The sequence below is a fragment of the Maniola jurtina genome, chromosome 24 (genome assembly GCF_905333055.1).
Source record: "Maniola jurtina chromosome 24, ilManJurt1.1, whole genome shotgun sequence".
Lineage (NCBI taxonomy): Eukaryota > Metazoa > Arthropoda > Insecta > Lepidoptera > Nymphalidae > Maniola > Maniola jurtina.
Window position 1 is genome coordinate 2,313,794 of NC_060052.1, and position 288,358 is coordinate 2,602,151.

A 288,358-nucleotide genomic window follows, 5' to 3' on the forward strand; every position below is an offset into this window, starting at 1 on the left:
GACTATACTATAACATGAATATAATATTATGATACACTATTGTTACACAATAATGTTATGGATATTACTTTTTCTTCTCGCAGTTCCAAAAAACACGCGAAAGACACAGATCACAATGTGTAGAGGCTGTTCGAGAGTTATAATATAAAAAACCTAGCAGTTACCCCTATATTATTACATATATCGTGGACATAGAATCGCTCGTCTGTACCTGAAGAACATTTAGCTAGCGTATTATAGCTTACCACACCACACAACCAAAGCTTAAATGTAAATAAGCACATCGTTTCGCTGCTTAGCTTTAACCGTGGTGGAAAGGCAGCCTTATGGATGGTAGCGAGAAAACGTTTGCAAAAGAGCGCCCTACTTACGTATTCATGCTATGTTATTCAACTATGACTAAATAGGTAGGTACATCTAGGAAGATTGTGTTGTGAAAACTCAAGTTTTTAACCCCCGACCCAAAAAGAGGGGTGTTATAAGTTTGACGTGTGTATCTGTGTATCTGTGTGTCTGTGTATCTGTGTATCTGTGTATTTGTGTATCTGTCTGTGGCACCGTAGCGCCTAAACTAATGAACCGATTTCAATTTAGTTTTTTTTGTTTGAAAGGTGGCTTGATCGAGAGTGTTCTTAGCTATAATCCAAGAAAATCGGTTCAGCCGTTTGAAAGTTATCAGCTCTTTTCTAGTTACTGTAACCTTCACTTATTGTCGGGGGTGTTATAAATTTTTAATTTACACTTGTATTTATGAAAATATCGCAGAAAGGATGCACGAAACTGATTCATCATCGTCATGATCACAGCCGTGCCGGCTCACTACAGAGCACGGGTCTCTTCTCAGGATATGTCAAAGATAGTCGCTAGATATTGCAGAGAAATAGGTACAGGGTACAAGATAAAGTTGAAAACTAAAACCCGACTGCGATCGTCTTAATATATAAACGCTGAAATATTAGAGTAAAATTGTTTTTCTGTCGCTTGGTATATTTTAAAGTTATTGTACATTTGTATACATGAGCTCAGAATTTTCTCCTCTTTCATTTGACAACCCACTCGATACAATAGCAAAAAAAATTTCTCGTATAAAATATAGCCTATGTCACCCAGACCTTTACAACGAATCGATTGAAACCTCATTCATCAAAATCGGCCCAGTGGTTTAGGCACTACGGTAGAACACATAGAATCTGAACACAAACATACATACCTATGCATACATAGACTGCTAAAATCATAATCCTTTCTTTTGGCTTTGCCGCAGTCGGTTAAAAAAGCGTGATAGCTTAGTGATTAAGACGTTTTACCTCCTATTAGGGAGGTCGGGGGTTCATTCCGGGCATGCATCTTTAACTTTTAGGAGTTATGTGCGTTCTAAGCAATTAAGTACCACTTACTTTAACGATGAAGGAAAACATCGCGAGAACTTGCATCCTGAGAGTCTTCAATAATGTTCTCAAAAGTGCGTTAAGTCTACATATCCGCACTTGGCAAGTTGGTGGACTATGGTCTAAAACTTTCTCACTCTGAGAAGGAATAAGTGCTTAGGCGATGTCATGTGTAAAACAAGTATAAATTAAAAATTTATGACACCCTCGACAAGTGAAGGTTACAGTAACTAGAAAAGAGCTGATAACTTTCAAATGGCTGAACCGATTTGCTTGGATTAAGTATAGCTAAGAACACTCTCGATCAAGCCACTTTTCAAAGTAAATTAAAATCGGTTCATTAGTTTAGGAGCTACGATGCCACAGACAGATACACAGATACACACGTCAAACTTATAACACCCCTCTTTTTGGGTCGGGGGTTAATAATAACAAATTCCCCTTATCCAAATCGGTTTGTAAGTCATCAAAGTCAAACAAAACTAAAGCGAAACTTAAAATAGCCTACCCTTTTTGGTAGAAGTCGTTTTGAAATGAAAAACAGCCGAAACTGCAGGCCGTTTGCAGTAGGAAATGAAAACGTAACGTGACGTGATTGCACCCCGGGGGATGAGTGTTTGCGAACAGGAATTGCTTTCGCTACTGGTGACGAATTCCTTGCTAATGCGATAGGCTCTAGTGATATTGCGCAATATCACTAACCGAAATAGCAATACCCGACCTCGTTTAATTTAAAAGGACTCGGCTGGCGTCTCGTCCTTTCAAAATCACTTCAGAAGTCGTCGGCTTCGCCTCGACCTTCCAATATTATACTCGGCCAGTAATCGCTTTATTTCAGGCCTGGACTATAATGACTATTCCGTCCTTTTAATCACTAAAACACGACTACAATCGTCTTAATAAATGCTGAAATATTAAAGTAGAATTGTTTTTCTGTCGCTTGGTATAATATTTCAATGTTGTAGTTTCAATGTACATTTATATTCATGAAATTTGCTCCTCCTTCGTTTGACATGCCACTCGATACAATAGCAAAAAAATTTTTTTTGAGGACCCTCACTTTGTTTGATGTAAAATCCGTTGGGTCAATTTTTTCGTATAAAAATATAGTCTATGTCACCCGGACCTTTACCACGAATCAATTGACACCTCATTCATCAAAATCAGCCCAGTAGTTTTGGCACTACGGTGGAACACACAGAATCTAGATATAAACATACATACATACATGGACTACTAAAATCCTTCCTTTTGGCTTTGCTGTACTCGGATAAAAACATCAGAATCGACGTCAAACTACTGTTGGACTTCGTCTGTGTTGGTGTTAGCTGGCGGGCGTGCTCTGCCTTTTTGGAGTGTTTTTTTTTTGTTAAAACTGACTGGAACGCGCTCTAAGGGGGTGCCGTGCGTGTGTCGGCGAGCGCCAGCACAGACGGGGTCCATACTTGTATAGTTTCCCTAACTTGTTACAAATAACTACAAGCTTGACATTGGCTAATTTTTGTAAAGCCAGACGAGAGAGAAAAAAAAACTACTGTTAAACTAAGTACAAAGTAAAAGATTTTTATTTTGTTTTCGAAACCGCTTACTTAATTGTTTTTATCGAGAAAAGCAGAATTGAATATTCTGAAGCCCCACTTTGAGAAAGGTAGACAGATGAATCTGTCGCTAGACACCGCTTTGACGCGAGCTTTGTTGAAGCAAAATTGTTTTTGCATTTTAGGGTTCCGTAATCCGTACCTCAAAAGGTATTTAGTATGCGAAGGAGAGGGCTGGTTGTCCTTAACACAGATCGTTAAAACCTAGCAAGGACAATCACTTTTGATCTGTAATATTAATAAATGCCATTTTATAATTAAGAAAACAAGATAAACTTGAAAACTTAAACCCGACTACGATCGTCTTAATAAACGCTGAAATATTATTGTTAAATTGTTTCTATGTCACTTGGTGTATTTTAATGCTGTCGTACATTTACATTCATGAACTCAGATTTTTCCCCTCTTTCATTTGAAACGTTCAAACATACACACATACATAGACTGCTAAAATCACAACCCTTCCTTTTGGCTTAGCCGTAGTCGGGTAAAAAACCTTACAGAATCACTTCACATACACCTATAGGGTATTTCCCGTTGACCTAGAATCATGGACAGGTAAGAAAACCTAAATTAAAAGAAAAGAAGAAGGTGGAAAAATTAGAAAACCGTGAATTTGTAGTTACACCACAAAGAATATTTAAATGTGTTCCATGAACATAGTTTACTAAATCATATAAAGATGGCACTGTCCGCCATTATTAACTTATAAAATTGTACATAAAAGTGTTAAAATACCTTCTACGATGGTACGGAACCATTCATGTGTGAGTCCGACTCGCACTTGACGGGTTTTTTATCCTTTTATCGTTACTTTTCCAATGTTTGAATACCGACCGCGGTTGAATAGTTTCTATATTGGTTTAAGAGGAAAATTGTGCAAAATAATTGCAATCGAGTTGAATAAATTGGAATTTTTATAGTAATTTTCATTTTGTCCCGTCTTTCATCTCGTTGCATAACAATCGGGGAAAGACCGGCAACTCGCGCACCGAGGGTTCCGTAGTTTGGAAGGATAGGTAGGTAAGTGTAATTATTTTGTTACTTAAATTACAGACAAACAGACAGACAACGATGTGATCCTTTAAGGGTTACTTATAGGATCACACAACTCCAACACTCCATAGAACTCATTAATTTACGTATTAGGTACTACCGGTACACCGGCCTGTCCGCAATTTATTCGTGTTCCTGTGTGTGTGTGTGTGCGCGTGTGTGTGTGTGTGTGTGTGCGCGCGCGTGTGTGTGTGTGCATGTGTGTGTATGTAACGGAAGGAAATAGAATCCAGCTGACCTCTCGCTTATAAGACCACCTGCCAGATTCTCATAAGTCTTTCAAGGGGATGAAATAAATAAAACACCTATTATTATCTACAACAATGTAAACAACTCCACACATGTAAGTAAAGTAAGAGTAGGGTTGCCATCAGTCCGAATTTCCCCGGATTTGTCCTAGTTTGGAGGCCACCAGGGCGTAGTAATACTCTTAACTACTTTCAGAGTATATACTGTACAAGTTTATAGATTAAATTTAAGTAAATAAGTCCTCCATTTACGGGCTACGAAGCTGAAGTGGCAATGGGTGATAGATATAATAGTTCAAAGAACTGTTAGACGTTGGGGTCCCAAGGTACTGGAACAATGACTTTGCACCGAAAACCAAACATTGACAGACCCGTCATTAGGTGGGCAGACGATATCAAACGAGTCACAGGGAACCGCTGGATCAAGGCAGCGCAAGATCTCTGCGTGTGGAAATCCCTACAATAGATTCATGCCCACTGTCCAGCAGTGGACGTGTAACGGTTGATGACGTCGACGACCAAGTAAGCCACTCTGAAAACTATTGGAGATACTGACAAATATCAAATTTGAGCTTTTTATTTTTAAAATGATGAGAGACCTCTTTGTTTAATTTTTGATGATATTGTAACCAGGGTTGGAAAAAACTGTGAAAAATATACTAAAACATGTTTAAAACAATGCCCACTTTGATTGTAACTAATGTTTAAGGTATTTTGCTCTAAAAATAAATAAATAATAACCATATACACTTATTTAATTTTATTTTTGAGGTGATAAAGAATAGACAGTTGTATTTATTATGTCCGTGTTTTCCGTTTGAAAAACCGGAGATTTTGAGCTTGATGTCCTATATACTGATGGTCACCCTAAGTAAGAGTAGGGTAAGAATTTACGAGCATCGGATACGGGATTACGTTTTAGTTCCTATTTCTACGTACATTGTTGTAGGAAAATGTATTTGTATTACTTTGTAAAGGAATTGGTTTTGTATAGAAACTTTGAAGTTTCGTATTTTTGTGATAAAATATGAATTTCGTCGGCAACAACACGGCTCTCAGAAGTTGTACCCTAATATTACAATCTATATATATCACAGAATATTTTTATAGGTACAGATGGATCACTCCGCAAAGACTTTGAAATAAATATCGATTATCGACTGTATATTGTAACTAGCTGATCCCCGCGACTTCACCCGCGTGGATTTAGGCTTTTCGAAATCCCGTGGGAACTCTTTGATTTTCCGGGATATAAAGTAGCCTATGTGCTAATCCAGGACATCATCTATCTCCATTCCAAATTTCAGCCAAATCCGTCTAGTAGTTTTTGCGTGAAGGAGTAACAAACATACACACACACACACATACATACAAACTTTCGCCTTTATAATATTAGTGTGATAGTGTGAAGTGTGATAGTGTGATGACGCAATATCACTTAACATCAGGTGATTCGCTTGCTCGTTTGCTCGGTATTTTTATTTTAAAAAAGTGCAACTGTTAATGCGTTGCCGGCTTTTCAGGAATTTGTTGTACCGCCCATTGAATAACCCTATATTGAAATCCAGTGGGAACACCGCCAAAGGAAGATAGAAATAGTTACAAGTGTAAATTAAAAATTTTCAACACCCCCGACAAGTGAAGGTTACAGTAACTAGAAAAGAGCTGATAACTTTCAAACGGCGGAACCGATTTTTTTGTATTATAGCTAAGAACACTCTCGATCAAGCCACCTTTCAAACAAAGAAAACTAAATTAAAATCGGTCCATTTGTTTAGGAGCTACGATGCCACAGACAGATACACAGATACACACGTCAAACCACGTCAACACCTCTCTTTTTGGATCGGGGGTTAAAAACTAGGAGAGTGACATTTCTACTTACTTTTCATCCTGGAAAATGAAACAGTTCTGAGATTTTTAAAACCTAAACCACCACAAAATAGCGATCATTACGAGCTAGTAAATTATTTTGAAGATTCAAAAGCACTTGTAAAAGTTTACTTGACATACATACTATTCTATTCTATTCTAGTAATTTCTCTAGTGTATGGTGGGATGATTCTAAGATTAATTTCGAACAAATGTCTTCTAAATCAAAGTTCTCCACAAAATTGGTACATTTCACAGCCACACTTGAAACTTTTCAGTATTAAGTATTGTTTGTGAATTTATTGAGGCACAAGGGTTGAACTTAGATCATAGTCTGAATTAGTTTAATCAAAGTTGTAGGAGATATTAAATTTCATGATTGGAGGGTTAAGTTCGAGTAAATGTAACATCGGCGCTGAATTGCCGACGGTCTCATCGTCACTCGCATCTTACAAACGTAGTTTGGTTAGCTCATATGAATAGAAACCAATTACAAATCAAACTCAGTGGATTCCAACACGGACCCGATTTAGAAAGAAGGCCGAAGTTGTAACTACTCGTCTATCACCGCTAAATTGCTAATATTATGACGTACTTACTTAGACTTTTGCAAGTTCTTTTGAATCGTCAAAACCATCTGCCACTGGTTCGGAATGCCTTTCCTACCGAGAAGAACCAGCAAGAAACTCGGCGGTTGCTCTTTTCAAAGATTTGATATACGATATTATGCCATGTATAAAAGTAATTGAAGTCCCGCGCATTGCTGGAATGTGACGGAATGCGCTGAATTTTGGTGTACCTAATAACTTCATTTTGGCGTTCTAAATGTTGTCTCAAAAACACACAAAATTTCACTCATGCGTCGTAAGTTATTCAAGTTCACAAAAATGTTTTTTTTTTTTGCCTTTTCCAGCTAAACGGTAAGTTTTGTCATAAAATAGGTCAGACAAAAATTGTACCTTATAAAACGCATAAGCAAAATTTTATGTATCTAACTTTTGAGACAACTTTTAGAACGCCAAAATGAATACCAAAATTCAGCTTATTCCTTCTCATTCCGAGATATACCACTTTTTACCCGACTACGGCAAAGCCAAATGGAAGGGTTATGATTTTAGCAGTCTATGTATGTATGTAGGTTTGTATTTATGTGTGTTCCACCGTGCTATGGTACAATGGCCGCCATAAAAAAGTGTTATTTTCTTGCACAATGATTCGGGACTCTCCATGTGCAAATCCGATTCGCCGATTTTATTTTAAGTTTATAATAATTTAATAAAGTTGGAAACAAGATCTCTAAATTACATATTTTATCAAAGTCTGAAATTATGAATATATATTAAACACAAGCATTATTATAATAGGAACTTTGCTACGACAAACAACTTTCACAAGAAAGTTTCGGAGATAAGAGAAATTATAAGATGAAAGTCCCAAAAGGTATTTCGCGAAAGTACAAGCAAAGTTCAGGAAATTATTTCTATACTTGAATACCAAAGATTTCTATAGACTGGTAAAGGGCCGCCATTTTTGAACCCCATAGGTGTCAAAAAAGGTGCATAAACCTGTGACAATATTCTTAAATTCTAAGCTGCTACACGCACGCTTATCATACTCACAAGCATATGAATTCGTCTTATTTTTAGGGTTCGTAACTCCGTACCCAAGGGTAAAAATGGAACCCTATTAATGTCACTCTGTTGTCTGTCTGTCCATCTGTCTGTCTGTCCGTTTGTCTGACTGTCCGTCTCTCAGTCTGTCTGTCTGTCCATCTGTCTAGATAGACAGCGTATAACAGGTCTCTAGCTCGTGAACAAAATGAGTTACCAACCTGAATTTTGGTGATTGGTTTAAAACTTTGGCCCAAAATCAAATATGGAATTACAAATTCAATTAAATTATTTATTTTTCAGGAGGGCCCCTGAAAAATAGGGGTCCCTGAGGGTCCCATGCATGAAAATGGAGCTGGAAAAACTTTTTTCTTACCCTAGCATGTGGAGTATCATTGTATAGAGATCATTGAGTAGAGTACGAATATTTGTTTTCTTAGGGAATAGGGGGGAAACAAAGTTGTCAGTTTTAGACCATTTTGTAACGGGAGTTATCTCAAAAACCAAACTAGTTAGGAATGTACGATGAATTAATTAATATGTACCATATACTGCATTTAAACAACAACTACTGAAAATAACGATTTGTGAAATAGTTTGTAAGCTGGGACCAAAATAAACTAACATTTTTTGGGTTTTCGTTTTCTTTCACGGTTTCTTGCGATGTTCTAGCTCAGGAAAAAAATATATTTCATACATCCAAAATGTGATGCTCATAATTACGTACGGAACCGTAAAATAACGAAGCTCGACTCGCACTTGACCAGTTTTTATAATACTTATATAATGTAGGTATAAGCTTTGCTTGTAGGGAGTTTTATTAAATCTTTGTTAAATACTGGCAACGTAAACCCTTTGTCATGTCAATGGAATCCAAAAGATTCCTTAATCTAAACTTAACGTAAAGTTGATTGGGTAAAAGTTAATCCCAGCTTAAGTATTTAAAATCCTTAATGAGTTCATAAATAACTTTTCTTTCAGTATCATCATTTTACTTCAATTAAATTCAGCCCTTTTCCTCTTATTAATAAACGCTTGGATGGTAAACGTTTAAAGTAACTAGATATAAATATTAATGTATTGCCAAAACAAAATAAAATGGAGGTGTCCTTCGAGAGTTTAATAGAGGGGCTTCGGCAAAATTGTTACCTGGGCCGCCGTAGCTTAGTGATGTACCTAAAAATTCATACAACACAATATCATATCGATAAAATAAAGTAAAATTAAAACTGACTCCAAAATAGAGAAGTTAAAAAGGATTTAATTTATTACCGAGTATATTCTGTAAATAAGCGTTAATGTAAGTTCTATAATAATACTTTTTGGAGTCGGTGCCAATTATAAGCGTTTATTCTTCATATTGTTTTAAGCTTCCGCATTGGCACCTCATTTGCGGAGTAATGACGTAACAAACATACAAAATAAAAATATACGGTCGAATTAAGAACCTCCTCTTTACCAAACATAAACCGAATACGTGGCATTCCATATTATAGCAGTGCATATTCGATTATAATGAAGGAAGGAAATCGCATCGTACGAGTGCGTGTGATTTAGACTAAGTAGATTCGATATTAAAATACCAGAACAGGTTGAATAATTACTTAGTTCTCCAAATAAATCCTGTAAGTAAATAAAATAATAATTATTATCGATATCCGAAATGAGACCGAATCGCACAGGACCGAGATAAATGGACATCTTTGGAGGAGGCCTTTACCCAACCTGGGTTTCTTGAATAAATAATAATAACAATTACCTAACATCCTAACAATATTAACAACTAAATTATAAGTTTAACTAACCAAATTACAACAACATTAGTATAGATACATAAACTATTGTAAAATGCTAGAAATAAAAGGTTTTTTAAAATTTTATTTTATTTCATCGATATCGATAAGAGATTTCCCAGCCCGAAGAGGCTTATAACCCAGTTAAGGCAGGAGATGGTCCGATCGGTCGAATCTCTCTGTTTACATTTGCTCCGCCCGTGTAAATCCCTGCTCACTTCAGGCGTGATCCTACAATATTACAAGTTATAACATATCTCACCTGATAGTTATTTCTGGTATAACATATAAATAGAAGTTTATTCGTAGCGTACTCCAAACAAACGAACTTTGGTTCTCTTTAATCAATCAATTTCAATGAAATGTAGTATCTTGGCAACCCCCTGCCAGACATCATTAAACTTTAACAATTTATTAAACTTTAAGGGTGTCTGGCAATGCATGACGCAATTTCTAATACTATTCCGAAGTCTTGGATTATAGAACCGATTTTCTTGGAATATAGCTAAGAACACTATCGATTAAGCCACCTTTCAAACAAAAAGAACTAAATTAAAATCGGTTCATTAGTTTAGGAGCTACGATGCCATAGACAGATACACATGTCAAACTTATAACACCTTTCTTTTTGATAGCCGGCGAACATTGCAACCGTTCGTCAAAACACTTTAACGAAATTGGAGGGACAAAGAAAAATTGAGTTTTTATATTTTAAAGAGTTAAATAATATATCAGCGAGTAGATTAATACTGAGAGCCGGTAATACGTAGAAGATCGCTCGGCGTCTGGTTATTGGAAATGTGCGGCGCTGATATTGGCATCATATTAATTCCCATGCAGGATTACTGCGAGAGATTAGCTAGCGGGAATTTCCTTGTAGCGATTAATAATAATATGATAGTGACATATACTAAGCGCCACACAGCCTGTCCTCAGCCTTCCCTTTTCCAGCAGCTTCCCGCCACCCTCTTTATATCGTCAGTATGCATCTTGCCCGGATACTTGGTAATATGACAAACCAGCAAACCAATAAAATAACACCCCAATAAACCAACAAGCAAACACACTTTCGCAACATTATCCATACTCCATACTTAGTGTAATTGGACTTAAAAGGTCCGTTCTAATTAAATAAATAAATAGTCCATACTCCATACTAATATTATAGATGTGAAAGTGTGTCTGTCTGTCTGTCTATCTGTCTGTCTGTCCGTCTGTCTGTCTGTCTGCTACCTTTTCACGGCCCAACAGTGTAACAGATTCCGATGTTTGGCACAGGGTTAGCTCATATCCCGGGGACGGACATAGGCGACTTTTTATCCCGGAAAATCAAAGAGTTCCCACGGGATTCCTAAAGACTCATCCACTTAACCGATTTGTTTGAAAGGTACCGAAGTAGCTTGTGTCCCTGTAATCGAAATAGGCAACTTTTTATCCCGAAAAATCAAACAGTTCTCACGGGATCTATAAAAATCTAAATCCACGCGGACGAAGTCAGTTAGTCCATAATATAAATGCGAAAGTGTGTCGTCCGTCGCAACAGAGCAACGGATCGACGTGATTTTTGCATAGGTACCTTCCTGTAAAGACCTGGAGAGTGACATAGGCTACTTTTTATCTCGGAAAATCAAAGAATTCCCACGGGATTTTTAAATAAATCCACGCGGATGAAGTCGCGGGCATCAGCTAGTTTTTTACATTGTAATAATTATGGTGTTACAAGTGTAAATTAAAAATTTATAATACTCCCCGACAAGTGAAGTTACAGTAACTAGAAAAGAGCTAATAACTTTCAAACGGCTGAACCGATTTTCTTTGATTATAGCTAAGAACACTCTCGATCAAGCCACCTTTCAAACAAAAAAAAAAAACTAAATTAAAATTGGTTCATTAGTTTAGGAGCTACGATGCCACAGACATTCACAGATACACACGTCAAACTTAAAACACCCCTCTTTTGGGTCGGGGGTTTAAAATGTTATTTTGATTGATATTAGGTTTGCATTTCATTATTTGCCAACATTTTAGTTAGAAATGTTACAAGAACCCTCTAGTTTGGGCGAAGGGGTGAGAGAAAATATTCCAGTTTTGTTATTTCAGGCCTCTGCAAGGTAAAACAAATACTTTAGCTAAATGGATAATCCGGCTTATCATAATTCGACACGGCTTGGGGCAAAAATGATTTCTATTTCAGGGATGGAAAATTATAATACTCATTGTGAAATGTACCTATCCATCTAATTTAAATTTAATCCTGTTTGTGGAATCGGTATAACACCTATGCCATTGAGTGGCGAATGGCTTAACAGGGCTCTCTCCGTCACTTACTCCATACGATCGTAGTTCCAATTTCATTTGAATATTAAGCAACCAAAGTCCATGAAATTTTGCAGACATTTTTAGAAACTAATATCTATGCCTATGGTGTTTTAGATTTTTCTAAAAATATGTAGTTTTAGAATTATAGGGGCTCAAAGATTTGTATGTAAATTTTTAAGACCGCGTAACTTTGAAACCGAACATTTTATTTTAACAGAAATCTGGAAAACCACAAGCATAGATATCAGTTTCTAGAATATGTCTGCAAAATTTCATGTACTTTGGTTGCTTAATATTCAAATGAAATTGGAACTACATTTGTATAGAGCGAGTGACGGAGAGACCCCTCTTAACAGTGAAGGCAAACATCGTGAAGAAATCTGTATGCCTGAGAGTTATCCATAATGTTTTGAAAGATGTGTGAAGTCTGCCGATCTACAGTTGGCCAGCTTGGCCGCTATCACGATATTTATTTTTTATTTTTAGAGTTCTGTATCTTAAAAGGAAAAAGGAAAAACAGTCCGTCTGTCCGTCTGTCGTATCTGTCAAGAAAACCTGCAGGGTACTTCCCGTTGACCTAGAATCATGGAAATTTGGCAGGTAGGTAGGTCTTATAGCACAAGTAAAGGAAAAAAATCCGAAAATTGTGAATTTGTGGTTTTTTACATGACAAAAAAAAATGTGTTCATGAACAAATTTAGTATTTTCAATTTTCGAAATAAGATAACTATACCAAGTGGGGTAGGTCTCATATGAAAGGGATTTACCTGTACATTCTGAAATAGATTTTCATTTATTTTTATGCATAATAGTTTTCGATTCATCGTGCAAGATGTCGAAAAAATTACCCGAGTACGGAACCCTAGGTGCGCGAGTCTGACTCGCACTTGGACGGTTTTTTTATTTATTATAGAGGTAATATGTATGACTGACATAATATAGCCTGGTTTTCAGCTGCACTTTCAATTCAATCAGACAAATTGGAAATGGTTGAAAAATCAGTAACGAATTTCGACGCAGTGATAACGTACGAACGAGTGAAACTATTGAAAAAGCTTTTAATTTACAAAAGTAATAGAAAACATGTAATTCAAAAAGTTTTCGAAAACCCGACTGTGGTCTGCACTTTATCATGTCTGGTTTTTGAAATCGGGTATTTTTTTGTTAGAATAGTATCATCGTCATCTTTATCCCATTACCGGGTCACTACTGAGCATGGGTCTCAGAAAGAGTTTGACCACAGTCCACCACGCTGGACAAGTGTGGATTGTGTCCCCAACACATGGAGGAACGATCAGCGACTATGAAGTTGGGAGGCTTTGGGAGATAACAAGTAAAAAAACCGGCCAAATTCGAGTCAGACTCGCGCACTGAGGGTTCTGTACTCGGGTATTTTTTCCAACATTTTGCACGACAAATCAAAAACTATTATACATAAAAATAAATAAAAATCTGTTTTAGAATGTACAGGTAAAGCCCTTTCATATGATATCCCACTTGGTATGTATCTTACTTTGATAATAGAAAAACATTTTAATTTTTTTTTAATGATGTAACCACAAATTCGGGGTTTTCAGATTTATTACTGTATTTGTGCTATTAGACCTACCTTCCTGCCAAATTTCACGATTCTAGGTCAACTAGGACAGACAGACAGACAGACAGACAGCGAAGTGATCCTATAAGGGTTCCGTTTTTCCTTTTGAGGTACGGAACCCTAAAAATGTCGCCAATAGCAAGTCCAGCGTACCTACTTGTGTAAATAGAGGTCAGTTTTAATGCACTGAATAACCACAGACAATGAATATTTGCAATATAAAGTAAGATAGAATAGAAAAGTTTTTGTTCAAATAAACTTCTACAAAGTGCTCTTGAATCTTTATGTAAATCTACCTATCTACGCTCCTTCCTATCAATTGATTTTTATTTTTAGCTTTTAAGTAAAGAGAAGTTCAAAATTGATAATGGAATAAAATTATTACAGATAAGTACACTTATTCCCTCACACAAGTTTTAACCTTACTTTTTAAGATAATGTACATAGGTATAGGTACATATTTGAAATTGACTTTACGGGGTCTAACTCTAAGGGTCTAGAATCTAGAACCTCAGGATTGAGTCTAGAATTAGAGCCTTAGGATAGGATCTAGAACAGACCCCTAAGATTGGCCCACGTACAAACATACTCGTTCTGTTGCATTTAGACTGCAAGCCGACTGCAAAATAGCAGTTGGGATCCAGTTTTATTGCAGTTGACATAACTGCATCGCTATTGCCGAGTGACTGCGCAGTCCACGTGCAGTTCTAGTGTAGCTGCGAAGAAAGCAACACACTTTGCAGCTGTCACTTAGAGAACACAATTTGAATTCGGAACGATTCAAAATATCTTGCTGGCCTGGACGAACCCCGGGCGGCGCATTCAACCAATTCACTTCAGATCATCAAGACCACAACACCTCGGTCTAGCATCAAGCTCCGGCCCTCGTTTTATACCACAGTTTTGTTATAACTACAGCCATATTGTAAATAATTGTTCATAAAATACAACGTAATAATTGTAGCGGCATTTCATTTATCATACGCTGCATGGCTGCTACACTAGTACGGGAATCCGTGTCAACTGCACAGAAGCGGCGGCGCAGTCGATGACTATGGATACCCACATTCAGTAGTGAACCGTTGCAGGCGATGGGATGGGATGATGATGATGACAATTGAATTATAGTGCCTTTACAAGTAGGTCGATTCAGAGGTTTATACTGTAGACAGACCAGCAGAACAAACTTTAATTATTTTTTAGGTGCTACGACCGTAATGCCGGCTCGTCCGCAAACAAGAAGGGCGTCGCTTTAGAACTCTCTTTTAAAATTCTGGATTAAAGAAACCCCAGTATCACGTTTTTAATTTGAAAACTAAGGACCAACGCATAGCTCCAGAGCGGAGTGGAGCCGAGTTTTTATCCTAACAACTTACTTTCAAATATAGTTGAAATTGGTATAGTTAAAATTAAAAGAAATCAGCCAGTGCGAGTCGGATTCGCACACGTAAAGTTCCATACCATTGTATAAGAAGCAATACTTTTTTTTTAATTCTCATGGCATCTATTTTTGAATTTTTGATTACTTATCTGTTATTAAATCGGCAACAATAGGAATACACGTTCTGTGAAAACTTCAACTCTCTATTTATTATATAGCCCGCTTAAGACAGACGGACGGACGGACGGACAGCGGAGGCTTAGTAATAGGACCCCGTTGTTGGCAACCTTCAGGCGTGGAACCTTAAAAAGGCGCTGTGTCTTCCCTCCACTTTGCCGGTGGGTGTTGTGCTTTAAAAACAGACTTCTGGGAAAAGCGTTATAAGAAAAGGAGTATGAGATTAAGATTCTATTTGATAAAGTAATATTCCTCGACAGACAATCTAAAGAATTGGACGGATACACGTGCGAAATTGAAATGAAATTCAGCCAATTTGAAAATATAAGGTTCCAAATGCTCTTGAAATCAATTTTCAATTTAATTTCCTCGGAACGATGTTATATTTGCATACAAAAGATATTTAAATGTGCTTTAGGGGTAATTTAATTGATGAAATCAAAGCTTTTAGCAGTAAAACTTCAAGTATTATGGTTCAAAGGGATTTTTTTAATTTATAGATTCGCGCTTGCCGGCTGGCAAGTGGTGATTCAACCTAAGATGGAGCACGCTTGACTAGAAAATGCGTATTCATTCTTGACTTGAAGATACATAATATGTACATATGTACAAAGTGGAGAGAAAATTGATGCTGGAAGTGCGGTGGCATGTAGGCGTCCCTACACGAGACCTATTTTTTTTAAATCAGATACAAGTTAGCCCTTGACTGTAATTTCATCTGGTGGTAAGTGATGACGCAGTTTAAGAAGCGGGCTAACTTGGAAGGAATATGGCAGTTTTTATTAAACCCATACCCCTTTTGTTTCTCGTACCGGAACGCTTAATCGCTTGGCGGCACGGCTTTGTCGGCTAATCATTTAGGTAATCTTTAATTCTAAACGCACGACGTTCACGCACTTTACCATTCCTCGTACCGGTATGAACGGGAAATATGAAAATTGCTCAGAGATCGTGTTGCTACGGAAATTGATACGGAATCCAATTTGTCACTTGGATACATCTTCACTATATTGCTAAACCGTGGAGACTGAGACCTCATTCGCGCGAGAGCTTTTTTAACGTCCGTTAAAAAGTGTTCAAATAGAACAAATGCATTCCCAAGTATCTGTTCACACGTCAACGCTTTTTTAACGCGCAATTTGTATTATCAGCGCAACGCCGGGTTTTAACGCAACGCTTTTTTAACGCTCGTGCGAATTAGAACTGAAAGCGGGTTTTTATTTTAAACTAGTTTTGACCAACCATTTGGAGTTGAAAGTAGATTGACGGATGGGCGTTTTGACTGCAAAAAGTAGGTAAATATAGTACGCGACAGGTCGAGTTGGCAAACGGGGTATGAGGCGGGGGGACGCTCCGCACATCCGCACGTCACCCGCACCATCCCGCACCGGGTTAGCACGGGTGTGCGGGATGCTCCCACTCCGATTGTCATTCGACCTGTCGCGCACTATACATTTAATTCAATCATCGATTTTTTTTTTTGACGTGACAACGTCTTATAATTCGATAGGGCCGGCTGCACGCACGAAAAAACATGACTCATGCGGCGTTACCTCGCTCTGAGGCGTTCCATGTAAGGCTTGAAGTGCAAGCGAGAGAGCGGAACGAGCGACAAAGAAGCACAATCGGCCTTTGTTGTCACGTTCAACTATCGTCAGTAAACCGACTTTACAGACAACCAATTTTTTTTTAAAAGAATATTGGCCATGTTAAATGACTAATATTCCCCTTTCCTCTCCAACTAAGCGTCAGGCTTGTGCTAGGAGTAGGTACGACAATAGTGCAACGGGCGGGGTTTGAACCGTCGACCTTTCGGTTTTCAGTCCACTCCTTTACCGGTTGAGCTATTGGGGCTCTATAATGGTTCTAATATTCAATGGTCGTGTATTATTATAATCTAACAAACATATAATCAATCTGTTTGATCAAACATTGGTGCAATCTGTTCCCAGATGTCTTGAGTAGAATGCTTGGCATCGTCTTTGAAGCATTGTTGAATATTCGCGTTTGCTAACACAAAGGGATTCAATGGTACGGTCTAGCTACAAGTCTAGGTTAGCATAATGTAATTTTGTGTATCAACCTAGGTTCTTGATGCATTTAGGTTAATATTATGTTGGATTTGATTGAGGTTTTGTCTGAGAGTCTCATTTCGAAGAATTGATAGAGTTTGGGGTCCCAAAATGCTGGAAGGGTGACCTCGCATTGGATTGCGCAGCGTAGTCAAACGATATTATACGAGGTGTACCCTATCTACTATCTACTTAAAATTTCAAGTTCAGAAGTAGGTAATTTTCGAGAAATTAAATATTTTTAGGGTTCCGTACCTCAAAAGGAAAAACGGAACCCTTATAGGATCATTTTGTTGCCTATCTGTCTGTCTGTCCGTCCGTCCGTCCGTCTTAGGTTATTATTATACTACCTAAATACAATCCAATGCAAATATAGCTATTTGCCGTAACTTGTAGTTATAGTAACACCAAAAACATTTCATGTAAAATGTTGCCAAGACTCACAAGTTCATAATGCTTTCACTGTTAAAAAGTGATGAGATCTCTAGTAGAGCCAAGCCCCTAGCTGAGCTTAGAATTGCGCTGCCCATGGGACCTATCCCAAGTCCAAAGTATATAGCTCTTAAATGCTCTTGAGTATATCACATTTATAACAATAAAGAACAAATAACTCTACTTACAAGCTCTGATTTTACAAACCCTAAATCTTGGTTAAAAAAGGACGGCTTGGCCGTTTAATGTTCGTGGTACTTTTATCTGATATGACATTTAAGCCCGGAATAGCTTGTGCGACAATCATGAAGTATAATAAAAATTAGTAATTGTCGAACAAACTATTCCTTATGACCTTAATATAATATGTTATGCCATGTAATGCTTTCACGAACATTAAACGGCCAAGCCGTACTTTTTTAATCAAGATTTAGGGTTTGTAAAATCAGAGCTTGTAAGTAGAGTTATTTGTTCTTTATTGTTATAAATGTGATATACTCAAGAGCATTTAAGAGCTATATACTTTGGACTTGGGATAGGTCCCATGGGCAGCGCAATTCTAAGCTCAGCTAGGGGCTTGGCTCTACTAGAGATCTCATCACTTTTTAACAGTGAAAGCATTATGAACTTGTGAGTCTTGGCAACATTTTACATGAAATGTTTTTGGTGGGATTTCATTTCTTTTTGGCAGGTGCCCTAGATTTTTTTTTTGGATCTATTTTTTGTAGGTACCTACATCATTTTCATGGCCCGCTCTCTATCGTTACCTCTTTTTTTAAAAGCTTTTATTCTTGCAATGTATGTAACTATGTTTGTTTGGGTGGAATCTTGCAACTCAATTTTAAAGCAGATATATCAAATTTCAGTCTTTTAGGACTTCAGGAAACACATTTTTTAAATGTACAGACTGGGAAAAGTTTATTTTCCTGTTGTTTTAATGAAATCCCTAGCCTACATACCAAATTTCAGTCTTCTAGGACTTAGGGAAGTATTTTAGAACTTTTGACTAGAGGGGTTTTGAATGGCAATAAATCTGAAACCATAACAGGTAGACAATTGATACTTGGCACGTTTGATAAGTCTGTCAAGGACATATTATCCTGAAAATATCAGCATTCTAGCGATAGACTTTACAAATAATTTGCTTCCCCCATACGTGGGAGTGGAGGGGGAAATTTTTAAATTTCTTAATTTTCCTGTAGTTTGTATGCAATTTCTAGTGTACACACCAAATTTCAGTCTTCTAGGACTTCGGGAAGTACCCTAGAATTACAGACTAGAAGTTTTGACTGTCAATAAATCTGAAACTATAAAAGCTAGACAATTGATACTCAATGCGTTTAATAAATCTGCCCAGGACATCTTATCCTGAAAATATCAGCTTTCTAGCGACAGATTTTACAGATTTGCTTCACCCGTAAGAGGCGTAGAGGGGGGGCATTTCCAATTTCTTAATTTTCCTGTAGTTTGTAGTCAATTTCTAGTCTACATACCAAATTTCAGTCTTCTAGGACTTCGGGAAGTACCTTAGAGGTTTTGAGTAGAGGTTTTGATGATCATCAGTGAGGGACGAAATCGGCGTATTTTAGGTATCAATAAATCTGTAACCATAAAAGCTAGATATTTGATATTTAGTATATTTAGTAAATTTGCTGAGGACACCTTATACTGAAAATTTCAGCTTTCTAGCGTCATCCAGACCGAAGTTATGACGGGTCGAAAATACGGCGAAACACTTCGAGAAAAAGGTACGTAGCGCCCCGGCCGCCGTTTGGCTCGTCTTGGCGGGGGCACTGCCGTGCCCCCTGATTCATTGTTTTTTAAACCCGCAATGTATAACGTGCAAAACTTGGGTCAATGCCCCACCTACAACGCGAGAATGACTACGAGTGATCTATTTACGTAACGTTCGTTGACCTCTAGCGCCACTTACATGTTTTATTTGCAATATATTGTGAACTTTTAAAGAAAATTAGGGTTTTTTTTTAAAAAGATGCGGTTTTTTGGGGTACCTTATCAGTTATCAGAGTACTATGACCATCGTCAACCACGGGTGGGTCGGATACAATGGTTTAAAGTCAACATCGTTTAAGATATACACAAGGCTAAGATAAAAGCTGCGGTAGATCTCATAACAATTGAGTATTGTGAGGCTGTGGATAATAGCGTACCTATCTTTGTTCCTAACAAACGACTTCTGCACTGAGCATTTATATACTTCAAGTGGTTTATATTAAACCCAGTAGTATGGCAGATCCTTTCTTATCTTTTGGTTTTTGTGCCATTATTTTTTTCTCTTTTTTGCTTCCTTTTTACTCTCATTTATTTATTTTTGACATTTTACCCTATTTTTAAACAACAAACAATAAAATAACAAAAACAACAGAAAAAATAACAGAAACACAGAATGAACTAAAAAATAAAATAACAGCAGCAACAAAATCAATAAATAACAGAAACAAAAGAGAAATAAAATAACAGAAACAACAAAAAACTAAAGTAACGGAAAAAAAATGCTTCCTTATTTTTAGAGCACGAGATTTTGACACTTGTGATTAACGATTTTTATCACTCCAAGATATGGAAGAAACAAAAAGGCCATGTTCAGATGTCCATGTGGTAAATTATTTTGACGATTCAAAAGCCCTTGTAAAATTTCACTTGAATGAAAATATATTCTATTCTATTCCGCTCCGTTCCGTTCCGCTCCTGTCCGCTCCGTTCCGCTCCGCTCCGCCCTTTTCTGTTCTGTTCTATTCTTATTCTATTCAAAATAGTTACCGATCCTGTTTGCCCTCTTAGCACTTTACTATCGCAAAGGTCTGCACGTATAGTCGAAATTCTACGGAACCAAGCGATTCGTTTTCTAGTTTCTAATAGGCTCTGCTGGAATATGGAATGCCCCTGACTTCAATTTTTCCCATGGTAAGTGATGATGCAATCTAAGATGGAAGCGGGCTAACTTGGAAGGGGTATCGCAATTTCTTTAAATCCGTACCTCTGACCCCGTGAAAAAAAGTAGGTATATCAAGTGTATTGTTGTCAGTCTCCAGCGACCCAGTTGCTCGGTGGAGCGTCGCGAGCTATATTTGCACACGCGTCCCCTCAATGGGTTAATTTTAACATCAATGGCCTTTCTGTTTGTATGTGTTCGAACCGGAGTTATCTCAATGCGCACCGTAAGAACCTACCTACAATCTATAAGTTAACCGACTTAACAGGGCTCTCTCCGTCACTTACTCCATACAATCGTAACCCCAATCTCATTTGAATATTAAGCAACCAAAATCCATGAAATTTTGCAGACATATTCTTATGCCTGTAGGTGTTTTAGATTTTTCCAAAAATATGTAGTTTTAAAATTACAGGGGCTCAAAGATTTGTATCTGAATTTTTGAAACCGAATATTTTAACGGAAAACCACAGGCATAGATATTAATTAGTTCCCGGAACGTTTCTACAAAATTCCATTGAGTATGACAGGTTAGTATTCCAATGAGAGATGAACTACGTTTGTATGGAGCGAGTGACGGAGAGACCCCTCTTAAAAGATAGCGGAGCAAACTGCTTAGGTCATTGAGCATTGCATTAAATTCTTTCAGATGTAGCGGTTGCCACCTTCACAAGATGGCGCTTCTAAATTCAATCAATCAACAACGCTCGAAACACGAACCGCAGCCTGATAACTCACGATCCGCGGCCTAGATGGCAGCACGGGTAGCTTAGTTGGAAACTCAAGGAGAAACACGCAACTTTCAATCGCATTGACAGAGCGTTTACCAAATGTAGGTATCGTCTAGATGCAGTTTAGAGTGCTCTATGATAACTGGATAAGGCGGGACATGAGCATTAGACATGATTTTCGTCTTACTCATAAATGTGTTAAAATTGTTAGCGAAAATTGGATTTATAAAATTAGCCTACTGTTTTGTTCTCGAGATTAGTAAATTAATTAAGACGAAGGTCCTACGTAACTCCCAGTGTTGCGACGAAATGTAATTTTGTATTTAAATTGCGTCACAAAATACGACCTTTCATACACAAGAATGAGTTTGATTCGGCATTATCGTTAGCCAAATCACAAAATAACGGTCTATAAATATCTTATATACCTACAGTATAATAACTTAAAATTTAAAAACCCCCGACACTAAAGCCTCTATAAGAAAACTAGAAAAGAGCTGATAACTTTCAAACGGCTGAACTGATTTTCTTCGATTATGGCTAAGAACACTCTCGATCAGATCTCGATGTCACTTTCTAGGCAAAAAAATCGACAAACTTATTTTCTGTCTGTCTGTTGGTCTGTGCTTCAATTACGCCTCAATGGAGCAACCGATCGACGTGGTTTCTTGCATAGATAGACACAGATATTAACTTTCTAGAATATGTCTGCAAAATTTCATGCACTTTGGTTGCTTAATATTCAAATGAAATTGAAACTACGATTGTATGAAACGAGTGACGGAGAGAGCCCTGTTAAAAAGCCCTGGAGTGTGACATAGCCTATTTTTATCCCGGAAAAAGACATCCTTCGGGATTTTTAAACACCTAAACCCCCACGGACAGTTGCGGCCATCGCCTAGTTAAAAATAATAGCTTTAATTTCAAGCAATATTCCCATTTTCACCCAAAATTATAAATTATATCATGAATTTAATTTTCCAACAATTTGGAACACAAATAACTTTGATTAAGTCTAGACGAAATAATTTGTTGTTATGTACAAAATACGGATAATTATGTTCTTTAATTGCGTAATTAATTTCCAACTCAGCTTTATTAAATACTAGCTGATGCCCGCGACTTCGTTCGCGTGGATGTGGGTTTTTTAAAATTCCCGTGGGAACTCTTTGATTTTCCGGGATAAAAAGTAGCCTATGTGCTAATCCAGGGTATAATCTATCTCCATTCTAAATTTCAGCCCAATCCGTCCAGTAGTTTTTGCGTGAAGGAGTAACAAACACACACACACACACACACACACACATACAAACTTTCTCCTTTATAATTATTAGTGTGATGTACGTAAGTATATTTTTCTGCTCTAATAGAAAAATATACCATAGTCTGCCAATTCGCACCATAAAAGGCCCTTCTCATTATCAGAGGAAACCCGTGCTCTGTAGTGGCCCGGTTGATTGGGTTGATCATGATGATGTATAACACCTAAAATTCCTAAAAAGAAATTAGCTAGGTAAGTAGGTATACAAGCTGAAATTTTAATGATTGTCTTCCCGCGACAAAACGATTTGCCATAGAGTAGTACACAGAAATAAACTTAAAAAATTAGATTCGAAAACGTGAGAAACAATAGTAATTCACTAGATATAACGTCAATAGTAGGTAGGTACATCCACTCGAACCGCGTTGCCGATAAAGCGAAAATGTTTAGAGCAAAATAAGTTCTCGCGTGTCGGTATACGGCATAAGTTAGCCTGCACGCACACGGTATTACTATTGGTTCGAGATTTCTTTCGAGATTTTTTTTCGGTCGTAAGTTTGCCATTTTTGATTCTAATATTTTTTATATTTATAAATTGATTGTTATATCATGACTAAGTTATTTCGCTTCGGGAAAACGATCATTAAATTTCAGCTTGTATATCAATTGCCTACTAGTAATCTAACGTTTAAAGGGTTAGGGCTTTAGTCAGTATTAAAACCCTGAAAAATTAACCAAATCAAACTATAGTGGTATCGATTAACATTATTTTCGGTAGCCTATTCATTTTTGCTTTAAAATACTGACAAGTTACTCTACATTTATCTCTCCGCACCATTTAAATTTGAACCTTAACTTTTGACCATTAAAGTTGAATTTTGAATATTCTAAAAAAATATATGCCATGATTTTCGATACAATACACGTCGCTTTTATCAGGCAATAATAGACTTTAATTATCGGTGTAAAGGATTTATATTACAATGGCGGCAATTTACAAAATGGGTTAACGAATATTCTAGATTCAATTGTGGGTTCGCCGGGCCGCTCGGGTAAAGTGTTTCGGATTATATTGGCCGGATCGGATTTGGTTTTAAAAATGGAATCTCTTTTTAAGAGACGAGGATAGTTTGATAAAGGCACTTACGCACTACAACCGATCTACATTAGATATAAGTAGTAAAATACCTATTGTATTAGAGTGCCACTAACGTATAAGTAGTAAAATATTGTATTAGAGTGAACCTGAAACAGAAAAAAAAACAATTGTGTGCAAAGGTGGCCTTATTGCTTAGAGCAATCTCTATCAGACAACCGTTTCTGAAAGGAGAAGCTAGTGTTGGATAGTACTAAGTCACAAAGAATTATTCGAAATTATATATATTAAAATATTATATTGATAAACATAATAACTATTTAATCCATAATCTAATCATAATTTTATTAAATCTAGCCATAGTACTATTATTTGTATGAGAAATTATGCAAATTTTGTTTTACGGTTCCAGAAAATGTCACAATCGAAATAGACTTTTCTCAAATGTCTATTGGTTCAATTCAATTAAAACTTTAGTAAAGACTGAAGTCCTTAAAATTATAAAATCAAAAGTGACTCAGTCCTAAACAATTTACAGCAATCAGTCAGAAAAGAAAACTTGGTTGTACAGGCCAGTAAGGCCTAACGCAGACGGAGCGAGAAAGCGATTAACTGCAAAGCAAAAAAATAGTTCTTATATCGTCGCTAAAAACTTGGGATTTTTTCAAAAATTGATGTTTCTTATAAACACAGCTAAGTTTTTATTTACCCACCTGAGCTGATTGAATTTAGAGAAAAATCAACCGTATTACAAACTAGCTGATGCCCGCGACTTCGTTCGCGTGGATGTAGGTTTTTTAAAAATCTCGTGGGAACTCCTTGATTGTCCGGGATAAAATGCCTATGTGCTAATCCAGCGTATATTCTATCTCCATTCTAAATTTCAATCCGTCCAGTAGTTTTTAGGTGAAGGAGTAACAAACATATACACACACACATACACACAAACTTTCGCCTTAATAATATTAGTGTGATAGTGTGATCAATTACATATCCGCGCAATGAGCTAACGTAAAACATCAATAGTTAAGTTCTTAAAAATTACAACAAGTTAAATTCCGCTTAGTCGAATCTATTGGTCTGGTCACCCTACCCAATTAGACACGGTTATACGGAAACAGGTGATGTGGATTCGACTGTAACAATAGGAAGATTTTCTTCTGCACTATTGTAATGCCCGTAGACCCTACTGTAAAGAAAGCTGTATCTTGGAACATAATATAATAAGTGCTCCGTAGAGAAAACTTTGTTAGTGCGATTAAGGATTGTATGGCGAGAGATTGAAGACTGTGGTGACATCTAGGTTGTGCGATGTAAGTTACTTCGCGTAGCATGTGATTCGTATGAATTCGAGTTGCGTCATTATGTTATGTAATTGTGTTTATTATGTTATGTAAATGTTTGTATAATGTGCAAACTGAAAAGCATATTTTTTTGCTTGAGAAGTTCAATGACTGCGATCAGTGACGATGCACCGAGTTTTATCAGTAGTCTGCGATAGGCTCTAGTCTACCGAAGTTTGATGGAAAAGTTGTTCAGCTCCGTTCCCCTCGATAATAGCTTCTGGTTTTTACAATCAGTAAGTTAGTTAAAAAGTTACACTGACAGATTGATTTAAGCAAGTTTCATTACCTACCTGGAAAGATAGGTACATTCAATTCATCTGAGAGGAGATCTGTGCTCAGTACTAGGTAGGGTTTTTTTTTTTTTGAATATTAGCCATTTTAATCAACATTCCCTTAAATCATCTAACATTCCCCTTTCCCCTCCAACTAAGCGTAAAGCTTGTGCTAGGAGTGGGTACGACAATAGTGTAACGGCTGGGGTTTGAACCACCGACCTTTCGGAATTCAGTCCACTCCTATAACCGTTGAGCTATTGAGGCTTATTGGTTGATCGTGATGTTGATGGTATATTGTATACTTAGTAGTTATTTCAAACTCCCTGGCGCAGTGGTAAGCGCTGTGGTCTTATGAGTGGGAGGCCCCGGGTTCGATTCCCCGCAGGGGCTTAGGATTTTGTAATTTCTAAATTTTTGGTCTAGTCTGGTAAGAGGCTTCGGCCATGGCTAGTTACCACTCTACTGACAAAGACGTGCCGCCAAGCGATTTAGCGTTCTAGTACGATGCCGTATAGAAACAAAAGGGGTATGGGTCTAATAAAAATCGCGATATCCCTTCCAAGTTAGCCCGCTTCCATCTTAGACTGCATCATCACTTACCAATGAGATTGCTGTCAAGGGCTAAATAGTATCTGAATAAAAAATACATAGACTGCTAAATTCATAACCCTTTCTTTCGGCTTTGGCGTAGTCGGGTAAAAAACACTTTCCACTCTCTTCCACTCCACCGGTTTGCGTCGGCCCTTACCTAAATTTCTAGCCACCAAAAGCTATCTACGTCATCTTCGTTAAATATTCAGGAACTGCATTTTCTTGGTAGCATCAATAAAGTTAAAAGTCCCTGTCATTCCCAGGGCACGGGGACATGACATTAATGGGATTTGGCTAAACCGCTCGCACCAGCCGAGTTTGGGGCAAAACGTGTTAAAGGGTTGACCTATTTTCATAATCTTTGGAAGTTATGCAAGCTTCCTTCAAATTCAATATTTCCTCTCCAATATTTTCTTGCAGTAAAATTAAATTTACATGAAGGAGAGTTTAGAATGGAATCGAAGTAATAGGTGGAAATGAGTTAAATGTAAGAAAACTTTTTTTAAAGTTCTAGCTTTATAATGTGTTGATTCATTAAATCGAAATATATAATAGGAAAAAGTCACTAACTGAATGATTTATCAACGCACAAATTCAAATTCAAATTATTTTTATTCAATTAAACTTTTACAAGTGCTTTTGAATCGTCAAAATAATCTACCACTGGTTCGGAATGCCGTTCCTACCGAGAAGAACCAGCAAGAAACTCGGCGGTTGCTCTTTTCAAATGTACAATTTACAATAATATGCCATACTGTATACAAGCAATTGCAGCGCCGTGTATTGCTGGAGCGAGTCAAATCCAAGCTTTTTTGTCATTTACATAATCTTCGATTGTATAATAAGCTTTTTTCAGGAGCATACTTTTAATAGATTTTTTAAACTTGTGTAAAGGCAAGTCTAAAATTGATTGTGGAATTTTATTATAAAATATTACACTCATTCCCACAAACGACACAGCTCAAACTACTAGACGGATCGGGCTGAAAGGCATGCAGATAGGTATTATGACGTAGACATCTGCTAAAAAAGGATTTTTGAAAATTGAAACCCTAAGGGGGTTAAAATAGGGGTTTGAAATGACTGACTGACTGACTGATCTATTAACGCACAGCTCATACAAACGGACGAATCGGGCTAAAAAGCATGCAGATAGCTAGTATGACGTAGACATCCGCTAAGAAAGGTTTTTGAAAATTTAATCCGTAAGGGGGGAAAAAGGGGGTTGAAAGTAGAGTCCACTTGAACGAAGTCGGGGACACAAGCTAGTAAAACATATAAGTCCCAACTCGACTATCCTGACACTGAACGAATTTCTACAAAGTCTAGTTAAAACACTTAAAACTTTAAGGTTATGGTCGGTCAGGATTTTCTCTGTGTCGTATTTTTAGGGTTCCGTAGCCAAATGGTGAAAAACGAAACCCTTATGGATTCGTCATGTCTGTCTGTCTGTCTGTCCGTATGTCACAGCCACTTTTTTCCGAAACTATAAGAACTATACTGTTGTTTTTTTCATCAAACTCATATTATACGTGTGGGGGTATCTATGGATAGGTCTTCAAAAATTTTCAAAAGAAAAATAAATTTAGTGTTTGTCGTTTTTGAAGTCGGTTTTATTTTTCTTTTGAAATTTTTTTATTTATTTCACAATTTTTAGTGGCCCTACTGTACCCAGTAGTGTACCCAATATGCTGTGCCCAGTTAAAACCGTACTGTTTACTAAGTAAGCTATTACACTGATCGCGAGCAATTTGCTCCTATCCATTGAGGAGTTCTGTTCTCCATCTCCGAAGATATTCATCAGATCTTCACCAAATTTATATGGGACCACCTGCACAGTATACCCTTTCAAACAAAAAAAAATTTCCAAATCGGTCCAGGGGTCTTTGAGTAATCGGGGAACATACATAAAAAAAAAAAAAAAAGATCCCGACGAATTGAGAACCTCCTCCTTTTTTGGAAGTCGGTTAAAAATGATATTGAGGCTTCTAATATCATTTTTTTCTAAACTGTTTAGTTTGCACGAGGGACTTTATCTTTTAGAAGGGCTTTATCTGTACATACTAAAACAGATTTTTATTTATTTTTATGCATAATAGTTTTTGATTTATCGTGCAAAATGTCGAAAAAAATACCCGAGTACCTATGGAACCCTCGGTGCGCGAGTCCGACTCGCTCTTGGTTTTTTATTGCTAGTAGTAACCATTCCCATTTATTGACCACTGCCTCATTCCTCTAGAGTCTAGTTGCTATTTTATTTGGCTATGGATTATGAGATCCTACGTCCGTGATCTGTTTAACAAAATGCTGGTGATTTTTTTGCTACCATAAAAGTGAACGCACACTTGTCCGAGCCAAACGCGTCGAACGAGTCGAAGGAAACGAATTTTAGAATTCTGACTCCGTGATCTGTTTAATAACAAAATCCTGAGGTTTTTAACGAAGCGTTGTCGGTCCCTACTCCCTTGTGCTCCGTCATCAGCGGTGGTATGGAATTTCGTGAAGGTTTTAGTCGTTAGGAGTCCGACATAATCCCTGTTCTCCCCCGTGGCTATTGGTATATGAAATCTCATGAAACCTCGCACACTTCCCCGCGTCGAATCGTCCGAATCGAAAGTGTGCGAGGTTTCATGAGATTTCATAAACAGAATTCTAAAATTCGTTTCGTTCGACGCGTTCGGCGCGTTTGGCTCTGGTAAGTGTGCGTTCATCTTAATACGGTGGACTTCCACGACTATTCACAGACAACACACAACTCGTGAACAAGAGTACGTTTTCGACTTTTAGGTCTCAATATTTTTACTATAATATTATTACAGTGGTAATAAAATATGGGATCGATGATGACTAGCGGCGGCGGCTGACCACCGCGGCAGACCCACTGGGACCCTACGTGCCCCTAAACTAGTGTTAGGGTTCGCGAGGTGAGCAATTCCCCCTACACGCCTCTCTGAACCAACACAATCAATTGACAGACACTATGAGCATTGTATTTCACCCTTAGGTTTCACCAACCTCATTTATGGCAAGACTAGCTGATGCCCGCGACTTCGATCGCGTGGATAGAGGTTTTTTATAATTCCCGTAGGAACCCTTTAATTTTTCGGGATAAAACGTAGCCTATATGCTAATCCAGGGTATAATCTATTTCAATTCCATATTTCAGCCAAATCCGTCCAGCCCGGCTAGCATGGGCAGTAGATAAAAATTATATCCCCCGATTATATCCACTGATGTCATACAAATCAGTGGATATAATCGGGGATATAATTTTTATCTACTGCCCATGCTAGCCGGGCAGTAGTTTTTGCTTGAAGGAGTAACAAACATACACACACATACACACAAACTTTCGCCTTTATAATATTAGTGTGATTAGTGTGAAGTGTGATGACACTATAAGAAACTCTTTTATATCCAGTTGCGTCAAAGAAAAATCTTAGAACTAATCTCAGGACTGAAGTTGTAGTAAGCCACATAACTGCACCGTTTATGGAACTTTCATAATTCCTTATTAGAAGCTTACGGAGATTATAGGGGTTCTCATCCGCGGTCCGCAAACGGTTGTTCGGCTTATCTCGAGGGATAGCTAATGTAATCTTATAGACGTTTCAATTCTTATTGTAGGAGACTCTTTATAGATAGTTGTGTGGCCTAGTTTCCAGCGATTACTAAGTACTTATAAGTATAGAATGTGAAAGCTATACTCACGTAATTGTAATTGTTCCACTATTGAAATAGTTAACTCGCATAAATACTTAGGATTAATAATCACACTAGTCACACTAATATTATAAAGGCGGTGTGTGTGTGTGTGTGTCTGTGTGTGTTGTGTGTGTGTGTGTGTGTGTGTGTGTGTGTGTGTGCGCGCGCGTGTGTGTGTGTGTGTGTGTGTGTGTGTGTGTGTGTGTATCATTTCCACGTGTTTATATAAAAATCTTTACTTGATAGGGTCCAGTTTAAGAAATTAGCTCTAGTATCGACTAATTTGTGAGTTACAGTCGATACTAGAGCTAATTTCTAAAACTGGACCCTTTCAAGTAAAGATTTTTATATAGATAGGTGGGGATGATACTGTTATTGTCGCAAATAGAATACCATAAGCCTACTTTGTCGTATTAGTTTATAAGTTGCGAAAAACCAAATAAAATTTAAATTTCGCGGGCAGACCCGTAATATAATAGATACCTAAGTAGCTTTATTAACTTTCCCAGACAGCGAGAGATAATAAAGACAAGAAAGAAAACCTCATAAATGTAAAAAATGTCCCCTAACTTTTGGAGTGGAAGTAACTTTTCGAGTGGAATTAATGTAGATGATTGTCGATTTGAGTGTTCCAGCCCTTTGTGAAATTAGATCTCGAAATTGGGATGTTTTATTATTTTATTTCAATTCGGCTCTGAGGTTTTTGTTTCATTTTCCACTTATTTCTGGTGGTCTGTTTTCGTAGAAATGTGTAATTATCAATTATAATTCATCACTAATTCATAATATTCATTATTTACATTTTAATTAGCTTTTATTTCGTTTATAGTTTTTTTTTCTTAAATTTTTTCAGAAAAATTATCACGTTATCACTTTGTTTATTGGTTTATAGGTTTGTCCTCCAATCACGTTGTAACAAAACTACGGTTTCACATGTTTTTTTTTCCATGGGCAGGAGTGGATCTGAAGAGTGGCATACGCTACTATGTATTCCGGAAAATCGAAGAGTTCCCACGCGATTATTAAAAATGCAAACCCACGCGGATGAAGTCGCGGGCATCAGCTAGTCTAATAATAAACTGATTGGTTTATTGAACGCGTCTCCGCTCCACTCCGCTTCAGTGGAAACGCAGCCTTAAACCGCAATTGACAAATCGTTCCGGTACGTTGGCACCTAGAAGGCAATTAGCCTCACCTGGCCGCAACGTGCAGTCAATCAAGGCAGAGGCGGTCGGTGCATAATTGTTATTGAATAACCACGCGAGCAATGCATTAAGGAAATTAATAGTGATATACCACTATTAGGTACCTACTAGGTACCTAGTACCTATTTTATACCAAGGCTTTGTTGGCTCTTTGTTGGCTTTGTTTGTATTTGAAGGGAAAGCTATGGTTTATAGGGCTCCGGACCTCAAAAGGAAAAACGGAATCCGTATAGGATCACTTTTTTGTCTGTCGGTCTGTCTGTCTGTCCGTCTGTTGTGCCTGTCAAGAAAACCTATAGAGTACGTCCCGTTGATCTAAAAGCATGTTTGTCAGATAGGTAGGTCACAAGGAAAATATCCGAAAACCGTGAATTTGTGGATACATCACAAAAAAATTAAAATGTGTGCATGAACAAATAATTAGTTTTTTTAATTTTGAAAGTAAGATAACTATACCAAGTTGAATATTATATGAAAAGGCCTTACCTGTACATTCTAAAACAGCTTTTTATTTATTTTTATGCATAATAGTTTTTGATTTATTGTTACTGAATCCTCCTCCTTCCTTCCATCTCCTCGCTACGCTCCAGATTCTACTTTATAATCTCTCGCTGCGCTCGGGATTCTACTATAGCATCCTTCGCTTCGTGTCGAATTCAAAATAACACCTTCGAAGAACAAAATATCACTTTGGCCCCTTATAACACGATTCATGAATAACTATTATAATATTTATTAATTTCTTCTTCAGAATGGTGCCTATATAATTCTATAGTTAGGTTGATATTTAAGTCTAAGAAGTTAATCAATCAAAAATGGTTTAGTCTTTGCTTCATTCTGATTCAATTTAGAATCTCTGTTCTGCAATGGCTATTCATCTATTGTGCGCACACAGATGCCACTCACAGTTGAATTATGCCAATAAATTCTTCTAGTGACCAATAAATTGTCCAGAGTATAAAGAACTCTGACTTCGGATCTACACATTTATTTATCAGTAAGATATTCATCAAGATCAACCCATTGCTAGTCCACTACTAAGCATAGGTCTCCTCTCAGAATGAGAAGGGTTTAGGCCATAATCCGCCACGCTGGGCAAATGCGGATTGCTGGATTTCACACACCTTTGAAAACATTATGGAGAACTCTCTGGCATGCAGGTTTTCTTATGATGTTTTCCTTCACCGATAAACCAAGTAATTGCTTAAAACGCAGATCCCTCGGAAAAGTTAGAAGTCCATCCCCAGAATCGAAGCCCCGACCGCCCGTGTAGGAGGCGGAAGTTTTAACCACGAGGCCATCACCGCTGTTTCGCACTCTCATGCGTTGAGTACGAAGAAATAATGTGATTACTGATGATTGATGATCGCAGAGTATCAGGTTGTTCATCTCATGAGTCATGATTAACAAAATTGACTGATGCATGACTTACCTATCGTCTAATGGAATCGTTGTTATCATCATTATCAACCGATAAAAAGTGATTTTGAGATCCATGGTTATGACTGGCTTTTAATTTCTTATTTGGTTTTGACATTTTTTTTTGCATTGTACGTTTTAATTATTTTTTTTCATTTCAATGCCTGATTTGTTCTTTTTTTATATTCTAATTTAACGAACCGCATGTAAGTAGATATAACTAACACAATATTTGTACGCCACTACGGCTAATGTGTCGAACCTTGTAATCATATCATCATCTTTTATACACACATTATGCAAATAAATAAATTCTATTCTATTCTAACGCCCACACGTAGGTCTCTTGGTGGGATATACCTACGCCACGGTTGCAGTCTCGTGCCGCCTGAATCCAGCGTCTCCCTGCGATTCATTGGATGTGGTGCGTCCACCTATAGTGGAGGATCTTCCAACACTACACTTTGCGGTGCGAAGTCGCCATTCTCGCAACTTGGGACCCCAACGTCATCGTATTTTCAAAATGGATACACTTTTTAACCAGAACGCTAGTAAAAACGAAGACAGGTAATAGTACTGATGATTACTGATAAGACACCATAAACAACACTACAAAAAAATTAAAAAAATCCTGTATGTTTTAAAAGTTCACAATATATTGCAAATAAAACATCTGACTGACACTAGAGCTCAACTACCTCAACGAACGTTCCATAAATAGGTCACTCGAAGTCACCAAGTCGTAGGTGGGGCATTGACCCGAGTTTTGCACGCTATCCAATGCGGGTTTGAAAAATACTTAATTAAATTACAAGATAAGGCAAATGGTTATTGGCATTGGATTGTGTTAAGGCAGTATAATAACGCTTAGTTTTTGCTAGCGTTCTGGTTAAGTATGTGCCTTGCCCATTGCTACTTCAGCTTTGCAACCTTTTTAAGCAATGTCGGTTACTCTAGTTCTCTTAATGGATTCTTAACAGGGCTTTCTCCGTCACTCGTTTCATACAATCGTAGTTCCAATTTCATTTGAATATTAAGCAACCAAAGTCCATGAAATTTTGCAGACATATTCTAGAAACTAATATCTGTGTCTGTGGTGTTTTAGATTTTTCTAAAAATATGTAGTTTTAAAATTACAGGGGCTCAAAGAATTGTATGAAATTTTTTAAGACCGCGTAACTTTGAAACCGAAATCTGGAAAACCACAGACATAGATATTAGTTTTTAGAATATGTCTGCAAAATTTCATGGACTTTGGTTGCTTAATATTCAAATGAAATCGGAACTACGATTGTATGAAACGAGTGACGGAGAGAGCCCTCGTAATACACATACCCACTCGTAATATATCATGCTATATCAAGCACACGTCAATAATTCGTTATCCAAAGAATGTATTCATCCAGTTACCTCGCCAAATAACTCCGATCCCCTGAGGACGGACCGCAAATTCTTGCGTCTTCGATGGAATCCACATACTTCCAGATATTGTGGATGGAATTCTCCAAGTTACTTGAATGCGTAACTCCGATTAAATATTAACATAAAGCTATGCTCACATAGGAAAGTAAACCTTAAGGATGTTAAATTATGTCATCATGATCAACCCATTGCCGGCCCATTACTGAGCACGGGTTTCTTAGAGTGAGAAGGGTTTAGGTCATAGTCTGCCACGGTGGCCCAATGCGGATTGGCAGACTTCACACACCTTTGAGAACATGGAGAACTCTCAGGCATGCAGGTTTCCTCACGACGTTTTCCTTCACCGTTAGACCAAGTGATATTAAATTGCTTGAAACGCACATAACTGAAAAGTTAGAGGTACGTGTCCGGGATCGAACCCCCGACTTTCCGATTAGAAGCCGAACGTTCTAACCACTAGGCTATCACAGCTTTTGTGTACCGATTTCGAATAGCGAATTCAATTTCTAAACTTTTTGACCCTTTCCATTGACGTTTGGCTTTGAAACTAAAACCTTTTGATTTTATTTCACCGTTTTCCATCAACAAGTGTAAATTAAAAATTTATAACACCCCCGACGATCCAAAGTATTTGAGTTTTCCAAAACATCATTTTCAAATAAATAATTATGTATTTAGGCAACGTCCATCTTGACAGCTTGACATTTGTCTATTGACATAATATTAAGAACCTAACGGTTATCTAACCTTCTTTTCTACAAGAAAACTAGAAAAGAGCTAATAACTCTTAAACGGCTGAACCAATTTTTTTAGATTATAGCTAAGAACACTCTCGATCAAGCCACCTTTCAAACAAAAAAAAAAACGAAATTAAAATCGGTTCATTCGTTTAGGCGCTACGATGCCACAGACAGATACACAGATACACAGATACACAGATACACACGTCAAACTTATAACACCCCTCTTTTTGGGTCGGGGGTTAATAAAAATGAATACATCCATGGATTTTCTCTTTGTATTATTCAAACCATATTCGTACATTTAATTCCAAATGGGTAGAAAGGGAAACGCAATATAGGGTCCGAACTTTTACAGAATTGAATGAAAGCTTTTTCAAAATAGCTTAACATTAGTGTTCATTATACTAAAACCTTACTACATTTAAAAAAAAAGCTTTGATAGCCTAGTGGTTAGAACGTAAGCCTCCTAATCGGAGGTCGGGGGTTCGATCCCGGGCACGCATCACTAACTTTTCAGTTATGTGCGTTTTAAGCAATCAAATATCACTTGCTTTAACGGTGAAGGAAAACATCGTGAGGAAACCTGCATGCCTGAGAGTTCTCCATCTCCTCAAAGGTGTGTGAAGTCTGCCAATCCGCATTGAGCCAGCGTGGCAGACTATGGCTGAAACCCTTCTCACTCTGAGAAGAGACCGGTGCTCAGTAGTGGGCCGGCAATGGGGTGATCGTTATACTAAAACCCAGACGTGCGGGGGGCAGGGCGTGCCCCCCGCCTCATACCCCGATCGCCATCTCGAACTGTCGCAATCTATTCAGACTACATAGATTAATCTACCTTAATAGACCTTTTGTGGTCTTTGATTGATAATAGTGGTTGATTGGAGCCCGTTTATCTATTATTTACTAGATGATGGCTGCGACTTCGTCCACGTGGATTTAGGACCAACAACTAGTACGCGGTTTTTGGATTTTCCCTTTACTTGTGCTATAAGAACATTGATTTTGAAAGAACCACCTCTAAAGACAGTGCCTGCCAAACATGACTAGTCTAGATTCTAGATCAACGCGAAGTACCCTAAGTATAAGTAAGTAATACCCTAAGTATAAGAGTATAAGTTTCGACTCCCTCTACCGATCTTGACAGATACCACAGACAGACAGACAGACAACGAAATGATCCTGTAAAGGTTTCCTTTTTTCTCTGGAGATGTAACGGAACCTTAAAAATCGGTCAAGTGCGAGTCACAAGAGGATTCACACCCAAGGGGTTCCGTACCATCATACAAGAAATAACACTTTTTTTTCATTAAATTTTTATTATTTGTTATAGCGGCAACAGAAACAGATACCTATTCTGTGACAATTCTCTACCTATTACGGTTCACGAGATACAGCCCGCCTACAAACAGACGGACGGACGGACAGCGGAGGTTAGTAGTTGGGTCCGGTTGCATCATTCGGATACGGAATCGAGTATAAAAGAAAAGGAAGAAAGCAAACCATATAGCTTCGTATGCTCACAACGTTTATTTTCCGATTTAATCGAGCCGTAAAACACGTTCAGATGTTCTCGTTTTGCAACCTCAGTGCTTAGTAACGGATTTTAAGTCTCACACAACGTTGATGGAATTCGAGGTTGAAAACAATAACCTCAAATTAAAATGGACCTAAATTTGATTTACTTAAAGTCGAGAATTCACTGCCGTCAATTATAATCTCGCAACTTTTCCGCTTGCCTGTAGATGTATGGACGAATTTGAGCTTTAAATCAAGGTGATTAAGGTCCATTTTACTTTAACGCAAGAGTGTATCCATGCTCGAATACTATCCAACTTTGGTATGATATGAAATTTCATACTAAGCACACAGGATCGCAGTAAAGTGGAAATTTTAGAACTCGCAACCAGATATTCGCCTCCAAATACCTTTTGTGTGGTCTGAACATTTCAAACATTCATTTCGAGATAAAAGTTCTTTCATATTAATATGAAAAGACGAATACCTATCTCGAAATATTATATCACTGTTTACACTGTCTATGTACACCTGTAAGATAAAATGTGAATAGGTTTTATCTTTTTTAGGGTCCCGTACCTTAAAAGGAAAAACGGAACCCTTTTAGGATCACTTTGTTGTCTGTCTGTCTGTCCGTCCGTCGTGTCTGTCAAGAACACCTATACTACTTACCGTTGACCGTGAACCGTTTGGAACGACAACCGTGAACCGTTGGGAACTCTGATTTCCCACGATAAAAGTATTTAGGCTATACCTACCCGTTCGTGATACAAACTATCTCGGTGCTGAATTTCGTCGAATTCTTTTTAGTAGTTTAAGTATAAAACCTAACAAACAGACAGTTTCTTTCACGTATAGATAGTTATAATATTAGTATGAACACTTTACCTTACTTATAAAATGCATAATGTATAATGCATTATGTATAAATGTATAATAAACAGTAACTGCAAATAAGATAGAATTAAGGAAGGATAGGAAAGAAAAAAAAATTGTAAGACATTCTTTAATACATATTTTATTGTAAATAATTCACGACTTTAATGCATTTTATCATATTATTATTTTATTAACCCCTATCACTTAATTTATAACAGCAAATAGAATTTTACGAAATATAATAATTAATAATATTATAAAGTATTTACAATAATTAATAAGTTTTAAATCCTAAAATATGAATCAATTACTACAATTTTTACTTTCGTATCGCCCATAGACATAATTACACAGAATTTTTACAATAATGTTTCTACCAATAATAATGACATTGATTTTTACAATAATAATAATTAATTTTACTTCTATTAATAATGATCATTAGCGCTTTTCCCCATTATGTAATTATTAACAAATACTTTCTAAACACTGTTCTTTATAGGGAAGTAGGTCAAAGTTAGAGTCAAAGCACACACGATACTTTAGCATCGGCGGTCAGCGATTTTCGACTGTTTTGACGACTTCTGTTAAAATGAGGTATCAAAATGACAGATAATGACAGCTTTATAGCTGTGACAAGGCGTTTACATAAATGTCATAAGACGAAACTGATTTTTAACAAAAAGTGTGAGAAAGATAGATTTAATCACAGTAGTATATTGTAAAAGTAATAGCAATAAAGCAAGTTCGCTGCTTAAAATCAAAACATATCGTTTTGAAAATAAACTGAAATGAAATTTTAAAAGTAGTTATTTGATACAGTTTTCTTTTTTTTCTAATGAATTGTATTCAATCGTTTTTCTTTTTCATGATGGATTTAGTTGATAATAGATCCAAAAGTATACATTCATATATCAAAGTTATCGTATTTATCAAATAATGGGCTTTTAAAGTCGCAAAAATTTTAAAAGGAGCCTTTAATAAGCAGCCAGAGCATGGTTCAACTTGAATATTGACGTTAAAGTTAGAGCAAAGTTTAGGGTTTGTAGCTGTATCAAATCGCTAGTTGCCGATGCAGAAAGTATCGCGTGTGTGGTGACCCTTATGGAGAAATCTTGGCGTACCACTTAATCTAGGTAATTTGACTAGAACACATAACAATGCAGGGGTATAGGAATGTATGGTATACTACATTATGCCCGCGATTTCGGGCGCGTGGAATAACGTTTTCTGAATCCCATGGAAAATCTATGTCTCTACAGGGTGTTTGGTAATTATACTATATATAGCTCGATTACCACTGACTCACTGACTGACTCATTGACATAATTGTTCTCCTAGAAAGAGACGGAAAATGATATAATGATGTAGGGGAATTGTGTTCGGTTTCGGGAACCCTCTGGGGAAAAATTATGACATTTTGGAAAAACAAGATGGCGGCCGAGGTGATTTTCGCAGCTCCGTTGTATTCCAACCGATTTCGTTGAATTTTGCAATCTTTAAAGAAAGTAGTAAACGGTTAATAGAAAATGTAGAAAAAATTGGAAAAACAAGATGGCGGCCGAGCCGCAGCGTTTTGAAAATTTTGATTTTTCGACCCCGAACCGCGGCGCCACAGATCCGAGACGGGGTAATCGAGGATAATATTTTTTTTTGGTTTCGCCCACGATTATCCTCTATTTTGACAAAATGGGAGTGATTTTTAAAAATTCAAGATGGCGGCTGTCGTGGCGGCCATTATGTTAGAGGTACGAAAAAACGCAATTTTAAAAGTTAAATATCTCAAAGTTGGCAACATCGGACCGTTTTTGTTTTCATGAAGCGATTGTACGTATAGGCTTGAGGTATAGATTGGAGGAAAAAAATTACCCCATTTTTAGGGAAATTTCAAGATTTTCGGGAAATTGTAAAAAATCGAAATACGGACTTTTCGCAAAATCCGAGTATGAGCGATTACGTGTTTTGATTGTACAAATGACATTTGGGTATTTTTGTCGCCGGAGACTGGCAACACTGGAATTTATCAAAGAAAAAGTGATTTTCGACGTGGTCTTTTTCACGGTATCCCCTTTCGCGTGGGTGCGAGCGAGAGGAAAGATTGAAACGTCATCGGGACCGGTATATCCTGTAGTTAATAGGAAAATTATGAAACCGTGTAAAATCTTTCTGTGAAACGAGTTGGCGGCCATTTTGTAATTTTTTGAATTTTTCGAAATTTTGATCACGTTTTTGAGGCAGTTGGCAACATTTTGGAAAGTCAGTATGTATGAATCGATTGTGTATCTCGGCTGGCAGTATGAAGATATGCAACCGGTGTTGCCACTTTTGGGGAGATTTTCGAGATTTTCAACTAGAAAACTCCTGTAAAATTTTGTATGAAAAAATTTTTTTTCACTGATGGTGTCGTATAGAAAACAAAAACTTAGTAAGCCAAAATTATGGAGAGAGCTGATGATTGAGGGTTTCGGAGACGGGTGAAGGGCCCGCTTAAGGTATTGAAGATAGGTGGGGGGTGCTCGAGCAAATGTCATTCATGACGTCATCCAATTGCCAAAAAGCTGAAAAAAAATTCAAAATGGCGAAGAAAAGATGGCCGCCATACATATTTCGCCGGTGTCCAGCTCGGAGGGTATAAAAGATGGAAGTGAGGTTTCTTGGCAAGAGATGATTAGGATCCGAAGGTCTACTCGATGAATAGAAAAAAAATTCAAAATGGCGGAATTTATTTTTCCATACATTTTGTATGGCGATTATGAATGTCTCATTCTCCTAGAAAGAGACAGAAAACGATACATTGATGTATGGGAGATATGTTCGGATGCGCAATATGAGTAGGGAAAAATTATGACATTTCAGAAAAACAAGATGGCGGCCTATATGATTTTTGCAACTCTTTTGTTTTCCAACCGATTTCGTTGAAACTCGCAATCTTTGAAGAATGTATTAAATAATTAATAGAAAAAGTGGAAAATTTTGGAAAAACAAGATGGCCGCCGTACAAATTTCGTCGGTGTCTATCTCGGAGGCTATAAAAGATGGAAGAGTGGTTTCTTGGCAAAAGATGATCAGGGTCCGAAGGTCTACTCGGTGGAACAAACTCTGCATGCTCGCGGACCACTTTAGTGGTCCGCGCACCCACGCACCCTACTTTATTAACCTCAATATATAGGTGTCGTTTTATGGGGTTTTCGGGGTAATTTGTGTATCTTAATAAAAAAAATCGGTTTAACACAACTCATAAACCTAACCACGTCACGAGAGCTGCTTTAGCAGCTCGCGCACCGAGCAAAACACTAGTTATACTATATATAGCTCAATTACCACTCACTCACTCACTCACTCATTGACATAATTGTTCTCCTAGAATGAGACGGAAAATGATATAATGATGTAGGGGAGATGTGTTCGGTTTCGGGAACCCTCTGGGGAAAAATTATGACATTTCAGAAAAACAAGATGGCGGCCGAGGTGATTTTTGCAGCTCCGTTGTTTTCCAACCGATTTTGTTTAAACTCGCAACTATTTAGGAAAGTAAAAAACAGTTAATAGAAAAGGTAGAGAAAATTGGAAAAACAAAATGGCGGCCGAGCTGGAGAGTTTTCAAAATTTTCATTTTTCGATCCCTAACCGCGGCGCCACTGATCCAAGACGGAGAAGTCGAGGATAATTATTTTTTCGTGTTTCGCCCACAATTATCCTGTATTTTGACAAAACGGGAGTGATTTTTAAAAATTCAAGATGGCGGCTGTCGTGGCGGCCGTTTTGTTAGAGGTACGAAAAAACGCAATTTTAAAAGTTAAATATCTGAAAGTTGGCAACATCGGAGCGATTCAGCTTCTATGTAGCGATTGTACGTATAGGCTCGAGGTATAGATTGGAGGAAAAAAATTACCCCATTTTTCGGGAAATTTCAAGATTTTCGGGAAACTGTAAAAAATCGAAATACGGACTTTTCGCAAAATCCGAGTATGAGCGATTACGTGTTTTGCTCGTACAAATGACATTTGGGTATTTTTGTCACCGGAGACTGGCAACACTGGAATTTATCAAAGTAAAAGTGATTTTCGACACGGTCTTTTTCACGGTATCCCCTTTCGCGTGGGTGCGAGCGAGAGGAAAGATTGAAACGTCATCGGGAGCGGTATATCCTGAAGTTAATAGGAAAATTATGAAACGGTGTAAAATTTTTCTGTGAAAGGAGTTGGCGGCCATTTTGTATTTTTTTTTACTTTTCGAAATTTTGATCACGTTTTTGAGGCAGTTGGCAACATTTTGGAAAGTCAGAATGTATGAATCGATTGTGTATCTCGGCTTGCAGTATGGAGATATGCAACCGGTGTTGCCACTTTTGGGGAGATTTTCGAGATTTTCAACTAGAAAACTCCTGTAAAATTTTGTATGAAAAATTTTTTTTTCACTGATGGTGTCGTATAGAAAACAAAAAGTTAGTAAGCCAAAATTATGGAGAGAGCTGATGATTGAGGGTTTCGGAGACGGGTGGAGGGCCCGCTTAAGGTATTGAAGATAGGTGGGGGGTGCTCGAGCAAATGTCATTCATGACGTCATCCAATTGCCAAAAAGCTGAAAAAAAATTCAAAATGGCGAAAAAAAGATGGCCGCCATACAAATTTCGCCGGCGTCCAGCTCGGAGGGTATAAAAGATGGAGGTGCGGTTTCTTGGCAAAAGAGGATCAGGATCCAAAGGTTTACTCGATGAATAGAAAAGAAATTCAAAATGGCGGAATTTAATTTTCCATACATTTTGTATGGCGAATATTGAATGCCTCATTCTCCTAGAAAGAGACAAGAAACGATACATTGATGTATGGGAGATATGTTCGGATGCGCGATATGAGTACGGAAAAATTATGACATTTTAAAAAAACAAGATGGCGGCCTATATGATTTTTGTAACTCTTTTGTTTTCCAACCGATTTCGTTGAAACTCACAATCTTTGAAGAAAGTACCAAACGATTAATAGAAAAAGTGGAAAATTTTGGAAAAACAAGATGGCCGCCGTACAAATTTCGTCGGTGTCTATCTCGGAGGCTATAAAAGATGGAAGAGTGGTTTCTTGGCAAAAGATGATCAGGGTCTGAAGGTCTACTCGGTGGAACAAACTCTGCATGCTCGCGGACCACTTTAGTGGTCCGCGCACTCACGCACCCTACTTTATTAACCTCAACAACCCCGTTTTTACAAAAAATGATATGGATGTCGTTTTCAGAGGTTTCCAGAGCGCTAATTTTGATAACAACATTTATTTTGAAATCCAAGATGGCGGGCGTGCACTTTTTAAGAAAAAAATTGATATAGGTGTCGTTTTATGGGGTTTTCGGGGTAATTAGTGTATCTTAATAAAAAAAATCGGTTTAATACAACTCATAAACCTAACTACGTCACGAGAGCTGCTTTAGCAGCTCGCGCACCGAGCAAAACACTAGTTAGTATATAAAGACGACACGTACCCATGCTACTTTGATCTGATAAATACAATGCTGAAGTATAATGACAAAATAAAATTATAAAAATTTCCATACAAAATTTAAAAAAAAAATTATGTCATTTTATTTCGTCATTTTAATCAAACACCCTGTATATGCACGTCAACATAGTACAACTTGCATCCATCTCTGTACCGAATTTCGTCAAAATCGGTCAAGTGGATAAGTCGTGAAAAGATGACAGACAGACGGACACACTTTCGCATTTATATAATATTAGTATGGATTAGTATGCATTATACCGTATTAAAATATTTATCATGTTTTTTGTGATTTTTATGATTTATTAATAGTAATAGAAAATGGAATTATTGCTTGTTTACACAGTGAAAGGGTCCGCAGGTGATTATTTATTAATATTACTTATATCTTAATGACAAATATGAAAAAATAGCTAAGTGCTTCCACTGTTGCAAACTGTGGCTAAAAAAATAAGAAGTAAGAACATAAAGGAAGTAATTATGATTTTGAAATCACAACAAAACTAATAAATTCTGACATGAAATATTTACTTATGATATTATTTTACAAAAATTTTAACTTACACTCCTATAGTGCGTTTCATCGAATAGTACCTATGGCGTTATGTTGGCTCCCCTGTCAGTTGGATGGTCATTGGCACCATATTGGCATGAGAAGACGCAGATTTTGTTTATTTTCATTTGATTTTCATTTCACTCATTCAGGAAAATCAAATGAAAATAAACGAAATCTACGTCTTCTTATGCAAATATGGTGCCAATGACTTGGACAGACAGGGGAGCCAACATAACGCCATAAGTACTATTCGATGAAACGCACTATACTCGTTGGAATATTATGGAATAGGTATACTTATATTATTATTTTACTCGAATAAGTAAAAATCATGGACTTTTATGGTTTGTTTGCAAACCATGTAGTTTACAGTTACGATTCTTGATTATTTTTAATTTATTGACAAACACAGTTAAATTTTTTTATTTTATGTTTTGTTTTTACTTCATCCAATTAGTATTTAATTAATAATAAATATAATATCATGTACATCATTTTTTTTAAATTGAAAAGCTCTTTGTTCAATCAGTGACAAATTGGAATAATAGCTCGTTCACACAGGCTGCGTAAGCGTAGACGTAGCGCGTTTGCATTGTATGGAACTGTATGAAACATGGCACACCGCTTGCGTAAAGCGTGGACGTATGCGTAACCCGGTGTGTTAGAGGTTTACGCGCGTCACTACGCACGCGTCACGTGTACGTATTGGTGTGAATCGGCCTTTAATGATATACCTACATTAAATTGAAGGGTTCATTTTCTTAATCGCAACGAGAATATAAGCAGTATATTACAATCAATTATTATTATTTACTCGCTATATTTTCCTTAGGTATTATAATATAAATATATACATAATTTATTACTTATCGTCAATATAATTCTAAGCTATAACTTATTTACCTAAAAAAGTATCACAGGAATAATTTATAAGTACAAAATTCATAATAGTTTTAAAATTAAAGTAAGAGTAAGAAAATATAGATTTTGGTTTGAAATATGAGTTATAATATATTTTTCATCAAATAAAATAAATATGAGCATCAACAAGTAGATACAAATAGATATTTTTAAAGCATTGTCTTAATTAACGTCATTTTCATTTTTTTTCTAAAATTATCTAAATTCAATATTCCACAGGTTAATCTTTATCTTACATCAAAATATTTATTTACCTCATAATTACACTCCTTTAAGAGGGGTCTCTCCGTCACTCGCTCCATACAAACGTAGTTCCAATTTCATTTGAATATTAAGCAACCAAAGTCCATGAAATTTTGCAGACATATTCTAGAAATTAATATCTATGCCTGTGGTTTTCCAGATTTCTGTTAATATTTTCGGTTTCAAAGTTACGCGGTCTTAAAAATTCACATACAATTCTTTGAGCTCCTGTAATTTTGAAACTACATATTTTTAGAAAAATCTAAAACACCACAGGCACAGATATTAGTTTCTAGAATATGTCTGCAAAATGTCATGGACTTTGGTTGCTTAATATTCAAATGGAACTACGATTGTATGGAGTAAGTGACGGAGAGAGCGCTGTTAAATTCTTATCAAAGAATAAATTATCATGCTCACATTGAACTAATAAATAGACATTCTGTACATATTAATAAGCAAATAAATACATATTTTACTCACGATGTAATACTGATTTGATATTTCTAAACACTACCTGATATGTTTTAACTTGTGACTAGATATCTTACTTATACAAATGGGTCGAAACATACTTACTTCTGCACTCGATTTAATCACGCTGTGACATTTTTAACCACCGACCCAAAAGAGGGGTGTTATAAGTTTGACGTGTGTGTCTGTATATCTGTATCTGTCTGTGACATCGTAGCACCTAAACTAATGAACCGATGATCCGACAACATCCAACGACATTGGATTTTGTGTGTATGGTGTGTTAGAAAAAACTAGGATTTGATCGCATTGTGTCATACTTATAGTATACTATGATAATACACTTAGAAGACCAGGAGTAGGATCAAATATTCCAGACCGCCCTAAAATGAGCCACTTCTCCTAACAGCTGCAGCATTACAGAAACACTCAGTTGATACCATCACGTCCTAAAACACTCAACGGCACCCGACAACATCTGACAACACTTTAGACGACCCCTGATTTGTGTAAGGTTGTCGGGCGTTTATAAGGCGTCTTAGAAATACTAAGATTTCAAACGATGCTTTACGTGATGATGGATTGGACGTATTTTAAACTTAAGTTCACTATCATACTATTGATAATACACCTATGATAGTCCAAGCTACAATATAAAGTCTATTACATCACACTCATCAACATCGAGTAGTCCATTATTGCTATCCCCGTTTTCTTGTCAAATGTGGTGATCTGTCAAAGGTTTGACAGACTCACCAGACAACCCTAGTGATCCACTTCTTAAAACTAAGTTTTCGTCCTGGACATACAAGAAACACCCACCACTACACATCTCACTCGATAACACCGAACAACACCCGACAACACTCATCAACACCCGAAGACACCTGATGTTATGTGGTGTTGTCGGGTGTTTGTAGGGTGTCTAAGAAAAAATCTACAATTAGATACAATGCTTTGCATGGCATGAAGTTACATTACCATACTTACTTTATTAATATATGTTACACTTACGAGAGTCCAAACTCTAAAATAGAAAGTCTAGTACACTTAAACAACATCACTTTTATCGAGTAGACCATTATTGCTACCCCCGTCTTCTTGTCAAATGTGGTAATCCCTCAAAGGCTTCACAGACTCAGCAGACGACCTGGGAGTCGGATCAACACCCGACAACCCTAGCGATCCACTTCGTCTTACGACTAAAGTCTTGGTTCCGTAATCAGTGACGAAATTGTCGTTTCTAGTCGGTGTGTGTGCTCGAACAGTTTGGTAACCACAACAGGGCGGGTATCTGGACGTGAGGATTTTTTTAAACGCCTCGCGGAACTCCGTGTTGAATATAGAGTAAATGATTGGATTGAAGGCGGAATTCGAATAGCCGAGCCACGTCAGGATTTTGAACGCGAGATCTGAAATTAAATTGAATGTTAGATGGTTTGTCCAAACATTTCTATAGATAGACATATATTTATTGGATAGAATCAGGCGTTACTTTGCGGAAGTTCATGTTTAGCAAGAAACAGTTAAAAATTATTTTGCTATAATCCGCCAACAGAAAAAATCTGTATGGTCAAACATGCAGTTACAAGCTAAGCACCGCTTACCTCCCCAACCAAGCAATAAAGCCAAGTTCCCAAGCAAAATAGTTTTTAACTGTTTCTTGCTAGACATATATTTTACTAGCTGATGCCCGCGACTTCGTTCGCGTGGATGTAGGTTTTTTAAATATCCCGTGGGAACTCTTTGATTTTCTGGGATATAAAGTAGCCTATGTGCTAATCCAGGGTAAAATCTATCTCCATTCTAAACAGCCCAATCCGTCTAGTAGTTTTTGCGTAAAGGAGTAACAAACATACACACACATACACACAAACTTTCGCCTTTATAATATTAGTGTGAAGTGTTATTCAGGAACAAGTTAGCCCTTGACTGCAATCTCACATGGTGGTAAGTGATGATGCAGTCTAAGATGGTAGCGGGCTAACCTGGAAGGGCTATGACAGTTTTTATTAAACAAATATCCCTTTGGTTCCTAAACGGCATCGTATCGGAAGCTAAGTCGCTTGGCGGTGGTAGCTAGCCAGGACCAAAGCCATCAAACAAACAAGCTCCTTAAAAAAAAAAAAAAACACTAGTAACATCTTATTCTTTTAAAGTTATCAAAACAATATCTAGAAGTTTACATGAATAAATGTGGCCTGCAGTGGTACTATGTGGTGGTAATACTATGGCTTAAGCCTTTCAAAAAGGAGACTTGTGCTCAGTAGTGCACCGTTATGCTTCGGTCATGATGATGAAGCTGGGACTGTGCAACTATAGCCCGTATATTATGTTAAAGAAATGACAATGTAAATACGAGCAGATATGGGTTCAGAAATGGTTAACAGGGCTCTCTCCGTCTTTACTCCATACAATCGTAGTTCCAATTTCATTTGAATATTAAGCAACCAAAATCCATGAAATTTTCTAGAAACTAATATCTGTGCCAGTGGTGTTTTAGATTTTTCTAAAAATATGTAGTTTTAAAATTACAGGGGCTCAAAGATTTGTATGTGAATTTTTAAGACCGCGTAACTTTGAAACCGAATATTTTAACAGAAATCTGGAAAACCATAGGCATAGATATTAGTTTCTAAAATATGTCTGCAAAATTTCATGGACTTTGGTTGCTTAATATTCAAATGAAATTGGAACTACGTTTGTATGGAGCGAGAGATGGAGAGACCCCTCTTAAATGTAAATTTTACGAGCAGATAATGGGTTCTTGAAAAGCAACGCAAGTAAAACTGTTTCCGAAATACGATTTGGCAATAAAGACTAGTTATTAGAGTATCGAGGGAATTACCTTGAACGAAATTTTCCAACTACAAAAGAAAATTCAACATCAAACAGTACGCAAAACACGATTTTCAGATTTATTCCTTTACTTGCGCTATAAGACCTACCTACCTGCCAAATTTCATGATTCTAGGTCAACGGGAAGTAGGTACCCTATAGGTTTTCTTGACAGACAAGACGGACAGACAGACAGAAGACAGACAGACAACAAAGTGATCCTATAAGGGTTCCGTTTTTCCTTTTGAGGTACGGAACCCTAAAAAAATCTGTTTGTTTTCGTTTTTGGATTATTTCAAACAATATCATATTATAGATAGTATTTATCAATACATTAATCTTTTTAAACGGCTTATGTTAAATATATTCTATGCATATTTTTGCGGTACTTTTTCCATACAAAGTATGCACCACGAATAACAATATCTATTCATGTATTTTAAGCAAAATTGCTTGGTTGCTTATACACTGCACAATGCACATGATATTATGTAAATTTTTATTCGTTAGAGCGCCTTATTAGGATCCTTATAGCCTTATACTAGAAAAATGTGTATTATTAGTCCAAAATATTCATGTTGTCCTTTCGAATTATCTTTGTCGACCTTTTACCAAGCATTTGACCTAAATACCGACCCAATATTTATAATAGCATTTTGGCACAATTTATTATTAATTCCGTTGGTAATTTTCTCATCACGTACTACAGAATATTGATTGAGAGTAGCCATTTGTATTACTTCATATTTGGCTAACTTTTATCATTTGGCTAACTTTTATCTTTACTGTGGAAAAATAATAATTTGTTTAACCTTAGCACTTCCTAACATCATTTATAAAGTTTCTGATGAAACTAAGCACACAGTAAAGGTTACTTAGGCGCGTTTACTCGCGTATCAGGAACGACTTGATATATGAACCTGGCTCCAGGCCTCACAAAACCAGGGTCTTGCGATGTTCCACCAGCGGTGGCATATAGACCAGCGAGCCACTAAAACCGCAGTAAATCTTGCATCATCTCGACCTTAAATCAATGGTGATGATGGCAAGAAATCTGATGGATTGATGCTGACTCCTTGAGAGACGCAACAAAAATATCTGAAGCCGGTAAGTGCCAAAGTCTCATACCGAGAGTTACGTTTGTTCCATTTGCCATGAAGATTCTAGAGTTATGGAGTCTATATTCCTCTTTGATGGCTGCCTTCCATGTAAGGGGACGACGACGGAGATTAGTCAGGAGGATGGCAAGAGATTTGACGGATTGACACTGGTTCCCTGAGAACCGCAACAGAAGTGGCTGAAGCCGGTAAGTGGCAAAGTATGCCTATCACACTGAGAGTTACATATGTTCTATTTGCCATGAAGATCCTGGGATTATGGAGTGTAGTTTTAAAAAATCTCGCTGTTTAATTCCGTGTAGAAACCAAAAGGAATAGGTATGCGTTTAACTGAAACTGCCATACCCCTTCCAGGATAGCCCGCTTCCGTGTTAGTATATTATCACTTACCACCAGATGAGATTGCAGTTAAGGTCTTACTTGTATCTGAAAAAATAAATGAAAAAAAAAAAAGATTTTTAATGAAGATCTTACCCGGTATGCATGTTTTACAGAACGCAGCTACGATGTTGACGCAGAAGAAAGGCACCCAGCATAGCAGGAACACCCCCATGATAATCCCCACAGTGATAGCTGCCTTGTGGTCTGATACATGGTACGGGGACGAGTGGACGTGGGTATGAACTCTGGTACGGACGGACTTGGTCCGGTTGTCAGGGAGCTGTACCGTCCTGGTGACTGCTCGGATTGATTTGACGTGCTTTTGGGCGTAGCAGTATAGCCTGTTGGAAAAAAAAAATAACATTAGGTATTAAATCAGACTTGGGCGCGTTTGGAACCCTCGTAGCTTTAGTTTTAAGTTACGTAATTAATTATCACCACTATATCGTACAAAATTAACAATTTCGATCATCAAAAGGAGTACAATTGTAACTACTTTGAATAAATGATTTTGACTTTGACTTTGACTTTGAAATGGTAATCAGAGATACTCAGCAGACGATGGAGAGAGCTATGCTTGGAGTTTATCTGAGTGGTCAAATCAAAAATGAGAAGATCCGTAAGAGAATCAGATTAAGTGTGTTGCGTAGCTAAAGTGACAAAGGGCAGGGCACATATATAGTTCTGTGGCGACTGCAACAATTTCTGAACGCAGCCGTCACCCACAATAAGTGACGTTTCACACGTCTGACACACACTGTCACAGAGATACTTTTACCGCTCTTCGAACGTTGACTAATGCGAGATACCTACATTTTCGGTCTAACTTTAGTAATTAGTAAAGCTAAATAGAATTTATACTACATAAAACAGCAGTGTTATTATTGGACCTCGATGTGGGTCCACCGCCAAAGTTCAAAAAACACTGTAGATGTTGGGGTCTCAAGGTGCTAGAATGTTAACCCTGCATCGGAAAGTGCAGCATTGGCAGACCTCCTACTAGGTGTACAGAGTACAGACAACATCAAAAGAGTTGCGGGGAGGCGTCTGGAAGCCCCTGCAAGAGCTATCCCAGCAATGTTATTAGGTTTTCTGTTAAATAATTCTCAGTAGAGAAACAAAAGATACGATAGATTCAAACAGAAAGCCCCGCGCATTTTGTCATTAGCAAGTTTTTGTTAGGTTTGTCCCTAGCCTTATGTGGAGGATAATTTTCTTGACATTTTCTGTTTTTGACTTCCCCTAACGTCATTTGTTCATGCAACAAACAATCATGTTCTTATGTACAACTTCTCTACAAGAAATAAACCGACCGCGGTTTTTGCTTTGTTTTTTTGCAAGCTTTCTCAAGTGTGTTTCAGTATATTTCCCTTTTTGTACCCTTTGTCCTAAAAAACACTAAGCAAGATTTCTTTTCGTACGTGCGTTTAAAAGGGTTATGTTTACACAGAAACCAAGAGTGTTATTCTCTACAACGATGTTATCGTCGATGAATTCGCCGTTTATTTTTAAATGCATTGCTGTGAACTGCTGGTCATTTCTATGACAATGATAGGTGAAGCTTAAAATGAAAGTGTGCTAACTCGAAAGTGGCATATTAGTTACACTAATACTATAAATGTGCTGATGCCTGCGACTTTATCTGCGTGGATTTAGGTTTTTTTAAATACGTAAATCCGTTACGATGTGATTGAAGAACAAACCAATAAGTCAACAAACAAACACACTTTCGCATTTATAAAATGGATAGTGACGTAATAATGCGTGTCTGATTGTCTATTCTCTTTTCACGGCCCATCCATTTGACTAATTTTAACTAAAGATACAGTATTAGCTTACATTCCAGAGGTCCATACATATTGTGTTGCAAACTGCAATAAAATCCACCAAGAAGTTTAGAAGTTCCAAAAGTTCACAAAACGCTGGTTGCTACTTTGAAATACTTTTAAGAGATAATGCTAACACTACGTTTCATTGTTAAAAGCCAGGCTGTTCACTTAGAGAATAGTACAGCAAGTTTGCAAGTTCACTAGAAGCGAGACTATTCATTAATATTTATAAGAACAGATGGTTCCCGTTTCTAACATGGACGATTTATTTCGTCGGGTGAATTAGAAATGGGTGAATTGCTCAGTGAATAAGAGTTTATGTCCACTTTCTAGCGTTTATTTCGTTATTCGTCTATTTTGCTAGAAGTATAATACCCAAACGGATAAAAATGTACATTTTTCTACAAGTATTCTGGCTTTGTTACCCGCGGTCCCTTCCGTAGTTTTTAGGAAATTTCAAGGGGTTTCTTTACCCGTGGTCCCTTCGAGATATACAATGCTACCGAACAAGTGTAAATTAAAAATTTATAACACCCCCGACAAGTGAAGGTTACAGTAACTAGAAAAGAGCTGATAACTTTCAAACGGCTGAACTGATTTTTTTCGATAGTAGCTAAGAACACTCTCGGTTAAGCCACCTTTCAAACAAAAAAAACTAAATTAAAATCGGTTCATTAGTTTAGGAGCTACGGTGCCACAGACAGATACACAGATACACACGTCAAACTTAAATAACACCCTACTTTTTGGGTCGAGGGTTAAAAATGAAAATTCGGTTATAGTTGGTACTTGGTAGCGTTTGTGTAGTCGATGAAGGCCTTAAAATTATATATTCCAAATTAATTAGAATATTCACGCTGCTAAATGAGTTAGTTATCTCGGAAATTTATCTAATGCTCTCGCTATCTCTATTATTAGTTTACAAAGTGTTTGTATTTCAACTATTTGAATTTTCCATTAGCCCGAATTCAACTAATTCGCGTTAAATTTTCTTTGAGTGTTTAATTGAGTACTGTTAGATCACGTTTATTAGACTCGAATTTCAACAGAGATAATTTAGTAATTCCCAAATTGACCCTGGGTCCTCATATTCATAAGACTAAGGCACCAGGAAGGTTCTTAAAATAATGAGGCAAAAATTAAAAATCATATTGTTAATTTTTACCTCAATGACAAGAGCCGAATATTTATAAATATCTAGTTTTTTTCTGTTTTGTTCTATTTCTATAACTAAATAATCTATATAAATAATAACTTACGTAAGACTACCAAATTGGATATTTTATTTATGATCATTATTGTTAGGACAGGGTTTGTATGATCGAATTTTTTTTGGAAAAGTCACAGAAATAGACAGTTCCCGTGGGACGCGGATGAAGTCGCGGGCAACAGCTAGGATTACACTGATGCAGATAATGTACTGAGGAGCTAAAAAATAACAAGGTAAGTAACAGGCACCAGTCATCACACCACTCTTTTCATCAATCTAAAGCATGGGTCTCCAAACTACGGCCCGCGGGCCAAATCCAGCCCGCCAGCGCCATCAATCCGGCCCGCGGCAGCTTAAAAATAGTGTCGTCAATTTGGCCCGCGACAGCCAATTTCTTATTGTTGTTACTATTGCTGTGATAAGCTGACGAAGAAAACACATAATGATAATTACCTACTCGGTTTTAGTTACTTTCAAGGTAAAACTTAACCACAGAAATGATGACAGAAAACTTAACTGAAGTATCTCAGCTTAAGCGTATTAATGACTAATAAATAACGTTAAGAAATTGAAGTTATTGTAATGCAAAAAAGCGTATATTTGCTTAGGTCGCGCACTTTGCTAGTCTTTGTCTAGTCTAGCTAGAAATATAGTTAAGGGCAGAAAAAATACTGTTTTGGTCGGTGGAACATAATGACAAAATCATTATAGCCCTAAGGCTTCGAAGTTTGGAGACCCCTGATCTAACTAAAGTAAGTATTATCAGACTAAAATAAAATCGCACTAAAAATGATTTCTATGGATACAAGCTGTCTTTGTGCTAAATTTCCTCAAAATCGGTTCAGCTATTTGACCGTGATAACATATCAGACAGATACACTTTCGTATTTTATTGCAGAATTATTATTTAGGTTAGTATGGATAAGTGCTTGCCAGATATTATGTGGTAGTTTAGTGCTAAAGTTAATGTTCCCTATTTATGATGACCTATGACATAAAGCGCTTACGGGTCGTTTTATGACGACTAAACTTGCTTACTTTGTCGCCGTTCTGCCTATAAACCGACCCATAAATATAATCGTTAGTCGGCAGAAATATTTTTATAAATCTTATATTCGGCTTCTAGTATTTTATTTAATGACTAGCTGATGCCCGCAGCTTCGCCCGCGTGGAATGGTCAGATCCCCTGCAGCATCAGGATTGAGGAGGTGGAATCCAAATTTTTTATGAAACAATGTCGCAAAGTTCCTCTATCGATTAAAAAAGAAATGACGCAAATCGAACAAAACTTTTACAAAATTTTAAAAACGTGTGATTCAGTTATGTTATCGTTCAAATAACCATATGAGCTTAATATGAGGTAGTTATTTCGAAATTACAGACAGACACTCCAATTTCATTTATTAGTACGGATGATACTTTTTTAGTAAGTTATCCTTAGCGACAAAAATAGACCATATGGAATCATCTAGGTGTTGGTCCATTTAAGCTGTTATAATTAGGAACCATTAAAGTTGTAGATACAGCTAAAATTAAAGACAGTCAGAATAATTTGTTATAGCTACAATTGGCAAGAAACTGACCACTATAATGTTATCATATTAGAGCTTGCTTGAACACATTATGAAGGTTCTACGATCTACAGATATCACATGCTACGACGTAGCAACTTACTACGAAAAACTAGATAATTATTATTGTCGGCTGCACCACATACCAAGATGTTACAGCTGTTGCACCATGTGACGTAGTAACTCACAACGAAGAAACTAGATGTCACTACCCGATCCTCTGTCACGCTAACATTGTTACGGTTGAGTTTATATTGATGTTAGAGAGAACTCACCTGCAGTATATGCTGATCATAACAATGCAAGGCAGTATGAATGATATGCAGCTGGAAACGATGGCATAGGTCGGTGTGAGTACTAGAGCGCACGTCGGGTGCCGAGGAGGTCTCTGCGTGGCCATCTCTTCATCAGGAGGTCGGTGTAGACCCAGGGAGATTGGCAGGAAGCTGACCAGCACTGCTAGTAGCCATATTGCAGCGATAGTCACTATGGCTACGCGGCGGGTCACCCAGCGACCGTATCTGTAGATAACCATAATGATTTAGGAGCATGATCAATACAAAAGGTCAAAGCATATAACGGGACAGAGAAGTGTGATAAATGACTTATTTGATAATACCTATTAGAAGTCATACAAGTTACATAGAAAAAATAAAGAAAGGAGTCGTTTGATGTACAAAATTTAGCTTTAATGTATGTAAAAAAAAATAAGTATGGCAAATTGCTTTCATAGTCTTCCCACTCTAAGGACGGATGAGATGGGATTCTTGACAGACACGACGGACAGACAGACAACAAAGTGATCCTATAAGGGTACCGTTTTTCATCATTAAGTAATAAGTACCAGTAAGTAATAAGTTCTATCATTTACGTATTGTTATCTGTACCATAAATAAATATGAATCTGATTAATATGATATAATGGCCCATGAATAGTTTATGTTTGGTTTGGCCGTTACATTTGATGGCAGTTAGTTAGCTCACTATCGCAACTATCGGAGCGCGATACCGCGTGCAAGCCACCTAACCAATTAGGGAGATAGATTGCAACAGTAGTTGGTCTAAATTAACACATCCATACATATTCGTATAGAAACCAGCTTCGTAAGATTTCGTTGCAAAGTTTTTTGCTCCTTTTTTAAGTTTTTACGTGCAATCCATGCTAATATTATTGCGGTCTAATATACAACTATCCATACTAATATAATGCAAAAGTGTAGCCGTCTGTTTAAGAGGGGTCTCTCCGTCACCCGCTCCATACAAACGTAGTTCGCCTCTCATTGGAAAACCAACCATACTCAATGGAATTTTGTAGAAACGTTCCGGGAATTAATATGTGGTTTTTTGTGTGTGCCTTTGGTTTTCCAGATTCCCGTTAAAATATTTGGTTTCAAAGTTAAGCGGTCTTAAAAATTCACATACAAATCTTTGAGCCCCTGTAATTTTAAAACTACATATTTTTAGAAAATTCTAAGACACCACAGGCACAGGTATTAGTTTCTAGAATATGTCTGCAAAATTTCATGGACTTTGGTTGCTTAGTATTCAAATGAAATTGGGACTACGATTGTATGGAGTAAGTGACGGAGAGAGCCCTGTTAACAACCCATCTGTTTGACATAAAGATATGATACTTGCATCGTTGACACAAGATACTTTTCATAGTAGAAAATCAAAAACCTTCTTATGCTCGGAATGCCCAACAACGCCATAGTTATCGAGATAATAAACGCGTTTAACTGAGTGGCCACACTTGAACGGTTAACGTCTAATGCTTATCGAATTAGAATTAAAATTAAAAGGGAGAGACAACAAACTGATTGGTGGGTTCTGATTCAGTATTAAAAAAAAAAAGAATATTAGCCATGTGAATCATGACTAACATTCCCTTTTCCCCTCCAACACTAAGCTTGTGCTAGGAGTGGGTACGACAATAGTGCAACGGGTGGGGTTTGAACCGCCGACCTTTCGGATTTCAGTCCGCTCCTCAACCGTTGAGCTATTGAGGTTTCATTTTTATTTATTCTTTTGATTTGACTTACCTCAAAGGATCTTTGATGTGGATGTAACGGTCGAGGGAGATGGCGCACAGGTTCAGTATGGAGGCTGTGGAGCACATGACGTCACACGCCACCCACGTGTCGCAGAACTGCTCGCCGAACACCCAGTATCTGGACATGAAATAAGTACTAAGCGAAATTTTTTTAGAAAAAAACCGGCCAAGTGCGAGTCAGACTCGTGCACCGAGGGTTCCGTACTCGGGTATTTTTACGTTTACGTTACTGATTTTTCAGCTATTTCCAATTTGTCTGATTGAATTGAAAGTAAAGCCGAAAACCAGGCTATTAGGTCATTACATATTACGTCAGTCACAATAACCTCTATAATAAAAAAATCCGTCCAAGTGCGAGTCAGACTCGTGCACCAAGGATTCTGTATTCGGGTATTTTTTCCGACAATTTGCACGATAAATCAAAAACTACTATGCATAAAAATAAATTAAAATCTATTTTAGAACGTACAAGTAAAGCCCTTTCATATGATATCCCACTTGGAATAGTTATCTTACTTTGAAAATTGAAAATACTAATTATTATTTTGTTAATGAATACGTACTAATTATTTTTTGTGACGTAATTCACAATGTTCGGATTTTTCCCTTTACTTGTGCTATAAGACCTATCTATCTGCTAAATTTCATCATTCTAGGTAAACAGGTTTTCGTACAGACACGACAGACGGACAGACGATCAGATGGACAGACGGACCGACAGACAGACAACAAAGTGAACCTATAAGGGATCCATCTGTTTGTCAGCGGGCTGTAGCTCGTGAACCGTTATAGGTAAGAGAGTAGAAATGCTCTTGCCGCTTTTAAAACAACAAATAATAAAAATTTAAAAATGGCCGCTATGAATATTAACAAAAATTAAAAAGCGCATATTTTTGTACGACGATAAGGAACGCTTTGTGTGCGTGTCCAACTCGGTTTTTTTAACTTCAAAGTTTAAAAAATTACATAATATTAATTAATTACATATTATACGGTACTTACATGCTAAGCATATCAGATATAAACGACAATAATAGTAATAACAGTAAAAAGAAACTTGTACCCTTAACGTTAGTGGCTTGGGCAATTTAGTTTCATGTTCGTTTTATGCAAATGTACCTAGTGACTAGATTACTTACAAGTCTGTACATTTTATAATACTAATCTAGGCAACTCTTGCAAAATAAATATTATGTGAATAGATATGTACCTACCTAACTGAAGATAACTTAAAATTTAAAAAACCCCAGACAAAAACCTTTATAAGAAAACTAGAAAAGAGCTGATAACTTTCAAACGGCTGAACCGATTTTCTTCGATTATAGCTAAGAACACTCTCGATCAAGCCACCTTTCAAACAAGAAAAAACTAATTTAAAATCGGTTCATTAGTTTAGGAGCTACTATGCCACAGACAGATACACAGATACACACGTCAAACTTATAACACCTCTCTTTTTGAGTCGGCGGTCACTTTTTTTTAAAGGTATATTTCCCCCTCCATCCGGTCTATTCCCCATCTGGCGTAAGTAGTACTTAAGTAAAGTTTACTTAGTAAACCGTCGTGAGCAAATTGGGAGCCACTTAAGCGTTTTCCGATACTCGAAAACAACGTCATAATGTTTGGAGCATAAAATATAAGCATTGTGTTAAATATTTTAACACTCATAAGAGTATTAAGTACGAAAGCTTTCAGATTTTTCAATTAATTATCCGAAATTTTTGGATTGAGTTAGCCATTTTTAACCCCCGACCCAAAAAGAGGGGTGTTATAAGTTTGACGTGTGTATCTGTGTATCTGTGTGTCTGTGTATCTGTGTATCTGTGTATCTGTGTATCTGTGTATCTGTGTATCTGTCTGTGGCATCGTAGCGCCTAAACGAATGAACCGATTTTAATTTACTTTTTTTTGTTTGAAAGGTGGCTTGATCGAGAGTGTTCTTAGCTATAATCCAAAAAAATTGGTTCAGCCGTTTAAAAGTTATCAGCTCTTTTCAAGCTCTTTTCTAGTTTTCTTGTAGAAAAGAAGATTAGATAACCCTTAGGTTCATAATATTCAAGTGTCAATTGACAAATGTCAAGCAGTCAAGATGGACGTTGCCTAAATATACATAATTATTTATTTGAAAATGATGTTTTGGAAAACTCAGATACTTTGGATCGTAGGCGCGGAATAGTCCAAGAAAATCTATTCAGCCGTTTGAAAGTTATTAGCTCTTTTCTAGTTACTGTAACCTTCACTGGTCGGGGGTGTTGAAAATTTTTAATTTACACTTGTTATATATACGAGTACCTCCCTATACCACGCGAAAGAAGTTAGGGAAAAAGTTAGTTCTCGATAAAAGTATTGAGTAATATCGATTCACTACAACACTTTGATTTCTGAAAACGGACTCTTAACCTACATTTAAATTTTAAACCTTCGGAAACACTCGCTGAAAGCTATTCAAACAACAATGCGTATTTACCCTAACCGGAAACCGGATATGTGATGCTTGAAACTGTAGATTTCGGATACACGTTGCGTTGGAACATTTTATTGTATATTCGAAATTCAAATTTAAAATGGCGCTGTTCTATTTGACTTTTACACTCATGTAACGTTTAAAATATTGTTTTGTTGTAGTGAAATGATGGTACCAAAACCAGAGTAATCGACAAAGCTCAACATGTTGCAAAGCTGAAGTGGCAATTATAGGCGGGGCTCATAGTTCGGAGAACTTACTATACATAGAAGTATGAAGTCCCAAGGTATTGGAATAGTGATTTCGCACTAGGTGGATAGACGACATCAAACTAGTCGTAGAAAAAAGAAAAACCATTGGATTAGAGCGACGCGGGAGCAAGACCATAACCCATTATGGAAGTTAATAAATAGTTGACGTAAGCAAATGTCAATACATGGCTGCTGCAGGACTACTAGAAATACAACCATGCCAGATACAAGTTGCCGATTCATCCAATCCTCTGTCTGTGTAAATTGCTATAAATAATGAGTGCAGACTACTCATACTAAAGACTACCTAAGAGAAACTTATCTCAATATATCGTTAACGTCAGCAAACATCCTGATAGCTGCTGCAACAAGCATAGCAATTGCCAGTCATGCCAGAAACAAGTTACTATTCTGTTTCAACAGTCAGTATCTGTACATTGCTATGAAAAATAAAATGTAACACAAACATACCCGAATAAATCGTTGACGCCAGCAAATGTCATGACAGCTGCTGCAACAAGCATGTCATAAATTGCCAGAGATGCCGGAAACAGGTTACCAATCCGTCTCAACTCTCTGTCTGTGTATATTGCTATGCTAAATAAAATGTACCATAAACATACCCCAACAAATCGTTGACGCCAGCAAACGTCATGACAGCTGCTGCAACAAGCATGTCAGCAATTGCCAGCGATGCCAGAAACAGGTTGCCGATCCGTCTCAACTCTCTGGCTGTGTATATTGCCATGCAAACTTAGATATAATAAACTTACCCCAATAAATCGTTTACTCCAGCAAACGTCATGACAGCTGCTGCAACAAGCATGTCAGCAATTGCCAGCGATGCCAGAAACAGGTTGCCGATCCGTCTCAACTCTCTGGCTGTGTATATTGCCATGCAAACTTAGATATAATAAACTTACCCCAATAAATCGTTTACTCCAGCAAACGTCATGACAGCTGCTGCAACAAGCATGTCAGCAATTGCCAGCGATGCCAGAAACAGGTTGCCGATCCGTCTCAACTCTCTGGCTGTGTATATTGCCATGCAAACTTAGATATAATAAACTTACCCCAATAAATCGTTTACTCCAGCAAACGTCATGACAGCTGCTGCAACAAGCATGTCAGCAATTGCCAGCGATGCCAGAAACAGGTTGCCGATCCGTCTCAACCCTCTGTCTGTGTATATTGCTATACAGACCAGGATGTTGCCAGCTGTGCTCACGAATATCAGGAGGGAGAGAAATATACCTGTAACAAATGTGCAATTACGTTTAATTTCCACGATTGCGGGTCAAACAAAATCAAACACACTTTCTTCTCAAACTTGGGCGCGTTTGGAACCCTCGTAGCTTTAGTTTTAAGTTACTTATTAATTATCACCACTATATCGTACAAATTTAAAAATTTCGACCATCAAAAGGAGTACAATTGTACCTACTTTGAATGAATGATTTTGATTTTGACTTTGACTTTCGCGTTTATAATATTGAGGAGGGATGTTATTGTCTGTGAGGGAGCCTTTGGATACGAATGAGTTGATGTCTCGAAGGGTTTTGACCGGGTCTAGCAAGAAAGCCTTTTAAGCAAACTTCCAGCTTACGGAATATATAGCCTCTGCGACTGGATATCAGTTAGATAGATAGAAGTCTTTATTGCACACAAAAACATGTAAACGAACAACACAGAAGGAAGAAAACAGAAAAAAAAACAATTGTGTGCAAAGGCGGCCTTATTGCTTCCTGAGCGGACGATTATTTTGAGTAGTCTGGTGGAGTTTTTTATATGTCAACCTTTATGCGCGTCGTGCGCTTGATAATCATTTTTGTTTTGTTTCCACGGGCTAAAAAATGTTCACAGATCCCGTCGTCTGTGGAGGCCCTTATACATTGTGTGTCACATACAATATTATTGTACTGAAGACGAAGCAATATTTATTCTTGGCACACATAACCTCGTGTCTAGACGATCTAGCTAATAAGTTAGCAAATAGCTATTAGCTTTGGCTTTCTTATGTCAAGAGGAATGGGAATTTAGGTAAACGCGTCCCATCTTAGACCACATCATCACTTTCCATCAGGTGTGACTGTGGTCAAGCGCTTACCTATAGTGAATAAAAAAAAAAAAAGGTACCTAGACGTGGTTATCGCGTTAGCTTACTATTTGGTGCGGCTAACTTTTAGGAGTTACTAGCCGATGCCCGCGAATTCGCCCGCGTGGATTTAGGTTTTCCGAAATCCCGTGGGAACTCTTTGGTTTTCGGGGATAAAAAGTAGCCTTTGTGCTAATCCAGGATATTATCTATCTCCGTTTCAAACCTTTCAAATAAAAAATTTATAACACCCTCGACAAATGAAGGTTACAATAACTAGAAAAGAGCTGATTACCTTCAAACGGCTGAACCGATTTTCTTGGATTATAGCTAAGAACACTCTCGATCAAGCTAACTTTTAAACAAAATTTAAACTCGGTTCATTAGTTTAGGCGCTACGGTGCCACAGACAGATACACAGATACACACGTCAAACTTATAACACCCCTCTTTTTGGGTCGGGGGTTAAAAAAAACTAAATCGAAATCGGTTCATTAGTTTAGGAGTTACGATGCCACAGACAGATACACAGATACACACGTCAAACTTATAACACCCCTCTTTTAAGGTCGGAGGTTAAAAAGTGTAAGAAATCTGTCAATCACCATGCCTATGGCCTAAGCCTTTCTCATTCTGAGAGGAGACCCGTGTTCAGTAGTGGGCCGGCGATGGGTTGATGAAGATGATGATGATTATGAAGTTGTTACTTACCGACGAGCAAAATGGACAGAAGTGTGACTGCGTCAGGGTCTTCCGCCTCTTCATATTGTACTGTCGTTTCATTAAATTCTGGCGCCACCTGCGGGCAAGAATAAATAGATGAATGAAATACGAGTCAAATGCGAGTCGGACTCAAATACGAAGGGTTCTGTACCATCGTATAAAAAATAACGCTTTTTAATATTTTTTAATATTCATGGTGCCCATTTTTAGGGTCCCGTACCTCAAATGGAAAAACGGAACCCATAAAGGATCACTCTGTTGTCCGTCCGTCTGTCCGTCTGTCGTGTGTGTCAAGAAACCTATAGGGTACTTCCCGTTGTCCTAGAATTATGAAAGGCAGGTAGTTAGGTCTTAGCACAAGTACAGGAATAAATCCGAAAACCGTGAATTTGTGGTTACATCACAGAAAAAAAAACTAAAATGTGTTTAAATTTTCAAACTAAGATAACTATACCAAGTGGGGTATCATATTATGAAAGAACTTTATCTGTACATTCTAAAACAGTTTTTTATATATTTTTATGTATAATAGTTTTTGAGTTATCGTGCAAAATGTTGGAAAAAATAACTGAGTACGGGACCCTCAGCGCGCGAGTCTGACTCGCACTTGGCCAGTTTTTGTTGTTATAGCGTTCTGTGAAAATTTCAACACTCTACCTATTATGGTGCACGATATGTAGCCCGCTGATAAACGGACGGACACTTCCCGCTGGCATTTTTCGGGTACGGAACCCTAAGAACTGGAGTTGCAGTCAAGTACAAATTGGACTAGCGCACCTTAGCACTTTCGGCCGAAAAAAGATCTGAATGGGGATGATGCCATATGTCGAAAATAAATTATTTCTTAGGAATTATTAAAAAGAGGGACTTCCGTAATTCATGAAAGGCTTCGGGCGTGGCTAGTTACCACCCTACAAGCAAACCCGTGCTGCCAAGCGATTTAGCGTTTCGGTACGATGCCGTGTAGAAACAAAAGGGGTATGGTTTTAATAAACTACTAACCCTTGTAGGTTAGCCCTCTTCCATCTTAGACTGCATGATCACTTACCACCAGCTGAAATTGCAGTCAGGACTAAAAAATTCTATTAAAAGCTGAGAAGAAGCCACTTTGCGTGAACTAAGTTCTTCTTGAGTCAAGAGTGGGTTAGAAAAATAGCTCTTAGATTTTAATATTCCATACATTTCTAAGTTATTAATAAAATTATGAGTGTGTTATGTAACTTTTGTTGAAAAGAGAGTAAGTATTAAGTACTCGTAACTATTAAATAAATTAGTTTTTTTTTTAATTTAGAGCCTCAATAGCTCAATCGGTAAAGAAGTGGACTGAAAACCGAAAGGTCGACGGTTCAAACCCCGCCTGTTGCACTATTGTCGTACCTACTCCTAGCACAAGCCTGACGCTTAGTTGGAGAGGAAAGGGGAATATTAGTGATTTAACATGGCTAATATTCTTTTTACAAAAAAAAATTACTTAACAGTTTATTAGATTTATTTTAATATTTAATACGAAATTAGAAGTTCGATCGGGAGGACATAATATTACAGTAATATAATAAAGGCTAAAGTTTGTGTGTATGTGTGTATGTGTGTATGTTTGTTACTCTTTCACGCAAAAACTACTGGACGGATTTGACTGAAATTTTGAATGGAGATAGATAATATCCAGGATTAGCACATAGGTTACTTCTCAGCCTCTAGTAGTTCTAAATAAATAATGCTTTAATAGATCTTTGCCAGTCCGCGATTAGCCAACATTGTAATATGGAGACGGCAATCCCCTTTCAGTTTCCCACCTAGGTTTTATTATACGGAGTAAGTTCGTTCTACAAAATAACTGGGGCGATGTAATTGTGCAAAGCAACCGTGGTGTAAAACGTTTTACTTTTTCATGAAAGAGCAATGTTAAAAAAGGTATGTTTCGTTTTTTTAATTTTATTTTAGAGGGCTCTCTTTCTCCATGTGTTGCAACATGCAAGCAAATAGTGCCTAGAATTTTGCTCTACAATTCGCCAAAGGCATTTTGGGCAGGCTAACTTTTCGGAGTTATGTATATTATATATAGCTGATGCCCGCGATTTCGTTCCCGTGGTTATAGGTTTTTTATTATTTAATATTATATCTATCTATATTCCAAGTTTCAGCCAGATCCGTCCAGTAGTTTTCGCGTGAAAGAGTAACAAACATCCATACATACAAACTTTCGCGTTTATAATATTAATAGGATTTATTTTTAATAAAAAATAACGAGCAAACGAGCAGGCGGGTCACCTGATGTTAAGTGATTACCGCCGCCCATGAATATTTGCAGCACCAGAGGAACCGCCGTTGCCGGCCTTTCAGGAATTTGTTGGTCCGCCCCTTGAATGACCCCATGTCGTAATCTAGTGGGAACACCATCGATGGGACTTGATTACACATATTGTTTGCATGTGTGTGGAAAAAAGGATAAGCGACACCGTACTGGATCACTAAATCGTTTGCGGAAAGCCTTTGCCAGTAAGATGGTAACTAGCCACGACCGAAGCCCATCGTAAAGAGACGGCCGTGGCATATAAAGAAGTAACTTTTTTAGTAAAACTTACATAACTCACATTGGTGGGCGACAAATTGGAATCCATCTTAATCTTCTCCTACCAGCATGCTTCGCTCAAATCTTGGTGTCCATCTTCCATAGAAAGCTTTGCAACTGGTTGCGCAACCAAGCTATGCGTGGTTGCTCCATCTTGTACCATCACATCGCTGTAACCAAAAAAAAATCCATTGTAAAGGTACCATAAACCATACCATTTCATAGCACAAGTATTATAGGTTTGTTGATTTTGACCCATTTTACCTTAAGAGGGGTCTCTCCGTCATTCGCTCCATACAAACGTAGTTCCAATTTTATTTGAATATTAAGCATGAAATTTTGCAGATATATTCTAGAAACTAATATCTGTGCCTGTGGTTTCCCAGATTTCTGTTAAAATATTCGGTTTCAAAGTTACGCGGTCTTAAAAATTTACATACAAATCTTTGAGCCCCTATAATTTTAAAACTGCATATTTTTAGAAAAATGTAAAACACCGCAGGCACAGATATTAGTTTCTAGAATATGTCTGCATTTCATGAACTTTGGTTGCTTAATATTCAAATGAAATTGGAACTACGATTGTACGGAGTAAGTGACGGAGAGGGCCCTGTTAATCATAGGGGTGTCCTTTAATGGTTTATGGTTACCGTTAAACTTTGAGTTTAAACCACTTTAGTACCACTAGTAAATAGTAAAGTGGGTGCATTTTATGCCAATGTCGATAATCTCATGGTTAACGGTAACTAACTCAGACATTGTCTAGCAATCCATTTTGCTGTTATTGATGATCAAAGTTTAACGGTAACCATAATATAACTTTGCCTGTTATGCAACCGGTGCTTAGTCAGTTTATTAATGATCTGTGTATGTAAATGTGTACGTAAATGAAAAATATTTCCACACCATTAACTTGGCAGTCAAAGCGAGCAACAAGTTCACGCTTTCAACGCCAAGATAATTTGTCTTTGTTCCCGGGATGCTGAATAGGAGATATCCGAGTAGTTTATACGGTATGCAGACAAGATGTATGAGCCACAGAATAAATAGAAGTAATTTTCTTTTATACTAAAGTATACTAAAGTATGAAAGAAAATTAGGACTTCGTCTGTGTTGGTATTAGCTGGCGGGAGTGCTCTGCCTTTTTGGAGTGTTTTTTTTTGTTAAAACTGACTGGAAAGCGCTCTAAGGGGTTGCCGTGCGTGTGTCGGCGAGCACAGACGGGGTCCATACTTGTATAGTTTCCCTAACTTGTTACAAATAACTACAAACTTGACATTGGCTAATCTTTGTAAAGCCAGACGAGAGAGGAAAAAAAAATACTTGAAAATTCCTACGTTTTTTGGCGACAAAACGTCACATTAGTATGAGTGACAGAGACAACGTTCTATGAAGTCGAGATCCCTTTCTTGAGGTCGATGTACAATATTTCTTGCTAGCTACTGTACCATGCAGCCGACCTTTTCGTAAAAGGGACTAGCCCCAAAAATAATTTAAAAAAATGAATCGAGAAACTATTATTTGGAAAAATTCGCGAACCAAGAGTATTATCCCGCCGCGTTGCTTTCTCAGATCGGTATGGTTGTTATACGGCACTGGGCCACTACTAATGTTTCTCACAGATTCGAGTTTGTGTCAAAATATTTTTAACCCCCGACCCAAAAAGAGGGGTGTTATAAGTTTGACGTGTGTATCTGTGTTTCTGTGTATCTGTGTATCTGTCTGTGGCATCGTAGCTCCTAAACTAATGAACCGTTTTTAATTTAGTTTTTTTTTGTTTGAAAGGTGGCTTGATCGAGAGTGTTCTTAGCTATAATCCAAGAAAATCGGTTCAGCCGTTTGAGAGTTATCAGCTCTTTTCTAGTTACTGTAACCTTCACTTGTCGGGAGTGTTATAAATTTTTAATTTACACTTGTTTATTCCAAAAACAAAGTGCTTGGTTTTCCGAAACAAACAAGTGTAGTCGATAGTACTGCTTAAAGCGACTCTGTATTACCTTAAAAGCGTTCCGATATTTTTCTTGTGAGATAAAGAAGTAAAGAAACCCTACGAAAACTACCGTCGCTAACATAATTTGCAAACCGTTTTGCAGTGTTGTTACACAGCGTCAAACCCAATCGGATTTGCATAGGTTTTTACGCGGATATTGAAGTACGCAAGCAATTTGCTGCGAAAATACGGTGAATAAAGTTGGATTTTCAGTCACGCTATAGTATACAAATTGCAGTGTACCCAAAGTAATGTATAACTTTTTACTCTGTATTCAGTAATGTGCAGATCGATTCCCTAAAACCTGCATGCATTACAATCGCAACTGTTGTTATTGGCTAAATTTATGCTATTCTTGTTGCAACAATGCGTTGTAGCCAATAGTGAGCGAGCGTCAACCAATCAGATGTAATTGCAATCGTGACATTCTAGCTGTCATTTGCAATCAAGCTGCAGTATTACACTTTTTGCTGATGCCCGCGACTTCATCCGCGTGGATTTAGGCTTGCAAAAATGCCGTCCTAACTCTTTGATTTTACGGGATATTAAGCAGCCTATGTTACTCTCCAGATCTTTATACTATATATAGCTCGATTACCACTCACTCACTCACTCACTCATTGACATAATTGTTCTCCTAGAAAGAGAAGGAAAATGATATAGTGATGTAGGGGAGATGTGATCGGATTCGGGAACCCTCTGGGGAAAAATTATGACATTTTAGAAAAACAAGATGGCGGCCGATGTGATTTTTGCAGCTCCGTTGTTTTCCAATCGATTTTGTTGAATTTTGCAAACTTTGAAGAAAGTAGTAAATGATTAATATAAAAAGTAGAAAAAATTGAAAAAACAAGATGGCGGCCGAGCCGTAGCGTTTTCAAAATTTTGATTTTTCGACCCCGAACCGCGGCGCCACAGATCCGAAACGGGGTAATCGAGGATAATTATTTTTTCTGGTTTCGCCCACGATTATCCTGTATTTTGACAGAACGGGAGTGGTTTTTAAAAATTCAAGATGGCGGCTGTCGTGGCGGCCATTATGTTAGAGGTACGAAAAAACGCAATTTTAAAATTCAAATATCTCAAAGTTGGCAACATCAGAGCGATTCGGCTTCTATCAAGCGATTGTACTTACAGGCTCGAGGTATAGTTTGCAGGAAAAAAATTACCCAATTTTTAGGGAAATTTCAAGATTTTCGGGAAATTGAAAAAAATCGAAATACGGACTTTTCGCAAAATCCGAGTATGAGCGATTATGTGTTTTGATCGTACAAATGACATTTGGGTATTTTTGTCGCCGGAGACTAGCAACACTGGAATTTATCAAAGAAAAAGTGATTTTCGACACGGTCTTTTTCACGGTATCCCCTTTCGCGTGGGTGCGAGCGAGATGAGAGATTGAAACGTCATCGGGAGCGGTATATCCTGTAGTTAATAGGAAAATTATGAAACAGTGTAAAATCTTTCTGTGAAACGAGTTGGCGGCCATTTTGTATTTTTTTTAATTTTTCGAAATTTTGACCACGTTTTTGAAGCAGTTGGCAACATTTTGGAAAGTCGACATGTATCAATCGATTGTGTGACTCAACTAGCAGTATCGAAATATGTAAACGGTGTTGCCACTTTTGGGGAGGTTTTCGAGATTTTCAACTAAGAAACTCCTGTAAAATTTTGTATGAAAAATTTTTTTTTCACTGATGGTATCGTATAGAAAACAAAAACTTAGTAAGCCAAAATTATGGAGAGAGCTGATGATTGAGGATATCGGAAACGGGTGAAAGGCCCGCTTAAGGTATTGAAGATAGGTGGGGGGTGCTCGAGCAAATGTCATTCATGACGTCATCCAATTGCCAAAAAGCTGGAAAAAAATTCAAAATGGCGAAGAAAAGATGGCCGCCATACAAATTTCGCCGGTGTCCAGCTTGGAGGGTATAAAAGATGGAAGTGTGGTTTCTTGGCAAGAGATGATCAGGGTCCAAAGGTCTACTCGATGAATAGAAAAAAAATTCAAAATGGCGGATTTTTTTTCCCATAGAAAATGTATGGCGAATATTGAATGTCTCATTCTCCTAGAAAGAGTCAGAAGACAATACATTGATGTATGAGAGATATGTTCGGATGCGCGATATGAGTAGGGGAAAATTATGACATTTCAGAAAAACAAGATGGCGGCCTATATGATTTTTGCAACTCTTTTATTTTCCAACTGATTTCGTTGAAACTCGCAATCTTTGAAGAATGTAGTAAACGATTAATAGAAAAAGTGGAAAATTTTGGAAAAACAAGATGGCCGCCGTACAAATTTCGTCGGTGTTTATCGCGGAGGCTATAAAAGATGGAAGAGTGGTTTCGTGGCAAAAGATGATCAGGGTCCGAAGGTCTACTCGGTGGAACAAACTCTGCATGCTCGCGGACCACTTTAGTGGTCCGCGCACCCACGCACCCTACTAAATTATTATCCTAATCTACAAAAAATAATATGGATGTCGTTTTCAGGGTTTTCCAGGGTGCTGATTTTGATAATGACATTTATTTTCAAATCTAAGATGGCGGACTTACATTTTCTACAAAAATTAGAAATGCCTGTCATTTTATGGGTTTTTTCGGGGTGAATTAGGTATCTTAATAAATCAATTTGGTTTTATATAATAAAGTTAACCTTACCACGTCACGCGAGCTGCTTTAGCAGCTCGCGCACCGAGCAAAAGCTAGTACTATATATAGCTCAATTACCACTGACTGACTCACTGACTCATTGACATAATTGTTCTCCTAGAAGGAGACGGAAAATGATATAATGATTTGGGGGAGTTGTGTTCGGTTTCGGGAACCCTCTGGGGAAAAATTATGACATTTCGGAAAAACAAGATGGCGGCCGACGTGATTTTTGCAGCTCCGTTGTTTTTCAACCGATTTTGTTGAATTTTGCAAACTTTGAAGAAAGGAGTAAATAGTTAACAGAAAATGTGGAAAAAATTGGAAAAACAAAATGGCGGCCGAGCCGTAGCGTTTTAAAATTTTTGATTTTTCGACCCCGAACCGCGGCGCCACAGATCCGAGACGGGGTAATCGAGGATAATTATTTTTTTTGGTTTCGCCCACGATTATCCTGTATTTTGACAAAACGGGAGTGGTTTTTAAAAATTCAAGATGGCGGCTGTCATGGCGGCCGTTTTGTTCGAGGTACGAAAAAACGCAATTTTAAATGTTAAATATCTCAAAGTTGGCAACATCGGAGCGATTCGGTTTTTATGAAGCGATTGTACGTATGAACATGAGGTATAGATTGGTGGGGAAAAATTACCCCATTTTTCGGGAAATTTCAAGATTTTTGCGAAAATGTAAAAAATCGAAATACGGACTTTTCGCAAAATCCGAGTATGAGCGATTATGTGTTTTGCTCGTACAAATGACATTTGGGTATTTTTGTCGCCGGAGACTGGCAACACTGGAATTTATCAAAAAAAAAGTGATTTTCGACATTGTCTTTTTTCAGGGACGATCATTTCGCGTGGGTGCGAGCGAGAGGAGAGATTGAAACGTCATCGGGAGCGGTATATCCTGTAGTTAATAGGAAAGTTGTAAAATTATCTAATTTGCTTCTGCAAAAAGAGTTGGTGGCCATTTTGTATTTTCTTCAAATTTTCCGAAATTTTGATCACGTTTTTGAGGCAGTTGGCAACATTTTGGAAAGTCGACATGTATCAATCGATTGTGTGACTCAACCAGCAGTATCGAAATATGTAAACAGTGTTGCCACATTTGGGGAGATTTTCGAGATTTTCCCCAAAAACTCCTCCTGTAAAATTTTGTATGAAAATTTTTTTTTTCACTGATGGTTTCGTATAGAAAACAAAAAAAAAATCGAGGAAAAATTTGGAAAAAGCTGATGATCGAGGATGTCGGAGACGGGTGAAGGGTCCGCTCAAGGTATTGAAGATAGGTGGGGGGTGCTCGACCAAATGTCATTCATGACATCATCCAATTGCCAAAAAGCTGAAAAAAAATTCAAAATGGCGAAGAAAAGATGGCCGCCATACAAATTTCGCCGGCGTCCAGCTCGGAGGGTATAAAAGATGAAGGTGCGGTTTCTTGGCAAAAGAGGATCAGGATCCAAAGGTCTAATCGATGAATAGAAAAAAAATTCAAAATGGCGGAATTTATTTTCCCATACATTTTGTATGGCGAATATTGAATGTCTCATTCTCCTAGAAAGAGACGGAAAACGATACGATAATGTAGGAGAGATGTGTTCGGGTGGGGGAGGCGAGTAGGGAAAAATTATGACATTTCAGAAAAACAAGATGGCGACCGACGTGATTTTTGCAACTCTTTTGTTTTCCAACTGATTTCGTTGAAACTCGCAACCTTTGAAGAAAGTAGTAAACGATTAATAGAAAAAGTGGAAAATTTTCGAAAAACAAGATGGCCGCCGTAAAAATTTCGTCGGTGTCTATCTCGGAGGCTATAAAAGATGGAAGAGTGGTTTCTTAACAAAAGATGATCAGGGTCCGAAGGTCTACTCGGTGGAACAAACTCTGCATGCTCGCGGACCACTTTAGTGGTCCGCGCACCCACGCACCCTACTTTATTAACCTCAACTACCCCGTTTTTACAAAAAATGATATGGATGTCGTTTTCAGAGTTTTCCAGGGTGCTGATTTTGATAACGACATTTATTTTGAAATCCAAGATGGCGGACATGCACTTTTTGAGAAAAAAATCGATATGGGTGTCTTTTTATGGTGAATTTCGGGGTGAATTGTGTATTTTAATAACTTGATTCGGTTGAATACAATAAAGCTAAACATTACCACGTCACGCGAGCTGCTTTAGCAGCTCGCGCACCGAGCAAAATACTAGTTATTATACTATATATAGCTCGATTACCACTCACTCACTCACTCACTCATTGACATAATTGTTCTCCTAGAAAGAGACGGAAAATGATATAGTGATGTAGGGGAGATGTGGTCGGATTCGGGAGTCCTCTGGGGAAAAATTATGACATTTCGGAAAAACAAGATGGCGGCCGAGGTGATTTTTGCAGCTCCGTTGTTTTCCAACCGATTTCGTTGAGTTTTGCAATCTTTAAAGAAAGTAGTAAACGGTTAATAGAAAATGTAGAAAAAATTGGAAAAACAAGATGGCGGCCGAGCCGCAGCGTTTTGAAAATTTTGATTTTTCGACCCTTAACCGCGGCGCCACAGATCCCAAACGGGGTAGTCGAGGATAATTATTTTTCCGTGATTCACCCACGATTATCCTGAATTTTGACGGAATGGGAGTGGTTTTTAAAAATTCAAGATGGCGGCTGTCGTGGCGGCCATTATGTTAGAGGTACGAAAAAACGCAATTTTAAAAGTTAAATATCTCAAAGTTGGCAACATCGGAGCGATTCGGCTTCTATGAAGCGGTTGTACGTATAGACTCGAGATATAGATCGGTGGGAAAAAATTACCCCATTTTTAGGGAAATTTCAAGATTTTCGGGAAATTGTAAAAAATCGAAATACGCACTTTTAGCAAAATCCGAGTATGAGTGATTACGTGTTTTGCTCGTACAAATGACATTTGGGTATTTTTGTCACCGGAGACTGGCAACACTGGAATTTATCAAAGTAAAAGTGATTTTCGACACGGTCTTTTTCACGGTATCCCCTTTCGCGTGGGTGCGAGCGAGAGGAAAGATTGAAACGTCATCGGGCGCGGTATATCCTGTAGTTAATAGGAAAATTATGAAACCGTGTAAAATCTTTCTGTGAAACGAGTTGGCGGCCATTTTGTATTTTTTTTTATTTTTCGAAATTTTGACCACGTTTTTGAGGCAGTTGGCAACATTTTGGAAAGTCGATATGTACGAATCGATTGTGTATCTCGGCTGGCAGTATGGAGATATGTAACCGGTGTTGCCACTTTAGGGGAGATTTTCGAGATTTTCAACTAAAAAACTCCTGTAAAATTTTGTATGAAAATATTTTTTTTCACTGATGGTGTCAGATAGAAAACAAAAATTTAGTAAGCCAAAATTATGGAGAGAGCTGATGATCGAGGATATCGGAAACGCGTGAAGGGCCCGCTTAAGGTATTGAAGATAGGTGGGGGGTGCTCGAGCAAATGTCATTCATGACGTCATCCAATTGCCAAAAAGCTGAAAAAAAATTCAAAATGGCGAAAAAAAGATGGCCGCCATACTAATTTCGCCGGCGTCCAGCTCGGAGGGTATAAAAGATGGAGGTGCGGTTTCTTGGCAAAAGAGGATCAGGATCCAAAGGTTTACTCGATGAATAGAAAAAAAATTCAAAATGGCGGAATTTAATTTTCCATACATTTTGTATGGCGAATATTGAATGTCTCATTCTCCTAAAAAAAAGACGGAAAACGATACGATAATGTAGGGGAGATGTGTTCGGGTGGGGGAGGCGAGTAGGGAAAAATTATGACATTTCAGAAAAACAAGATGGCGGCCTAAGTGATTTTTGTAACTCTTTTGTTTTCCAACCGATTTCGTTGAAACTCACAATCTTTGAAGAAAGTAGTATACGATTAATGGAAATAGTGGAAAATTTGGAAAAACAAGATGGCCGCCACACAAACTTCGTCGGTGTCCATCTCGGAGGCTATAAAAGATGGAAGAGTGGTTTCTTCGCAAAAGATGATCAGGGTCCGGAGGTCTACTCAATGGAACAAACTCTGCATGCTCGCGGACCACTTTAGTGGTCCGCGCACCCACGCACCCTACTTTATTAACCTCAACTACCCCGTTTTTATAAAAAATGATATGGATGTCGTTTTCAGAGTTTCCCAGGGTGCTGATTTTGATAACGACATTTATTTTGAAATCCAAGATGGCGGACATGCATTTTTTAAGAAAAAAATCGATATGGGTGTCGTTTTATTGTGTTTCCGCGGTTAATTTTGTATCTCAATAAATACTATCGTTTTAATACTTGTCAACCCAACCACGTCACGCGAGCTGCTTTAGCAGCTCGCGCACCGAGCAAAACACTAGTTATTATACTATATATAGCTCAATTACCACTCACTGACTCACTCACTCATTGACATAATTGTTCTCCTAGAAGGAGACGGAAAATGATATAATGATGTGGGGGAGTTGTGATTGGATTCGGGAACCCTCTGGGGAAAAATTATGACATTTGAGAAAAACAAGATGGCGGCCGACGTGATTTTTGCAGCTCCGTTGTTTTACAACCGATTTCGTTGAATTTTGCAAACTTTAAAGAAATTGATTAAAAATTAATAAAAAAAGTAGAAAAAATTGGAAAAACAAGATGGCGGCCGAGCTGGAGAGTTTTCAAAATTTTCATTTTTCGATCCCTAACCGCGGCGCCACAGATCCGGAACGGGGTAATCGAGGATAATTATTTTTTCTGGTTTCGCCCACGATTATCCTGTATTTTGACTGAACGGGAGTGGTTTTTAAAAATTCAAGATGGCGGCTGTCATGGAGGCCGTTTTGTTCGAGGTACGAAAAAACGCAATTTTAAAAGTTAAATATCTCAAAGTTAGCAACATCGGTGCGATTCGGTTTCTATGAAGCCATCGTACGTATAGGCTCGAGGTATAGATTGGAGGAAAAAAAATACCCCATTTCTAGGGAAATTTCGAGATTTTCGGGAAATTGTAAAAAATCGAAATACGCACTTTTAGCAAAATCCGAGTATGAGCGATTACGTGTTTTGCTTGTGCAAATGACATTTAGGTATTTTTGTCACCAGGGACTGGCAACACTAGAATTTATCAAAGAAAAAGTGATTTTCGACACGGTCTTTTTCACGGTATCCCCTTTCGCGAGGGTGCGAGCGAGAGGAGAGATTGAAACGTCATCGGGAGCGGTATATCCTGTAGTTAATAGGAAAATTATGAAACCGTGTAAAATCTTTCTGTGAAACGAGTTGACGGCCATTTTGTATTTTTTTTAACTTTTCGAAATTTTGATCAAGTTTTTGAGGCAGTTGGCAACATTTTGGAAAGTCAATATGTATGAATCGATTGTGTGATTCAACCAGCAGTATCGAAATATGTAAACAGTGTTGCCACATTTGGGGAGATTTTCGAGATTTTCCCCAAAAACTCCTCCTGTAAAATTTTGTATGAAATTTTTTTTTTCACTGATGGTTTCGTATAGAAAACAAAAAAAAAATCGAGGAAAATTTTGGAAATAGCTGATGATCGAGGATGTCGGAAACGGGTAAAGGGTCCGCTCAAGGTATTGAAGATAGGTGGGGGGTGCTCGACCAAATGTCATTCATGACATCATCCAATTGCCAAAAAGCTGAAAAAAAATTCAAAATGGCGAAGAAAAGATGGCCGCCATACAAATTTCGCCGGCGTCCAGCTCGGAGGGTATAAAAGATGGAGGTGCGGTTTCTTGGCAAAAGAGGATCAGGATCCAAAGGTCTACTCGATGATTAGAAAAAAAATTCAAAATGGCGGAATTTATTTTTCCATACATTTTGTATGGCGATTATGAATGTCTCATTCTCCTAGAAAGAGACGGAAAACGATACATTGATGTATGGGAGATATGTTCGGATGCGCGATATGAGTAGGGGAAAATTATGACATTTCAGAAAAACAAGATGGCGACCGACGTGATTTTTGCAACTCTTTTGTTTTCCAACCGATTTCGTTGAAACTCGCAATCTTTGAAGAATGTACTAAACGATTAATAGAAAAAGTGGAAAATTTTGGAAAAACAAAATGGCCGCCGTACAAATTTCGTCGGTGTCTATCTCGGAGGCTATAAAAGATGGAAGAGTGGTTTCTTGGCAAAAGATGATCAGAGTCCGAAGGTCTACTCGGTGGAACAAACGCTGCATGCTCGCGGACCACTTTAGTGGTCCGCGCACCCACGCACCCTACTAACTTATTATCCTAATTTACAAAAAATAATATGGATATCGTTTTCAGGGTTTCCAGGGTGCTGATTTTGATAATGACATTTATTTTCAAATCCAAGATGGCGGACTTACATTTTCTACAAAAAATAGAAATGCCTGTCATTTTATGGGGTTTTTCGGGGTGAATTATCTTAATAAATCAATTTGGTTTTATATAATAAAAGTTAACCTTACCACGTCACGTGAGCTGCTTTAGCAGCTCGCGCACCGAGCAAAACACTAGTTTTGAATATATGCATACAAAAAGTCAGGTCAATTCGTTGCTCCGTTGCTTCGTGATCGAAGGTCAAACCAACAAATTAATAAACTAACAAACATACTTTATAAGGATAGTGTTTATGTTTTAGCTTTATTAGTAACACTAGCTTATGCCCACGACTTTGTCCGCGCGGACAACACAAATTTCAAACCCCTATTTTACTCCTATAAGGGGTTGTATTTCGAAAACTCCTTTCTTAGCGGGTGTCTACATCATAATATAGCCCAGCCCAGCTTGATACGTCCTGTAGTTTGAGCTGTGCATTGATTGATCAGTCAGTCAGTTAGTTAGCTTGTCCTTTTATATAGTCGTAGGTATGCAGATTTTCCACTTTTTGAGAAAATCGGATAAGAGTTCCAAGATTTATTTGCTGTCCAGTGTAGATTAGTTAAATTAATAAAATAGTTTTTTAAGTAAGTCTTGTTATAAAGCTATAGAGTATAATATAGCTATATTAATAACAACTAATAACTGCCATTTAGGTAGGTACGCTACGTATCACTTTGGCGGTGGACCCACATTGAGGTCCAATAATAACACTGCTGTTTTATGTAGTATAAATTATATTTAGCTTTACTAATTACTAAGTTAGACCGAAAATGTATCTCGCATTAGTCAACATTCGAAGAGCGGGAAAAAATCACACTTTGACGTGTGAAACGTCAGTTGTTGTGAGTGACGGCTGCGTTCAGAAATTGTTGCAGTCGCCACATTACCAAATATACGGTTAGTATTAAGTATTACTAGTTCACTCTAGTACCACTTCTGAAGTCTTTGATCCCTTTCTTAAAATAGGTAGTGTGAAGTTAGGAATATGTACACACGGTCATCCTACGACAATAGTTCAAAGGGTGCGGTTCAAACCTTTCAGATTTCAATCCGCCCTTTGAAGGATCACTAAAAAGCTTTCCAATAAACACGCCCAAGGCCCTTCGCTTTGTGAGTTATGAATTTGGAATCGGGGAAGGAAATCGCGTGCCAAACAAAAATAGTAATAACTTCCCTTTACAAGAGGATAATAAGCCGAATATTTTCAAGGTCTTTGATAAAAGCGTGGGTATTGGAGCCGTCACCAAACCCCGAAACACGATGAAAGTAAATAACATTACAAAATATAAGGTATATGCGACGGGTCTGCCCGCGAAATTCAAAATTAATTTGGTTTTTCGCAATTTATAAACTAATACGACAAAGTAGGCTTACGGTATTATTATTTCGACAATGGCAGTATCATCTTCACAGGATTACTAAAAATCTTTATATGGAGAATGGATTATTATTCATTCCATCCGTTTAACAGGGCTCTCTCCGTCACTCGCTTCATACAATCGTAGTTCCAATTTCATTTGAATATTAAGCAACCAAGGTCCATGAAATGCAGACATATTCTTGAAATTAATATCTGTGTCTGCGGTGTTTTAGATTTTTATAAAAATATGTAGTTTTAAAATTACAGGGGCTCAAAGATTTGTATGTAAATTAAGACCGCGTAACTTTGAAACCGAATATTTTAACAGAAATCTGGGAAACCACAGACATAAATATTAGTTTCTAGAATATGCCTGCAAAATTTCATGGACTTTGGTTGCTTAATATTCAAATGAAATTGGAACTACGTTTGTATGAAGCGAGTGACGGAGAGACCCCTCTTAAAGTTTAATTCTACAACTGTGCGGGACAGCCCGGAGCAATAACAGTGCATAATAAGGTGCCGGACAGTTCGAGAAAATTGGGGAATAGAACTGCGTAAACACCAATTTAAAAATAATAGATTATTGTCTTACCGAGAACGAAACAATAGGTCAAGGATCGAGAAAGCGTAAACACCTATTGTCTTCGACCCTTTTTTGTCTCCGACCCTTTTTTATGACGCTGCCACAAAGCGCGACTTTTCCAGAATGTACCAAAAAAGAGATGGGCGCATGGAAAAGTAAGGAACGGATATAGCCCAAAATAGTATATAAGCGGACGATTTCGACGCCGCGATAGTCTTGTCTTGTTTACAGTACAGTCTTGTCTTGTCTTGTTTTACAGTCTTAGTCTTGTCTTGTTTTACAGTCTTGTCTTGTCTTGTCTTGGTCAACAAATAGTCTCGATCAACAGTGAACAGTGAAACAGTGAACAGTGTAGTACAGTGAACAGTGTAGTACAGTGAACAGTGAACCTTACAGTGAACAGTGAACCTTACAGTGAACAGTGATCCTTACAGTGAACAGTGAACCTTACAGTGAACAGTGCACCTTGTAGTGTTATTAGTGAAGTACAGTTTCACAAGGTTTATTACTGTAAGTAAATAGCTTAGAATTAACACTGTAAATAAATTTAGTAACTGGCAGAAAATAGTTGAATTTCATTTCGCCTTCCAACCAATCCAGTGATAGCAAATGTACACAAGCGTACAACAACTGAATCAAACATTGATCACAAGATTCGAAACTTGTTGTTCATATTTCCTTCTTTCTTCTGCCATGCAACTGAATTGTCACTTCAACTATGTTCACGGTCGGCTCCCCATCTTTTATCGACTAAGATTCAGGTCAAGAACAAGTCGAGTCTTATTATGGAGGCAATCAAGACGCCTTATCTTTAGTCTCAGCTACTACCTATCTAAAGTGGTTCAAAGTTATGAATAAGAAACGGTTCGTTCAATTAAGGTGAAACCACGAACGGTCTCTCACAAAAGGTCAGAGTTTGTTATTGGACAATCACTCTTCGAAATTGATAATGGTTTTGAATTTTTAGCAACAAAGAGGTCACGTCTTGGAACACAAGATATTTTTATAACTGAAACTTCGTTTACATGAAGTTTTATATTTTAACCAGCCGATGCCCGCGACTTTGCCCGCGTGGGTTTAGGTTTTTGGAAATCCCGTGGGAACTCTTTGATTTTCCGGGATAAAAAGTAGCCTATGTGCTAATCCAGGATATTATCTATCTCCATTCCAAATTGCAGCCAAATCCGTTAAGTACTTTTTGCATGAAGGGGTAACAAACATACACACACACATACACACAAACTTTCGCCTTTATTCGCCTTTATATAATATTAGTGTGAAGTGTGATGTGACATGCAAAATACTTAAACTTTTTTTCATTACCTTATTCAAAGTAACAAAAAAATACATTATTATTAATGGTGGTAAAAACTGGAAAAAAAGACTCTAGACAGGAAGACCTGGAAAAATCTGGAGGAGGCCTTTACTCAATAAGAGGTCCTTAAAATTAAAATAAAAAAAAAAAAATTTTTTGTCAACCAATTCTTTGTTAAGGATAAATATAAGGCTTTTTTATTTATTTATTTATTATTGTTATTTTAATTAAGAGAAAAACATCAGAATCGGCACCAATGATTACCTTGTATTTGAAAACAGTGGTTGCCTGTGTAATTGGCCCAAAAATTGCGTTATCGGTTTAACATTTAATTAAGAATGGGAGCACGAGCAGGCCTGCCTAATTGAGAGCAAATTCCGTTCAATTTAACCTCAGCCCTTAAGGCTATTTTACGCCGAAGTAACAACATGCGGCATGCTTCAAGTACCTATTAGAGAAACATTAATTTTGTAAGAGATTGAAGGCTTCGACAAAATATCTTCATAGGTATAAACTGGTCAAGTCAAAACTTGAACTCGCATACGAAAGGTTCCGTATGCGATATTCTATGTACGTACTTATTTTTTTTTCTATTTGCTTCAAGCAATTTGCCGCCTTCATTTTTAACCCCCGACCCAAAAAGAGGGGTGTTATAAGTTTGAGATGTGTATCTGTGTATCTGTCTGTGGCATCGTAGCTTCTAAACTAATGAACCGATTTTAATTTAGATTTTTTGTTTGAAAGGTGGCTTGATCGAGCGTGTTCTTAGCTATAATCCAAGAAAATCGGTTCAGCCGTTTGAAAGTTATCAGCTCTTTTCTAGTTATTACTGTAACCTTCACTTGTCGGGGGTGTCATAAATTTTTAATTTACACTTGTTTATTGTTTGTTGTTATAGCGGCAATAGAAAGACACAATCTGTAAATTTCAACTCTCCACCTATTACGCTTCATGAGATATAGCCCGTTGACAGTCAAATGGACACACAGCGGAGGTTTAGCAATAGGGCCCGTAATTGCCACCCTTCGGATACGGAACCCTAATAAAAATAAAAGCCATTTAAATTTGACACAGATGCTTAAAAAGCGTCATTTTCTCGTTAAAAGTTAAACTAAAAGCCAATAAACGACACATTTTTATCAAACAATCCGTTTATACCACCATTAGGGGAAATTTTAATTGAACGGATTAATACTGAGCGATGTATTTATATGATTTTAAAGCATTTTCACTCTAATTTACAAGCAACATAAGAGTCATAATACTACATCTCGAAATTTCAATTATAAGCGGAAAACGGTATCTTTTTATTACTCTCATATAAATTTATCGATCGTAAAAATTAGAATAGAATATGATTGTTATACAAAATTGTATTGTGTGATAGATTTTTTTGAACTTGTAAGAACATTTGTATTTATAAGGTACTTAAGTATCGTGTATGAGGTACTTAGGTAGTAATTATGTCATTATTTTAGAAATTCATAAGAGGGGGCTTTCGATCTTATAAGCTCGCATTTCTAACTTTTCCGAGATATGTTAACAGGGCTCTCTCCGTCACTTACTCCATACAATCGTAGTTCTAATTTCATTTGAATATTAAGCAACCAAAATCCATGAAAATTTGCAGACATAATTTAGAAACTAATATCTATGTCTGTGGTTTTCCAAATTTCTGTTACAATATTCGGTTTTAAAGTTACGCGGTCTTAAAAATTCACATACAAATTAAAGGGGCTCAAAAGCCCCTGTAATTTTAAAACTACATATTTTTAGAAAAATCTAAAACACCACAGGCACAGATATTAGTTTCTAGAATATGTCTGCAAAATTTCATGGACTTTGGTTGCTTAATATTCAAATGAAATTGGGACAACGATTGTATGGAGTAAGTGACGGAGAGAACCCCGTTAAGGAGATTCTCAATGCGCCCCGTTTTTTTTCTGAAAACAAACGACGGAGACAAAAAACTCAGTCGGCGTAAACCATTTTGAGTTACCAACAACGAAAAATTTGTCTTTCGAGCTACACCGTAAGTTTTTGTGCAAGTCATTAATATCCGTGTTCAGGATAGGTGTCGAACAAGCTCGAATAACAACTAATGTTGTTTAAAGCATTTTATTGTAACTACTGTACAGAATTGAGAATAGGTAACATGGTGGACGCACAGGCCGCGCGTAGCTGTCTATCTGGCCGCATTTCGAATGTCGGGGTTCTCATTTAAGCACTGTATACACGTCACGTCACTCGACACATATATCTAGGTATACACACATCCTAGCGGCGCGAACATCCTCCCGGCCCTTGAAAGATCCTTTCAAGAGCAAGAAGTTGGCAACAGGCAGATCCGATTAAGGGCCCGTCGCACAATGCCCTGAGCGGTGGAGATGTCTGCAACGCGGGGCACGTCATCAGCGCCGGGATGCAGTTGTGTCACTCTGCTAAGGCGCCAGCAGAGCGGAGGCGCGCTTGGCTCCTTCAGCAAAACTAGGTCGTGTACCTTCAATGTTGTACACCTTGTGCGCCACTTCGTGCGCCTTTGTAGTTCGGCCACATAAACGTTAGCCCATCGTTTCCAAAAGTGCTGGTGCGCCTGCTTCAGCCGTTGAAATCGGTCGAGTCGGTTGGTGTTGATATCCAGTAGAGGTGGACTCGGCAAGGACATGAGTGGCCTGCCAATCAGAAAGTGCCCGGGTGTGAGACACTGGAGATCATTGGGGGAAGGACTGAGAGGACAGAGGGGCCGGCTGTTGAGGATTGACTCAACCTGTGCAAACAATGAAGATAATTCCTCGAAAGTTAAGTTGGATGTGCACATTACTCTTTTTGGATGAAATTTGGTTGCCTTTGTGCCGGCCTCCCACAAACCACTGAAGTTAAGAGCGTATACGAGGGAGAACTCAAACCCAATATTCTGTTTGGATACAAAGTTTTGTACAGAGTCTTGAAACTCCCCAGATTTTAGACGATCACGCTCGTTATGAAATAAAATCTTAGTTAGATGACTATCAGCACATAATAAAATTGGATATTTCTTGTCGTAATTAAAATCGGACATAGAAAGACGGCCACCTACGCGGAGTATACTCTTTGCATCAATAACGGTGTCCAATGAAGATAGAAGTGAACTTGCTTTAAACTGCTTATTGCTAGACAAAAGTGTCAATTCGTTTGCAAAAGACTGACCTTGTGAAATCTTCACTGGAGCACACATGGAATTATCAAGTTCGGAAGATTGCAATAGACCAGTCAACCTATTTTTGGACTTTCTTACGTTATTGATACATCGAAGCACCCAGGCATAAATGCGTTGTAAAATAGGAAATCTTGAAATTCTAGTTAAATCAAAGAAAGGTTCCTGGGACTCCACTGCGAGTGTTCTGATTCCAGGTAGGTTTTTAATGCCACGTTCTGGTTCTAAAAGGTAATTTGTTCCATGCCACCCTAACTCACATTGATTCACGCAAGAGGGCTGCACACCACGTGAAACTAAATAAGCTGGGTTCTGTGATGTAGGGGCATGGGAATTAAGTTCAGAAATTTCAGTTGTAGTCGATTTACTGGTTAGTCGTAGAAGAACTGGATGATGAGGCAGATAAAATGAAGATTCTGATAGGGGTTTGTCGTATACAGATAAATGCTTAAGGTCTGCATACTCCCTCATGAATTCTACATATGATTGCTTGAGTAAAGGCTGTTTATTGACGCGCCCTTCAAGGTTAAAAATACTTCTTCCTGCCAATGCATAAGAATTCCCTAAACAATCCTTGTCATAACGAAGCGGGATCTTTACGCAAAAATGGCCATCATCACAGCGGTAAGTATTTTGGAGAAAATGCTGTTCGCAAAGATGCTCCTCTTCTTTATAGATGGTCTTAGTAGGCACTTTTTCAAGTTCCCAAAATTTTGTAATTTCGTTAGATAAATCTGAGTCGCAACTAACTAAGTTGCAAGAAGTTTCTTGAGCAGCCTTAGATTTATGTGCCTTTATACTAGGGCCAATAGGACCAGCTATCAGCCATCCTAACTTAGAGCTACGCAAAATAGGGTAGGGCTCACCAAGAGAATGCTGTTCAGTGCCAATGATACACCAGAATAGCTCTGCGCCCAGAATAACATCAATGTCAGAGGGAATGTTAAATGTTGGATCCGCCAGCTGAAATTTTGAAATGTTCAATCTTGTAATATCAAAGGAAATCTTAGGCAGCTGACCGGTTAGCTTAGGCAAAACTAAACAAGATATAGTCGTATTGAAAGAGGAATGTTTTGATTTAATGTTGACTAAACATCGTTCTGATAAAACATTTAGTTTGGTGTCACCGATACCAATGATCTTGGTATCGATCTTTTGAGAAGGTAAGCCAAGACTTTGTTTGACAGCTGTGGTCAAGAATGAGGACTGGCTTCCGCTGTCAAGAAGAGCACGCACTGTGACCTTTTCATTAGTGGTCGGATTAAACAAATCAACTAGTGCGGTGCATAGTAGAACTTCAGTCACCGACGTGGATGACATGGTAACAGTCTCTAGTGCTGAGTTTTCTTCACTTTCGGAGACGTTGACGTGGATCAGTGAATTGTGCCGTTGGTTACAGGTCTTACAGCCACCACCAGGCAGGCGACACTGGTCCACGCTGTGGCCCTTGCGGAGACAATTCCGGCAAAGATTTAGAGAAGATACGAGTGCAGATCTATCTTCTGGAGATTTATTCTTGAAGGTCAAGCACTCGTAAATACGATGTTTACCTTTACAAACTGGACAGACAAAATTAACTTTAGATTTAGAAGGTGAATTGGTAGCTGAGAATGATTTAGTAAACTCCCTTTTACCCTTTGGTGAGGGTTCTATGGAACTGCGACGTTTACTTTTAATTGTTTCAAATACATCTGCCCTATTTTTTAGAAATTGGAAGAAATCATCTAGTGTAGGGATGTCCTTCAATGAGCTTCTGCTTTCTTCCCACTTCAAACTTGTGGTGGGGTCTAGCTTTTGTGAAATAAGAAAAATTATAAGCATGTCCCAACTTTCAGTAGGCAACCCTAATGTGTGAAGGGCACGCAAGTTTTTAGTGACATGGTCTATGATGAAACGAAAAGATTTCTCGGTTTCGCGAACCGTATCTACACTGAGCAAAGCCTTTAAGTGATTATTTATCAATTGGCGCTTGTTATCATAACGCTCGCAGAGAAGCTGCCATGCCTTACTATAATTTTTATCACTTACTTCCAAATTACTTATCACGCGGGCGGCCTCTCCTTCTAGGTATGAATTCAAATAATAAAACTTGTGTATATCTTTTATTCTAGTATTATCATGGATTAGAGACACAAAGGTGTCCTTAAATTCCAGCCATTTGTAATAAGAACCATCAAAGTTTGATATTTTAATAGTTGGTAACTTAAAACCCAACAACCCGTCGCATTCGTCGTGATCATGACAAGAATGCGATGAATTATTTTGTTTCTTTGGAGTAGAATTTGTATCAATTAATTGCTGGGCAGTCGCGATGCAATAGCAAAAGTCTTGCTCAATAGTTTCGCGAATATTTAATTCCGCGTCTAGGTTTTCTATATTAAGAACCTCTATTTGCGTTTGTAGCTCATCGAAATCCGTAAACAATGTTTCAAATCGACTTAATTTAATTGATAATTTGCTGACTTCGACTGGCGAAATCGACTTGCAACTAGACAAAACGTCTAAGTTATTTTTAAACTTAGTGAGTCGGCCTTTAAATGAGCTACGTTTCGCTGTTAATTCTCTTAGGTTAGTATCAAGACTCTGTTCGCTTAGCGACATTTTAATTAAGTAGTGTTACTGTGTTATTAATAAAATATAAAAATGGTACGATACGCTCCTATACTTCGATGTGTTGACTCGAGCCGGCCGGTGAGAGGCAGGCTCGCGGCTACGATCAAGGTCGCACGATGCAAATTCAGCCGCTGCAAGCGCGCTTGTAGATGCACCGTACGCGTAGACGTTGTTCGAAAGGAAGCGCTGAATCGCTGAAATTGATATTACGCAACACTGTAGTCGTAACTCGTAAACAATAAAAATAAGTAGGTAGATAGGATTGAGTTTTAGGATTAGGTTTTAATTTACTTATAATTGCATTAATATTTGCATGTAAATAGCAATTTAAATAAAGAATGAGTGAGATGGATCTAAGCCTTGCAAATGAGGCGTAAAACAAAATAAGTAAGTAGTTACTTAGGTATATTTTAAAAAGTTTGGCATTTAACTGTTGTTTTAAACCAAATAAAATTTAAAGATAGGTGCTTATTAGGTTCGTAAGCAAAGAAGACCATAAATAAATTATTATTTAGGTATGAAGGCGCTTACGAAAGGCACTAGGTAGGTAATTATAGATGTTCAGTGTTCACAGTTGGAACTTAATTGTTATTATTAGGAAAATAAGTTTCAAAGGCAGTGCTTATTAGCTTCGTAAGCAAAGAAGTCCTAAAATAAATGTTTATTTAGGTATAGGCACTCACGAAAAGCACTAGGTAGGTAATTAGGTACCTATAGATTATTTACATTAGGCAAATAAGTTTTAAAGGCAGTGCTTATTAGCTTCGTAAGCAAAGAAGTCCTAAAATAAATATTTATTTAGGTGTAGGCACTTACGAAAAGCACTAAGTAGGTAATTATAGATTACCTACAGTTTGGATTAACTTAATTGTTATTTTAAGGCAAATAAGTTTTAAAGACAGTGCTTATTAGCTTCGTAAGCAAAGAAGTCCTAAAATAAATACTTATTTAGGTAAAGGCACTTACGAAAAGCACTAAGTAGGTAATTAAATACCTATAGATTGTGCACAGCCATAAAATAGATGGGTAATCTTAATGATTTTCTATGCAATTAGACTAGATGTAGGCTTAATATTCACTATTACATTGATTTATGCACATAATAGAAAATATTTTATGCCTTTAGGGTCTAAATTCATTGCCTGCACAGACTGAAGGGGACAAATTAGGGACAAAGAAAAGGAACTGGCTCACTCGATTTAACAGGCCACGTCCATTGCTTGATGCTCCTTGCCGATTCTCGATCTTCCAAGCTGCTGTAGACCTCGTCGGCTGAATAGGTAGACACATCACAAGATCCAAGTCTTCGATCGAAGTCGGCTTGCGGATCGTAGTCCCGTTATGAAGCGTGGCGTGGCACTTTAGATGCGAGTGGATTTCTTCGCCAAAACTTCGTTGTCCGAAATTGCAGGTCCTGTCACGGTCGCCATTTCTTGTTCAGGATAGGTGTCGAACAAGCTCGAATAACAACTAATGTTGTTTAAAGCATTTTATTGTAACTACTGTACAGAATTGAGAATAGGTAACATGGTGGACGCACAGGCCGCGCGTAGCTGTCTATCTGGCCGCATTTCGAATGTCGGGGTTCTCATTTAAGCACTGTATACACGTCACGTCACTCGACACATATATCTAGGTATACACACATCCTAGCGGCGCGAACAATCCGTTATCGAATTTATATTGAGGCACTCGTTCCTAAGTTGAAGGTTCTTTACTGCATTGCAATTTATAATCATTATTTTTCGTTTAGTATTTTTACGGCAACTTTTATGTAAGTAGGTGCTTACTGAAGTCGACGACGACGCCTGAAAAAATACTTTTTCTCTCTCTATATATTTAGAAGCTAGTCACTTAAGAAAGAAAGAAAAATTTTAATTTGATCACCAATGATCCTTAATTACATTGATCTATCCTTATATAAAAATAAATAAAAATAAAAATCCTTTACTTCGACCATAAAATCACACTAATATTATAAAGGCGAAAGTTTGTATGTGTGTGTGTGTGTGTGTGTATGTTTGTTACTCCTTCACGCAAAAACTACTGGACGGATTTGGCTGAAATTTGGAATGGAGATAGATAATATCCTGGATTAGCACATAGGCTACTTTTTATCCCGGAAAATCAAAGAGTTCCCACGGGATTTCGAAAAACTTAAATCCACGCGGGCAAAGTCGCGGGCATCGGCTAGTTGACCATAATTGTTAGTAATAGCACACCTTAAAACTAATGTTAGTAATCCTATAACTATCTATTTACTTAATCCTAATACTATATCTAAGACAGGCTTGATTAGTCAGCACGTGCACCATATGACAATGGTTCATATATAAGAATATATTATGTATTATATTAAATATTGTGTAGTCCAAATGTAGATCTCCCACTCAGCGTCATGCTGCAGCAAGCTGCAGCGGTAGTAATTCTAACTTTGAAACATATTTAAACTACAAATCTTAGCTTGATCGCATGAAGCGAGAGAAAAATAATACAAACAAAAATATTTAAATTAAAACTAACTAGCCACGGCCGAAGCCTTCCTCCAGACGAAAAACTGTTGGCTTTCCTTAATAATAAAATCGTGAACAAAATCGAAAAAATCCCAAGGCTATTCCGGCCATAAACTACCATCGAATGAAAAATTCTACAAAACAAATTGGATATAATGAGAATGAATGCCTCTCGATTCGTTGCCCCAAGGGGGTGCTTCGTCTTGCAAACTGAATCGAAACTAGAACATACTCGCTTTTAACCTCTGAAATACTTTATCTTAACTTCTCACTATAAGTTTTTCTGATATGAAATAAAAAATATTTTATACATTTTCTCAATGTTTTAAGTACAATACAATTTTTAGTGGCCCCACTGTACTATAAATATGCTATGCCCAGTTAAAACCCTACTGTTTACTAAGCTGTTACACTGATCGCGAGCAATTTGCTCTTATCCATTGAGGAGTTCTCCATCTCCGAAGATATTCATCAGATCTTCACCAAATTTATATGGGACCACCTGCACAGTATACCCTTTCAAACAAAAAAAAATCCAAATCGGTCAATCGGTTTGAGTAATCGGGGAACATACATTAAAAAAAAAAAGATTCCGACGAATTGAGAACCTCCTCCTTTTTTGGAAGTCGGTTAAAAATGCCATGGTACCTATTCTATACAATACCAGACTCACAGAACACCAGACCATATAGATTAACGGTAACATAATAATATGTAACACACTCGTGCGAATTAGCTCTTAGTTTCATTGGGATGAATAGTCGTCAAACAAATTTACCACCCAAGGGAATGCTTTGTCTTGTAAACTTGAAACAACATACTCTCTTATGAACCTCTGCAAGGAGAGTAGTGATAGGTGATAGCCTAGTGGTTAGAACGTCGGCCTTCTTTTCGGAGTAGGTACCTATTTGATTTACAAAAAAATACGACTGTACGGAACCCTCGGTGTGCGAGACTGACTCGCACTTGAACGGTTTTGTGATAGATAACTGCGTCGTTTGATCTAGTGGTTACTATGGTTAGGCTGTTTTACCTTTATGTAACCTTGTTTTACCTTTTGTACGGGTTTTATCTTTAGAAATTTTCAGTACTGTTCAATCTTCATCGTTTATTAACCCCCGACCCAAAAAGAGGGGTGTTATAAGTTTGACGTGTGTATCTGTGTATCTGTCTGTGGCATCGTAGCGCCTAAACGAATGAACCGATTTTAATTAACTTTTTTTTGTTTGAAAGGTGGCTTGATCGAGAGTGTTCTTAGCTATAATCCAAAAAAAATGGTTCAGCCGTTTAAGAGTTATCAGCTCTTTTCTAGTTTTCTTGTAGAAAAGAAGGTTATATAACCGTTAGGTTCATAATATTATGTCAATAGACAAATGTCAAGCTGTCAAGATGGACGTTGCCTAGATACATAATTATTTATTTGAAAATGATGTTTTGGAAAACTCAGATACTTTGGATCGTAGGCACGGAAGTCCACTTGTCGGGGGTGTTATAAATTTTTAATTTACACTTGTTTCCTTATTTCATTTAGATAAGTATACTTTTAGCATTTAGATATATCCATTCAAAATTTAGCGGCGGATCAATAGCTGTAGTAGGGGAGGTAGGGGAGCATTGGGCACTTTTTTACATAAATGTTAATAAAACTGTTATTTTTTATCATAATAAAAATTGTATTCCAAATATATCAAGCACACATATTTGGCAGTAATTATTGCTAAGAAAAGTTTTGGTATTATAATTAGTTTCAAAGTTACAAAAGATCTTCGAACACATGTCCAAAGTGCCCAAACCTCCCGCTGGGAGGGAGGTTTGGGCACCCCTATAGGGAGGTTTGGGCACTGAATTTAATATGCACGATATTGCTTCACTATATTACTATGCTTAAGTATTATACGTAACATTGCTATAAAAATTGTAAGACAAACAGTTTTTCTTATCATAGACTTTAGAAAAATTAAACAATGTGACTTAGAATCAATAATGCACGATGTTGGACTTAATATATTTTAATAATTTATATTTTAAGGGGCATGAGACGGGCCTGCCCGCGAAATCAAAAATTTAGTTTTTCGCAATTTTTAAACTAATACGACAACGTAGGCTTATGGTATTTTAATTGCGAGAATGGCAGTATCATCATCACAGGTTTATATAAAAATCTTTACTTGAAAGGGTCCAGCTTAAGAAATTAATTCTAGTATCGACTATTCTCACAAATTTGTCGATACTCGAATTAATTTCTTAAACTGCACCGAAGCGATATCGTTCATATACAGTTTTAAGATTTTCAAAAAATCTCCGACATTTTTCTTATTGGAAATTGTGGCCCGTGCTTCCGGTGTCCTTATCGAAAGCTGAGGTTGTCTTTTAAAAAATCCCCTTATCCAATCTTTGGACGCAAGTTTCATCTTGGTCCAGTTATCTGGCATTTTTTTTTTCAATGGCAGTAGCGTATTCATAAACCAATTCACGTACCTTCATTTTTGACAGTCTATGGTTTAGTTTAAACGACATTACTAGATATTCTGAAAGTTTTTACTCTTTATCTTTCGTGAGTATTTGAGATGATATAAATTTAGAAAAAATATCTTTCACGACGCTACCCTGCTTTATGTATCTTTGAAGGTTAGACCTGGGTATATCATATTTCATCGCAGTAGTTTTAATTTTTCCTCCTTTAGAAACCTCTTCCAATGCGCGCAAAATAACAACTTTAGGGATTTCACGTCGCTTTAAAAAAAAAATGAAAACGGCATTGTCCTGAAAAGAAATGATTAACCATTCAATTCCAATAGGCATATCAAAAAAGCACAAAATTATGACATCAAAAAACACTTAAAAACAGAGGGAGCATTGGGCATGCCCAAACCTCCCTCCTACCTGCGTGCCCAATGCTCCCCATAACCTCACTTTTCAAATAGATTTGAATAAGTTTATTTTTATCAAATGTTGAATCCTAATTGACAGGTAAATATAATCTTCATTAAACACAATAGAAGAAGTTAACACAGATACTTACACTTTCTTGCAGATTTCTGTGTTATGTATATTCAAATCACAATCAAAATAGTTACTTCTGTACGCTACAAACCGTTAAGCGCATGTAATTTGACAACCAAGTAAAATGACAGCTGACACTTTTGATAAGTGGTGTTGCCAGTTATTAAATTATAGTGCTGTGGTAGAAAACAAAAAATATCTAGAATACATTTTGAGGAATGAGGGGGTGCCCAAACCTCCCGACTGCCCAATGCTCCCCTACCTCCCCTATACATCGATGGTAGACATTGTTAGAATTTATCGATTTCGGGCATGAAATATACAGTCCATCAGTTCCCTAGAAGAAGTCATTCGAACTCCCTACCCATACCAACTGGTTGGAGTAAACAAGTACTTAATTTGGTAATATTATCACCCCCGTGCCTTGGAGAGCATCTAAAGCCGTCGGGTGAGTGAATTAAAATTTGAAGTGACCTTTAAAGAGCGTTTATAAAAGCTAGATGTAAATACCTAATTCTGGTGATTTCTTACTTCAATTGAAAAAGTTGAAAAAGACTAAATTGTACCTAGATGAGATAAGTCTCTCTTAACTTTTATGTAGTTCACAATTCAAGTTTTTCCATTTTATCTGAAGTTCTACGGGCATTGTATTTAACAAAAGCGTTTAAGAAATAAGTACGAGTACCTTCTGACTTTTATTTCCCTCTCATTTTATCAATTCATCTTTGCCTTCAGGTTGCCTTTTGCTTTATATTCTAAATACTTACCATAGAATCCGGCCCCTATCTAATCCGGCACCCCCTGTAATCCGACATGTCTATTATTATTGAACTAGAAGAGGCCCGCGTGGATTTCGGTTTTTTAAAATCCCGTAGGAACTCTTTGATTTTCCGGGATAAAAAGTAGCCTATGTGCTAATCCAGGATATTATCTATCTCCATTCCAAATTTCAGCCAAATCCATTCAGTAGTTATTGCGTGAAAGAGTAACAAACATACACACACACACACATACAAACTTTCGACCTTATAATATTAGTGTGATTTACTAAATTTGACATACATACTGAAGTATGATTTGTACTTCAGAGTATGCATAACATATAGAATCTTATCATTGGATCTGTAATTTGTCCGATGACAAGATACAAGGTTTGTAAAAATTTCCGGACTATATGGGGTCTTAGGCAGTAGTCACACTAATATTATAAAGGAGAAAGTTTGTATGTGTGTGTGTGTGTGTGTGTGTGTATGTTTGTTACTCCTTCACGCAAAAACTACTGAACGGATTGGGCTGAAATTCAGAATGGAGATAGATTATACCCTGGATTAGCACATAGGCTATTTTTTATCTCGGAAAATCAAAGAGTTCCCACGGGAAATTTAAAAAACCTTCATCCACGCGAACGAAGTCGCGGGCATCAGCTAGTACTCTATAATCCGACAAATTCGACACTTCGACACTGCCATGCAAAACGTTTATAGTCCATAACAGATTTATCTGGTTTACCGGATTACAACCATGGTAACGAGTCACCATTTTTTTGAAGCATGCTCGTAGGTGTTTAGGCTGACAGACTGATGGACGGACGACGGACAGCTTAGTAATACGGTCCCATTAACAGGGCTCTCTCCGTCACTCGCCTCATACAATCGTAGTTCCAATTTCATTTGAATATTAAGCAACCAAAGTCCATGAAATTATGCAGACATATTTTAGAAACTAATATCGGTGTCTGTGGTGTTTTAGATTTTTCTAAAACTATGTAGTTTTAAAATTACAGGGGCTCAAAGATTTATATGTAAATTTTTAAGACCGCGTAACTTTGAAACCAAATATTGTAACAGAAATCTAGAAAACTACAGACACAGATATTAGTTTCTAGAATATGTCTGCAAAATTTCATGGACTTTGGTTGCTTAATATTCAAATGAAATTGGAACTACGTTTGTATGAAGCGAGTGACGGAGAGACCCCTCTTAACACGCTTTGGGTACGGAACCCTAAAAAGACCTCTGGGATTTGTTTTCATTCCGTAACTTACTAGCGAGAAACCCTAAGTAGATTAGACAACGATAATGGACGAATTTCGGACGACCCAAAAAGTTGTGCAACAGTTCGTCGGGCAAATACCGTCGCCGCAAGGGAGTGATTTGTCCTCCAGTTAAAATATTAGCGAATTAACTTAACGACCTTATATTTTTAACTTGGTCCGCTTGTGGCCATTAATTTTTCGCGAGAGAGACTTTTTATCTTTAGTATTAAAAACAATTAAATGTTTAAGAGGATAGACTACTTGTAAATTTTTTCAATTTTTTTTTCATAGTGCACTTGGCATTTGCCTACATTTTAATCTTAAAATACTGTTTCGGCTGACAAGTTTTTACCCCCCTAAACAAACTTAGACAATTTTGATCTAATTAGATTCAGTTCACCTTTTAATCTCCGTTTTATTTTTGTATTTTAGTATAGTGACATTAAAAAAAATAAACATAGTCAAGAAATATTTTAGGTCAAAAATTTGGATATTTAGACGCTAATAACTTTTTGAAGTTAGTTAATACTAGATGATGCCCGCGACTTAGTCCGTGTGGATTTAGGTTTTTCGAAATCCCGTGGGAACTCTTTGATTTCCCGGGATAAAAAGTAGCCTTTGTACTAATCGTGAATACTATCTATATCCACTCCAAAATTCAACCTAATCCGTCCAGTAGTTTTTGCGTGAAGGAGTAACAAACATAAACTTTCACCTTTATAATATTACTAGCCGATGCCCGCGACTTCGCCCGCGTGGATTTAGGTTTTTCGAAATCCCGTGGGAACTCTTTGATTTTCCGGGATAAAAAGTAGCCTATGTGCTAATCCAGGATATTATCTATCTTCATTCTAAATTTCAGCCAAATCTGTCCGGTAGTTTTTGCGTGAAGGAGTAACAAACATACACACACACACACACACACACACACACATACAAACTTTCACCTTTATAATATTAGTGTGACTAGTGTGATTATTAGTGTGATAAGTGTGATGTGATGGCTTTCCTACTTTAACGGTGAAGGAAACTATCATGAGGAAACCTGCATGCCTGAGAGTTCTCCATAGAATGTATGTGGATAGGTCTTCTTCGCCATAACACTCTTGGCAGAGCGGTCGTGGTCATCACGAATTGACGTTTTTGCGGGCAGATGTTATACGCCTCACGAGCATTCACTACTTCTCTTTGCTGGCTGTTGGTAGTTAGATAATGTGGATAGTAGCATGGATTTGTTATTGTTTGTGTCCGAGTGAAATTGAAATGTTGCACAAAAACGATTTGCATTTCCAACCTCAACCACGCTGTCGCGAAGTTACCCATTCGCGAAGTAATCAGAATAAAGGTAAATATTATGGCAACATTCGTCTATGGCAGAGAAGTTAATTTGTCTATGGTATACCGGAAGGATACAGTTGTAAAAGTACATTCATTTTCATCTAGTTACTCAAAATGGTTGCTGCGGCTCGAAATGGCGAGGCACCGAGCACGTGGATTAAACCCGTTCCAGTGTTCGTGTGGATGGTGAAGTCAAAGCTAAGTACCTAGGCTATTTCATATTTAGACCATTTTCTATGTGTTAGATATTCCCGGTTAACCTGTAGATATAAATGTCCCACGTGTAATGGTTGCGCACCCATTGTTAGTTTGTTAGTGGATATGTGTGTACCTCTCTTCACAGGCCATTGGGACTGAGCTAAAGTAAATTAGGTAAGAGGTCAAACCGTCGATCGGCAAAGACGACAGGCTAGGCGAGGTAGCGAGAGGGCAATCAGGCACTCCAGGCACCCAGGACCCGGAAGCCTAGAGTATCGGCAAAGACGACAGGCTAGGCGAGGTAGCGAGAGGGCAATCAGGCACTCCAGGCACCCAGGACCCGGAAGCCTAGAGTATCGGCAAAGACGACAGGCTAGGCGAGGTAGCGAGAGGACAATCAGGCACTCCATGCACCCAGGACCCGGAAGCCTAGAGTATACAGCACGCGCTATGAGAAGGAACCATGGCCAGCCGAAGTAACCTTTAAACCAGTGAATAGAATATATATTGGAGGGTCCCAATCGCTGGGTGGGAGAGAGATGCACACATTCCTAACCTATAGATACCAAGATAGAGAGTTGCCCCATGGTCTAGGTCTTAGAGATTTCACCTACGGTGAAATCATAGTTTGTGTAACCCCACAGGTCACTGAGAGACGAGCTGGAACAGTCTGAACGATGCAAGGAATAGAAAGGACGTACGGGGGTCGACAGTGAACGACCGACCTACAAAGAAACAGATAAAGGTGAGCGTGACTCCTATAATATGTACGAATTCGGTAACCCCTCTCACTTCTGACGAATAGTATGGTTCATATAAAGAGAAATAAAAGGCGAAGCAGATGAAGTGGAAGTTAGGGGGGTTCCCGACATGGTGGAGAAGTGCTGGGATCTGGCAGAGAAACCAGAGTTTTCAGTGTATGGAGTCACACTCAGCCTAAGCGATAGTAAAGTAGTTAATAGTATATCAAGTCCTTTCTACTCTTTCATTTAGTAAGTGAAATGAAAATTTAAGTGTGCAGTAATGTCGCTGTTGAGCGATGATTATGATTGTTTATTACAAGTACAATTCGGTATAAATATTATATTGGTGTTAAAATGTAAGAACTTGACCTTCCAACTAATAGGTGGCAGTATAGGTCATTCTGAGCGCCAACGAAAGTCGTGTGGGAGCAGAGCCAACTTAAAATTCAAAAAAGGAGAAAGAAATTAGTCCAGGTAAGTTGGCAACATTGGTTTCAGAGACGCGACGGGCACGCTGTTAGTTGAAAGTTTGAATTTCCCGCTTTAATTTGTTGTAGATAGACCATAGAACAAGCAAACAGGTGATACCAACATGACACAACACAGCACATAGTGACATAACAAATTATACAAAATGGCGTAAAAGAGAAGTGTCTTAGTGTCTTACCTCCGGTATACCTACTTCTTGAACAATAAAAATTTAAAGTACAATTTATGTGAAACGAATTATTGAATATATATATATCAGATTTATTCAATTAATGGATGGAAATAATAATTTTCAACAAAGTAAGTGCGTATTTACTAGATAAGTAACGGGGAAAGATGAGTAAAGTGTTAATGGCGTCTAGCTATGTATGTATAAGAAGTGTTTGAGAATAGATCGAAGTTTATCTAAATTACTTGATATTATAAAGTATTTAATTACTTTTCAGTTGGAAATCGAATTACCCAAAGTGATTAATTGCAAAAGAAGTTCAATCATTATCATTTAACTTTGATGACAGTAAGCAAATGCTAGTAAGTATTGTTATTTACCGAGAAAAGGTTAATTAGAGGGACAAATACTCTTTTTATCAAATTAATAAGTAGGTATGTACTACTTACTTAGCTAGTCGGATAGAATCTATCATTTTATAAAAGAGATTATTTAAGTTTGAAATACAATTTGATATTGTAGGTATGGGAGAGAAATGTGGTTTCTTATGGTTTGTGATAGGCTTATTGAACTAAAAAATTATTAGATTCTGCATATTTACCTTATTAAAAGGATCTTTAAATCACTGTAATGAGATTTAATATTTGAAAGGAATGAAACTTGACTTAACAAAAACTCACACCTAGGTTCTTGTTTAGCTTGAGTAAAGGAATCCTTGTATCATTCTAGTACATAGTTGAGTACCTAGATAATTAGTAAAGAGTGAGGTTAGATTCTTAAGGAGAAAATCCTTTTGAATTTATTTTAAACATTATAGAGGAAGTAATCTTACTTGATAGTTGAATGTGTATGAAACATGAACCTTTAAGTTTCATTTGACTGAAATAACTTGTAAATCATAATAGATTGAGTGCATTTATACAATTCCCTTTTTGAGAGAAAATGGATAAGTAATTATGCTTTATTAAGATGAGAGAATACACATAAAGTTTGACAAGTGAAGATTTTATTCCTTTGATATCTTGAGACAATATTAAGTTTCATTTGACTTGTAAAAGTCTAATTGAATAAAAATTATTTTGAATTTGAATTTGAACTTTAAGTTGATATGTGTATAAGGATTATGAAATTTGAAATGATTTTTTACACTTCAATTATTATCATAGCATATTACATATACTATTACAATAGGTTATGAAAGGATAGTTTAATCCTATTAAAACTCTTTAAAATAAGAATTGATCTTTGACATTGGTATTTATTCATTACTTTGACGTTGGTATTTATACTTAAGTATTATTTATCCATAACAAGGAATACCTTGATGTTTGGATTTGTATGTTAAGGGGGGTGTAACTCAGTGGAAGAGTATCTGCTAGGCGGGCATATAAGTAATGACATAGTAAAAGGTTAAAAGTGCTATAAGGATCTAGATATGAACGGATGATTAGACAAGCCAATCTTAATATCTGTTCCAGAATATTCATTATGGATGAACTATTATTAACAAGACTGAAACTTCTCGCCACTCAAATAGAAACTCTCTCGAATCAAGCTCTTAGTCTCGGCTCTCTGAACAATGACTTAATCTACAATGCAGAAGTAATCAAGACTAAATTGCAAAACCTATCGACGAGATTAAACGATGATTTAAATAATTACTTCAGGATGGTAAATGTTCCCGAAGTGGATGAAATTAGTGAAATTAGTGAAATTCAGCTCAAGGCGGAAGAAAGTTTAGCGGAACTAATTGTAAAATTAAAAATATTCCAGAATAAAACGGAGATTTCATCGACAAATAGGACAGCTGATACTATAACATCATGTCGTCTACCTAAACTGAATCTTCCAGAATTTGAAGGGGATATATTAAGCTGGCATCAATTTTGGGATCAGTTTCAGTCGAATATCGACAAGAGAAATATAACAGAAGTGGACAAATTATTATATCTTAAATCCTCGTTGAAAGGAGAAGCAAGAAAGGCTATCGAAGGTCTTGACACAACGAATAAGAACTACAGCATTGCGATTAAAACTCTTAAAGAAAGATATGGAAAGGATTCTCATCTAGTTGATGCTCATTACTCGGCACTTTCGAAGGTGGCTACAACCGATTCGACAATAACGTCATGTCGAGGAGCGCTCAACGATATAGAGAAACATTTGAGAGTTCTTGAGTCACTAGGAGAAAACGTAAACCACAACCATTTACGTCATCTCATATTCAGTAAATTTCCTGAAGATCTTATTTACGAGTTGAAATTGAAAACCAAAGATGATTCCATAAGCGAAATACGAAAGGAATTGGAAAAAATAATCACGGCTAGGGAAGATGCTAATAGAATTACTAATGGAAGCAACACTAAGGAAGTGGAAAATTATACAGTTGAAACTTTACATGTAACTCAGGAAAATCGAGGAAGAAGTCATTACAGAAAGGATAGGATACCACGTAGAAGAGAAATTAGAAAAAATAATTGGCTAACACCTGTAGAGAGAATGGAACCTCGAAGATTTCGTAAGAGACGGTTTTCACAATGGGAAGAACGTAAAGAACGGAGGGAAGATACAACATCAAAGGGAAGTAATACGACAGAGGGTGAAGTTGTCTCGAAGAGGATGAAAGTATCATGCGTGTTTTGCAAAGGCGATCACTACAGTGACCTTTGTGATAAATATAAAACAGCCAAGGAACGAAAGTCACGGTTAGGAGACAGATGTTACGGATGTCTCATGAGAAATCATCGTATTGCGCAGTGCTATAGCAGTAGGAAATCTTGCTATTACTGTAAAAAACGTGGTCTACATCACAGAGCATTGTGTCCTCAGAAATTTCCATCTAAAACCGAAACTACCACTCTAACAGAGGTTGACAGAAGATGACATACGGTTCTTCAAACAGCAGTAGTGATGGCACGAGGAGATAGGAACAAGGATAAACAGACACGATGTCGTATACTATTCGATTCAGGCTCTCAGAGATCTTACATTACCCAAAAAATTGCGAAAAAATTAAATTTATCAATAGAGAAGGATGAAAATTTGTCTGTCTATACTTTTGGTTCAAGAAGTCCTCGAGAATTTAATAGTCCAGTAGTTCAACTAGAGTTAGAGACTAGATCTAAAAAAGGAAAGATCATTTATGCAAACGTTGTGCCTATGATTTCTCAAAGCGTACCCTATGCTGAAGAACTTAACAATTGGAGATACAAGGTAAAACTTGCAGATGACGGATCGTTAACAGATCAAGTTGATATTCTTATTGGAAATGATTATTATTATTCGTTTCTTCATCCAGAGAAAATACGAATAAGTGAAGACTTATACCTAGTAGATTCTGAGTTCGGATGGATACTATCAGGTCAGGGTCCACGTAGAGATATGGAAGAACAACACATGTCAGTTATCACATATTTTCAAACAGAGATAGATTTTAAATTTAACAAACCTGACATGCCTTTAGATCAAGGAAGTATAACATTCTTGTGGGAACTCGAGTCAATTGGCATAACCGATTCACCTAAAATTACACGAGAGGAAGAGGCTATTCATAAATTCAACGAGACTACTAAATTAATTAACAATAGATATCATGTCAGTTGGCCGTGGAACGAATACCCACCGTCACTAACACCTAACTATGGATTAGCATATGGTCGTTTAGTAAATTTAGTCAAGCGGTTGGATAAGGAAACCCTAAAGTCCTATAATGATGCTATACAGGAACAAATATCGAAAGGAATAGTCGAAGAAGTATTAGACAAGACCCGTGTAGAACATCCAGTACACTATCTACCACATCATTGCGTTGCTCAGAAGAATAAACCTATTAGGATTGTCTATGATGCCTCATCGAAGATTAAAAGCAATAAAAGTTTGAACGAATGTCTGTATTGCGGTCCATTGATGTTAGAAGATTTAACATGTATACTTATTAGATTTCGAAGTCATAACATTGCTTTATCAGCAGATGTCGAGAAGGCTTTCCTTCAAATAGGATTACATGAAAAGGATCGCGACGTAACGAGATTTATTTGGTTGAAAGATGTCGAAAAACCACCACATGTAGATAACATTATCTGTCTAAGGTTTTGTAGAGTTCCTTTCGGAATTATATCTAGTCCGTTCTTATTAAATGCAACAATTAAACATCATCTTTCTAAAGGAAATGAACAGCTACAACTAATTGCTAAAGATATTTATGTTGATAATTTAGTAACTGGGGTTCAAACACTTGACGAGGCTATCCAAATATATCAAGACACAAAGGATACGTTTGGACAAATTTCAATGAACCTTAGAGATTGGAGTTCAAATTCGAAACAATTTATGAATAGAATACCCGATGGTGTTAAAGAAAAGGTTGTAAAAATTTTAGGCCTAGATTGGAATTTAAAACATGATACGTTACATGTAAAGTTCACGTTAACCACCGAAGCATATTCTAAACGGGAAGTATTGAAGGTAATCGCTTCGATATACGATCCTTGTGGATTCGGAGTACCACATGTTTTATCAGCTAAGCTATTTCTACAAGAACTTTGGAAGACTAAAGTTAAATGGGATACGAAGTTTTCAAAAGAAATGCAAGATAAATGGTCAGAAATCCGAAAAGAATTAGAGACTATTAGAGGAATATCGATACCTAGATGCTATATAAAAAATGTAAAAAGCGAAGAATATCATTTGCATTGTTTCACAGACGCTTCACTCAAAGCGTATGCTGCAGTAGTATACATAACACATAGTGCTAAGACAAGTTTTGTCATAGGAAAAACACGATTAGTCCCTATAAAGGATCAACAACATTTAAAAATTCCTCGGCTAGAATTGCTAGGAGCTTTAATTGGTTGCAGACTAATTAAGATGGTTTTAAAAGCATTTAACATGAAATTAGGATATCAAACATTATGGACTGATAGTCAAATTGTCATAGAATGGTGCCAATCGGATAAATTGCTTCCACCATTCGTATCTAGACGAGTTGAGGAAATAAGAAGTAATAAAGAGCTCATGATTAAGTATGTTCCTTCAGAGTTGAATCCGGCAGATATTGCAACCAGACCGATGAGTTCCAACGAAGACAAGGAAAGATGGCTTACAGGTCCACAGTTTTTATCAGAATCCGACAAACAGAAAACGCCTGTGAAATACATGTCACAGTCATTTTTTCTTTCGACGCGGGAGGGTCTGCCGAATACCTCTAAAGAAAAGGATAGTAATCTAGAGCTACAAAACAACTTCTCAGGAGAAAGTATTAGAGCCAAAGAAGATAGCAGAACTAGTTACAAAGAATCGCTTTGTATTACGGAAACAATAAAGAAGCTACAAGCAGAATACTTCACTCAGGAAGTTGCGGGGAAAGAAACTGATTTAAGTCGTAATCTCAAGTTATTTAAGGATGTTGATGGATTACTACGGTGTAAAGGACGTCTTCAGAATGCAGAACTATCGTTTGACAAACGGTACCCTATATTGATACCTAAGGAATGTGACTTTACGAATAACCTTATAAAGAAAGTTCACAATGATAATTATCATGTAGGAGCGAATCATACACTTAGTCTCATCAGACAGTCATATTGGATACCAAAGGGTAAATCTCAGATTCAGAGGATATTGAAGAAATGTCCAAGGTGTATTAAACATGGAGCGGGTCCATTTAAGTTACCACCTACTCCAGCGCTTCCTGTAGAAAGAGTAGGTTACAGCGAACCATTTACCTTTGTAGGGGTAGACTATATGGGTCCTGTTCTTGTCAAGAGTGGACAAAAGAGATGGATCTGTTTATTCACTTGTTTAGCGGTGAGAGCTATTCATTTAGAATTAGTGCAAGATCTTACAGCGGAGGAAGGTTTATTGGCGTTGAGAAGGACAATAGCAACCAGAAAGGTCCCTCAACTCATTACATCAGACAACGCGACACATTTCAAACTTATAGCAGAGATTCTCTCGAAACAATATTGTATTGACAACAAAATTCAATGGAAGTTCATACCTCAGTTGACGCCTTGGTTTGGTGGATTTTACGAAAGATTGATAGGGATAGTTAAGAATTGTATGAAGCGTACACTAGCAAAGCACATGCTTTCAGATAGTCAACTAACTACCGTAGTCAAGGAAATTGAAGCTGTAATAAATTCAAGACCGCTTACATGTGTAGATTCAGAGTTGGATATAATTCTAAAACCAGCTGATTTTCTTACACTAGGAAGTTGTATCACTATAGAAGGAACTGTCGAAGATTGTCTAGAGAAAGGTACTACGATTAAAGTCGATCTTATAAAAAGTTGGAAGAGGGGTCTCATCATCGTAAGAGAATTCAAAGATATGTTTGTTAACAGATATTTACTAAGTCTCCGAGAAAGGTATCAGCACTCACATAAAGAGCCACGTGTCACATCGAAACAGTCTCCGGCGATAGGACAGATAGTGCAAATAAAATGAGAAAATAAAAATAGAGAAACCTGGAGAGTAGGAAAAATTGTTTCACTGAAAGAAGGAAGTGATGGTTTATGTAGAGTAGCCATAGTAAAGGTTGGAGATAAGAATTTCACACGGTCAATAGCGCATCTGTACCCTCTAGAGGTTCAAGAGTCAGAGGAAGACATGGAAGAAAGATTTATAAGAGATGATACTTCGAGTGAGCTTGCTTCTGCCACGTTAGCCGAGCCTTTGGAAGAGAGTACCGACAGACAGATAACTATCTCAGAGGGGATAGCTCAAGAAGAGAACTCACCTATGATGCAAATAGACGAACCCATTCAGGAGACAATGGAGTGTGAAACCTTAGAGAGTGAAAGTAGAGAATCTATTGGGGATGTTATTTATTCGGAGGAAGTCGGGACACTAGCGAGAGACGAGGAGAAGGAAGAAGTTGGTAGAGTGGGTAGAGTGAGGAGAGTTGCGGCCACTAAAGCCCTACAGAGGATTAAAGAGTGGACGAACAACTTATTATGCCTATTTTGATCTATTTTCCGGCCGGGAGTGTCGCGAAGTTACCCATTCGCGAAGTAATCAGAATAAAGGTAAATATTATGGCAACATTCGTCTATGGCAGAGAAGTTAATTTGTCTATGGTATACCGGAAGGATACAGTTGTAAAAGTACATTCATTTTCATCTAGTTACTCAAAATGGTTGCTGCGGCTCGAAATGGCGAGGCACCGAGCACGTGGATTAAACCCGTTCCAGTGTTCGTGTGGATGGTGAAGTCAAAGCTAAGTACCTAGGCTATTTCATATTTAGACCATTTTCTATGTGTTAGATATTCCCGGTTAACCTGTAGATATAAATGTCCCACGTGTAATGGTTGCGCACCCATTGTTAGTTTGTTAGTGGATATGTGTGTACCTCTCTTCACAGGCCATTGGGACTGAGCTAAAGTAAATTAGGTAAGAGGTCAAACCGTCGATCGGCAAAGACGACAGGCTAGGCGAGGTAGCGAGAGGGCAATCAGGCACTCCAGGCACCCAGGACCCGGAAGCCTAGAGTATCGGCAAAGACGACAGGCTAGGCGAGGTAGCGAGAGGGCAATCAGGCACTCCAGGCACCCAGGACCCGGAAGCCTAGAGTATCGGCAAAGACGACAGGCTAGGCGAGGTAGCGAGAGGACAATCAGGCACTCCATGCACCCAGGACCCGGAAGCCTAGAGTATACAGCACGCGCTATGAGAAGGAACCATGGCCAGCCGAAGTAACCTTTAAACCAGTGAATAGAATATATATTGGAGGGTCCCAATCGCTGGGTGGGAGAGAGATGCACACATTCCTAACCTATAGATACCAAGATAGAGAGTTGCCCCATGGTCTAGGTCTTAGAGATTTCACCTACGGTGAAATCATAGTTTGTGTAACCCCACAGGTCACTGAGAGACGAGCTGGAACAGTCTGAACGATGCAAGGAATAGAAAGGACGTACGGGGGTCGACAGTGAACGACCGACCTACAAAGAAACAGATAAAGGTGAGCGTGACTCCTATAATATGTACGAATTCGGTAACCCCTCTCACTTCTGACGAATAGTATGGTTCATATAAAGAGAAATAAAAGGCGAAGCAGATGAAGTGGAAGTTAGGGGGGTTCCCGACACACGCATTAGCATTGTACATAGTGCTCGGTTTTAATTACGACCAAAATAGTTTTAGTTTAGTTTTAGTGCACTTCCGCACTCGTCCACGCCCGTATACACAATGTTGCTTTAATGAAACTCTAACACTAAACAGAGAAAGGTATGTCGTAAATATTGATACTGGAATTAATTTAGAATGTCATTTTATGTTGTAGTTATAGAATATGTCTGCAAAATTTCATGGACTTTGGTTGCTTAATATTCAAATGAAATGGGAACTACGTTTGTATGAAACGAGTGACGGAGAGAGCCCTCTTAAACTCATGTTCTCCTTTCACAAAATAATAGCGACATAAGTGACATAGCAATAGATTGGAGTTAGATCGACATTCCATCTTCACGCACGAAGCGTTGTGCGTCATCATTCCTCACGCACGGCTAATGTTTGGACTTTGGAACTCTTCCGCTGTGTTTCTTACCAATTACAATTCAGGTAACTTCAAAACAAAAGTGAATAGGTGTCTTCTAGGTAAAAGCGTTCCATAGCCACATCATCACTTTCCATTGATCTTAATCGGGCCTGTCTTAGGTATAGTTTGTAAGATTACTAACATTAGTTTTAAGCTGTATGTCGTTACTCATTACTAACAAAAATATGATCGTGATCTTGGTCGTTTTTTAGGGTTCCGTACCTCAAAAGGAGAAACGGAACCCTTATAGGATCACTTTATTGTCTGTCTGTCAAGAAACCTATAGGGTACTTCCCACAGACAAATATTTTAAATCTGTGGTACTTCCCGTTGACCTAGAATCATGAAATTTGGTAGATAGGTAGGTCTTATAGCACAAGTAAAGGAATAAATCTGAAAACCTTGAATTTGTGGTTACATCACAGAAAAAAAATATTAAAATGTGTTTTATTTCTCAAAGTAAGATAACTATACCAATATGAAAGGGCTTTAGATGTACATCCTAAAACTGGTTTATTTTTTATTTTTATGTATAATAGTTTTTGATTTATCGTGAAAAATGTTGGAAAAAATACCCGAGTACGGAACCCTCAGTGCGCGAGGCTGACTCGCACTTGACCGGTTTATATTTTTATATTATTTGATATGCGGTGGAAATTCGCAGCGTGTGAAAGCGCCTATACGAGACCTACTATATCCAGCAGTGGACGTCTCACCAGTTGATAATGATGATGATAATGATCTAAACTACACTCCACTGTGATACGCAATAGGCTTGATGGAAATTACGTGGTGTGTAATTTTATAATAACACGGCCGCTGAATGAGCCAGCCTAGTGGAAGGTTTCCAGCTCACTGCGCTTTCTCGCTCCGGCTTTGAGCTCATTTTCCGCTTTAGAGGTTTGTTTTCTTTCTCTTGTTAACCTTCGATTGAACGCGCTACATATAGGTATGTATGCATGTATTTACTTTATTGCAACACAAATGACAAGTTACAAAGCGAAAACTTAAAATGTTGGTACAAAAAGTATTATTAAAATTGGACTTACGTAGAGAAAAATGCTATTGTTTTTTGTATGAATATTTACATCTGGACAATCCTCTAAATACCTAAATGCCTGTCAATTAGTGTAACTTATCACGCATAATTTCTACTTCTCCCATTTTCAATCCAAAGGGTAATGGGCAATTTGAATTAATATTAAAAGACCGCAAACGTGGCCCTAATCAAAATGCAAAAGAGAAATTAATTTACATGTCCCATCGAATTAAATGATCCCGATCTAAAATGTTTTCAAGGGTCGGAACTTGGGCGTCCAGTATTCTGTAGAGTTATTCGGTTGGTTTCATTTTGTAACATTCGAAACGAGATAGGTATCACACTAATATTATAAAGGCGAAAGTTTGTATGTGTGTGTGTGTGTGTGTGTGTGTGTGTGTGTGTGTGTGTGTGTGTATGTTTGTTACTCCTTCACGCAAAAACTACTGGACGGATTTGGCTAAAATTTGGAATGGAGATAGATACTATCCTGGATTAGCACATAGGCTACTTTTTATCCCGGAAAATCAAAGAGTTCCCACGGGATTTTTAAAAACCTAATTTCACGCGGACGAAGTCGCGGGCATCGGCTAGTAGGTTATAATATGTGGTACTCGCATTCATCATCGCCTCAACTCCACGGATTACTGAGCACGGGTCATAGCCCACCACATTAGCTAAGTGCTGATTGGCAGACTTCACACACCTATGTGACTACCTACATAATATATACAATTTCGGAAAACCCGAAGGGATGGTGACCCTATTCAGAAATGATAATACTGCGCCATTACACGGAAGATTCCGTTCCACCGGCCATTTTCCGGATGGCGGCGCTCCAATTAAAAACTTAATAAGAAACTAATATCATTTATGTTAAGCGCCGACTCAGTAGTTATACTCTATCCGCGGAAATTAGTATGGCGCTCTCTCTTTTACGTAATTCCATACAAATGATAGAGACCAAAATCTCAGTGGACATTAACCATTTTGAGTCATTAACCAATCACAAACATGTTTTCAAGAAACATCCGAAATTTTTCTTTTTAGCCCCCGACCCAAAAAGAGGAGTGTTATAAGTTTGACGTGTGTATCTGTGTATCTGTCTGTGGCATCGTAGCTCCTAAACTAATGAACCGATTTTAATTTAGATTGTTTTTTGTTTGAAAGGTGGCTTGGTCGAGAGTGTTTTTAGCTATAATCCAAGAAAATCGGTTCAGCCGTTTGAAAGTTATCACCCCTTTTCTAGTTACTGTAACCTTCACTTGTCGGGGGTGTTATAAATTTTTAATTTCACTTGTTCTAACACAGGGCTACAAAAATGTCTGGCAAACGTCGTATACGATTATTGTAGATGGGGTTCTCACATTGAATTATTAATTTTATTTGGGAAAAAATAAAACATATTCAAATTCAAATTCAAAATATTTTTATTCAATTAGACTTTTACAAGTTCTTTTGAATCGTCAAAAGCATCTACCACTGGTTCGGAATGCCTTTCCTACCGAGAAGAACCAGCAAGAAACTCGGCGGTTGCTCTTTTCAAAGATTTGATAAACAATATTATGCCATGTATAAAAGCAATTGAAGTCCTGCGCATTGCTGGAGCGAATTGCAGGTCAAATCCACGCTTTTTTATCATTTACATAATCTTCGATAGTATAATATGCTTTTCTCAGGAGCATATTTTTAATAGATTTTTTGAACCTGTGTAAAGGGAGTCAAGAATAGTTTTATTAGTTGAATCACTACTTAGACATTAGCGTATAATATTATGTTGAACCTCTTGCATAAATGCCAGACCAGCCTCAAGTGCCAAAAGAAGTGACACAACAAAACCAGAGTTATAATGCAGGAATCTCTACCATCTGCATGCCCAGCCCACACAGATGTAAGTAGTGATAGCGTCCACACGTGGGCTATCTTTTTAGGCTTACAATTCCATCTATTTACGAAGCAGAGCCAAAAATTGTCTGGCATAAGTCATTTTTTCACGTTATTGAATATTATTTTAATTGATGATTTATTATGTACTAGCTGACGCCCGCGACTTCGTCCGCGTGGATTTAGGTTTTTCTAAATCCCGTGGGACCTCTTTGGTTTTCCGGGATAAAAAGTAGCCTATGTGCTAATCCAGGATATTATCTATCTCCATTCCGAATTTCAGCCAAATCCGTCCAGTAGTTTTTGCGTGAAGGAGTAACAAACATACACACACACACACACACACACATACAAACTTTCGCCTTTATAATATTAGTGTGATAACAGCAATAATAAAATAAAAGAGAAGGCATAGTTCATAGAATAATTTTTATTACTTTATTAACTTCTTCGGCACTTGAATAAAATAAAAGAGAAGGCATAGTTCATACAATATTTTTTATTTTTTGTTAACTTCTTAGGCTTGAATCCAGTTAGTGTAACCCTTGCATAATCGCCAGTCCAGCACGCTCCCCACACCTTGTGCCGAAAGAATTGACACCAACAGCTGTATTGCTGAGAAGCAGAGCTGTGCCAGAATCCCCGGTGTAGAAACTTCTGCCGTCCGTATGCCAGCCCGCACAGAGCATGTTAGCAGTGGTAGCGTTAGTTACACCGTAAGCTGTCTGGTAATTGTTTACAATTCGGTCTATTACGAAGCAGAGCCAAAAAGTGTCTGGCATAGGTCGTTTCTCCACGTAAACAATTTTTTTTAATGAATTTTTAGTTTATAACAACAAAAATAAAATAAAAGAGAAGGCATAGTTCATACAATATTTTTTATTTTTTGATTAACTTCTTAGGCATTAGCTTGAATCCAGCTAGTGTATCTGGAAACCCTTGCATAAACGCCAGGCCAGCGCGCTTCCCCACACCCAGTGCCAAAAGAAGTGACACCTACAGCTGTATTGCTGAGAAGCAGAGGTGTGCCAGAATCCGCGGTGCAGGAACCTCTGCCATCCGTATGCCAGCCCGCACACAGCATGTTATCATTGATCGTATTAGAAACGTAAGCTCTCTGGCAATCACTCTGGCTTACTGTTCTGAGTTGAACATGGCGTAGTTGTTCAGACAATTGTCCTCCCCACTGAAAATGCATTAAAAATATCAATAGACGTTTGTTGAGGAGCACAAATATGATTTTTGAGGCCCAAAATTGCTTGTTTTATCCTAGTCTGGTGCTTTTATATATAAGAAAGGTACCAATAAAAAAAGTAAAACCAATGATAGTAAGGGAGTAAAGACTGTTCACTCAGTGTCGTACCCACTCCTGGCACAGGCTTTACGCTTAATTGGAGGGGAAAGGAGAGTATCAGTCATGTCAGCATGGCTAATATTCTTTTAAAAAAAAAGAACGATGTACTCACACTCATAAGACCCCATCCAATTGACCAAACGTTGGCGCCATTCGGGACATTAAAATTCGATCCAGCAATCGCTCCAGCTCGGACATTGTTTCCGAATGAAATTGCAGTTGACAAGCGCACAATTCCAATATCGTTATTCATAAATGTACCAATATTGTAGTTGGGATGGGTGATATGTCTTGCTACGTAATGGAAAGCACCACCACTGTTTGCGTTGGTTGAACCGACTCGGACTGCAAACCGAGGATTCTTTCCCCTACAAAAAAATTAGAATAAATTACCACGGTACGGCGAGAAACCCCTTAGGCTGTGTTACACCTGTAAGTTTCACTCCCGTTTACGTAATTAATTGGCAACAGATTTAGTAAGCTAAATGACACTTAGAAAACAAGGCAATAGAATAGATTTTTATTCAAATAAACTTTTTACAAGTGCTTTTGAATCGTCAAAATAATCTACCACTGGAATGCCGTCCCTACCGAGAAGAACCAGCAAGAAATTCGAAAGTTGCTCTGTTCAAGTGTTCAATTTACAATTTACAATAATATGCCATAGACTGTATCTTTTTTTTTTTAAATTATATAGACTAGCGCTTGGCTGCAATCAGACCTGCTAGCAAGTGATGATGCAGCCTAAGATGGAGCGCGCTTGCCTAGAAGTTGCCTATTCACTCTTGACTTGAATATGGGTATATTATAAGTGGAAGGGAAAACTGACGCCGGAAGGGCGTTCCATATCCTAGCGGTTCGAATTAGGAAAGAGGAAGCAAATCGTTTCGTACGTGTTCGAGGAATTTCGACTACGTACGGATACTATATATCTACTATATATCTACTACTACATATACTACATCTACTATATACTACTATATCTACTATATCTACTATCTACTATATACAAGCAATTGCAGCCCCACGCATTGCTGGAGCGAGTCAAATCCATGCTTTTTTGTCATTTAGGTACAAAATCTTCGATTGTATAATATGCTTTTTACAGGAGCATACTTTTAATAGATTTTTTAAACTTGAGTAATGAAAAGTCTAAAATTGACTGTAGAGTTTTATTATAAACTAGCCGATGCCTGCGACTTCGCCCGCGTGGATTTAGGTTTTTCAAAATCCCGTGAGAACTCTTTGATTTTCCGGGATAAAAAGAGGCCTATGTGCTAATCCAGGATATTATCTATCTCCATTCCAAATTTCAGCCAAATCCGTCCAGTGGTTTTTGCGTGAAGGAGTATCACACACACACACACACACGCACACACACACACACACACACACACACACACACACACACACACACACACACACACACACACACACACACACACACACACACACACACACACACACACACACACACACACACACACACACACACAAACTTTCGCCTTTATAATATTAGTGTGATTACATTACACTCATTCCCACAAATGACTTTCCTACTTTCCTGAGGATACCAACTTACATTAGTAAAGTAAAATTTAAAGGTGTAATTGCGGCCTAATATGGTCGACATCCAATCTACTAGCCCGAAACGTTTTTGCTCAACGTTTCTGATTCAAACCTCTAGAGATGGAATGTCTTTCCACAGCGTCCGCATTTTCTGCTTTGAATTATAGGCAGCTTGTACGCAAGCGCGCTCCATTCTAGGCCTCATCATTGCTTTACTGTTGATGAATTTTTGAAAGACAAATTGCTTAGTAATTAATAATTTTTACATGATGACATAATAAGCTAAGAAGGTGAGATGACTGGGTTCAATAAATTTTGCAGGCCACGCTTTGCAGAATATGCTCCTCTTTCCAAATAAGCGTAAAGCTTGTGCCATGAGTGGGTACGACAATAGTGTAACGGGTGGGGTTTGAACCGCGCGCCGACTTTTCGGAATTCAGTCCGCTCCTCAACCGCTGAGTTATTGAGGCTTTTATCAGTGAATTTAAGAATGTACAACAGTGGACGTCCACAGGCTGATGATGATAATGGTTATAAAAAATTCTTACACCCAACAGTGGGCGGCGGACATGATGGATCTGTTGTTGATGATGAGTCCACCGCAGTCTTGTCGGAAGGCCGCATTGTTATACGACACTAAGAGGACGGCCGCGAAAGGGTACTGGCTTATGTTGACCACTGATCCGCCGACTATCCTCCCCTTTTGCGGGAGCGCTATAATATTAAAACGTGAGGTTACTTAGGTACCCATGTATAATACGCAACAGGTCGAGATGGCAATCGGGGTATGAGGCGGTGGGACGCCCCGTACACCCGTACGTTATCCACGCTAGCCGGGTTAGCGCAGGGGCTGTACGGGTCACTATACCCGTGCCGTAAACGAGAACCCAACTACACAATAGGCGGTGGTACCCCGTAGGGATACATTAATGTGGTTGGTATAGTTGAGACGGCACAGTTGTATGCAAACTGCGTTTCTGTGTCGTCTCTTCATGAGGCAAACGGCGCCGCTGGGTTTTAGTGGGTATTCTGACCTGCCAGTGAGTCATACATACCCTCCCGGAAGCAGCGTGGCACCTGCACTGCTTCCGGGTGGGAACAGAACTCCACTGTGAGCGGATTTTCGAAAACCCAACCTTAGGGGGGGAGTAAAATAGGGGTTTGAAATTGGTGCAGACCACGCGGACGAAGTCATGGCCATAAACTAGTCTATACTTATATTATAAAGAGGTAAAGTTTGTAAGTTTGTTTGTATGAAGTAATCTCTGGACATACTGAATCGATTTTGAAAATTCTTTCACCAGTAGAAAGCTACATTATTCCTGAGTGACAAAGGCTATATTTTATTTGCGAAAAAATCCCTACGAAAATTGTGATAAACTACCCGTGCGAAGCGAGGGCGGGTCGCTAGTAAAAAAAATGATTTCTTTACTTACCCTCAGCGGTCGCAAGGCAAATGGCTAATAAAACGTGAAGTTTCCACATTGTCAACTGGTGAAGCTATTGAAACTATAGGTATGATACTTGTTATATATAATCCCAAAATATCCTATAGGTAAGTATTATTTATTAGATACCAGATAACTACCTAAATCTCTTTAATCAGGTAATCTATTGTAACTAATCCAAATGTATTTGTGAGCCTCGGCTTAGTGCTAATGTGTTATCTATTGCATAGACAAAAGTGTTACGAGTATTAATTATTACACGATTGCCCAAAAAAAACCGGCTATGTGCGAATCACACTCGCGTGTCGAAGGTTCCGTGCTCGAGTATTTTTTCCGACATTTTGCATGATAAATCAGAAGCTATTATGCATAAAATAAATGAAAATTTGTTTTAGAAAGTACAGGTAAAGCCCTTTCATAATATTATGATAGTCAACTTGGTATACTTATCTTATTTTTAAAATTGAAAATACTAATTATGTATTTGTTCATGAACACATCTTAATTTTTTTTTGTGATGTAACCACAAATTCACGGTTTGTAGATTTTCTCCTTTACGTGTGCTATAAGACATACCTACCTGCCAAAATTTAGTATTTTCAACTTCCAAAGTAAGATTACTATACCCCTGTGGGGTATCATAATATAAAAGGGTTTTACATGTTCTATATGATTTTTAATTATTTTTATAGTAATAGTTTTTATATATCGTGCAATAAAATACGATTGTAGCACGGAATCATCGGTGCGCAATTCTGACTCGCACTTGACCGATTTTTTACATTGGATGTGACTGACGGATAAATGAGCTGTGAGGAAACTATAAGGATTCCTTGTTTTAGGTACTACAGAACCCTAAAAAACTAACGAGAACTAAGAACGAGAAAAATCGCGCGCATTTGTTAGTAGTATTTTTATGATGTACATATTTAGGTTTCCCCAATACATTATCTGAGAGTGATAATTATAATTAATAAATACCTATACTTATCTAATCAATAATGATAATTACTGATATACATATTTTTATATAAATAAAGAAACTGCTAATAATAATTAAATAGTGTCTTAATATTCAAACGTGGAACCATGAAGACAATCGTACTTTTATTGGCCATAGGCCTTACAACAGTTGCTTGTAAGTTATAAGGCTTAGATACACCTGTAAGTTTTACTCGCGTTAGCTTACATGATTAACTTACGATTTTATTCTTTATTCTTTATTTATTTGCATTCATGTCTTACATCATAAAAAAATTATAATATTACAACATGAAGCCCCGTCAGGGGCTATTTACTAATGCAGACACTCTTATAAGTAATGATTTTAAGCTTATTTCGTGGTTTAACGACATATTATTATATTGTAGACTAGCTGACGCCCGCGACTTCGTTCGCGTGGATTTAGAATTTTCGAAATCCCGTGGGAACTCTTTGGTTTTCCGGGATAAAAAGTAGCCTATGTGCTAATCTAGGATATTATCTATCTCCATTCCGAATTTCAGCCAAATCTGTCCAGTAATTTTTGCGTGAAGGAGTAACAAACATACACACACACACACACACACATACAAACTTTCGCCTTTATAATATTAGTGTGACTAGCTGACTAGCTGATGCCCGCGACTTCGTTCGCGTGGATGTAGTTTTTTAAAAATGCCGTGGGAACTCTTTGATTTTCCGGGATAAAAAGTAGCCTATGTGCTAATCCAGAGTATAATCTATCTCCATTCTAAATTTCAGCCCAATCCGTGCAGTAGTTTTAGCGTGAAGGAGTAACAAACATACACACACACACACACACACACACACACACACACACACACACACATACAAACTTTCGCCTTTATAATATTAAGTGTGATTAGTGTGAAGTGTGATAGTGTGATTAGTGTGATTAGTGTGATAACGGGTATATAGAATTCTGTAATAACAGCATTAGGTATGGATATAACTTTGACTGACTAATACAAGTGTAAATTAAAAATTTATAACACCCCCGACAAGTGAAGGTAACAGTAACTAGAAAAGAGCTGATAACTTTCAAACGGCTGAACCGATTTTCTTAGATTATATCTAAGAACACTCTCGACCAAGCCACCTTTCAAACAAAAAACAATCTAAATTAAAATCGGTTCATTAGTTTAGGAGCTACGATGCCACAGACAGATACACAGATACACACGTCAAACTTATAACACCCCTCTTTTTGGGTCGGGGGTTAAAAAGCGTACAATGATACTTTTAATAAATGAATTTGACCTTGAGGTATTCAGTTAAGTCAATATTGGCAGAACCACTGAAATGGAGGTGGACATAAACATAAGTACGCTGGAAAAGGTGTACCCTATAGGGTACACCCTATAGGGTACACCTTTTGCTATAGCAAATTTGCTTATGCTATAGCATACCAAATGGGGCTATTTATGTATTTATTGTGTCGATTCAAAACGCCCCACTGAGCGTACGGGGAATTAAAATGGAAACTTTGTGTCAAGTGTTGACAGTATGTTGACAGATGTCTCATCACTAAGTGTTTATTTACACGAGGACGTTTAACAAATCGTCATTTTTAACCCCCGACCCAAAAAGAGGGGTGTTATAAGTTTGACGTGTGTATCTGTGCATCTGTCTGTGGCATCGTAGCGCCTGAACGAATGAATCGATTTTAATTTAGTTTTTTTTGTTTGAAAGGTGGCTTGATTGAGAGTGTTCTTAGCTATAATCCAAAAAAATTGGTTCAGCCGTTTAAGAGTTATCAGCTCTTTTCTAGTTTTCTTGTAGAAAAGAAGGTTAGATAACCGTTAGGTTCATAATATTATGTCAATTGACAAATGTCAAGCTGTCAAGATGGACGTTGCCTAGATACATAATTATTTATTTGAAAATGATGTTTTGGAAAACTCAGATACTTTGGATCGTAGGCGCGGAATAGTCCAAGAAAATCGGTTCAGCCGTTTGAAAGTTATCAGGTCTTTTCGGTCTTTTCTAGTTAGAGACCTTTACTCGTCGGGGGTGTTATAAATTTTTAATTTACACTTGTTTACCAATCGTTTCTTTTTTGACGGCGGCAATGCTTTATAAATGGCCGTGTTCACACGCATCGGTAATCGTGAAAAATGACGGACACGTCTTAAATCACGTATAGTCTTTTTATTTTAAAATCACGTTCATCAACGAACGAACAAAACGAATGTGAACATCAATTCGGAAATTTTGACGAATCGTGAAAAAACACGATCCAGCGTACTTGTACTAGAAAAGGTCAGTGGGCAGAACTACTACAATAATATTTTGCGATCTAGTAGGAATATGTGTCTTGCGTTGTTACATTTTTAAATCAACACTTGTTTAAATACAGGATCAAATATTTTAAACTAAGTATGTATATATTGTATACCTAAATAAATACAATATATTATGCTAAGTAACAATATAGCGTTTAATTTAGTTTCACTTTCAAAAGTTACATACTGTACCTACTTATAAATAACTAACTTATGCCCGTGACTTCATCCGCGTGGGCTACACTAATTTCAAACGCCTATTTTTCCCCTTAGGGGTTGTATTTTCAAAAATCCTTTCTTAGCGGATGTCTATATCATAATAGCTAGGTATCTGCAAGTCTTTCAACCAGATCTGTCCAGTAGTTTGAGCTGTGCGTTGATAGATGTCAGTGCGTCGGCTTTTCCCTTTACTAACCCCCGACCCAAAAAGAGGGGTGTTATAAGTTTGACGTGCGTATCTGTATATCTGTTTGTGGCATCGTAGCTCCTAAACTAATGAACCGATTTTAATTTAGTTTTTTTGTTTGAAAGGTGGCTTGATCGAGAGTGTTCTTAGCTATATCTACTTAATCGAAGAAAATCGGTTCAGCCGTTTGAAAGTTGCACCTTTCCAGTTTTTTTCCAGTAAAAAGTCTTTCTCTTTTTGTTCCAGCGCTCCCACGGCAACATGAGAGGATCATTGGCGGATCAGTGACCAATATAAACACCTATCCGTTCGCCGGGTCTCTTCAAATAACCACCAACAACGTCCAGTTCCGACACAACTGTGGTTGTACCATCATAAACAACAGATCCCTGCTTTCGGCGGCTCATTGTTGGCCGTAAGTAAAAAAAAAATAGGTCAAGGGCTAATTTTATTTTAGGGACTCGCGCTCCGTACCCGCGTCGTACAAGAAATAAAACTCCTAATTTTTGACGTGACAACGTCTTATGATTCGATAGAGCCGGCTGCACGCACGAAAAATCATGACTCATGCGGCGTTACCTCGCTCTGAGGCGTTCCATGTAAGGCTTGAAGTGCAAGCGAGAGCGCGGAACGAGCGACAAAGAAGCACAATCGGCCTTTGTTGTCACTTCAACTATCGTCAGTAAACCGACTTTACAGACAACCAATTTTTTTATGGTGGCCATTTTGAAATTATTGCGGCAATAGTAATAATACACATTTTTTGAAAATTTCAACTCTCTCGCAATTACGGTTTACGAGATACAGCCCGCTGCTGGCAGACGGACGGACAGACAGCGGAGACTTTTTGTAGTATATTATTAAAATTCAAAAAATTCCAAATTCAAAATATTTTAGTCAATTACTTTTGAATCGTCAAGTGCATCTACCACTGTTTCGGAATGCCTTCCCTACCGAGAAGAACTAGGAAGAAACTCGGCGGTTGCTCTTTTCAAAGATTTGATATACAACATTAGGGTACGGCATCCTTAAGGTACGGAACCTTTACATACGCCTGTCTCCAAGTACGCATGTAGTGCCATTAACAGATGTTGCTGGAAGGAGATTGCAAGAGAAGCAGTCAAAGAAGTCAAGAGTGAATAGGCAACTTCTAGGCAAGCGCACTCCATCTTAGGCTGCATCATCACTTGCTAGCAGGTCTAATTGCAGGCAAGCGCCAGTCTGTATAATTTAAAAAAAAAAGATAACTCATGTCTACACTCTGCCATGAGTGCTCAAATGAGAAAAAGGTGCAAGGATTTTTTTGTTCACAGACGCAATGCCATCGCCAATAGATACCGCGTCCGGATTGGCTCAACCAACGTGAGCAGTGGTGGACGACAGCACAACGTGGCTCAACTCATCGGCCACCCGAACTACAACACACGGAACCATGACAACGACGTGGGTGTGATCAGGGTGTCCACTGCCATCCCCCTCGGCTCCGCCACCATCCGCGCGGGAAGCCTCGCTTCAGCCAACCTCAACATCCCTGACAACTCCAACGTTATAGCTATTGGATGGGGATTTACCACAGTACGTTTATTAAAATTATATATTTTTTGGTGACAAGACAAACGGAACGCCCTTTCGGCATCAGTTTTCCCTTCCACCTATGATATGGGTACCTTCAAGTCAAGAGTGAATAGGCAACTTCTAGGCAAGCGCGCTCCATCTTAGGTTGCATCATCACTTGCTAGCAGGTCTGATTGCAGCCAAGCGCTAGTCTATATAATTTAAAAAAAAGGAATATCTTGGTGGAAGTCTTAGGCATGCTCTACTACATTAAGAATCCAAGGAATAAAAACCCTAATTTGGTGAACAAGGCAAATCTTTATGGTACAACATGCAGCAAGCGACGTACTAAATACCACCCACCTCCCACTGCTAAGCATGCAGGAAAAGCTAGCCACCAAGCAAGCCCCAAGTACCACCACACAACACCACACAAATCCACCAGAACACACTCGATGCACGCTTCGCTCCGACAACGGAGCATCCTCAGGAAAGGTAGACCTCCTTACAATGCACATCGCTCCTTTCTCTAGCTCGAGCTCTTGCCCACTGAAACTTTTCCGTAGGCAAAGAGGTCATGAATCGTATACCCTTCAAACCTTCGTAAAAACCTTCAAATATTACGTTTTGATAATTTTGACCATCTCTAAGCATACTAACTAGCCTCCCGATTGTGTAAGAAAAACTTATTCATGGTTATCGTTATCGTCGAGAAATTCTGCCCTTTGATTGGCTGTAAACAGCGAATGAACCAATCAAAGGGCAGAATTTCTTGACGATAACGATAACCATAAATAATTTTTTCTTACACAATCGGGGGGCAGATTTCCGTTTATTAGACAATTCCTTTGCCAAACCATGACAAATATGAATAAATCACGACACCACGCTCATAAACTTTTGTAAATCTGGTTTCTAGGTTAATGGAAGCCCATCGGAGTCGCTCCGTCATGTTGGTCTCCAGACGGTCAACCAAGCCAGATGCCAAAGCATCTATGGCGGCGGCACCATCACCGCAAACATGTTGTGCGCAATTTGGCCAGCCGGCGGCCGTGGCTCATGCTTCGGGGACTCTGGCACCGCTCTTCTCCGCAGCAATGTGGTAGTGGGCGTCACCAGCTTTGGCGCTCAATGCGCTTCGGCTCACTGGCCTGGTGTTTACGCAAGAGTTTCCAGATACGTCACCTGGATTAGGAACAATTCTTAACCACTTAGAATTATATTTTGCTAACCATTTTTACCTTAGTATGCTATAAGTTTATAACAAATACAATGAAAGAACAAAGGCCGAAAGTTCTGTTTGATTCCAACATCCTCATCGTTCTATTACTTATTGGTGACTAGCCGATGCCCGCGATATCGCACGCGTGGATTTAGGTTTTTCAAAATTCCGTGGGAACTCTTTGATTTTCCGGAATAAAAAGTAGCTTATGTGCTAATCCAGGATATTATCTAACTCCATTCCAAATTTCAGCCAAATCCGTCCAGTAGTTTTTGCGTGAAGGAGTAACAAACATACACACACAAACACACATACACACACACACACACACACACACAAACTTTCGCCTTTATAATATTATAGTGTGATTGCTCAATTGATCAACATAATGATAAGAGTTTTAACGTTTAAAATATCGTAAGTGATTTCCATTATAAGTATAGATTGTTACGGCCATACTGACGTATTTAGTGGATGTAATCCTGATTAGTTTCGAACCGATTTTCGACCGAAGAGCGTAGATTTGACCTATAGCTCGCTCCAGAAATGCGCGGGACTTCAATTACTTTTATACGTGGCATAATATTGCATATTAAATCTTTGAAAAGAGCAATCGCCGAGTTTTTTTGCTGGTTCTTCTCGGTAGGAAAGGCATTCCGTACCAGTGGTACATGCTTTGACGATTCAAAAGTACTTGTAAAAGTTTAATTGAACAAAATTATTTTGAATTTTGAATTTTTGACGAGGGACGAGATACGTTGTCCTTATTTTCCGTAGCAACCGATCCCAGAATGTTAAAATAAAAAGTTCCTTTTCAGCAAAGCGAGTTTAGCTGTAGATTCGGTTTAGATAAATAGACATTCAAAACTTATAACAAAACGTTTTTGGTTATTGATATACAGGGTGCTACCAAAACGCAAGCAAAAATGAAGACAGTTGATAGCACTGATGATTACTGATAACATACCACAGAAAAAAAATGACAAAAATAAAAAAATCCTGCATCTTCTGAAAATTCACAATATATTGCAGATAAAACATTTGACTGACGCTAGAGGTCAACGAACGTTCTGTAAATAGGCGACTCAAAGTCAATGCCGCGTCGTAGGAGGGGCATTGACCTGAGGTTTGCACGCTATACAATGCGGGTTTGAAAAATACTAAACCACTAAAACTACAAGATGAGGCAAATGGTTATTGGCATTGGATTGTGTTAAGGTAGTATAATAGTAACTCTAAGTTTTTGCTTGCGTTCTGGTTACACAAGCCAGATGCTCTATGTGCTCAGCTGTGCAAATAGCCGTAGGCCTCAAATAGACGAGACGGTTTTCGGCTAAGTTGAAACCGCAGTGTGTCTTTATTCACATCCAAATTTGCAACGCGCACATATTTGCGGTGCGACACCGAGTACCGGTGCGGCTCCGGCTCCGTGCGGAATCACAGACAGACACTTCCATTTTATTTATATGTATATATTGAAAATGTATATAACTATTGCCAATGCTTTATAAACAATCTATAGGTCCCTGGTATCATCAACATGGTTGGCAAGTTGTTCGTTGTTTTCGTGGTCGCTTTTCTAGGGTCTGCTGTATCTGACACGATTGATGATGAGCAAACGACTTCTGGTAAGTGTTTGTTTTAAGAGTGCTCCCCATGATCGGCCTAAGGCAAGCGTCAGCGCTTGCTGTTTATATCAACTTTTATATGTTCTGCTGTATGTGTCACGCAGATTGATGATTAGCAAACCGGTTCTGGTAAATATTTGTTTTAAGAGTGCTCTCCATAGTCGCTCCATCAGCGCTCGCTTTTCATATCAACATTTACGTGCCATATCCAACCTGTGAGATGGGCAATGTTTTAACAAACGCAAATCAACGTTTGCTATTACTGTACGTGTTAATTTTGTAAACAAATTAATATTTATAAACAAACATAAAACTATAAATACACGAGATGATATCCGCGACTTCGTCTGCGGAGATTTAGATTTTTTTTTAAATCCCGTGGCAAATCTTTGCTTTTCCGGGATAAAAAGTTGCCTATGTCAATTTCCGGGTCGCAAACTACCTCTGTACCTCATATAAATCGGTCAAACTGATAGGCCGTGAAAAGCTAGCAAACAGACAGACAGACACACTTTCGCATTTATAATATTAGTATGGACTAGCTGACTACCTGTTGCCCGCGACTTCGTCAGCGTGGATTTTGAATTTCAATAATCCCGTGGGAACACTTTACATTTCCGGGATAAAAGTACCCTATGTTACCCTCCAGGTCTTCGACTACATCCATGTATAAAAACAGGTCGATACGTTGCTCCGTTGCGGCGTGATTGAAGGACAAACCAACCAACAAACACACTTTCGCATTTATAATAATATGCGTAATTGCGTAGCGATTAATAGGCCTTTAAGGTTCTAGCTTCGCATAATTAGGCCATTATCGGGCGGATCGAAGGTTGTGTTTTTGTTAGAATAAAGTGTCATAACTCGCGTTTTGTTTATTTAGAACGAATATAATGTGTTTTTTGTTTGTCATTAAATAAAGTCTACAATAAAACACTTTTATCAAGATGACACCATTTTTATAAGTATCACAGTCAATGCTGTAGCAAGGACAACAAAACAAGGCAGATAAATCAAGCGCATTTCATCCTATGATGTAGTGTTTACTTAACTATGATGTTTATTTACTTTTTGCCTCAAAATTGTTTATTTTCAAGTTACTATGTTCAACTGTCTGTTAATTTCAGTCTGGTGTCAATGTACTCAACTCAATCTATTTAGCATTAACATTAAAGTTGCCCGCGACTCGATCCGGGCAAAATAACAATTTTTCCGTAGGTACGACTGATAAAAAAACTGGCGAAGTGCGAGTCAGACTCGCGCGCTGAGGGTTCCGTGCTCGGGTATTTCTTCCAATATTTTGCACGATAAATCAAAAACCAATATGGTTCAAAATAAATGAAAATCTGTTTTAGAATGTACAGGTAAAGCCCTTTCATATGATACCCCACTTGGTATTAGTTATATTACTTTGAAAATTGAAACATATTTTAATATTTTTTTCTGTGATGTAACCACAAATTCGCGGTTTTCAGATTCATTCCTTTACTTGTGCTATAAGACCTACCTACCTGCCAAACATGATTCTAGATCAACGGGAAGTAACCTATAGATTTTTTGACAGACACGTTGGACGGACGGACGGACGGACGGACAGACAGACAGATAGACAACGCAACAAAGTGATCCTTAAGGGTTCCGTTTTTTCTTTTGAGTTACGAATCCATAAATAAGTATCGACAAGTCATCAGTTCAATAAATATCAAAATCATCAATTTAATCGTGGCATGTACCGGTCATCACAATTATATCTTACTAGAGGATGCCCGCAACTTCGTCCGCGTTCCGTGGGAACTATTTGATTTTCCGGGATAAAAGTTGCCTATGTCCGTCCCCGGGATATAAGCTAACCCTGTACCAAATTTCGTCAGAATCAGTAAAACTGTTAGGCCGTGAAAAGGTAGCAGACAGACAGACAGACACACTTTCGTATTTATAATATTAAGTATGGATAACGTCGTAAGAAAAAACAGTCATTTCGAAATCACAGACAAACACAACCGTTTTATTTATAATATTATGTATATAGATTGTTAAATATAGTAAAATTATTCCGGTTTAAAATGAGATAAAAGGCCAGTATATATAACAGTACTACATACTAATTCATAGATCAAACTATAGGACAGTAGACGTTCATCGTGTCAACATGGTTGCAAAGTTGTTTCTTGTTTTAGAATTCGTATTTTTAGCATCTGCTATAACGCAGATTGAAGAGCAAATACCTTCTGGTAAATATTTTTTAAATTTCTATAAAAAAAGAATACCCGGCTGAGTTTGTTGTGGGCTCTTCTCAGACTTGGGCGCGTTTGGAACCCTCGAAGCTTTAGTTTTAAGTTAACGTAATTAATTATTACCACTACATCATTGTTTGACAATCAGAAAGTGTACAATAGTACCCAATTTGAATAAATGACTTTGACTTTGACTTTTTTACTGCACATAAATATAATATTATTTCAGACAGAATGCATTGCAAGCGGTCTTATAGCTTACCTTCTGACACAATATTAAGCAACCAATGTCCATGAAATTTTGCAGAAATATATCTGTGTCTGTGGTGTTTTAAATTGTGTAATGGACCCTTAACTCTATCCCTCACTTACTCCATGCAATCGTAGTCCCAAATTCATTTGAATATAAAGCAACCAAAGTCCATGAAATTTTGCAGACATATTCTAGAAACTAATATCTGTGCCTGTGGTGTTTTAGATTTTTTTCAAAATATGTAGTTTTAAAATTACAGGGGCTCAAAGATTTGTACTTATGTGAATTTTTAAGACTGCGTAACTTTGAAACCGAATATTTTAACGGAAATATGGAAAACCACAGGCATAGATATTAGTTCCCGGAACGTTTCTACAAAATTCCATTGAGTATTTTATTTTATTTTTTTATTCATTTATTTGTAATCGACAGCGTTACACCTAATATAATTTTACATTTTAGACTACATATAAAAATAAGGCCAAATGGGATTACAATACAGGATTACATTTTACTTATAAAGTTATAAGTAGTAATTATAAATTATAACAGAAGCTTTTAGTAAAGTAGTAGCGGTAGGTATGATTGGTTAGTATTCCAATGAGAAACGAACTACGTTTGTATGGAGCGAGTGACGGAGAGACCCCTAGATAAATTGTGTAATGGACTCTTAACAGTACTTATATTGTTCGTTATTATCATTTCAGATTTCTCACAGCCAGAGACGAGGATTGTTGGTGGATCACCAACCACTATTCAATCCTACCCGTTTGCCGCACCTCTTCTGTTATCCGGACGTCTTGTTTGTGGTAGTTCCATCGTATCCAGAACTACTCTGGTCTCAGCAGCTTCGTGCTTACCGTAAGTCAGAAAACAACGTAGGCCTGAACTCTAACGCTGTTGTCGTCTGATGATAAACTTTAGATTTTGGCAAATACACCGTGTAGTTGCGTAAATAGGCCACTCGAAGTCAATGCCGCGTCGTAGGTGGGGCATTGACCCGAGTTTTGTACGCTATACGATGCGGGTTTGTAAAAATACTAAATCAGTAAAACTACAAGATAAGGCGAATGATGGCGTATGATAATAACGTTAAGTTTTTGTTGTTACACGCTGTATAGTTTTGATTTATTTCATTTTTTTCGCAAATATAATTTATCGTCGCTCAGAACAGTCGTTAAATTATAAGCAGTATGTTACGATTCACAATCTTTCGTCAGTTTACAGTCTCACGAGGAAGTTACGGTTAACAGCTAGTATATACAATAATTAATTAATTACATTAATTTATTTACATCTATTTACTCTCACATAGAGACATACTGTCTCGTTTTACCTCCGTCGAAAGCGAATGGACGCTTTACAGAGCGGTTACGAATCCGATCCGAGTTCGTGAAAATATGCTCTATATTCTTTACTAAATAATTATTATTAAATGGAAAGCGATGTACTCGATGGCAGTTCGAATGTGAGAGAGTGAAAAAAGATTGACTGACTGACTGAATGTCTCACGGTGTTGCCAATAGACTATGCCTAAGCTAAGACAGCCGAACTGTCGAACATCACACCATCTTCTTCTTCTCTCTGGCCTAGTTTCCGCACTTAAACGTTTCCGTCTGTTGTGCGTGCGTTGCCCCTCCCCGCCGAAGTCTTCACTCCAGCCATCCAAGCTCGCTCCAGAAGCCAAGTAAACCGCCCACGTTGCCGAGGGCTTCATGAAGTGAGGTTGGGGATCCCAAATGACGTTCTCGTTGTTCTGTCACGCCTGTGTACTCCAGGAGCACGTGCGTTGGTGTTTCATGGACCTCCATGCAGGCCCTTCACAGAGGATTGTCGGTAACACCTATAACGAAAAGGTGTTTGTTTAGTGGGTTATGCGCTGTTATGAGTCCCACCAGCTTCCTAAGTTTATCTTTGTCCAGGCGGAGTAGTTAGTTTGTTAGTTTGTCGTTGATCTATGTTAGGGAAAGCCTCTTTGGCTTGCCTGCAGTCATTTGCGTTTGCCCATAATTGGGACACACGCCTAAGTACCTCATACCTTTTTTTGTTCACAGAACCGATGGTGCCACGAATGGATACCAAGTCCGAGTCGGTTCAACCAGGTATAACAGCGGTGGAAGAGTAATCAATGTGATTAGATTCATCATCAATCCAGGCTACAATCCTGTCACCATTGATAACGATATCGGTCTGATCAAGGTGGCAGCTCCCATACGATTCAGCGCCACAGTTCAACCTGCAAACCTTGCTCCCGCCAACCTGGTTATTCCTGATGATTTGATAGTTATAACTATTGGATGGGGAGCCGTTACAGTAAGATTATAAACGTTTTGCTTTTTTGGCTTATTAATCCGAAGGGCGCCAATGGGACCCTATTATTAAGATTCCGCTGTCCGCCCGCCCGTCCGTCCGTCTGTCTGTCCGTCAGTGGGCTGTATCTCATGAACTGTAATAGGTGCGGCCGGGCACTTGGTTCTATTGTCAGATCAATTATCAGACGCTCAGTATTTTATTTATTTATTTAAATATTTTATTGTTTAAAACAATGACAAAAAATGAAATAGATTTACAAACAAAAAAACAATAAAACACACTATAGTGATCTCTTCCAGGCAACCCACACATCTTATGAACTCATATAACTGTAAGGGCCGGCGCACATATGGCGGAGCGCAGCGCAGAGCATTTTTCACAGTCAAAATATTATCGACATTGTCCTCATTGAAATAATATCTAAAATCAATTGTGCATCCGTGCGGATACTCGCGCATTCGCGCGCAGTCCCGCGCGTGCTCGCGCATTCTCTGGTAGAAATTCGCATAATGTGTCACGCGACTAGAAAACTTCGCGGGCGTGCTCTGCGCTGCGCTCCGCCATATGTGCGCCGGCCCTTAAACTGTATGCTATGATATCACTAGATTTGTTTATTGAAACAGTCTAATTAAGATGTCGTTTTAACATCCCCCGGGCGTTAGATATATCCCTAAGGGAGTTGGCTAACTCCCGGCTTATACCATTTCGCTTCGACATATACCTACACTCCATGTCTCAGGTTCCCCCGTGTTTCCCACAGGACGCATTATGTGTTCATTTGGTGTCAGTTATTGAGACAATAAGTTTGGCTAAAAAAATTTCAAAAGAAAAATAAAACGGACTTCAAAAACGACAAACACTAAAAAGTAAAAAATAACTTTTGTTTAGCTACACGTGTAATGCACCTAGGTATGAAGTCGAGCGAGCATATTAAAACAAAATTAGAAATCCAAGAGTGAAGCTCGCCCGACTTCATACCTAGGTGCATTACACGTGTAGCTAAACAAAAGTTATTTTTTACTTTTTAGTGTTTGTCGTTTTTGAAGTCGGTTTTATTTTTCTTTTGAAAATTTTTTATTTCACAATTTTTAGTGGCCCTACTGTACTATAATATGCTGTGCCCAGTTAAAACCCTACTGTTTACTAAGCTATTACACTGATTGCGAGCAATTTGCTCCTATCCATTGAGGAGTTCTGTTCTCCATCTCCGAAGATATTCATCAGATCTTCACCAAATTTATATGGGACCACCTGCACAGTATATCCTTTCAAACAAAAAAAAAATTTTCCAAATCGGTCCAGGGGTCTTTGAGTAATCGGGGAACATACATAAAAAAAAAAAAAAAAAAAAGATCCCGACGAATTGAGAACCTCCTCCTTTTTTGGAAGTCGGTTAATTAGTTGTACCCAAGTCATAAATTAGGCTGACATGCATAAATGTAAAAGCCTATAATAAAGGATTTTAAAAAAAAAGTCATTTTCTACTGATATTCTGTTTTTAACCCCCGACCCAAAAAGAGGGGTGTTATAAGTTTGACGTGTGTATCTGTGTATCTGTCTGTGGCATCGTAGCTCCTAAACTAATGAACCGATTTTAATTTAGTTTGTTTTTGTATGAAAGGTGGCTTGATCGAGAGTGTTCTTAGCTATAATCCAAGAAAATCGGTTCATCCGTTTGAAAGTTATCAGCTCTTTTCTAGTTACTGTAACCTGCACTTGTCGGGGGTGTTATAAATTTTTAATTTACACTTGTTGATATATAAACATCGATTCTAATATTCTACTCTCTTTTTAGCCGGTTTTGCTAGGCAACGCTCCTTCAGAAGAGCTCCAAAGTGTTGCACTCAGGACAACCAACATAGCTAGATGCCAATTAATAAACGCCATAGTTGACCCTACTACAAAAGTATGTGCAAGAGCGACTTCCACCAGGGCAGAAGGTCCATGCAACGGTGACGGTGGATCTGCTCTGCTCTTCAACAATGTGGTTGCAGGCCTCACCAGTTTTAGAAATGGAATAGCTACTTGTGGGACACTCGGCTTTCCAACCGTCTTCACAAGAATTTCTCCATATTTAGCGTTTATACGAGCCAACTCTTAAGAGTTATTTATGTACTACATAGGTATGCTTTAGTTTTCCTTAGCTTACTTAAAAGGTAAAAAAAAAGATTCCGTCGAATTGAGAACCTCCACCTTTTTTGAAGTCGGTTAAAAAGTAGTTTCTCGCTAAAATGCGCGCGCGCCGCACTGCCTATACGCGGTACATAACTACATACGACCTCGTTACGGCGAACTGATAATGAAATAATTCAAATACGAGTGAAACCTAACTTCCTAAAAAATTCCACGGTTTTTTTTTTCTTTATGTAAAGTTTTATGTAAAGTATACCTTACGCAGTGTTACAAGTTTATTGATTCACATAATATGATTACAATAAAATGAAGCTAAAAATATTTGCAGTTTTATTTTATCATCCCTATATCTCCTCTTTGCTCAGGTTCGTTCCGTCGCCAGTATTTGAGAAATGGTGGGACTTTTCTTGGGATGATTATGTACTGAATCTATACATATAATAAAATTGTAGAAAAGCGGTGTCTGTACAATGGAAATATATAAAAAAAAAGTAGCAGGGGTTGTTATTATATCGATGCCGAACCCGAAATTGTTATTAATTATTTTTTGTCTGTTTGTCTGTGTGTTTGTGCACGCTAATTTCAGAAACGGCTTATATTGTAGTATGTAGTAAGCTTCACTTAACATTTAGTGTTTACTAGCTGATGCCCGCAGCTTCGCCCGCGTGGATTTAGGGTCTGAAATCTCGTGGGAAAGTAGTCACAAAGTTCCTCTATCGATTAAAAAAAAATTACGCAAATCGGTTCAGAAATCTCGGAGATTTCGGTGTACATAGGAAGAAAAACACAACTCCCTTTTTGAAAGTCGGTTAAAAAAGTAGCCTATGTTACTCCCTGATCAATCCTCTACTTGTCTGTGAAAACCCCGTCAAAATCGGTCCAGCCATTCCGAAGATTAGCCTTTTCAAACAGACAGACAGACAGACAGACAGACAGACAGACAGACAGACAGACAGACAGACAAAAATTTTAAAAACGTGTGATTCAGTGTTGGTATCGTTCAAATAACCATATGAGCTTAATATGAGGTAGTTATTTCGAAATTACAGACAGACACTCCAATTTTATTTATTAGTATAGATTTCTTGTCAATCGGTTCATAAATAAAAAAGTTATGTCAATTTAAAGAATCACGGCGAACATTTTTAACGTACATGCTGCCCGATAAGTCACTATTCCACGCGAACGAAGTCGCGGGCACAGCTAGTCTTCAATAATATTCATCCATTATTTTATTTCGAAATTTCTGATGTTTTTAAAATCTGTAGTTTAGATGTTGGAGTTAACTTATCTCAGAAATTACTCATCTGATTACAAAAAAATTGTTTCACTGATAGATTTATAACATTGTGCTCGAGTGCTATATTATGCTCACTATACTATATTATATTGTATCATTGACAAAGTCTTGGACAAAAGCTAGTTAGCTCAATTATCCGTCTGTCTGTCTGTCTGCAACCTTTTCACGGCCCAACAATTTAACCGATTCTGACAAAAGGTACAGGGTTAGCTTATATCCCGGGGACGGATATAGGCTACTTTTTATCCCGGAAAATCAAAGAGTTCCCACGGGATTACTAAAAACCCATCCGCTTAACCGATTTGTATGTTTGGTACCGAAGTAGCTTGCGTCCCTGTAATTGATATAGGCATTTCATCCCGGAAAATCAAACAGTTCCCACGGGATCTTTAAAAACCTAAATCCACGCGGACGAAGTCGCGGGCATTCTCTAGTCTACAATAAAACACTATTATCCATCTTGATAATAGTGTTTTATTTTAGACGATTTTATAAGAAGTATATATGAAAACAAAATGATACAACTAACAAATCATTTAGATACATCAGATATTTTTTTTCTGCCTCAATATTGTTTATTTCTAACTTACTTTCTTAACTTCTGTTCGACTGTCTGTCCATTTCTGGTGTCAATGTACTTCATTCTCAATCTATTTAGCATAGACGTTTTTAAAACCCGACTTGACCTGCGCATAATAACTGTTGTTTCCGTACGACTGATTGATTGTTTAAAAGCTGATCAATCATTTGTAGAATCTCATTTGTGTAGAAGCAGGCTTTACTTTGCGGAAGTCATGACATACAAAGAATCATAAGCTTAATCCATACTAATATTATAAATGCGAAAGTGTGTCTGTCTGTCTGTCTGTCTGTCTGCTACGCTTTCACGGCTCAACCGCTGAACCGATTTTAATGAAATTTTGTACAGACTTAGGATACATTCCGGGGAAGGACATAGGCTACTTTTTATCCCGGAAAAACCAACAGTTCCTGCGGGACTCCTAAATACTCATCCACTTGATCGATTCGTATGTTTGGTACCGAGGTAGCTTGCGTCCCTGTAATTGACATAGGCAACTTTTTCATCCCGGAAAATCAAACAGTTTCCACGGCATCTTTACAAACCTAAATCCACGCGGACGAAGTCGCGGGCATCCTCTAGTTTGTTATAATTCACAAAAAAAACCGGTCAAATGCGAGTCAGACTCGCGCACTGAGGGTTCCGTACTCGGGTATTTTTTCCAACATTTTGCACGGTAAATCAAAAATTATTATACATAAAAATAAATATAAATCTGTTTTATGCACAGGTAAATCCCTTTCATATGATACCCCACTTGGTATAGTTATCTTATTTTGAAAATTGAAACACATATTAATTTTCTTTTTAAATGATGTAACCACAAATTCGCGGTTTTCACATTTATTCCTGTACTTGTGCTATAAGACGTACCTAACTACCAAATTTCATGATTCTAGGTCAACGGGAAGTACACTATAGGTTTCTTGACAGACAGACAGACAACAAAGTGATCCTATAAGGGTTCCGTTTTTCCTTTTGAGGTACGCAACCCTAAAAAGGCAAACTTGTATGGTACAACATGCATTATGCGACATACGCCACCCGCCTACATGCATAACAGTAGGTATGAGTTGATTATCGCGTGTAATGACATGTGACGTGAATTTTGACAATTGACAGTCAAAAAGTATACAATGGCACCAATGGCACAAGAATGGTACCCAATTTGAATAAACGCTTTAAGTTTGAGTTTACCTTTGTGAACGCATCTTTAGAAAACTCGTAACACTAAACGGTAATTGCTAACCAAAAGGCCAGCTAGTAAATATGTAGAAGTAGTAAAATTTATTGCGCGTAATTACTCCGGCTTTGTTTTATAACTATAATAAATTTCTATTCATAGGAGAAATTAGAAGGGGGGGTGAAATATGGCCCATGAAATGGCTATTAAATCTGGCACCAGAGAAATCGGAATAAGTAGATCAGCGATATAAATGATCCAATAGATGCGGCGTTGCATAGTAGGTAATAACACGTTCCAACGAACATAATATTCTATGTCAATCTTTCTCCTGTCAATCGTCTTCTTCTTGTTTTTAGGATTGCGTACCCTTATAGGATTACTTTCTTGTCTGTCTGTCTATCCGTCCGTCTGTCGTGTCTATCAAGAAAACCTATAGGGTACTTCCCGTTGACCTAGAATCATGAAATTTGGCAGGTAGTTAAGTCTTATAGCATACGCAAAGGTAAATCAGGAAACCATGAATTTGTGGTTACGTCACAAAAAAAAAATGTGTTTCAATTTTCAAAGTAAGATAACTACCTATACTAAGTGGGGTATCATATGAAAGGGCTTTACCTGTACATTCTAAATCAGATTTTAATTTATTTTTATGCATAATAGTTTTTGATTTATCGTGCAGAATATCAAAAAAATACCCGAGTACGGAAGCCTCGGTGCGCGAGTCCGACTCGCACTTGGCCGGTTTTTTTTATGGTATCTTATCAATAATCATCAGTAGTATCTATCACCTGTCTTCGTTCTGGCCTCTGGGTACATCCTGTATGTACTTATAACCTTTCAAGTAACGCTCTCGTAGTCAAGTAAAAAGTGGGTCAAACGTCGTTATATGCACGTGTGGCTGTAACGGTACGTATATTCCGTTATTTAGTATGTAGAACGGGAGGCTGAGCCGTTAATACGACGTGATTGATCGATCGGCGGTTTGGTGACCCGTTGTGGAGCGAATACAGCCCGAGCCCACTAGTCGACTGTCGGGCCCCGACATTTCTTGTAGGCGCCGACACAAAATCTGTTTCAGACAAGTGTAAATAGCTTCATCTATACATATAATAAAATTGTAGAAAAGTGGTGTCTGTACAATGGAAATATATAAAAAAATGTAGCAGGGGTTGCTATTATATCGATGCCGAACCCGAAATTGTAATTAATTTTTTTTTGTCTGTTTATCTGTTTGTCTGTGTGTTTGTGCACGCTAATATCAGAAACGGCTTATTCGATTTAGATACGGTTTTCACTAATATATTGTAGTAAGCTTCACTTAACATGTAGTGTTTATTTCATGTCAATCGGTTTATAAATAAAAAAGTTATGTCAATTTAAAGAATCACGGCGAACATTTTTAACGTACATGCTGCCCGAAAAGTCACTATTCCACGCGAACGAAGTCGCGGGCACAGCTAGTATAAAATGTATTCTGCCACTGGAACATCTGATTAAAATCCGGGCCCGACAGCCGACAAGTGGGAACCGGCTCTTGCACAAAGGACAACTGCCACTTTCTGTTTGGTGATATAGTTGGTACCAGAACTAAAGCTGTCCAGCAACGAAATTTAGCCTATTGGGACGCTCATTCTATTCTTAATCTTAAGGGTTCTGTACGAAGCGACCTCCAAACCTAAATTTGAAAATGAAAATACATTATTTTCGTTATCAGCATCTTAAAAAGTGTCATTGTACTCATAAACTATATTGTGGTTTCAAAAAAAATGTATGCCCACCATCTTGAATTTGGAAATGGACATAATTTTCTTATAAGTAAAGTGTCTGGAGTTAAACATAAATAAATTAAAACGGGTATGTAAAAGGATATAATGTTCGAATGTTCGTAATAAACTGCCTGAACATATGACTTCCTCGATTTGAAATCTGGTGGCTTTTTCGTTATGTCATAAAACCGGCAGTTATGTAAGAGTAAACTGGCGTTTGAAATTCCCCACTACGGCGATAAATCACGACAAAATCAAACCTCACTCCACCCTTTACTAAACCAACTTTTGAACCAATATTTGCTAACGCCACGTCCAACGTTGGTTTAACACTCTGCTTGGAGGTTGTTTTCCAACGGTTTCAGTGTTATTCCGTGATTAGGGTATGTTTATTCAGTAACGTGTGAAAGCTTGAAAGTTTCAACCCCTTTTCACACCTTTTCGGTACCCATCCGCGTATAAAATAATATGTTTATTATTAACCGATTTCAAAAAAAGTCAGCTAAGGGCCGGCGCACATATGGTGGAACGCAGTGTAGAACATGCTCGCGAAGTTTTCCAATCGCGTGACATATTACGCGAATTTCTACCAGAGAATGCGCGAGCACGCGCGGGACTGCACGCACGGATGCACAATTGATTTTAGATATTATTTCAATGAGGACAATGTCGATAATATTTTGACTGTGAAAAATGCTCTACGCTGCGCTCCGCCATATGTGCGCCGGCCCTCAGTGAGAGCAGCGCCCTCCATTTATATTTTCGTAAATAAATTTATTTCCTCCATATTTTTAAAACAGTTGAAATTAAAATATGCCCTAATTGTTCCAACTTACAATAGACAAGTTAGAGAGGGAGCCCACGCGTGCCAGACCTCCGTTATTTTATAAAAGCTGAAAGTTTCAACAACACAGGGAGGAACGGTCAGCGACTATGACGTTTCGATCATACTGGCTTTGCCCGCTGCCAGACGCTCTTACACTTTAATAAATTGTTAAACTTAGATGTCTGGCAGGGGGTTGCAACTTGCAACCATACTGTCTGGCAATGAATTGAAATCGCACGTGATCAAATGGCGATCAAATGGTACGTGATTTCTATTCCGAAGAAAACATTTAAAAAATAGACGTTATACTTTGACGTAAGATTTTTTACACCTTTATTATCTGTGGGAGATTCCCAAAGCCACCATAATCCAAATTTCATAGTCGCTGATCGTTCATCCCTGTGTTGGGGACAATACGCAGAAAAACTTTCAGCTTTTACAAAATAAAAGCTGACTAGACGTCAGACGTAGACTGAAATCTAAACAGCGCACTTTGACTTTGCTTAGACTTAAGTTTCGGTTAAAACGAGACAGATTTATGCCAGCGGTATAACGCTGTCTCGTTTTTACAAAGTCTTAAGTCAGAGCAAAGTCTAAGGGTCTGGTTTCTGGTTCTGGTTTAAGACTTTTATTAGTTCCATAAAGGAATTTCCACTTATATGAAACTTACAGGCTATGTTACAGAGTTCAAAATTACATTACATCTATAAAGCGCACTCAGACTTTGCTTAAACTGAAGACAAAGTTAAAACGAGACAGATGTATATCTCTGACATAAATCTGTCTCGTTTTAACTCAATCTTAAGTCCAAGCAAAGTCAAAGTGCGCTATAATCTCACCCTAAGTGCACTCTATAGATCTCAGCCTTAGTCCAAGTGGTAAAAAACTAGCAACTCGTAAAAGTGGCAAAATTAAACAACAGAATAACAAATGAAGCACGTCGCAAAGACGTATCACTTTGCGTGCAATGTAAATTCTTTATGCCCTCTTATCGTAGGTAGGTATACAAAGAAATGAATAGGGCGGCGATAACATTCGCGAAATTCTTGCTTCCGTTTCCGGGTTGCGGAAGTAAGGTCATAGCCCACTTACACAACACCGCTGCAACACAGCTCCTGCACAACACCACCTGTACAGCTAGCAAACAACTCGCTGATCCTACGCTCCGCCTCAGGAAAGTGGGAAAGTCATTTGTGGGAATGAGTGTAATATCCATACTAATATACTAATATTATACTAATATAATATTATAAATGCGAAAGTATGTCTGTTGGTCTGTATGTCTCTATGTCTGCTACCTTTTCACGGCCCAACGGTTTAACCGATTCTGACGAAATGTGGTACAGGGTTAGCTTGTATCCCCGGGAACGGACATAGGCTATTTTTTATCCCGGAAAATCAAAGAGTTCCCACGGAATTCCTAAAGGCCCATCCGCTTAACCAATTTGTATGAAATTTGGTACCGAGCGAGCTTGCGTCCCTGTAATAATTGACATGACATTTTATCCCGGAAAATCAAACAGTTGCCGAGGGATTTTAAAAACCTGAATTATGCGGACGAAGTCGCGGGTATCCTCTAGTTTTATAATAAAATTCCACAGTCAATTTAAGACTTGCCTTTACACAAGTTTAAAAAATCTATTAAAAGTATGCTCCTGAAAAAAGCATATCATCATGATCAACCCATTTCCGCCCCACTACTGAGTACGGGTCTCCTCTCAGAATGAGAAGGGTTTAGGCCATAGTCTGCCACGCTGGCCCAATGCGGATTGGCAGACTTCACACACCTTTGAGAACATGGAGAACTCTCAGGCATGCAGGTTTCCTCACGATGTTTTCCTTCACCGTTAAAGCAAGTGATATTTAATTGCTTAAAACGCACATAACTGAAAAGTTAGTGGTGCGCGCCCGGGATCGAACCCCCGACCTCCGATTAGTAGGCGGACGTTCTAACCACTAGGCTATCACAGCTTATCACAATCGAAGATTATGTAAATGACAAAAAAATCGATTTGACTCGCTCCAGCAATGCGCGGGGCTGCAATTGCTTGTATAGTAAGTACAGTATGGCACATTATTATGGTAAATTGAACACTTGAAAAGAGCAACTGCCGAGTTTCTTGCTGGTTCTTCTCGGTTCATCTAGTGCTCCAATATTTTCAGTAATAGTAATATCAGTCATAAAAACTTACTGTATATAAAATAACTTGAAAATTAGGAAGTCTATAATGAATAATAAACTCCTCAATTAGCAAGAAATAGATATAATTCATAGTTACGATGCCCAAGAGAAATCTATCGTTTAATATTAGTTATTAGAACTAATTGCTTTCTATCCGTTTTAATTGGGGACTACTAAACTTGGATACAGTTTATAATAATGTACAACGCACACTCGCAGAAAAGAGTGGAGCCGAGTTCTGGCATCTTTCTTGACAATAACTCAAACCTACTAATATTTAGATACTACTAAATAATGTCCGCGACGGTCCATGTGGATTTCCGTTTTTTTTTAAATCCCGTGAAAAATCTTTGAAAATCGATAAAATGGAGTGGTTTTTAAAAATGTTATGGAAACTCTTTGATTTTCCAGGACCAAAATTCAGCGATGTGTCGTCGTAAGATGTGAAAATGCAACGATAGAGGATGAACATCAGTTGGACCTTGGCAAAAAACTAGGTTTAAGTTAAGTTGAAATTAGATAAGAATATTATAAATTAGTGTTAAAGATGTTGTAATATAAATAGCAACAGGTAAAAATAAAATTAAAAAAATCCGCGATGAGCGATGGTGAGAAGCAAGTGGGACTAGTGGCCATAAGATATTATTATTATTAAAAAATTCGTCTCTTGTCCACTCCGTCCGTATGCGCTGGCCTTTAGAATCCGATAGTTCGAACTTGAAAATTACACCCGTATTAATTTTCGATCATAGCCTAGGTATCTCTATTGATTACAATTTGATAACCAATTTAGAGGTAAATGCAGGGGTTGGCTCACAGACGGGTCAAACTTTTCCTATATATTATCCACGAAGAGAAGATAGTATAGGGCTCTCTGTGTTATATAATCCCATACAAATGACAGAGACAAAAAAAACTCGGTGGACGTTTTGAGTCACCAACCAAACAAACGAATCTATGTTTTCGAAAACTGTATAAAAATCGCACTAGTGCGGTTGAATTATAGTGGTAAAATAAGGCTCATCATACATTATTTCAATATATTGTACCTACATTTATTAAATAAATTAATAATTCATTCAATTTAATTTCAATCCACGTTACCACGGTTGTAAGAGTAGTTTCAAGCAACATGGACTGGGAAAGTTCTTACGTATTTCTTTTCAAAGATTTTCAACATTTTCCTACTTGTGTAAAAGTTTTTTAAGGATCTTAAAGCCAGAACTGTACATAACTAATATATTTATACATTCACAATTTACAAATCTTGCTATTCAAGATCCTTTTCACGAAAATCATGGCTCAGTTTACGCTCGTGACCCTTTTTGTATTCAAAAAAAGATTTCCTTTCAAAATTATTTCCTTCAAGTCTAATTTAAGATTTGAAAAGAAACATAGATTGCAAAGATTTCAAAAGAAGACTGTGAGATATCCATAAATATTATAAATGCGAAGTGTGTCTGTCTGTCTCTGCTAGCTTTTCACGGCCCAACTACAGTTTTCACAGCATTCTTACAAACCTAGATCGATGTAGACGAAATCGCGGGCATCGACTAGTATAGTTTGTAACAGAGGCAGCTTGTATCCCAGAGAGGATACAGATATAGGCTACTTTGTATACCGGCGAATCAAAGAGTTTCCACGGGATTTTAGAAAGCCTAAATCCACGCGAGTAAGGAGTAACATAGGTTACTTTTTTAGTCGACTTTCAAAAATGGAGGAGTTGTGTTTTTCTACCTATGTACGAGTACACTGATATCTCCGAGATTTCTAAACTAATTTGCGTATTTTTTTTTAATCGATAGAGGAACCTTGCGACATTGTTGCATAAAAAAATTGGATTCCAACTCCTCAATCCTGATGCTTCAGGGGATCTGACTAATCTACGCGGGCGAAGCTGCGGGCATCATCTAGTTAAGCAATAAAGATGTTTAAATAAATATGTCAAATATATGTAGGTAGTTTCCATTGAATTGTTTTCAGTTTTCAGCATTATACTTGAACGGTAAGATTATGAGAGATCTCCTGATAACAGCTTTGTAACAATCAACGGAACATCTCGTTTGATGTAACTTGACAGTGATATATTAAACGCTTGATTGAAACTCATAAATTATTTTGAGAATATAATTATTTTACAAACAAAATAACGCCTTGAATCTAAAAGCCAAGGCTTAGTTTTAAGTTGGTACCTAGCTACCACAACGGAAAGACGGTTAGAGCATCTACGCACTGCATCCAATCCGAATCCGTGAAAATACGTTCCGAAGTAGTCATAGAATTATTTGTATGGTAGCTTACGCACTCGCTCCGACTTCCGTCATCCGAGTTCTGTCCGTCATCCGTGAGAATATCTCGGATTCAAATCGGACTATGACGTAGATATCTCAAAGATGACCATTAAATAGCTTAGGGCCGGCGCACATATGGCGGAGCGCAGCGCAGAGCATTTTTCACGGTCAAAATATTATCGACATTGTCCTTATTGGAATAATATCTACAATCAATTGTGCATCCGTGCGGATACTCGCGCGTCCACGCGCAGTCCCGCGCGTTCTCGCGCGTTCTCTGGTAGAAATTCGCGTAATGTGATACGCGATTAGAAAACTTCGCGGGCATGCTCTGCGCTGCGCTCCGCCATATGTGGGCCGGCCCTTAGATTTGGATCAGAGATCAGATTAGTGCGTAAGCAATATCCGAGTTCGGTCCGAGTTTTTTTATATCCGTATTTTCACGAACTCGGATCGGATGACTGCGTAACCGCTCTAAAGTTTTTAATGATTCATTATCATCACATCTCTTTCGATTCGCAATGTCCACTAGGCAACCTTTGGTGAAAATTCAAAATTCAAAATTCAAAATATTTTTATTCAATTAGACTTTTGCAAGTTCTTTTGAATCGTCAAAAGCATCTACCACTGGTTTGGAATGCCTTTCCTACCGAGAAGAACCAGCAAGAAACTCGGCGGTTGCTCTTTTCAAAGATTTGATAGACAACAAGGAGATAGTACTAATACGATAGGTGGACAGAGTTGCTGGGAGGCTTGTGAGAGACCCTAAAAAAGACATATCATGTCCAGCTGTGAACTTCTATCGGTTGATAATGATAATGATGATGAACGCTTCTTTAATTTTTTTAAATAAAAATAGCGAGCAAACGAGCAGGAGGATCACCAGACACGGGCGGTGGAAGTGTACCAAGCACCCAGGTGGTGAGCGTGAAATTGCTTGCGGTGGCGTGCGGTGCGGTTGTAGAAAAAGGAGGGTGGAATGAGGTCAAACCATTCTTCAGAGCACTACCCATTATAAAGGCGGTAGAACACGCAAAGAGAGCTTACGTCTCTGCGGTGCTCCAGGCTTTCCAAAGAGCCGGTTAGTTTGGGATGGTCCACAAGTCGAACAGCCCGCCTTAGGATTCGATCAAATGGAAGGAGTTAGTACTGGGGTGCTCCTGCCCTCAGGTCAGACTTGACAGTATCCACTCCATATACTCGTATGGGCGGACTTGCGATTTTGTACAGTAAGACCGTCGATTATGAAAAAAAGGTTCCGACGAATTGAGAACCTCCTCCTTTTTTGGAAGTCGGTTAAAAATAACGCTTGCAGCTAAACGATTTTGATCAAAAGTACTTTTCCGTCTTTATTTCGACCGCAACGTTCATGCAATTCAGTTATTGATTAAAAAACTTCGAACATAAAATGTAGCGCACATTTTCCAAAGTTAGTAGAAGTTGGTAGTATTAAAGTGTAAAATTGAAAAGTCCCTTGGTTAGTACTTGTTTCACGAGTAAAAGGGATTACGTAACTTGGCACTTTTATACTCGTTTTCACAACTTTCGAACTAAGAACTTTTCTAGAAGTTTTTATTTAATGTTAGTAGTATTCAGGATCCGGTTTTTCTATTTTAATTATTATCAACGCATTGCCAGCTCACTACTGAGCACGGGTCTCCTCTCAGAAAGAGAAAGGTTTGGCCATGGACTACCACGCTGGCCAAGTGCGCATCGACAGACTTACCCACCTTTAAACACACTATAGAGAACTCTCAGGCATGCAGGTTTCCTCACGATATTTTCCTTCACCGTCAAAGCAAATGATATTTAATTGCTTACAAGTGTAAATTAAAAATGTATAACACTCCCACAAGTGAAGGTTACAGTAACTAGAAAAGAGCTGATAACTTTCAAACAGCTGAACCGATTTTCTTGGATTATAGCTAAGAACACTCTCGAACAAGCCACCTTTCAAACAAAAAAAAACTAAATTAAAATCGGTTCATTAGTTTAGGAGCTACGATGCCAAAGACAGATACACAGATACACACGCCAAACTTATAACACCCGCGACATGCCGACATGACAATCAGGGTAGGGACGACCCGCACAGCCTCCGCGTTAACAGGGCTCTCTCCGTCACTCGTTTCATACAATCGTAGTTCCAATTTCATTTGAATATTAAGCAACCAAAGTCCATGAAATTTTGCAGACATATTCTAGAAACTAATATCTGTGTCTGTGGTGTTTTAGATTTTTCTAAAAATATGTAGTTTTAAAATTACAGGCGCTCAAAGATTTGTATGAAAATTTTTAAGACCACGTAACTTTGAAACCAAATATTTTAACAGAAATCTGGAAAACCACAGACATAGATATTAGTTTCTAGAATATGTCTGCAAAATTTCATGAACTTTGGTTGCTTAATATTCAAATGAAATTGGAACTACAATTGTATGAAACGAGTGACGGAGAGCGCCCTCTTAACCCGGTGAGGGATAGCCCAAGCGCTATGCCTGTGTGCGGGGCGTCCCCCCGCCTCACACCCCTATTGTCATGTCGACTTGTCGCGAACTATATGCGGCCGACATCTTTTCTATTTTACTTTCAGGTTATCCCAGTGGCTAGACTGTGCGTTGATAGATCAGTCAGCCAGACAGAGAGGACAAGTATTTTTATGTGACAGGACAGTTATTTATTTCACAAGAAAAAAACCAGCCAAGTGCGAGTCAGACTCGCGCACTGAGGGTTCCGTACTCGAGTATTTTTCCAACATTTTGCACGATATATCAAAAACTATCACACATAAAAATAAATAAAAACCTGTTTTAGAATGTACAAGTAAAGCCCTTTCATATGATACCCCACTTGGTATAGTTATCTTACTTTGAAAATTGAAACATATTTTAATAATGTAAACACAAATAAGCGGTTTTTACATTTATTCCCGTACTTGTGCTATAAGACCTACCTACCTGCCAAATTTCATGATTCTAGGTCAACAGGAAGTATCCTGTAGTTTTCTTGACAAACACGACGGACGGACGGACGGACAGACAGACGGACAACAAACTGATCCTATAAGGGTTCCGTTTTTCCTTTTGAGGTACGTAACCCTAAAAAAACAATTACTTATCTCGATTTTGAAACGGTGATAAATTATTTAGGTCCTTTTGAAATTAAACTCTGGCCTCATTTTGGTGGTTACCTCACGAACAATGTAAAGTTCTGTAATCAAATTAACTTGTACATATCATGTGAATTTGAAACTCTGGAAATTTCCTGGGAATAGGTATTACAACGTTTTAACTTTGTTATCAGAGGAATGTGTACGGTATTCCTAAGTTGGTTACTAATTTAAAATGTAAGTACCGGAAGTACCTATTTAGTTTTTAAGTCCCGACCCAAAAAGAGGGGTGTTATAAGTTTGTCGTGTGTATCTGTGTATCTGTGGCATTGTAGCTCCTAAACTAATGAACCGATTTACTATAGTTTTTTTGTTTGAAAGGTGGCTTGATTGCGAGTGTTCTTAGCTATAATCCAAGAAAATCGGTTCAACAGTTTGAAAGTTATGAGCTCTTTTCTAGTTACTGTAACCTTCACTTGTCGGGGGTGTTATAAATTTTTAATTTACACCTGTTTAGATCAATAATTCGTAGGTAAATAACAAGCAGCCTTATTCAATTACTAGACGATATCCGCAACTTTGTCCGCGTGGATATAGATTTTTAATCCCGCGGGAACTCTTTAGTTTTCCGGGATGAAAAGTAACTTGAGTGTTAAATCGGCGTATAAACTATCTTCATTCCATACAGCCAAATCCGTCCAGTAGTTTTGCGTGAAAGAGTCACAAACACACACACACACACGTACCTACACACGCACGCACGCACGCACACACACACACACACATACAAACTTTTGCCTTTATTATAGGTATTATTAATGTCATTAGTGTGATAGTAAAACGAGGTAATAATAATTAAAACTCCCGAAGTCAGATTAATGTATGAAAATCTCGAACTCAGCTTGAATTTTCAAACCTTTCAAATTAAAATTCGAGCGAATCCTACGAAGTTCACGAAGAGGAATAAATTTAACGAACCACGAAGAGCAAACATGTCTTATTGGTTTTTCATTTAGGAGTATGATAGGGAACGTAGAATTTGATTGAGGTTAATCCAAGATGTTCGAGAACTTTCGAATCTTGTGGTTAAAAACAAGATTCAGCATTTTAAATCTTGCAGGAATTTTATTTTTCTGTGGTAAAAATTATTCCTTGCCTTTTCCTTCACCTTTAAAACAAGTGATATTTAATTACTTTGAACCCGGGATCGAACTCCCAACCTTCCTATTAGGAGACTGAGGTTTCAACTTTAACTATAACCCCTCATACTCGTAATATTACCCCTCGATAGCTCAACGGTTGAGGAGCAGACGGAATTCCGAAACATCTGCGGTTCAAACCCACCGGTTGCACTATTGTCGTGCCCACTCCTGGCACAAGCTTTACGCTTAGTTGGAGGGGAAAGGGGAGTATTAGTCATGATTAGCATGGCTAATATTCCTTTTTAAAAAAATTAAAAAAAAAATATTTCAGTTAAGAAATTTTTCATACTTTCCATAAACCACGTAGCCAAGATTATGAAGCTGTCAGGAAAATGAAAAATTGCAACACCCTTTACATAGTCCACCCGACTTTTGAGTCGTAAATTTTCAACTTTGCCATCTTAGATAAAGTATGCCACAAGTCTGCCATGTAGGTATAAAATGTGAAATAGAAGTCCGTGAATAACAAGTGAAGTGAGTAAATATTTAATAAAACCATGACTTTAGAATTCCTCGGCAGCGTAGGTATAACTTGTAAAACTAAGAACTTGCTGATATGAAACATCTAATAAGAATATTCAAGAAACAGCATCCTATCTTATAATAATAATAAAGAGAGAGTTTGTAAGTTTTTTTGTAAGAAGTAATCTTTGGAACTACTGAATTTTGAAAATTCTTTCACCAGTAGAAAGCCACATTATTCTTGAGTGACATAGGCTATAATTTATTTTCAAAAAAATTAGGGAACCCCACGAAAATTGTAATAAGCTACCCGTGCGAAGCCACGGTCGCTAGTATACTTTTATCAAAAAGCGCCGATCTGTTACTCCGTTGTGGACAAACCAATAAACCTGTCAGTCTACCAACATTATACATAATATTAATATAGCTGTTCAGTAGTGGTTTAATAAATAATTTTAAACCCCGACCCTAAAAGAGGGGTGTTACAAGTTTGACGTGTGTATCTGTGTATCTATCTGTGGCATCGTAGCTCCTAAACTAAGTGTAAATTAAAAATTTATAACACCCCCGACAAGTGAAGGTTACAGTAACTAGAAAAGAGCTGATAACTTTCAAACGGCTGAACCGATTTTCTTGGATTATAGCTAAGAACACTCTCTATCAAGCCACCTTTCAAATAAAAGAAACAAAATTAAAATCGGTTCATTAGTTTAGGAGCTACGAGGCCACAGACAGATACACAAATACACACGTCAAACTTATAACACCCCTCTTTTTGGGTCGGGGGTTAAAAATAACTTTAGAAATAACATAATAGTTTCTTCTTAGCGCGAGACAGGAAGAGCAAAGCCCGAGGGCATCTGCAGCAAACTAAATAAATAAGCCAGCTTCCAATAAAAAGGTATATTCGTGATGCCAACCGGATGTAAACGTTTCCGCCACAGCCTCCGTTCTTGTGGATCTTCTTTTTAACCCCCGACCCAAAAAGAGGGGTGTTATAAGTTTGACGTGTGTGTCTGTGTATCTGTGTATCTGTGTATCTGTGTATCTGTCTGTGGCATCGTAGCGCCTAAACGAATGAACCGATTTTAATTTAGTTTTTTTTGTTTGAAAGGTGGCTTGATCGAGAGTGTTCTTAGCTATAATCTAAAAAAATTGGTTCAGCCGTTTAAGAGTTATCAGCTCTTTTCTAGTTTTCTTGTAGAAAAGAAGGTTAGATAACCGTTAGGTTCATAATATTATGTCAATAGACAAATGTCAAGCTGTCAAGATGGACGTTGCCTAAATACATAATTATTTATCTGAAAATGATGTTTTGGAAAACTCAGATACTTTGGATCGTCGGGGGTGTTATAAATTTTTAATTTACACTTGTTATTTTATTTTTTTGAGCTATTTTCTGGTAAAAATAATATATTAGATACAGATATTAGTTTCTAGAATATGTCTGCAAAATTTCATGGACTTTGGTTGCTTAATATTCAAATGAAATTCGAACTCGTTTGTATGAAGTGAGTGACGGAGAGACCCCTCTTAATATCACTGAAAAGTTTACGTAGGTACCTACGAATAAGTAGGAACCCGTTTTTCCTTAACGAAAAATTTATAAAACAGTACGAAACAAACTTCAAAAGATATTTCGTTATGACTCGTTTCTTATATTAAATTTTATACACTTTAGTGTCTGCTCAGACGGACCACACCACGAAGTTATTTCTTAATGGCCTCGCTAGAGCTGCCAGAGGTGACTCTTATTTTGTGCTATCGGGTAAGAGCAGAAGAGTTCGTCCGTAATAGCTCGGTCACACAGGCTGCGTATGGGTTGCGTAAGCGTAGACGTAGCGCGTACCATTGCGTTGTAATGTATGGAACTGAATGAAACATGGCACACGTCTTGGCAATATAAAGGCAAATTATGGTACGTGTGAATGGAACTACGTGTTTTTAACACGGCCGCCTGTAATATTTTGTCGCTGTGCTGTGTTCGTGGTTGTGGCATGTCTGCGAGGACTCTTAACACGAGTCACTCTATAGAACTTGAGGTTCGTTAGCTTTGCGCCAAACAAAGTGAAAAATTGAGTTATCCGTTTAGTGTAACAAGGTTCTTGAATAAAAGGTAAATATTAGACAATTTATTGCACAATTTCTGCGCAAAGAACTTTAAATTCACTGGCTCTGATTTTTATAATGGAATTTGTTGAGATGTAGAAGCATCATTTTTTATAATTTTTATTATAGTGTTTTAGCTACACTTTGAGAAACATTCTAAATAATTTTTAAATACATTAAAAAAATAGCTTACTTTTTCTAGACTATACTTTCAAACCACTTTTAAACCCCTATACCCCTCCTTAGAGGCTGAATTTTCAAAAACTCTGTCTTAGAAGATCTCTCTACGTCGTACATACTATCTATCAGCACAGACATCGTAAAACTGTGCTATCAGTGTGCCTTTCAGTTCGATTCATCCAGTAGATTGAACTATACGTTGATAGATCAGTCCGTCAGTCAATCAGTATTTTTTTCCTTTTATATATTACTAGCTGATACCCGCGACTTCGTTCGCGTGGATGTAGGTTTTTTTAAATTCCCGTGGGAACTCTTTGATTTTCCGGGATAAAAAGTAGCCTATGTGCTAATCCAGGGTATAATCTATCTCCATTCTAAAATTCAGCCCAATCCGTCCAGTAGTTTTTGCGTGAAGGAGTAACAAACATACACACACACACACACACACACACACACACACACACACATACAAACTTTCTCCTTTATAATATTAGTGTGATTTAGATGACGTATTAGGCAGAATTCGAACCATGCATCTCCATATAATAATACTAGCCGATGCCCGCGACTTTGTCCGCGTGGATTTAGGTTTTTCGAAGTCCCGTGGAAACTCTTTGTTATCCCTGAACAAAAAGTAGCCTATGTGCTAATCCACATATTAAGTAAGTTTTTATGTTGACCTACTTAGAATTATTTGGCAATAACCTACCTATTTGCAGCTCGTTCACACAGGCTGCGTAAGCGTTGTAATAAATGAAACTGACGTCACTACGCACGTGTCACGTGTACATGCTGCATACGCAATTGGTGTGAATCGGCCTTTACAGTTGTATCGAATTCCTAGTAGTAGATATGCAAGGGTAACAGAATGTCTAAACATTGCGGTTAACCTACGTTGGCAATACACAACACAGCCACTACAGCCGATTTACGCACGAATAAACGTACCTACTAAGTACATCGTATGTTAGTTAGGTGCATAAAGCCTGATGGTATTCGACTGCATGCTATTAGACAATTAAAGTGAGTGCAAATAGGACAAATAATCGTTTAAGAATTTTCACACTTACATTTATTATATTACTAGCCGATGCCCGCGACTTCGCCCGCGTGTATTTAGATTTTTCAAAATCCCGTGGGAATTCTTTGATTTTCCGGGATAAAAAGTAGCCTATGTGCTAATCCAGGATATTATCTATCCCCATTCCCAAGCCAAATCCCATTAGTACAATCTAAATTAAATTTAAACTAGTTATAAACCTACAAACGTAAATTAAAAATTTATAACACCCCCGACAAGTGAAGGTTACAGTAACTAGAAAAGAGCTAATAAATTTCAAACCACTGAACCGATTTTCTTGGATTATATCTAAGAACACTCTCGACCAAGCCAACTTTCATACAAAAACAAACTAAACTAAAATCGGTTCATTACTTTAGGAGCTACGATGCCACAGACAGATACACAAATACACATGTCAGACTTATAACACCCCTCTTTTCGGGTCGGGGGTTAACAAACCAAGGTGTACGAGGAGGCTCGACTTGGATTGTTCACATTACTATGTTTAGCTAGGTACATAGATTACGCGACAAGTCGAGATGGCAATGGGGGTGCGAGGCTGGGCGTCCCCACCCCCATTACCATCTACCATACCTGTCGCATACTATACATTTACCTCCTTCACCTTTCTACCATCGTACTACCAAGCATCGTCAAGGTCTGTACGTAGTCGAAATTCCTCGAACACGTACGAAACGATTTGCTTCCTCTTTCCTAATTCGAACCGTTAGGATATGAAACGCCCTTCCGGCGTCAGTTTTCCCTTCCACCTATAATATGGGTACCTTCAAGTCTAGAGTGAATAGGCAACTTCTAGGCAAGCGCGCTCCATCTTAGGCTGCATCATCACTTGCTAGCGGGTCTAGCCAAGCGCTAGTCTATATACTTAATTTAAAAAAAAAAACATGTGGAATACCATATTTTAGACCTTGGTACTAGGTACCTACTTAAACGCGGTGTTAAAAATGCATGTCGGTATGGTGTCAGTTACAGCACTTTTGATTTCCAGCGTCGGTAACAATTGCGGTTATCCGCAAATGCAATGTCAAATTACATACGAACACAACTATAATTATCCATACCACAGTATAATGATAGACACGCATAGTCGAAATTCCACGAACTCGTACGAAGCGATTTGCTTCCTCGTTTCTAAAATGCACTGCTAGAATATTTATTTATTTTTTATTTTATTGGAGACACACAGTATAAAAACTAAACAATAGGTAACACAAACACAAACCACATACACCACAACAGTCTCCAACGAAAAGTTTACACATATGAAATACCCTTCCTTCTTTTTCTTCACCTTCTCCTGGTGGCGCGCTCCACCTTTGGCTATCTCCTACTTTTTGGTGTGATTGCAGTCAAGCGTAAGCCTATGTAACATAAAAAATATACAGTAGTCCGAGCCTTTAATCTCGTGGGAAAAAATTGGTCAAGTGCGAGTCGGACTCGCACAGGAAAGGTTCCGTACCATCGTACAAGAAATAACACTTTAATATTTTATTTTCGTGGTGGCATTTTTGAAATTTATAGTATTTAAAATTTAAATATTGTATCTGTCGTTATAGCGGCAACAGAAATACATATTCTGTGAAAATTTCAGGTCTCTACCTATTATGGTTCACAAGATACAGCCCGCTGACAGAGAGAGAGACGTATGGACGGACGGATGGACGGAGCGGAGTCTTAGTAATAGCGTCTTGTTGGCAACGAATGAACCGATTTTAATAGTGTTTTTTTGTTTGTGTACCAGGTGGGTTGATCGAGAGTGTTGTGTATGTTTAAGTTTTATATATATATAGTAAAGTTTTTATCCAAGCGCTCGTTGCGTCGGAGGACCGCAAAAGATAACAGAAAATACCTGTTTTTCAGTTTACAGAGGACTTTCAAAGCTGTTTCTGTTACCTTAAGCGGTCTCTAGTAGTGTTGTTATGGATATCCATATCCGTAACCGAAACTATCGGATATCCGAAATAAAAAAATATCCGTAACCGTAACTGAATCCGTAATAAAAGTTTTGGATAGTTTCGGATAGGGCGGAGTCTAACTAAATACTACACTCGTACGAATTAACTGTGCACTCTGCTGGAATGCGACACCTTCATCAGTTCTCATTTTACAGTTCCTTAAAAAATTAATATCCGTAACCGAAACTATCGGATAATCCGAAATAATTTAATATCCATAACCGTAACCGAAACCGATATTATTTTTTACCAATATCCATATCCATATCCGGATCCGAAATTATATATCCATAACATCCCTAGTCTCTAGACAGCTTCGTGAACCTCTGTATGTCATATCACATCTTTACTCTGTGACCATACCAGAGTGAACTAACCATATTGTGTTGGTCGTATGTTATTTCTACTTATCTACTGTAGTAAATAGCAGCCACTTCCCTTCTAACTTTGTCAATACACTGTAACGGCCTACTTATAGTTTCATATATGGGTCGTTTTATTTACAACAAGCTTTTGTTCATGTAGTTTACTAAAATGGGCCTTTAAAAGCTCTCATACGTTTGTACATAATTTTTAAGCCCCGACCCAAAAAGAGGGGTGTTATAAGTTTGAAGTGTGTATCTGTGTATCTGTCTGTGGCATCGTAGCTCCTAAACTAATGAACCGATTTTAATTTAGTTTTTTTTTTGTTCAAAAGGTGGCTTGATCGAAAGTGGTATTAGCTATAATCCGAGAAAATCGGTTCAGCCGTTTGGAAGTTATCAGCCCTTTTTTAGTTACTGTAACCCTCACTTCTCGAGGGTTTTATAAATTTTTAATTTACACTTGTGTTAGAATAGATTCAAATCTTCATATATTCAATTCTCAGGATTTTCGATTAGGTATTCGAATGCCTTACGATAACAATTGGTTTGGTTAATCAAGTCTTCTACTGTACTTACTAGTTAAGTTAGCAACTTTATCTGCGTGGATTTAGGTTTTTTTTTAATCCATGGGAGCTCATTGATTTTCCGGAATAAAAAGTAACCTATGCCTGTCTCCTGGATGCTCCTGAACTTTGAACTTGTTGAGAGACATTTTTACTTTATTTTATTTTATTCGTTTATTTGTAAACAACAGCGGTACAATTATTATAATTTTACATTTTAAACTATATAAACATAAGGCCAAATGGGTTCACAATATACGAGTATGATTACAGTTAACATAAAAGTGATTATAAATTATAACAGAACTAAGCGTGAATTGATTGAATTGAATGAATTTTAAAACTACATATTTTTAGAAAAATCTAAAACACCACAGACACAGATATTAGTTTCTAGAATATGTCTACAAAATTTCATGGACTTTGGTTGCTTAGTATTCAAATGAAATTGGAACTACGATTGTATGAAACGAGTGACGGAGAGAGCCCTGTTAAGTGAAACTTGGGTGAATTTTCATTTTGTCTGATAGACTGTGTGTTTGTCCGTCAAAGCCTTCGCTATAGGCATCATTATCAACCGATAAAATATCCATTGCTGGAAATAGGTCTCTCTAGACGATAGACGATATGTAAATTGAATACTTGAAAAGAGCAACCGCCGAGTTTCTTGCTGGTTCTTCTCGGTAGGAACGGCATTCCGAACCAGTGGTAGATTATTTTGACGATTCAAAAGCACTTGTAAAAGTTTAATTGAGTAAAAATATTTTGAATTGAATTGAATTCACACAAATATACCTACAATAGCTTATGCCCGCGAGTTCATCTGCGTGGTCTACACCAAATCCCTATTTTACCCCCTTAGGGGATGAATTTTCAAAAATGCTTTCTTAGCAGATGACTACATCATAATAGCAATCTGCATACCCGGTCCAGTAGTTTGAGCTATGCGTTAATAGATCAGTCATTTACCTTTCCTTTTATTTGTAAACCGAAATGAGCAACCGCCGAGTTTCTTATTGGTCCTTCTCGGTAGGAATTTCATTTAGTACCTACCATTGGTAGATTATCTTGACGATTCAAAAGCACTTGTAAAAGTTAATTTTTATTTCTATCATACTTTTGAAAGACTTTTGAATACAAGAAGTTTATGACAACTTTTATGCTAATACTAAATATACATATGTATGTATGTGTAATGGTGTCTATATTTCACCAAAAAACACAAAATTAATGACAGGAGACAAACAAGTGTAAATTAAAAATTTTCAACACCCCCGACAAATCATTTTCAAATAAATAATTATGTATATCTAGGCAACGTCCATCTTGACAGCTTGACATTTGTCAATTGACACTTGAATATTATGAACCTAAGGGTTATATAACCTTCTTTTCTACAAGAAAACTAGAAAATAGCTGATAACTTTTAAACGGCTGAACCAATTTTTTTGGATTATAGCTAAGAACACTCTCGATCAAGCCACCTTTCAAACAAAAAAAACTAAATTAAAATCGGTTCATTCGTTTAGGCGCTACAATGCCACAGACAGATACTCAGATACACAGATACACAGATACACAGATACACAGATACACAGATACACAGACACACAGATACACAGATACACACGTCAAACTTATAACACCCCTCTTTTTGGGTCGGGGGTTAAAAAGACAAAAATCGGTCTCATCGCTAAATAGCGATCTCCTTCAGACAAAGGAGAAAACGAACAAATGGACAGTGTATGTATACTAACTTTATATGCTCACAAAGACCCAATATTCTTTTCACGCAATTTTTATCTTTCCGATGCCATGTCGAGTTTATGATATCTGTAACTTTTAATGAGCAGTCGATACTGAGCGATGAACTGAACGTATTGTGAATAAAACGTATCGTTTTACCCTTTGAGATATAAAACTGTTTCATTATTAAAGCAATATTTATTTCAGTCACGCAAAGGTCGTTTTGGGTGATAACATTTTTACCCCCCTGACTGTGTGACTGACAGACTGACTGATCTATTAACGCACAACTCAAACTACTAGACGGTTTGGCAAGCAGATAGCTATTAATATGACGTAGGCATCCTACGAAATGATTTTTGAAAATTTAACCCCTAAAGGGGTAAAATAGGAGTTTCAAAGTTGTATGGTATACGCGGACGAAGTCGCGGGCACATTAATTTTACCTAACTGCTATGATACTAGGTCAGCGGGAAGTACCCTATAGGTTTTCTTGACAGACACGACGGACGGACGGACAGACAGACAACAAAGTAATCCTATAAGGGTTCCGTTTTTCCTTTTGAGGTACGGAACCCTAAAAACATAGGGTACAGTCAAATAGAGAACCTTCTCCTTTTTTTAAAGTCGGTTAAAATAGTTCAGAGGAAGATGTCTACCCTCGTAATACAAGTTACGAGTACCTTAGTGCGAACTTTATAATATTATAAAGGCGAAAGTTTGTGTGTATGTGTGTGTGTGTGTGTGTGCATGTTTGTTACTCCTTCACGCAAAAACTACTAGCCGGATTTGGCTGAAATTGGGAATGGAGATAGATAATAATATCCTGGATTAGTACATAGGCCACTTTTTAACCCGGTAAATCAAAGAGTTCCCACGGGATTTCGAAAAACCTAAATCCACGCCGCATCGGCTAGTAAAATATATTATTGTAAGCATAATAATAATATAATATATTTTTCTGGAAAATAAATTGAATTGAAAGTTAAACCATTTAGCCTCATTAACTGGTCTAGACGTAAATAATAGCAGGTAGCTATGCTAGGTATAATATACGGGCTTCGCTTCGTCTACGTTAGTTTTGTAAAGCTCTTGTGGTAGTTTTATATTTTTCCCTTTTCCTTTGAACCATTCGTTAGGCCGAGCGCGCCTCATTTGCATTTCAATGCCAAGTATATTTCACAGGTAGCATGTGAAAAATCATGTGAAAATATTTTCATACACAACGTTAATTGCTACCTGTGAAAAATCTCGAAGCAATAGCAGATAGTTGATTAGGTATAATGTACGGACTTTGCTTTGTCTACGTTAGTTTTGTAAAGCTTATAGCTTAGCTTAGCTTCTTGTGGTAGTTTTATATTTTTCCTTTTCCCTTTGAACCACGCATTAGAGCGACCGCACCTTATTTATAATACCTATTAGAGATAGACCATTTCACAAGTACATAGCATGTGAAAATATTTTCATTATATTATAATCTAACGTTTGCCACCTCTACTACAATTTAAAGTAGCCTGTGAAAAATAGATTTATTTCCAAAAGAGAAACACATCTAGTTAAATTAATGAAGCTTACACTGAAACCACCTGTGAAATATCAGCGCTATTGATCTTAGTCACATTTTTTAGTTAAATCAATGTGGCAAACGATTTTCAGGGTGAAAATTTAAAGACACTTTCCTCGAAAAATCACCTGTGAAATCACTGTGAAGAATCAAAGTAATTTCACCAAATGAAAATGATTAAAAAGTAGCAATAATGCTCATCTCTATCCTAGGCTACATTCGAGCCGCGAAATTCGTTTTATAAAACGTCTTTTTTTCTATCGCCATCCATTTTTACTTTAACAGTACAACACTAGCTAGGTTTGTTCAGATGCTGAAAATGCTTTTGAGTGAGTCTATATTATTAAAAAAAACCTTACACGCTCACATTCTAGAACTAGCGACTTGAACTGTCCGATACAAATGTCAGTCAGTTTACCCTATGTACTCTATCCACGGAGAGAAGATAGTATAAGGCCCTCTCTGTTAAGTAATCCCATACAAATGACAAAGACAAAATCACAGAACATAGTTTCGTTTGTATTAACATACCAGAAGTGAAATTAACAGAGCTCTCTCCGTCACTTGCTCCATACAATCGTAGTTCCAATTTCATTTGAATATTAAGCAACCAAAGTCCATGAAATTTTGCAAACATATTCTAGAAACTAATATCTGTGCCTGTGGTGTTTTAGATTTTTCTAAAAATATGTAGTTTTAAAATTACAGGGGCTCAAAGATTTGTATGTGAATTTTTAAGACCGCGTAACTTTGAAACTGAATATTTTAATAGAAATCTGGAAAACTACAGGCATGATAGATATTAGTTCTAGAATATGTCTGCAAAATTTCATGGACTTTGGTTGCTTAATATTCAAATGAAATTGGAACTACGTTTGTATGGAGCCAGTGACGAACAGACCCCTCTTAAATAACAATATATTAAGTACCTATGTTGTGATTGTTTGGTGACTCAAATTAGTAGCGACTTCGTCCACATTGCTTTTAAAACTGTTTTTTAAAACTGTTAATAATATGTACTATGACAATTTAAGATAATTTATATTTTAAGATAATTTTTAAGATAAGACAATTTTCATTAAAACTTAAGAAATGGTTGCAATAGAAAAATTTTTACTCCTTAGAAGAATTTTTCCAATATGTTAAAAAGTGATTTTGACATAATAATATATATTTTTCATTTGATTTTGACATCTGTATACCTTAGTAATCATATCATCATCTTTTATACACACATTATGCAAATAAATAAATTCTATTCTATTCTGTGTATCAATATGTTTTAGTTGCAATCATGGTGTGATAGCAATTACGAGATAATCTCTGCAATATTGATTATGTTAGCGAGGGATTTTCGATCAAATCCACGCTTTGTGTAAAATTGAACGCGCGACGCGCTCTCATAATAGGGGATTACGTTTAATGGGATGATCCCGAAAATTATTTTGCATAGCGGTTTGACGGTAAATTTTAATTTATGGCGTATTTGTATAGAACAGTGATGTGACAGTAATAAATAAATATACAAGTGTAAATTAAAAATTTATAACACCCCCGACAAGTGAAGGTTACAGTAACTGGAAAAGAGCTGATAACTTTCAAACGGCTGAACCGATTTTCTTGGATTATAGCTAAGAACACTCTCGATCTAGCCACCTTTCAAATAAAAAAAAAACTAAATCAAAATCGGTTCATTCGTATACACAGATACACAGACACACAGATACATACGTCAAACTTATAACACCCCTCTTTTTGGGTCGGGGGTTAAAAAGTTTATTTAGCTGTGACGAATCTAAGGAACGTGGGTGACTCGTGTTTATAATTTCACTTTCGTTATTTAGAATCTATCACATATCAATGTCTATGTATGTAAATCTATTATATATCTATATCCCTAATATATTTTATATCGATCGATCGATGTCTATCTGCTAGCTTTCACGACCCATCCGTTCAACCGATGTTAACGATTTTTTTTTCAAAGATAGCTTACATCCCGGGAAAGGACATAGCCTAAGCATTTTGGTCCCGGATAATCAAAAAACTGCCACGAGATTTAAAAAAAACTTATACCTGCAAGAACAAAGTTGCGAATTTTCCATGGGTGTGATATTATCCTACTAATATTATAAACGCGAAAGAATGAATGTATGGATGGACTAGCCGATGCCCGCGACTTCGCCCGCGTGAATTTAGGTTTTTGAAATCCCGTGGGAACTCTTTGATTTTCCGGGATAAAAAGTAGCCTATGTGCTAATCCAGGATATTATCTATCTCCATTCTGAATTTCAGCCAATGGTTTTTGCGTGAAGGAGTAACAAACATACACACACACACACACACACACACACACATACAAACTTTCGCGTTTATAATATTAGTGTGATGTATGGATGTTTGTTACTCTTTCACGCAAAAACCACAGAACGGATTTGGCTGAAATTTGGAATGGAAATAGATTATACTCTGGATTAACACATAGGCTACTTTTTATCCGGAAAATCAATGAGTTCCCACGGGATTTTAAAAACGTATATTCACGGGAATGAAGTCGCGGGCATCAGCTAGTGTAGATTATAATATAGACGTCGGCGCGTGCCAGCTACTTCAATAAAAGTAGGTAATTAATCACTGAGTTTCCTAAACATAGTGATACATCATCCAAGCGCCCGGAATTCTAAGGAGCCATAAAAGTTGGCTCGGCCCATAAAGGTAAACTTCTCTCCAAGTTATTTGCTTTTAACTTACGGCCATGATGAAACCGTAAGTCGGGATGAAGGTCTTTAGGATTTACAGGTAGTTTTAGTTTTATAGCTTCTTAACGTATTACATAAGCTATCTCTTTGTGTATTATTTATTAGTATGTATACATGTATATATATATAGTATGTACACACATACACATGTGTGTATGTAGTCTATTCAAAGGATTAGAAAGTAATAGAATAGAATAGATTTTTATTCAAATAAACTTTTACAAGTGCTTTTGAATCGTCAAATAATTTACCACTGGTTCGGAATGCCGTTCCTACCGAGAAGAACCAGCAAGAAACTCGGCGGTTGCTCTTTTCAATTGTTCAATTTACAATAATATTGAAAAGAGCAACCGCCGAGTTTCTTGCTGGTTCTAGATTAGCAAGCTGAAGTGGCAAAAGCGACGGCCGATGGGGCAGACGTGTGGAGTGGACAGCGCGTACCGGTAAGCGCAGTGTGGTACGACCTCCAGCCCGCTGGACCGATGATCTGAAGAAGGTGGCGGGGAGCGGTAGGATGAGGAAGGCGGAGGACTGTGTGGTGGCGCGTTCATGGACAGGCCTATGTCCAGCAGTGGACACATGCAGGTTGATGCAATGGAATGGAAAAATGTAGTCTATTTTATAGTAACACTAGCTTTCGCCAGCGACTTTGTTCGCGCGAATGTGTGGCGTGGACGTGGACAGGACCGTATATGTGACGTACGCGGACGAAGTCGCAGGCTGCTAGTTAGGTATATAAGAAAGTAATCATCATAATAATCGCGATTGCATTGCGTAGCGCAATAGACCCCCAAGTTTCAGTAAACCGGTTAAGCTAGTATAGTTCCGGATAACTTGCGCTTAGGTACGTATGTTGGGACGCTGTGAGCCCGGACTAATCCGCATTAATCTAACCTTTAACTTAATCGGGTTAATTAGGGTTTACATTTTCTTACATTCATTTTCTCTACGTAAACATAAGTCGTATTAAGGTTTATCTTAATAATGTTTCTCTCTTGCTCTTTCTGTCTGTTCTTTTGCTCGGTTTATTCGTACACGCCGTACAAAGTTACAAACATAGTTTAACAGGGCTCTCTCCGTCCCTCGCTTCATACAATCGTAGTTCCAATTTCATTTGAGTATTAAGCAACCAAAGTCCATAAAATTTTGCAGACATATTCTAGAAACTAATATCTGTGTCTGTGGTGTTTTAGATTTTTCTAAAAATATGTAGTTTTAAAATTACAGGGGCTCAAAGATTTGTATGTAAATTTTTAAGACCGCGTAACTTTGAAACCAAATATTTTAACAGAAATCTGTAAAACCACAGACATAGATATTAGTTTCTAGAATATGTCTGCAAAACTTCATGGACTTTGGTTGCTTAATTTTCAAATGAAATTGGAACTACGATTGTATGAAGCGAGTGACGGAGAGACCCCTCTTAATTCTCAGTTGAATACTAACCAATCTAATTTAATGAAATTTTGTTGATACATTCAGAAACAAATATGTTTTTCCGTGCTTTTCCCGATTTCTGTAAAATTGTGGCTTCTTAATGAGTAACAAATGGGTGAAGATCGATTTTATTAGAATAGAATAGAATAGAATTTTATTCAAATAAGCTTTTAAAAGTCCTTTTGAATCGTCAAAATAATTTATGTACCACTGGTTCACAATGCCGTTCCTACCGAGAAGAGCCAGCAAGAAACTCAGTATTCGGTCTCATATATTACAATTTAACATTAGAACGAAGGGATTATAGTAAACAGAGGTCGTTAAGCGATCATTAAACGGGCATATTCGCGCGGCAATCGAGTCGCCCCTGATTGGCAATTTAGTCGTTTACGTACAGCCTACCGTGAAATCGGGTAGGTACGGGGATTCTGTAAATCAATAGTTGTTTGTTATGCAAGGCTGCAAAGTTGTTACTTTGGTGCGAGAGTTTGTATTGAATTCCGAGGCAGCGATGCATTCCAAGGGTTCAAAAATACCGTTGAGCCTCGATAGCTCAACGGTTGAGGAGCGGACTGAATTCCGAAAGGTCGGCGGTTCAAACCCCACCCGTTGCACTATTGTCGTAACCACTCCTGGCACAAGCTTTACGCTTAATTGGAGGGGAAAGGGGAGTATTAGTCATGATTAGCATGGTTAATATTCTTAAAAAAAAACTAAAAAAAATAGAATCCTGAGCGTAGCGAGGAATTCAAAGACACGAGCGCAAATAAAACAGCCGTGCGAAACACTCAACTTTTCACAACAAGGAAAATCCTAGACGTTAAAAGGTAAAGGAGATGCTAGATAAAAGTAAGTTTTGAAAATTGATAAGACAAGTACAAGACTAAAATGCAGTCGTCGCGAGCAGAGTCCCTCTGAAAAAAGACCCCGGATGGGTTCGAAACTAGCCGGGCTTACATCGACTAACCACAAGAGTACAGCCGGTATCTTTTTTAATCCCCGGACCCAAAAAGAGGGGTGTTATAAGTTTGACGTGTGTATCTGGGTATCTGTGTGTTTTAATTTAGTTTCTTTTGTTTGAAAGGTGGCTTGATCGCGAGTGTTCTTAGCTATAATCCAAAAAAATCGGTTCAGCCGTTTGAAAGTTATCAGCTCTTTTCTAGTTACTGTAACCTTTACTTGTCGGGGGTTAAAAAAATAAAAAACTTTCGCTCAGCAATGGAATCGCCCCTGATTGGCAATTTATTCGTTTACGTATAACAGCCTGCTGTAAAATCGGGATCAGTTATGTGAATGAAAAATATTATTTTAATGGCTCTTGAAACTTCTTTTAATTTGATATGGTTATGGTCTTTTTTAAGCTAAAAATGGGCTTACAATTAATTAAATCACCAGCTGTGCCCGCGGCTTCATCTGCGTGAAATTCATTTTGTGATTATAAAGCGGCTAAGTGCAAGTCAGACTCACGCACCGTAGGTTCAGTACTCGGGTATTTTTCCAACATTTTGCACGTTAAATCAAAGATTATGCATATAAATAAATACAAATCAAAAAAAGTAGAGCACAATATGGCAGCTCAATTATTCAATTGAAGAGTGCCCAGGACGAAACAAATTATCTTGCAAACTTAAAAGAAAACATAAGCAATGTATATTTGTCTAAATCAGAAAGTGTAGAGTCTTTCTACTTAAAAATAAAAGCAGCAATTTTAAATAGCATAAAGCAAAGCCGGGACGAAAACCCCAAGAATCATACTATTATAACCCAAGAAACAAAAAATATGATACAAAGAAGAAATGCATTAAAAAACAAAATCTCTAAAAGTAAAGATGAAAAACAGGAACTAAAAAATTTATATAAACACATCCACAGACGCATTAAAAGGGAACACCACGAATACAGACTTAAAATTATTGAAAAGCACTTAATCAGTTCAGGCAGTTTGAAGAAAAGCGACAAAGAACTCAACTCAAGTAAATGCTGGATTCCCTGCTTAAATACGTCTCGTGAAAAAACTTATTCTAGATCTGAAATTATACATATCGCTACGGAGTTCTATCAAAATCTGTATAGCAAACGTATTGTACCACCTGAAGATACCCATAATATATTAGATGCAAATGGAGATAAATCACACACAGATGAAAAGGTAAAAAAATTTACAGAAGTAGAGATTTTAAAAAAGTTAGAAAAATTAAAAATTGACAAAAGTAGCGGTCCAGATAAAATATCGAATGAGATGTTAAAGGTTGGGAGAACTCTACTATTGAAACCCCTAACTCAGCTTTTTAATAAAATTTTAGAAGAAAGAAAAATACCTAGAGAATGGGCCGAATCTGATATTGTCTTGCTCTACAAGAAAGGCGACCCATGTGATATTGGAAACTATAGGCCTATCAGCCTTCAACCGTGCCTCTACAAACTTCTAGCTACTTGCTTAGAGCAGCGGTTATCAGAAATAACTGAAAAATATCAACCAGTTGAACAGGCAGGTTTCAGAAAGAGCTTCTCAACCGCCGACCACATACACACACTAGATCAAGTCGTAGAGAAATATCAAGATCAAAGACGCCCATTATACTTGGCTTTTATCGATTATACAAATTCAAATTCAAATTCAAATTCAAAATGTTTTTATTCAATTAGACTTTTACAAGTTCTTTCGAATCGTCAAAAGCATCTACCACTGGTTCGGAATGCCTTTCCTACCGAGAAGAACCAGCAAGAAACTCGGCGGTTGCTCTTTTCAAAGATTTGATATACAATATTATGCCATGTATAAAAGCAATTGAAGTCCTGCGCATTGCTGGAGCGAATCGAAGTTCAAATCCACGCTTTTTTATCATTTACATAATCTTCGATAGTATAATATGCTTTTCTCAAGAGCATATTTTTAATAGATTTTTTGAACCTGTGTAAAGGCAAGTCCAAAATTGACTGAGGAATTTTGTTATAGAAGATTATACCCATTCCCACAAATGACTTTTGGACCTTATCGATTATACAAAAGCATTCGACTCTATCTCGCATGAAAGTATGTGGGTGGCTCTACAAAAATGCAGTACACCTGTAGAACTCATAGAACTGATACAAGATATTTACAGCAAAAGCACAAGTAGAGTCAGGCTGGAGAGAAAAGGACCTGAGATCAAAATATGTAGAGGCGTTAGGCAGGGTGACCCAGTCTCGCCGAGGATTTTTATAATAGTCCTTCAAAGCATAATGAAAGACCTAGACTGGTCCAAAAAAGGAATATATATTAATGGACTATATTTAAGCAACTTAAGATTCGCCGACGACATTGTCCTCTTTTCCGAAACGGCACATGGTCTTGAAAAAATGATCAATGACCTAAATTCTGCAAGTCTCAAAATAGGCCTTGAGTTAAATAGTACAAAAACGAAAATCATGACCAACAGTGTAGAAAAACCTATATACGTTCGAGATACTCTATTAGAATATGTGCAAGACTATATATACCTTGGCAAACAAATTTCGTTTAAAAAGTCAAGACACCGAGATGAACTTGAAAGACGCTTAAAAATCACATGGAACAAATTCTGGGCCTATAAATACATACTCAAGTCAGATTTACCTCTCAATTTAAAAACAAAAATAATGGATTCATGTCTGCTACCTTGCCTTACTTATGCTAGCCAAACCTGGATATTCAACAAATATACAAAAAATAAAATCCAAACTGCTCAGAGGGCAATGGAACGGAGCATTCTTGGTCTGCGTAGAATACATAAAACTAAAAATGCAGCTATAAGAAAAAAAACGAAAGCTATTGATGCATTAAAACATGCCATGAAGTTAAAGTGGAATTGGGCTGGTCATGTTATTCGACTCACAGATAAAAGATGGACAAAGACTGTGACTGAATGGCGTGGCCCAGTTGGGAAACGAAAGAGAGGTAGACCTGTCGAAAGCTGGGAAAATGAAATCAAAAAAACGGGAGGCATTAACTGGAAAAAAAAGGCCCTAGACAGGAAGACCTGGAGAAATCTGGAGGAGGCCTTTACTCAATAAGAGGTCCTTAATATTAAAATGAAAATTATTATTTTTTTGTCAACCAATTCTTTGTTTAGATTAAGGATAAATAAAAGGCTTTTTTATTTTTATTTTTATTTTATTTATTTATTTTATGTTTTAGAATGTGCAGGTAAAGCCCTTTCATATTATGTTCAAATGTGTTCATTACATTTTTTTTTTGTGATATAACCACAAATTCGCGGTTTTTGGATTTTTTCCTTTACTTGTGCTACAAGACCTACCTACCTGATTCTAGATCAACGGAAAGTACCCTATAGGTTTTCTTGACAGACATAACAGACGGACAGACGACTGACGGACGACAAAGTATATAAGGGTTCCGTATTTCCTTTAGAGGTACGGAACCCTAAAAAGGTATACATACCTAGGTATGTAACATCACGCTTTCCCCCGAAGGATAGGCAGAAGTATATCACGATAGTTTGAACGCTAAAAAAGTCTTCAAGAGTCTATTAAAACTCCGAGCAAATAATAAGAGCAACCCAGCGCACCTTAATTGCCTTAAAACTGTACTTGATAACACCAAAGTTATTCATGCAAAACACTCAGCTTTACTTTCAGTATAGCCCGAAATACACGACACGCTCGATAGCATAGCAGGCAATATAAAGGCAACTATAATCTTAGAGCCTCGATAGATCAACGGTTGACGAGCGGACTGAATTCCAAAAGGTCGGCGGTTCAAACCCCACCCGTTGCACTATTGTCGTACCCACTCCTGGCACAAGCTTTACGCTTAACTGGAAGGGAAAGGAGAGTATTAGTCATGATTAGCATGGCTAATATTCTTTATAAAAAAAAACTATAATCTTCATCCTACAATTACAAATGACCTGGAGAATCCGAATCTAACGTAGGATAGTTTTTATCCTGAGAAATCAAAGAGTTACCACGACATTTAAAAAAAAATATGCTATGTGGACGATGGAGCGGGACATCATCTAGTAATACTAAGATTTAAGAATTGAAAATACGAAATCGTAGCAAGCGAGGTCTTAGTTAGTTAGTTAGTTACTTAGTATCATGTGTAACGGCAGATCAGAATACAGTTATATCCCACTCCTCCTCTTCCCGCGGGTGTCGTACGAGGTGACTAAGGGAATATAACGAAAAAAAACCGGCCAAGTGCGAGTCAGACTCGTGCACTGAGGGTTCCGTACTCGGGTATTTTTTTCGACATTTCGCACGATAAATCAAAAACTATTGAACATAAAAATAAATAAAATCTGTTTTAGAATGTAATGTAAAAAAGTACAGGTAAAGCCCTTTCATATTATGTACGAGTACTTGGTATAGTTATCTTACTTTGAAAATTGAAACACATTTTAATTTTTTTTAATGATGTAACCACAAATTCACGGTTTTTATATTTATTTCTGTACTTGTGCTATAAGACCTACCTGCCTGCCAAATTTCATGATTCTAGGTCAACGGGAAGCACCCTATAGGTTTCTTGACAGACACGACGAACGGACGGACAGACAGACAACAAAGTGATCCTATAAGGGTTCCGTTTTTCCTTTTGAGGTACGGAACCCTAAAAACGGGTAGCAGCGTCCTCTGTGCTACTACCGCCATCCACTGTGATCACCAATCCGTCTGCCCAGCGTGGTGATTAAAGGCAAACCCCCCCCCCCCCCCCCCCATTGGGATATGCCTTTAGTCCAGCAGTGGACTGTTATAGGCTATTGATAATGAGGGCTTAGTTCGGGGCGAACCAGTAGTACAATTCTCAAAACCATACGTGCGTGTGACGTCATGTTATCACTAACAGCTCGTTCACACAGGCTGCGTGATCGTAGACGTAGCACGTACCATTGCGTTGTATGGAACTGTATGAGACATGGCACACCGCTTGCGTAGCGTGAATGTTCGCGTAGACGCATTGCATGCAGTTATGTCTACGGATTCACGCTCGTCACTACGCACGTGTCACGTATTCGAGCTTGGTGTGAATCGGCCTTTAGTTCACTCTAGTGGCGTCAAACTCGTTGGAATCGCGTCGCGCTGTTGTCGCAACTTGCGTGTATTTCGGGCTTAAGCGAGTCATATTAAAAATTCAACAATAGCGTTGCTGGAATACGAAATTCTCATAAAGTTCGCTTATATTTTACTGTCCGCTCTGGAGATTATTAAAGCTTGGAATAATACCTGATTTTACCTCCCCACTGGCCCATTCGTATCGGATTGACGTCATGTCGAACTACGAGAGTGAGGGAACAGAGATCTACCTGTGAATCTCACACACTTATGCACTATAACTCAAGGGCTAATGTATCTGAATTTAAAAAAAAAATTAAAGTAAAAAGTCACAAAAAGTAACAAAGCGTACATGAATGATGATCTCTATATTACAAAGCCTATAAACAGCCAAAAGTCGAAAAGCATTGCCTTATGAGGGGTCTCTCCGTCACTCGCTCCATACAAACGTAGTTCGTCTATGGAATTTTGTAGAAACGTTGCGGGAACTAATATCTATGCCTGTGGTTTTCCAGATTTCCGTTAAAATATTCGGTTTCAAAGTTACGCGGTCTTAAAAATTCACATACTAATCTTTGAGCTCCTATAATTTTAAAACTACATATTTTTAGGAAAATCTGAAACACCACAGGCACAGATATTAGTTTCTAGAATATGTGTGCACGTGGACTTTGTGAAATTGGGACTACGATTGTATGGAGTAAGTGACGGAGAGAGCCCTATTAAGATTGATTTCCAATCATGTGATCGAATGAAAAGAGCTTTTTGCTGCTGTTTCATAATAATGTGTATTGAATAATGTGCTTTTTTATTCACAATAACGTTTATTGAATATCGGAATAATATCAAAGAGACGTGTGGCAAAAATATTAGAAAGTATTAAATCCCTAAGCTCGAGGAAAAAGCTTACGATTTTTCTGTGTCACTGAAAATAGCGTGAAATATTATTTTCCCAATGGAATCGTACTTTTTATTTGATTGCTTAAAATAAATATTAATAGACGTGTTTTGTAAATATTGAGGCATTCTGTTTGTATTTAGGTCTACATTGCCCCTGTCGACTTTTTAGGGTTCCGTAACTGTAGGGTGTCGACGGGAGTCAAAGTCAAAGTCAAAATCATTTATTCAAAGTATGTACAATTGTACTCTTTTTTGATGGTCGAAATTGTTAAATTTGTACGATATAGTGGTGATAATTAATTACGTAACTTAAAACTAAAGCTACGAGGGTTCCAAACGCGCCCAAGTGTGAGAAGAGCCCACAACAAACTCAGCCGGGTATTCTTTTTTACTACTCTAATACTAAGCCTCAGCTGTCCGTTCGTCGCGTTGGTTCATCCATCTGTCCGTCCATCTGCTTGTCCGTCAGTCTATCCGTCTGTCAGTCCGTCTGTCCTGCAACTGTTGGTCTGTCAGCGGGCCGTATCTCATATGTGTCTTATGTGGTGAGCTGAAATTTTCAAGGATGTATTTCTATTGCCACTATAACAAGAAGTAATAAAAATTTCAAAATGGCCATGAAAATAAAAAATAAGTAAAAAGTGCATAGTGTTAGTTATATCTTGTAAAAAAGTGAAGTGCGTGTTCCTTACCATCGTACAACATAAACACTCTATGGCGGCCATTTTGAAAGTCGCCATCTTGATTTTTTATTATTTCTTGACATAGTGGCAATAGAATACATACGCTGTAAAAATTTCAATCTATCTATGGTTCATAAGATACCGCCCGCTGACAGACAGACGGACGAACAAATGAACGGACAGCGAAGGGGTTGTTCGGGTTCGAGTAAGGAACCCTAAAAAAGATCTAGATACGTAACAGTTTTTCATGAAATCGGCACAAAATATAAATCCCCTAGTGCTTTTAATCTGGCAAACATTGGTAGAGATACATTGTAAATACTCGTATTTGTTTTTATTCCGCTATTCGTGGTGATTTCTCCTGTGGATAGATCAGCTATTGTCCAAACTATACAGACTATAAACATCTCGTATGAAATGGTTCGTTTTGCTCCCTTGTTGAATGATCTACTATTTTACCGTGAGTTTGATGTTAAAGTCGTCGTATTAGAGAGAGAGTCCGCTTGGACTAGTCCTTCGTTATTTTATAAATGCTGAAAAATCTAATCTAAATCTTACGTATTGTCTTCAACACAGGGAAGAATGATCAGCGACTATGAAGTTTGGATCATGGTGGCTTTTGAGATAAAAGGTAAAAAGGTGTAAAAAAGTTTACGTCAAAGTAGGTATAAAGTGTAATTTTTTATGTTTCCTTCGGATAGTATTAGGAATCACGTCATGCATTGCTAGACACTATGCTGAAATCTATATAGGTAGTGCTTTGACTTTGCTCAGACTTAAGTTTCAGTTAAAACGAGACAGATTTATGCCAGTGATATAACGCTGTCTCGTTTTAACAGTGTCTTAAGTCTAAGCCAAAATGCGCTCTATTAATCTGAGCCAGAGCCGTGGTAACCCTCTGCCTACGGTGACTACCCTTAAAGTTTAAAATTTAAAATAAACTTTAAAAATAAACTTTTACAACCACTTTTGCAAAATTTCTAATTTCTGAGTCCAAGGGTTTGTGGCTGCGCGTGTATAAGTCAGTCAGTGAGTGAGTGGGTGAGAAGGCTAGTATCATATTATTATTAAGTACTTATTTGTTATTATTACAAAACATTTTTGTTAAGTTTTACAATCGCGCAGAGAAAAGTTACTTCAAACGTTTTTAATTAGTTAAGTATCTACTTAAAACAAAACTTTTACAGACAGACGACTTATTAATTTTTCTATTTTTTATAAATACGTAGTAATTAATATAAGAATTGTAAAGACATTAAATACAATACAAATCATTTTTTTCTTGAGAACTTGTAATTAGGTAGCTCTAATGAAGTTTACAAACTGTGAAGTCTTCCGGGTCAACCTCCCTAGTGCAGCAGAAATTAGTCTCATAAATGGGAGATACCGGGTTCGATTACCGGTAGGAGCAATTTCGTCACCATGTCATTCCATAGACTAACTAATGAGCACGGGTCGAATGAGAAGGGTTTCGGACCTAACTGACCATGGATCCGAAGACCAGTCTACCACTGCTCTAGGGAGAAGTCTTTTGACGTCCGAAATGCGCCTCTTGTAATTTCGCCAATTTTCTAAGTAAGATAACTATACCAAGTGGAGCATACGAAAGCGCTTTACCTGTATATTCTAAAACACATTTTATTTATTTTTATGCATAATAGTTTTTGATTTATCGTGCAAAATGTCGGAAAACTTACCCGATTACGGAACCCTCAGTGCGCGAATCTCACTCGCACTTGTCCGGTTTTTACGTTTCTTGCTCCAAAGTTTATTCGGTAAAATAAATAGCTCATCTGTTAAACTATACCCGGTCCATACGATCGGACCTTGTTACCACGAACTGATAATGAAATCATGCTAAGAGTAAAAAACTTAACTCCAGAAGGTCTAAAGCGTCGGACAAATCACGTCGGTTACGCATTTCTCCGAGAGGGTTTTTGAGATTTGTTTATCTTTTGAGCAAAGTAAGGAAAATTAAAACCGGAAAGCTGTAAAAGATAATTAGGTACACCAACCAATTTGGCCTACTGTATTATTAATTCTGAGACCGAGTGCTCCAAAGCCTCAAACAATTTAGTGAAGACATTAGCATTTCATTAGCGCTGTTTTAATTGTTTTACAAGTAATAAGAATAACATACCAAGTGGTTTTTATAGCTTTTTTGTTTTTTACCCGACTCAGGCAAAGGAAGGGGTTGTGATTTTAGCTGTCTATATATTTATGTACTAGCTGATACCCGCGACTTAATTCGCATGGATTTAGGTTTTTGAAAACTCCATGGAAACTGTTGGAACTAATTTTTTGGGAAAAAAGTGGCCTATGTCACTCTCCATGTTTTTAATGATACCCTTGAAATAAATCACGTTGATCCGTTGCTCTGTCGCGACGTGATTGAAAGACAAACCAACAAACAAACACATTTTCGCATTTGTAATATGGGTAGCGATGTGTCTGTATGTATGTATGAGTGTTAGTATTAACATATGTGTCACCGTAGCGCCTAAAGTACTGAGACGATTTTGTTAAATGAGGAATCATGAAACCTAAATACACGCGGGCCTAGTCGCGGGCATCATTTATTTTATTTATTTAGAAAACTTTACTGCACACAAACATAATGTATATACAGAAAACATTAGAAGAAACTATACCTACTAGACGGTGCAAAGGCAGCCTTATTGCTATAGCATTCTCTTACGGGCAACCATCAAAGGAAGACATTATCTAATCTATACATATAATAAAATTGTAGAAAAGTGGTGTCTGTACAATGGAAATATATAAAAAAAAGTAGCAGGGGTTGTTATTATATCGATGCCGAACCCGAAATTGTAATAATTTTTTTTTTGTCTGTTTGTCTGTTTGTCTGTGTGTTTGTACACGCTAATATCAGAAACGGCTTATTCGATTTAGATACGGTTTTCACTAATATATTGTTGTAAGCTTCACTTAACATTTAGTGTTTATTTCATGTCAATCGGTTCATAAATAAAAAAGTTATGTCAATTTAAAGAATCACGGCGAACATTTTTAACGTACAGAGTACGTACTACACGCCTCGCGCCTGAGCGTCCGTGGCTATATAAAGCGCGCTGAGAGCCATTCCACGCGAACGAAGTCGCGGGCACAGCTAGTTGATAATACTTATTGTCGATTATCACAAAAGCCGTAGATACTTTGGCTATACATGTGAAGCCGGGGCAGGTAGCTAGTTGTTGAAATCTACCAGTGCAGCGCTCGGTTATATTCCTGAGTCTGGAAATAGATGATGTAAAAGGAAGGTATAGCGGGTTTAATTATTTTCCAACGATCCCTCAGATAGTAATTAATCAAGAGACGTTTGATTAATGATGGCGACTGGTCAAGACGGCTCGCTTTCTGGAACGAGGTATTTTTCACTAGGTACCTGATACCGGTACTGGAGGGTTCTGCAAGGTAGATATATAGTGTTCATTTAACGTTTTATTTTATTTTACTTACCAACAACATTCATACATAAAAAGAGCTTCAGAGCCTCAATAGCTCAACCGGTAAAGGAGTGGACTGAAAACCGAAAGGTCGACGGTTCAAACCCCGCCCGTTGCACTATTGTCATACCTACTCCTAGCACAAGCCTGACGCTTAGTTGAAGAGGAAAGGGAAATATTAGTCATTTAACATGGCTAATATTCTTTAAAAAAAAAATGAGTACTTCACATCACACTAATGTTATAAAGGCGAAAGTTTGTATGTGTGTGTGTATGTTTGTTACTCCTTCACGCAAAAACTACTGGACGGATTGGGCTGAAATTCAGAATGGAGATAGATTATACGCTGGATTAGCACATAGGCTACTTTTTATTCCGGAAAATCAAAGAGTTCCCACGGGATTTTTAAAAAAACCTACATCCACGCGAACGAAGTCGCGGGCATCAGCTAGTAACAAGATAAAGTCAAACAGCACTAAAACCTGACTACTATCCGCGAACTGCCTAATGATAGCGATAGATATAGTAAAATTGTTTTGTCTGTTATTTTGTCTATATTAATTATAAAGATTTATACTTATGAATCTCAGAATTTTTTCCTCTTTCATTGATTGATAGGTATCCCACTTGAAACAATAGTAAAAAAAAATTCGGGACCCCCACTTTTTTGGATATAACATCCGTCAGGTCGATTTTGAAGCTGAGGTCTTTAACTACTAAGCCATCGCCGCTATTATAGGTAAATATTACTTCTAGAAATTAAAGGTAAATTTTACGTATTTTTAAAGGTAAATTATAGATAAATTTTACCTATACAAATTCCCATGTAAATGTAATTCGAAAGTCTTTTGCAAGATCTGGTCTCAACGACTGTTGAATATCGCATGAGCCACTTGCAAATCTCTTACAATTCCGGCTCAAGGAGCGCAGATCAGATGACAAAGCCGCGGGAAAAAACAATGCCGAATAATCTGTTTGGAGTACAATGTTCTTGTTTGGCTTTTGTTTGAATACTTGGATATAATTTTCAAGTACAATTAAGGTCTTCTTAAGATTTATGAAATCACCTATCTACATCTTATTGTAAAAATAAAAGCAATTTTCCAACCAAATGGGACCCTATTACTTATGCCTCTGCTATGAATTAATCCTGTATGAATTCTTTGATTTTCTCTGGGGTTTACTTTAAAGGCCTTTACTTTAAAAGGTTCTCTAAAGGCCTTGGTTGAACGCGTTGATTTGACCTTGAAGGAGGTGTCCGACTGGGGGGACGCCAATCTTGTCAAATTTAACGCCACCAAAACGCAAGCGTGTTTATTCACCGCGAAACGGAGTCCATTCCCACTTACTCCGACTTTCCGAAGTATACCCGTTCCGATTACCGATAGTGTTGAGCTTCTAGGAATCAACATTTCGTCCAATCTCAACTTTGGACAATGCATCGAATCCAAGGCAAAAACAGCTGGCAAGAAACTTGGCATCCTCAACAAAGTCAAGCGGTACTTCACGCCGGAACAGCTTCTCACCCTGTACCAAGCTCAAGTTCGATCGTGCATGGAGTACTGCAGCCATTTATGGGATGGCTCTGCCAAGTACCAGCTCGAAGCATTGGATTCGGTGGATCGCCGAGCTAGAAGACTCATTGACGAAGCACTGATGAATACTAAACTCCAAAGTTTAGAACATCGGCGTAAAGTTGCCAGTCTATCAGTATTCTACAGGATATATTTCGGAGAGTGTGCACAAGAACTGTTTGACCTGGTTCCTCCTTCACCTTTCTACCATCGTACTGCCAGGCATCGTCAAGGTCTGCATCCGTACGTAGTCGAAATTCCTCGAACACGTACGAAACGATTTGCTTCCTCTTTCCTAATTCGAACCGCTAGGATATGGAACGCCCTTCCGGCGTCAGTTTTCCCTTCCACCTATAATATGGGTACCTTCAAGTCAAGAGTGAATAGGCAACTTCTAGGCAAGCGCGCTCCATCTTAGGCTGCATCATCACTTGCTAGCAGGTCTGAAAAAAAAACCTCAGAATATCAAAGAATTCATAGCTTAGTTGTTGTAGTAGCAGAAGCTTGTAATGTCAATAATAATAATAAATAATGTTTATTTGCAAAATACTTATGTTGACATAGGTATACTTTGGACCCCTAACTCCCAAAAAAGTGAAACCTGTGTCATTGGAGTTAGTGCCTTCTCTGTTACACTTGCTCTAATTTTTAAGTTAAAATAAGGATGAAAACTATCCCTGTATCAAACTTTGTCAAAATTGGTTGAACTGGTGGGCCGTGAAAAAGTAGCAGCCAAACAGACACACTTTTGTACTTATAATACTAGATGGTGACTTCGTTCGTGTGTTCTATTTAACTCCCGTGGGAACTCATTGATTTTCTGAGATGACAGTAAAACGTCCAAATCTCAACCGATATTGCCACTCTACAAATTAAGATTACAGTTCCTTATAATATTATGTAGGTACTAGCTGATGCCCGCGACTTCGTCCGCGTGGAATTAGGTTTTCAAAACCCCGCGGGAACTCTTTGATTTTCCAGGATAAAAAGTAGCCTACGTCCCTCCCCCGAGATACCCTAACCCTGTACCAAATTTCGTCAGAATCGGTTAAACTGTTGGGCCGTGAAAAGGTAGCAAACAGACAGACAGACACACTTTCGCATTTATAATATTAGTCTGGATTATAGAGATTTTTTTTAAATTTGTATAGTATTAAATTTATCATGAAAACTGCTGTGGATCAATAAAAAGATATATTATCTTGCGATCAGTTGCGACGTGACCCGCCGACGGCGATTTTGCTGTAATTTTGATGAAAAAATACCCGAATTACGTTTTTCGGTTCACCTCCCACATGGTCTGCTTTTATCCCAAATAATATTTTCATTTTCGCCAAATAGGTACATATATTATTTTCTTTTTTAGGGTTCCGTAATCCGTACATCCAAATGAACAATGGAACCCCAGTGTGGACACATGAGTAATCATATAAGATCCCATAGGATCACTCGTATGTGTGTCTGTCTGTGACAACCATTTTGCTCCGAATTTACTAAGGTATATAATTTACGAAAATCTGTGAATTTCCAAATTGGACAAAAATGGGGCAAATTAGAAAATTAAAAAACGTTTTGCAAACTGTCATAGTGATATTTGAAATGAAGGAACTTACCTGCCAGTAACTTCATATAATTTTAAAATATTTTTAAAGTTATTTAAGAAAATAGATGAAAATCGACTATTTCCCATTTATCTACGAAATTTCTAAACATAAATTTTAAACAAAAAAAACAATTAATAACAGTTATTTACTATTAAAAGGCTGTCATAAAAACCGGACATAATAATCGTACGGAACCCTCTCTCTACGTGAGTTTAACTCACCCCCGTACGGCATTTTCTTTATAAATCGTTAACGTTTACTTTTGACCATGATATAAATTGCTTATACTTTGAAGACGATTTTGGGTCTCGAAAATAGCTTCAATTTTCACCCAGTGCCTAGCTTGGGTAAAGTATGCTGCGGTGCCTAGCTTAAGTAATATCCAACACACCTAGTTTCTCCTTACACCAAAGGTTGCCTGGTGGAGATTTTCTGAGCAATAAGGCCGCCTTTGCATACAATTCTTTGTTAGTCTTAGTTATTTCATGTTTTGTGTGCAATTAAGCTTTCTATCTTTCCTATATATATCTATCTTAAATGCAAAAAATATAGAAAAATGATTGTTATATTTAACGCAAGGCACAGCATATAAGTTCGCAGAAACACATTATCCAAATAATTATGTATATAGATATTATATATAAAAGGAAAAACTGACTGACTGATTTATCAACGCACAGCTCAAACTACTGGACGGATCGAGCTGTTTGGCATGCAGACAGCTATTATGACATAACCATTCGCGATGAAAGGATTTATGAAAATTCAACCCCTATGGGGGTTAAATAGGGATTTGAAATCTGTGTAGTCCACGCAGATGAAGTTGGCAGCATAAGCTAGTTGTGTATAAATACCGAATATTTAAGACGTCTGCCTTCAACTCGGTAGGTCAGGGTTAGCCAATTAGAGCCAGCGATAAATTCAGGATTTCTTAGGGTTAGTTACTATTATTGTCAATTATTATCAGATGTTAGTGATTATAACCCAGCCCGACGGGCGAGACGGTTGAAGTTGAGAATCAGAGATATCGTAAAAGGTATTCGAACCTCCAACGTAGAAATACTCATAATACTATAAGTATCTTCATTAGAGACTAGAGGATGCCCGCGATTATTTCGTCCGCGTGGATTTAGGTTTTTAAAGATCCCGTGGGAACTGTTTGATTTTCCGGGATAAAATGGTTATGTCAATTACAGGGACGCAAGCTACCTCGGTACCTTTCATACAAATCAGTTAAGCGGATGGGTTTTTAGGAATCCCATGAGAACTCTTTGATTTTCCTGGACAAAAAGTAGCCTATGTCCGTCCCCGGGACATAAGCTAACCCTGTACCAAATTTCGCCAGAATCGGTTAAACTGTTGGGCCGTGAAAAGGTAGCAGACAGACAGACAGACACACTTTCGCATTTATAATATTAGTATGGATGGATAGAATAATTCTATAGTAACTGGAATAACTTCGCTGCTCCAAATTCGTAGGAGCTCTGGCTATTTGACTTCGCTTGGTATTTACTCAAAAGTGATATCTACTTCCAAGGGGCTTATGGCAGCTTTAGAGAACTCTACACTAGGGTTGTCAACTTTGCGCACAAAACCTATACATTGTGAAAAATTCAGTGTAAAAAATTTGCCAACCCTGCAGTCCCTTCCTGATCATTCATTTATTCGTTTCATGGCTGAAATAATAAACTGATACGGTTAAAAAATAACTGAACAAAATTATGATCGTTGTTTTATTATCGATTTCTAAAGATTACTCAATTGAATTTGATAAATGCTAATGGTTACTAATGCTATTCCAAAGTTTTTTAAGACAGAAATAACAAAATTGATTTTAATTCCAACCAAGTGTCTGGAATAGGCTAAACTAGAGTCCGACCTAAAACAATCTCTTCATATATAGATTATTATCATCAAAACCATAAAATAAACCATTATTGTATAATTTTAACAGGCTCTCTCCGTCACTCGCTTCATACAATCGTAGTTCCAATTTCATTTGAATATTAAGGAACCAAAGTCCATGAAATTTTGCAGACATATTCTAGAAACTAATATCTGTGTCTGTGGTGTTTTAGATTTTTCTAAAAATATGTAGTTTTAAAATTACAGGGGCTCAAAAATTTGTATGTAAATTTTTAAGACCGCGTAACTTTGAAATTGAATATTTTAACAGAAATCTGGAAAACCACAAACATAGATATTAGTTTCTAGAATATGTCTGCAAAATTTCATGGACTTTGGTTGCTTAATATTCAAATGAAATTGGAACTACGTTTGTATGAAGCGAGTGACGGAGAGACCCCTCTTTAATGAGTTATTTACCCAAATATGAGTGAAAAATAGAGCAAAATATCAGCCCTTTTTTACCAATTGGTTAAAAATATAGATCTATAGTTTTAGTATTTCTTACATAATTATGCTTATCCGAATAAAGTGGCTTATCAACTATTCACTTACCTTCTCAAACTTTTCGCCGGTTCAAAGCAACACCAACTTTTTTAAACTTTACTAGTCACACAACTTTTGTTGATCCGTAAACAAAACACACACACAAATAGGTACACAAAAATTCGGCACACACTTTTTTGAATTAATTCTTATTTATTTTTAAGATTTACGGTAACTTTTCTACTTAAATATTTATCTGCGGAAAATTAAATTGAAAAAAAAAAAACTGATAAATAATTTAGGAAGTATTTAAAACACTATTGATCTTTTTTAAAGCAAAAAAATATAGTTTCAATAGTTCATCTCAGTATGGAGTATTCGAACTTGAACTCAGCGGCGCTCAACCGGTGGCCGCTTTGATCGGCGCCTCAGAGTCTACTGCCGTCGTAGAACGTACGTAGCAGCTACGTCGTAGCTCCCGTAGCACGGACTCTACAAGATTTGCGTACAATTCATCATCATCACGATGAACCTATACCCGGCTCACTACTGAGCACAGATCTTCTCTCAGAATGAGAAGTGTTTTGCTCATAGCCAAGCCACGCTTGCCAAGTGTGGATCGGCAGACTTCACACACCTTTAAGACTACTATGGAGAACTCTCAAACATGCAGGTTTCCTCACGACGTTTTCCTTCACCACTTAAGCAAGTGATATTTACTCCTTTTACAAAATTTTATAATAATAACTATTAATAATAAAAATAGAAACGTCTAAGGAACACTACCCATATTTAGTAAAAACAATTTTTGTAAAGATTATTAGCCATTATCATGACTAACATTCTCCTCTCCACTCCAACTAAGCGTAAAGCTTGTATAAGTACGACAATAGGCAAGGGTAGGGTTTGAACCGTCGATCTTCCGGATTTCATTCCGCTCCTTTTTAACCATTGAGCTATTAAGGCTCTAGGTGTTATAAATGCGAAAGTATTTGTTGTTATGCGTGTTAAAATATGTTTGTTTTTTGGTTTGTTGGTTTATCCTTCAATCACACATAACAAACCAACTTATCGACGTGATTTTTTGAATTGTTATAGTTAAAATTCTGGAGAGTGACTTAAGCTACGTTTTATCTCGGAAAATCAAAGAGTTCCCACGAAATTTTAAAAACTACACCCACGTGAAAGAAGTCTCGGGTATCAGTTAATTTTTGATATTTAAAAGAAAAGAAGTGGGTCAATAGTTCATCTCAGTATGGAACTTGAACTCAGCGGCGCTCAACTGGTGGCCGCTTTGATCGACGCCTCAGAGTCTACTGCCTTCGTAGAGCTTTCGTAGCAATTTCACGGCCTCTACGAAATTTGCTTCTTTTTAACTTAATTGGCTGTTTAGTCATCTTTTTCTCAATTTCAAGAGAATTATTTTGGGATCACGTTATAAAAACATATAAACAGTAATTTATTTTACTTTGACACTAGTTTCTTTCCGCGACTTTGTCCGCGTGGAGTACTCAAGTTTCAAACTCCTATTTTACCCCGTTACGGGTTGAATTTTCAAAAATCCTTTCTTAATGGACGTTCACGTCATAATAGCTATCTACGTGGCAAATTTCAGCTCGATCCTTAAAGTACTTCGAGTAGTGCGTTGATAGATCAGTCAGTCAGTCACTCATCTTCAAAACTACTTGGCAAATATATTATAATCATATATTTGATACTAGAGGATGCCCGCAACTTCGTCCGCGTGGATTTAGGTTTTCAAAGATCCCGTGGGAACTGTTTGATTTTCCGGGATAAAAAGTTGCCTATGTCAATTACAGGGAAGCTACCTCGGTTCATACAAATCGGTTAAACGGATGGATTTTTTAGGATTTAGCAGACAGACAGATAGACACACTTTCGCATTTATAATATTAGTATGGATATGTAACCAGAGATGTGGGTAGTGATATGTATGGATAAAGTAAAGATAAAATAAATTACGTATGCAGCGTAAGTGACGAGATAACACAATAATATACAAAATTATGTAAATTGCGTTGTCTTGTCAGTTGGCCACAAATCAGCCTGCGGCGGGCGCGTACTTAACGTTAACATAATATTAAATATTCTGTACTCAAATTGCCATTGTTTATTTAAACATTTAATTGAAGCAATTAAGATTATAAGCAATCTTTTTCTGTATTTTTAGGGATCAGTACCTCAAAAGGACATAAGAAACCCGTAAAGGATCACTTCGTTATCTGTCTGTCTGTCATAATAGCTATCTGCATGACAAACAGCCCAATCCGTTTAGTAGTTGTAGCTGTACGCTGATACTTGATAGATCATCAGGCAGTCACTCAATCAGTAAACCAGTCAGGCAGTCAGTATGTCAGTCAGTCAGTCAGTCAATCAGTCAGTAAGTCAATGACCTTTTTCCCATATACATTTAGATATAATTATGGTTTCAATAGTCTCGGAATCACACTTCACACTAATATTATAAATGAGAAAGTTTGTATGTGTGTGTGTGTGTGTATGTTTGTTACTCCTTCACGCAAAAACTACTGGACGGATTGGGCTGAAATTTAGAATGGAGATAGATTATACCCTGTATTAGCACATAGGCTACTTTTATCCCGGAAAATCAAAGAGTTCCCACGGGAATTTTAAAAACCTACATCCACGCGAATGAAGTCGCGGGCATCAGCTAGTTCGTTATAAAGTTATGTAAAACAGTATCACATTAAATAAATAATTTCCCACAATCAAATCGCAGGGAATGCACTCTACTAGAATGTTAAATAAACACAAATTAACAAATTAAATTATAATTTTGTTTGGAAGTTAACTTTATTGAATTTAACACAACATACTCTACTTTAATTAATAATAATTTGTTTAACAAGTCCCTAATGTATGTGAATATGATTTGAATTTATATAGAGAGGATGCCCGCGACTTCATCTGCGTGGATTTAGGTTTTTAAAGATCCCTTGGGAACTGTTTGATTTTCCGGGATAAAAAGTTGTCTATGTCAATAACAGGGACGCAAGCTACCTCGGTACCAAATTTCATACAAATCTGGTAATAATCTGGAAATTTGGTAGGTAGGTAGGTCACAAGTACAGGAATAAATCTGAAAACCGTGAATTTGTGGGTACATAATTTTAAAAAAAAATTTAAATGTGTTTCAATTTTCAAAATAAGATAACTATACCAAGTGAAAGGGCTTTACCTGTACATCCTAAAACAGATTTTTTTATTTTTATGTAAAATAGTTTTTGATTTATCTTGCAAAATGTTGAAAAAATACCCGAGTACGGAACCCTCAGTGCGCGAGTCTGACTAGCACTTGGCCGGTTTTTTTTTATTTAACACCAACATGCAACAGTTGCATAACTAAATAATTCGAGTTTCAGCACATTGAAGTTGTCAAAGTAAGTAAATATAAATGGGATTTGAAATGAATAAAGTTCCATACTAATAAGAAAATTCCCGCTTCAGTTGGAATATTTTCATACAACTTTAATTGAATTAACGAGAGAGCCGGGGGCAAGTTCATTTAATCTTCGCAAGTTTAATTCCAATTTATTTATCCTTTCAAATAGGGCCTCCTACCACTGACCTCCGTTTACAAGTACACTGGACTTGCTATTTCTTTTTAAAGAATATTAGCCATACTAATGATGACTAATACTCCCCTTTCCCCTCCAATTAAGCGTATAGCTTGTGCCAGGAGTGGGTACGACAATAGTGAAACATGTGGGGTTTGAACCGCCGACCTTTCGGAATTCAGTCCGCTCCTCAACCGTTGAGCTATCGAGGCTATAAAACTATTGCCGACCTACGAGTATTTTGAAAACCATATGATTATCGCCATTTTGGCGCTGTATGCTCTTATTCCACCAAGCTGGCCAAGTGCGGAATAGTGCTTTGACACCTTTGAGAACATTGTGAAGAACTAGCCGTAAAAAGCAGCCTATCTGCTAATCCAGGATATTATCTATTTCTATTCCAATTTTCAGCCAAATCTGTCGAGTAGTTTTTGCGTGAAGGAGTAACAAACATACACAAACACACATACGCATACATACGCACAAACTTTCGCCTTTATAATATTAGTGTGAAAAACACATAGTACGGCCTCCCCGGCGCAGTGGTAAGCGCTGTGGTCTTATTAGTGGGAGGTCCCGGGTTCGATTCCCGACAGGGGTTTGGAAATTTAATAATTTCTAAATTTCTGGTCATGCGAGGTGCATGGCCTGCATGGTGGGAGGCTTCGGTTGTGGCTAGGTACCACCTTACCGGCAAGACCGTGCCGCCAAGCGATTCACCGTTCCAGTACGATGACGTGTGGAAAACAAAAGAATTTATTGAAAATTGAAAATTCATAATATTTTTATTCAATTAGACTTTTACAAGAACTTTTGAATCATCAAGAGCATCTACCACTGGTTCGGAATGCCTTTCCTACCGAGAAAAACCAGCAAGAAACTCGGCGGTTGCTCTTTTCAAAGATTTTTATTCAATATTATGCCATGTATAAATCCCGCACATTGCTGGAGCGAGCTGCAGGTGAAATCCACGCTCTTTTATCATTTACATAATCTTCGATTGTATAATGCTTTCTTCAGGTGCACAGTTTTAATAGATTTTTAAACTTGTGCAAAGGCAAGTCCAAAATTGATTGCGGATTTTTTTATAAAAGGCTATACCCATAGAAAATTGCCCACTCTTCCAGATTAGCCCGCTTCCATCTTAGACTGCATCATCACTTACCACCAGGAGAGATTGCAGTCAAGGGCTGACTTGTATCTGAAGTTTTAAAAAAACTTCAAAAGGCGTGCTTGGGTTCGCTCCCCCGACCCTGGAATAAGATCCAGATTAACTACTGGTAACACCGTTTAAGTATACAAAGTAACTTGGAAAATACCATTTTAAATGCAAGAGAGATGTCGAATTCAATTTCCGTATTTCCTGTATAAAGACGGTTTCAATAAATGTTCCTATTTAAATACGACAGCGGGACGTAGGTACCTACCCATCCCTTCCAATTTCGTACAAGTTTAAGTGAATTTGTCTATCTGTTATTTGCTATATCTTTTTTTTCTTCACATGTACCTCGTTTAAAACTGCTTTTTCAATGCTTTTTCAAGAGCGATATGCTATGCTACGTTGCTTTGATGTGTGTGTGATATCCACGAATCATTTTCATTGCTCCACATAGCTTAGTATTGGTGGAAACAGGTTCAACGAAGCTATGCTTTTAAATATAAAGCGTGCTTCTCGTATGGATGAGAGCTACGGATGGAAGCTACAGATGGAAGCTACGGATGGGAGCTACGGATGGGAGCTACGGATGCGCGAGTAGTATAGACCCATGATCTCCATACCGTCAATGCATCGCTTAGCTCATGTCGTGCATCTATAGTACGCGACAGGTCCAGATGGCAATCGGGGAATGAGGCAGGGGGACGCTCAGTACATCCACACGTCACCCGCTATCCCGCACCGGGATAGCGCGGAAGCATACGGGTGTGCGGGGCGTCCCCACCCCGATTAATTTTTATCCAGGAAAATTAAAAAGTTTCCACAGGATTTCTAAAGGACCTAATTGGGATGGCTTTCAAATTATCTCATGATCCAGCCATCCGGATATTCACCGAAATTGCAGGCATCATCTAGTTATGATTATTATTTACTTAAACCGATCTTCTACAATGGCTGGATAGTTTTTTATTATCTTTAAAGAGGGCTCTCTCCGTCACTCGTTTCATACAATCGTAGTTCCAATTTCATTTGAATATTAAGCAACCAAAGTCCATGAAGTTTTGCAGACATATTCTAAAAACTAATATCTATGTCTGTGGTTTTCCAGATTTCTGTTAAAACATTCAGTTTCAATGTTACGCGGTCTTAAAAAATTTCATACAAATCTTTCAGCCCCTGTAGTTTTAAAACTACATATTTTTAGAAAAATCTAAAACACCACAGACTCAGATATTAGTTTTTAGAATATGTTTGCAAAATTTCATGGACTTTGGTTGCTTAATATTCAAATGAAATTGGAGCTACGATTGTATGAAACGAGTGACGGAGAGAGCCCTGTTAAACCGATCTTCTACAATGGTTGGATAGTTTTTTATTATCTTTTAAAGTCAAAAGTAAATACACAAATTTTCATAACAACATTTTAAGCTAAGTGCCCATTAAAAGTTTCTATTTAATGGTACCTAAGTAGTTTTATACGCAGAAAAATGCAAAAACAGCAAATAGTTATTTCGTACAAAGACTCTTATCTACTTGGATAAATCTTTGTGCGAAAAATAGCTATAAAATTTTCAGTCATAGAACAAAATATTTCTAATTTCTATTTTATGAAGCAACTATAATTTTGTTTTCTATCAGAAAATATACACTTTTAGCTCTCCTATATTAATTACTTATATACCCACACATCTTCGAGATAAGATACTAAGATAGTTTATATCATAGAGAGAGAGAGAGAGGGCGAGCGCGTGCCATACCTTGGTTATTTTGTAACAGCTGAAAGTTTCTCTGCGTATTTTCAACCCCCAACCCAAAGAGAGGGGTGTTATAAGTTTGACGTTTGTATCTATGTATCTGTGTGTCTGTCTGTGGCATCGTAGCTCCTAAACTAATGAACCGATTTTAATTTAGTTTTTTTCGTTTGAAAGGTGCCACAGACAGATACACAGAATACACAGATACACACGTCAAACTTATAACACCCCTCTTTTTGGGTCGGGGGTTAAAAATAATGCTCATCGGACATAAAAGAACGCCTGGACTGCGTTTGATTTCTAATACACTCCATTCGTAGGCAGTCCGGTAAAGAGAAAGCAAGCAAAAAAACACTATTTCAGAGAGGTTTACAGAACATAAACATAAATTCAGCTTCAATGGGCGATTTGCGGAAAAAACCTCGTTTCACCGCACTTGGCTAGCCGTAAAATAAATTCGCTAAGCAAATTTATGTAGTCTGGACTTTTATGGTATTAAAATTGCTTTTATAGCAGGTACAAGATAGACCAAGTCGTTTTAGATTCTTATAAGTTTAGTTTTAATGTAATTAATTTTTTAAATTATTTTTTATTTATTTGTAAAAATGCTATCAGCCATGTTAATAAAACTGTTATGATGTATTCCTGTCTAAATAAGCAAAGAGAATGTGGTCGGCATATGGAGGAGACGACAATTCGTACAAGTGTAAATTAAAAATTTATACCACCCCCGACAAGTGAAGGTTACAGTAACTAGAAAAGAGCTGATAACTTTCAAACGGCTGAACCGATTTTCTTGGATTATAGCTAAGAACACTCTTGATCAAGTCACCTTTCAAACAAAAAAACTAAATTAAAATCGGTTCATTAGTTTAGGAGCTACGGTGTCAAAGACAGATACACAGTGAAACTTATAACACCCCTCTTTTTGGGTCGGGGATTAAAAACGGTGACAATAGTGCAACGGATGGGGTTTGAACCGGCGATCTTTCAGACTTCAGTCCGCTCCTTAACTATCTAGCAATTAAAAACTTATGACTTGCTTTAACGGTGAAAGAAAACATCGTGAGGAAACTTGCATGCCGAAGAGTTTTTCATAATATTCTCAAAAGTGCGTGAAGTCTACCAATCTTAGACTCTCAATAGCTCAACGGTTGAGGAGCGGACTGAATTCCGAAAAGTCGGCGGCGGTTCAAACACCATCCGTTGCACTATTGTCGTACCCACTTCTGGCACAAGCTTCACGCTTAATTGGAGGGGTAAGGGGAGTATTAGTCATGATTAACATGGCTAATATTCTTTAAAAAAAACTGCACTTGTCAGCGTGATGGACTGTGACCAAACCTAGTTAAAGAAGTCTGTCAATCAGTATTTGGCCAGGGTCGTACAAGATGGCCTAAACCCTTCTCATTTTGTGAGGAGATCCGTGCTCAGTAGTGAGCCGGCAATGGATTGATGATTATTACATCAACTACGTTCATTAATTTTGGAAACAGCATTGTAGTACACCGAGTGTAAAGTGCTCAGTTGGTATGGTTGGTCCTCACTCCCAGATGTCGTTATTGAGCCGTTTGAACAGCGTAATATACTCGTAAATAATAAATAAATAAAAACAAAATTGCAAAAATATTCATGTTGAATGTTATATTTTTGATTGTAGGGTTCCGTATATGTGTTTGTACTGTAAAGGATCCATTGACAAGTAACTTCTACAATTTACTGCAGAAGTCAGCTTTTTACACTGATTCACATTCGCAGGAAGTCAGATTCAGCAAGTTATATTATACTAACCGACGCCCGCGACTTAGTCCGCGTGGATTTAGGTTTTTCGAAATCCCGTGGGAACTCTTTGAGTTTCCGGGATAAAAGTAGCCTATGTGCTAATCCAGGATATTATCTATCTTCATTCCGAATTTCAGCCAAATCCGTCCTGTGGTTTTTGCGTGAAGTAGTAACAAACATACACACACTCACACACACATACACGCATACACACAAACTTTTAGTGTGATAGTGTGAGACTGAAAACTTGCAGAAATTCACATTGGCATAATAATGACAGCGAATTCTGCTAAAATACTTGCTAGTGGGCATATTTTGGTTCAGACTTTTCCAAGTTTATTGGCAAAAGTAAAATGGCGCAAGATAGGCGCAAACACCAGTTTTTGTACCTGTATTTAACTCTGTCCCTGTACCCTGTGAAAGAAGTTAAGTAGTATAGCGCTTTCTCTGTTACGTAATCCCATACAAATGATAGCTAGAGGTAAAAATCTCAGTGGTGGGCGCTAACCATTTTAAATCACCAACCAATCACAAACGAAACTATGTTTTCTAATTGAAATCTGAATATTTTCTATAACATTTTCGATTTTTTTTTGAAACATGCTTGTTATTGAATGGTGACTCAAAAGTATTGTAGGTATAGTGTTTTTTTTTAAATTCTAATATTTTTAAGGGGCTTGTAGAGGTGTAGTAAGTCCTAACTATCTATATGCATAATATGAGTAAAAAACCTGTTTCATGACAATCGGAACAGAACAAGGTTAAAAAAAATGCCATGTTAAGCTATACAAAATCTCCGATAACCATGTCGGAGGGTTGCCAGCAAAACATACATATAAAAAAAACTATCTATATGCATGCGGAACCCAGAAAAATAAAATTTTCTCTGTCAAACATTTGCGCAATTTCCATTCCATTACTCGCCACCGCTCTCCTCTGAATAATTCTCGGGCATGAAGACAAAAATAAACAAGTACTTACCTACTTAGTTTCACTTTGATATCTTTTTTAACCCCCTAACCCAAAAAGAGGAGTGTTATAAGTTTGACGTGTGTATCTGTGAATCTGTGTATCTGGCTGTGGCATCATAGCTCCTAAACGAATGAACCGATTTTAATTTAGTTTTATTTGTTTGAAAGGTGGCTTGATCGAGAGTGTTCTTAGCTATAATCCAAGAAAATCGGTTCAGCCGTTTGAAAGTTATCACGGATCGTCCCTGGTACAAAATATAGCATATTATATAAGTTCCTAACTTTCTAAGTGTATTCGGAGCTTAATTACTTGTCATCGCCAATAGCAAAGTTAGAGTGGGTAATCCTAAGTTACATCGTTATTGTTTGTAACTAAACAACTTATCCGATTAATGTCTTGTTTATTAGGGTCCCCTACCGCTGACTTTGCTAATAGGGTGGTAACTAGCCACGAGTACTCCCACCATATTATACCTGATATACCAATTAAGAGGGGTCTCTCCGTCACTCGCCCCATACAAACGTAGTTCCAATTTCATTTGAATATTAAGCAACCAAAGTCCATGAAATTTTGCAGACATATTCTAGAAACTAATATCTATGCATGAAAATTTCATGGACTTTTGCTGCTTAATATTCAAATGAAATTGGAACTACGATTGTATGGAGTAAGTGACGGAGAGAGCCCTGTTAAACTCATGTCCTAATGATTATAAGCTTATTTCGGGACATATAACGACATTTTATAGTGTAGACTAGCTGATGCCCGCAGCTTCGCCCGCGTGGATTTAGGTTTTTAGAAATCTCGTGGGAACTTTTGATAATAATGATAATGATGATACCACAATCACAAACGAATGAACACACTTGACATAATTAAAGCAAATGCAACCAGTTACAATAGTGGACTCGGTGGCAAAGTAAATAGGCGTATGCAATTTCAATCTAGTTTCTGTTTGGCGTTAGGGTTTGGGCATACAAGATGCGTTATTGCAGTAGTTTTACTGAGCCAGCGAGGCTTTGGCTTAAGTCCTTCCAATTCTCAGAGGACACCAATGCGCTGATCATGATGATGATGTACGGTCGGCCTCAGAATTCGAGTAGCAATTCCGAGTAACTGTTGCATCAAAAGCAATTAACACTTATGAACTTTTTTTATAAACACGCCACACATTGGATGCGTTGAATAGAGCTCACACGGAGAGCGCATAACCGTGCCACGCGAATATGATTATTAAGGTGCTAAACGACTTAAGGCCTTTGACTGTACTTAATACAAGGAACTGTATAAAACATAACCCGTCATCATCATCGTCATCAAGTCTCTTGTAGAGACTTCCACACGCCACGGTCTTGTGCCGCCTGAATTCAGCGGCTCCCTGGGAATCGTTTAATGTCGTCCGTCCACTTAATAGGGTGATTTTCAAAACTGCGGTGCGCCATTCCAGCATATTTGGACCTCAACGCCTGTCGGTTTTGATTTGTTCGAACTATGTGCTCTGCCTATTGCTACTTCAGCTTCGCAACCCGTTGAGCAATATCGGTTACTCTGGTTTGGTTGTTTTTCACAAGGACTCAGCTCAGTAGTCTCAACCGCGACGCGTTGGTTCTCCTAAGGATCTCCTTATTTCTGATCACACGTTAAACGCCTCAAAACAGCTTCTACGCTAACTTCGCTGTATGAAGCAGTTCCGTATAGCTTTAACAACGTCTAGGAGTCGCATTGGACACTTTTCCGTCACGCGTTGTGTGTGACCAAGCCTTTACTATCGAACAAATTGCCAATTGAGCGGCACCAGGAGGAAATGAACATTTTAATGAAACGTGGAATGATTTATCTGCCATCGAATTTAGAACCCTATCATCTGCACGGTAGGTTGCATTTTTGATGGAATCATTAATTAGAGAAACAGTTGTGTTTGTAAATTGACAACCGACGGCATGTTTGGAGAGATTTAACATCGTCGGTTAATTTTCGATGGAAGCTGTTATACTTTTTGAATAATTGAATGACAATGCTCGGATTTTTCAATAAATATCGCGATATTCGTGTTCCCGTCAGTAATTAATATACGATTGTTATTTATTGTTGTGTTAAAGCTATAATAGCTTGAATAACGAGGACGTTTATATTAAACTACCTTATTCCCGAGACTTCATCCGCGTGGATTACACAAATTTTTAACCCATTTACCCCGCTAGGGGTTGAATTTTCAAAAATCCTCTCTCAGCATAGTCATAATAGCTATCTGAAAGCCCGATCCGTCAAAGTAGTTTGAGCTGTACGTTGATAGATCAGTCAGCCCGTACGTCAGTCAGTCAGTCAGTCAGCTAGTTAGTTATAGCTTGTTCACACAGGCTGCATAAGCATTGCGTAAGCGTGGTCGTAGCGCGTACCATGACGTTGTAATGTATGGAACTGTATGAAACATGGTATACCGCTTGCATGGCGTGAACGTTTACGTATACGTTATACAGTTACGTCTATAGGTTCACGCGCGTCACAACGCACGTATCACGTGTACGTGTTGCATACGCAATTGGTGTGAATCAGCATTTAGTCAGTCAGTCAGCTTTTCCTTTTACATATCTAGAATAGATGCCCGCGACTTCGTTCGTTTTGATTTTATCATCATTATTACATAAATATAGGTCTATTATAATGACTTTTAAACACGCCACGGTCTTGGGCCGCCTGAATCCAGCGACACCTCCAACTCCCTCTACCTAAGTAAGGGGTCTTCCAATACTGAAAGTCTTCCTTGCACCTTCCGATGTAAGGTCTCAATTCTAGCAACGTGGGAACTCTCTGATCTTCAGGGACAAAAAAATAAATTGCATAATATTATGTCCGTACCCGGGACGCTAGCTATATCTATGCCTAAATCGGTAAAGGGGTCGGGCCGTGAAAAACTAGCAGACAGACATACAGACACATTTTTTAACCCCCGACCAAAAAAGAGGGGTGTTATAAGTTTGACGTGTGTATCTGTGTGTCTGTGTATCTGTGTATCTGTCTGTGGCATCGTAGCGCCTAAACGAATGAACCGATTTTAATTTAGTTTTTTTTGTTTGAAAGGTGGCTTGATCGAGAGTGTTCTTAGCTATAATCTAAAAAAATTGGTTCAGCCGTTTAAGAGTTATCAGCTCTTTTCTAGTTTTCTTGTAGAAAAGAAGGTTAGATAACCGTTAGGTTCATAATATTATGTCAATAGACAAATGTCAAGCTGTCAAGATGGACGTTGCCTAAATACATAATTATTTATTTGAAAATGATGTTTTGGAAAACTCAAATACTTTGGATCGTCGGGGGTGTTATAAATTTTTAATTTACACTTGTACTTATTGTCCAGTAAAATCAAAGTTCCCTCTTTGACGGCCTCCCTGGCGTAGTGGTAAGCGCAGTGTTCTTATTAGTGGGAGGTCCCGGGTTCGATTCCCGGCAGGGGTTGGGAATTCTATAATTTTTAAATTTCTGGTCTGGTCTGGTGAGAGGCTTTGGCCGTGACTAGTTACCACCCTACCGTCAAAGCCGTGCCACTTAACGATTTAGCGTTCAGGTACGATGCCGTGTAGAAATCAAAGGAGTATGGGTTTGATGAAAACTGCCATACCCCTTCCAGGTTAACCCGCTACCATCTTAGACTGCATCATCACTTACCACCAGATGAAATTGCAGTTAAGGGCTAAAATCGTATCTGAATAAAAAATCCTGAATACACGTGGATGAAGTCACGGGCATCACCTAGTGTGTAAAATAAATCTTTTCCTATCCATCTCTTAAAAGCAATAAAAGGGAATAATGCCTACTTCCAAAAATTCAGTTTAACAGAATCATCGCCCCGTTATGAGCAATGGTTACTGAACCCTACTTATTTTTTCCTTCAAAGCGCTTTGGAAAAATAAAATGAGCATTTATTACAATTCTAGGAAAGGATTTTCTAAAATTAGGAAGGAATCGACACAGCGTCTTTCATTTATTTATCTTTTGCACTCTTATTATTGATAGTTACATAATCCCCTAATGTTATAGGCCAGGGAAATCCAAATTTCTGCTATCTGGAATTTTTTCTTCCAATCAATAAAAATATTATCCCTACATGAAGCTGAATCGAACGGAATTAAAAAAAAAAACAGTTTTATTTAGGTATTTTAAAGTCAACTCACGCTTGACCAAAAAGTTATACATTGCCAAAATTGTTTTCAGAACAAAACCTAATGGTTTGAAGCCTGTTTTTCTGTAACTCTATATTTCTGGAGTTTCCCATACTGTCCCAGTTACCTAATATTGTAAAACAGAAATATTGTAGTACTAGCGACCCGCCCCGGCTTCGCACGGGTGGACATTTATTTTTTCTATTTTCCGGGATAAAATATAGCCTATACGGATTCGGAAGAATCCCTCTAAGTAATGGTAAAAGAAATTTTGAAATCGGTAGGTTTTTGAGCCTATTCAATACAAACATACAAAAATACAAAGGTTTCCTCTTTATAATATTAGTATAGATTAGTCACTGCAATGGCTCACTTAATTAAGTTCTTACAGAAATCCTATGCATTTATCAAACGACTGATCTCCAGCTGGATGCTGAGTGCTGTTGCTAATTAAATTACGCTCTCAAAAGAAATAATCCACGATTCAAAACGCGACAAATTCCACGGCGTATTCCCTCTGCATTCTCACTACGTTTTAAATTGTTGGTGTGGTATAAGTTATTTAAACGAATCATTAATGTGTTATCATGAACAACATATAAATAAATGTAAAAATAAACAAATGCCTAAAAATTTATAACACCCCCGACAAGTGAAGGTTACAGTAACTAGAAAAGAGCTGATAACTTTCAAACGGCTGAACCGATTTTCTTGAATTATAGCTGAACACTCTCGATCAAGCCACCTTTTAAACAAAACAAAACTAAATTAAAATCAGTTCATTAGTTTAGGAGCTACGATGCCACAGAGAGATACACAGATACACACGTCAAACTTATAACACCCCTCTTTTTGGGTCGGAGGTTAAAAACAACGGTAAGATTTAAAACAATATTTTAATACATTGATGGCGATTGTAGGTAATAATCACCTGTTATTTTGGTTCAGACTTTCTCAGTAGGTATTGCAAGTTGGGGTGCCAGTCAGGTAACTTCCCATTGTGCCTGGATGCTGCTGGTCCCTTTTGGATTCGTCCGAGGGGAAGAGCAGTATTCGGGCCGGTGCGCCCCAGTAAAATGGCCAATAATTTCTCTTCGGGGATACTATCGGGTATGGCTAGTGACCTTGGGGGGGTTAGGTTTCTCCGCGTGTCCCTGTAAAGTACTCCTCCAATTTCGTCCAGTAGTTTGAGCTGTGAAATTGAAAGGTCAGTCAGTTTTATATATTTAGTTATTTCTAAACGCTGCAACCTTATGACATGCACCATCTTTGATTTCGTCACACAAAGATGTTAGTTAGGTACGAATAAATGCGAAAAAGACCGTAGGAAAACGAACTCGAACAAATTGCCAGCGAGTTTATATATTACGCTTTCTGTTGCTTGATACGATCATGTAAATCCTGTTCGAAGTAGGCATTTCAATCTCTCTCATTCTCGGAGACGTATTCATTATTCCACTTCATTCTACCTGTAGGAAAGTACATACGTATAATAAAAATGTTATACGTATAATAAAAATGTAACTGGACGATTTCTGTCTATTAAATTAACAGAAGTTGCATGGGTTTGGGTTTTTAAAAATCTCGTGGGAACTTTTTGATTTTCCGGGACAAAAAGTAGCCTATGTCCGCCCCCGGGATGAAAGCTATCTCTATATCAAACGCCTTTACGAATTCCGTGGGAACTCTTTGATTTTCCGGGATAAAAAGTAGTCTATGTGTAAGTATGTCCATCCCCTTGATGCAAGGGGATGGACATACTTATTGCAGTATGAAAGGTAACAGACCGACAGACGGACAGAGATACAGACAGACAAACAAACTTTCGCATTTTTTATAACCGGAGACAACAACATTTACGAGTATTCGATTATGAGAGTATAATATTTGGGAAGCGGACAGTGAAGCGAAAATTTTAAATACACTTATTAACAGGAATTCAGTCAAAGAAACCATGTTATCGTATTAAGAGAAAATAAGGTATTTTTTTTAAATCTCAGTATATTGTAGTTTTTGCTTTAGGCCTAATTCGCACAAGCGTTAAAAAAGCGTTGCGTTAAAACCCGGCGTTGCGCTGAACATACAAAGTGCGCGATAAAAGCGTTGACGTGTGAACAGATACTTGGGAATGCATTTGTTATATTTTGAATGCTTTTTTAACGGACGTTAAAAAAGCTCTCGTCTGAATGAGGCCTAACAGTTCCCGAAACAACACACTGGATATTTCAGAGAAAAGAGTCAAAAGCAAAACGGTTTAGCTTCGGGAAAATTCCTGGAAAACTAATTTTTGATACGAACATTGATATTGTTGAACAAAGGTCCCCTCGATCGGCAAAAAAATGACACGAGGTTAACAAGGTCACCAAAAAGGTTTCTTACGAATATTTTAGTAATCACTGACCTCTAATAATATAGGCAAGAGTTGCGATTGCAAACCTATTTTTACCCGACTACGGCAAAGCCGAAAGGGTTATGATTTTAGCAGTCTATGTATGTATATATGTAAATATGTATACGTATGTTTTTGAACCTTTTATTTAAGTCAACCGAGTTTATGTTTACACCATATTCGCAATAAAACTTGGTATGACCTCTTCCAGCGTACTTGTACGCGTCCATTTCAGTATCAATAGTAGTAATATTACAGAAAACTAGCTTATTCCTGTGACTTCGTCCGCGTGGACTATACAAATTTCAAACCTCTATTTTACCCCCTTAGAGGTGGAATTTTCAATTCTTAGCGGATGTCTACGTCAGCTATCTGCATGCCAAATTTTAGCCCGATCTGTCCAGTAGTTTGAGCTGTGCCTTGATATAGACCAGTTAGTCAGTCAGTCAATCAGTCAGTTTTTCCTTTTAAATATGTACATTAATCAACATTGTATATGAGTTATGATGGTGGAGGAGTTTATGTACTAAAATCCAGTTTTCTCGGAAGTTTTTCAAAGCATTTCTCTGGACTATTCAGTGGTTCCTAATCAGAATCACGTTTTCCTTTTATATACCTAATGTTTAGATTATCAGCTTATTAGGTACCCCTGCACAATATCAGTTTCCCCCCGCCGAATACCAGTTTTACCCCCCGAAGTATACCAGTTTTACCCCCCGCAAGGGTAATTACTCCCAGTTCAGGACGTGGATTTAGAAGCAAACCTTCGGATTATGACTTCGAGTGGGTTGCGGAATGAACCCTCGTTTTGAGTGTAAAATACATAACTCCCTGAATAGGCCCGTATTTATCTTCATTAACATATTGATCCTCGAAAGCCTCCGAGTTGAAATGTGATATTTATCTACGGAATTATTTGAGCTTTTAGTACGATATTGTGTGGGATGGTTGGAGGAAAATTTGCAACGCAAAATTCAAAAATATAATTCGATTAAATTTTGTATTTATCTTAACAAGGTCTTAACAGGGCTCTCTCCGTCACTCGTTTCGTACAATCGTAGTTCCAATTTCATTTAAATATTAAGCAACCAAAGTCCATGAAACTTTGCAGACATATTCTAGAAACTAATATCTGTGTCTAAAAAATCTAAAACACTACAGACACAGATATGAGTTTCTAGAATATGTCTGCAAAATTTCATGGACTTTGGTTGCTTAATATTCAAATGAAATTGGAACTACGATTGTATGAAGCGAGTGACGGAGAGAGCCCTGTTAAGTCATCGTAACTTCATACATAGAGCCTACTACTGGAGAGATGTACTACATGATGCTCGCGACTTCATCTGCGTTGATTTGCACTTTTTTTATCTATGGGAATTTTTTGATTTTCAGGGATAAAAAGTAGCCTATGTCCAACTTCAGGATGCAGGCTGATTCCGATGGTGCTCGCGACTTTTTTTGGATTTAGGTTTTTTAAACATCCCATGGGAACTCATTGATTTTCTAGGGCGAAAAATATCCTATATCCAATCCCCGAGATGAACCTATGCTATTTCTCTACCATATCCCGTCAAGATGAGTTAAATGGACGGGCCCTGAAAACGTAGCAGACAGACAAACCGACTGAAAGACAGGCAGACAAACAGACAAACACATTTTCGCATTTTATAATATTATGTATTAGTAAGGATAATATCGTTTGAGCATGTTGAATGCCCGTTAACGTTGGTTGCAAGAATCATTTTGATAAAATAACATTGCCCGTATGCGATGTCGAGTCGGTTCAAATACCTTTCACATAAGACACATTTGTAATGAGAATTGTCTGTTGAAATCCTCTGTCTCTGTTGAAAATTCAGAACAAAACGAATCGGAAAATTATATTCAAACAACGTTGCCCGTACTTTCACGTGTTTATTTTGTACCTACAAAGCGTAACTTTTACCTCAGTAGAATTAGAGCTATCTGATTCTAACACAAATGTGGGATCCTTCCAAAGAATTATGATTAGTTAACAATACGGTTTTTTGAATTTTAATCAAATCGATTAGAATAAAAGGAATTTAGTTTTTTTTAGGGTTTCGTACCTCAAAAGGAAAAAGGGAACCCTTATAGAATCATTTTTTTGTCTGTCTGTCTGTCTGTCTGTCCGTCCGTCGTGTCTGTCAAGAAAACCTGTAGAGTACTTCCCATTGACCTAGAATCATGAAAATTGGTAGGTAGGTAGGTCTTATAGCACAAGTACAGGAATAAATCTGAAACTGCGAATTTGTGGTTACATAATTTAAAAAAATTAAAATGCGTTTCAAAGTAATATAACTAATAACTATACTAAATGGGGTATCATATGAAAGGGCTTTACCTGTACATTCTAAAACAGATTTTTATTTATTTTTATGCACAATAGTTTTTGATTTATCGTGCAAAATGTCGGAAAAATACCCGAGTACGGAACCCTCGGTGCGCGAGTCTAACTCGTACTTGGCCGGTTTTTTTTCAATCCTCCACGATTTTGGTTTTACGAAAGAAATCGCGTTGAAATTTCTCAGTAGAAGGAACCCACGTTACAACAAACTTTTTTTTTTCTCTCTCGTCTGGCTTTACAAAGATTAGCCAATGTCAAGTTTGTAGTTATTTGTAACAAGTTAGTTAAACTATACAAGTATGGACCCCGTCTGTGCCGGCGCTCGCCGACATACGCACGGCAACCCCTTAGAGCGCTTTCCAGTCAGTTTTAACAAAAAAAAACACTCCAAAAAAGCAGAGCACGCCCGCCAGCTAACACCGATACAGACGAAGTCTACAACAAACTTTTACCTTTGGTTTTAACAGGGCTCTCTCCGTCAATCGTTTCATACAATCGTAGTTCCAATTTCATTTGAATATTAAGCAACCAAAGTCCATGAAATTTTGCAGCCACATTCTAGAAACTAATATCTGTGTGTGTGGTTTTCCAGATTAACCAAGGAGTAACATAGGCTACTTTTTAACCGACTTTGGAAAATGGAGTTGTATTTTTCTACCTATGTACACTGATATCTCCGAGTTTCCTGATTTGTTTTGCGTGATTTTTTTTGATCGTTAAGGGAACTTTGCGACATTGTTCCATAAATAATTTGGATTGCAACTCCTCAATCCTGATGCTGCAGGGGATCTGACCAATCCACGCGGGCGAAGCTGCGGGCACCATCTAGTATTCATATTATCACACATTCATATCTCTCTAACGAATAAATCTAATAATAAGTAAGTATTACCTACAAAGCTGGGGTGGGTCAACTTAGATTTTAGGAAACTAGCAAACTAGCCCAAACATTACAGGAGCATTGTTTTAGAGTGGAATGCAAATGAACTCAATTGCAAGCAACATTTGCATTCGTGAATTATGGACTAAAATCCACAGGTAAAAATTAAACTGCCTCTAAGACTCTACTTAACGGGCCTCGTTAGTAAATTTTAGTTACCTTAAAAAAAAAGAAAAACGTAGTATCTATTTACATAATTTTGTTTATGAAAAAACTTATATGGGCATGGCCACAGACCACATGGGGTACGCTGATGAAGTCATCCGCGTTTTTTGATTTTTCAGTTCGTCCAACACACTGAAATCGAGTCGTTTTTGTTTTTTTTTTTATTCATTAAAGGCAAGCACTTGACCACAATCACACCTGATGGAAAGTGATGATGTGGTCTAAGATGGGACGCGTTTACCTAGAAGGTGCCTATTCACTCTTGTTTCTCGTGAGACTAAGTCTCTGATATAATTCGTATTTTCAGTACCTACGCACTGAAATCGCATTATATTCGCGTATTCAACTAATGTACGAGCAGCCGACCTCAACGCCCTTTCATATGATACCCACTTGGTATAGTTATCTTATTTTGAAAATTGAAACACGTTTTTTTTTTAAATGATGTTACCACAAATTCGCGGTTTTCAGATTTATTCCTGTACTTGTGCTATAAGACCTAGCTACCTGCCAAATTTCATGATTCTAAGTCAACGGGAAGTACCCTGTAGGTTTCTTGACAGACAGACAGACAACAAAGTGATCCTATAAGTGTTCCGTTCTTCCTTTTGAGGTACGGAACCCTAAAAATACCTAGATCCTTACAAAATATATAATAAGGAATTGGACAAAGGAGCGTTGTTGTGTTGTAGAGTGAATGCAAATGAACCCGATTGCAGGCACCCACCCGGTTTCTACATTTGCATTCGTAGATTATGGACTGAGATCTACAGTAATAATTAAACTGCCTTCCAGGGGCACTACTTAACATGCCTCGTTAGTCCTTAAATTACCTTGTTTAAAAGGAAGAGAAAAAAAATCACAAACATAGTTACCTTTATATTCGGAGAATATTTTCTTCAAATTAAACTTAAAGCTTGTACTGGTCTAGGGAGTGATGTACCAGCCAGGTAACCTCCTAGTGTGCCGGTTGCAGATAACAGCAACGCTTAGCAATGTACCCTGGTAACATGGTTAACGATTTCTCTTCATGGGATATTGTTAGCCATGGCTAATTGACCTGGCGGGGAGGGGGGTGTTGTCCGCGCGTCCCTAGTGTCCCTAGCAGAGGGCGCAGTAAACGCACCCATGGGGCATAGCCCCAGGAGCGGAGGGTGTGACTGTGTTGGGTGGTTGGTGATGAGGCTTCATCACCCATCCAGTCACTGGCTGCCCCACCGGTCTCTCACCTGTCCAGTTTGGCTACGGGCAAGGGAGATGTTGAGGAAGGGGAATGTGGAAAGGGAATTGCCCTTCCCGCGAACCCTAGCCCTCGAGAGGACCTGTGGGTGATAGACACGGGGTGGTCCGTCGTTCACAGTGTGGTCCTCGGGTTGGTTGGCGTGCTATGGTTCTGGCATGCTTTTAACGGTGTTTGGGGGTACGTAATGTCCCAGTGGTAGGTCTGCAGGTGTTTTCGGTCCCTTGTGCTCCGTCATCAGCGGTGGGATGGAACTTCGTGAGGTTTTTAGTCAGTAGGAGTCCGACATAACAACCGTGGCTGGTGGTGGTGGTGGTTGTGGTGGTAGAAAAAAAAGGGGTGTAAGGAGGGTCGTTTGCGAGTCTGATTCGCACTTGACCGCCTTTAATATATTTTCTTTAACTTATCATCGATCCTATGAAACTAGTAGTAATACTTAACTTATAGAGCAACGTAAGTTTTCTCCCGGAAAATTGCTTTTCACGGGAAATTGGAAACGACAATTTTAATTGCTGCATTCGAGTCAAGTTTTAATAAAAATGATGTACTTTAGAAAAAAAAAATAATGGACTCTCGAGCTCTTTATCCGTTCGCTCTCCACGAAAAAAGTATCTCTGAAAAATCACTGCATTAAAAGTTTCGCGGCAGCAAAAATTTAATTCAGACTTTTGCGTTTTCCTCTTTTTTAATCCTCGATGCAAATTTGAGTTATTATGTATATAAGTTTAACGTGTGTATCTGTGTGTCTGTCTGTGACGTCGTAGTTTTCAAACGGATGAACCGATTTGAGTGGGAATTTTTTTATTCGAAAGCCTGTTTAATCGAGACGTTTCTTAGTTATGTTTGATAAAAATCTTTTCAACCGTTTGAGTATTATCAGCTGCTTACTCGCCATCGTAGGGATCACAGTCGTCCAGTTGCTTGCACTTATCTGTCTTATGTCCCGGGCGGCCAACAATGCGATGTTCAACGGCGTTTCTTATTAAACATACGTGTAGCCACGATCAACGTTCAACAGCATTCACAGTGCCGTTTGGCGTTAGACGATTCTAACCCCAATTCAATGTTATCATTAGACGTTCAAGTGTGGCCGCTCAGTTTAACGCGTTGATTATTGCGATAATTATGGCGTCGTTTTGCACTGATGTAGTCAGAAACACGTTTTTCTGTGGTCGAAATCAGTACTGGCCCGTCTTCTTTTTGCTAGCGTTATAATTACACCCTCTATAGATTATATAATTATAAGTATAAATAGCTATAGGGACCAAAAAGGAAAATGGTAGGACATTCTAGCAAGTTGAAGAGTTGAATCCACGATTGAACAGAATACCAGTAGGTAAATCATTACGTAGGTACTTACTCTATTAGCATCCATTAGCGCGGACGACCGGATTGTATTCAATTAATTACTCGCAATCCGACTGAGCTGATTATTAATTGGAATTGCCAACATACTTCACATTATTACGCACCTACCAAGGCACCTACTTAACTTATGTATTTCACTTGGGTTTAAAGGGTTTATTTCTCAAAAAGAACAAAGTTCACTTATATGAGAACCATTATTCTAAGTGTAAATATAGAACTTTTAACACTTTATTTACAGCCTACTGTAAAATTATTGTTATCTGTATTAGATAGACTTTATTAACCCCCGACTCAAAAAGAGGGGTGTTATAAGTTTAACGTGAGTATCTGTGTATCTGTGTAATTGTCTGTGACATCGTAGCACCTAAACAAATGAACCGATTTTAATTTAGTTTTTTTGTTTGAAAGGTGGCTTGATCGAGAGTGTTGTTAGCTATAATCCAAAAAAATTGGTCCAGCCGTTTAAAAGTTCTTTTCTAGTTTTCTTGTAGAAAAGAAGGTTAACTAACCATTAGGTTCATAGCATTTGGAAAACTCAGATACTTTGGATCGTAGGCGCGGAATAGCTATAATCCAAGAAAATCGAATCGGCGTTTTTAATTTTCCCGAATAGGACTTCTTCGGTCTAATTCTTTGATTGTACTCATTCATTCAGATCCAGCCTTTATGCTTCCACAGCGCACTGAAAATATTCTAGATAAAGACAAAAAAGCTCTAGAATTTAACTAAAATGTGCAAATAATTTCCCAAAGATGTTACAGTTACGTAAATAACTCATACGTTGCTGTCTCGAGCGTGGCGCGGCGCACAAATTAACGTGGCTGCAACTTGCAACCACCACGTCTGTTGCATTACTTACATTTGCATTCGTAAATTATAGTCCAAAAGCTGCTGGGACCCTTTGGGTTTTTTTTTCTCTTTCGTCTGGCTTTACAAAGATTAGCCAATGTCAAGTTTGTAGTTATTTGTAACAAGTTAGTTAAACTATACAAGTGTGGACCCCGTCTGTGCCGGCGCTCGCCGACATACGCACGGCACCCCTTTAGAGCGCTTTCCAGTCAGTTTTAACAAAAAAACACTGCAAAAAGGCAGAGCACGCCCGCCAGCTAACACCAACACAGACGAAGTCCAACCTTTGGGTTAGCCATTGAATGCGATGTATTGGTGGTTCACGATGTTACATGTCGAGCTGCACATTTTTCTTAACTACCCACTAGATTAAGTATTATTTGCCTACTTTACCAATTTTTCATTGTACTGATTTTATAGTTTCACTGTATAAAACTATAATAAGTTACCGCAGTGCCTGGTAAAACTGACTGTATTTTTTGTGGCACTGAATGTAACAAAAATGTCCTGTACATCCCATAAGTTTAATAAATAAAATAAATAAAAATAATATAATTAACCAGCCTAAGCTGGAAGCGAACTAACATGAAGGATGGTTTTATTAAATCAATACCCTTATAGGTCACTTGCCGATGCCCGCGACTTCGCCCGCGTGGATTTAGGTTTTTCAAAATCCAAAATCCAAAATCAAAAAGTAGTATATGTGCTAATCCAGGATATTATCTATATCCATTCCAAATTTCAGCCAAATCCGTCAAGTAGTTTTTGCGTGAAGGAGTAACAAACATTCACACACACACATACACACAAACTTTCGCCTTTTTAACATTAGTGTGAATAGTGTGATTATAGCCACCATCAAAGAGAATATAAACACTACGTTTTAGCCACCATGTAAATGCTAAAATGGCTAAATCACACCAGAACGCATAACGTTTGAAGATTCCCCACTAGATGGACTGGCGACATCAAACGAGACGCAGGGAGCCGCTGGATTCAGGCGGCGCTAGGCTGTGGCGTGTGGAACTCTATACACCCTACAAAAGACCTATGTCTGGAGAAAGACCTATGTGGACATTTGTGGTTGATAATGACGATAATGTTACCCCTAATTGGTTAAATAACTATATTATATTTATACTAATATAAAAGTTTGGAGCTTATGTAGATATTGTGTTATGTGTAGATAATAAAGTAGAGGTAGGTAGAGATATAATACAAATATTGAGCTTTTATCAAAATACCTACCCACCAGCTCCCCGATTGTTATATTCTGAAGTAAACCGTCTTATGATTATGGCCCCGTTTATAATTGTCATGTCTTATCTGATTAATAGTGCCTTAGTGCTGAAATTTGCATAGTTCATCCAGATACTTTAATGCCTACCTTTTTTATTTTTAAATATTAACAAATTCCTGAAAGGCCGACAACGCATTAGCGGTTCCTCTGGTCACAATCAATCAAATTACAGGGGCTCAAAGAGTTGTATGTGAATTTTCGAAACCGAATATTTTAACAGAAATCTAGAAAACCATAGGCAACTGTAAGGTTATTTTTAAAAATTGATTTGGGTTGTCAAAAATAATATAAAATTATTAATTTATCTAATGCAGGTAGTTAGATAAATCGATATTTGGCTCATTCGATGTCATACAATCTGTTGCTAGGCGGCCAACAAGATTGAACTTGCATAAATACGGGTGTTTTGAAGGTTTTAGTTCAGTCTCCTTCTGAGATTCGGAGCGATATCGCATATTTTCGGTATTTGGATTGTGAACTGAATAATTAGATGTTGTGATAGCAATCACGCTCTAATTAAATTATTTATTTTGGCATTAGTTTGTTTAGATTAAAACTCTCGGATAACCTTACACATTAAACTTGTGTTTTTTTGTGTTGGTTTTGGAGAGGACATTCCAATAATTCGATAAAAAATATTTAAATAATACCTGCTTTTCTGAGTGACGCCAATAATTCAGAAGCGGGATGTGTCTCACGTTGTCTTAATTTCGCTTTGGTATCTTTTTGTAAACAACCCACATTTGATTAAAATTTTTATTGAGTTTGATTTGGTGATTCAAATTATTAGTTTTTTTTAAATAATTTAGTCTTTTGTGAAGTGGAAAGTAATTTGCAATAAATGGTTCAGATTTTGTATACATCGAATGAGAAGTTAGTCGTTTAGATTTATTGTTGACTTGATATTAAAACTGAGAGTTCGGCAGTTCACTGGTAGGTTTTGATGATTTGACGGAGGGCAGGATAGCCCATGATTTGGATTTGACTTAGGGCAAGGAAGCCTGCGACTGACATGACAAGATTGATTAGAAACACGAGGACGTGTTAAATTCAGGACGGCCGAACTGTAAGGTTATTTTTAAAAATTGATTTGGGTTGTCAAAAATAATATAAAATTATTAATTTATCTAATGCAGGTAGTTAGATAAATCGATATTTGGCTCATTCGATGTCATACAATCTGTTGCTAGGCGGCCAACAAGATTGAACTTGCATAAATACGGGTGTTTTGAAGGTTTTAGTTCAGTCTCCTTCTGAGATTCGGAGCGATATCGCATATTTTCGGTATTTGGATTGTGAACTGAATAATTAGATGTTGTGATAGCAATCACGCTCTAATTAAATTATTTATTTTGGCATTAGTTTGTTTAGATTAAAACTCTCGGATAACCTTACACATTAAACTTGTGTTTTTTTGTGTTGGTTTTGGAGAGGACATTCCAATAATTCGATAAAAAATATTTAAATAATACCTGCTTTTCTGAGTGACGCCAATACATAGATGTTAGTTTCTGGAATATGTCTACAAAATTTTATGGACTTTGGTTGCTTAGTATTCAAATGAAATTGGAACTACGTTTGTATGGAGCGAGTGACGGAGAGACCCCTCTTCGGTGATTCTCAGATTTGGCGCAAATCGCATTTCAGGTCAAATAAAAAAATAATGAATGAAGTTACAGATGAGAATTTCATTACAAAAGAACTCTTGTATGTTCAGCTACGGGTGCCCCAAAATTCAAAATTGTAACTACAAAGGTTACTTCAGAAATAATATTTTTGATATTAAAAACTCACCTCCTTCTGCGGGTAAAACAGGAGTCTCAGGAAAAATCGCTATGATTTTCAAAGAAGACGGTTTTAAACGAGCTCGAGTTTTTCACATATTATTATATACATCCTGAGAAGCAATTAAAATGCATTTTTACACGTACGAATGATTTAATTACGTCATAAAAAAATAACAAATGTTTGGCACAGAAAAAAAGTCATTACCTGCAACTGAGATGGCACCTCCAAAATATCCTTCTAGTATACATATTGCCTTCCGTTCTCCCCTGCCCCGTACTAAGCCATAATCAGTCTATCTAGGCATGTTGCGGAAAGTGGCCGTGCACTTGTAGAAAAAAAAATATTTACGCTTTTGGTGCCAAAACTGGTGTTTGGCACGACTTTTCACTCTTTACCTTCAACATTATTTTAGGACAAATAATTAGTTTTTCTTAATAATTTTATTTTCTTTCATGTACTAATAACAACATAAGTATGTAGTTTGATGTTCATATATATTGCATTTTAAAATACGACGTTAGAAAATTAAAACTGCCAAAACCTCCCTACCGTTACTATCATTACCGTAATTTACCTTCCGTTTTAAAATTGAAGGTAATGATGTTGAATTGAAGGAGGTGATGATTTTTTCAGGAAATATTGTTATACCAAAATTGTGTAATTTTCTTCATATCCTTTGACATTAAATCACGTGACAAAATATTAATCTTCAGTAATTCTTTAACTAATCAGTTGAATTAGTAGCCCATATTGTTCCAAGCAATTTAGAAATAACTATTCAAAATTATTGCACCTCGTGGTATTTCAATATTAAAAATAACCATCATATATCGATTTTAGAAACTACCATAGTGAAAAGAAATAGTCAAAAACGCGCGAAAAAAATTTAGCGCAGGCTAAAAACACAAAAAACGAAGAACTAAATAAAGATCCAGAAAAATATGCGAAACGTAAAGAAGAATGATGGAGTCCTTTCATTCCTTCTTGGATATTAGGGCTGCAGCAGTTATTTTCTATGTCTCCCTATCTTTGCTTGCTGCTTTGACATGGTTCCACGAGAATTCCACTCTTTTAACCAACCAACTCTTAAGAGTTGGTTGGTCGACCAGGGCTTATTTGACCGCCAGGCTGTCAGGCAGACAGGTTTCAATAAACGCCGCTTGAGCAGCGTTTTCTTCCTCTCTTCGCAAAATATGCCCAGCCAATCGCAATCGCATTCAAAGCTATTTCTTTGAGTTGCTGGCATTTGTACCACAAGTCCTCATTTCTGATCGTGTTAGGCCAGAAAATGCGGGGAATAAAACTGAAACACTTATTGTGGAAAAGCTGAATTCTGTGGATTAGCGATATAGTTATTTCCACGTTTCACACCTGTATAAGAAGACTGAATTCACAAACGATTCAAACAGAGAGAGCTTTAGCTTTTATAATCCAGTTATCGACATCAACCTTGGCACCGCCGCTAGGAAAAATGATGCTACTGAGCTTACAGAACTCCTCCATTCGGTTAATTGGTTTGTATTCTAAATAAAACGGTTCTGAAGCAGTAGAACTTATCCTCATCTCCACTGTTTTCTTTGTGGTAATCGGCACACTAGAAATTAATTCTAGTATCGACTATTCTCACTAATTTGTGAGAATAGTCGATACTACAATTAATTTCTTAAACTGGACCCTTTCAAGTAAAGATTTTTATATAAACCTGTGAGGATGTTACTGCTATTGTCACAATTAAAATATCATAAGCCTACGTTGTCGTATTAGTTTATAAATTGCGGAAAAACCAAATTAAATTTGAATTTCGCGGACAGACCCGTCTCATGCCCCTTAATGTATTCAAGTCGATCTGATATGAGAACCAGGTCATCCACATAGTCAAGGTCTTCAAGTTGCCTACTACTCCATGATATCCCTCTCGGACTATTGGTGACACGACGCATAACTTCGTCGATAAGCAAGATAAATAACAGTGGTGAGGAAGACATCCTTCCTTAACTCTACGGATTATTTTTGACTCCAAGACAACAAAGAGTACAGCGAAAAAAGTTACTTGAAAATTAAAAAAAACATATAGAAAAAATAAAAAGAAGTAAGCCGATTGAGAAATACTGTTTAAGATAACAAGGGATTTTGAAGAAAATCATCCACAGGGAAAAGAATGTGCTCCTTGTGAACTTACTACTCCTATAGTAATAAATGATATTATGTATTCGTCAAAACCTCAACAATTGACGTCAAGGGCTAGCTTTGTATAATATAAATTGTCGATGGTGTATGTCAATAATTATATTAGGCTTTTGTTTCGACGGTTTGACGTGTCTTCGAATAAAATGGCGTATCGAAATGACCATGGTTATTTACTTCTTGTATATTTCAGTGGCGACGAGGATGGGATTATATAAAGAACCCTTTTGTGCAAATGAGTTCAACATCCTGCAAACGACGAATAAGTACCACTTGTTGCACACGATCAAAGACTTTCTCATAATCAATGATGGAAATTCATACATCAGTTTGCATGTCTCTATATTTTTGGACTAGTACGTTTATAGCAAAAATGCTTCTCATGTTCCAACACCAAATCTAAATCCAAACTGACTCTCATTGAAGTAGTTGTCACATTTATTTCTAATCCCTTAAGAGCTGATAAGTAGAAACATCTTTGGAACATGACTCATAAGGCTGATAGTGCGGTATTCATTGCATTTCTTAACATTCCCAAGATGTTGCAATGATTCCTTGACATGTGTCTGCGAACATATTGTTTTGTATATATAGTTTTACAAATTCTTTTTGACTTTAGTGCCCAAAATTGGTTTAACTTTATCATCAACTAAACTGTTTATATACGACACTCTTCGCAGGTCTGCCATTTCTATGTAAATTAAAATAATCATGTTTTCGCTCATACTGTTCTATCACCAAACATTTGTTTTCGTGATAATATGCTCTCGCAGCACGATTATTTTATGCATTTCAAGTAAAATTTATAGGTGATGATATGTCTGGAATAATATTTTTGTTAAAGTTTGCAATATTTCCGTTATTAATTCTGTTTACTTGATTAATGAGATGAAGAAATACGTTCTTTTTTAAAAATGAAATATTGCTTCATTACCATCGAATAAACATCAACGCCTTCTCTACCAAAATCATTACCAGCACACTAGAACTCATTACCTTCAGTAACTGAAAACTTCAAATGCATATATCTCTGAAATTCATAGGTGCAATTTGATATAACTCGGTCATTCTTTTTGATTTCACCTATATTTTAGTTTAGTTCAGCAATTTTCACAATTTAAAAAATTCTCTTACTTTCTCCGATTTGCGCCAAATCAGAGAAGTACCCTCTTAACAGCATGAAGTGTATTGTTAGACGTATGAAGTGTATTCTTCATCATACTACCTCTAGCGAAGTGTAAAATCAAGTAACTCCCCCGACGCGCTATTTGTCTTCATTTACATAGTCGTATTGATCCCCCAAACCCTTGCTGATGGCAGATATTTATCTAAGCAATTATCGGTACGCCCTTTGGAGACAATCCCCTTGTTTGTTGGCTTTCATTTAAACGCTTTATGCTGATCGCATATTAAATAAAAAAACTGTTCAAATGCGTGTCGGACTTGCACACGAAAGATTCCATCGTAGAAAAAAGTAATAGTTACTTTAACTTTTTCGTGATGTAACCACAAGTTTATGTTATCATGGTTTCCGCAGTTTTCTCTTTACTTTTGCCATTGACTTAGGACAACAGGAAGTACCCTATAGAACAAAAAAAATCCTCACTAGATATTTTTAGGGTTCCGTACCTCAAAAGGAAAAACGGAACCCTTATAGTATCACTTTGTTGTCTGTCTGTCTGTCTGTCTGTCTGTCTGTCAAGAAACCCATAGGGTACTTCCCGTTGACCTAGAATCATGAAATTTGGTAGGTAGGTAGGTCTTATAGCACAAGTACAGGAATAAATCTGAAAACCGCGAATTTATGGTTACATCATTAAAAAAAATTAAAATGTGTTTTAATTTTCAAAATAAGAGAACTATACCAAGTGGCGTATCATATGAAAGGGCTTTATCTCAATAAATTAAGTGACAATATTCGTCGCATACAATATTATGACTAGATAGGTATGCGATCACCCTTTCTTGTTATAAGCTTTGAATCAGTATGGAATGTTTGAAGTTTGAAGATTATGATCTCCATTTTTTTTTCCAATAAACTCAATCGCTCTGCCGGAGACAGCATTGAAGCGAACTTCAAAGTGGACGGGAAGGGAATCTGGTTTTGACTCGTGTCAAACTTTGCCTCTCTAAATCTTAGGGTAGAAACATACTTTAAACACGCAAATACACCTATACTAGCTGATGCACGCGACTTCGTTCCCGTGGAAATAGGATTTTAAAAATCTCGTGGGAATTCATTGATTTTCCGGGATAAAAAGTAATTTATGTGTTAATCCAGGGTATAATCTATCTCCATTCCAAATTTCAGCCAAATTCGTCCATTAGTTTTTGCGTGAACAAGTAACAAACATCCATACATCCATCCATACATACAAACTTTCGCGTTTATAATATTAGTAAGATTTAAGCAGTCATCATACTTATATCCCATCTTCAACCCATTCTGAGCACTAACGCTAACACGTGCACATTGGTATATTTCACACACGTTTGAGAGCATTTTTATTGACATTTTGAAAAACTCTCAGGCATGCAGATTCACAATGTTTTCCTTCACGGTTAAAGAAGTGATATTTACTTAATTTCAACTTAAAAGTTGAGAAACGTGGGCCCGAGATTGGACCCTGGACCTCCTGGATCTCTAAACCCACGCGGACGAAATCGTGGACATTATCTAGTTATTAAAATAATTGAAATCTTGTTAACAGCGCCCTTACCGACTTGTTAACTTATTCTTATTCTTGACTTAACTTATTATCTAACAATTGGGCCTATAATAATTTAACCACCTACCTCATCTTATTAGTTACAAGGTCTACTTATTGCTATAATAGCCATCGAATATGGCTTTCTTAGATAAAGAATTACAGAAAAAGTTTTCCAACACTAATTTGCTACAAGATGGAAAAGAAATCTTCCAAATAAACTCCACGTGACAATAGTTTTTTCAACTTAAATGGGGCAAAAAAGACGCTATTTTGTTCGACTCTGTCACACGTCACGAATAAGGTGACCGCATATCACGAGATGATCTGCAAGAGCCGCAAATTGTCTGGAAGGTAGATGGCTTTGGACCTTGGACGAAAACTTTGGATGAAACTAGTTGCATACTAATTAAATATAGAAAAAGTTTTCCAACACTAATTTGCTACAAGATGGAAAAGAAATCTTCCAAATAAACTCCACGTGACAATAGCTTTTCAACTTAATTGGGACAAAAAAGACGCTATTTTGTTCGACTCTGTCACACGTAACGAATAAGGTGACCGCATATCACGAGATAATCTGCAAGAGCCGCAAAATTGTCTGGTACCTTTGACGAAAACTTCGGACGAAACTAGTTTTATACTTCTATACAAAGCAAAGCGTGGCAAAGCCGTGCCGAAATGCGATTTAGTGTACAATCATCTTTATCATCATCATGAATGAATCATTAATCATTGCCGGCTCACGAGCAGGTATCCTCTCTGAATGGAAAAGGTTTGGCCATGGTCTACCACGATGGCCAAGTGAGGATTGGCAGACTTCACACACCTTTGAGAACACTATGGAGAACTCTACTACTACGCTGAATCTACTCCCCCCTTCACCATTTTACCACCGAACCGCTAGACGTCGGGCGAGTTTCCATCCTATGTCTAAGCTAATGGATGCGTGGCTAAGGTTTGGAATACTCTTCCGCGATCTGTCTCCTACCAATTACAATCCAGGTATCTTTAAAACAAGAGTGAATAGGCATTTTCTAGGTAAACGCGTCCCATCTTAGGCCACATCATCACTTTCCATCAGGTGTGATTGTGGTCAAACGCTTGCCTATTCTGAATAAAAAAAAATGTTCTTGCGGCTTTAACGGCTCCTACTCACAGCTGTATGCGAACTCTTTTAAAGACGCTTTCTTTAAAAGTTCCGTCCTTTTTCTTTTATCTTTTAAAAGAAACTATCGACATCACGGAAGACTGCCTTTTCTGTAGGCAATTAATTACCAACACTGGAGATACAAGAAAAGTAACAAATCTAAAGAAAAACGCGAGTGTAAAAGCGAGTGTGAAATTTCGCTCGAATGTATCGTTCGGAAAATTGTTAAGAGGGTGTATATAATAATACATAACAACTCATATAAATAGTATATATTATTTGTTGTTTTGATATCAAATCTTTGAAAAGAGCAACCGCCGAGTTTCTCGCTGGTTCTTCTCGGTAGGAAAGGCATTCCGAACCAGTGGTAGATGATTTTGACGATTCAAAAGAACTTGTAAAAGTCTAATTGAATAAAAATATTTTGATTTTTTTTTTTGAATTTTTATGTTGTGTATTCGTAGTGAACTCCAAGCAAACGTACATAGTTTGATTCTCATATTTTGACCTATCAAACTCAATAAAATTTTGTAGATAGTTCTAGAACTAAAAACTTTGCAGATTTTCGCTAAACGAATCTTAAAACCCGTGTAATTTAAAAAAAAACCAGTTAAGTGCGAGTTGAACTCCTTCGAAAAGCCTTTGCGTATTATAATGGTAACATTTTTACATAATTAAAATATTTTTATAATAAAAACGCTGAGTATTCAAACCATTTCTAAGAAAAAACTTTTAAAATCTCCCAATGAAAATAATACAAGTACCTAATCTACCAGGGTATCTTACAGACAAAATGAAAACGTTACTCAAAGTGCTGTTATTATTTACATCTCGATTTTTGTGTTACCGGCTAAGTCAGTGAGCGTGCAAAGTCGATAACACCCGGGTGGAGTCAACTTTGCAAGCTTTCGGTTTTGAATTGGTTCGGTTTCAAGCAAGTTTTGAATTTATATTTATCTTTAGAGTTGGCATTAAATGATTTCAGGGTTCCGTACTCAACGGGTAACAACCGGAGCCTCTTACGAAGCCTCCGCATTGTCCGTCCGTATGTCCGTGCATGGGTCTCGGTTGTGTGTGAGTAGTGTGTGTAAATGAGGTGAGAGTGACGCTGATGCGTTACACGTCCTGCGGGAGTGCAGTCTGTACTAGGACCTCCAAAGCAAGATGTTGACAAGACTACCGGGTACTGGTCTCGTCGAAGGCGAACTTCCACCGACTGCTTGAGTGGGAGCGAAGATATGGAAGAGGAAACAGGTGAGGAAGTGGATAACAGGAGACACGACGACCGGCTAAGGGAATCTCCTGTAACCCTTGATTATAAAAGAGAGTCACCCCTACTGAGCCTGAAACTGGACGTCTGCCCAAGAAAAAGGAGAATGACACATAGGGACATGGAAGAAGAGAGAAAATAATTTGTAGGTTTTTTATAACAGTCTTCCTATGATATAGGAACATTGGCGAAATAATCAGCCATTCGATAATCAGTTCACAGTCGCCGCCCGTGCTTAAGTCTGTCTAGTCAATACCGACTTTACCCATCTTTGAACTTCAGACAACATTAATGACCTATTCAGACCTACAATAAATAAATAATTAATCCAGAGAGACTTGCAAAATAAACTCCACCCGGGCTTTATTAACCTTGCCCATCCCGTAAACTTTGACGGTAACATTACCGAATAATTCAGAGGAGAGCTGTGGCAGGTAATGGAATGTAAATCGAGCAAATATTAGCAGCGAAATATTTATATTTTTGAGAATTGAGACCCACAGGGAGGCGACCAAGGATTTAGAGTAGCTAGATACCGCACTCGTCCAGAATCAATTTAATATAGCGCTCTCTCTACCTAATCATACTAATATTATAAAGGCGAAAGTTTGTGTGTGTGTGTGTGTGTATGTTTGTTACTCCTTCACGCTAAAACTACTAGAAGGATTGGGCTGAAATTTAGAACGGAGATAGATTATACCTTGGATTAGCACATAGGCTACTTTTTATCCCGGAAAATCAAAGATTTCCCACGGGATTTTTAAAAAACCTACATCCACGCGAACGAAATCGCGGGCATCAGCTAGTCCCATACAAAAACAGAGAGAGCGCTATACTTAACATCATTTCGCGGATAAGTTAGAATAGCGTTCTCTCTCTCTCTATCTTACCTACCGATACAAATGATAGAGCCAAACAGAAAGAGTTATATTAACTTTTTTCCGTGGATAGGGTACCCAAGGGGACATGCCCAAAATTTTATTTTATTTTATTGGGAATACCAACAGCTTAATAAACTATTTAGTCTTAAAATCTTACTAATTAACCCCCGACCCAAAAAGAGGGGTGTTATAAGTTTGACGTGTGTATCTGTGTATATGTCTGTGGCATCGTAGCTCCTAAATTAAATAACCGATTTTAATTTAGCTTTATTTGTTTGAAAGGTGGCTTGATCGAGAGTGTTCTTAGCTATAATCCAAGAAAATCGGTTAAAAATTTATAACACCCCCGACAAGTGAAGGTGAACAAGAAAAGAGCTGATAACTTTCATACGGCTGAACCGATTTTCTTGGATACACACATCAAACTTATAACACCCCTCTTTTTGGGTCGGGGGTTAAAAAGATAATAAAAATTTAATGAATATGCGGCATCTAGTCTTTACTCTAAGTCTGCGGAGACGACCTTAATCTACTATTCAGTGTAAAAAAGGTTCAAACTATTATAACAGAATATAGATTATCTTATTAGGGTGAGATAATCGTATTTCCATCTATTATAAGACGACCTAATAAAGGACACCTCCACTTAACAGGGCTCTCTCCGTCACTCGCTCCATACAATCGTAGTCCCAATTTCATTTGAATATTAAGCAACCAAAGTCCATAAAATTTTGCAGACATATTCTAGAAACTAATATCTGTGCCTGTGGTGTTTTAGATTTTTCTAAAAATATGTAGTTTTAAAATTACAGGGGCTCAAAGATTTGTATGTGAATTTTTAAGAACGCGTAACTTTGAAACCGAATATTTTAACGGAAATCTGGAAAACCACAGGCATACATATTAGTTCCCGGAATGTTTCTGCAAAATTCCATTGAGTATGATTGGTTAGTATTCCAATGAGAGACGAACTACGTTTGTATGGAGCAAGTGACGGAGAGACCCATGTGACCTCTGTGAAACCGACGAAGTTAGCGGTCAAGTCGTCGACTTGTCGAGGGTCCTAGTCGAGAGGTCTGGGGCACGCGTTTTAATTTTTCAGAGTATTAAATATCACTTGATTTAGCGGTGAAGGAAAAAATAGTGAGGAAAAAAAGAAACCTTATAGGATCTTTTCGTTCGTTTCAAGAAAACCTATAGGGTACTTCCCGTTGACCTAGAATCATGAATTTTGGCAGGTAGGTAGATCTTATAGCAATAGGAAAAAAATCCGAAACCGTGAACTTCACATAAAACCAATTAAAATGTGTTAATAAATCAAAGTAAGATAACTATAACAGGTGCGGTATCATACGAGTATGAAAGGGCTTTACCTGTACATTCTAATACAGATTTTTATTTATTTTTACAGTTTTTGATTTATCGTGCTTCGTGCATGATGTCGAAAAAAATATCCGAGTACGGAATCCTCGGTGTGCGAATCTGACTCGCACTTGGCTGGTATTTTTTTATATAGATCATACGAGTAGATACTGGTAGTTCCTGTAATAAGTATTTTAGATGAACATATTACTATAAGAATGGTATTCGCTAATGATCCTTTGAAAATAAAAATGAGAACTCAGTACGTCTGGTAGATTTCTTCTTAAATATAAATCTCTTTCAACTAAGCTCTAGCCTTTTGCTCTTTGAGGCATTAAAGTATCTCACAATAGCAGTACCCCAGGGGTTTAAATGCACCGCTTACTTGCTATTGACTTGAACGGAATACAGCTTAAAGTCTTAAGAGAAGTTTCTCTCTAGCTAGCTAACTAGCTCTCTGCATACAAACGTATTTTGCACAAGAAAAAACAACCTTAATTCAAACCTGCATACCTAAGTGTTCTCCATATAATGTTTCAAAGGCCAATCCGCACTTGTCCAGCGTGTTAGACTATAGCCAAAACGTACCCTTTGGCGGTCGTAATTTTTTCCAAAAACTGCTAGACGAATATGCTCCGACTAACATATTCAGCCGATGGACTAAATAAATATATGTATATACTGAAACTATAAGGGGTACTTGTCTTACCTGGGAACCGTAAAAAGAAACCATCAAGAGGAGTGCATAAAAAATCTCATAGCAACTTTTTAAAGCCTACAGGGAAATCAATATCTTTCCGTTTCACTGCCATTTCGCTGCATTTCAGTTTGTACTAAACTAAAATTTAAAACTTTTTCTACATAAATAGAAAGTCTACAAGTGAAAATTAAAAATTTATAACACCCCCGACAAGTGAAGGTTACAGTAACTAGAAAAGCGCTGATAACTTTCAAACGGCTGAACCGATTTTCTTGGATTATAGCTAAGAACACTCTCGATAAAGCCACCTTTGAAAAAAAAAACTAAATTAAAATCGGTTCATTAGTTTACGAGCTACGATGCCACAGACGGATACACAGATACACCCGTCAAACTTATACACCCCTCTTTTTGGGTTAACATAGTACATGACTTTTTGTAGATAATGGAAATAAAGTAAATGAAGCTGTGATAGCCTTGTGGTTAGGACATCGGTCTTCTTTTGCGAGGTTGGGGTTCGATCCCGGGCACGCACCTCCATCTTTTTGGAGTTATGTGCGTTTTAAGCCATTAATTAATATCATTTTACTAGCTGATGTCCACGACTTCGTTCGCGTGGATGTAGGTTTCTAAAAACCCCGTGGGAACTCTTTAATTTCCGGGATAAAAAGTAGCCTATGTGCTAATCCAGGGTATAATCTATCTCCGTTCTCAGCCCAATCCGTTCAGCAGTTTTTGCGTGAAGGAGTAACAAACATACTCACACACATACACACAAACTTTCCCCTTTATAATATTAGTGTGAAGTGTGATTTAACGGTGAAGGAAAACATCGTGAGGAAACCTGTATGCCTGAGAGCTTTCCATAATATTCTCAAAGGTATGTGAAGTCTGCCAATCCGAATTTGACCAGCGTAATGGACTATGACCTATGGTGGATGACTAGTGGTGGTGGATGGTGGATCATGGCCAACCCGCTCTCATTCTGAGGTGAGATCCGTGCTCATAGTGAGCCGGTTATGAGTGGATGATAAGTACATATCTAAATAGGTACTAATACCTTGTACCTACCTACTCGTATGTCAAAGAGTGTGTAATCACTGACCCATGTAGAAAATAATATTAAGACCTTTTACTGGCTACAAAATAATGTGCCTACGTACAAATGGACTCATCAGCTTATTTTCAGTTAAGTATAATACCTAATGAAAGAATCTTTTTTGCTTCTATTTTATTTATTAGCCAAAATTTCTTCAGTGAAATGTTTTCGAATGATTCTGAATCGTATTTGTAAAGGAAATAACGATGTATTTTGTTTCACCCGGATATCGAAATCTGTCTAATGGGAACAGTTGAATGCAAAAGGCAAAAGGAATGCTGTGATCTGATCCCTTAAAAGGTTCAACAAATGCTAAGAAGCTTATGTGAGGAATACAAGATAGGTAGTAAGTAGTACTTAAATTATTCAAATTACAAACAAGTAAGTACTAAGCAGAGGAGTTTGTATCGAAAGCGAAACGACCGTCCATCGGCCGGCCGCCGAACTTCCGAGATTGAATTTCGCATGATTTTGTAATGATGACTAAAATACGTAGGTCATCATTATCATCATGATCAACCCATCGCCGGCCCATTACTGAGCACGGGTCTCCTCCCAGGATGAGAAGGTATAAGGCCATAGTCTGCGACGCTAGCCCAGTGCGGATTGGCAGACTTCACGCACCTTTGAGAACATTATAAAGAACTGTCAGGCATGCAGGTTTCCTCGCGATGTTTTCCTTTCCTTGTTAATTGCTTATAACGCACATAACTCCGAAAAGTTAGAGGTGCGTGCATTCGTAGGTATATAATAATATTACGTAGCAAAGAAAACAAACTAATATGTTTGAATCTTAATAGCACAGTTGACACCAACAATGTTCCAATCATGGTCCAACTATGTTGGATATCTAGTTGGATCGTCTATTGTGCGCACTATTAAAAAAGACACTTAGTCTATGATTACCGAATTGTCAAATGTCAACAGTCAAGCGTGGGACTTCGTCTGTGTTGGCGTTAGCTGGCGGGCGTGCTCTGCCTTTTTGGAGTGATTTTTTTGTTAAAACTGACTGGAAAGTGCTCTAAGGGGGTGCCGTGCGTGTGTCGGCCAGCGCCGGTACAGACGGGGTCCATACTTGTATAGTTTAACTAACTTGTTACAAATAACTACAAACTTGACATTGGCTAATCTTTGTAAAGCCAGACCAGAGAGGAAAAAAAAAACAGTCAAGTGTCACTGACTTCACTTGTCACTTCCAAGTGCAATAAATAATCGTATCGTAATCGCGTGAATATTCATTTCCATCCTATTTTCTAATTTTAATTTGGGATTGCGAAAAATTTCTTAACTAAGGAGCCTACTAAATTACTCATATTATATTTTAAAATCTAAAGTAATCAATTTCTAAAATGTCACTATTTGTAAAGAACTTAGTCCGCCGGGTAAGATTTGTTTTTCTTTTATGAAACAGTGAGTTAATTTTAACTTTTAGCAGTTGATAGATCTATATTTTCTCTAGGTCCTCACACCAGCTGTATCAGTAACGAGGAAATCGTGTTTTTCTACTAGTAAGTAATATTATATAACCTCCATAAACTGCTATTCTTATTTCCATAAGTTCATAGGTCAAAGACAATCTTGTAGGTACGAAAAATAATAATTTCTCGTGTGCATTCCTTTATTTAACTTACAAGCTGATACCCACGACTTCGTCCGCGTGGATTTAGGTTTACTAAAATCCTGTGGGATTTTCCAGGATGAAAAGTAGGCTATGTCACTCTGCAGGTCTTTAACTATGTATCCATGCCAAAAATGACGTCGATTCGTTGCTTCGTTGCAGCATACCTGTTAAGTGTTAAGTAGGTGTAAATGTTGGTGTTTCTGTTGAAACACTAAAACTATCGCATTAATATGTATTATGGGCACTTCGTGGTTCTGGTTTTGGCCAACTTACCTGCTATATTACAGTCCTTTATCGAAATAATTAATTATTTTTCAGCTAATGCTGCATTTGCACCAAAAATACAGAAGCCTGCCCCTGACTTTGCAGCTACAGCAGTGGTAAATGGGGAATTCAACCAAATAAGATTGGCAGACTTCTCTGGAAAATATGTGGTTCTTATGTTCTATCCTCTGGACTTGTGAGTTTGATGTTATCTATTTTGGTTGAATTCAATTCAATTCAAAATATTTTTATTCAATTAAACTTTTACAAGTGCTTTTGAATCGTCAAAATAATTTACCACTGGTTCGGAATGCTGTTCCTACCGAGAAGAACCAGCAAGAAACTCAGGGGTTGCTCTTTTCAAGTATTCAATTTTACATGTTGTTTAATAGTCATGATAGCTTAGTGGTTAGGATGTCTGCCTTCTTTTGGGAGGTTGGGTGTTTGAATCCGGACTTTTGGGACTTATATGTTTTAAGCAATTAAATATCACTTGCTTTAACAGTTAAGGAGAATATTGTGAGAAAACCTGCAAGCCCGAGAGGTCTCCATAATGTTCTCAAAGATGTATGAAGCCTGTCAGCACTTAACCAGCATGATGGACTATGACAAACCCTTTTTATTCTGAGAGAAGACCTGTGGTCAATATAGTGAGCTGGTGCTGGGTTGACTTGAGTAGACTGGTATTCATGCTCAGGAATTTCTGGATTTTGTTTATGATTTGCTATACTACCAAATTAGCATTTCTAGATTCAAACTAACCCCAACACATTTCAATTTCAGCACCTTTGTCTGCCCTACAGAGTTGATAGCTTACAGCGACAGAGCCAAAGAGTTTGCGGGTATTGACTGCCAAGTTATTGGGGTGTCTACTGATTCAGAGTTCAGTCATTTGGCATGGATCAATACCCCTAGGAAGGTAAAATTATATCATTTCCTTTTCTTATTATATTTTTATTTTTAGCTGATAAAGAGTTGATTGCACTAAAATGAATTTGTAGTTATTTATTTTGTGCATTTAAAAATATATTAAAAATATTTTAATTAGCAAAAGCAGTACAGCAAGGTTGATAACTATATAAATTTTTTAGACAAGCATGGAATATGTGGATGATGGATAAAAGTATGGATGTGTGTCTGCTACCTTGTTACTGCCCATCTGCTTAACCAATTTGGACGAAATTTGGTACAGAGATAGTATAAATAAATATTATTCTTATTGCAGGATGGAGGTTTGGGAAAAATAGACATTCCATTATTGGCAGATTACCAGAAGCAAATCTCAAAGGATTATGATGTAATGTTAGACCAAGGGTTCGCATTACGTGGTAAATACCCACAATACCTTTAAAGCAAGAGTTAATAGGTGTCTTCTAGGCCAACTCGCTCCAACCTAGGCCTTGTCATTGATTTTTATTAGACATGATTTTCATCAAAGACAACTTTATCTCACAATGAAAAATGCTGTTAAAACTTTTCTGTGATTGCACGGTTTTGATTGAAACCATGAACTTTGGACTATTAGCACAATTAGGCTGTTTTGTTTGAAAATGGTCAAGTTTGTAATCACACTAATATTATAGAGGCGAAAGTTTGTATGTGTGTGTGTGTGTGTGTGTGTATGTTTGTTACTCTTTCACGCAAAAAGTACTGGACGGATTTGGCTGAAATTCGGAATGGAGATAGATAATATCCTGGATTAGCACATAGGCTACTTTTTATCCCGGAAAACCAAAGAGTTCCCACGGGATTTCGAAAAACCTAAATCCACGCGGACGAAGTCGCGGGCGACAGCTAGTCTAAAATAAATTCTCGGTAGGAAAGGCATTCCGAACCAGTGGTAGATGCTTTTGACGATTCAAAAAAACTTGTAAAAGTCTAATTGAAAAAAATATTTTCAATTTGAATTTGAAACTTTGGACATACTTCAGTACAGTTTTAGGTCATTTTGCTTGGAATTGAATTCAGATTTGTATTCCGTGAACAAAACATCGGATTTTATAGTTTTTAGTTTCAAAGGTAACAAAAGGACAGACAAACAAACATTAATTTTTATATGTAAAGTACATATAGTATAACCTAAACTAACTTAACTTAGTTTAATGATTCAAAAGTTAATCTATTTTTCATCTTTTAACTTTCTTTTTTAGGGTTGTTTATCATTGACAGAAATGGCATTTTAAGGCACATGTCAATAAACGACTTGCCTGTAGGAAGGTCCGTCGATGAAACCCTGAGGCTAGTGAAGGCTTTCCAGTTTGCTGACAAACATGGTGAAGGTGAGAATTTTCTTTTACTAGCCTTTTGATAGAAAAAAAGTGGGAACTATTTATTCATTCCTATTATGGGAATGAATAAATAGTTTCCCCTTTCCCCTCTAATTAAGCGTAAAGCTTGTGCCAGGAGTGAATACGACAATGTCCCTCCAATTAAGCGTAAAGCTTGTGCTAGGAGTGAGTACGACAACAGTGCAACGGGTGGGGGTTGAACGGTTGACCTTTGGATTTCAGTCTGCTCCTAAAACCATTGAGCTATTGAGGCTTATAATATTCATATAGATTTATTTCTCTTATTTTAGTAAGGACAAGGCTCCATCCAGTCAAGTTTTTAACTAAATGAGGCGTTTAATTGCTATTTCGGCCGAAACTTGTAATTTTTACTCTCATAATAATTTCATTATTGTTTCTTAAATATTTTATTCCTTTAAATGTACACCCCACAGTATGCCCCGCCAATTGGAATCCTGATACAAATGCAGACACCATCAAACCGAATCCCAGAGAAAGCAAGGAGTATTTCAAGAAGGCTAACTAATTTTTTAACAAAACTATTTGGCATCAGGTCAAAAGAGCTCTGAAAAATAGTCTAGAGAATGTGTGTGTGATAGTAGATACTTTACTTTCCTATTACGAGAAGTTAAAGGTTGACTGATGAACTAATCGCGCGGCTAGTTGACCATTTTGTACCGCCAATTAGATTAATTGTTCACTGCGCAGGTTCAAGGTTTAGAGTTATTTTGACCTGATGCCAAGTGTACTATGAATTTAGATTAGGCATTAAATGCAATTAAAGTTCTTCATCACTAACCCATCGAAAAATTCTTGTTTGGAATGGCCAATCCAGTACATACAGTTTTGTAAGATATTAAACATAATCAAATCCCTGTATCACTGTTAGTTTTAAGTTATTAAAAGACCTGTTTCTTAGTAATTATATTTATGGTTAAAAATGTATTTCCGAAGTAATTCTTGCATTTAATGACAGAAATCCAACTTCAATAATAATTTTGTTGTTATATTGATATTATTTTAACGTATGCTATGTCAAATACATACAATTTATAGATCAAGTTGTTTTATTTTACCCCGTCATTATCAAAGCTACAACATAAGATTTGAACTATAGTACGCGACAGGTTGAGATGGCAATCGGGGGTATGAGGCGGGGGGGGGGGGGACGCCCCGCACAACTGCACGTCACCCGCAATGGATTTGTTCGGGTGTGAAGAACACTTATTTAGTAGATGATTGATACTTGTGCCAGATTTCCATTGAACCGTCGATTCACAATGTTTGACGTGTTTCTAAAGTTACCCGTCACCACTGATTAAAATCAAAATATATAAAAAAAATGAAATACCAAACATGTTTTTTTTTTTATTTTTTTGCCGCCACTCTTCAAACTTCAGCTGCCAGCGTCAAGTCCAGCGATCACTAGTAAACTATTTTTGATGGATACATCTCCCGCCGTGTCTTCTTACCTCAACACCGAGAACTATACAATACCGGCTACGCACGAGTACTTTATCAGTACGTAGACGATACCACAAAAAATAAAACTCATAATAATTTAATATAACACGTTTTGTCCCGCAGCATAAGGGAATTTAAGGAAATAGGTATCCTTACCGTAGCCTCTCAATATATTTACAACAACATAATTTTTGTAAGACAAAATATTCTTAGTTACAAGAAGGTTGGCGATCTACACAACAGGCTGACTAGACACCGTAACAGGCTTGCGACTCCTACGCTCCGTCTCAGGAAGGTCCAAAAGTCATTTGTGGGAATGGGTATAATCTTCTATAACAAAATTCCTCAGTCAATTTTGGACTTGCCTTTACACAGGTTCAAAAAATCTATTAAAAATATGCTCTTGAGAAAAGCATATTATACTATCGAAGATTATGTAAATGATAAAAAAGCGTGGATTTAAACTTCGATTCGCTCCAGCAATGCGCAGGACTTCAATTGCTTTTATACATGGCATAATATTGTATATCAAATCTTTGAAAAGAGCAACCGCCGAGTTTCTTGCTGGTTCTTCTCGGTAGGAAAGGCATTCCGAACCAGTGGTAGATGCTTTTGACGATTCGAAAGAACTTGTAAAAGTCTAATTGAATAAAAACATTTTGAATTTTGAATTTTGAATTTTTTGCAGCAGATGAATAGCGAGAAACGATTGATCTAAATACCTTTAATAGAAACGTCAAACGAGTTGGCGAGAAGCGAGTGTGTAGTTGAGATAGCTGTTTTGTCTTTGGGGTATTAGCGAGTGTGCGAGTGCGACGGGCGATAACTCGCACGGTCGCTCGGATAGGCGGCCGAGACATTTACAATTTACTCTGCGCTACTCATGTACATAGTTTCACGTATTTCTTTGAAAAAATAGAAATGGACGAGTTTTTTATTGAATCCGTGAGACAGCATCCATGTCTTTGGGATACAAAACTGCCTCATTACAAAAATTTAGAAGTGAAAGATGCAGCTTGGAAAGATATTGCAAAGAAAACAAAGATAGAGAGCCGTAAGTTTTTTATTAAATATTATTAATAATTATTAAATAATGTACGGCGCGCCTACAGGCGACGAGCGAGAGTTGAATATAGCCAATATGACCGCGAATATCAGCTGTTTTCAGACCGCCATCTTACAAGTAATTTTAGTACCTAAGGCCAAAAACTACAATATTACCTAAGGCTCTCCATCCACGACCGACAATCGGTGACCGATTTGTTGTCGGCAAAAATGAAACATACCTACAGGTTGACACGCCCTGTAAAAACACGGTCAAAACAAAATCGGTGCATCCCGGCGGCCGATCCGATTGTCGGTGGAAAGTGGAGCCTTCGGAAATGTATGCACTAAACGCATATAAGTTATATTCACCGACAGTTGATTGCATTATTTGCATGCACTTGACGAACATAAAATAACACGTTTAATAATCTCTGGGAAATTATTGGACCACCCCATCTGTATCTTTTTTTCTTCTGTACCTCAAAATATATAGGTACATACCTAGTTACCATAGCTGGGCATTAATTCGTAAATTAACGAAGTTAACATTACGACTGACGGATTAACTTTTGAGTTAACTTTAAAAATGACCGAAAATTCAAGTCCGTTAAACTTTAATCCAGTACCTACTATTGTATTACCAAGCACAGCGCCGCCAGAGTCAACTAGAGTGAGGGAACTCTATCCTAAATCGACATTAAATCAAATGCCAAGCTATGGGCGACTTGAAATCAAAGAAAAATAGCCGATTCAAAGGCTACCTATCGTCAATGTAGGTCTCTTTTCCAAGGGCAAAGATATTTTAACCTTCTTACTTCCAGAACCCAAACAAATAGTTTTTGTAAGTAGATCATTAGCACAACGATAAGTATAAAAATGCAATTTTAATCACGTGTTAACGGATTAACGTTAACTTGCGTTAAATCTTCTGCGATGTTACGCTTTAGAATTTAACCGAGTCAACTTTTTTAGTTACGGATTAGTGTTAGCGATTAATGAAGTTAATTATTTGTTTAACGGTGCCCAGTTATGATGCCTACCTATCTAAACATTTATCTTCTTCTGTAAATCCATCTGTCTCTGCAAATTCATGACGTGCACTTCCCACCATAACCATCGGCTTAAAAATGACCATACCAAGTGACGAACGTGTGCATTGAATCGCACAACATCGGCTGTGATTTGAAAATTTTCGGCCCGATTACCGAGCCTACAAAAAGTCTGACGTGGGCGGAGCGCCTATGTTAGGCAATCTAGTCTACTGCAATGTAGCTGCGGCGTCCAGTCCTGTCACAGAGTACATATTTTGTGATTGGTATAAGGGGCAAGCGACGGGCCTGCCCGCGAAATTCAAATTTTACTTGGTTTTTCGCAATTTGTAAACTAATACGACAACGTAGGCTTATGGCACTTTCATTGCGGCAATGGCAGTGTCATCCTCACAGGTTTATATAAAAATCTTTACTTCAAAGGGTCCAGTTTAAGAAGTTAGTTCTAGTATCGACTAATTTGTCAGAATAGTCGATACTAGAACTAATTTCTTAAACTGGACCCTTAAAGTGGCATAAGCCTACGTTGTCGTATTAGTTTACAAATTGCGAAAGACCAAGTAAAATTTGAATTTCGCGGCCAGACCCGTCGCTTCCACCATAAGGGCCCAGTTTCTAGATGGTAGAGGCACAGGTAGAATTAAAACATGTAGAGAGATAAAAAGTGCTCCGTATATAAAATTGTCCGCTAAAATGTGCTACAGTAGCCAGTTGGAAAATTGACGTAACAAGTAACAACTGCGAAAATTGTTGAGGCATGGTCTACCTACTGGACTGTCACTAACTATTCAGAGAGTAGTATATTCTTTGAACTATTCTAAAATAAAAACATTTCTAACTCGGCATACCTACCTACCTACTTCAATCCTTTACTCGGCATACTTCACTCCGTTAGGGGGCATGACACGGGTCTACCCGCGAAATTCAAATTTAATTTGGTTTTTCGCAATTTGCTAATAAGATTACACAAGAAATTAGCTCTAGCTAGAGCTAATTTCTTAAACTGGACCCTTTCAAGTAAAGATTTGTATATAAACCTGTGAGGATGATACTGCTATTGGCGCAATTAAAATGCCATAACCCTACGTTGTTGTATTAGTTTACAAATTGCGAAAAACCAAATTTTTGAATTTCGCGGGCAGACCCGTCTCATGCCCATTAAGGGGTAATTTAAATTAATTAGGTACTTAATGTTTTATTTACAGCTTCAGCAGCAAAGACAAAATGGAAAAATTTGCGAGACACGCATCGAGAGGCGCTAAAAAAGATTAACAAAAACAAAAGAAAAAGTGGACGGCCTCATAAAAAAATAAAGTCCTGGAAATACATGAGTCACATGGAGTTCCTGGTACCACACATGTCCCAAAGAGATACTGTCACACCACCTCCTGATGCTGGAAGTGTGGATGACACAGCTGGATTGGACCACGTTATGGATACTAGTATGACAGATATGTTACCTGTGGCACATAAAAAAAAGAAGGATGACATTGTGACAGATGACAGTGAAGGTTTGTGTACATTATTAAAAGAGATCGAGGATAGCCGGGAGAAACTACTTGTTCAGAGGGAAGAGCTACGCAAAGAATTACTTGCAGGGGATCCCTTGAAAGCTTTCTTTGATTCAATGTACAAGAGCACAAAGCAAATGCCGGAGTATTATCAAAGATCAATAAAGAAAGAATTATTCCAATTAGTAATGCATGCTGAGGACAATATTGCCAATACCATAAACCAGGGTGTTAAAATTGAGTAATATTTACAAATTTTTTTGGGTTCCGTACCTCAAAAGGAGAAACGGAACCTTATAGTTAGGATCACTTTGTTGTCTGTCTGTCTGTCAAGGAAACCTAATAGGATAGGGTACTTCCCGTTGACCTAAAATCGTGAAATTTGGCAAAGTAAGATAATCATACCAAGTGGGAAGTGGGGTATCATATGAAAGGACTTTACCTGTAAATTCTAAAACAGATTTTTATTTATTTTTATACATAGATAATAGTTCTTGATTTATCCGATTTATCGTGCAATATGACGGAAAAATACCCGAGTACGGAACCCTCGGTGCGCGAGTCTGACTCGCACTTGGCTGGTTTTAGATAATAATAAAGAATGAATGAATAAGTTAATAGTTTTTTTATTTAGAACAACAAAAGAACATTTTATTTTTTTAATGTTTTTTACCAAAATGAAATAAATGGTAGGATGTAATATGTTACAGATAACAAAAGGATTGTAGACATGATAAGAAGTCAATCATAAATGAGATGTATAGGAGAACCAGAGTAACCAATAAGTATTGTTCTATAGGTTGTTCATAAAATAGTCTGAACTAACCATATTATCTTGATTTCACAATATGCATCTGAAATCTTTTTTTTTACATTTCCCTTTTTTCTTTGTTTTCAAACAGCTGCCACTGTACAAATGCAATGAAGTAGGTATCTCATTGTTAGAACTAGATTCTTTATAGAACTAATTTCAGTATGTAATTCATCTTAAAAAAAACATAGGTACCAAATTTATTTTAACAAATTCATATTAGAAACTAGCCGATGCCCGCGACTTCGCCCGCGTGAATTTAGGTTTTTTGAAATCCCGTGGGAACTCTTTGATTTTCCGGGATAAAAAGTAGCCTATGTGCTAATCCAGGATATTATCTATCTCCATTCTGAATTTCAGCCAAATCCGTCCAGTGGTTTTTGCGTGAAGGAGTAACAAACATACACACACACACACACACACACACACACACACACATACAAACTTTCGCCTTTATAATATTAGTGTGAAGTGTGACAATACAGATCTGCATGCACACTTCAATCTATAGACTATAGAGCAAAATGACTGCAGTAACTTTATGATCAGCATTTTATTATGTACCAAGCAAGAGTCAGCAAGTATTCTGACAGCCAAAAAAAAAAAAACACTTTATACTAAGAGTGAGTGTCATTCTTTGATAGCTCTCGTTGCTGTTAAAAACTAGTAGAGAAAGACTTCTTGTCATTCATATGTATAATCAGCATTCAACTCTTAGTTATTTATTTCTATAATTGACACCGATTGCATGGTTCTTGAGGGAGAAAATTGTTAACAGCTAGTTAAGTTTCTTTGTCGGCAGTGGGACAAGTAGTTAACTGATGCATAAATAGAATTTTTCACTTATATTTATTACTAGCGATCCACCCCAACTTTGCATGGGTAACTTATTACAATTTTTATAGGGATCTCTAAATTTTTTGAAAATTTTCAAAGGCGGTTCAGTAGTTCCAAACATTACTGCTTTATAATATTAAATACTTTGTTTTAAGTTTTTATCAATAAGAGTAAGCACTGTGGTTAAATTGTCATCACAAAAATTACTAAACCTATTCTTACTGTGACATAAGTTAATTTACACTGCAAGTCTTCTATAGTTATCTCATTATATATTTACACAACACTACTTTATTGATTTCCAATTTATCCCTGTCACCTGTATTGATAATACTCCATCCTTAAACGTTCCATCTATTTAATTCATTACATCCCCATTCTATTATTTCCTAGATGTACCGTCAAGATAAATCATCATCGGAATCCAAAACAGAAGAATCATCAGATGAATCGCTACTTGAATCATCTGAACTGGAATCAGAAGTGTCAGTATCATAAACAAATAAATTATCGTTTAATTTCGTTATTTGTGTTATCAAAGTCAAATGTGCCATTTGAACTTCCATTTGGTTTTGCATAATTTGACTCTCTTCCTTTTGTACCATCAGTGCGGCTGCCTCTAGTTCGACCAGATCTAAAGCAACATTGTTCTTCATTATTTCAATGTTAGCAATATTATTACTTAGGTCTTCAAACTCTTCCGCTCTACACTTTTGTAAAAATATCAAATAATCCTTAATATACAGCTGGTTTAAAATATACCGAGCATCATTACTTAAATTGAACATTTGGTGGATACTTAACATACATTTGATTATATACTTCTTTCCTTTCCTCAATAATGATACAAGATCGTTCTTAACTTTGTTGCATAGATCGAAGTTTCTAAATATTGGATAGACTAGTGCTCTTCGATAGCATGCTATGAGAACCTCCTTCATATCTTTGAATACACAGAACCAGCTTAACGTTGCTGATAATTTATTGATTGTCCAACTGGATTCAACGTTACTTTCGTTCAATGTTGTTCTCTTATCATAGCAATAACCAAAAAGTATATCTACAAGTCCATAAAAAACTTGCTTGTATTCAGAGTTGGTTAAAATGTAATGCTTGTTTGGTAATTCTTTTAATACAGCCACCTCTTCTTCAGTAAAATCTACGTTTTTATCAAAGGAAGGGGTGTCCCAAGACATTGTGGCATCTAAATATGGCGCTAGGAGTTCTTTGTCAAAGAAATCTGCTAAATAATGATCCGAGGAGAATTTGTGGTCTTCATACTTTTCTCTCAAGGCATTCCTTTCATGGACTGGCACTTGTTCGGGAATCCTCAACTCAAATATTTGGGGAAACTCAGTACCTATTTCTTTGAACTCTGTCGATATTTTGTTTGCGAAACCGAAAGAGTATTTCTCGCTTGGTTCACCTTCGACATCTTGTTCGATAGTTATGCCGTCGTCTTCAAGCATTTGTACCAAGTCTGGATTAACATCTGGTATGTCTCTAGGAGCCAACAAGCTGGTGATCATGTCCAGATTTTCGAAATGTTCCCCCGGATTCTCTTTATCGAAGGTAAGGGTAAAATCTCCCGAGTCGGAGGTATACGAACCTTTGGAACGATCACTCTCAACTATTCGCCCAGGTAGTCGCAGTCTCAGAAAGTAGGGGCTGGATACGAACAAAAAATTCTCACCGTCAACATCGATCTCAGTTTCGCTGATATTTGTGTAAGGTGCATGCACAGTAATAAACACGTGGTCCTCGTCCTGTGTTAACTTAAATCGAGGAGTTAACATTTTGATGAGCAGCTAAGTATGCACACGCGGATACACTGAACATTAATTTACTAGCTTCTAGCTTGAAAGACTAAAACTGATTGTTGCGTAGCTTACTGAATAAACAATATAAAATTCTTTAAAACCTCAGCAAAACAGCAACAACAGCATAAACTTGAATTCAGATTTTTTGTTGTTTTGTAGGTATATTTATGAGGTATATATTTTAGCAATATGACACATGACATTTCATTATTTTATTTACGGCCCTGGATGTCAGTTTATTTAACCTGACACTTCTTTTAGTGTGTATATTTTTACCTCAGATTTTGTATAGGTAATCCATACTAGTTAGTTATATTAAATGTGTCTGTCTGTTTGCTAGCTTTTCACAAGCTCATCCATTTAACCGATTTTGACAAAAATACTGGTATACCTCCAAGTACCTAGTTAATTATTATCCTGGGGAGGTCTGGAGGGACTGTACCCCTGACATAAGAAACAATTTATTTACCTACATAATAGAACCTGGATATTTTGATGGAGACCCGAGCCTAAAGCTTCATGTGCTAAATTGGTGGCTAGATAACGCGCCATCACACTTCACACTATCATACTTTTACACTAATATTATTAAGGGGAAATTTTGTGTATGTGTGTGTGTAAGTGTGTGTGTGTGTGTATGTTTGTTACTCCTTCACGCAAAAACTACTGAACAGATTGGGCTGAAATTTAGAATGGAGATAGATTATACCCTGGATTAGCACATAGGCTACTTTTCATCCCGGAAAATTAAGGAGTTCCCACGGGATTTTTAAAATCCTACATCCACGCGAACAAAGTCGCGGGCATCAGCTAGTTGGTACAGACAAACAAGTGAAGCGCGAATGAGTGCGATTGTTTTTTTAGGTCGATTATCTAAAATCTAAATAATAATATGAAATCAAGAGGCACCCACGCTGCACTCAGTGCTGTTATGTATTATGGACGTGGGGGCGAAATGAAAGTCACAACACAATACAGTAAAGTTGAAAAGTATACACCGTACCCCATTGTCTTCTCAAACATATTTTATTTCGGTCGCAGTTTATTTCAGTCACCCCTCACGCAAAGTATCTTTAGGTAGTAAACTAAAATAAACAGGAAGTTAAATCTACCCATTGACTTTTTTTTAGAAACAGGATAGGTGGTGAACTTGCCTTGCGCTTGAGTGGTTCTATATTACCTATTTTATTCTTTCTAAACTTTAATCGGACGAGTTTTTTATTTACAAAAGTACAGCAAATTTAATTTCTTACCTACCTAGTTATTATTAAAATCTTATAGTTTTATTTCTTTAACAGTACCATTGAAAAAGACAGCCCTAGCGCCCATAAAGAAAATCGATGTAAAATCGCAATCGAATGCAAATCGAGTCGCAAGTTTGCAACATAAAAATATTGGCATTGATTTGTCAATTTGAATTTGTTTGACAAGTGTGATGTCATACAAAATGTAAATAATTGGTAAATTAGCGGATTTGCGAAATGCGAATCGGATTTTATAAACGTTTAGCTCTTTATCGTTTTGTTCTAATGAAAAAAGTGCGTTTTGAATGAATATCGAAAGCAGAAAACAAACCAATAATTAAAAAGAATGCCATCGGGACGAAAACGATGGAACTTGCATGGTAAGTCTCATATATTTTTATTCATTATTCATAACATACTTAGAAAAACACTCGATGCAATTTTAAATTCGTATCACTTTTTTAACGATTTCCTACCGTGGTTTGTCTAGGAATCTCTGATTTTTTTCCTATTTAGACGTTGCAAAACTTTTACCTGCAAAGTGTTCTCGTTTAATCAATTTTACGTGGGCTTTGACCTTGCATTATTTAATTACACAACTTTAATTAATAAGAAGCTTGGATAGGTACCTACCTACAAGAGACTGAAAGTACCTTGTATGATGATGACCATACAAGATGAATCTTCAATGGATTGCTTCAAGCTACAACTGTATATTGAACTAGTCTTCATTTCATTGTCATCTACTTAAGTCTCCAGCAGATGGAAGATTGGAGCACTATCTCACTAACGGCCGAAATTAATAATCAATCTATCTGTAATCTGTCGATAAGTTACTTTGCAATGTTGTTACTTGTCAAGAGTCTTTCAAATTCAAATTCAAAATATTTTTATTCAATTAGACTTTTACAAGTTCTTTTGAATCGTCAAAAGCATCTACCACTGGTTCGGAATGCCTTTCCTACCGAGAAGAACCAGCAAGAAACTCGGCGGTTGCTCTTTTCAAAGATTTGATATACAATATTATGCCATGTATAAAAGCAATTGAAGTCCTGCGCATTGCTGGAGCGAATTGCAGGTCAAATCCACGCTTTTTTATCATTTACATAATCTTCGATAGTATAATATGCTTTTCTCAGGAGCATATTTTTAATAGATTTTTTGAACCTGTGTAAAGAACCTTTTTTGAACCTTTTTGACAAATAACAGCGTTGCTAAGTAACTTATCGACAGATTACAGATAGATTGATTATTAATTTCGGCTGTGAAACACCAGTGTTCGAGCAACTAGTTGCACTACCAACAAAATGTATACAGCTCTGGCATCTCATCTGGTGTCTTGATTTGCTTGATTCCCGGTTGTGGTTACCCGCTGGTGGCGCAACCATTGTTAATCAGAAATAGATGGAGAGATTATAATATTATGCCATGTATAAGTTGTTCTGCACATTGCTGAAGTGAGCTACCAGTAAATACCGCACTCTTTTGCCATTTACTTACAAAATATTTGACTGTTTAATATACTTTTTTCAAGAGCATACTTCTGTAAAAGAAAGTCTAAAATTGACTGGAATTTTATCACAAAAGATTACTCATTCCCACAAATGACTTTCAGACTTTATTGAGGTGGAAATTCTATAGTTTGTGGTTCTTTTTCCACTCCACAGAATTGATTTTACCATATTTTTTGGAACCTGGAAAAACTAGTCCCATGGATACCTTTAAAATGTCTATTGATTTTGTATGCATTGAATCCTTTTTGTAAACATCCCAATTTTGTAAATGGTGGGAATACTTTACCTCAGAATTGTAGGATTAATTATTATTTGTTCTGTTTTTTGATCTTATAAAAGTCAAAACCACTAGGCAAAACTAGAGTGATGGAGTTACAGCTTGTTACATTACTGCCCAAAAAAGGAGTATGTTTTGAGGGTGTATTGTGCATGTTTCTTTGTCCCACCTTAACTTAAATGCCTGAACAGATTTGGATGTATGGGCCTATGGGGTACCATTGAAATCTTTACAATCACCCTGATTGACATTGCTATACATTTTTTGGAAAAAAGTAATATGGCAGCTGTATGGCGCCATTTTCAAATGTAAAAAAGTCTTTTTAGTTTGTTTGTGGCAGAACAGATGTATTTTGATTTTTTTTTCAATTACAACTTGTTCTTTTACAATTGGTACTTCACAGCAGATAATATACTTTTTGAGTATCGGTATTTTTCCAGATGGACCTCAAGGCTCCCTACGGAGACTTCGGAATCAGCTGGCCGAGGATGGGTGTGCAGAGTCCCAGGTGGTGTTAGCTAAACAATTGTTGGAGGAAAAATGTGGTGAGTATAGCTTTTTAGACAACAACAGTTTTATTTAGATTAGTTTATACTATGTATATCTACATTATGCAGTATATTATTTTGTGTTTTTTCTTTTTCTTTTTGTTTGTTATGGGTTGTCTTGTGACTTATATTGCCTGAAATAAAATTATTATTATTAGTATTTTTTGGTTTGTCCTTCAATGACGTCCACAGAGCAAGAGATTGACGTAATTTATAGATAGATAGATATATAGTTGAAGATCACGCAAACTTTTCTTCACTCTTCTGGTCTTCACTTTTTATAATACGAAAGTATGAGCTTTTCCTGGAATTTTATAATATCTTTGACAGTAAGTAGAAGAAATGTGATAACAATAATATGTGTTTTTTTATTTTTTAGAATTGGAGGCAGATAAGATATCCAATTTTAAACAGGCCCTAGAATGGCTTATTTGTGCTACTGAACAAGCACACCCTGAAGCCAGAAGAATGCTTCGAAGGTAAGTAGCTATCATATCATAATCAACCCATCGTCAGCACACTAGTACAGAGCATGGGTCTCCTCTCAGAATGAGAAGGGTTTTGGCCAGTCTACCACACTGTGTTTTTTAGACTATATTATAGAGCAATTGTGAGGGGTATGAGAGGCGAGATGCGGAAGGGATTTTCAGAAGATGTAGTTTTTGAACTTTAATTGTTTCTATTATCGTGTCATTCGGGATCATACTTCATACCTATCTCAAGCAGTAACTGTCTCATTGGTCTAGGGGTTAGCATGTTCTACTGCAGATGACGAGGTCTTAGGTTCGAATCACGGGTCGGGATATCAGGTTTTTCTACTTTTCTACTTGTTGTGTCGAATTGCTGACTCATCGGTCGCCGCAACTCCGTGCGCACAAGCATGGCGACTTCCATATGAATTAGGGATTCTAACGGTTGGCGTCATCTGAGTTGCCGGGCGAAAAGGTAGCAGACAGACACACTTTCGCATTTATAATATTAGTATGGATAGGTAAATCGTTAATCAGTAGTTCACTCTAGTGGATAGTTTACTCTGCTAGTGGGGATCTATGGGGGATCTATCCAATATTTAGCCTTATCAAAACTTTCTTATGAAATCTCCAAAAAAAAAACCTGATTACAATGACATTTTGGATGTCATTTTACCCAAGTAGTTCCTATTTCTATGCATTTTACGTAAAAAATCTCACGAAAATATATTGGAAACCCTTTAAGTTAAATAAACCATTTTCAAATTAAATTATTCATAAAATCTTGTTAACATTGTACACCATAATAGCTATTGTCTCCATGAGTGAAATTAGAAGAAAATGATATGAGGTAATGATCAAAGAGCTAGTGGGAAATGTTAGAAAGGTATTTACGGCTTGATAAAAGCTGAAATTAGTGGTTTTCTAACGGATGGCTAAAGGCATTTACTGTGAAAATTTCAACTCTCTACCTATTCATGAGATACAAGCCCACTGACAGACAGACGGACGGACGGACAGCGGAGTCTTAATAATAAGATCCTGTTGGCGCCCTTCGGGTACGGAACCCTAAAAAGCAAACGAACACGACTAAGAGCGGGGGCACACGATGCGTTGCGGCGGCGGTGCGGCGCCGGAGCGGTGTCGCTGCGTCGTCTTAGGCTGGGGGCACACGGTGCGTTGCGACGCCACACCGCAAAGATTTCACCGTATCAGCGGGCACACGAGCGGTGCAGCGCCGCAACGTTGTTATGTCGCAGCGGCGACGTAGCAGCGTTCGTTTACATCATTTAAGTATGTATTCGTAAACAACTGAGCGGTGCAGGTGCCCCGGCTTCCCATCCGATGCGTTGCGACGGCGGTGCGGTGCCGGAGCGGTGTCGCTGCGTCGCTTTACATAGAAATATCTGTGGCATGTCACACGATGCGCTCTGGCGCCGCACCGGACTTGCAACCACCGAGACGAGGCGGGGAAGGGTGAATGCGTTGCGACGTCGGAGCGGCACCGCCACCGCAACGCATCGGATGGGAAGCGGGGGCACCGCTCAGTTGTTTACGAATACATACATACATGGTGTAAACGAACGCTGCTACGGCGCCGCTGCGACATAATAACGCTGCGGCGCCGCACCGCTCGTTTGCCTGCTGATACGGTGAAATCTTAGCAGTGCGGCGCCTCAACGCATCGTGTGCCCCCAGCCTTATAATATTTTCACGCTATGTGCTGCACAGCGCCGCTGTAATGCAGTCCGGCATAATGTGTGTAATGGATAGTACAAAATAGAAAACTTTTAGCTTTTATCAATTACGTCCTCAAAATCTCCTACCAGCTCTCTCGTTCCGACATTAGACCCAATTGTTTGCATTCTTTGAAAGCGAAAACAAGAATCATGTTGGCATTGTTTGCTTCATTCCTTTGGGTTCACCACATACGCGTGTGTTACGGTTTACGTTATCTATTAATGAATATAACTTCATAAATAGTTTCATAAAAAATATATAAATTATAAAGTAAAACCCATGGAATAAATCATGGTATTGCCAAGCAAAGTTCTTAAGACCATAGAGTTCTTATAGGTTTTCCTGTACCTAATGTATAAGTAACAAATTAATTTGTGTTTTTTTACATATCTATGGTTTTTCACAATTTTAGGCCCAGTAGTAGTAATTTACGTATTGTTTTTCACAATTTTAGGCCCATTAGTAGTAATTTATGTATTGTTTTTCACAATTTTTGGCCCATTAGTAGTAATTTATGAATTTTTTCACAATTTAAGGCCTAGTAGTAGTAGGCTTAGTAGAAAATAAGGGGCATTTTTTAAATTATAAAAATGGCGTCGTTTTTCAAAATTCATTTATTTGGGTCACGGGAATTATTCCATCCAAATTATTATGTTACCTTTCAACTTAATTGATCCAGTAAGATTCAGATCAAACTGACTGTGACAGATAGATAGATAGATAGAAACACGAGTGATCCTATAAGTAATTAACATTCGATCAAACTTTTAATAGACAGTTAATTTTTATCAAATATGTTACTATTTTCAAACATAAAAATAATAATCGGGTTGGGTATGTTGTGCATAACTACGTCCGAAACTGATAAACAAAAGATTAAATATATTAGTAAACAAAACGTTAACTTAAAAGGGCTAGAACCCAGAGCCGTAAAACCAGTTAAAAAAATAACTTAAAAAAATCTTAAATGTAGGTAGTTATCAAAAATAATACAAAGTGGTGGCGTGGCGTCCATTATGACAATACAAAATAGTGCTTCTAGAAACGGAGTGAGTTTCACTGCGGGGGCGCAGTGAATGTGAATTAATATTTTTTTCATTGATCCGTTTGTAATTTCTTTTTATATACAAATGAATGGGAATAATAGAGATTTCGCTGTTTGGAAAACAAAATGGGATAAAGTGCATGCTGAGCTACAACAAAGGATGTAAGATTTAGATCGATAATAAAATTACTTGCAAGTTGCAGTTTAAATAAAGTACTCATAGGTCATCATATTATTTAATACATGTATTAGTGGTTTATGTATCAGTATGTATCAGTTATTTGAATGTATGTTTATTAGTCTATATATTACACACCACCTGCAGTCTAATTTTCATTATACTTTCCAATCTTTAAGGTTGCCTGGTAGCGATAAGGCCGCCTTTTGTATCTTCCCTCTCTCTCTGTGTTTTGTATTCTTTAATGTAATCCTTCTTGTGGTTGTGCAAATAAAGTGTATTATTATTATTATCATTTTTGCAGTGGTATATAAGATAAACATTTTAATTTCTGATTATGTACATAAGTGTGCATTTTTCGTTGATTTTCTAGTAACCTAAAGTAAAAACAATCAAATGATGCATGCGTGTACCTACTCGTACTAAATTTTTTTATTTTGGGAATGTACTTTAGTACATAACTTGAATTAATTGAATGCAAAACTAATATACGAAAATTTGTTTGCATGTTCATTATGTACACTGTCCTTATAGGGTGTCCTATGCGACAGTTTACCTACTCTAAGCCAACTTATACCAAAATATACTAAAAGTTATTTATTAAACTAGGTACTACTTAACTACTACTTAACTATTAATATTGTGTAGGAAATAACCCACATTGCTATTTTTGTGAGCTCACTCAACAACAAAAACATCTATTTTTAACCCCCGACCCAAAAAGAGGGGTGTTATAAGTTTGACGTGTGTATTTGTGTATCTGAGGCATCGTTGCTCCTAAACTAATGGACCGATTTTAATTTAGTTTTTATTTGTTTGAAAGGTGTTTTGATCGAAAGTATTCTTAGCTATAATCCAAGAATCAGCGGTTTGAAAGTTATCAGCTCTTTTCTAGTTACTGTAACCTTCACTTGTCGGGGGTGTTATAAATTTTTAATTTACGCTTGTTCCGGCATAATACGCCCCTGGTATTAAAATTACAAGTACTTTTGAATCGTCAAATGCATTTACCACTGCTTTGGAATACCTTCTGCTCCTGGTGCCATCCTATTGTAACACTTGTCAATCAGTAAACTAATATACAGAATAACAGTTCATTACAGTAAATTATGAAACCTGTAAGAAAACCTCGTGGTTTCACCTGCCCTGGTAGGCGTCAAATGTAGGCTATGAAACGAGTGCGAGTGCGAGTCAGACTCGCGCACCGAGGGTTCCGTACTCGGGTATTTTTTCGACATTTTGCATGATAAATCAAAATCTATTATGCTTAAAAATACATAAAAATCTGTTTAAGAATGCACAAGTAAAGCCCTTTCATATGATACCCCACTTGGTATAAGTTATTTTACTTTAAAAATTAAAGCACATTTTAATTTATTTTTTCTGTGATGTAACCACAAATTCACGGTTTTCAGATTTATTTTTTACTTGAAGTTGTGCTATAAGACCTACCTACCTGCCAAATTTCATGATTCTAGGTCAACGGGAAGTACCCTATAGGTTTCTTGACAGACACGACGGACAGACAGACAGACGGACGGACGGACGGACGGACGGACAGACAGACAGACAACAAAGTGATCCTATAAGGGTTACGTTTTTCCTTTTGAGATACGGAACCCTAAAAAAACAAAATTAAAAATACGTTTATCCGATTAAACTTTTACAAGCACTTTTGAATCGTCAAACGCGTCTACTCTGGTTCGGAAGAACAGAAGCAGTAAGAAACTCGGCGGTTGCTCTTTCCAAATATTTTAATACAATGTTGTGCCATGTATCAAAGTAATTGAAGTCCCGCGTATTGCTGGAGCCAGCTGCTGCTCAAATCCATGCTTTTTTTGTCAAAATAAATACCTAACTTGTTTGTTCCAGGTGTATTCGTTCAGGTGTAATAGATGAAGACAGCGCTCCGATAGTGCGAGCCAAGTCCTGTTTGGCGGCCAGTCGACAGGAGACTGTAGCCAGAAAGGCTGCGAGGGACCTTTTTGCCAGGTAATCCAGGCCCACTGCTGGTCATTTTTAACCCCCGACCCAAAAAGAGGGGTGTTATAAGTTTGACGTGTGTATCTGTGTATCTGTCTGTGGCATCGTAGCGCCTAAACGAATGAACCGATTTTAATTTACTTTTTTTTGTTTGAAAGGTGGCTTGATCGAGAGTGTTCTTAGCTATAATCCAAAAAAATTGGTTCAGCCGTTTAAAAGTTATCAGCTATTTTCTAGTTTTCTTGTAGAAAAGAAGGTTAGATAACCCTTAGGTTCATAATATTCAAGTGTCAATTGACAAATGTCAAGCTGTCAAGATGGACATTGCCTAGATATACATAATTATTTATTTGAAAATGATTTGTCGGGGGTGTTGAAAATTTTTAATTTACACTTGTTATTCAGGGTCTTCCAAAGCCTATATGAGAAAAAAAATTGACCCGAATTGACCTGTAAAGTTTTGCCTTTCACTTTGACAGGAGGTAGGATAGAACTTAACCGTTCATAGGAGCGCAAGCGAAGCGAGCGCGTAGTTTTTTTAATTTATAGACTAGCTCTTGGCTGCAAACCTGCTGGCAAGTGATGATGCAGCCTAAGACGGAGTGCGCCCGCCCAGAAGTTACCTATTCACTCAGAACTTTATTACTTTATTTAACTTAATCATATAAAATCTATTATAAATATTCATCACCATCCTTAGGAACCTATAGACGTCACTAACGTGAAGGTTATACATATAGTTTGGACTTATTATATCTAATTACATAGAACACTAGCTAATACTGATGATGACTGATAAGAAAAACACGCGAAAAATAAATAAAAAACGTGTATTTTTAAAAGGTTCGCAATGTAATAAAACATCTGACTGACGCTAGAGGTTAACGAACATTGTGTAGATAGGTGCCGCGGGATCGATGCCGCGTCAGCAATCCCGCGAAAAAAAGATGTGATCGTGGGTGTGGCATTGACTTCGAGTTTTGCACGGTATACATTGCGGGTATACAAGGCAAATGGTTATTGGTATTGGATTGTGTTTAGGTATTAATGGCGCTAAGTTTTCGCTAGCGTTCTAATTACAACTAATTATAGAAATAAGGCCGCCTTTGCACACAATTGTTTTTTTCTGTTTTCTTCCTTTTGTGTTGTGTTCCTTTTCACGTTGTTGTGTGCAATAAAGGTTTCATCTATCTATCTACAGCCTGTATGTATTTTGTACGTGTTTTCAGTCTGTCAAACGGGGAGCAATATATAACCACAGCCCAGCTGGAGCGTCGTATTCGCGAGATTTGCTCCACCACGCTGAGGAAGGGTGATGACGATGCCATAGATGATGACTCGCCAGGTAGGTGATTCATTTTATAGAAAACTAGAAGATGCCCGCGACTTCGTCCGCGTGGATTAAGGGTTTTTAAAATCCCGTGGGAACTCTTTGATTTTCCGGGATAAAGATTTATATTTTTATATTTCTGCTTTCTGGTTCTTTCTGATTGTTGTATAAATCAGACAAAATGTTTATTTACAGAAGAAGCTAGAGCCTTAGACGGTGAACAGGCCTTGGAACCCTCACAGCTTCAGGCCGGGGACCATATACACACAAATGGCACCATACGGACACACGATATCGGTGATGGTAAGTGAATTAACCTGTGAGTGAGTGGTGTCTAAACTAACTCGTGCCCGCGACTTCGTTCGCGTGGACTCCAAACTCCACATTCAAAACCCTTATATTTTTATCCCCTTAGGGGTTGAATTTAAAAAAATCCTTTCTTAACGGATGTGTACGTCATAAGAGCTATCTGCGTGCCATAATATGAGAGACAAGTACTACACATACAAGTTTCGACCCAAATAGCAATTTTTAGGGTTCCGTACCTCAAAAGGAAAAACGGAACCCTTATAGGATCACTTTGTTTTCTGTCCGTCCGTCCGTCCGACGTGTCTGTCAAGAAAACCTATAGGGTACTTCACGTTGACCTAGAATCATGAAATTAGGCAGGTAGGTAGGTATTATACCACAAGTACAGGAATAAATCTGAAAACCGCGAATTTGTGGTTACATCATTTAAAAAAAAATTAAAACACTTCGAAAAAATACCCGAGCACGGAACCCTCAGTGCGCGAGTCTGAGTCGCACTTGGCTGGTTTTTTTTAAATTTACAGACTAGCGCTTGGCTGCAATCAGACCTTCTAGCAAGTGATGATGCAGCCTAAGATGGAGCGCGCTTGCCTAGAAGTTGGCTATTCATTCTTGAATTCAATATGTTCTTTCGTTGGGTGTTCACTATTTAAGTAACTAAATTGAATAAAAAAAATGTTATAATTAATTAGCCTCATTCAGTATAGAATTAAAAGACGCCAGCCGAAATTATTCGATTTCGCCTCGTCATTCCAATATTACTCGGCTGTAAAGTGCTTTATTTCCGCCCTAGATTGTAATGTATTAAGATATTATTTTCGTAAAAAGTACAAAAACACCACCAAAGGTTACCTGTAAGAAATTGCTATAGAAATAAAGCCGCCTTTGCACTATGTAGTATAGTTTCTTCTAAGGTTTTCTCTATTTTTTATATAGTTTGTGTGTGCAATTAAGATTTTCAAATAAATAAATAAAACAAACACTAATACTAATCTTTTCTCTTACAGATTACTCAGACAGACGGACACAAAACGACGAAATCCGCAACCTTACAGTAGACAACTTAGTTTCCGCGGCCGTAGACTATTGCCAGGGCGAACTACCTCTAGTCAGTTACGAATTGACCCTAACAGACCCTAGCATAAAGGCCCTAGACCATATCCCTATACTCCACCAAGCTTTCCTACACCCCATAGTCTTCATACAAGTTCTTTATCTAAAACTCTTATACTATCTCGGGTCATTTTCCTTCAGACTATCAAATATCGAACTTTCTTTGTTACTCATAGCATATTTATCCGTTAGTACGGACAGTCTTTACCATTTAGTGCCATTAGTTTTGTACTACGCAAGCATTATAGTTATGACTATATGTACCTTCAAAATGTTGCTAGCAAAACGACAGTTTATAGATTTCCGAAAATGGTCTGGGTTATTTTTACGGTATAGTGACGGAAATCTGCAGCCGGACGAATCGGAAAACCTATTTGTACGGAACAACCTCGGTCCCTTTTTGCAGTTTTTCGTGGCGTTGTTCGTTAATTTGTTTCTGTATCCGTTTATAGCGAGTCAATGGGTGCCGTTTTCGGAATTCTGCGTTTTGTCCTTCTGTTTAATGTTCTTGACTCTGTTTTCGTTCGGCACAAACGGCAATCCTTATCCAGACGTTTTGGCGTTGATTTCTTTTGGTATAAACGTCTTAGCGAAGTACCCTTATGAAAAAGATACAGTGGTACACCAAGGTTGGCGATTTTTAGATTTGCACGTATCGAATTATCCGTCTTATATCCTTGGGAATAGCATCGAGTTTTGTTTGAACGCTCGCGTTTTTTTCTCTTTGCTTATACCGGTGATTTTGTTTGTGATGGCTCGTAGAAGTAATTGGTCTGGATTTTTGAAGTATACCTTACCCCATTGCGTGACTTTGAGCTGGTTACAGATGTTCATTACATGTTCCCATGGGTGTACTACCTATGGTTTGATTAGGGGAACTTTGGCGTTGGTTTGCTCGTTCCTATTTCTGCCCTTAATGGGCATAGTGACGGTGTCTTTGCCCATATTTGCCTTCCTCCAGTATGTGACGATCTCCAAGTTTTTCTATACTTTGACGGTTTTGGTTGGACTGACTGTGGGTTTGGGGGTGACGTGTTTGCTGGCGAAATCGGAAGCTACCAAGAAATTCGTTACACCGTTTCAGGTACTTGTATGATTAATTGATCATTATTATTTAATACCTATTTTAAACTAAAATCATAACCCTTTCTTTTGGCTTTTTCTGAGAGGTTGCACTAGAAAACGTTGACCCAAGTCGCGTGGTCAACTTTGGAGGTCCGACTTGGGCGTTAATATTTACTCAGTGCTATCATAGGTAGTGTACCTAATCGTAGGTCCCACGAACCTTGAAATTTTTGTTTTTCCGGAATGCTATTATACTTTTACGTGGTGGCGCATTAAAGCATCAAAATTGGTTCAGCAATTTAGTTGCCAAATTGTAACAAACAATTAGAGTGGATCTAGAGATTCACTTTAGCATTCATAATATTACTGGATAATGCCCGCGACTTCGTACACCTGGGTTTAAAGTTTTTTGAAAATTCCATGGGAATTCTTGAGTTTCCGCGATGAAAAGTTGCCATGTCCGTCCCTGCGATGCAAGCTATATCAAACATCAAAATTGGTTAAGTGGATGGACCGTGAAAATGTAACACAGACAGACAGCCTATTAAAAATATGTAATAATAATTATAATTTGTATATTTCTATCTGTAATTACAATAATGAACAATAAAGAATATTTTACTTTAGTTTTGCAAACAGACAAACACATTTATAATAAGTTTTGATTATAATACGGGTTATTAATATTTTTTTTTATTTTCAGCTCGCAGTCGGCCTAATAACACTAGTGTACATAAGCAATCAATTCCTCATACAAATCCAAGACGACGGCCTACCTTCCGGATTAATAGAAATACTAGGCGAGAAAAAACCCAGCATAAAAAACCTATTGAAAAACGACTTCATGACAGATTATGACGAAAACACGTACCACATAAGTTGGGATGATTATTACAACCAATGTAATTCGCCATCTTGGACAGAAAGCAATATGGCGTCCACTCAAATAAAATGCTCGGTTTTAGACGGCGCTAGTGTAAATTGGGAGGGTTATGTAAATGATGTCAAATTAAGAAGTGTACGTAATCGTTGGAGTTACTTTACGTCTTGGTTGCCTGCTGTTTTGTCGGAGTACTTCAAGTGTTATTACGGCGAGGAATATTCGACCCTATGTCAGAGTGCGGAAGGTGCGATGTTGAATGACTGTGAGTTTGTTAGCAGCGTCGCGCGGCAGAACGGACGGAGCTGTCACTTGAATAATTTGAACGAGTGAGTATTTCTGTTTCTTTCTAGAAAAACATGAATTTTTAGAAAAACGAATGTCTCTCGCTATATGTATTGTATTAACTAGCTGAATAGCCCCGGCTTCGTCCAGGTGGAATTTCAGAAAATTCTTTGTGAAAATTCATTCTACGCTATGGAGAAAAAAAATAAGTTCCTAGATTCAGCGGTTTGACTTGCATTATGTCAGTATGGCATCTTCTAAGTAAAGCATCTCATCTCAGGATACATCATCACTTTCCATCAGGTGTGGTAAAGCGTAAAAAAAAAGTCTCCGGCAAACAACTTGAACATCGATGCAATTGGCTAACGAATGGTGGGTGCACGCGATTGGTTGATCAGTGAGCTTGCGTGCGCGCTATTGGTTGATAAGTAGACGTTTGCTTCCGGATTCGCCAAATTTCTCCCGATACGATACTTAAGCGGCATGACACAGGTCTGCCCGCGAAATTGAAATTTAATTTCGTTTTTCGCAATTTGTAAAGTAATACGACAAAGTAGGCTTACGGCATTTTAATTGCGCCAATGCCAGTATCATCCTCATAGGTTCCCTTTTTTTTCCTCTCTTGTTTGGTTTTACAAAGATTAGCCAATGTCAAGTTTGTAGTTATTTGTAACAAGTTAGTTAGACTATACAAGTTTGGACCCCGTCTGTGCCGGCGCTCGCCGACATACGCACGGCACCCTCTTAGAGCGCTTTCCAGTCAGTTTTAACAAAAAAATAAACACTCCAAAAAGGCAGAGCACGACCGCCAGCTAACACCAACACAGACGAAGTCTCCTCATAGGTTTATATAAAAATCTTTACTTGAAAGTGTTCAGTTTAATTTATTTATCCCTCTTATTAAAAAGAATATCGCGGCCGAAATATAATATTTTTTTAAATTTATAGATACACTTACGAAGTAACAGTCAACATGGAGGCGAATGGGGGCATATTGAAACGCCATGCGGAAATATCTCTAATATTCGATAACGTTTTCACCAACTTCACGCGTCTCCTACGTTCCGACGACAAGATACGCTTCAGAGGCGTCCTGACAAACGAAAATGACTCTTACAACATTGGTAATAAGGACCTCGTTATCAAAGGCCACGAAATAAAATGCATAGAATGTAAAACCGCGAGAGGCACAGTCAGTTCGAGAGTTAGATATTCGTCAAAACTTTCGGAATTGTGTAAAACTGTTGTGAACGATTGTATTGTATCGGCGAAGTATATAATGAATTTTCTTTTGAATCCTATTATTGTTTTTAAATAAACTTTGCGACTGTATGTATTTTTTTTTGTTTTGGTTTGAATTAGACAGCTATTTTTGGACACTTTCTTGATTTCCTACACTGAAGTTTTATAATGTTTTTTGCATTTTGTCATCTCTCCTACAACACTAGTTATTTATTTATAATATTTCTTGTATTAGTATTCACTTATGTTGAAAAACGTGGAAACTATAATTTAAAACAATTTTAAATATTTTATAACAATGATTCCTAAAACATTTTAACACTTCTGTGTGTCAAAAAATTCTACTTTTGCTAAAATAAATAAATAAGTAAAAAGACATTTTTATAACAAATGCGCTTGACTACTTTTTTAATCATAGTAAACGATGAGATATATATACTTTCAAAGTATAATGTATTTTTAGATAGGACGTCACAGTATGTGTGTTTGTCAACATACATGATTTCCGACCTTAAACTTTTCTTTTACTTTTTAGTTACAAAAAAAAACTCGATATGTAAGTTGATACTACTGTAGTATTACTGTAAGTATGGCTGTTTTTTATGTTACATTGTATGATTTTGTCACCAAAACGTACTTCTTTGTTCGATCCAAAGGGTTTTTTTTCTCTCTCTCGTCTGGCTTTACAAAGATTAGCCAATGTCAAGTTTATAGTAATTTGTAACAAGTTAATTAAACTATACAAGTATGGACCCCGTCTGTGCCGGCGCTCGCCGACATACGCACGGCACCCCCTTAGAGCGCTTTCCAGTCAGTTTTAACAAATAAAGCAGAGCACGCCCGCCAGCTAACACCAACACAGACGAAGTCCATCCAAAGGGTTTCTTACATACTTTTTTGACTTATATTATAGGTAAATGGTCATTTGTGAGGTGGTAACTAGACGCGGCCGAAGCCTTTCCAATGCTGTAAAAGGTTTGACTCTAGGTTACAATGTCCATGGGAATCCATGTTCCATATCCATTATCCATCCATGGGAGTCGAGGTTTACCTCGATCAATCGATATTATGGAGTAATCATGTAAGTATATTTATGACTAAACACATTATGGATGAAAATCAATAATTAAGGAATGGCATCCATCTCATTACAATATTATATGTGTAAATAACATTTACTTTCCTAATTACTACTAATTTTGTTTGAACGATTTATTATTACTAGAAGATTCCCGCGACTTCTTGGTTTAGGTTTTGAAAAATCCAGGGAGAACTAATTTTCTGGGATAAAATATGTTAATTCAGGGTATAATCTAGTAATCTCAATTCTAAAGCCAAATCGCTTCAGTCATTGTTTTTAATTTTTTTAATCAGATAAAAGTTAACCCTTGACTGTAATCTCACCTGGTGGTAAGTAGTGATGCATTCTAAGATGGAAGCGGGCTAACCTGGAATGGGTATGGCAGTTTTTATTAAACCCATACTCCCTTTGGTTTCTACACGGCATGACGGTTGAGTGGTAACTAGCCACGGCCGAATCCTCCCACCAGACCAGACCAGAAATTTAGAAATTATAAAATTCTAAACCCCTGCCGGGAATCGAACCCGGGACCTCCCACTAAGTGGCTTAACAAACTCCGAAATATCCAAATTCACATTTATAATATTAGGTAGTCAGATGATAATATTATTATTTGGTTAATATATTGGCTTAAGACTGCATTTAAAAAATACTAATGAAACTTTTTTTTTATTAGTACTTAGTCATTATTTTTCTACGAAATATTTAAAAAAAAAACTAACAAAAAGGTATTTTGTAGTGTGTTACTAAGTATAAGAGAATACAACAAATATTTGAAAATTCTTTTGTTAATGTTCACTATAAAATCTCTAAATGTATAGATAGATGTATTTTGTTAGTTTAAATTATTGTGAAAATATTGTAGTGTATAGTTAGAAGTAAAAATGTTTACTAAAAAGAAGTGTCTATACAGCCACAAACGGTCGATTGGTTAAAAAATTGGACGGCCACAAGTGAAGTGCCATTAAAAATTGAACCTTAATAGGTTGGGTTAAGGAACGTATTTCAATAAAAGTTAATAAGAATCTTGTGGCTGGATGTGGTTTTTTTTTATTATAGAACGATTGTCTGTGGTCATCTAGACACTTCCTTGGTCAAATGTGACAATATAGTTTATGTACTTGGTGTAATTTATTCAAAATATATTTTGATCGAATCTCTATTGTTTTTTTGTTCCTCATACCTACAGGTCATTTTCTAAAACGTTGTCCTAATACAACGCGATTAGCGCAAGTTCGCACGACTTTAAAGGCCGATTCACACCAAGCACGTACACGTGCGTAGTGACGCGCGTAAACCCCTAACACATCGGGTTACGCATACGACCAGGCGTTACGCAAGCGGTGTGCCATGTTTCATATAGTTCCATACGAGCTATTACTCGTACGAATGCGTGATCAAACATACTGTATCCTCAGTATAGGATTTGACTTCTCATCAATTTTGAGAGTATTCGAGAGTCGTAACAAAATAACGTCAAAGTAAAATGGACCTAAAGAATCTAAAATTAGGGCCGAATTTTCAAGCGCCAAATAACTTTAATCTTAGACAGATGTTTTAACAGATTTGCTCAGATTTGCTATACCTACAAAAACTGTCAAAACTTCAAATTTATACCTCAGATAATAGTTATTTGACGAATGAGAAAGTCCTAAAATTAGTACCATTGATTTTAATTTTGCAACGTTTCCGCTTGGAGCGCTGGCTGTTGGTAAATAAATATATGTACAAGCTTGAGCATTATAACGGGCCATTTTACCTTAACGCTAAACAGCCTTACAAATATAAATGATTTAAACCACGTTTATTCTGAGCTGAGATTATTCTGAAAGTGTTTCGACTATCAAATATTATCAAGGTTGGTGAGAAGTAAAATCTTATAATTAGCACTTATTGAATTCAAATTCAAATTCAAAATTCAAATGTTTTATTCAAAGTAGGTACAAATGTACACTTTTTGAACGTCATAAATAAAATAATTCAATCATAAAACATAAAATATAAATTAATTGTACAATTTTAAGCTAGGTAAATAAATTTCAGTACGAATACAATGTTAATAGCTATAAAATTAACATATAACATAATTAACAATATTATTATCAATAATGATGAGATGTAACATTAGGTACTTCATTGTGTTAGAGGAGCTGTCCAAGCGTTCTTATCCGATATATAATCGTTTAAATTGTAATAACCTTTCTTGCACAGGTTTTTTTTAATGTACCGTTTAAACCTCCCTTCTGGTAAACTTTGAACTTCGAACGGAATTTTATTGTAATAGCGAACACCGCTGCCCAAAAACGACTCGCTTACTTTTTGTAGTCGAAACTTCTGGGTTTCCAATTTATTTTTATATCGTGTGTTAATATTATGCCGTTCATAATTAGTTCTAAGATTTCCTATATTTTTACGAACATACATAATATTTTCATATATATATTGACTCGCTACTGTCAATATATTGCTCTCTTTAAATATTTCTCTTAGCGATTCACGTGGACTTAAGTTGTAAATGGCGCGAACTGCTCGTTTTTGTAATAGGAATATGGTTTTAATATCGGCAGCTCGGCCCCACAACAAGATACCATATGCCATTAGACTATGGAAGTAACTAAAATAAACAATTTTAGCTGTGGACACATCAGTCAGCTGTCTAATTTTTCGTATAGCATAAGCAGCAGAACTCAATTTTTTTGATAGTTTACGGATATGACTTCCCCATTGAAGCTTACAGTCGATACCTATGCCAAGAAACACTGTATCTTCCACTAACTTTAACTTGTCATGGCCTAAAAAAATGTCAGTGTCTATCTGCCGGACATTAGGAAGGGTAAATTTAATGCATTTAGTTTTTTTGGAGTTTAACAGCAGATTGTTCGCTGTGAACCAGTTCAAGACCTTGGACAGAAGGAAGGAAGGAGAAGACCTTGAAGGTTCTACATAAAGAAAACATATTCCTGAAAGGCCGGTAACGCATTGGCGGTAAGTACTGCAAATATTCATGGGGGGCGGTAATCACTTGGCATCAGGTGACCCGCTTGCTCGTTGGCTCGCTATTTTTATTTAAAAAAAAAAAACCGGCCAAGTGCGAGTCAGCCTCGCGCACTGAGGGTTCTCGGATATTTTTTCCAACATTTTACACGATAAATCAACTATTAGGTATAAAAATAAATAAAAATCTGTTTTAGAATGTACAGGTAAACCCCTTTCATATTATACCCCACTTGGTATTGTTATCTTACTTTGAAAATTGAAACAATTTTTTTTTTTAATGATGTGATGATGACCACAAATTCGAGGTTTTTTCTTTGGTTGTAGGTAAAAAATAAAATTCCAGTTAGGTAAGAAGGTATATTTTATTAAGAAAAAATAGAATTTAATAAATATCACGAGATAACAGCTTAAGAACCACTGGCCGATAAAAATAACAACATAATTCGTAAGTACCTACTGACTAATTATATCTTACTTACATTGTTACTCAATAAATACTATTTGTAACTATCAATACTTAATTAAAATCTAATGTATGTAATAACTCAAAATTCGAAAAACCCCCGACACAAAAACTTCTATAAGAAAACTAGAAAAGAGCTGATAACTTTCAAACGTCTGAACCGATTTTGTTCGATTATAGCTAAGAACACTAATCCTTAGCTAATCAATCAAACAAAAAAAAGTAAATTAAAAGCGGTGCATTCGTTTAGGAGCTACGATGCCACAGACAGATACACACGTTAAACTCATAACACCCCTCTTTTTGGGTCGGGGGTTAAAAATAATCTCAATACTTACCTCATAAATTCGATCAATTGACTTATATATGAAAACAATCACAATTTACGGCATGATATCTGCTTTAGCGATGAAGGAAAACATCGTGAGGAAACCTGCATGCCTGAGAGTTCTCCATATTCTCAAAGGTGCGTGAAGTCAGCCAATCCGTATTGGGCCAACGTGGCAGACTATGGCCTAAACCCTTTTCATTCTGAGAGGAGACTCGTACTCAGTAGTGGGCCGGCAATGGGTTAATCATAAGTTGCTAGAATGGCACCTCTTGGAAGCTATATTACGCGACAGGTTGAAGTCGCAATCGGGGAATTAGGCGGGGGGACGCCCTACACCGCACACCCGGGTGTGCGGGGCGTCCTCACCCCGGTTGCCATCTCAACCTGTCGTGAGTCTCGGGGAGCGGCTGGATTCAGACGGAGTAACCCCCGTATTCGTACGTTACTATGAGGTCTCAGTGCGCTTGAACGCACAGTGTAGGTTCCACCAATCAGATGACTGTGTCACGTCAATTTACAATGATCTGATTGGTGGATCACTATGCGTTGGAGCGCACTGCGAGACGTCATAGTAATGATTGTGAATACGGCTGTTAGACCGTGGCTTGTAGAAGTCCCTACAAGAAACATATGTCCAGCAGTGGACATATGTGGTTGATCATGATGATGATGGTTATGGCTAGATATAATGTTTCCCCGGCAGTTCCTGGCATCCAAAATCTTGTAAACGTCGAACATGGTCGGCCTCTCCTGTCTCATATACTTCGTGCAGTGGAGGAAACCATAATATTATCAAAGTTTGCTCTGCATTGGGCCAACGTGGCTGACTATGGACCCTTCTCAATCTGAGAGGAGACCCGTGCTCAGTAGTGAGCCGGCAATGATTTTGCTAGATATACTGTTTCCCCGGCAGTTCCATGGCATCCAAAGTCTTGTAAACGTCGAACATGGTCGGCCTCTCCTGTCTCATATACTTCGTGCAGTGGAGGCCGATGGCTACGAATTCTCTGCACAATTGCGGATTTGAGTTTTGTATGGCTTGGAGGCTTCGGTCTTCGAGCGATGCTGTAAGGAAAATAATCAAAATTATTTATACTAATATTTATTTATTTATTTATCAAACAAAGTTAGTCGGAAAGTGGATTGTAATCCGAAAGGGAGAAAGACGGGCCAGATATGCGATAGCAAAACTACTCTAATGTTATGACCTAAATCTAAAAAACCTATTCCTATCAAAGTAGTAGCACAGATCTGGTGCGGTCTATAGCGGGTAAAGCGGTGGCCATTTCAACCAGCACCACTCCAAAGCTGAATACATCGACGGCCGGGAGATATACGTCATGATGGACCAGAGACGATAACAAAACTACTCTAATACGATACAAAGAGACTTTTCCTACTGAAGAAAGAACTTATTTCTACCAATGAAAGAGCTTATTTGTACGAACGAAAGAGTTTATTTCTACCAACAAAAGAATTTATTTCTACCAATACCAACGAAAAACTTACCAAAATCAACGCCCTCCCTTGCCAGCTGGTGCGTATAATCGCTCAGTAGTAGCACAGATCTGGTGCGGTCTATAGCGGGTAAAGCGGTGGCCATTTCAACCAGCACCACTCGAAAGCTGAATACATCGACGGCCGGGAGATATACGTCATGATGGACCAGAGACGATAACAAAACTACTCTAATACGATACAAAGAGACTTTTCCTACTGAAGAAAGAACTTATTTCTACCAATGAAAGAGCTTATTTGTACGAACGAAAGAGTTTATTTCTACCAACAAAAGAATTTATTTCTACCAATACCTTACTTACCAAAATCAACGCCCTCCCTTGCCAGCTGGTGCGTATAATCGCTCAGTAGTAGCACAGATCTGGTGCGGTCTATAGCGGGTAAAGCGGTGGCCATTTCAACCAGCACCACTCCAAAGCTGAATACATCGACGGCCGGGAGATATACGTCATGATGGACCAGAGACGATAACAAAACTACTCTAATACGATACAAAGAGACTTTTCCTACTGAAGAAAGAACTTATTTCTACCAATGAAAGAGCTTATTTGTACGAACGAAAGAGTTTATTTCTACCAACAAAAGAATTTATTTCTACCAATACCTTACTTACCAAAATCAACGCCCTCCCTTGCCAGCTGGTGCGTATAATCGCTCAGTAGTAGCACAGATCTGGTGCGGTCTATAGCGGGTAAAGCGGTGGCCATTTCAACCAGCACCACTCGAAAGCTGAATACATCGACGGCCGGGAGATATACGTCATGATGGACCAGAGACGATAACAAAACTACTCTAATACGATACAAAGAGACTTTTCCTACTGAAGAAAGAACTTATTTCTACCAATGAAAGAGCTTATTTGTACGAACGAAAGAGTTTATTTCTACCAACAAAAGAATTTATTTCTACCAATACCTTACTTACCAAAATCAACGCCCTCCCTTGCCAGCTGGTGCGTATAATCGCTCAGTAGTAGCACAGATCTGGTGCGGTCTATAGCGGGTAAAGCGGTGGCCATTTCAACCAGCACCACTCGAAAGCTGAATACATCGACGGCCGGGAGATATACGTCATGATGGACCAGAGACGATAACAAAACTACTCTAATACGATACAAAGAGACTTTTCCTACTGAAGAAAGAACTTATTTCTACCAATGAAAGAGCTTATTTGTACGAACGAAAGAATTTATTTCTACCAACAAAAGAATTTATTTCTACCAATACCTTACTTACCAAAATCAACGCCCTCCCTTGCCAGCTGGTGCGTATAATCGCTCAGTAGTAGCACAGATCTGGTGCGGTCTATAGCGGGTAAAGCGGTGGCCATTTCAACCAGCACCACTCGAAAGCTGAATACATCGACGGCCGGGAGATATACGTCATGATGGACCAGAGACGATAACAAAACTACTCTAACACGATACAAAGAGACTTTTCCTACTGAAGAAAGAACTTATTTCTACCAATGAAAGAGCTTATTTGTACGAACGAAAGAGTTTATTTCTACCAACAAAAGAATTTATTTCTACCAATACCTTACTTACCAAAATCAACGCCCTCCCTTGCCAGCTGGTGCGTATAATCGCTCAGTAGTAGCACAGATCTGGTGCGGTCTATAGCGGGTAAAGCGGTGGCCATTTCAACCAGCACCACTCGAAAGCTGAATACATCGACGGCCGGGAGATATACGTCATGATGGACCAGAGACGATAACAAAACTACTCTAATACGATACAAAGAGAGTTTTCCTACTGAAGAAAGAACTTATTTCTACCAATGAAAGAGCTTATTTGTACGAACGAAAGAGTTTATTTCTACCAACAAAAGAATTTATTTCTACCAATACCAACGAAAGGCTTACTCACCAAAATCAACGCCCTCCCTTGCCAGCTGGTGCGTATAATCGCTCAGTAGTAGCACAGATCTGGTGCGGTCTATAGCGGGCAAAGCGGTGGCCATTTCAACCAGCACCACTCCAAAGCTGAATACATCAACGGCTGGGGAGAGGCAGCGCGAGCGGAGATACTCGTCGGGAAGGTATGGACGCGTACCGTGGACTCTGAAATAATAAAATACCGGTCAAGTGCGAGTCACTCTCACACCGAGGGTTCCGTACGCGGATATTTTTCCGATATTTTGCACAATAAATCAAAAACTATTATGCATAAAAATAAATAAAAATCTATTTCAGAATGTACAGGTAAAGCGCTTTTATATGATACCTCATTTGGTATAGTTAATAGTTATCTTACTTTGAAAATTGCAAATACTAATTATTTGTTCATGAACACATTTTTTTTTTGTAATGTAACCACAAATTCACGGTTTTTTCCATTACTTGTGCCATAAGATCTACCTGCCTGCCATATTTCATGACTCTAGGTCAACGGGAAGTGCCCTATAGGTTTTCTTGACATACACAACGGACAGACAGACTGACAGACAGACAGACAACAAAGTGATCCTAAGTTCCGTTATAAAATGGGGGTATTTCTTTACCTGGAAACCTTCAAATGCGTCCGATCATCTCCATAAGGCCCCTTCCTAGCGAGACCGAAGTCGCCAATCTTGGGCATGGTGCATTGGTCCAGCAGAATGTTGGCCGGCTTGATGTCGCCGTGTATGAGCGGCGTGCCTGCCATCGTGTGCAGGTATTGCAGACCTCTGGAAAATCATACTTTACATAAAACCTAATAAGTACCTACTTTTGGAGTAAAACTTCTATAGGCGCGACTTTGAGAGTAACTCAGATCTTATTCGGACGAAAATGGCCACCAAACATAGTAGGTAGCTGTTTTGGGCCACCGTCTAGTCTAGCCACTTGCCAGCTGTCATTCAAAAGTAACTTCAGCCGAAAATGGCCGCCAAATAGAACAGCTGTTTTGAGGCTGCCATTTTTAATAATATCACAATAAGGCCTTCCTTATTATTCATGTTTCCAGTGAGCATGTGAGTTACATATGAGTATATGACATGTAGTTTTATTCAAGACACCCTAGTAATGGGTGTAAAATGAAGTTAGAATTAATATTAGGACGATAGTAATTAAAGCCCCAGTGTTTTCGATCACAATCCCAAACCAATCTGTTTTTCCTACCAATTACAATCCGGGTATCTTTAAACAAGAGTGAATAGGCACCTTCTAGGTAAACGCGTCCCATTTTAGGCCACATCATCACTTTCCATCAGGTGTGATTGTGGTCATGCGCTTGCCTACAGTGAATAAAAAAAAAACAAGCAATAAAATTTAAAGTGGGCATAAATATACTGTAGTATTTACCTGGCAACACCGTGCGCGATCCTGTACCGCTGTGCCCATGACAGAGGTGGGTGTACAGTCTTGTGGCGCAGCCTTTGCTCGAGAGAACCACCTGCCATCAACTGGTACACTAAACACGCTTCCGGACCTACGTCACAATAGAAGCAAAAGATTAGGTACCATTGAAATTTCAAAAGTATGTAATGAAAATTATGTATGTGAAAAAACCAATGCGTATGTGAAAACACTAATGTGTATGTGAAAAATACCAAATATAATAAAATAAAATTATAATAAAATTTTGCAAGCCAGAAATAGCCGATTCCATTGAAATACCTTTAAAATTGTTTGCACCCATTTAACAATGGGTGTAAACATTTTTAAACGCATTTTTTCTGGCAAAATAACGGATTTATGAATATTATTGCCTACCTCCTAAGCTGTACCCGTAGAGCGGCAGTATGTTGTCGTGCCGGTACTGGTTGAGACACATCTCTCGAATCAACTCTTTGTTCTTAGCGTCGTTGCTGCTGAGTTTCTTGACTGCTACCGGCAAGAGTTTCCATTCTCCTAAAGAAAGAAAGAAGAACTCTCAGTTGAAGCAACATTAAATGCGCATGAGATTTTTGAAAATGAGTCACCGAAAGGTTCGCATCATGAATGTCATGTACTACTCAAAAAAAGAGTTTTTAATCTATGGCACTCATCATCTACTAACAGCATGTTAGTCAATAATTATCATATTAATGTCAATTGTTTTTAGTTTCTTTGTTTTGTCTGGATTAATCTATCAATCTATCTATCCAGCGGCTCCCGTATGATGTCTTTCTGTCTGTCTGCCTGCCTGCCTGTCTGTCTGTCCGTCTGTCTGTGTGTCTATCTATCTATCTATCTTGCAAGGACTTCTACACGCCACAGTCTTGCGTCGCCTGAATCCAGTGGCTCCCGTATGATGTCTTTCTGTCTGTCAGCGGGCTGTATCTCATGAACTGTACCTAATAGGTAGAGAGTTGAAATTTTCGCAGATTCTACAATATACGAGTATTTCAACCGCCGCTTCATTACAAAATAAGAATTTCAAAATGGGCGCCATGCAAATTAAAATATTATACAAGTGTAAATTAAAAATTGATAACACCCCCGACAAGTGAAGGTTATAGTAACTAAGAAAGAGCTGATAACTTTCAAAATCAGTTCAGCCGAACCGATTTTCTTGGGTTATAGCTAAGAACACTCTCGATCAAGCCACCTTTCAAACAAAAAAAACTTAATTAAAATCGGTTCATTAGTTTACGAGCTACGATGCCACAGATACACACGTCAAACTTATAATACCCGTCTTTTTGGGTTGGGGGTTAAAAAGTGTTATTTCATGTACAATGGCACGGAACCCTTCACGTGCGTTTCCAACTCGCACTTGGAGTTATTTACCTTTATAAACCTGTCCGAATCCACCTTTTCCCAGGAGATTACTCTCGCTCCAGTTCTTGGTCGCTTCCCTCAGATCTTCGTAACTCAACATTGGGATGGCGGATACATTTCTGAGGAACTCGTCGTCAAATATATCGGGTCTGCCGTGTGTTGATGATGTATTCTGTAAAAATATAATGAACCCAGCTGAGTTCATTGTAGGCTTCTTCTCTGGACCGGGGCACGTTTGGAACCCTCTTAGAGGATCTCAGGGTGAGGTTTATAGAACGCACTTTGATTTTGATCAGACTTAAGACACTGTTAAAACGAGACGCGTTAAACCGCTGCCATATATCTATCTCGTTTTAACTGAAACTCAAGTCTAAGCAAAGTCAATGTGCGCACTATAGATCTCACCCTTAGATTATATTATCGTTCCTACCAGGTGTGATTCCAATCAAGGGCATATAATGGAATCTTAAAAAAACTATTTTTTTATTCCAGATACAAGTTAGCCCTTAAATACCACTTGGTGGTAAGTGATGCAGTCTTAGACGGAAGCAGGCTAACCTGACAGGCCATACCCCTTTGGTTTCTACACGGCAACGTACCGGAACGCTAAATCGCTTGGCGGCAGTTTTTCCAGTAGTGTGGTAACTAGCAACGGCCGAAGCCTTCCACCAGAACAAATTATAATTAATCTATACATATAATTAAATTGTAGAAAAGTGGTGTCTGTACAATGGAAATATATAAAAAAAAGTAGCAGGGGTTGTTATTATATCGATGCCGAACCCGAAATTGTAATTTTTTTTTTTGTCTGTTTGTCTGTGTGTTTGTGCACGCTAATATCAGAAACGGCTTATTCGATTTAGATACGGTTTTCACTAATATATTGTAGTAAGCTTCACTTAACATTTAGTGTTTATTTCATGTCAATCGGTTCATAAATAAAAAAGTTATGTCAATTTAAAGAATCACGGCGAACATTTTTAACGTACATGCTGCCCGAAAAGTCACTACTATTCCACGCGAACGAAGTCGTGGGCACAGCTAGTTAATTATAAAATTCGGCACCTCCCGCTCATAAGACCACAGGGCTTACCACTGCGTCACGGAGGTCATAAAAATGTACTATTTACCTTAGTACTGTCCGTATTTGAGGATTCGGTTTGCGTTGTCACCACAGCGTCACTTCGCGTTGGGACGTGACGACGCTGTAAAAGTGTCATTGAATATAGTGAGCTGATTTTGTTAGTCCTTGGTGTAGCACAAATTGGCACTACTGTCAAATATTAAGTTTTTTTTCTCTCTCTCTTGTCTGGCTTTACACAGATTAGCCAATGTCAAGTTTGTAGTTATTTACAAGTTAGGGAAACTATATAAGTATGGACTTCGTACGTGCCGGCGCTCGCCGACACAGGCGCGGCACCACTTTGGAGCGCTTCCCGAAAGTCCCAGCACCAAAAAACACCAGAAAAACACAAAAACCAGCCGCTTTTAATAAAAAAAAACACTCCAAAAAGGCACCGCACGCACGCCAGCAAACGCCAACACAGACGAAGTCCAAATATTAAGATCTGGCAAGGAGGGGGTGATGCCCATACGGATCTTTGATTCCATATATCAGATTTGATCATATAGAGAAACTTCAAGAGAAGAGCTTATTTAAGGTAATTATTGGTGAATTATATGTTTAAATTTTTTACGAGACATTTCACCGCGATTGATCATCTTCGGGTGACAGAAGAGCTGGCTCATTTTTTTCGCAACGGATTAGCCTGGCTGTCCAGAACGGAAATGCAGCCAGTAGTCTTGGCACCATTCCATGTCGGGCATGATTGGTACTTGGTAATTAGATTACTTATATACTTGGTAATTAGATTTAATTAGAAACAAATATGTATATATAAATAATAATTAAATACCTCTTCAAAGAGTACTACAGGTAGAGGTATAGAAGATTCACTGCCATTGACTTTTTGTGTTTTCTGCTTGTTCAGATTACCTGAAACATTATGATAATAATTAATATTATCTATACTAATATTATAAAGAGGTAATATTTCAAGTTTGTTTGTTTGTAAGAAGTAATCTCTACAAGTACTGAACTGATTTTGAAAATTATTACCAGTACAAGGATTCGATACTCGGCAGGGGTTTGGAATTTTATAATTTCTAAATTTCTGGTCTGGTCTGGGGGGAGGCTTTGGCTGTGGCTAGTTACCACACTACCGGCAAAGCCGTGCTGCCAAGCAATTTAGCGTTTCCGGTATGATGCTGTGTAGAAACCAAAGGGATATGGGTTTAGTAAAAACTGCCATAACCTTTCCAGGTTAGCCCGTTTCCATCTTAGACTGCATCATCACTTAGCACCAGGTGAGATAGCAGTTAAGGGCTAAATTGCTACATGTTGATAAATTATAATATAATACACCAAAATGATGCAAAATATAATATGAAAGTATGTTACCTTCATAAGATAATGAATGTTTCTCTTTCAAAGCCTTGCTGTCATGTTTCTGTAGAAGCCTATGGAATGGTTTATCCACTACAGGCGTTAGGCATCTCAATGCTGTGATATGCTTCATACGGTATAACAACATGAACAATTCTTCTACTTTATGGTTGAGTTGGGCCCATTGAGTCAGTAGCTGTGCTGTTGGGGATATTTCTTGACGTTTTGCTATCTGCTGAATTTCCTGTAATATAATAGTTTTTAGAATTCTTACTTTTTAATCATGCCTAAGAGCAGTGGTAGTCTAGTGGGTTAAGATTAGAATGTCTACATCCTATTCTATTTGGGAGTTTGATCCTGAGCAATGGGCATGTTGTTACCTTTCAGAGGTATTTTTTTTTTATTTATACCAGAAAGTAATATCAATAAAGAGAAAAAGAAAGAAAAAGTGGACAGGGAAGCACTTATCTCTTTAAGAATCTCTACCAGTGACCCTTGGCAGTGTGAGGTATGTGTGTGTAAGCAATCATCATTGCTTAAGCACTGAAGGAAAACGTCGTGAGGAAACCTGCATGCTTGAGAGTTCTCCTTAATGTTCTCACAAGTATGTGAAATCTGCTGACCCGTACTTGGTCAGTAGGGCAGACTGTGGCCTAAGCCCTTCTCATTCTGAGAGGCGACTCGTCCTCAGTAGTGGGCCGTCGATGGGTTGTTGATGATAATTTTAAAGAGGTAAAGCTTGTAAGTTTGGACGTAGGAGGGTAATCTGAATGTCAGGTGGTAGACAAAACGTTTTTAATAACAACTTAAAAATTCTGGCCTCTGACCCAAAGGCTGTTATCACTATTATTGAATCTGTATTGTATTTTAATGGGACCGGGCCTATATTTGGAGTCCTTCCAAAATAATAAATGAATCATGAAATTATTCAAACCAACGCATAACGAGGAAAATAGTAAAATTATAATGCGAATTAAATTTCTAATGTATATTTCGAACACCATCCGGGAATTCCAGTGCGAGCGCGATGGGGCCATCACATAACATTCGGAAAAACCCAAAAAGTTAAATGATTTGAACAATTTATTACTGTACGTAGTTTCACTTACGTTCACATCAAAAGCAGAATAGTTCATGTGTTCCGCTAACTCTTTCCAGTCTTCATCATTGTCCAAAAGTCTACATAATTCCTTGTTTATATCGTAAGGCAATTCGTAAATATACATTTTTGGGGTCACGTATTTAGTTTTTTAAAAAGTTCACAACACCAACTTGTACAAACACTTTTTGACAACTAAACTTTTTTGACGTTTCCGCGGCCCGCGGCCGCCAAATGTTTTCTTTTTTTTTTCTCTCGTCTGGCTTTACATAGATTAGCCGATGTCAAGTTTGTAGTTATTTACAAGTTAGGGAAACTATATAAGTAGTTATGGATTTCGTCTGTGCCGGTGCCCCGCTAGAGCGCTTCCCAGTCAGTTTCCACCACCAAAAAACACCAGCAAATCACAAAAACCTACCACTTTGAACAAAAAAAAAAAAAACTCCAAAAAGGCACCGCACGCGCGCCAGCAAACGCCAACACAGATGATGCCCGCCAAATGTTTGACTTTGATATTTACGTCAATGTCATTTTGACGTTGTTATTGTCATTGAATGTCATTATTTTTTTTGTAGACATTATTTTTATATCTATGGTCATAGGCTACAAGAATGACAAGAAAGCCTTATAATCTCAATGGTGCTGAGTAAGATCTGTGGCTGTGCTATCATGGTGCTATCAACATATCTCTATGTATCAACCATATCAACACAGCAGGCCGTTAGACCATCGTTAGACTGAGATACAGAGTACCAAAGAGTATTTAATCACTTTGACTTCAGAGTACTTAGGGAAAGTAATTTTTAATTACATATTATTATTGTCAGCGTCGCTTTCCTGACCCACAAAACGATTTTGCTGAATGATTACTAACCGTGGGGGTTTATTCCATCAACAGTTTACCGTTACGATGAAGTCCCAGTTGCAGAGATCTTATAATTAGTGGGTTCGATTTCCGGCAGGGGCAATCTAGAAAATAATTATAATTTCTAATTAAGTATCTCAGGACAGCGGATTCGCTAACTAAGGCTAAGATCTATAGAGCGCACTTTGAAGTTTGACTTTGCTCAGACTTAAAACACCACAGGCATAGATATTAGTTTTCTAAAATATGTCTGCAAAATTTCATGGACTTTGGTTGCTTAATATTCAAATGAACGTTTGTATGGAGCGAGTGACGGTGAGACCCCACTTAAGTCACTGTTAAAATGAGATAGCGTTATACCGCTGGCGTAAATCTGTCTCGTTTTAACCGAAACTTAAGTCTAAGCAAGGTCAAAGTGCGTTCTATAGATTTTAACCTTAGTGTCTAAAATTGAATGATAGGCACCCATTAGCCACCGAGCACATTATTTTGACATTTATCACCCGACTGCGGCAAAGCCAAAACGAAGGGTTATGATTTTAGCAGTCTATGTATGTGTGTTTTTATCCAAATTCTGTGTGTTCCAGTGTAGCGAATAAACTACTGGGCCGATGTTGCTGAATGAGGTGTCAAATTGATTCGTTGTAAAGGTCCGGATGACATAGGTTTTATACGAAAAAATTGACCTAACGGATGTTACAGCAAATAAAATGGGATTTATTTTCATAAAGTTCTCAATAGGTGGCGCTGCATTAAGTTACTTCGTGCTATACTTTTTCTTATAACGGAACGTATATCGTTAGACATGGTTGTGTAGTATTGTTTAAGTGCGGAAACCAGCCCAGAGAGAAGATGGTTGCGTAGTATTGTATACCATCTACTCTAATACAGTGGTATCAATTTTTGAATTTCACACACTACACAGTAATGTGTGAAACTGAAGAAACCGTTGAATTGATTAATTATATTTAATATATGATTTTGAGGTGGTTTTCCTCTCTCAACTGGCTATCGTGTTCGGTTGATGAAATAAATACCCCGTCCCGCCACACACAGGAAAAAAGGTATTCATGTCCCTATGTTTTTTTTTCTTTCCTTCCGTCACTTTAGTTTACTGTTGTTTCTGTATTTTATTTCTCTTTTGTTTCTGTTATTTATTTATTTTGTTGTTTCTGTTATCTTATTTTTTTTGTTCTTTCTTTTATTTTTTCTGTGTTTCTGTTATCTTTTCTGTTGTTTTAGTTATATTATTGTTTGTTGTTTCTGTTATTTATTTTTTGTTATTTTAGTTTTGTGAGCATTTTTTTAAAATAGGGTAAAATGTGAAAATTAAATAAATGAGAGAAAATATGATTGTACCGTAGAGTTCCCTAACTTCGTCTGCTTTTGACCGTTTTTTCAAATTTTCCGCCAATCGGATGTAAAAAAATCTGTTATGTCTGACAAACATCGTCCAATGGTAATAGTTCTTTTTATGTGTGTATGAAAGTGTACCTACTGTTTATAGTTTAGGCAAGCTAATGACCGTTAAAAAAATAGACGAAGTTAAGGTGAAATTCCAAACTTCATCTATGCATAGGAAATTTATTTTAAACATAATGCCAATTTTATCAAAAAAATATAAATAATATAAAATTATTCAAAAGTCCAAATACACTATCTTAATGCCTTTTAATTTTATATATTTTATACTTTTATTTAGGTAGACGAAGTTAGGGCGTACTTTGTCCAAAATCGTTCTTAAATTCAGGGGTGGCACAAAGGTATCGTAAATAAAAATGAAATATGATGAATGAATTAAACACTTTAATCGTAGTAATCGTAAAACTGTCTTTTTCTTAGGCATTCTAATGCTAAATCCAACATGTCTAGGCTGTAAGCAACTGTATATGATCGTTTTTTCTTTTTTACGAATTCTCGATTCATGTCTAGAGTTTTTGGATTACCTGTAAATAAAATTAAAATAATCGACTATTGCAAATATAAATTTATAGTGGTATATTTTGTAATTGTTAATTTTCTTCAAATATTCATTTCTAGCACTTTTAGTTGGCGCATGTCTGTTAATAAAAGTTTTTTCTTATAAAATTTCTAGGTTTTGCCCGCGGCTTCGCTCGCGTGAACTTTGGTTTATCATAAATCCCGCGGAAACCGTGGATTTCAGGATAAAATATCCTCCTTCAGGAGTTCTCCTACATCACAAGTCTCAACTGTTTATCCTATTTGGCTGAAATTAGAAATGGAAATAAATTATACCCTGACTTAATACACAGGCTACTTTTCATCGTGAAAAAGCCATGGTTCATGCAGAATCAATAAAAAAAAAAACAACATTCATGCAGGCAGCGCCACAGGAAAAACCTAGTAACTTTATATTTAAAGAAACCTTTTATTATCAAACATTAATTTAAAACACCTTAAATGCGCCAGAAATCAACTCTTTTATCAACTTACTTTACATTTTGTTATGTAGGAAATATATAGTTATTTATACAATATATCTACGTTTTGGTACTTATTCAGATACATAACAGTTTTAAATAGGAATAGAGGGTATAGAGTAAGAAAAAATACAGACCAGACTTTTTCATATAAGTATAGTACAAAAAAAAAGTTCTTATTTTAATTTTGACGACCCTAAGGGCAGACGAAGTTAGAAAAACATCACATTACAGACAACCGGTGACCCCGCCGTACAAACGAAGGAAGCACAACTATCGACCCACTATCGACCAAATCTCTGTAATTACACGTCACGCACACAAACTCAACATAAATTCTACGAAACTGGTCACTTAACACCTTCCGATACGCATTTGACACAACGTAGTGATTATATTTTTTTGTTTGACACTTCAATGAAATAATTTAATTTTAAATCGTATCGTAATCGTGCTGTGCAAATTACACAACTTCAAATTGAAGTCTAGGGTTGTCAGAAAATAAATGAGGTAATTTTGCCTAAAAATGAGCAATTTTTTTTTCATTATATTTAGACAAATTTATATTTTATTTTTGATGACAATCATAATATAACTAAGCGAAAAAGGCTGTTTTGTTAATTAAAAGATTTTAAATTGATATTGAAATTTAACTAAAACAAAACTTATTACTAAATTGTAGTACATTTAATATACCAGTCTCCGTCATAATAGCTGCATGCCAAATTTATCATGAAGTACCTAGGTACCTACGTAATTGGTGTACGTACGTTGGACAGATAAAAACATACGTTTTTATCTGTCCAACGTACTTACCATGTTGTCTTCTATGTTTTTTGTAAATGTATATGTTTGTGTGTGCAATAAAGAAATAAATAAATAGGTAATCAAAATCTTACTACATTAATAATATTATTTAGTTATAGTTAGTCCATGATAGGTTGTTTTGGTAGGCACCCACCAAAACAACCTTAGCGACGAACGGAGGACTCGTCACGCGTGATGTGGTCAAAGATGGGACGCTATACGGATAGCTAGAATATTTATCTTTATTTAGGTATTTTTTAAGGTCATAAATGTCAGAAAACACAAGACAAATAAAATATGAACCCATTTTGAATAAATAACTTTGAATTTGGCTTAGAGAAAAAAAAACCGCTACCCAAGAGCCGCTTTGTGTAATTTGGTAAGAGATCTACGATATAGGGATGTAAACTTGCCCGGTGTATAACACCAAAAGTAGTGAATAGTCTACTAACCCTGCGAGATACGCTAAATAAAATCGCTAACTGGTACATACTTGGATTATTATTAAATATTTTTAGTGAATATATTGCGTTTTTATATTTGACTTTTTAACTTTTTTATTTTTAACTGTCAGGATACGATTATATAGTAAACATGGTGATGGTTAAGCAGAGATTTTCAATAAGGCCAGAGGCCCTATACTGTAATTAATCAAAATTATGTAAAAACAGAGTAGGTAAATTTTAATACGTTGCAATCGATAAATTATTATTTTCTAGCATCGAACATCCATCGATTTGTAACTATCACAATAAAGACTAATCTAATGAGATCTCATTTTTTAATAATCATCGTGAAAGGGAAAAATAGGGAAAAATAGGAAAATAGGCAAATTTTCATATGTGAATGGTATCATTCCATAACGCACACATACTCATCAACTGACAGTTCCCCTGCTTCATTTGACTTTTCGGAGCATACCATCCTGAGTATTTATTCATCCAAGATTACAGATTGTATCCTAACATTGTCTGCCCTAATATTTCTGTAGTTAACGAACATATCTGAATGATTTTTTTAATTTTGGTAATAGATTATATGAGTAAACTGTAGTAAAGATTTAAAAAACTTACCTCCAAGCAGTATTGAGTAATGACACAAATTTTCGGGGTCGGTAAAAAAGAAGCGTGTGCGTGATCCGAAGATACTCACGATTGTGACAAAATGGCCATCAATATTTTGACAAATGACATTGCAATGGTGCCATGATTAAATATGTATACTTCCCAAATCACTACAATTAGTGTTTCCATAAAAGGAAAAAAAATATTGAATTTTTTAAATTTTAGCCGATGTTAGGCATATAAGTTGAAGTTAGGAGACTCTACGGTATATGTACAAAAATCGCTTATCCTCATACATTCAATTATCCGAATGCCTTACGACAACAATTAGTCAGATTAATCGAGTCTCCACTGTATTGTTGACCTTTTGAAACGACAACTCTGCAAAATAAATTTCAAAAAACATGTTCTTCCAACTCTGGGATACTCGTCTTATTGCTATCCAAAGTTCTCGTAGCAATTAGGTTCTTGTACCACAACGCGGATGTCCGCGCTGTTCTTTTCTTGTTCTCGTCATCAAAATCCACTTGGAAGAGCCCGAATTTGGCACTGGAAAAATAAAAGACTTTTTTAACCCCCGACCCAAAAAGAGGGGTGTTATAAGTTTGACGTGTGTATCTGTGTATCTGTCTGTGGCATCGTAGCTCTTAAACTAATGAACCGATTTTGATTTAGTTTTTTTTGTTTGAAAGGTGGCTTGAGAGTGTTCTTAGCTGTAATCCAAGAAAATCGGTTCAGCCGTTTGAAAGTTATCAGCTCTTTTCTAATTACTGTAACCTTCACTTGTCGGGGGTCTTGTTATTTCATCTTAGAGCTTTATGGAAAAGATGTAAGAAGTGTACAAAAATTAAATTGGGAACGTAATCAGGGTAGACATTAGTATGGCAGGTCATAATACAAAATCAGCATTGATCTTTGGTCTATATAACAAATGATGAATCATTTCATCTATGATTATAGGTAAGTATAACCATGGTATAATCACAGATTTAAGAAAAAGACTCCAGTATGCAATTTTCCTCAGCACTGGGTGGGAAGTTTAAAAAAAAAAAATATATTAGTCATTTGAATCATGACTACCATTCCCTTTTCCCCTCCAACTAAGCGTAAAGCTTGTGCTAGGAGTGGATACGACAATAGTGCAACGGGTGGGGTTTGAACCGCCGACCTTTCGGATTTCAGTTCGCTCCTATGACCGTTGAGCTATTGAGGCTTTTGAGAGCTCCTGAGACTCCAGAATGCAACACTACTTACTATTCCTCAGCACTGGGTAGGAAGTGGAAACATAATTTCTACCGATTTCGATCTATTCGATTTCGAATTTCGATATTTAGGGAAGCTTTATATGCAATGTCAAGTTTGTAGTTATTTGTAACAAGTTAGTTAAACTATACAAGTGTGGACCCCGTCTGTGCCGGCGCTCGCCGACATACGCACGGCACCCCCTTAGAGCGCTTTCCAGTCAGTTTTAACAAAAAAAAAAACACTCCAAAAAGGCAGAACACGCCCGCCAGCTAACACCGACACCGACGAAGTCTAGCCCGAAGTTATACTTTAGTGAAGTTTCCTTGCGCTGTTCCCAAGAAGAAGGCAGAAGACGATCATCATCATCATTATCAACTGCTAGACGTCCACCGCTGGACATAGATCTCTGGTAGAGAGGTCCACACGCCACGGTCTTGCACCGCCTGAGTGCAGTGTCTTACATGAATAGAATAGAATAGATTATTATTCACGACGCCCGCGACTTCGTCCGCGTGGATTTAGGTTTTTCGAAATCCTATGGGAACTCTTTGGTTTTCCGGGATTAAAAGTAGCCTGTGTGCTAATCCAGGATATTATCTATCTCCATTCCGAATTTCAGCCAAATTCGTCCAGTAGTTTTTGCGTGAAGGAGTAACAAACATACACACACACACACACATACAAACTTTCGCCTTTATAATATTATACTAGCTGATGCCCGCGACTTCGTTCGCGTGGATGTAGTTTTTTAAAAATCCCGTGGGAACTCTTTGATTTTCCGGGATAAAAAGTAGCCTATGTGCTAATCCAGAGTATAATCTATCTCCATTCTAAATTTCAGCCCAATCCGTCCAGGAGTTTTAGCGTGAAGGAGTAACAAACATACACACACACACACACACACACACACACACACATACAAACTTTCGCCTTTATAATATTAGTGTGATTACATATTACATTACATTACATTATGTGATATGTGAAGTAGACTTTTACAAGTGCTTTCGAATCGTCAAAATCGTCGTTACCACTGGTTCGGAATGCCGTTCCTACCGAGAAGAACCAGCAAGAACCTCGGCGGTCGCTCTTTTCCACATATCCACTGTACCATGTGGATATCGTCTGTCCATCTAGGTATTTACACTCCGTTTCGCTTCGCTTCGCTTCCCAATGCAGTCGTCAGATGGAAGCGACCTAGCGACGTTGGTGTCCCAAGAAGCTTGCACTTTAGGACACCAACGTCTGAAGAAGTTAGCTAGCTTGAATAGTTGGGTACCTTAAACCACTGTCCCATTCAAAATTGTCCATCAGACTCCACGCCGTATATTTGACAACATTACACCCATCTTCCTCTATTGCGTCCAGAATATTATCTAGGTATTTCCTGTAGTAGGATATCCTTTCAGGGTCTCTCAGCCCGCCTCCGATTGTCCCAAAACCGTTTTCTGTTATAAATATAGGTGGATTGTTGCAATTGTCTTTCACCCATTTTAAAGCTTTTCGTATACCAGGTGGTATTACCTGAAAAATGTTAAAAGAACATCATCAGACGCTGTAAATGCGAAAGTTTTTAGGTATGTCGCACGTAAAAAAACCGGCCAAGTGCGAGTCAGACTCGCGCACTGAGGGTTCCGTACTCGGGTATTTTTTTTCAACATTTTGCACGATAAATCAAAAACTATGTATTATGCATAAAAATAAAGAAAAATTTGTTTAAGAATGTACAGGTAAATCCCTTTCTTAAGATACCTCACTTGGTATAGTTATCCTACTTTGAAAATTGAAACACATTTTAATTTTTTTTTTACATGATATATCCACAAATTCGCGCTTTTCAGATTTATTCCTGTACTTGTGCTATAATACCTACCTACCTGCCAAATTTCATGATTCTAGGTCAACGGGAACCCTATAGGTTTCTTGACAGACACGACGGACATACAGACAGACAAACAACAAAGTGATCCTATAAGCGTTCCGTTTTTCCTTTTGAGGTACGGAACCCTAAAAACCAACCAGTTCAGTGTAAGCCATAACATCACTACGACCAATAAGATCTGTTGAGCCTTCCCCAGTTCATAACTCACCCTCAAGGCCTATCAAGACCTAAACCTGGCTCTGGCCATACAAAAATAAATACATACATACATAGACTGCTAAAATCATAACCCTTCCTTTTGGCTTTGCCGCAGTCGGGTAAAAATGCTTACAGTAACATGAGGTAGAAGGCCCGGCTCATAGTCCAGATAGTTGAAATCTGCACCAAGATCATCAGCATACGAAGGTATTGGTTGCGATCCAGGCGTGTACGTAGAACGAGTATAGTATCTTGTGGAGTAGTGGTTGAAGCCATAGAAGTCGCTGGTACCTCAAATTTACAGAGAATCCTTAATTATCACGTATTTAGGACATTTTTAGGGTTCCGTACCTCAAAAGGAAAAACGGAACCCTTATAGGATCACTTTGTTGTCTGTCTGTCTGTCTGACAGAACCACAAATTCGCGGTTTTCAGATTTATTCCTGTACTTGTGCTATAAGACCTACCTACCTACCTTTCATGATTCAAGGTCAACGGGCAGTAGTACCCCATAGGTTTCTGGACAGACACGACGGGCGGACGGACGGACAGACAGACAACAAAGTGATCCTATAAGGGTTCCGTTTTTCCTTTTAAGTTACGGAACCCTAAAAAACTAACTGGACTGACACTGTGAAGTGTAATATTGATGACTATTTGTACTAGATAGGAATTTCTTATACAATAATTATCAAGATATTATTTACAGTGATTGGTTTGAGGTAAGAAGAACTGACAATTGAGGGGATGTCTCAGCTGTCTCTAACAGGAACACACAAATACAAATGCACAAATAGTTATTCTAAATATTATTTTATAATATTTTCCTATGTACTATAAATTATCTATTATTATTCTATATATTATTATTCTAAATATTATTTTATAATATGTTCCTATGAACAAGTTTATAGTAACGATTTGCAAGAAGCCAACCTTTGGCATACTCAATTTCTTCTGCTGTAAATTCTGGCAATCTACTCCTTGGGAAGCCCTGTTCAGCACTTTTGGCAGCAACTCGCCTTACAACACGATCTGGGAACCCGCCTTTTGACGAGAATATGGGATGGCTGTGCAATCCGACCTCGAATTCTATAGCGTCCAGACCAGCTTCAATGTCTTCTGGAGAATCTGAAACTGCGCCACGGAAGTCCGTGGCTATTGTTATGCCACATTCACCTGAAAGCAAGAATTTATGTTAGGTACTCTCTCGCGTTTTCTATCTGTATCTATCTTATCTACCTATACTCAATGGAGATAGTAAGTAAATATTCGACTGGTCTTACATCATGCATTTTATTCAGGTGGAATCAATAGTTTGTCCGGCGTCTTTTGTTTTTAGAATAACATGCTTTACTTATTTGGAGGCTCCGGGTTTTAGATGGAAATAAAATAAAACTTTCCTAGAAATAGGCATTGATTCCACGAAATGGCAAATTTTATTCGAAAAAAATGTACGTAGTCTGAACATGAAATCATTACGGTTAGCTTTCTAGGTACTTATTTGATTTGGAGTTTTCTTATACCTTTTTGCGTGTTCCTGAATTCCTCGTCATAAATATGCCAGGCCCTCGCATGAGCAAGAACAATATTCTTCGTCGCTAAATATTCTCCAATACCAGCAGCGTTGATTCTGGGAGCGAATCTCTCCATTCCGTATCCAAACACCCCGAATTGCTTTGGTTCATTGATTGTGATCCATGATTTGACTCGATCACCGAACAACTTATACAAAACTTTTGCATAATCACCAAACCAGTCAACTATTAGAGGATTGGCCCATCCTCCTAAGTCTTGAAGATTCTGTGGTAGATCCCAATGGTAGATAGTGACGACAGGCTCAATGTTGTTAGCGAGCAATTTGTTTATGAGGTTGTTATAGTACTGATACCCTGTTTCACTTATCTTATTCGCATAACCGGTTGGTAATATCCTTGGCCAGGATATGGAAAATCTGTAAAATTCCACTCCAAGGAATTTCAGCATTTCAATGTCCCGTTCGTAGAATTCAAAGGATTTGCACGCATCGTCTGCGTTTGTCTTATCCTTTATATATTCAGGATGATCGTGGCACATAGTGTCCCAAATGTGAGGCGTTTTATCTGTTGGAACACCGAAATTCGAATATTAATTACATCAGAAATATCACAATAATTAATTAGCATAATTAGTCACTACTTACTTAATATTATAAATGCGAAAGTGTGTCTGACTGTCTGTCTGCTACCTTTTCACGGCCCAACAGTTTAACCGATTCTGACGAAATTTGGTACAGTGTTGGCTTATATCCCGGGGACGGACAATAGGCTACTTTTTATCACGGAAAATGAAATAGTTTCCGCGTGATTCCTAAAGACCCATCCGCTTAACCGGTTTGTATGATATTTGGTACCGAGGCAGCTTGCGTCCCTGTAATTGACATTGGCAACTTTTTATCCCGGAAAATCAAACAGTTCCCACGGGATCTTTAAAAACCTAAATCCACGCGGACGAAGTCGCGGGCATCCTCTAGTACCTATCAAAATATTCGGTACCAGTTTATTTCTGTTGAAATATTTACTAAGATTTTTGGTTAGGTATGCCAACAATGCCTCAGGTTTTGAATGTTCATGGACTTATGTCTACTCTATACCTAAACACCTATTTTCAGGGGCTTACGTTGCTTAATCAGCATCAACATATTGTCCAATCTCAACTTTGGATAATGCATCGAATCCAAGGCAAAAACTGCTGGCAAAACACTTGTCATCCTCAACAAAGTCAAACGGTACTTACTTATTTATTTATTTATTTATTTAACTAATTATTTAATTAGAACGGACCTTTTAAGACTTCACCTTCTTTACACCGGAACAGCTTCTTACCTTGTACTAAGCCCAAGTTCGATCAAGAATACTCATTTAATAGGCCTTACCCAAACTCTATCGGTTTTTGGGGTTCCGTACCTCAAAAGGAAAAACGGAACCCTTATAGGATCACTTTGTTGTCTGTCTGTCTGTCTGTCTGTCCGGACGGACGGACGGACGTCCGTCGTGTCTGTCAAGAAACCTTTATGGTATTTCCCGTTGACCTAGAATCATGAAATTTGGTAGGTAGGTAGGTCTTATAGCACAAGTACAGGAATAAATCTGAGAACCGCGAATTTGTGGTTACTTAATTAAAAAAAAAATGTGTTTCAATTTTCAAAATGAGATAACTATACCAAGTGGGGTATCATATGAAAGGGCTTTACCTGTACATCCTAAAACAGATTTTTATTTATTTTTATTATGTATAATAGTTTTTGATTTATCGTGCAAAATGTTGGAAAAACACCAGAGTACGGAACCCTCAGTGCGCGAATTTGACTCGCTCTTGGCCGGTTTTTCGAACTACGTAACCTACCCATTGTCACTTCAACTTCGCAACCGTAATTTAGCTATGTCAGTTATTTTGGTTCGCTTACGGATTTCTAACTTGATCACGTAGAGAAACTCCAAGCAAGACCTTGGCGTATGTAAATCCCTACAAGAGACCTCTACTCTACTCTCTCTTGAAAGAGGTCTCTCTAGAGACCTCTTTCAAGAGGTCTCTAGGACCACAGGACCAGGGATGAATGCCTGTCGATTGATAATTTGGTTTGTATAACCTACCAGCAGTATTCCATGCACCTTCTATTTGGAATGATGCTGTAGCAACACCAAGCTTAAGTCCTTGAGGTAGTTTTCTCATTCTGCTCTCTTTTCTATAAAATTACATTAGTTTTAAGAAATGTCTATACTACTATATAAGATTTCTAATAGAAATGGAACAAGTGCAAATTAAAAAATAACACCCCCGACAAGTGAAGGTTACAGTAACTAGAAAAGAACTGATAACTTTCGAACGGCTGAACCGATTTTCTTGGATTATAGCTAAGAACACTCTCGATCAAGCCACCTTTCAAACAAAAAAAAAAAACTGAATCAAACTCGGTTCATTCGTTTAGGAGCTACGATGCCACAGAGAGATACACAGATACACACGTCTAAATAACACTTTTTGGGTCGGGGGTTGGTATAATGTTGAAAATGCATTTACCTCAACAACGATTCGATGGCTCCCTCGAGTGACGACCTCACTGAAATGAAGGGTTTTACAGCTAAATTATTATCAGTAAAAGTCTTTAGGTAGACTAACAATAATGATAACAAGTACCTACTACATGTAAATATCTAAGACGGTTCTTATTTTATCATTAAGTACATAATTAAATACTAACTCTAATTCTAACTTTTCGGAGTTACATGATAATCACACTAATAGGTATAATATAAAGGCGAAAATTTGTGTGTGTGTGTGTGTGTGTGTTTGTTACTCCTTCAGGCAAAAACTACTAGACGGATTTGGCTGAAATTTAGAATGGAGGTAGATAATATTCTGGATTAGTATATAGGCTACTTTTTATCCCGGAAAATCAAAGAGTTCCCACGGGATTTCGAAAAACCCAAATCCACGCGGGCGAATTCGCGGGCATCGGATAGTAATATATATGTGCGTTTTAAAAGCAATTAAAATATATCAGTTGTAATTATAGAATGTACCAGCTATACTCACATATTTAGACGATGTAAGTTCGACTTGCTTTAAACGGTGAAGGAAAACATCGCGAGGAAACCTGTAACATTATGGACTTTTGGTTACTTTGTACCTAATTAGGTCTTACATTCATTAGAAGTTACAACAAGAGTAAATAAGACATTAAAGGCTTAAGTCAGGTATGTCAAACATACGGCCCGCGGGCCGCGTCCGGCCCTCAGGCCAATTCAATACGGTCTTCGCCACTAGTGAGGATTTTTAAGTGGTCAGCACTCGATGCCACCACGCATGTTTCAGACAAGTGTCAGGCCCTACGCGATTCTAACGCGAGGTTAGGTCCCACAGAAATCCAAATAATAAATCTATGCTAGGTCCCAACGCACTTAAACTGCTCTGCGCGGCAAATATGGTTTCTATGAGTTATCACACTAATATTATAAAGGCGAAAGTTTGTATGTGTGTGTGTGTGTGTGTGTATGTTTGTTACTCCTTCACGCAAAAACTACTGGACGGATTTGGCTGAAATTCGGAATGGAGATAGATAATATCCTGGATTAGCACATAGGCTACTTATTATCCTGGAAAATCAAAGAGTTCCCATGGGATTTCGAAAAATCTAAATCCACGCGGACGAAGTCGCGGGCGTCAGCTAGTGATAAATAATCTTATCAAAAACAAGAGAACTTCTTGGAGTAATTGTATTGTGACTCAGGTGTCGGAATCTTCTGGCTCAGAATAATGATCTTCATTACCTTTATTTAAGAATCTGTGTTATCTATCTAACTAAATAAAGGTGTTTTAACAATTAAGTAACTAACTATATGTTTTTTAGTTAATAAATTTGACTCTGGCCCGCTAACACGCTCTGAATCTTAAGGATGGCCCTTTAGGAAAATCAGTTTGAGACCCCTGGCTTAAGTACTCAAATTATTACTAAGATAACATAGGTAAGGTGATAAGAATTATTTATTAGGTGTATGCTAAGTTTATTATGTTTATTATTAGGCGTAAACTAGTTTGTTCCCGTGACTTCGTCCGCGTAGATTTACGGTGTTTATGGATCCTGGTGGAATTTACCAAAGTCCTTCCTTAGTGTGGGTCTACGTTATAATAGAGAGACTGGAGGATACCCGCGGCTTCATCCGCGTGGAATTAGGTTTTCAAAGATCCCGTGGGAATTGTTTGATTTTCCGGGATAAAGAGTTGCCTTAGGCAATTACATGGACGCAAGCTACTTTGGTACCTTTCATACAAATCGGTCGAGCGGATGGGTCTTTAGGAATCCCGTGGAAACTCCTTGGTTTTCCGGGATAAAAAGTAGCCAATGTCCGTCCCCGCAATATAAGCTGAAGCTAACTCTGTACCCGTCAGAATCGGTTAAACTGTTGGGCCGTGAAAAAGTAGCAGACAAACAGACAGACACACTTTCGCATTTATAATATTATTATAGGTAGTATGGCTATGCCAAGTTATTGAAACACAAGTCACAACTAAAGCGACGACCAAGTGCAAAGACCCAAAAAGAGTAATCTCCTGAAAATGTTTTACAGCAATTGATTAGCCAATAGCCATATAGTTACAAATTGATAAAGTGAACACAAGTGTAAATTAAAAATTTATAACACCCCCGACAAGCGAAGGTGACAGAAACTAGAAAAGAGCTGATAACTTTCAAACGGCTGAACCGATTTTCTTAAATTATAGCTAAGAACACTCTCGATCAAGCCACCTTTCAAACAAAAAACTAAATTAAAATCGGTTCATTAGTTTAAGAGCTACGATGCCACAGACAGATACACAGATACACACGTCAAACTTATAACACCCCTCTTTTTGGGTCGGGAGTTAAAAAGGCCTATAGCTAACCTCACAGATTATTTTTTATATAATAAATTCAGTGATCAAGTAGGTAGGTTGGTAGTAGTAAAACTTACCCGAGAAATAATACCTACTTGTAGTTACTTGTACCTATTTTGCGGTTGTGTACCGCAATGACACCTTTTGCCTCGATTAGAATCGTATAAAGGTACTTGAGGACGTGCGGCTTAGTTTGGAAAGTGCATAACAATCGATTGCAATGCAGGCCGATTCCGAAAATCTGCATCAATTATTACAATCGCATATAGGATCACTTTGTTGTCTGTCTGTCTGTCATATCTGTCAAGAAAACCTATACAGCACTTTCCGTTGACCTAGAATCATTAAATTTGGCAGGTAGGTAGGTCTTATAGGACAAGTAAAGGATAATAAAATTCGAAACCGTGAATTTGTGGTTACATTGCACTAAAAAAAAATGTGTTCATGAACAATTAACAGTATTTCAGTAAAAAGGGACCGGTAGAGTACCAGTACGTAGCTGTAGAGATTTATTATTTATTTTTGTTCATAATATAGTTTTTGATTTATCGTGCAAAATGTCGGAAAAAATACCCGAGTCTGGAACTTTCGGAGCGCGAGTCAGACTCGCACTTGGCCGGTTTTAGCCTGTTTCTAACTTAGTCTGCATCATCACTTACCAGCAGGTGAAATTGCAGCTAAGAGTTGTCTTCAATAAAAATAAACTAGTGAAATGCGAGTCGGACTTGCACACGAAGGGTTCCGTTCGTACAAGAAATATTACTTTTCAAAGACACTAAAAAATAATATTATTACGTATCTAATGGCACACAAAACTAGTAAAGACATCTAGTGGTGATGAGCTGAAACTTTTGTGACTCGAACCTTTCTCGTCTACGATTAACAATAGCTACTTGTCAATAGATAACGTTAAAAAAAATATATTTTCTTTTCAAATTTTTATTACTAGTTGTTATAGCGGTAATAGAAATTCACATTCTCTGAAAATTTTAACTATGTACCTACCTATTATGGTTCACAAGATATAGCCCACTGACACACAGACGAACGGACGGACGGACGGACAACGAAGGCTTAGTAAAACTGTGGTAATAGGGTGGGATGTGGCACCATTCGGGTACCTAATGAACCCTAAAAATGACTCGTATATGCAGTAGGTAGGTACCTATATAATATTATGTACTATAGTCGATATAATAATGTAGCTTAAGCATTCGTTCTCTATAAAAGAAATAAATAATATAAATAGGTAACAATAGTTAAACCTTGGTAGAAAATTGGGACATGTTAAGGTTGTCTGTTCTGTAGGTAGGTATATTTGTACAACTGTGTCTGCAAATGTAAATGATCGATTATTTGAATTTTTACCACGAATAGGTAGGTAAGGTACCTACTGAGTAGGTCAAGCGTATGAAATATTTTATTTTAATCTACACAAAATACTTTTATGGCAAGTGTTTCGTCCGCGGTTCGCGGAGCTCCCCATAAACCCCAAAATTCCTAATCAATCGCGGTATAGTGAGTAGGGCATGCAGGTACCTCGTGCAGTGCTCTTCGTTGCCGGCGAATATCGGGCCCGATTCTTCTTGCTTCTTGCTTGATGCACTTTAGTGTGTTTAGTGGGTGTGGTGGAATGTGGTATTTATTGCACTCTAACCGAAATTAAATTAACAATTATGCCGAGAGAAGGCGGCGAATCGCGGCCGCTCCAACCGAAAACCGATGAATGAATTTGACAGTGACACTGTCACCTGTCAGACGACAAAACGACAACGTGACTTTGACAGCTGGAGTTGCCGCTTAAATAATAATTACCAAACATTCCCCCGCCCAAGCAGTCTTCAACTGCTTCCGAAAACCTAATAAAAACTAACAACTATTTAAGCCTAAACCAAATCGAAAATAAACCTAATCAAAGCTAATCTAAGGGCAAACGAGACAATTTGGAGATTGCCCGTTGCAAAACTGTACCCTTCGCTACCCGTACATCTGCGAGCCTGACCACGCCGTCCTTCCCAGGATACAACGCTACTATCCGACCGCGGCGCCATTGAAGAGGTGGCGCATTGTCCTCTTTTAGTAAAACTAAATCCCCAACTTTAGGTGGGACAGCTGGGTCAGTCCACTTCAATCGCTGTTGTAGGGTGTGAAGATATTCCAAATGCCACCGATGCCAAATTCTTTGAGATAGTTGCTGTAGCAACTGAAACCGAGATAATTTATACGTCTTTTCATCCTGAAAGGGGTACTCTGGAAGCGCTGTTAGCGGTTGTCCGATAAGAAAATGACCTGGGGTCAGAATCTCTAGGTCATTTGGGTCCGAAGACAGAGGGCACAAAGGCCGTGAGTTCAAGACTGCTTCGATTTTGCAGAAAACCGTACTAAGTTCCTCGAAGGTCAAAGTTGTTTCCCCAATAGTACGTTTTAAATGCGTCTTGGCCGACTTTACGGCCGCCTCAAATAAACCGCCCCACGACGGGCACGCGGGAGGATCGAAGATCCAGGTTATACCGCGCCGAGCTAAATCATGACCGATTTGTGATCGATTTTGTTCCAAAAATTTGAAAACTTCCTTTAAATATCTGTCACTGCTCTTATAATTTGACCCACAATCTGACCTAATGATCGCTGGAAAACCGCGTCGCGAGGTCATGCGAGAGAGACAGGCGATGAAAGCCTCCGAAGACAAATCCGAAACTAATTCTAAATGGACGGACTTAGTGGCCAGGCATACAAATACGCACAAATAGGCCTTGGTGACCTTTGGATTCCGCAACTTATGAGACTTTACATAAAATGGACCTGCGAAGTCGGTTCCCACGCCTTGAAAGGGTCTAGCCGCTAAAACGCGGTCTTTAGGCAGATCTCCCATCAAGGGTTGGGTTGTGAGTCCCTTTAATTTGTAGCACGAAATGCATTTGAATGTGATTTTTCTTACCGCTCTTCTGGCCGAGAGAATCCAATAGTCCCGTTGTAATATGGCTAAAAGAGCGTTTGGGCCTACATGTGAATTTTTCAAATGCGAATCCGAAATTAACAGATCAATAAAATGTCCCGATTTAGGAAGCAACAATGGATGTCTGTCTTCATAAGGTAAGTCTGAATGTTGAAGGCGTCCTCCAACACGAAGGAGTCCGTCCGAGTCAATGAAGGGGTTGAGACGTCTCAAATGCCCCTTCAAGGTCTGGCCTTTCCGAACTTTCTCAATCTCTGCACCGAAACTATCCCTCTGCACTAGAGAGATCCACATTAGCAACGCGTGCTTCCTATCCTGTGTTGTTAAATAAGGCGTAGTATTCCGATTATTATTCCGACGGCAATTAAAAATGAATCTCCGAATCCACGCGGTAACCGAAATAAGCCGATCTAAGGAGCTATAACGCTCCACGAGGAAACCGAAATCTGGGAGTGGTTCTGAATTTGTAGCAACCGAACACCGAATCCCAGGTAAATCCGCAGGTGATACCTGATTAGCCTTTGATGCAGGCCAAACCGATTCCGAATAAGTTAGCCATCGCGGACCCCACCACAATGGATGAGATACCAGACCCGAAGCTGTTAGGCCCCGTGAAGCACAGTCGGCAGGGTTCAATTCGCCCGGAATATGTCGCCACGTGATTGGCACTGTAGAATTTTGTATCTGTGAAACTCGATTAGCCTCAAATACTTGAAGAGTATGAGGTGAAGTTTTAAGCCAAGCTAAAACTATAGAACTATCAGTCCAACCGAATACCTCGTGAACATCGATGGTCCTTTGCAAACAAAGGCAAACATGATGCAGAAGCTTAAGTAGAAGCACGGCTCCGCACAACTCCAATTTAGGAATCGTCAGACGTGTTCTGATTGGGGCGACCTTACTTTTGGCCATTACTAAATGAACCGAAACATTATCTGTGTCATCCACGGCGCGTAAATATACAACAGCTGCGTAACCAGCCTCCGAGGCATCCGAAAAACCGTGCATAGTAATATTTTTTACCGCTGGTGGGAGCATACATCGCGAAATCCGAACATCTTTAATCCGAGCGAGGTCAATTTTAAAATTAATCCAATCTCTTTCTAAATCCCCAGTAATAGGTTCATCCCAAGTAAAACCCGAAAGCCACAGACGTTGCAAAAAACATTTAGCCCGAAATAAAACAGGAGTGATCCACCCGCTTGGATCATACATGCGAGCAATGGTCGACAGTATTTTACGTTTAGTAACCGAATGTCCATGAGTTAAATCCGTCCGAAAAGAAAAAACATCCTCTACAGGATTGTATTGTACCCCCAAAACCGAAGTTAAACTTTGCATGTCTGGGTTATCAAACAGATGAGGCACCTGTTGATGATCGTCAGGCAAGTCCCGAAGTAAAACAGGATCGTTCGAGATCCATTTCCGTAATTCATATCCTCCTGATTGCATGAGCCGAATTAACTCTTGTTGCAGTTCAAGAGCTTCCGATTGTGAGCGGCATCCCGACAGAATATCATCAACATAAATGTCGTTCTCTAAAACCGAAGCCGCCCGAGGATACCGATCACGTTCCCGATCAGCCAACTCTAAAAGCGTCCGAATCGCAATGTAAGGACTAGATTTTAACCCGTATGTGTTGGTTCCAAGTTCATAGGTAAGAAGGGGCTCATCTGGAGACTCTCTCCAAAATATGAGCTGGTACCTTCTGTCCAATTTATCAATAAGCGTCTGCCGAAACATCATCCTAATATCCGTCACAAAGACAACTTGATGGCGTCTGAAGTTCATCAAAATCTCCGAAATATCCCTTTGTAATTTAGGGCCCGAATGTAAACACTGGTTTAAAGAAACCCCCGAATTTGTGACGCAACTACCGTCAAAAACAACGCGTACTTTCGCATTTTCGTCTGAATCCTTAAAAACCGCATGATGTGGTATAACAAAATATTCTTGTCCGCCTTTAAAATCAAAATCCGAAACCGACATGTGACCGAGATCCAAATATTCACGCATAAAATTAATATACTTCTCTCGTAAGACCGAATTTTTCATAAGTTTCCGTTCCAAAGCCAAAAATCTTTTTTCCGCAATAGTTTTCGAGTCACCTAACAAGGGTCTGTTAGGTAAAAATGGCAACTTCGTGACAAACCGACCATTTTCCAACCGATACGTATTATCTTTATAAAACTGTTCACACTCTAGATCAAGTGGAGCAGACCGAGAGGATGTTTCTGGAGGTTCCTCAACCTCCCAGAACCTTTGAAGAGTGTCCGAAACCGAAATACCGACGACTTCCGAATCATCAATCAACTCAGATTGTTTAGTGAGTTCTACAGGACCAAGTAGAACATAACCGAAAATAGTGTTATAAGCCGTAAGACCGATAGAATTTAAAATTATTTTGTCTCCTCTCATAAGAGATCCTAAAACATCCGAACCGAGCAGCAGTTCCACTGGCGATGACTGGTGGAAGTGGGGATCTGCTAAACTTAAGCCGGTGGCTAGGTCTTTCACCGAATCATCCAAGGTCACCGTAGGTAATTTTCTTATAACCGTTTGCATACACAAAACAGGAGTAGTAATTTTAGGAAATCTTTTATTTAACGGAGAAAATGTCACCGAAGACCGACCGATTATAGTTGAGGTTGTTTCAATACCTCCAACACCCATGATCCGTTCGCTGCACGGATCTAAACATATGCCCAACCTGCCCACTAAATCTGTACTAATTAAAGACCCCTGAGATCCACTGTCAAGTAAGGCTCTGGTCGAAACCCCCATTTCCGAATTTATTTCTGAATTAAAATAGACTTTGACTATAACAGTGGGTAAGAGTACAGTTAGTAAAGGGCAAGTGGGCGCCGAATCCTAGCGTCTGGTAGGTGAATAGAGGAGAGCACGATCGTCATCTCGCCTACCACTCTCATTTCGCTCATCAGAACGCCCGTACCGAGGCTTGTCACTACGATTTCCATTACGTGGGTCATCTCGCTGCTCCTCACGTCGTCGTGGAGGAGATGAGGTACGTTGAACGGGTGAAAGATCGCGAGGTGACTTGACCCTTCCGACGTTAGATTGTTGCCGAAAGCCCCCGCCCGTGCGAGGGGCTGACCGCTCGGCCGAGCTCCGATTATTATTACTGGTATGTCGCTGGTGCACCCCCGACCGATTAAAACATAGCATCGGGTGATGCTTAGTGCTTCCACAGCTGCAATGAAGCTCCCGGCGGCAATCGCGGTAGCTGTGGTTCCCCAGACAGTGGAAACATAGACGTTCCTTGTCAACAAAATCTTTCCGTGCAAAAGGCGACATGGATTTAAACTCCGGACAAATTGTTAAGCTCGAATGTTTTGAATCCCCACAGCATATACACGGCTGCTTTACTTCAGCAGCGGCATAATGAACCGATCTGCGAGTGGGCTTCGCTTGCCTCGAATTGTTATAGTCATACTGATTTGTTGATTCCAAATTCGCGCACTCGATTAAGCGGCATTCCATTTCCAAAAATTCAACTAAGTCCGAATATTTAGGTATGGTATCCGATTCGCAACCAAATTTTTGTTCAAAACGAGATTTAAGTGACGCCGGTAATTTTGATAGACATATGTGTAAAAGTATAAACGACCATTCCGAAACAGGAAAACCGAGACGCTCTAATTGATTAACCGCCATAATCAGTGGATTTAAAAATTGTGACCGAAGACCGCTAAGCCGACCCGAAATAGTAGGTAATTTTAAAATTTGGTCAACGTGTACGTCACCTAAACGCCGAGTGTTCTGATACCGTTTCATTAAAAGATCACGGGCAATACTATATCCTTCATCCGCAATCTTGAGGTGTTGGACCAATCCACGGGGTTCACCGGATAAACACGACATCAAGTATGCCAGTTTCTGTGCCGGTGACAAATCTGAACGTTTATCGACCAGACTATCAAATAGATTGTTAAACCCCACCCATTGGTCCATCTCCCCAGCAAAGGACGGAAGCCGAAGGGCTGGCAAACGTGACAGCAGCGCGTCCAGATCGGCGACCTCCGATCTAGCATTTACCGTAGAACTGCTAGAATTCGCAGGAGCCTCTTCTAACTTAATCGACATTAGTCTATCAAAAGCTTCTAAAGCACGTACATAATCCGCGCGGGCTCCCAGGACTATTTCCCTTTCAGCTGGAACACCCTCATCCACCAACTCAAGGATGCGCTGATATGAGTTTTCCAAATTCATGAACTCCGAATTCACAGTCATAAGTCGTACTGATAAGCGCCTTGAATGGTCGGGCCTATCTATAAGGTCCGCGCTGTCCAACAACCATTGTAGCTTAACCCTAAACTGGGACCAATTCGCTCTGACAGACATCTTTAATGCATAAAAGGATCCAAGAAAAACCGAAAAGAAAAACCGAAAATCCGTAAAATACCGAAATAATTAAAAAATTACCGAAATAATAAAATACCGAAATAATGAAATACGTAAAACACCGAAATAATTAAAACATAACCGAATTAATAAAATACCACATTCAAATCATTTACGATTTCCAAAAATCACCAAGAACCCATGTGTCGGCCTCAACAAAATCAGTACGTGAGTAGCTGCCTTACAATATAGGTACGTGAGGTGCCACCTTAACGTGCCTACGTAATCAATACCCGCGATAAATTTATTTTTACCGAGAGGTAGGTAGATAGAAAAACTTTTGAAACTCGTATTATAACCAAAAAATATCGTGTTTTAATCACGAAAAAGACCGAAAACCACGCTCTGCTACCAAATGTTTCGTCCGCGGTTCGCGGAGCTCCCCATAAACCCCAAAATTCCTAATCAATCGCGGTATAGTGAGTAGGGCATGCAGGTACCTCGTGCAGTGCTCTTCGTTGCCGGCGAATATCGGGCCCGATTCTTCTTGCTTCTTGCTTGATGCACTTTAGTGTGTTTAGTGGGTGTGGTGGAATGTGGTATTTATTGCACTCTAACCGAAATTAAATTAACAATTATGCCGAGAGAAGGCGGCGAATCGCGGCCGCTCCAACCGAAAACCGATGAATGAATTTGACAGTGACACTGTCACCTGTCAGACGACAAAACGACAACGTGACTTTGACAGCTGGAGTTGCCGCTTAAATAATAATTACCAAACAGCAAGAGCCTGTAGGTTAAAGGTCAGACCTTCTTTTTTAACCGACTTCAAAAAAATGAGGAGGTTCTCAATTCGTCGGAATCTTTTTTATTTTTATGTATGTTCCCCGATTACTCAAAGACCCTTTTTGTTTGAAAGGGTATACTGTGCAGGTGGTCCCATATTTTGGTGAAGATCTGATGATGCCATTGGCGTAATTAAAATGCCATAAGCCTACTTTGTCGTATTAGTTTACAAATTGCGAAAAACTAAATTAAATTTGAATTTCCCGGTAATTCAGGTAGATACTTATTTATATCAGAAATAAGTAGCTTCAGCTGATTCCGTCGACTTGGCTTCGAGGGTGTAAGTAGGTAGCTATAGAAGGCACATGGTTATGAAATACAGGCGTGATTACGAAATAATGCATTAAACTAAACCAGAGCAAAATGAAGGGGATATAGAGAAAAATGAACGGCACATATCCGAGTTACACTACGCAGGAATTAGAACAAATATAGAAGACACTTGAACACACACGAAACCACATGAGACAGGGCCGCACTCTACATAAACTATCCATACTAATATTATAAATGCGAAAGTGTGTCTGTCTGTCTGTCTATTTGTCTATTTGTCCGTCTATCCGTCTGTATGTCTGCTACGCTTTCACGGTTCAACCGCTGAACCGATTTTAATGAAATTTTGTACAGACTTAGGATTAGGAGGACTACAGTACAGACTTAGATGTACGGGGAAGGACATAGGCTACTTTTTATCCCGGAAAAACAAACAGTTCCCGCGGGATTCCTAAATACTCATCCGCTTGATCGATTCGTATGTTTGGTACCGAGGTAGCTTGCGTCCCTGTAATTGACATAGGCAACTTTTCATCACGGAAAATCAAACAGTTCCCACGGGATCTTAAAAACCTATATCCCCCGGGCGAAGTCGCGAGCAACCTATAGTAGGCTATAAGTATGGCATTTAACTGGGTAGGCTCCTGCGGTAGTGGAGTGATGCGGGAGGGTGACATTTGTCACAAGTTGAGGAATCACTGAGCTCTCGCGTGACGTCATCACACCCCTCCCGCACCAACCCACTACCGCACGAACCTACTTAGTTATGCGTCATGCCTATAGTTTTTTCAATGACAAAAAACAACCGACTTTTTATTCAAGATATTAATTAATTATTACTTACTAGAGAATGCCCACGACTTCAACTGTTTGATTTTCCGGGATAAAAAGTTGTCAATGTCAATTACAGGTACGCAACCTACCTCGGTACCAAATATCATACAGATCGGTTAAGCGGATGGGTCTTTAGGAATCCCGCGGGAGCTGTTTGATTTTCCGGGATAAAAAGTAGCGTATGTCCGTCCCCGGGATATAAGCTAACTCTGTACCAATCGTCAGAATCGATTAAACTGTTGGGCCGTGAAAAGGTGGCAGACAGACAGACAGACACACTTTCGCATTTATTAGTATGGATTAAAACAATGAATTGTACAATACAGCCCTGGTTACAGGCTGTGTTCACAAGACCTACATTGCTGAACCGCAGGCTCTATTCAGCCCAGTTCAAGCCCGATCACCTCCTGTGTCACATCTATCGATTGCAGTTCTCGATCGATATCTTGTAATATTAATTTGTAATTATGTAGTCCGTGTTGACTTCCGTGGGAATATCGAAACATCCGGTTTTAGTCGTTATCTACGTTACAAAGGGAAGCTCTGTGCAAAATTTCAGCATTCTAGGTCCAAGAGCTAAACCTAGGCATGAGTCAGTGAGTGAGTCGGAACTTTTATTTTTATTTTATATAATACTAACTGATGCCCGCGACTTCATTCGCGTGGATGTAGGTTTTTTGAAAATCCCGTGGGAACTTTGAATTTCCGAGATAAAAAGCAGCCTATGTGCTAATCCAGGATATTATCTATCTCCATTCCGAATTTCAGCCAAATCCGTCCAGTAGTTTTTGCGTGAAGGAGTAACAAACACACACACACACACACACACACACACACACACACACACACACACACACACACACACAAACTTTCACCTTTATAATATTAATGTGACTAGAGGATGCCCGCGACTTCGTCCGTGTGGATTTAGGTTTTTTCAAAATCCCGTGGGAACTCTTTGATTTTCCGAGATAAAAAGCAGCCTATGTGCTAATCCAGGGTATAATCTATCTCCATTCTAAATTTCAGCCCAATCTGTCCAGTAGTTTTAAAGAGTTTGAGTGTAACAAAGTTACACACACACACACAGGCACACACGCCTTTTAAATATTAGTGTGAACTGTGATCTAACTTTCGTGAGAACTTTCAAACATCCGGCCTTATTGCTTATCTACTTACATAGTATAGTATATAATCCCCTGTGTATAATTTTAGCTTTCTAGATCCAAGAGTTTGGCTGAGCGTTGACAAATCTATCAGTGAGTGAGTCAGGATTTTTCTTTTCAAATACTTAGTTTTTTAACGTTTTTTAGGGTTCCGTACCTCAAAAGGAAAAACGGAACACATATAGGATCACTTTATTGTCTGTCTGTCTGTCTGTCTGTCAAGAAACCTATAGGCTACTTCCCGATGACCTAGAATCATGAAAGGTAGGTAGGTACGTCTTATAGCACAGGTACAGGAATAAATCTGAAAACCCTGACTTTGTGGTTACATCATTAAAAAAAGTGTTTTACTTTTCAAAGTAAGATGACTATTCCAAGTGGGGTATTATATGAAAGGGCTTTATCTGCACATTCTAAAACAGATATTTATTTATTTTTATGCATAACAGTTTTCGATTTATTGTGCAAAAAATGTTGGAAAAAAAATCCCGAGTACGGAACCCTCAGTGCGCAAGTTTGACTCGCACTTGGCCGGTAGTTTTTTAATTTGTAGACGAGTGTTTGGCTGCAGTCTTTGTGGCGAATGATGATGCAGCTTAAAATGGACTACTACCTATTGCCTGAAGCTTATTCACTCTTGATTTGAAGATAATTTTCCAAATGGAGGAGACTTCCAAACGGAAGCTGGAAATCCCATATCCTAGCGGTGCGAATTAGAAACATAGAAATAAATTGCTGCAGATTCCTACAGTATGTCTCCGTGGAATGTCGACTACGTTAGGGTAACGATGCGTTGATCTCTATGATTTTCTGGTACAAAAAGTTGCCTATATATACCTTACGTTTATTTCTTTTTCTTTCTTTTCTTTCAGAATCAGTTAAGCGGATGGGCCTGAAAAGTTAACGACAGACAGACTTTCTTATTATAACATAAAAGTAATATTACTATTAGTAATTAAATATCACTTGTTTTAATGGTGAAGGAAAACGTTGTGAGGAATCCTGTGAGGTCTAGGGTTCTCATAATGTTCTCAAAGGTGTGTGAAGTTTGACAATCCGCCTTGGCCAGCGTGGTAGACTATGGCCAAAACCCTTCTCACTCTGAGAGGAGCCCCGTGCTCTGTAGTGAGCCAGCGATGGGTTGATCATGATGAATATTAAATACATATGGATTAGTTATACTATCATCTGAGGTAGGTATTATGTGGACCTATGGAAAAATAACGCATTTCATGACGTGGATATTATTTGCACAAGTGGCGTCTTTCAGGTACCTAAATTCAATGTGTTTGTATCATATAACCTCGTCTCGAAACTATATATCTTACGTACATATTATATATACTCGTATAGAGTACTTATCCATAAATTTTCCACATCGTGTGTGTGTGTTTTTATTTTCAGAAAAATATTTCGAGTGAATAACGATGGGCGCTAGAGGTTGGAACGCACTTGCCTAGGAGATGCCTGTTTGTGTTCAAGTTATATACTTGGCATAACAATATTAATGTAAGGGCGTATTACGTAGTGTATAGTGGATCTCTGATATTACGACGGTTTTGCAGGATACATCCAGTATGTAATCACGCGATTAGAAAACTTCGCGGGCATGCTCTGCGCTGCGCTCCGCCATAATATGTGCGCCGGCCCATAGATAGTGTGAAAGAGGATAATTATGCAGTATGCACATTAGAGCCGGCGCACATAATATGGCGGAGCACAGCGCAGAGCACGCCCGCGAAGTTTTCTAATCATCTAATATCAATCTAATAGGTACCAGAGAATGCGGGACTGCGCGCAGTATAGTATAGCGCAGTAGATATTATTTCAATGAGGACAATGTCGATAATATTTTTACTGTGAAAAATGCTCTGCGCTGCGTTCCGCCATATGTGCGCCGGCCCTAAGAGTTAGATAGTGCATTGACGACTGATTGAAATAGAAAATGACATGTTATGCAGACCCCACATAGCGTGAGAGTTGTTGCAAAGAAATCATAAAAATTTTAGCCCTTTTAGCTCACACACAAAACATTGTTCTTTGTATTTTCTACTTTTAAGTTTAGTTGTTATTTTGTAGTATTAACATCAATTTTAGTTTATTTTTTTTCTTTGTTAAGCTAAATAAACTTTTGTTTATTTAAATTTGTGTTTTACAGAAGACATCAAGCTGCTAGAAGTGAAAAGTTTCACCAAAAAGACGATAAAAGAATACGAATTGTTAGCGAAGTTGGTTTGTGACCGTCACTAACGGGCAGTATAGAAATTTTGCTCGTTTTGATGATCGCAAAATGAACTCGCTTGACTTATATTCATCGCTGGACTGCTTTGGAAGAAAAGAAGTTACATTTGAGAAGAGCTTTTTCCGCTTTTTCATTTTTCGGGAACAAAGAATTTTCATCAAGCATTAAAACTTCTCCCAGTTAGTTACCTATTAACCTACTTTTTTTCTTTATAGTGCACACATCTTTTTCATTGCAGATTCCCAAAGTACCTATATGTTTTTAGTTACTGTTACATTACTACTCATCACTACTCATATTATTATAAATGCGAAAGTATGTTTTTTTCTTTATTGATTTGTCCTTCAATCACGCCGCAACGGAGCAACTGATCGGTGATTTTTTACCTGGCGAATGACATTGGCTACTGTTTATCCCGGAAAATCAAAGAGTTACCACGGGATTTTTGAAAACCTAAATCCACGCGGACGAAGTTGCAGGCATCAGCTAGTATTAAAATAAGTGCAGGACTGCAGTCTACACTGCAACCACGGTAAGATTCGGAGGACCGAGGAGGTGTTTGCCGTTGGCCCGAGAGGCCTATCAGATATGGGATTTTTTATGATACAACGTTACTCTCAACTCTGAAACAAAAGGCTGTTTTATTTATTAACAAAGACCCTAAGAAAAATTATACAGTTTGAAAAATTTACTGCCTACTTTATTCTTATAAATCCTTAATTACCTAATTACCTAGTTAGGGATTTACAAATCTACCTATTCAGATAAAGTACCCTAAACGTGTGTTAACAACTACCTCAAGATGCTGCCTTATATCATGAGTCATAGACATCTAGACCTATATCAGATTAATTACTATTATTTATAAATAATTGGCGGGAATGGATTATAAATCACATTTAGTTATTAACTATTTAGATCAATACATATTGTGTCGTATTTTACATTTAGCTGATATAATTGTTACGTTAATTGTCTATTGCATCACTATGGTTTACCTCTATGGTAATTTGTCAAATAGCTTCCCGAAAACTAGTACCTACCTACCTTAAAAATATATCTGTCAAACTGATTTAAAATAGCGAAGGAGTCGAACAAAGACGGGTATTGAGAAATAATAATTGTAAGCGAAAACTATGTTCAAAAATACAGTGAAGTGAAAATGGAAAGTGTCTATTATTCAAACCTATCCCTATACTTCTGCAACAGTCAGAAGTGGGATCACAAGAAGAGAAGAGAGCAGAACATTGAAGAACGTGAAAAGAAAATTTTTTTTTCTTCTCTTCTGAAGACACCACGCCTCTCTTAGAAAATGACATCATGGGCCTATATCGACGCAAACTCATCTTCAAGATGCGACCCGAGGACTGTCCTGTGTATTATAATATCAGGGGACTTGAAGTTGAAATACCGACGAGCAAAATTACGGTCTACCAATACCAGAAGCCCTACTTACTTTATTGAGGGTACCTACTTATCATCATCGAAAAATTGTAGAAGAATCTACTACTTCGGCGCAGGCTTCAAGATAAAGAAAAGGGGAATAAAACTTTACTACGTCTTCGCCACGCGGGGACAAGAAGCGCAGCTGTAATCTACTGACGGGATAGCCACCACTCGCCGCACCGTGCCAGCCTCCACTCGCCGCACCATGCTAGCCGCCACTCGCCGCGCCGTGCCAGCTGCTACTCGCCGCGCCGTGCCAGCTGCCACTCGTCGCACCGTGCCAGCCACTACTTGCCGCACCGTGCCAGCCGCCACTCGTCCTCCTGTGTCGCCATAGCAACAAAATCGAGCATACCCGCACCCGGTGAGTCGTTTTAGGTATATTCACTCTATCCATCAATTTTCTGAGCATATGCAAATGCCTCTCAAAATATTAACACTAGTGCAGATAGAATATTTGCCTGCCCATATTGATACTGGAAGTAAATTTTTCAAATGATTTGATAATACCATAATTATCTAAAGTTTTCATCATAAAGGAGGTTTTGGGTGCGCATACATACAATCACTTAGCAGATTATGAAAAAAAATGTGCATGCGTGTGTTATAACAGAAAAAAAATACCTATCTACTTAATTGTGATCTCTGTGATGTAGGCCATTTCACTTAGCAACAGATCGTATGGCATTGAATGAGTGAAATATCGATTTTGTCAAACTACCTTCGTTAGATAAATTAATAATTTTAGGTATATCATCGAATCAAATTTTTTTGTGAGATTATTATTTACAAATTAAATAACCTGTATACGCCGTTATTAAGTAGGTACTCCAAACACCGCTAATCCTGTGGAATGAATTGAATCACAAAAATTCTGACAACCGCCTCTACCGCCATAGCCCAGTGTGCTGATTAATAAAGTATATACAAATACAAAATACAAAAATATTTATTTCGTTAAAACAAATTTTACAGAGAACACATAGAAATTGGGACCATCCCAGTAAGTGTCTAGATTTGCTACTGGTACTTGTGGCAGACAGCCCCGCTTTTCCATAACATCTTTTACTATTGAAATAAATGAGTAGTTTCTAATAGTCAGTAATATTGTAACTTGTGACAAAATAATTTAAGCTGTTTCATCTCTGGAGGTCTTAACAGCATTGAAATATGTAGGTATACAACTTATGAACGTAGGTGATGTAGCAGACTCTGTACTAGACCAAAAATTAAAGGCTCATGTCTAAATGTAATTACTCTGATTTGTTAGGATAAACCGCAACTAGCGATGGCTATCAGTTCACCGTGGTACTTTAAAATGTGAGGATAATAATATGTTAATAATTTAATCCTTAGCTAACTTTAGTGACTGTGTGACCTATTCATGCTAACGGGTGGATGACTTCCCAAATATCTATATAAATAAGTCTGTGTGAATTATGCAAATTAAAGACTGTATGACAAACCCAATGAAAGTAAGGAAACAGCAATACTTTCAGCCAAATAATCTTAACGTACATAATTAAATTTATAAAATTAATTATAATAGAGATTACTAGGTGATACCTAACCAGAAAGACCAGAAAATAGAGCCAGATTAACCTAAATTAACTTAAGAAACTAAAAGAAACTTAATTTTTGATAGTGCCAGTATGTACTGAACTTTTTTTTTTAGATAAATGTATACCTACTATTTTCATAGTTAAAAACAAATCATTTATACAATTGGGAACACTTTGATCGTCAATTGAATTTATAAGGTAATGATGTAATGGTGTCAATTAATTGCATAAATTCAAAATTAAGCAAGGATTCCAAACGCGCCTAGGCTAGGTAGAGCCTACAACAAACTGAGCTACTAGTTTTATTTTATTTGTTTTTGACAAATCATATATAATAAAAATGAGTACTTATACAAAAGAGACTATTGTACCAAACTACGTTAACTATTGGCTAGTATAGTACATGAAATTCAATAATAGGATTATGTAAAGGTCAAAAGTTTATAAGTAACAGTATGATAGGTTTATTTTATTTTATTTTACGAATTATAGGAAGACAATTTGTTCGATTGCTGAAAGACTGTATCAATCATTATTACAATCTCAATCGCTGTGATTGGTATTCTTATCTCAACAATGCATTCACATAGCCGGAAGTGAGTGAGCGTTGACCAATTAAAGGTGATTGCGATTGTGACATTATGGCCTTATTTTGCCGTTAACGAGCTAGGACGTCGTAACGTCCAAGCATAAAATTTAACTTATTGATTTATTTAATAAGAAACACTTAAAATATACATATTCTACATTTATTAAATACTTACGCACTATAACATACACTGATATGAATATCAATGATAAGTGTACACAACGTTTGCAATTTATTGTGCCAAGTAAACTTAATATTATGGTGGGTAGTTAGCAAGAAGAACGATAAAACTAAATAAATACAAGTATTAATTATTATTTCACTATTACATATTAAAATTTACAAATATAATAAATTACTAAGCTGACGACAATTAATGCAATTGATAAAAGTCTGATGCGGAAAATTAAGCTGGCAGCGCTTAATTTAAGATTCTTTATGAGATTTCTTTATCTTTAACTTTATATGCAAAAACATTTTTTTTAAGTGCTATTAATAGATTAAATAAAATACATAATACTATAAGTACACAGATTATAGAATATATAACCTAGATAATATCGTATATCGATAACCTACTAAAACAACAGTTATTAATTTTGAATCGAAAGAAAATCTTATGATATTACTTAACCAGTAAATGCTGATTAACATCAAGATAATGTCCGAATGTCTTCGCTAAAGATATTGCTGAGTATCTTCACTTAAAGAAATAAGTGACTTCCCTAACAGAACGTCTGTGTGACTTCAGTAACGAAACATCTGAGTGACTTCCCTATCTGAATGTCTGAGTGACTTCCCTAACGGAACGTCTGTGTGACTTCAGTAACGAAACATCTGAGTGACTTCCCTATCTGAATGTCTGAGTGACTTCCCTAACGGAACGTCTGTGTGACTTCCGTAACGAAACATCTGAGTGACTTCCCTATCTGAATGTCTGAGTGACTTCCCTAACGGAACGTCTGCGTGACTTCCGTAACGAAACATAGGAGTGACTTCCCTATCTGAATGTCTGAATGACTTCCCTAATGAAACATCTGCGTGACTTCCGTAACGAAACGTCTGAGTGAATTCCCTGACAGGACGTCTAAATAACCTCTGTAGCGAAACACCTGAGCGACTTTGGTATCGAAAAGTCTGAGTGACCCGTAACGAAATGTCTAGGTAACTTTCGAAACAAAGTAACTTCCTCTTCTTGTTAGCCCTTATTTATCCATTGTTAGACATAAGTAGGTCTCCTTACGTACACGCCATTCTTCTGAATGCTGGGTGAGCTTCCTTCAAGTTTTCCCCGCAAGCTTGGTGATGTCGTCGGACCAACAGTATGGTTGTCTTCAGTAAATATAGTATGTTTCAAAAATACAAAAGTCATGAATAAAATAAAATACTTTCTAAATTTATGTCTAAAGCTCTATATGCACTAATTAATTACTAATTAACTTTTGACATGGATGGCCCATTAATGTAGTAATAGTGTTGTATAAAATAAGAAATTCCTTTTGTTTGCATTCTGGTATCTAATATAATAAACTGAGACATGATAATATTTGCCGACTATCCCGAACCTCGGTAACTTTATAAATTCTCAAATAGTGCTAAAAGACATCCTTTCATTTTCGAAATTGCTCTCCTAGATGCCTTATTTTGTATCAATCCTGTTTCTTGTTTCTTGTGGAAATAAGATTTGTTCTTTTGTACTTATGCTTTATTCTGTTCCTTATTCCTCATAGAAATTCACCTTCCGAGCAAAAAAAAATGCATTTTAAGTACAATGTCTGTACCTACTTTGTGGCGTACCCCTAGAATATATCTGTGAGATCTTCCTATGAATAATCCGTATGAAATCACAAAGAAGACTGCATCACCTATGCAACGAATCTGAATGAGCTACTTATTCGACGCACTCTGTCACCTACGCAAATAATCTGGGATACCTGCACAAATAGTCTATAAAACCTACATAATGAGCCTGTGTGACCCAAGCGACGAGTCTGTGTGACCTGTGCAACGGTCTGTGTGACCTACGCCACGGGTCTATTTACTACTTAGATATACCTTTTATAATATCTGTGTGACCTTTCAATGATAAAAATTTATTATGCATGATTTATTCAAAATGGGAAAAATATAGTTTTAAACTACGTACCTATGTACGACATAATTTGAAAGTACCAAAAATAAACTCTGCTAAAACAAAACCCTCTGCCAACCTGTTAAAATCTAGGTATATATTCACAATTATAAAAATATCAAGTAATTGAAAATTACATATACCTTAGAGAAAAATGAGTATGAAATTCAATAAACGTTTAGTACGGATTAAAAGAAAAAGGGCTAGAAATGAAATTTCGTATAAATATGGACACTGTTTTGCTTTCCAGGTTTATAGGTGTCATCACCGTGGCAAATTCATCTTTATAATAGAAAACGCTAAAGCATCGAAAGTCAGTTACTTACCTAATTACTAACATGATAATAATATTATGTTAGCGACCTCGAAAGATACCACCGAACCTGCGAGATGTTACAATTTGATACCTAACTTTTCCCGTGCACCACGATAAGCAACTAGAAAGTGCTGAGCCAATCATAATTCTAAACCAATTTTAACTTCTTAATAAAATTGTCTCATGAGTCATGACGTCAGCTGTTATAGAACTTATCTTGATAGTCATTTAAGTACCTACAATTTTGGATAGTAGGAAGCTACAATGAAATCTGTTACTTATATTTCGTCAATATTAATCACATACCCACTGGTAATCAAAAGTTATTTTTATTGAATACCTAAATCTTATAGCAAATCATTAAAAAAAAAAGAAGAAAATCAATAACAATTTTAACATAAGGTAGGTAATAACTAAAATGAATCTATAGAATATTATATCATATGTACATATTTCTAATTTAAATTATGAATGTCTACATGACCATGGTTGACTAAGTGAGACATTATTATTATTTAGCCTTTTAATGTTGATCACATGGTGGCGAAACAGATTGACCAAGCGTTTTTTAGGTAACCTCTTAAGTGCATATTACTGTTCGGTGTTTTTGTTTTGCCAGGTGGCCGATGATGCGAAAGCCGGGTTGTTATCAGCGGGCCGTGGGGCACGGCCTTTCCAGGATGGCCGAGTGTTAACAACTACCTCAAGATGCTGCCTTATATCATGAGTCATAGACATCTAGACCTATATCAGATTAATTACTATTATTTATAAATAATTGGCGGGAATGGATTATAAATCACATTTAGTTATTAACTATTTAGATCAATACATATTGTGTCGTATTTTACATTTAGCTGATATAATTGTTACGTTAATTGTCTATTGCATCACTATGGTTTACCTCTATGGTAATTTGTCAAATAGCTTCCCGAAAACTAGTACCTACCTACCTTAAAAATATATCTGTCAAACTGATTTAAAATAGCGAAGGAGTCGAACAAAGACGGGTATTGAGAAATAATAATTGTAAGCGAAAACTATGTTCAAAAATACAGTGAAGTGAAAATGGAAAGTGTCTATTATTCAAACCTATCCCTATACTTCTGCAACACGTGTTTTATGAAAACAAATTAAGTACCTAGTTAAAAACAGGTAAACATAGTAGTAACAAATATGGAACTGCTTTAGTGCCTCCAGCCCGCTGGACCGATGATCTGAAGAAGGTGGCGGGGAGCGGGTGGATGAGGAAGGCGGAGGACCGTGTTTGGTGGCGCGCTCTTGGAAAGGCCTATGTTCAGCAGTGGACGCATACAGGCTGATGGAATTAGGGCCGACGCATACCTATCTACTTACAGAGTCGAATGGAACCTAATCTAGACGTAGGTCTATAAAACATAGAACTTACAGTAGTAATAGTTTAAAGCTTTATCAAAAGCTGAGCTAAGCAATAAAACATGGAACATACCTACTTCCATGACCCACTTTTTAGGGTCCATACCTCAAAAGGACAAACGGAAAGTCGCGGGCATCCTCGAGTCATATAAGTAAACTAGTGTTTTCTCGGTGCGCGAGCTGCTAAAGCAGCTCGCGTGACGTGGTAATGTTTAGCTTTATTGTATTAAACTGAATCAAGTTATTAAAATACACAGTTCACCCCGAAAACCCCATGAAACAACCCCCATTTCTAGTTTTAGTAGAAAATGTAAGTCCGCCATCTTGGATTTCAAAATTAATGTCGTTATCATAATCAGCACCCTGGAAAACTCTGAAAACGACACCCATGTCATTTTTTGTAAAAACGGGGTAGTTGAGGTTAACAAAGTAGGGTGCGTGGGTGCGCGGACCACTAAAGTGGTCCGCGAGCATGCAGAGTTTGTTCCACCGAGTAAACCTTCGGACCCTGATCATCTTTTGCCAAGAAACCACTCTTCCATCTTTTATAGCCTCCGAGATAGACATCGACGAAATTTATACGGCGGCCATCTTGTTTTTCCAAAATTTTCCACTTTTTCTATTAATCGTTTACTACATTCTTCAAATATTGCGAGTTTCAAGGAAATCGGTTGGAAAACAAAAGAGTTGCAAAAATCATATAGGCCGCCATCTTGTTTTTCTGAAATGTCATAATTTTTCCCGACTTCCATCCCGCATCCGAACATATATCTCGAACATCACCGTATCGTTTTCCGTCTCTTTCTAGGAGAATGAGACATTCAATAGTCGCCATACAAAATGTATGTGAAAATAAATTCCGCCATTTTGAATTTTTTTTCTACTCAACGAATAGACCTTTGGATCCTCTTCATCTTGTGCCAAGAAACCACACTTCCATCTTTTATACCCTCCGAGCTGGACACCGGCGAAATTTGTATGGCGGCCATCTTTTCTTCGCCATTTTGAATTTTTTTTCAGCTTTTTGGCAATTGGATGACGTCGTGAATGACATTTGCTCGAGCACCCCCGACCTATCTTCAATACCTTAAGCGGGCCCTCCACCCGTCTCCGAAACCCTCAATCATCAGCTCTCTCCATAATTTTGGCTTACTAACTTTTTGTTTTAAATACGACACCATCAGTGAAAAAAAAATTTTTCATACAAAATTTTACAGGAGTTTCTTAGTTGAAAATCTCGAAAATCTCCCCAAAAGTGGCAACACCGGTTGCATATCTCCATACTGCCAGCCGAGATACACAATCGGTTCATACATACTGACTTTCCAAAATGTTGCCAACTGCCTCAAAAACGTGGTCAAAATTTCGAAAAGTAAAAAAAAATACAAAATGGCCGCCAACTCGTTTCACAGAAAGATTTTACACGGTTTCATAATTTTCCTATTAACTACAGGATATACCGCGCCCGATGACGTTTCAATCTTTCCTCTCGCTCGCACCCACGCGAAAGGGGATACCGTGAAAAAGACGGTGTCGAAAATCACTTTTACTTTGATAAATTCCAGTGTTGCCAGTCTCCGGCGACAAAAATACCCAAATGTCATTTGTACGAGCAAAACACGTAATCGCTCATACTCGGATTTTGCTAAAAGTGCGTATTTCGATTTTTTACAATTTCCCGAAAATCTTGAAATTTCCCTAAAAGTGGGGTAATTTTTTTCCTCCAATCTATACCCCGAGTCTATACGTACAATCGCTTCATAGAAACCGAATCGCTCCGATGTTGCCAACTTTGAGATATTTAACTTTTAAAATTGCGTTTTTTCGTACCTCGAACAAAACGGCCTCCATGACAGCCGCCATCTTGAATTTTTAAAAACCACTCCCGTTCTGTCAAAATACAGGATAATCGTGGGCGAAACCAGAAAAAATAATTATCCTCGATTACCCCGTTTCGGATCTGTGGCGCCGCGGTTCGGGGTCGAAAAATCAAAAATTTTAAAACGCTACGGCTCGGCCGCCATCTTGTTTTTCCAATTTTTTCTACATTTTTTGTTAACCGTTTACTACATTCTTTAATAGTTGCGAATTTGAACGGAGTCCCTTAAAAAACAAAGGAGCTGCAAAAATCACGTCGGCCGCCATCTTGTTTTTCCGAAATGTCATAATTTTTCCCCAGAGGGTTCCCGAAACCAAACACAACTCCCCTACATCATTATATCATTTTCCGTCTCTTTCTAGGAGAACAATTATGTCAATGAGTGAGTGAGTCAGTGAGTGGTAATCGAGCTATATATAGTATAATAAGTTAAGATAAGTTAGTAAGTAAGTTTTCATACATTTTCATATTTTCCATGAGAAGCCGCTAATAGGTAGAAAGCTATTCTTGCAAAACTTTCAAATCTCTAACGTTATCTCATTATAGCCGGCCCACTACCTGTTTGTACTGTGCCACTACTGACCACGGGCTAGCCCTCTCAGAATAAGAAGACTGAGTCTGAGTTTGCGGATTGGCAGACTTCACACATCTTTGTGAACGTTATGGAAAAGTCTCAGGCACGCAGGTTTAGCTGCAAAGCCAAAGTCAAAGTCAGAGTCAAAATCATTTATTCAAAGTAGGTACAATTGTACTCCTTTTGGTGGTCGAAATTGTTTTTGTGCGATATAGTGGTGATATTTAATTACGTAACTTAAAACTAAAGCTACGAGGGTTCCAAACGCGCCCAAGTCTGAGAAGAGTTTTCTGCACTATATGTTTTCCTTCACCGTCAAAACACGTTTAATGGCGACGCACATAGCTCCGAAAAGTTAGAGGTGCGTGCCCGGGATCGAATCCAGGACGTACCGACGTTATAACCACTAGGCTATCACATCACACTATCACACTTTACATCACATCACACTTCACACTAATGTAATAAAGGCGAAAGTTTGTGCGTATGTGTGTGTGTGTGTGTGCGTGTGTATGTTCGTTACTTCTTCACGCAAAAACTGCTAGAAGGATTTGGCTGAAATTTGGGATGGAGATAGATAATACCCTGGATTAGCACATAGGCTACTTTTTATCCCGGAAAATCAAAGAGTTCCCACGGGATTTCGAAAACCTAAACCCACGCGGGCGAAGTCGCGGGCATCGGATAGTTACCACTATTATTGTCTAATTACAGAGATTTAAACATTCCTGCGATGATTGTTACAGTCAAAACAAATTCATTAGGAAATAGGAATGTAAACAAGTCGTCTATACCCAGAAATAGTCTTATGAGACCTATCTAATGGCTGCATCCCTTAACGATGTTTGCTTATGTATAAAAGTGGTTGAATATTGGTATATTGTAATCAGTAGTACATAGTACAGTCTGCGGTGAACTTCTTATACAGTG

At 37.7% G+C, this 288,358-nt stretch overlaps 11 protein-coding genes across 17 annotated transcripts; 6 read left to right on the forward strand and 5 right to left on the reverse strand.

Moving 5' to 3' along the window:
* Positions 1 to 44,590: 44,590 nt before the first annotated feature.
* LOC123877618 (dopamine receptor 1-like) lies at positions 44,591 to 170,469 on the reverse strand. Of its 3 annotated transcripts, XM_045924443.1 has the most exons (8): positions 170,280 to 170,469; positions 63,489 to 63,636; positions 60,886 to 60,973; positions 59,153 to 59,333; positions 55,354 to 55,482; positions 53,587 to 53,832; positions 48,795 to 49,042; positions 44,591 to 45,776 (listed from the first exon to the last, which is right to left on the reverse strand). In XM_045924443.1, the coding sequence occupies exons 2-8, from the start codon at positions 63,513 to 63,515 to the stop codon at positions 45,469 to 45,471; spliced, it is 1,227 nt and encodes a 408-aa protein (XP_045780399.1). In that variant the 5' UTR covers positions 63,516 to 63,636; positions 170,280 to 170,469; the 3' UTR covers positions 44,591 to 45,468. The 3 variants fall into 3 exon arrangements, with proteins under 3 accessions (XP_045780399.1, XP_045780396.1, XP_045780397.1); XM_045924440.1 differs by lacking the exons at positions 59,153 to 59,333; positions 60,886 to 60,973; positions 63,489 to 63,636; positions 170,280 to 170,469 and adding an exon at positions 58,703 to 58,798; XM_045924441.1 differs by lacking the exons at positions 59,153 to 59,333; positions 60,886 to 60,973; positions 63,489 to 63,636; positions 170,280 to 170,469 and adding an exon at positions 58,551 to 58,663.
* On the forward strand, positions 93,270 to 96,908 carry LOC123877511. Its single transcript, XM_045924314.1, has 3 exons — positions 93,270 to 94,156; positions 94,303 to 94,387; positions 95,504 to 96,908. Exon 3 carries the CDS (start codon positions 95,514 to 95,516, stop codon positions 96,906 to 96,908), a length of 1,395 nt encoding a protein of 464 aa, XP_045780270.1. The 5' UTR covers positions 93,270 to 94,156; positions 94,303 to 94,387; positions 95,504 to 95,513.
* Positions 106,387 to 109,896, reverse strand: LOC123877622 (trypsin CFT-1-like). Its single transcript, XM_045924448.1, has 4 exons — positions 109,848 to 109,896; positions 108,960 to 109,125; positions 106,955 to 107,210; positions 106,387 to 106,674 (listed from the first exon to the last, which is right to left on the reverse strand). The coding sequence occupies exons 1-4, from the start codon at positions 109,894 to 109,896 to the stop codon at positions 106,387 to 106,389; spliced, it is 759 nt and encodes a 252-aa protein (XP_045780404.1).
* On the forward strand, positions 110,949 to 116,313 carry LOC123877621 (trypsin CFT-1-like). The gene is made up of 4 exons (XM_045924447.1): positions 110,949 to 110,997; positions 113,799 to 113,967; positions 114,866 to 115,127; positions 116,026 to 116,313. The coding sequence occupies exons 1-4, from the start codon at positions 110,949 to 110,951 to the stop codon at positions 116,311 to 116,313; spliced, it is 768 nt and encodes a 255-aa protein (XP_045780403.1).
* On the forward strand, positions 120,029 to 125,210 carry LOC123877620 (achelase-2-like). Its single transcript, XM_045924446.1, has 4 exons — positions 120,029 to 120,187; positions 121,151 to 121,304; positions 122,498 to 122,756; positions 124,552 to 125,210. The coding sequence occupies exons 1-4, from the start codon at positions 120,106 to 120,108 to the stop codon at positions 124,855 to 124,857; spliced, it is 801 nt and encodes a 266-aa protein (XP_045780402.1). The 5' UTR covers positions 120,029 to 120,105; the 3' UTR covers positions 124,858 to 125,210.
* A 38,092-nt stretch (positions 170,470 to 208,561) lies between the features above and the next one.
* LOC123877623 (peroxiredoxin-2-like) lies at positions 208,562 to 212,618 on the forward strand. The gene is made up of 7 exons (XM_045924449.1): positions 208,562 to 208,770; positions 208,848 to 208,896; positions 209,328 to 209,469; positions 210,057 to 210,192; positions 210,499 to 210,601; positions 211,424 to 211,552; positions 211,996 to 212,618. Exons 1-7 carry the CDS (start codon positions 208,738 to 208,740, stop codon positions 212,085 to 212,087), a joined length of 684 nt encoding a protein of 227 aa, XP_045780405.1. The 5' UTR covers positions 208,562 to 208,737; the 3' UTR covers positions 212,088 to 212,618.
* A 1,116-nt stretch (positions 212,619 to 213,734) lies between these two features.
* On the forward strand, positions 213,735 to 216,887 carry LOC123877624. Its single transcript, XM_045924450.1, has 2 exons — positions 213,735 to 214,079; positions 216,327 to 216,887. Exons 1-2 carry the CDS (start codon positions 213,947 to 213,949, stop codon positions 216,875 to 216,877), a joined length of 684 nt encoding a protein of 227 aa, XP_045780406.1. The 5' UTR covers positions 213,735 to 213,946; the 3' UTR covers positions 216,878 to 216,887.
* A 1,090-nt stretch (positions 216,888 to 217,977) lies between these two features.
* Positions 217,978 to 220,284, reverse strand: LOC123877615 (protein SHQ1 homolog). Its single transcript, XM_045924438.1, has one exon. It carries the CDS (start codon positions 220,074 to 220,076, stop codon positions 218,682 to 218,684), a length of 1,395 nt encoding a protein of 464 aa, XP_045780394.1. The 5' UTR covers positions 220,077 to 220,284; the 3' UTR covers positions 217,978 to 218,681.
* Positions 220,285 to 221,525: 1,241 nt separating this feature from the next.
* Positions 221,526 to 235,417, forward strand: LOC123877602 (wolframin). Of its 4 annotated transcripts, none has more exons than XM_045924412.1 (9): positions 221,526 to 221,724; positions 223,576 to 223,680; positions 224,063 to 224,162; positions 228,989 to 229,108; positions 230,329 to 230,444; positions 230,625 to 230,732; positions 231,746 to 232,935; positions 233,620 to 234,125; positions 235,030 to 235,417. In XM_045924412.1, the coding sequence occupies exons 1-9, from the start codon at positions 221,691 to 221,693 to the stop codon at positions 235,397 to 235,399; spliced, it is 2,649 nt and encodes an 882-aa protein (XP_045780368.1). In that variant the 5' UTR covers positions 221,526 to 221,690; the 3' UTR covers positions 235,400 to 235,417. The 4 variants fall into 4 exon arrangements, with proteins under 4 accessions (XP_045780368.1, XP_045780369.1, XP_045780371.1 ...); XM_045924413.1 differs by having other exon boundaries at positions 223,579 to 223,680; XM_045924415.1 differs by lacking the exons at positions 221,526 to 221,724; positions 223,576 to 223,680; positions 224,063 to 224,162 and adding an exon at positions 224,849 to 225,003.
* Positions 235,418 to 240,817: 5,400 nt separating this feature from the next.
* On the reverse strand, positions 240,818 to 250,139 carry LOC123877613 (serine/threonine-protein kinase pelle). Its single transcript, XM_045924435.1, has 10 exons — positions 249,952 to 250,139; positions 248,858 to 249,086; positions 248,313 to 248,392; positions 247,527 to 247,601; positions 246,406 to 246,568; positions 245,407 to 245,544; positions 244,996 to 245,122; positions 244,215 to 244,379; positions 243,581 to 243,774; positions 240,818 to 241,260 (listed from the first exon to the last, which is right to left on the reverse strand). Exons 1-10 carry the CDS (start codon positions 250,066 to 250,068, stop codon positions 241,085 to 241,087), a joined length of 1,464 nt encoding a protein of 487 aa, XP_045780391.1. The 5' UTR covers positions 250,069 to 250,139; the 3' UTR covers positions 240,818 to 241,084.
* Positions 250,140 to 255,389: 5,250 nt separating this feature from the next.
* On the reverse strand, positions 255,390 to 263,083 carry LOC123877614 (myrosinase 1-like). Of its 2 annotated transcripts, XM_045924437.1 has the most exons (8): positions 263,019 to 263,083; positions 262,503 to 262,542; positions 262,076 to 262,167; positions 259,970 to 260,545; positions 259,380 to 259,622; positions 258,577 to 258,734; positions 257,643 to 257,887; positions 255,390 to 255,667 (listed from the first exon to the last, which is right to left on the reverse strand). In XM_045924437.1, exons 3-8 carry the CDS (start codon positions 262,152 to 262,154, stop codon positions 255,514 to 255,516), a joined length of 1,455 nt encoding a protein of 484 aa, XP_045780393.1. In that variant the 5' UTR covers positions 262,155 to 262,167; positions 262,503 to 262,542; positions 263,019 to 263,083; the 3' UTR covers positions 255,390 to 255,513. The 2 variants fall into 2 exon arrangements, with proteins under 2 accessions (XP_045780393.1, XP_045780392.1); XM_045924436.1 differs by lacking the exon at positions 263,019 to 263,083 and having other exon boundaries at positions 262,503 to 262,590.
* Between the last annotated feature and the right edge of the window lie 25,275 nt (positions 263,084 to 288,358).

Bases quoted from the DNA above. Each gene is read 5' to 3' on its own strand.
- LOC123877618 (XM_045924443.1), bottom strand. From the start codon at position 63,515: ATGGATTCCAATTTGTCGCCCACCAAT. The intron at 53,833-55,353 runs GTAAGTCAAATC...GGTTATCTACAG, and splicing joins CACATCAAAGATCCTTTGAG to ATACGGTCGCTGGGTGACCC. The intron at 49,043-53,586 runs GTGAGTTCTCTC...TTTTTCCAACAG, and splicing joins ATGATCAGCATATACTGCAG to GCTATACTGCTACGCCCAAA.
- LOC123877511 (XM_045924314.1), top strand. From the start codon at position 95,514: ATGGATGAACTATTATTAACAAGACTGAAACTTCTCGCCACTCAAATA.
- LOC123877622 (XM_045924448.1), bottom strand. From the start codon at position 109,896: ATGTGGAAACTTCACGTTTTATTAGCCATTTGCCTTGCGACCGCTGAG. The intron at 109,126-109,847 runs GTAAGTAAAGAA...TTAATATTATAG, and splicing joins TTGCCTTGCGACCGCTGAGG to CGCTCCCGCAAAAGGGGAGG. The intron at 106,675-106,954 runs GTGAGTACATCG...ATGCATTTTCAG, and splicing joins TTGGATGGGGTCTTATGAGT to TGGGGAGGACAATTGTCTGA.
- LOC123877621 (XM_045924447.1), top strand. From the start codon at position 110,949: ATGAAGACAATCGTACTTTTATTGGCCATAGGCCTTACAACAGTTGCT. The intron at 113,968-114,865 runs GTAAGTAAAAAA...TTTTGTTCACAG, and splicing joins TCGGCGGCTCATTGTTGGCC to ACGCAATGCCATCGCCAATA. The intron at 115,128-116,025 runs GTACGTTTATTA...TCTGGTTTCTAG, and splicing joins TTGGATGGGGATTTACCACA to GTTAATGGAAGCCCATCGGA.
- LOC123877620 (XM_045924446.1), top strand. From the start codon at position 120,106: ATGGTTGCAAAGTTGTTTCTTGTTTTAGAATTCGTATTTTTAGCATCT. The intron at 121,305-122,497 runs GTAAGTCAGAAA...TTTTGTTCACAG, and splicing joins TCAGCAGCTTCGTGCTTACC to AACCGATGGTGCCACGAATG. The intron at 122,757-124,551 runs GTAAGATTATAA...CTCTCTTTTTAG, and splicing joins TTGGATGGGGAGCCGTTACA to CCGGTTTTGCTAGGCAACGC.
- LOC123877623 (XM_045924449.1), top strand. From the start codon at position 208,738: ATGTCACTATTTGTAAAGAACTTAGTCCGCCGG. The intron at 208,897-209,327 runs GTAAGTAATATT...ATTATTTTTCAG, and splicing joins GAAATCGTGTTTTTCTACTA to CTAATGCTGCATTTGCACCA. The intron at 211,553-211,995 runs GTGAGAATTTTC...TACACCCCACAG, and splicing joins TGCTGACAAACATGGTGAAG to TATGCCCCGCCAATTGGAAT.
- LOC123877624 (XM_045924450.1), top strand. From the start codon at position 213,947: ATGGACGAGTTTTTTATTGAATCCGTGAGACAGCATCCATGTCTTTGG. The intron at 214,080-216,326 runs GTAAGTTTTTTA...TTTTATTTACAG, and splicing joins GAAAACAAAGATAGAGAGCC to CTTCAGCAGCAAAGACAAAA.
- LOC123877615 (XM_045924438.1), bottom strand. From the start codon at position 220,076: ATGTTAACTCCTCGATTTAAGTTAACACAGGACGAGGACCACGTGTTT.
- LOC123877602 (XM_045924412.1), top strand. From the start codon at position 221,691: ATGCCATCGGGACGAAAACGATGGAACTTGCATG. The intron at 223,681-224,062 runs GTGAGTATAGCT...TTTATTTTTTAG, and splicing joins ATTGTTGGAGGAAAAATGTG to AATTGGAGGCAGATAAGATA. The intron at 229,109-230,328 runs GTAATCCAGGCC...ACGTGTTTTCAG, and splicing joins GCGAGGGACCTTTTTGCCAG to TCTGTCAAACGGGGAGCAAT.
- LOC123877613 (XM_045924435.1), bottom strand. From the start codon at position 250,068: ATGTATATTTACGAATTGCCTTACGATATAAACAAGGAATTATGTAGA. The intron at 249,087-249,951 runs GTAAGTGAAACT...ATTATATTACAG, and splicing joins ATTCTGCTTTTGATGTGAAC to GAAATTCAGCAGATAGCAAA. The intron at 248,393-248,857 runs GTAACATACTTT...ATAATGTTTCAG, and splicing joins ACATTCATTATCTTATGAAG to GTAATCTGAACAAGCAGAAA.
- LOC123877614 (XM_045924437.1), bottom strand. From the start codon at position 262,154: ATGAGAAAACTACCTCAAGGACTTAAGCTTGGTGTTGCTACAGCATCA. The intron at 258,735-259,379 runs GTTGGCTTCTTG...TGTAAATTTGAG, and splicing joins AGAAATTGAGTATGCCAAAG to GTACCAGCGACTTCTATGGC. The intron at 255,668-257,642 runs GTACCCAACTAT...TTATTTTTCCAG, and splicing joins GAATGGGACAGTGGTTTAAG to TGCCAAATTCGGGCTCTTCC.